This window comes from Delphinapterus leucas, chromosome 10 (genome assembly GCF_059928025.1).
Source record: "Delphinapterus leucas isolate spDelLeu-1000000601 "Yukka" chromosome 10, BTC_Dleu_Yukka2, whole genome shotgun sequence".
Taxonomy (NCBI): Eukaryota; Metazoa; Chordata; class Mammalia; order Artiodactyla; family Monodontidae; genus Delphinapterus; species Delphinapterus leucas.
Genome location: NC_143138.1, coordinates 18,431,728 through 18,720,085, shown reverse-complemented (window position 1 = coordinate 18,720,085; position 288,358 = coordinate 18,431,728).

The window sequence follows — 288,358 nt, the reverse complement described above, 5'->3', positions numbered from 1 at the left end:
GTAAAGATTGAAAGAGCCTGGTCCCCTAATGGCACATTCCACAATGATCAGAGTTATTCAGTGATGGAGAAGACTGAAACCATGTCTGCATTTCTGCTTCTATTCACTTGTTTGTTGAAAGCCTTGCTTTAAAAGTAAGTAACAGGGAGAGAAATGCCAAGAATCTTGTGTGTTTCCTTTTATCCATCTCCCCACCCCCAGTTGTCCTAGAAAATGAAAAGTGGGTTAGATCCCAAAGGTATTGCAGAAATTTTAAGGATGGTAGCAATGATAATAGAGCTCTGGAGCAATAAGAGAAACTTTGCCTAATGTTCACTGCAGGATCCTTGAATAAGGGAGGCTATGATTTTTACATATGCTCATGTGGTCCCTCCCCAGCATTCTCAGGAGGTTATTGGGAGGCCTCCAGCTACGCTAGCAAATGGATTTGCCCCAGCTTGAGGTATGCGAAGTAACCAAACTCAGTAGTTTAGATCTGAGGCACTGTGGTTTGTGGCTGTCCAAGTTTACTTGTTTATTGGCCTCTAGGCTCTCCTAAATTGTTGGAGAAGGCAGCCAAAATGGGCACAAATGGCTGAGGCAGGAATCTGAGCAGTGTTTAAACACTGGGTTGTGGTGAATGAGAAAGACTGGGTGCAGTTGATGCATTTAGTAAAAGCGCACATTAGCAGTTGATAGTGATTTTGTTTCCTAGTAGTGGTGAGCGTGCACAGCTCAGAATAATGCTCAGAGAGAGAATTCAGCACGATCCATGGCTTTGTCTCTAGAGGTAACGTAGCTGAACGGGAAAACAGTTTGCTTGAAGTCAGTTTGATAAACTTATGGAAGTTTATTCCCTCTAGCCCCCTCAGCTACAGAGAATTGTAGCAAGTTAATGTTTCATTAGGGCAGCTTTGCAGACTTGAATGGCATACACACCAGTTTTAAAGGAAAAACAAAACCCTTCCTTATTTTTAGTAGTGACATAAGAGAGTTTAAAAACATTTTTACTTATAAATAAAGAAAATCAACAGCCTGCTATTAAAATTGTCATCAAATTAATATGATAAATGATGTCTGCTGAAGGAAAAAAAATCTTCATTTTCAACCATCAAGCTGTGTTTTGTGGTTTTTTTTGGCTCATGTGTTAGTCTGGGTCCTCTCAGGAGCAGAAGCCAAGATGAACATGAAAGAATTTTAAGAGAAACACCTGTGAGAAGGAATGGGGAGAGAGCCAGGAAGTGTGATAGAAGTTTGACCCTTTGTGAAGGAAGGACAGAAAGAAGTTTGGTTGGGCATTCTAGACTGCTGGGAGCTTAAGGAAGTGTTTTCGAGGCCATTGGGGAGTCTGTGAGCTAACGGTGGTCATCAGAGAATTCCTGATGGCACAGGAAGGAACGTGCTGTAGTATCCCTGCTAGTATCTTTGTTGTATACTCTTGCACTCACTAGTAACAGATTACTACAAATTAGTATATAGATAGGTTACATTCAAGTTAGATAGTACTAACTGCTAACAAACAAGATCTTTTTAGATGGAGATGCTTGTATAACCATGAGATGTTCGATGATTTAGTTCTCCTCCACTTTCATATATTGTGAAATATTATTGATACAGCATGTTCAAAAGGTCATTTGGACTTCACTTGCCAAAATTTCTTCATTTTCACATTAAATGTTTCTCTGTTTCTTTCTCAGTTGCCAGGAACAATTAAAGAGCAATATATTTACTTTGTGCTGTTCTTGTGATTACAAGTCTAATTTTTTTTAAAAGTCACTTGTTAAACTACAGTGTGTTTTCCGTGAAAATATTTTTTAGTTGTGAATGACTAGCGCAAAAGAAGTTTTGTTTTTACAACTGGAAAAATAATTCAACATGAGTAAATGGCTGCCTTTATGCAATTGTCATTTTTATAATAGAATAGAGCAGCTTAATGATAGCCAGTTATACTTACCAATGCATGAAAAGTTAAATATCATCATGTTAATAGATCGTTTGTCACAAATATAAGTATAAATACAAATGCAATGGCAGCACTGCATTCATGTAGTGCTGTGGGATGATTAGGTGGCTGCCCAGAAAATAAGCATCGAGGATTCTCAATCCTGGCTGCCTAATAGAATCAAGGAACTTCTAAAATATACATCAGTGCCTAGATGTCACCCTTTAAAGATTCTGATCCAATTGATTTTGAGTGGAGCTGGGTGTTTATATGTTTTAAATGAAAACAACCCATACATTTATAGTGAGTTTTTGGATTATCTTAAAAATGAGAAAATAATTATCATAGAGAGCTTTTGTTATTTTAAAATACGATCATGGGTGGTACAGTCGCCTTGGAAGACACTTTGGCAATTTCTTACAAAACTAGACATGCTCTTACCGTATGACTCAGGAATACTGCTCCCTGTTATTTACCCAAAATGAATTGAAAACTTATGTCCACACAAAAGCCTGCACACAGACATTTATAGCAGCTTTATTCATAATTGCCAAAACTTAGAAGTAACCAAGATGTCCTACAGTAGGGGAGTGGATAAATAAACTGTGGTACCTTCAGACAGTAGAATATTTTTCAGTGCTAAAAAGAAATGAGCTATCAAGTCATGAAAAGACATGGAGAAACCTGGAATGCATATTACTAAGTGAAAGAAGCCAATCTTAAAAAGCTACGTACTGTATAATTCCAACTATATTACATTCTGAAGGGCAAAACAGCAGAGATAGTAAAAATTAGTGGTTATTAGTGGTTGGGGGAAGAACAAACAGGCATAGCACAGAATTTTTAGGATGGTGAAACTCTTCTGTCCTGTACTACAGTGGTGGATACATTTCATTAAGCATTGGTTCAAACACATAGGATGTATGACACCAAGAATGAACCCTAATATAAGGTATGGACTTTAGGTAATAATGATGTATTGATGTAGGTTCACTGATTGTAAAAAATGTACCATCATAGTTGGGGAGGTTTGCATGTGTGGGGGAAATCTCTATACATTCCACTTAATTTTGCTATGAACCTAAAACTACTCTAAAAATAAAGTTTATTAATTAAATAAATATGATCATGGGTCTAACACTGGATTAGGGTAAAATGAATAATAATTTGATTTAGGAATAAGAATTGATTGTAAATACTCTTATTTCTAGTTTCTCTTTCTGTGCGTCTACCTTCTCATTGATTTTTTTTCAAAATTTAGATTATTTTTTAGAATGTAAATTTTTAAGGCAATTCACTGTAAATAAAACTTCATAATGATGCAGTAGAGGAGTTTATTTGAATTCAGGAACACAGCACTTCTTAGACAAAAGAATGACCAGGGCTTCAGTGGTATTGGCAATTGGTCAGCCTGTCCCCAAGCAGATTTAGTAGCTGATCTCAAGTAGTTACATCAATAGAATTTGTACAACAGAAGAATTTAGATAATAAAGGATTGTATCACCATTCCAGATGAGGAAGCTGGAAAATTTATAACTATGAAAACTGGTCAGTTTCCTTCAAGGCTGGCTGTTGAAATACATTTGTTTTATTCACAGATACCAGGCAAATAGACAACTTCCCCAAATTTACTAGAATCACTGAAAAATAAAATTTTTATAATATAAAGTGCAGGGTGTTGTTTTATTATTATTTAAATAGAATTTCAATAAAATATTGTCTCAAAGAATAGCTTGATATAATTTAAAAGTCAGTGGTTTAGGAATCTTATAGACCTGGTTGCTAATTGTGGCTTTACCTCTTACTAGCTTTGTACTTCAGGAATGAAGTTAACCTCTTCTGACCTCAGTTTCTCAAACTGCAACACAGAGATAGTTATAACTCTCAGACTTTTAGGGAAGTTAGGACAGATAATATTATAAAGCAACTGGCATAAAAGTCTGTATTTCATGACCTTGTTGCTTCTGAAGAGCACTGAAGAGTTATTTTTTTCAAATGTCCCTCAATTTGGGTAAGAATGATGTATTCTTCTGACTGGATTGAGCTTATGCATTTTTCTCAAAAGAAAAAAAAGCACAAAAATGATATGGTGTCCTTTGCAGTACATCATATCAAGGGATACATGATGTATACTGATATTATTGATGATGTTTACAACTAAACACAGTGTGGGATACTGGAACAGTAAAGGAACATCGGTGGAAAATTAGTGAAATTTGAATAAGATTTGTATTAACATTAATTTCCTTTTCTTAATAATTGTGATATGGTTATATAAGATTTTAGCATAAGGTGAAACAGGTTGAAGGGTATAAAAGATCTTCTTGTACTATGTCTGCAATTTTTCTGTAATTCTGAAATTATTTCACAATAAAAAGTTTTAAACAATACAAAATATTACAAGGAAGGTGATTGAGGAGTCTGATAATCTATCAGTAAGTAATACACTTCTATCTAACCAAATGCTGGTTGAAATTTCTCTATATACATGCTTAGCATTCTCTACTACACTAGATAAAACCTGGCCATATAAAATATAGGAATGCAACATTTGATATCTAGGTAAAATCTTTAAAAAACAGTTTATAGTTTAATAAATAACTGAACATATTCCATTCCCATCTCCTCCAAAACTAAAAATGAATTACAGTAGGAGTTTTTTTTTCAGGTTTGCAAATATACTGTGAGATTACTTGTTCAGAGTTTAATGCTATGACAGTTTCAGTCTATATAGCCATCCTCCAAATGAACTAAAAAAATAATTTTAAACTTTTCATCTCCCTTTCCCAAAATCCTCTTAGAGTTTTTCTTTTGTAATATGACTCTGGACCAATATAATTACATCTTAAAATCAGAAGAGGTTCAGGCAAATAGTGTAAGATTAAATCACTTTTTTAAGGCAGCTGGAGTTCATAAGTTGAAAGATCCCAAAGGCTTGCCTCAGAGTGTTTATAGAGATTTGCATTTGAAAATAATTTAGGGAAAAAAAGAATATTATTTGTTTAAAAATGTGTTGCCATTGATATTAAAACAAATGTTAAAAATAGACAGAGTCTTGCTTACCATTTGTGGGTTGTTTGTGGCTTTTTTTTTTTTTAACTGCTATTACTAAGTTTGTGTTGCTGCTTTTTATATGAACTATTTGAGTCAAAGCAGCTGTTTTTGCTTGGACAATATGCCAGTTTTGCTAGAAATTTTGGGGACATGATTTAAATGTCAAATCCATCTAAGGTGTTGTAGAAAGGCTATCTAGGCTAAGTTAAGTAGGTCCTATAGTACCCAAGATCCCCCTGTAGCTTCAAAAAATGCATAGCATCCTCATTTGTGTGTACAAAATACACACGTATGTGTCCATATGGGTGAGTATGGTTAAAAAGCCCTAAACAGTAAGTCCACGGTTTGTTTCTTTTTTTTTTTTCACATAGACATACAGTAAGTCCCCTACCTACGAACCTTCAAGTTGCAAACTTTCAAAGATGCGAACGTGCGTTCATATGTCCAGTCACGTAAGTTAGTTCACGTGTCTGGCATACATTGTTACGTGCGTGCACCCACTACAAGTGGTTGTGCTTTTGTGTACTTTACAGTACTGTATAGAGTGCAGTAGTACAGTATCTTTATTTCAAGCTAGATCTGCAAGAGGACGACTTCATTGAACTTTTTGCTGTGCAACACGAGGAGCTTACTAATGAAGACCTGATGAAACTGGAGGCCCAGAGAAAGGATGAAGAGAGAAAAGAGGAAGAAGAAGTAACTGAAGAACCAAAGAGATTCATGATGCAGGAAATGGCAAGGGGATTTTCTTTGAGGAGGCACTGTTAGTTTTTGAGGCACAGGACCCAAATGTAGAACTGCACAAGAAGGTTGCAGCAGCCGTTCAGAATGCAATCCAGTGTTACGTGTCATCTATGATGAGAAAAAAAGAGCTACTACCCAGACATCACGGGATCGTTTTTTCAAGAGGGTGGATAGAATTGAATCCAGCAAGGAACCAGAACCTGTTCCATCAACATCAGGCATGAGTGAAATTGCACCTTCCCCTCTGTCTCCTATCGCTGACGATCCTTCAGCTCTACCATCTCCCACCTCCTCTCCCCCCTCCAGTCAGTAACTCTTCTTGCCTGTTCACTCAATGCCAGCCCCTGTATGCCAGCTGTTGGACTGTACTTTGCAAGGTACTGTACTGTAAGATTAAAAATGTTTTCTTTACTTTTTGTGTTTGTTTTTAATGTATTACTTGTGTGAAAAGTATTATAAACCTACCACAGTACAGTACCATGTAGCCGATTGTGTTAGTTGGGTACCTAGGCTAACTTTGTCGGACATACGAACAAATTGGACTTACAAGCGTGCTCTTGGAATGGAACTCGTTTGTATGTAGGGGACTTACTGTATTTGATTTCTCTCATTTTTTCAAGCCACACTTCAGTCTTTTTTCAAGTTTCAAAGAATGTGTTGTTCTGTTATCTTTATAATTGTCTTTTTATCTCTTTGTCATTGAATTAGTTATGACCCTCATCATTCATTAATTTATTCAAGAATTATTTATTGAGGACTAGTTATTGTTCAGGCTTTTCTAGAGGAATTCTTTCAAAAAAGGAAGATTATTCCTGCCTCTCTCTTGTTAACATCTTTCAATGAGTCTCTAAGTTTCAAGAGAAAGCCCACGCTGTAACACAGCAGTAAAGCCCCTAACAGCTTGGTGTTGCTGCAACCTGATACATAACTCCCGACACATACAACATGGCTGTGGTTCAAAACATATCAGATTACCTGTGGTCTCTTAAACTTATCATGCATTTCACATGACCATACCCTGTATGAAATTCTTCGCTACAAAATCCAGCTGCCTTTCACACATTCTTTAAAAGTCAGCTGAAGGGCCACTTTCCCTGGGAATTGCTGCCAAGTAAATGCTTGTAGAATAAATGAAGGGATAAAAAGAGAGTTAAAGTAATGAATGAATTCCTGATTCTGTTTCTGATCTGCTCTGAAGGGCTTTCCAGAGAGTTTGGTCCTGAGGGGAGGGTCTAGACCAAGAACGGCGGATAGAATAGAGCAGTCTGTTGAAACTTCTGGTTTCTGTCATTCATTTGGTCAGTTTCTAGAATGCCAAGAGACATGTGTGTTTTTGTTTGTTTGTTTTTCTTTCTGTTTTCTCTTTAGGGCAGTGAAGATGATGGTCTTTCTCAAACTCAAGTAAGCTGCTAATCGAGAGCAACCCGTATTGGACTTGCTTTGAGGTACTGTGGAATCCTTGTTCAATCAAGAGTCTACTCCCTGTTCTTACCTCAGTCACATACATACCTTCACCAAGTAGAAGAATCATTGAAAAGACAGAATACTCAGTCCAGTCAAGAATATTTGGGTACTAGAAAAGAAATCCTTCTAGATAATTCTTAACCAAGAGCTCCAAATAGTTCTTGAGCATTGAGTGAGACCCTCATTGAAGAGAGTCCTTTTCCATTATCACATGCTGGGTTTTAATAAAGACCGCTGGTGTCTTCCCTCAGACCTATATTAGAGTTGACCCATGGTTATTCTCAAGAGTTACCAGTCCTTGGCAGGGGTGTCAGACACCCTCTTGCTTACCTGAATGTATTGCTGTCAAGTAAGTTTTATTGCATTCTCTCTCAATTTTATTCCCCTACAAAGGTTTCTTTAAAAAAAAAAAAAAAGGGTAGCAATTTCCTCTCCCCTAAAAACTTCCTCTTCCCTTCAGTAGCAATTAGGAAGCCCATTCTGTACTCAGTAACTGATAGGTCCTGGCAGAATTCTAACATAGTTGTTACCATTGATTTGTTGCTGTTTATGTAGCAGTGCCTCCCCCCTCCCCGAGTATACTGGTATTTTATTTTACATATATTTTCTATCTTTACTATTAATCTCTAAATATCTTGAAGGAAATATTTATATTTGAGTCATCCATTTACCCTCCACAGCACCTTCCACTATATTTTAGAGATAGAGGTAAATAAATATGGATTAAGTTACTGATGGAATGAAGTAAAACTCATATTCATAACTTTAGAGAGTAGAGAGTACAGTGTGACTTTCTGTATCTTCTTTCTATAGTAAAACTTTACTCCGTGTTGGTCTCATCATTCTACCAACTTTGAGAAAAGTGTTAGTTTTCTTACTTGTTCAACTATAACAGAATAATTAAATAATCTTAGGTTCTATTGAACAAACATTATTAAATATGTTTTATTATGTACTTATTAATTTATTAAGGAATCAATATCCTTACATTTAAAAAGTTTCAGCATTAATAATTATTTTGATTTCAATAACTTTGTGTATATATTTGGGGAATGGAGTATTTGGGAATGTTTTCAGGTTGAAGTTGGTCCTTTGAACTTGTGTTAGCTTTCAGATGGTATTGGAAACACACTGTGCAAAGTTAACCTCCATTGCCTTTTGTGGTTTGATCATTTAATTTAGATAATACCTCTCATTTCATCTGTGGAAAAATGTTATTTCTTATTGCGTAGAATATATAGAATGTTTGCCATTTATCCGACATTTAAAATACAACGATTAGCATGTTAAACAGTTTTCTGAAACCTAATAATACAAGCCCCCAGAATTAATGGAAGTGATAAGCCATGATTACGTGGTAGGAAGTAACTGCTTTTTCTGAACCAAGGATATTTGAAACCCTAGATGTATTCCCTAAAAGTCAAATGGTTGCCTTTTTCTGTGCTGCTTTCAAAAGGTAATACTGACATTTAACTGAGATAGTAAAAGAAAATCAAGTCCTACCAGAGAGCTTTCTATGGAAAGCTCTGGATACCCATTTGTTTATCTTAGCCACTTTTATTCTGGATAAAGCACTGGACTAGGCACCCAGAGATCTGAATTCTCAGCCTACCTCTGTGTTATTCTGCGATTTCATTGTTTACTTTTTTCATGTATTCACAGTCTAACGTATATGATTATATGCATCTGGCACATAACTGAAGCTTAGCCAGTGTTTGTTGAATAGATTAATTCATGCTTAATGTGACTTTGACCAAGATTTCCTCATCTCTAAATTAAATATAGTGATGGTCAGGTTCCTTTCTCGCTCTATGATTCTAAAATAAGCCCTTTCCCAAGTTGCTACAAATATAAATCTCAAAGTATTTCAGAGTTGAGCAGAGTGGGCTACTTTTTTGTTATTATTTAAGGTGTATATTCACCGTTCATCAGTGGCTATTCATCTTTGGAGAAATGAGGGCTTATACATGACTTGTATTTTCCACATTCTTAATGATAAAGGCATTTTCTCTAAAAACTATTTTGCCATAAGTCTCAGGTTGGAAAAGGGTTGAATCTAAATCAAATCAGAGTCCTCAGATTTAAGTTGCCTTCTAGACTGAATTTCTTATTTGTAAAACATAGTGCACAAGGTGGTGTTTCTATTTTGTTGGAGTTCTACTAACCTGTTTCTTTGTCACCACCACACACACTTCAAGATTAGTCACCAAAATCACATCACCATTTAAAATTGCAATCACTGGCTCCCCATCCAGGAGCACACTGTCTATAACAGCTCTTATACAACAATATCTGTTGAGGTCTAAGAGATTCTTTTGGTTTAAGGACATATACCAGTGAACTGATGTTCATATAAAGTAAGATCTGATGATGGAGGTGATCTTTAAAGTAAGAACGTTCTGATTTTCTTTTTAACTCTTGACAAGCCATTTATCCCACCATTCGGAAAATATACACATGCACACAGCCTCTATTTCCCCACTTGTCTTTGTCTCAGATTAGTGTTTTCAGTGGGAACTCGAGGGGGAGAATCTTTAAAACTGTCAAATTATGCTGGAAACAATATGAGCTAAACTTCCTCTTACTGAGATTAGATGTTTAATCACTTGCTAGGAAAATATCAGGGCAGTGTAAGCTCTTGGTTAAATACAGACCCTGTAAATATAGACTACCTGAGTGTAAATTTCTGCTCTTCTACTGCCTGATGGTCTTGGGCCTGGGCTCTCTATACTTTAGTTTTCTCATTTCCAAAATTGAGTCAATAATAGTATATGCCTGTTTGTGATATTTTTGTGTATTCAACAAATTGATACATATAAAGCATTTAGAACACTACTTGGCAAATCAAAGTATATAGTGGGAATTAACTACTATTATTATAATGATAATTATCATTATTATTATTTTGAAAGGAGAGCTTTGAAATAATCTTTATTAGGTACAATAACAATACACTTCCTTATCCAGCATTGTCCAGTATTGAGTTTTAAATATTTGTTCTTTGGTATTATATTACAATATTGACAGCATGTAAAAATCAATACAGTATCCTTCTTTAGGAAGTGGCCAGACAGCTTTTTTTAGTCCAGTTCTCTCACAGATATTTTTAAATAGTAATCCAAAGAGTAAATATTTAAAACTCAATATTGGGCAGTGCTTGACAGGAAAGTGTATTGGTATTGTTGGTACTGGTATGATGAAAGACATAAATTTAAACATTCAAGGAGTTCAGCAAAGCCCAAGTAGGATAAATACAAAGCAAACAATACCCAGGCAATCTCAGTCAACTGCTAAATAGTAAAGGTAGAGAAAAAGTCTTAAAAGATTCCAGAGAAAAACAAAACATTACATAAAAGGAAGCAATGATTCAAATGATCTCTGATTTATCCTCAAGAAAATGGAGTCCTGAAGCTAGTGGAATGCCACCTTTAGGGTGAAAACATCTCTAAAGGATGAAGGCAAAAATAAAGACACTTTCATATAAAAGAAAACTACAAGAATTTGTTGCCAAAAGATTTGCACTACATGACCTTCTAAAGGAAGTTTGTCAGATTTAAGAAAAAGTATGCCAGATGGAAACTCTGATTTTCAGGAAGGAATAAAGAGCCTCCAAAATGTTTTTAAAACCCACAATAATGGAATATTTGAAAAATCTATACAACCAGATACAAAAATTAAATGCTTTAATTTTTTTCTCCATCACTGTTTTCAACTGTGCTTGAAAAAAGTCTATCCTATTGACCCTAAGACATCTCAGCCACTCTTTCACAGTTAAAAAAGTTCTTTCAATCTACTTGACTTAATCTCATATCTAGTTAACACTCACTCTTCCCCTTCCACTCCTGCTGATAAAATTTTAGCAGACGACTAGGAGTGGATAAATGTGTGGCCTGTTCTATCACTTCTCTTCTTTCTGTTTTCTGTGTCTGTTTTTCTTATGTTGTGAAGGAAAGGTAGAAAATTAAATAAAAGCATAAAATATCTTTTTACTAGCAAGTGCTGCGATTGTCTTTCTTTTTTTTTTTTCGATTGTCTTTCTTGGTTGCTCCTGACACAGGTATGCAGACTCTGCGTATCCAGAGGCTGACCATTTCCTGGGACCTTTGAGCCATCTTGTGGTGCATCTCATGGACTGGGTCTGTGATGGGCTTTTAAGAAAACTCTTCATTTTTGACGTTCAGCAATACCTCCTCGCCTGCCTTTTCTAGCCAGGTGTTCTATAGCTGCATACTTCTAGGAAACACTCTTTGCCCAGGTTTTATAAAATATAGGACTGAACATGTCTAGACTTGGCTGGGCTCCTCAAGACTGTCTTCTTTCATCTATGTCTATTTAAGCCACAAAGAATCTCTACCTGACTACTCAAAACTTGTAAAATTGCAGGTTATTTCACTGTGGCCTCCTTTCTCTGCTCAGCCATTCATCCTCACTCCTTACCTCTTCCTCCATTCAAAAGGACAGAAGACAGATCAGAAGTCTCCTCCTAAGTGAATGAACAATCAGGAATGAGATGCTAGTCTTTCTTTAAGCCGTCTTACTTGGCTGTAAGGAGAGGATAAAAATACGTCTCCATCCTACAGCCACGCAGGAAAAGAGAGAAAAGCTGCAGGACTGTCCCTCTAAGCCAGTATCTCACCACTCCTTATATATCCTTGAATTTCCTCCTATTTTAGAACTTTTGCTAGAAGAGATTAATGGGGAAATGACTGCAAAGGCAGAATAATTTTGACTGCCTGTGTTTAAGTTGTAGGGAACTATCTGAACCTTTTAATGTTGACTGCTTTTAGAATGTAGAAGTAATCATCATCTCTTTGTATTCATCCTTGGACCCTGTTCACTAATTCTGGGGCAACAGGAAACAGAACTCAGCATCCTGTCCCAATTGTACAGATCAAAATCTCCTACATATAAGATTCAATTCTTTTTTTTTCCCTATTTGGAAGGTGGAACAAGATAAGAGACAATTGGTGTAGCATTCTTGAGAATTCTAAATTTCTCTGTGTTCTGTCACTGCTAGCAGACATTAACAAGATACGCATTTTGTGAGGTTCAGTCTAAATGACCCCAAGCGCTCTTGACTACGGGTCCTGTAGGCTCTGGGTTCTCAATTGCCAAGTTAATCGGGCATGTCCATCAGAGGAGTCGTACTGCTTAGGGTCAATGCCAAGGTCTACAATTGCTTAACTTTGAACTAATGGTTTTAGCAATGACAAACTATGTACTCTATATCCACATTTATGGCTTCACTGTCACCTATGTTAATATCTTCTAAATCTGTATCCAGCTGGTCTTCTCCTGAGCTCCAGAAAAGAAAAAATGTATGCAGTGCTCATGTCCAGTTCAAATGATTGAAACTAAACCTATCATTCCTTTTCAAATTTTCTATTCTTATATTAATTATTTCCAAGAATATATTTAGAGCATTACTCTCATGGATTAGTCCCATCTCATGGAGGTAGGTGGATAACAAAGGAACATTGTGTAAGATAATAAGTACTATGGAGAAGATGAAAGCAGGGAACAGAGAATGAAGAGAGCGCTATCTTACATAACTTGGTCAGTAAAGTCCTCTATGTGGTGATATCTAGGTTGATATATGAAGGAACTACAGCAGTAAATCATGTGGATATCTGGAGGTCATGCACTACGAAGACAGAGCCTGGGCTGGAGTGTTTAGGAAAAATCAAGAAGGCAAGTGTGCCTGGAGTACAGTGATCAAGGAACAAAGTGGTAGGAAGTGAGGTCAGAGAAACTGTGTGGGTCAGATCACATGTGGTCCTACAGGCTGTAACAAGGGTCATGGTTTCTTCTCGGGGTAATATGTGAGGCCATTCAGGATTTTTAGCAGAAAGGTGACATGATCTTTTTAAACATAATGTCAGTGGAGCCATGTAAAAGCATAGACACAGTGGAGGGAGGGGAGTCATTGTGGCAGAACAAGTATATAGCTGTGCAAGGGTGGTGAGAATTAAGGTGGAGATGACATAGATTCCTGACTTCAGTATCCCTCACAAGAAGACCATTAGCAGCTATCCATAGATAAGACACTACTGAGAAAATCCCAGGACCCTGGGGGTGAGCCTGAAGCACCTCCCTGGACCACAGAGACTGAGAGGGACTTGAGGGTAAGAGAAGCTGCTTCACTTTGCCTGCATGTCCCCTCCCCCAGGCTGGCACAACCCCACACTAAGAGCCCCACCCCTAGACCTGTGATTTCTCCAGTGGGAAAGATGGTCCAAGATGCACATAAGCTTTCCCATCATTGCAGGATGCTTCTTGGAAGACCCACTCTGTCAAGATTCATGGTGTTCACACTGAGGGAATCTGCCACACTCAACACTGGCGATCAGATAGAGGTGGAGAAGCAGGGCAGGGCTTCTTGCAACCAGTGCTCAGATCTTGCCAGACTGCCTTTCTGCTTGCAGCTGCACCAAAGCAGAGAGCCTAGCCAGCAGCTCTGTCTCTCTGCAGATCGGAGCTGGTAACCCTGTCTGGCCAAAGAACTGATTGGCAGTTCTGTCTGATTCAGGTTCCCAGCGTATGCGCCCGTTCTACGATTGTTGATTCAGGTTCCCAGCGTATGCGCCCGTTCTACGATTGTTGATTCAGGTTCCCAGCGTATGCGCCCGTTCTACGATTGTTGATTCAGGTTCCCAGCGTATGCGCCCGTTCTACGATTGTTGATTCAGGTTCCCAGCGTATGCGCCCGTTCTACGATTGTTGATTCAGGTTCCCAGCGGATGCGCCCGTTCTACGATTGTTGATTCAGGTTCCCAGCGTATGCGCCCGTTCTACGATTGTTGATTCAGGTTCCCAGCGTATGCGCCCGTTCTACGATTGTTGATTCAGGTTCCCAGCGGATGCGCCCGTTCTACGATTGTTGATTCAGGTTCCCAGCGGATGCGCCCATTCTATATTCTATGATTGTTGCACAACATTGTGAATGTGCTTCAAATCGCTGAATTATACACTTTAAAATTGTAAAAGTCACCAGTTTTTATCTGTATGCTTCCACAATAAAAGAGTTCTTTGCAAAAGAAAAAGAAACTTGAAAAGATTTCTTTGTTAGAGAAGGGATCTTGAGTTAGTGTTCTATTTTTTCTAAAATGAAATAAAGTAACCAGAACTATATAGGAAGCTACTTCCTAACTGATGTAGATACACGTATTTCTATTTTAGACACTAGAGAATAATTTAGGCATGAAGAAGGGTGGCTGTTGTCTCAATTAAAAGTACAGAATTATAGAATTATTTTGGTAACTAATATACATATAGCTTATGGAAGAAGAAACGAACTTTAGATAAAGTGCATGTAATAACAGCACACATCTAGTAAACGGCAGAACCTGCAATAGAAGTCACATTTCAACACTCAGTTTCCATCTATTGCTAAAGATCTAAGTATAAACTATTCTACAAAATCAGTGTAACTCCATGTGGATGTCTAGATATGTTACTGTCTAGTAATTCAACCTGTATTGGAGTAAAATAAGCACATCTGATTGCAAACCCTGCTTAATGTAATTATCATTAGGTCAACCTTAGCCCCTTAAAAAGGAACAGATTCTGGAACAGAGATGATTTAATATCTTCTAATCAACATAAGCAAGTATTATGGTTACAATATGCCTTTTCCAGCCATACGCCTGAGTAGTCATCCTCAAAATGTCTCCTGACTCAAAACATCCACCAAAATATATCAAATATCTTATCTAATGTGTAGCTGAGGTCATATGAAATAATGGAACTTGATACTTCTAATTAAAAGTGTATTTTGAAAGAAGGCATAAACCTACTAGGATGAGGAAAATGGGAGAGGGAAAAATAGCATTAACATTTTGAAAGCCAGGAAGCATCACACTTGTGATAATGGAATTAGCAGCTCTAAAAAAGCTGAATTCTAAGCTGGCAGTGGGGAAAGCCAAGAAATCACTTTATTTATACCACAGAATCCTGCCCCCAAAAGGCTCAGGACTTAACAGTACCAGGTACCTAGTAACCGGGATAAATTTGGGAATAAATATATAGAGAGTTATTGAAATTTGCATGAGAAACAGAAGCCCCAAACTTCTTCCCACACTTTGGCAGTAGGCAGGAGGACCACAAAGTACCACAAACTGGGTGGTTTAAACAGAAGAGATTTATTGTCTCACATTTCTGTAGTCTAGGAGTCTGAACTCAAGGTGTTGGCAGGGTTGGCTTCTTCTGAGGTCTGTGAGAGAAGACTCTATTCCAGGCCTTTCTCCATGGCTTATGGATGGCCCTGTGTCTTTGCACAGCTTCTGTGTATGTCTCTGTGTCCATATTTTCCTGTTTTATAAGGAAATCAATCATATTGGATCTGGTCCTACCCTAATGACCTCATTTTAACTTGATTACCTCTGTAAAGATCCTATTTCCAAGTGAGGTCATATTGTGAAGTACTGGAGGTTAATTTAAGGCTACAACATACCTATGCTGGAGTAAACATGATACAACTCATTACACCAATAAAATCTCCACTATCCATGAACATACACAAAGCTTCCGGTCTTCTTCTAGTGCCTCACTTTTAACTATAAGTAGAGAAAAAGACTGAGGAAATAACTTTGAGGAAACAAAGGAAATCAAGAAACAAATTCTCAGACAGATATGAGAAGACATTGGCAAACAAGAGCAGGTGTTCTAATTAAGCCGGGGCTTGGCATCAATTCTATTCCTCTGTGGGTTTTTTTCTTTTTCATTTTTATAGATCTAAGAGCTAAGAAGCTTTGTTCACATAAATAAATAGATGAGAATGAAAACAATTTCCTTGTAGCTCTTAATTACTTGAACTCCCTCTATTACATATCAAAAACCACAGAGATCTACCACTGATTTTTTTAGACATAAATTAACTAACAAAAGGATTAGATTCCACTAAAATTTTGTTGAAAGTAAAGCATCATGAACCACATAACCTGCATAAAGTTATGTAATATAGTCTTTAGAGTTATTGATTTCCTCTAAATAAACCACAGTGTTTCAAACTGTCCTTTTGGTACTCAAGGGACTTTTATATTTTAGAGCAATGTTTTAGAGCCTTGTTCCATGGTGAGATTCTGAATGAATACACAGGTTTTTATTTTATTTTATTTTATTATACTGTGAATTAACATACAGAAACATTTATTTATCTGTGCATACAGCTCTGTGAATTTTAACACAGGTCTGAATTTATGTAAACACCACGGCAGTGAGGAACCAGAATAGTTGCATCAGCCCTTTCCCCCACAAAAGCATCTCTGTGTTACCTTGATGCCTTGTAGTCACACTCTCCCTCCCACACCTCACATCACCTTTGGGAAACAGTGATCTGGTCTCCATCGCTACATATTTGTCTGGCAGAATGTTACATAAATGATTCATATAATATGTAACATTTTGAGATACTTTTTCACTTAGCATAATGCCTTTGAGATTTATATAAGTTCATTCTTTTTTGTTGCTGAGTAGTACTCAGCTGTATGATGTACCACAGTTGTTTATCCATTCATCCATTGAAGGACATTTGGGTTCTTTTCAATTTGGGGCATTCATGAATAGAGCTGCTATAAACTCGTGTGTAGGTTTTTGTGTGAACATACGTTTTTATTTCTCTAAGATAAATACATAGGAGTGGGATTGCTGGGCCTCATGTTAAGGATATGTTTGATGTTTTAAGAAACTGCCAAACCATTTTTCAGAGTGACAATACAATTTCATATTTATCAGCAATTTATGAGAGTTTCCACTGTTCCAGTCCCACTAGCACTTGATATTGTCTGTGTTGTTTATCTTACCCATTCTAATAGGTTTATGTAAAATGAGAAAAGGGTGATTTTGAAAGGAGATACGGGAAAGGAGAAACAGCACCACACCTCAACCATAAGCACCTTCTCAGGCAGGTCACTTTAGGAGAAAAATAGTGTGGAAGGTGAAATGAATTGCTTCCATTTAAAGCACTTATGCACACGTGCCTCATGGAGACATTATTTCTAACCCTAAGGGTACCTTTACCAAAGTTTAAAGAGCAGCTCATAGAAAAATGTTCATTTCTTTATATAAACATAGTTGGACAGGAATGGTCATTGCAGTATTGTAAGAGCAAAAAACTAGAACTAACATGAGTATTATGAATGCTGTAATGGCTGAAAGTGAAAAACAGAATGGCGGTTATGGGTACAGAATGGTTGTAAGTGTATCAGTGGTTTACCCTCATGATCACGTGGCTGACTGGGAGCTGTGATTTGCTGCCATTGCCGAGCATCATGAGAAAGTACTGTACCACATATCACCAGCCCAGGGAAAATATCACAATTCAAACTTTGAAGTACAGTTTCTACTGAATGCGTATCGCTTTTACACCATTATAAAGTCAAAAAAATCATAAGCCCTACCATCGTCAGTCAGGGACCATCTGTTAATGTATATTGCAAACTCTAGAGCAACCACTAAAACAGTTTTTTAAAAAAAGTATTATAATTGATATATTAAGAAAGCAGGAAAACAAAATCATATAAAATTCTCAGTTAAGACCACAAAAGGCAGAAAAAGTGTGCCAGACAAAAATAAGAACAAGGGCAACAAATAGAAAACAGTAATGAATATAGTAGATGTTACTCCAATTATATCAATAATTACTTTAAATATCAATGGTCTAAATATACCAATTAAGAGAGATTGTCAGAATGGTTCAAAGAGCAAGCCCAAACTATAGATTGTCTACAAGAAACCCACTTTAAATCTACAGATATAACGATTAAAAGTAAAAAAAAAAAAAAAAAATGGAAAAAATTATACTAACACTAGTCAAAAGTAAAGAGGAATAGCTATATTAATTTCAGATAGAGCAGACTTCAGAGCTCTGCTCTGAAGAGATAAGAGGTGTATAACATAATGATAAAGGAGCCAATACTCCAAGAAGGCATAATAATCCTTAACATGTATGCACCTAACGACAGAGAGTCAAAATATGTGAGGCAAAAAAACAATAGAACTGCAAGGAGAAATAGATGAATCCACCATTATGGTGGGACACTTCAACCCATGTTTGTCAGAAATGGACAGATCTAGAAGGCAGAAAATCTAAGGACACAGCTGAACCCACAGCACCATCGATGAACTGGACATAATTGGCATCTATAGAGTACTTCATCCAGTAGCTGCAGAGTACACATTCTTCTCTAGCTCACATGGAACATTCACCAAGTTTGACCGCATTTTTTAGCCAGGAAACACACCTTAACACACTTAAAGAAATAGAAATCATACAGTGCCTGCTCTCAGAACACAATGGACTTATACTAAAAATTAATAACAGAAAGATAGATGGGAAATCCTAATATACTTGGACATTAAAAAACATACGTCTAACAAGTTCAAATAAGAAATATCAAGAGGATTAAAAATATTTTGGACAAAATGAAAATACAACTTATAAAAATTTGTGGGATACAGTGAAAGCAGTGCTTAGAGAGAAACTTGCAGCATTGAATGCATATATTGGAGAAGAAGAAAGATATAAAATCATTAATCTAAACTTTCACCTTAGGAACCTAGAAAAAGAAGAACAAACTAAATCCAAAATAAGCAGAAGAAAAGAAATAATAAAAATTAGAACAGAAATCGATGAAACTGAAAACAGGAAGTCAATAGAGAAATAAAAACAGAAGCTGCAGCATTGAAAAGATCAGTAAAATCAATAAGCACCTCACCAAGCCAACTAAGAAAAAAAAAGAATACACAAATTACTAATATCAGAAATGAGAGAGGGGATATCACCAAGGATCCCACTGACTTTAAAAGGATAGTAAAGGAATATATGAACAATTCTATGTCCACACATTTGATAACCTAGATGAAATGGACCAATTTTTTGAAAGACACAACCTGCCAAAACTCACACAAGAAGAAATAGACAACATGAATAAGGCTATATCTGTTAAAGAAATTGAATCAATAATTAACAGTCTTTCAAAAGAAAAAGATTCAGGCCCAGGTAAGTTCACTGTTGAATTCTACCAAATATTTAAGGAAGAAATTATACTAATTCTACACAATCTCTTTCAGAACATAGTAGCAGAAGGAATCCTTTCACCTCATTCTATGAGATCAGCATTACCCTGATACCAAAACCAGAAAAAGACATTACAAGACAAGAAATATTTCCCATGACCATTGACATAAAAATTCTCAACAAAATATCAACAAATCAGATCCAACAATGTATAATAAAAATTATGTACCATGACCAAGTGGGATTTATCCCAGGTATGCAAGGCTGGGCCAACATTCAAACATTATTTAATTTAATTCATCATATTAACAGGGCTAAAGAAGAGAAATCAATGATTATAACAATAGAAGCAAAAACTATCAGCAAAACCCAACACCCGCTCATGATGATAACTCTCAGCAAACTAGGAATATAGCGCACTTCCTTAGCTTGACAAAAGACTTCTACCAAAACCTACAGCTAATATATTTAATGGTGAGAATGCCAAGTTTTCCCACTAAGATAAGGAACAAGACAGGGATGTCCTCTCTCACGACTCCTTTTCAACATCATAGTGGAAGTCCTAGTTAATGCAGTGGAACTAAAAGGAAATAAAAGGTCTGCTTATTGGGAAGTAAGAAAAAAATGTCCTTGTTCGCAGATGACATGATCATCTATGGAGAAAACCCAAAAGACGTGGAGGAAACTTAAATGTGTATTACTAATTGCAAAAAGCCAGTCTGAGAAGGCTCCATGCTATATAATTCCAACTGTATGGTGTTCTGGAAAAGGCAAAACGATAGAGAGGGTTAAAAAATCAGTAGTTGCCAGGGGTTGAAGGGAGAAAGGATGAATAGGCAGAACACAGAGGGTAAATGAATATACATATATTTACACAGAAAAGTGAAACTACTCTGTGTGAAACTACAGTGGTGGATACATGCCATTATACCTTTGTCAAAACACTTAGAATGTATGAAACCGAGAGTGAACACTAACGTGAGTTATGGATTTGGGGTGTAAACGTTGTATCAGTGTAGGTTCATCAACTGTAACAAATGTACCACTCTGGTGGGGAAAGAGGTTGTGCATGTGTGGGGATGGGATATATGAAAACCTCTCTGTACTTTCTACCCAATGTTTCTGTGAACCTAAAACTGCTCTAAAAAGTCAAGTTTGTTTACCTTAAAGAAGTGAATAAATGTTAGTAATTGGTAGGAAGGTATATGAAAATGCAATCATAGACTATTATAACAGGGGTTTCTACAACTGTAATATTTCTTAAGCTCAGTGGTAGATACACAAATATTTATTACATAATTCTTTATGCCTTTTTTGCTTATCTGAAATGTTTAATAAATGATTTTGAAAATATCATCCCATCCTTTTCTTGCACTATCAGCTTTTTTTCATGTTCATTGAGTGATGCAATCAATTTCAACTCTATGTTCTTCTATTATACTCCATTTAAGTCTCTAAATCTTAGAATTGCTTTGGAAAAAGGGAGGCATTAAATATTGATTACAGTTTCCAAGGCTGATGATATTCTTTATTTCCAGAAATTTGTTTTTGGATTTAGAAAGCAACAAACAATAATTCTAAGAAATTAACTTTTAAAGTTAATCTTCATGAAATTGAAATGATAAATCCAGTGTGAAAAATAACTTTTCAATAACTCAGTATTCAATAAGTTCATTACAATTATGCCTAAATTCTTGCTTAGCTAGTTTTTTATCAGTAAGTGGACTAGGCCATTAGAACGGTTGCTATGATTAACACAATGGTATAGTGAATTAATTGCAGGCAGTATGATATTCTTGTCATTTTCTTTATCTGTATACTATACTTTCTATGTGACTTGGATTTCTTTGAGCATCATTACCTAATAGAACAATTAATATAAATTGATTAGCTATGGAAGGGGTGAAATTCTACTTTATCCTAGAAATATTGATTGCTACTATGTTTGCCTTTTATGTATATTTACCAAGAAACTAATCTTTGCACTTCCTGAGGACAGAATGTCTGGTTCAGCCATGTAGTCTCCAGCACTCTCTAGGGTTCCCCCTCTTTCCCCAAAGCAAATGATTTTTTGTTGAATGGCTGAACGAATAACCAAGTGAAAGAAGCTTATTGAAATGTACTTTTAAAAATTTCATTTGCCTTGTTTTTTACTGCAACTACAATCACATCTCCAGGCCTGCTCCATTTTCGACATGGGCCAGTTCACCCGTCCCTAGGCCACTTAGTGCTCCCCTTCTCCAGGGAGGTCACAGATTGATGCTGAACTTGGTGGGGACACCTGATTGGCAGAGAGCACTACAGCCCAGAACTCCTGGCCCAAGCATCCTCCTGCCTCAGACACTGGAGTAGCTGGGACTACAGTGCAAGCCACCACGCCCTATAATCACATCTTATGTATAGCTCAGTATGTTATATGCATTTAATTACTTTATACACTTGAGCATTTCTTTATACCATTTTTAGATGATCTTTCTCATTCACATTTCCTAACTGACTTATTTCTTAACAACTACATTACGGTCTTGATGTCAGTTTACCCATTTAAACATCGTATTTTGACATGGGTGAGTTTCAGCTAACTTCTAGGGCCCTGCCAATCACAACCAGAAATGGCCCGAGACAGCACTGTGTAAATGCCAATAAAATTATCCTAGTTTTGCAGATGTTTAGATTTATTTGTATCAAATTTGACTGTGAATACGTGTCTCCATGTATAATGATCCAGAGCAAAAGGATGAAAGCTGTCCTTAAAAGAAAAAAAAAAAGAAGACATTCCGAATCTCTACTGTAAATTATACACCATACAAAATCAGTCCAAATTGTTCAAACGCTTGGACACTCATAGTGTTATTATGCTCGCTGCTCAGAGAACTGTATAATTATCCCAGTTAACAGCAATTTGCTAGTGCTGATCTCCTAAGAAGAGATGCAAGACTTACAGAACTAAAATAAGTACAGATGTGGGTCCCTGTTTTTGTTCTCTGACTCTGCATGTGAAAAACAACCACTTAATTCCAGGCACTCTTCATTTCTGTAGTTAAGATGTTAAGCTAGATGGATCAAGTGGTTGCTTGGTAAATAAGAATTTCAACAGTGAGCTAAATTCTTTTAATGGGAATGAACATGAATTTTTCTTACCTAATGAAGAAACTTTATTTAATCCATTGTATCTTTTTCCTTCCTCAGCATGGGAAAACTCTTTCTGAAAATGCTTTGGTTTGGGTTGACACTTCATTATAATTTATTATAGTATCAAAAACTAATGAGAAAAAAAACTAATGGGAAAGTGGATGAGAACTAGACAGGTCTGTAGCCACATCCGTACCTCTAAAAGGGAACCAGACCTAAATTGGTCCTTGATTTAAATAAATACAAATAAAATGAGTGAAACCAAATTGTAACGCGAATATTGTTGGTCACCCCCCATCCTGGCTTTTTCACTGATCGAGAGAAGAATTGGGGCATCCGGAAGGAAGTTATTACAGAGTATATAAAACCTTCTCCTGAGTACATAAACCTCACTCTCCCAGCGGCTCCTCTGGGTCCTTTAAATCAGTCTTCACTCTTAATTGTGTCAATTAACAGTGCCCTGAGTAAGCCACAGGGGCAAAGCTGAGAAGTCGGAGAAGGAGGTGAATATGTGGCAATTCTCTTGACATAATGGAGACTAACCTAAATTACACACTTTATTATAATCGCATTACTAACCTAAATATCATTGTGGATGATTCATTCCTACCATAATCATGGGGGAACCCTTCAAGGCAGCCTGAAAGAGAATTGGCCCCTCGTTTTTTATCGTTTGATTTGACACATTCTGCCTTAAATATAATAGCAAGTTAAGAGTGTGTGGCATTTGTAGTCCGTCTTCAAAGAGTTGCTCTTTTAAATCCAGCCTAGATCAATATGACCAAAAATCATGGACATTTAAGCATAGTTAAAAGGAGATTGTTAGGAATGAGGCTGTTTTTACCCTGAGCATACTTCTCAGTTAGTTACTCTGTGGTAACTGGAGCTAATAGGACAGTTCTCCACGGGCAAAATGAATCTTAGAGTTTGAAGCAGTGACCTAGATAATCCAGGCAAACTGCCCACTTTTGCCTGGAGTGTCAGGAAAATTGCTCTAATTCCCCACTGCACTTTGATAGTGGAAGCCTAGTCAGTTTTCTTCAGTGTCCTATTAAGCTCTGAGCTCCTCTTCTTCGTCTATAGGATGGGGCTGAGTGTGTCAGTTGGAGTCGTTCTCTGGAGCTTTGGCTTTGATCACTATTGAACTGGATGGGACTGAAAGAATAATTCTGTTGAACTCAGGGGAGCTGTGCGGTCATGCTATACGATCCAGTCACTCTTGTGTCATTTAAAATGATGCTGTGTGAATAGCAATAAACGAATACTTCAGTCCTGGTCACTCTTTGTTATTTCATCCATTTACAGGTATTTAAGTGTCTATTATATCCCTGTTATAGTCCACTGTAGCGGTATATATGTGGCTATAGTAGAAATTGGTCATTTCTTTTGGCTACCTGCCCCTGAACATCTTTCACGTGTTTGGGAAATACCCCCAGTGTCGGCTACCTGCTGCTCTCTGGGGAAGGCATTTACTCACTTTTCCAGCCTCACGTTTCAGGGATGATACAGGCTAGATTTCGAAGACAAAGCCAGTAAAGCAAAGAATCAGGTATTGTGTGAGTGGTGGCAGCTCTAAGCTCCAGAGTAGCAGGAGTAAGTACCTTTACGTGTTCAACATTCTCAGTGTTGGTAGTAGAAGCTGAAAGGTCTGTGCTCAAGGGAGGAGCAGTGATATCTCTATTGAACTAGTTCTACCATGTGATTTGGGGCATTGGTCTTAGCTGTGAAACGTCTATAACTGTTCTGTCTCCCCAAAGGATCCATAAGCTGCCCAATATACTTTAATATATAATTTTTCTGAATAAGCTAGCTAGAGCTGGTTTCTCTTATTTCAGATTAAGTGGTCAGCGAGGAACCCAAGACTGAGTGGTCATTTCACTTGAGGGAAGAAGGGTGTCAAGAATAGAATTATTCTTGAGCTACTCTTGCTAACCTTAACTGAGACTCAAAGTGCACTTTGGCCAAGACTAAATGGACATAGTAGAAATTTGGTCTTTGAATAAGGTCTGTTTGAAATGCAGATACATAGAAAAATGGATAGATGGATGATAGATGTCAAATAGATGTCTAATTTCAATTATGAATGTGATGCTTTGCTATGCCTGAAAAATTAGGGGATTTCACATTAAAATTTTGGGGTTTGTGTCACCTTATTATATTAGTCAGGGTAATTAATGCAACAGACATGCACTCAAATCTCAGGAGTTTAACACAATAAAAGTTTAATTCTCAGTCATGTCAGAATTATATGCTGGTGCAACCTCTCCCTAGGGTAGTTCTCTTCCACGAGGGGACTTGGGCCATATCAGACAGAACGCACAGCCTCCAAAGCCATTAACTGTGGCAGGGGAAGATGGAGAGGAAGGGTTTAACAGATCAGAAATGACTTTTCCTTCCTTCATATTACCTTGGCCAGAATTTCGTATTTCCAGCCTAACTTCCAGAAGGGCTGGGAGTGTAGAGAAGCATAGAGATATTTGGTAAATCTTAACAGTGGCTGGCCGTCTGTCCTTTGGTCACTCAGTACTCATTCACTTTCTCTTCCCATACATGGAACACATACACCCCCCGCCCTAAAGGGAGATAACCCGGTCTCATTCAGTAACTGTGATTAGCTCAAGTCCTAGATCTCCGGGTAGTCCCATATCTTCGTCATCATGTCCAGATGTTGCTCCTTTGCTCCTGAGGCCCATGGGTAAAATATGGCAAAATATCTGTGCTTCTCCCTGTTACATAATAAAATGTATATAATTTTAAAATAGGGATGAGATAGATGCAACAAAAAGCCAAAAGTCCCACTGGGAAGGAGGAGGAATGAGATAGAGTTGTCAGTGCCCCGTGGCAATTATGAAATCACACTGGGCAGAAACTGTAAAGACCCCTTCCCAGTGAGCATGAGATGTATCTTGATTCTGTCCTGTTGTTCTCTCTTGGAAGAGCTCCTTCCCTGGTCCATTTCTTTCCAGGAACCCTGGCTGTATCCTCTCACATGTTTTTATTTTTCCATTATCTTCTTTGGCAATATGTGAAATAGATGTTGGGGACCACGACCTCTTTGCAAATTGCACAACTTTCTCAGCCTGCTTCTCCCACGTGGAATGTTAGGAGCCTATGGATTGTTTCAATTCTCAAAGTGTCAGAGGGATTCTATGTATGTATGTATGTATGTATGTGTATTAAGGCTTGTGATTTCTTTGGCAAAATAGTGTATTTCCTCCCAGAAATGTAGTAGGTTTCTGACCTATTGTCATCCAGTCAGTTTTATGGGTCAGTAAGTATACACAAAGTTCTTTTTGAAACATGGTTTTAAATCTTCTTTTTTCCCTCATTTCTTTTTTGCTTAGATGCCAACTTCTCTCAGCTCAAGTTGAGTTTCTATTTGACACTTCCTATGTACCACTTCAAAAGCTGGGTCCCATATTTTATTCCCACTGCTGCTACTCACCCTGTTCTATGAGAGAGATTGCTATCCATGCAACCAATAAGGAAGTGATAACTGTGGTTTAGTTTCCATGGCTAATTAATCCTATCAGAATGGGATTACTTGGGCTAGTTTACTCTATATCATTAAAGTGAAAAATAAATGAAAACGAAACCAAACAAAAAGTATGTCTTAAACTGATACCCCTGCTATTGCTACTTACAATCTCATATTCCCACTCTCATAAAAGATCTATTTTTGTTGGTTCTTTATAGCTCTGTTTCAGCTCTTTAGGATTGACTGATCATTAACAGTTTAAGGTGGATTATACATTTGTATCAATCTCTCAGTATTTTAGGATACTCATTTGATATAAGGTTTAGGCTTATGTCACTTCCTTTACTCAAAGTTATTGCCAAAAATCTCTCCCTTTCCCGTGGAACTTATATCTGATGGCATCATTTACTTGCAGTTCTTTTGCTGTACGTAGTCTCTAGGATGTTGGAAGAAAAATAGTCTCTACAGACCAGTGAAGTAGAGCCTCAAGTTTTCAAATGCTGGATGCAGTCTTTGTGGACAGCTAATAAAGATTATTTTGCACCCTTAAAATTTTCGAGGCCCAGGATAAATTCTCCATCTCTCCATTTTGAAAGGATTATACAGTCTGTGAAATGTTTAAATTCATACTTTACTAATCTTTTATTTCAAATATGGACTAACACTTCCCAATGGCAAACCTTTTTTAACTGAAGACTATAGACTACACACACACACACACACACACACACACACACACACACACACCACACACCACACACACACACACACACACATTTTGGTAGACTTGGAAAGAATATAGGCTTCCCAATGACAAATCTTTTCTTTATCTTTTAACTGAAGATTAGATTGTTTGGGTAGACTTGGGAGAGAATTTGGACTTGCTATTTTTCCAGAATGATGGTTCTTTGTCTAACAATAGTTAGTTTGTCAGAGTTCTTGCTGCTGTCACATCACTTATTGTGCAACAAGAAGTTTGTTTGGGCACAGAAACAGGTGCATTTCATTCTTGACAGGTAAGACTCACACCTATAACTAGATATGGGGGAATTACTTCTGTATGCTTTTAATTTATTCTATTCTGCGATGAATGATAACTTACGGTCAAGACACGATCTTGAATTTCCTTTCCCATCAAGTCAATCAGAATTATTAAGATGATCCTGTCCTTTTCAGTTTATTACAGTACCCTGAACTGTACGGATATTAATGTAATTGTCGGTATTTGCATTGGTGTCAATATTTAGCAACAGTCTAATTCCGTCCATTAGTTTAAAATATTTTTTCGGCAGTCACTGAATGTTCAAAAGGCTGGCTAAAAATGTGAACGGACAAGAAAGGTTGCCAGGTTATTCTCTTATTTTCAACTTCTAGTTAAGGTATTTTGACAACACACAAAAGGAACGTTTTCAAATAAAAACCCTTTGGGGGAGTATAAGATGCCATTAATTGTGATGCTTTTGTAACACGCTGAATCTCTCCTCTTTGCCGCTCCAGGAATACATCCTCACTTGGAATTGTTTTGTGTGATAAAAAAAATGAGGGGGTGGGAGAGAGTATGTTTTTACTCAGTCACCACACATACATGTCTCTACGTGAACGCAGGGGGACCACACACAGTACCTGTGAAGAAATTTGATGTGACACAGGACATTTACTTCTGAGTACAGTAATTAATCACACAGGACAGCCAAATTAACCTAACTAGGGGAAGTTAAGAGTAAACTGGACCTCGAAAAAAAAAAAAGAAAAGACAGAAGAAGGAGACTGGAAATCTTTGTGACTTCCTGGCATGGGATGGAATACTTGGATCAAACCTAGGACCTAAATAGAATGTTAGAACTGCCCCTTTCCTCGCAGAGCCCTTCCCACCTTCACTCTGGCTTGGAGAGTACGGGTAAGATAGTGCAGGGATAGTGATTAGTTTTTCAATGAATATGGCATGAGATAGAGTAAATGTTCTTTTAGAATTTGTCAAAATATTAAGTCATTTAGCTATCGTATATATCGCAATATTAATTTTCAAGTGTCCAGGTTCCAAATAATAACAAAACATCCAAGTTTATTGTTGAGAAAAAAGATTAACTTTAAATATAATTTTGAAGAGAATTAGTACTTACCTGATTTTAATTCATACTCATTTAGCATATCTTGAGGAACTTGCTGGCTGTTCAGACACCAGTTGATCCTTATACTATAATTCTTTATCTCCTTTTAAAAATACAATCTAGATGAATAGATTTCGTCAATTACAAAGAGAATTTGACTCTTGAGAAGCTTACTCTACAGTTTAAAGTCTAAAATGTCTTCAATAAAATGAGTACTCTGATAGAGCTGGACAAATCTGTAAGAACTCCGTACACATTTTCTAAATGTTGACTGCTGTTGTCTGAATAAGCCCAGATGTCTTCTGAATTAGTAGGATTATTCCTCTTTCCCCAGTCTGTCACTGTGAATCTTACTTCTTTATCTATTTACCAGTGCATGCCCATAACAGTAATTGGAGGTTAAAGCTTATAAAACAAAGTTCCATCTTTCTGTTAATTCAAAGCCATTTTTTTGCTTTTATTTGAAGAATTTGTGTGTTCATTCTCATTTCATAGAAATGCAGAGAAAATACATTTCTTTCTAACTATGAAACTAATATGTCTTTAGTATTCATCTTCTGATGAACTTGAATAAGAATTAGGTCGTTGTTTTTAAAGAAAAATAATAATATAGGGCCAACAAATTTTCATGGAAGTTATTAATTTTGTAAAATGTAAACCTAAATGTAGATTTAAGCAAGACAACTTTGCTGAAGGACGAGATAGTTCCAGGGAGGCTAGTAATTTGTATTAAGCAATAATAATAGTTACCATTTGAAACTAACTACAAAGAGCACTCGTGACTACTGTTGCTTGTATGATCTAGAAAGCATGGAAAAAGAAATTAAAAAGGAGGGTTTGAGATTCAGGGTACATGTTTTTGAAGTGTTTAATTCATAATTTTTAAACGCCATTTCTATTAAAAATGGAGCTATCTCAAATAACTGGCAAACCTCAGGATTAGTCCCTTCAGCATTTTTCTGAGCTGAAATTTGCTTTGACATCAAAGACCAGATTTTTTTTTTTAAGTAAGTGAAAAACATTTATGCATAGGGCTGACATGGAATTAATCAAGCTAGGAGGTCTGGGATATTTCCATCATCAATAAGAGGATTTATAATTTCTTCTTGCAGTTCAGGACTAGGAATATATTTTTCCAGATCCCTCACTTGTACTCTTTGCTTGGAGGAAGCTAATTCAGGTCTATTCTTTGTGGTGTGTTGGAGGAATTCTCTCATCTTTCACTCAGAATATGAGGTCCTTGATACATGGCTTTATGGAACAGGCCCTCAGGCCAGAAGAGAGAGATCATCATCTCAATGTGTTGCTGTCATACTCTCTCTGACTCCCTCTTTATTTGCACTTGTTGACTTTCGAGCTCTTTTGGGAAGAAATCTTAATTGGTCTCCATTTCAGTTTCTTAATTCAAGTGATTGCATTTTTCCTGAAAAAGTAAAATTTTGAAAATAAAGTCAGAAACTCAGTGCTATATGTTCTGCAAGCTTTCTTAACCGTCCCAGCAAATGTGAAGTGTTCATGTGTATGAACACCTCAGGATATAATGCATAGGTGTGGTAATGTTAGCAAATCTAGTTAGGCCTGTACTGAGATTGCAAAACTTCTTTTGAGTGCTCTAATGTACAGAAAATTCCATTTTCTATACAGAACTATTAAATGATAATCCAGACAAGTTTTTCTCCATTCATTTAAATGAAAGCTACAAAAATCAAGTGTTTAAATATTTTTCTTTTAGCTAAATGTTTAGTCTCTTGTAGAAATAAAATCTGTTTTAAATTTTCTTTAGCATTTAATTATTTTAGTATGTCCAAACATCATAATGCTATGTAAAGTAATCACATTTTCTTGCACGATTAACCTTATTCATGAGTTTAACATCACCTAAATAACTCTTGAATAGTATGTCACTGCAGAAAATCTGTTGATTTTCCAGCAAAAAGTGAGGAAAGAGTTTCTTGTCAAACATTTTCTTAGGGTTTCAGAATATAAGCATTTTACTTTAGTTATATCACAATTATCAGGAATACACAGTTTCACTAAATTTTATTTCTTAATATATTGATTCTCTTTCTAACAAACACTTTTAAATAAGTTGCTTTTTGATTAAATATTTGATTATGTTACTTAAAGACAATAAGAATTGAAAACAAGTGTACAATGTTTCTTAGTAAAGAGCTTAACATTTCGTGATCAATAAGTATGTAACTATAATCTTATTACTAGAGATTAAGTTTATAAAGTATGTCATCTGTGCAGTAATTTAACATAGCTCAGGATGAGCAGATATTAATTATTTAGGTAAGCACTGATAATTACTACACAAATTTACATGAAATTTAAAGTGATAATAGTTACCTGCTTTTGATATAGTATCATCAAATTTGAGAAATAAAACCAAAAGGGAATTATGAAGCACAAGGGGTTTTGTGGCTTCTAGATTATCTGTTGATGGTATGTGTGAATGAGTTTCTGGTGTCAGGTTTTCTTTCAGATCTCTGTGTAGTTATTCCTCATACTCTTTTAGAGACATATGGATTTGCACCAGTCTACCGGGCATTATGAAATTCTCCAAGATTAGTTTGTTGTAAGAGTATATACTCTTTTTTCTCATAGAGGGAACACGTGGAGGTGAAGACAGGAGAATACAATCACCAAAGTAGAGGCAGCATCAGTGTTGCCTATGCCTAGAGGCACTGGAAGCTGGCATTAGGAGGGGAACCAGGGAAACCCAGGGGAACACGAGGCAGGGTTAATCAGCAATGATTAGAATGTCTTTCATCAAGTGCTCAGTGAGGAAGCTTGTGGTGGAATAAAGAAAAAGAAAACACAATATGCCCAAGGAGGACGGCAATGTCTGAGATAAATCGGACACAGCCGGAGACCTGCTGCTGAGATACTTACCTCATCAAATTAGGCTGTACAAATATGGCAGCAGACAATCTAGTGAAAAATCTCAATGCAGAGATAAAAACATAATCAAAATTCACCAAATATTAATGAAAAGCCAGAACAAATAAAGAGAATGTCAAGCTTACTAAAAACAGTGTTTCACACTGGAGCAAACAATTATTAGGAAAATAAGAACAAGATGTTAAAATATTAGGAAGAAGTCTGATTTTCAACAAATATACATTCAATGAAGAAGAAATAACAAAGGACACTAGACAGATTGGATAACCATATTGAAAACTATATTCAATTCATACCTTGCATCACAAAAGAATGATTAACTTAAAGTGGATCATAGATTTAAATGTAAAATCTAAGACATAAGAATACAAAGGAGAAAATCATGTCATTTGGGGCTATGCAAATATTTCATAGGTGTGACACCACAAGCAGAAACCATAAAGGAAATAAATTGCTAATTGGATTTTGTCAAATATATGAATGTCTGCTCTTTGAAGTACTCTAATATAATTAAAGACAAGTTATAGGAAAGACAAATCCTATGTATAGAAATCACATGTTGATTAAAAGATTAGTATTCAGAATATATCCAGGACAGTCTCTTCAATAAGTGGTGCTGGGAAAACTGGACACCTACATGTAAAAAATGAAATTAGAACACTCCCTAACACCATACACAAAAATAAACTCAAAATGGATTAGAGACCTAAATGTAAGACTGGATACTATAAAACTCTTAGAGGAAAACATAGGAAGAACACTCTTTGACATAAGTCACAGCAAGATCTTTTTTGACCCACCCCCTAGAGTAATGGAAAAAAAAACAAAAAAACAAATGGGACCTAATGAAACTTAAAACCTTTTGCAAAGCAAAGGAAACTACAAATAAGACACAAAGACAACCCTCAGAATGGGAGAAAATATTTGCAAACGAATCAATGGACAAAGGATTAATCTCCAAAATATATAAACAGTTCATGTAGCTCAATATTAAAACAACAACCGAATCAAAAAATGGGCAGAAAACCCAAAAAGACATTTCTCCAAAGAAGACATACAAATGTCCAAGAAGTACATGAAGAGCTGCTCAGCATCACTAATTATTAGAGAAATGCAAATCAAAACTACAGTGAGGAAAAAAAAAAAAAAAAAACTACAGTGAGGTATCACCTCACACCAGTTAGAATGGGCATCATCAGAAAGTGTACAAACAAGAAATGCTGGAGAGGGTGTAAAGGGAACCCTCTTGTACTGTTGGTGGGAATGTAAATTGATACAGCCACTATGGAGAAAAGTATGGAGTTTCCTGAGAAAACTAAAAACAGAATTACCGTATGACCCAGCAATCCCACTACTGGGCATATACCCAGAGAAAACCATAATTCAAAATGACACATGCACCCCAATGTTCATTGCAGCACTCTTTACAATAGCCAGGTCGTGGAAGCAACATAAGTGTCCATCAACAGACAAGTGGATAAAGAAGATGTGGTACATATATACAATGGAATATTATTCAGCCATAAAAAGGAACGAAATTGGGTCACTTGCAGAGGTGTGGATGGATCTGGAGACTGTCATATGGAGTGAAGTAAGTCAGAAAGAGAAAAACAAGTATCGTATATTAATGCATAGATGTGGAACCTAGAAAAATGGTACAGATGAACCGGTTTGCAGGGCAGAATTTGAGACACAGATGTAGAGAACAAATGTATGGACACCAAGTGGGGAAAGTGGTGGTGGGGTGATGAACTGGGAGATTGGGATTGACATATATACACTGATATGTATAAAATGGATAACTAATAAGAAACTGCTGTATCAAAAGAAAAAACAAAAAAACCTAATAATATAATGGACAAAAGATTTAAGTAGTCACTTACCAAAAAAGATATGTGGATGATAAATAATCATATAAAAAGATGCTGAACATCACTAGTCATTAGGAAAGTACAAATTAAAACCACAATGAGAAACCAACATTGCCAAGAGCTAATAAGGATGTGGAGCAACTAGAACGCTCATATGTTGCTGATGGAAATGTAAAAAGGCACAAACACTTTGGAAGACATTCAACCCTTCTTAGAAAGTTAAACATACACTTACCATATGACCCAGCAATCTCAATCCTGTGTACTTACCCAAGAGAGATTAAGATTTATGTCCACACAGACACCTGCCTCCAAAATATTAATAGCAGCTTTAATCATCCAAGACAAACTGGAAACAATTCCAATGTCCCATAACAGGGGACTGAATAAACAAACTGTGATACATCCATACAATGAACTGCTACTCAGCAATAAAAAGTGACAAATCTCTGTTACATTAAAAAACATAAATGGATCTCAAATGCATTATGCTGAGTGAGTGAAGCCTGACTCAAAGGTACATATTGTATGATTTCACTTACATGATGTTCTTGCAAAGGCAAAACTGTCAGTGGTCATCAGGGAACTAGAGTGAGGATAAGAGTTTCAGAAACAGAAGAAGGAATTTTTTCAGGTAATGAGTACCTTAATTGAAGTGATGGATGTCTTATATGACTAAATATTAGTCAAAACTTGTCGAATTGAACTATAAAAAGGGATGGTTTTACTAAATGTAAACTACATTTTAATAAAACAAAACAAAAACAAATCTTAGGGAGGTAAGGAAGAAAATTCCAAATGTAATGTAGCTTATTGATAAATTAATATTTCATTTAAAAATGACTATAAAAAAAGAACAAGCGGTTCTTAGAGATCTTAGAATAAAACTAACAATTGTTGATTTGTAAAATCAGTACATAGACTGAATAGAAGAATAACAGAGGTAACAAAATTAATACTAGGTGTAATTCAAACAAATCATCAGGAACTATAACATATTTATAAAAATATATTCTTAACACCCAAATGACTCAATAACTATGGAACTGAAAAGATGGAGAGAGTTACATCAGTGCAGATTAAATTAAAGCAGATTAGGCTATTAAAATTGTGAAAAAATGTCATGTAGAACAGTGAGTAGTGATAAACACTGAGTGAGGTTATATGTGGTGCACGTGATGAAAAAAAGATAAGGACTTGAAAAGTTCCATTGGCTTGTTACCCTGGAAATCAATGGTGCACCCATATTACTCTGTCCCCACCGTGATCAGGGTAAGGTGAAGAGAATGGCATTCCATTTTTATTACCAGTTCCAGGACCAGGCCACATCAATAAGACAGCTGGCCCATGCCCTGACTCTTGAAGATTATGAAATAGTTACTTAGTACAGTACTGAGATCTCTGGTAAAGATGCCAAGAAAAACCAAAGGCCGCTATGGCTCTGTTCCGCAAACACAAAAGCACAAAAGCTTCACCTCTGCCCCATTTTCTCCTTGGAAATCTCACCCCACTGCATCATTCTCTTGGGGAATAAAACAGATCTGGAATGCTAGTTGTAAGGAGTTCTAGGGAATATAAGCTTTCACTTTGTAGCTTCTGCACATCTGCACATCAGGAGTTTAAAATGGATGTTGAACAATCTGACACACTCATCAAAAACATCATCTAATTTGTTCTCTCTCTCTATGCATACATACACAGAGATACATCTATACATATACATATACATAACCATATACATGATTATGTTGTGTTTAAACAGAACATTTCTGTGCCTTCACAGAAATGGACGGGGCATCTGGTGTGGAAGGGATATTTACTTTTAATTATAAAACTCGTTTGTATTGTTTACACATATGCAGGTACTTTTTACCATATGCAGGAACTCTATTTTAATTAAAAGACTGGGTTTTGAAATAAAAACTTATATAAAATGCTTTCATGCATAATATTCTATCTGGTCTTTATAGTAATGTTGTGAAATAGATTTGTCAAACTTTTTTCCCATTTTATAATTGAGGATCATGAGCTGCAAAATTGTTTAGCGTTGATTTCACAGGACTTGAAGCCTTTTAAACCTACTTAGAAGTATAACACTAATGAGACTGGCTAGTCTTTTCTTAGGGTGATTTAGTGGTATTTATAAAAATTTAAACTGTTTACACCCTCATATTTAGCATTTCTACTTTTTGGATTTTATTCTATATAAACATTCCCACAAGTGTTTGAGGAGACATCTACATGAAAGTTTGTTGTAGTTTCCTTTGTAAAGGAACCAATGAGAAAAATCTAAATATACATCAATATGAAACCAGTTAAATAATGAAAACCTACACAGTCCTTGAAAATTAAAAAAAAGTAGGTAATGTGTGAACAAGGGAAATATGCCCAAGATAACTGAAAAAGTACCAAGTTGAAAAATGTTTTTGATTCATATGTAAAATATGACAGTAATAGTAATGATAAATATGTTAACACTCATGAAAAGCATTATAGTTATATGCTTCACATTACTTAGAGGTTATTTCTGATCAGGGGAATTTTCAGAGGCTTTTGTTTTAAATTATGTTTATGTAACACCTGTATTTAGGCTTTGTGTAATATTTGCAATCTTAAAATGAAAATATAAGGGTAAGATGATGAAATACTAAATGATTAAAATACACGATTTTGATGATTCTCATTATATATAATATTGTATGAGTTTGGCCTATGAGTCTCCTAAAAGCCCAAGCAGATTGATATAACAGTTTGTTATCCCTCACCCTTAAGGAGAGTGGTCTAGTATAAGGGAATCTCTGGATAACTGAATATTATAACATCTGCATTTGAATCAAAACTCTGTCATTTTTTCAGCAAATCATGTAATATGACTGAGCCACAGTTTTCTCATATATAAAGTGATGGCAATAAAAATACATAGGATGTTGCTCACAGGATTAGATATGATGCTTTAAATATCAAATTGAAAACTAAGAGCTGGTATATTGTCAGTGAGATAGATAAAGACTATTTTCTGAAGAGCTGTGACCATACTTCTTCAAGGCCACTCTTTGAAAGTTTTCAAGAAAATGAAATTGCATGGATTCCCATATGGAATGCCACTGGCCAGGTACCACCAGCTCCAAGGCTGTGGACAAAAGAAAGGGATCCACATCATTGAAGAAGAATTCAGAGCTCCTGGGTGAAATTCGAATACAGGGTATTAAAGGGACTAGCAGCACAATGTGATTCATACACTTGTCCTTTGGTCCAGTAAGAATTATTATGATTATTTTGATAGTGGTTTCCAACTCATCAACTCAAGTTTTGGGATATAGGTGGTATATTGGTTGCCTGTTACGGCCATTAGGTTTCATCTGGAGTACTGTAAGCCATGGGTAATTCACAAGTTTGCATGTTGACATTCCTACATCAAGTTAATGAAAATTTCCCCCTAGAAACAAAATAACCATATATTTAATGTAATTCAAATTTACACAATGCATTTCCTTATGAAATATTTAAGGATTAGACAGGTCTAATGCAGTTTAGATACTTTAATATTTAATAATACAAAAGAGCATTCTATTTTATTGTGATATCAATTCAACTTATTTTATGATATTTTAAATCTTTGTTCCATTTTATATTTAGAGTTATTTCATACATATGAAAATTATAGGGAATTAAAAGAAAAATGACATCTACATACCTATTACCCAGATCTATCAAAATCTGTTTGCCATGGTTGCTCCATTTATATTTAAGAATCAAAATACTCCAGAAACATTTGAAGATCCTTATATATCCAGTAAGAATCTGCTTCTTCCCTACTCAGAGGTATGACTACCTTAAATTTGGTGCTCACTATTGTCATACATTTCTCCAAAGTACTATTACATAAATAAGTATCCACATACAACACACAGTATTGGTTGGCAAAATGTATAAAAATAAATATATACTGTATTAATTCCTGTACATTTTTACTCGATATTATATTTTTGGCATTACTCATATCAATACCTGTATTTTTTCAATCATTTTAACTTTATTTAGCATTTCACTATGTATATGTATCAGAGATTTTTAAATTAGCACTGAATACTTAATATTATTTCCATTGGGCTTCCCTGGTGGCGCAGTGGTTGAGAATCCGCCTGCCGATGCAGGGGACACGGGTTCGTGTCCCGGTCCGGGAGGATCCCACATGCCGCGGAGCGGCTGGGCCGGTGAGCCATGGCCGCTGAGCCTGCGCGTCCGGAGCCTGTGCTCCGCAAAGGGAGAGGCCCGCGTACCGCAAAAAAAAAACTTATTTCCATTACTTTTCCTATTATAAGCCATTCTGCTGTAGATATTCTTATACATGTCTCCTTGTGCATATATACATGTTTCTAGAAGATACATATGAAGATGTAGAATATAGGAGCAGAGCATTCATATCATTAACTTTACTAAATACTGCAAAATTGTTCTCCAGCGAAGTTAAACTGGTATATACTCCCACTATCAGAGTATGAAACTTCCCTTTCTCTATATCTTCTCAACATATTTTTAATTTTTGTCATTCTGGTAGATGCTAAATTATGTTTAAGTATTTTAATTAGCATTTCTCTGCTTAGTAATGGATTTGAGCATGTGTTTGTTTCTTTTGACCATTTAGGTTTCCTCAGCCAGGTATTCCTTATTCTTAAAGATGTCCCATTTCCAATTGGAGTGATTGTCTATTTATTATAGATTTGGAGAAGATAATTATGTAATCTGAATGCTAATCCTTAGTTGATTAGGCAGCTGCAGATACGTTCTTCTAAATGGTAGCGTATCTTTTTTCTACTTTTTAAAATGCACCAATGTTTTTACTTTTTTTTTTTTTTTTTTTTTTTGCGGCACGCGGGCCTCTCACTGTTGTGGCCTCTCCCATTGCGGAGCACAGGCTCCGGACGCACAGGCTCAGTGGCCATGGCTCACGGGCCCAGCCGCTCTGCGGCATGTGAGATCCTCCCGGACCGGGACACGAACCCGTGTCCCCTGCATGGGCAGGCGGACTCTCAACCACTGCGCCACCAGGGAAGCCCAATGTTTTTACTTTTAAGGCAGTCAAATGTATTTTTTTATGGTTTTAATTTTTATGTCTCTTTTTTAACAGAAAATCATTTCCTGGCCACATATATACAATATTTTTTCTATTTTCTGATAAAAGCTGAATGACTTTGCTTTTCACATTTAGTTTTAGCGCCACGTATATTACAATTTTTGTATGGTTGAGGTAAGAATCAAATTTTAATTGTTCCATCTGTAGGACCAGTTGTCCTGGCAACATGTATCTTTTTCCTATTGCTTTCTAATTTCTCTTCAATTATATATCAAGTTTTTGCATAATGTATGTGAATGTTTCTTTACTTCATATTTTGTTTCACATGCTGTTTTCACTCCCCACACTTAATTTCTTATTTATTATGTCTACTAATGTTGTTATCTGACTGGGGTTAAAAGTATGTCAGGAAACACAATTCTCAGGCTGACATTTATTTTTGCGATTTTAGAGATGGAGATAAAGGGCAAATTTAAAAGTATTTGTGTTTATACTTTTATAGGTATTTGGTAGGGGGAAGATACTATGTTGTATCCTCAACTCCTCCCTACTTCATAAAGGAAGTCTCTTTGAAAAGGGGGAATCAGAGCAGGAAAACAGAATTGAACTTGGAACCAGAATATCTTGGTCTTGTTTTTGGACATCCTTTCTGTTTCCTTTGTTATAAAAGATGCATAAAATCAGCATTGCCTGCTTTATGGAGTGTTACCTCAAACAAGGTAATAATTATGCTTTGTAATTCATTATGCTAATACTAGTTATTATTATTATCGTATAACTGCCTTTTTAGAAAGTGGACAAGAGAAATACTGTTATATACACACAAATATATCTCTGTGTGTATGTGTGTGTGTGTGTGTGTGTGTATCACTTTCATGCATTGAGCACCTTTTATGTACATGGCACTACATGGTAGCTGTAGTACTGGTAGTAGAAGTAGTTGTAGTAATAGAGGTAGAAATCTAGTAATACAGTACTGATAGAAGTAGTAACACCTAGTAACATTTAAGCTGCTAAGTCATTTGCTCAGAATAAATAAAGTAGTTTTAAGAACTGGTTTCCTACAATGAAATATCACCTCACAACGGTCAGAATGGCCATCATCAAAAAATCTACAAACAATAAATGCTGAAGAGGGTGTGGAGAAAAGGGAACCCTCTTGCACTATTGGTGGGAATGTAAATTGATACAGCCACTATGGAGAATAGTATGGAGGTTCCTTGAAAAACTAAAAATAGAACTACCATACGACCCAGCAATCCCACAACTGGGCATATTCCCTGAGAAAACCATAATTCAAAACGAGTCATGTACCACAATGTTCATCGCAGCTCTATTTACAATAGCCAGGACATGGAAGCAACTTAAGTGTCCATCGACAGATGAATGGATAAAGAAGATGTGGCACATATATACAATGGAATATTACTCAGCCATAAAATGAACCGAAATTGAGTTATTTGTAGTGAGGTGGATGGACCTAGAGACTGTCATCCAGAGTGAAGTTAAGTCAGAAAGAGAAAAACAAATACTGTATGCTAACACACATATATGGAATCTAAAAACAACAACAAAAATGGTCATGAAGAACCTAGGGGCAAGACGGGAATAAAGATGCAGACCTACTAGAGAATGGACTTGAGGATACAGGGAGGGGGAAGGGTAAGCTGTGACGAAGTGAGAGAGTGGCATGGACATATATACACTACCAAACGTAAAATAGATAGCTAGTGGGAAGCAGCCGCATAGCACAGGGAGATCAGCTCGGTGCTTTGTGACCACCTTGAGGGGTGGGATAGGGAGGGTGGGAGGGAGGGAGACGCAAGAGGGAAGAGATATGGGGATATATGTATATGTATAACTGGTTCACTTTGTTATAAAACAGAAACTAACACACCATTGTAAAGCAATTATACTCCAATAAAGATGTTAAAAAAAAAAAAAAGAACTGGTTTTACCGGGAGGATTAATTTACTCCACTGGAGTGGGATGGAAATGCACCAAGTTCAGTCTTCTTTTGTCTCAGTTTTGACAAGGATTGTAAGTGACCCAGTGGACTGGGGGCTTGGGTTCTTAGCCAGCATCTTTAACAATCTTCAATGATTAATTCTGTGACAGTACTTTGGAATGGTGTGATCCTTTTGATTCCCTTCCCTGAACTAACCACTGCTTTGTCCATCTTATTGTTCACCATCTCTGCATATATGATTTCTGCTTCATGGCGAATATCCCTTTGGGTGAATACTATTATTCTCTTGTCTCTCCTCCTGTTCTCGCTTTTGGGAGTGGTTCCGCTCAATGGTAAAGGAATAGTATATTGCTTTCTTCGCAATATACCATCGTTAATGAATGAGAATGAGAATCACCGACACTTTTCAACTGGGTGTGCAATTTTCTTTGACTAAGCAAGAGGAAAAATAGGAGATGAGAGGGCCTCTCTGGAAATGTGTTCAAAATTGTGTTCTTTGTTACAATGTATGTGGCATCTAGTAATGGAAAATAAGAACAGCCCCCTCCCACATGGGCCATTCATATAAAGCCAAGAAAGTGAAGCTATATGAGAGTGTATTACAGCTTGGTATGTGTCATAAGATTCTAATGCTGCCTAAATATTAGTGTTTACAGAGAGCCACAGTGTGTTTTGAGCAGAACAGAGAAAGGAGACATTCCATACCCTTTAGAATAAAAATAACTGTGATGGGATCCACTAACTTTCTTGTTTATTTTTGTGGCTTATTGAGAGTTTTACATATACACACATTCTCTCTCTTTCTCTTTCTCTCCATATATATACGCAAAAAGGTATATGTACATATTTGAACAGGAGAACTATTGAGTAAAATATATAAAACAAAAATATTTTAGTAGTTTTTGAATGGTAAGATCACATTAAACATACAGAAGCGACAGTGACAAAAGTTTTAATAATTGGATGCTTGGGATGTACCTTGTCCAAAGCATAATAAAATGCATTTTTCCCCCTGAACCCACTTATAACATACTCAGGCACTCAGAAACTGTAGTAAGCCTTCAGACCATAAAAGTTAGAACTAAATGTTTCCCTGAATTATGCTCTAGTGACCCGGGTCGGTGAGCTTGTTGATTTAGCAAACATTTGTGGAGTACCTGCTGTACATCAGGCACTGTGCTTGGCACCATGGCTGCACTGGTGCACAGAGAAGCAAGCCCTGGATTTCTCAGAACTTACAGGCTGACGGGATAGGTGTATATTTTTTAAAAGACTACAGATATTACATGGATTTTTACATACTGATAAATGCTGTGATGGGTGATGAGAGACTGTGGCTGGGAGAATCAAGACCTCTTTGGGGAAATGACATTTAGATGAGAACTGAAGGAGGAGGATCAGCTTTCCAGAGACAAATGGCAGGAAACTGATCTGGGAAGAAAAACGGAATTATGCAAAGACCCTGACATGGGGAAAGAAGTTGCTACACCAAATGAATGGGGGGAAAAAAAGAATGTGGCTCATTGAGGGAGAGTGGGAGATATGCGGTGTGCCAGGCATGAAGGGACTTATTAAGGATTTTGGATATTTCCCAAGTATAATAGCAAATCACTGAAGTGACTCATGTAATAAAGTATCCTAATTGAATTTAGTTTTTATAGTAGTAGCTATCATTTCTTGAGTGTGTGTTATAGATCAGGCATTGGGCTAAGGGCTTTATCTGTATTTAATTCATATTTACAACACCCCTAGAATCACTTCCTAAATGGGGAAAAAGAGAATCTGAGAACTTATGCTTTTTTACTGGAATCAGGTTGCCAGAAAATGGCAGGGCTGAAATTAGAATTTAGGTCTCTATCACTGAAGCTCATGCTCTTAAGAATTCTACTAATTGACTTTGTAATGTACTTAATTAGGCCACTAGTATATATCTCAGGAGGTGGAAGAATCAGGCACTATCTACAGTCTAGGAATTTTCTAGAATTGTCGCTATTAACTGTTACTTGAGCAATCTACTGTGGTAGTATTTAAAGACTAAGTAAAAGAATCCCTCCTGGATGACAGTCACCTTCCAGCTGTGCCGAGCATTTGGTTTGGTTAACATGAGGAAAAAGTGAAATGTTAAGCTCCCTCCAGTTAGCATTTATTTGTGTAATGAGCTGTAATTAAATGGCACCTCTAGGGCTACCTTGAAATGGGACTGCCCCAGCTGGTTCTCAGCATGTTGGCTTGTTTTGTACCATTTTTCACCGCCACCATGTCTCCTTCCCAGATTTAAAAAAAAAAGGGGGGGGGTTGCTAGTGTAAAAACTACTCCTCATGGCTTTTTCCTTCTTTATCAGCAACCTTCTTTCACATTCTCCACTAATTTCTCTGCTTGTCCAAGAGCACAACTATTTTTACATATGGTAGAGATCTCATTCTAGATAATCCATTCACAATATCATATGGGCTCATTACTCTGGTTTATTAAATATTCAAAATATTAACCCCTCTGGTTTGGACCTTATATCGTTTATTCAGTTCCTTCAACTAAGTCTTCATCTGCTTACTCTGCTCTCATAACTTAACTCTTTCTCCTCCCAGAATTTAATGACTTCATAAAACCATATCCACTTTCCTAAGGCACTTTCCTTCCCCTCAGAAAGTGTGAAGATGACTCAGTTGCCACTTGTTTAATGAAAACTTTTCCCTGACCTGTTACAATGACCAAAGCTTGATGACATTTTTCTTGTTCTTAAAATAGAGGTATGAGAACTACTTATTGCCAACCTTGTGGACCCAAAACAAACTCTTCATCTCAGATGAGGATGGCAATAGAGCAATGTTGACCATTTAACTGTGTAGCAATAGCTGGGCTCTTCCTCAGTGTCAATATGATCTGAAATGAACTTAGAGAATTGAGGCTTAGAGACTTACCATCTTCATCCTTCCTAATTGTATCCCATCTCCCTGGGGCACAGGGAAAGTAACTGAACCCCTTTGAAGTTCCAGGTGCTTGCTGTATGTAGTATATGCTTAACTGGAGTTTTCTCAAAACAAGAAAGGTAACCATATAATTCATTGATCAAACCAATGAGAGTTAAGTGGGATGTTATCAGTAACTATTCCAAGATAATATATGTAAAAGGTACTTTCCTGGGTAAAAGAAAATACAGTTCATCTAAAAATAAATAACATGTCAAGAGTTTGGGGTGGGGGTGGGGGTCTTTGGTGGGGCTAATGGCCCACCAAGGAGTTCCGAGAACTTCTCCTGCCAGTGTCCATGTCTCCACGGTGAGCCACAGCCACCCCTGCCTCTGCAATAGGCTATCCAACACTAGCAGCATCGTGGTGCTCTGGCTGGGTGTCAGGCCTGAGACTCTGAGGTGGGAGAGCCGAGTTCAGAACATTGGTCCACCAGAGACCTCCTGGCTCCACGTAATATCTATCGGTGAAAGCTCTCCCAGAGATCACCATCTCAACTCTAAGACCCAGCTCGACTCAACGACCAGCAAGATACAGTGCTGGACACCCTATGCCAAACAACTAGCAAGACAGGAACACAACCCCACCCATTAGCAGACAGGCTGCCTCAAATCATAATAAAGATACAGACACCCCAAAACACAACATCAGATGCAGTCCTGCCCACCAGAAAGAGATGATCCAGCCTCATCAACCAGAACAAAGGCACCAGTCCCCTCCACAAGGAAGCCTACATAACCCACTGAACCAACCTTACCCACTGGGCAAAGACTCCTGAAACAACGGGAACTACGAACCTGCAGCCTGTGTAAAAGAGACCCCAAACTCAGTAAGTTAAGCAAAATGAGAAGACAGAGAAATATGCAGCAGATGCAGGAGCAAGGTAAAAACCCACCAGACCAAACAAATGAAGAGGAAATAGGCAGTCTACCTGAAAAAGAATTGAGAGTAATGACAGTAAAGATGATCCAAAATCTTGGAAATAGAATGGAGAAAATACAAGAAACGTTTAACAAGGATCTAGGAGAGCTAAAGAGCAAACAAACAATGATGAACAACACAATAAATGAAATTAAAAATTCTCTAGAAGGAATCAATAGCAGAAGAGCTGAGACAGAAGAATGGATAAGTGACCCGGAAGTTAAAATAATAGAAATAACTAAGGCAGAGCAGAATAAAGAAAAAAGAATGAGAAGAATTGAGAACAGTCTCAGAGACCTCTGGGACAACATTAAATGCACCAACATTCGAATTATAGGGGTCCCAGAAGACAAAGAGAAAAAGAAAGGTATTGACAAAATAACTGAGGAGATTATAGTTGAAAACTTCCCTAATATGGGAAAGGAAATAGTCAATCAAGTCCAGGAAGCACAGAGAGTCCCATACAGGGTAAATCCAAGGAGAATCACACCAAGACACATATTAATCAAACTAACACAAATTAAACACAAAGGAAAAATATTAAAAGCAGCAAGGGAAAACCAACAAATAACATACAAGGGAATCCCCATAAGGTTAACAGCTGATCTTTCAGCAGAAACTCTGCAAGCCAGAAGGGAGTGGAAGGACATATTTAAAGTGATGAAAGGGAAAAACCTACAACCAAGTTACTCTACCTAGCAAGGATCTCATTCAGATTCGACAGAGAAATTAAAACCTTTACAGAAAAGCAAATGCTAAGAGAATTCAGCACCACCAAACCAGCTTTACAACAAATGCTAAAGGAACTTCCCTAGGCAGGAAACACAAGAGAAGGAAAAGACCTACAATAACAAACTCAAAGCAATTAGGAAAATGGTAATAGGAACATACATACTGATAACTACCTTAAATGTAAATGGATTAAATGCTCCAACCAAAAGATAAATACGGGCTGGATGAATACAAAAACAAGCCCTGTATATATGCTGTGTACAAGAGACCCACTTCAGACCTAGGGACACATACAGACTGAAAGTGAGGGGATGGAAAAAGATATTCCCTGTAAATGGAAATCAAAAGAAAGCTGGAGTAGCAAGTCTTATATCAGGAAAAATAGACTTTAAAACAAAGACTATTACAAGAGACAAAGAAGGACACTACATAATGATCAAGGGATCAATCCAAGAAGAAGGTATAACAATTGTAAATATTTATGCACCCAACATAGGAGCACCTCAGTACATAAGGCAAATGCTAACAGCCATGAAAGAGGAAATCGACAGTAACACAAGAAAAATAGGGGACTTTAACACCCCACTTTCACCAATGGACAGACCATCCAAAATGAAAATAAATAAGGAAACACAAGCTTTGAATGATACATTAAATAAGATGGACTTAATTGATATTTATAGGACATTCCATCCCAAAAAATCAGAATACACTTTCTTCTCAAGTGCTCATGGAACATTCTCCAGGATAGATCATATCTTAGGTAACAAATCAAGCCTTGGTAAATTTAAGAAAATTGAAATCATATCAAGTATCTTTGTGAAACACAACGCTATGAGACTAGATACTAATTACAAGGAAAACACTGTAAAAACTGCAAACACATGGAGGCTAAACAATACACTACTAAATAACCAAGAGATCACTGAAGAAATCAAAGAGGAAATCAAAAAATACCTAGAAACAAATGACAATGAAAACACGACGACCCAAATACCTATGGGATGCAGCAAAAGCATTTCTAAGAGAGAAGCCTATAGCAATACAACCTGACCTCAAGAAACAAGAAACATCTAAAATAACCTAATCTTACACCTAAAACAATTAGAGAAAGAAGAAGAACAAAACCCCAAAGTTAGCAGAAAGAAAGAATTCATAAAGATCAGATCAGAAATAAATAAAAAGAAAATGAAGGAAACAATAGCAAAGATCAAAAAAACTAAAAGCTGGTTCTTTGAGAAGATAAACAAAATTGATAAACCATTAGCCAGACTTATCAAAAAAAAGGGGGGGGGAAGACTCAAATCAATAGAATTAGAAATGAAAAAGGAGAAGCAACATCTGACACTGCAGAAATTCAAAGGATCATGAGCGATTACTGCAACTATATGCCAATAAAATGGACAACCTGGAAGAAATGGACAAATTCTTAGAAATGCACAAACTTCCGAGACTGAACCAGGAAGAAATAGGAAATATAAACGGACCAATCACAAGCACTGAAATGGAAACTGTGATTTAAATTCTTCCAACAAACAAAAGCCCAGGACTAGATGGCTTCACAGGCGAATTCTATCAAACATATAGAGAAGAGCTAACACCTATCCTTCTCAAACTCTTCCAAGATATAGAAGAGGGAGGAATACTCCCAAACTCATTCTATGAGGCCACCATCACTCTGATTCTAAAACCAGACAAAGATGTCATAAAGAAAGAAAACTACAGGCCAATATCACTGATGAACATAGATGCAAAAATCCTGAACAAATTACTAGCAAACAGAATCCAACAGCACATTAAAAGGATCATACATTATGATCAAGTGGGGTTTATCCCAGGAATGCAAGGATTCTTCAATATATGCAAATCAATCAACGTGATACACCATATTAACAAATTGAAGGAGAAAAACCATATGATCATCTCAATAGATGCAGAGAAAGCTTTTGACAAAATTCAACACCCATTTAGCATAAAAGCCCTCCAGAAAGTAGGCATAGAGGGAACTTTCCTCAACATAATAAAGGCCATATATTACAAACCCACAGCCAACATCATCCACAATTGTGAAAAATTGAAACCATTTCCACTAAGATCAGGAACAAGACAAGGTTGCCCACGCTCACCGTTATTATTCAACATAGTTTTGGAAGTGTTAGCCACAGCACTCAGAGAAGAAAAAGAAATAAAAGGAATCCAAACTGGAAAAGAAGAAGTAAAGCTGTCGCTGTTTGCAGATGACATGATAATATACAGAGAGAGTCCTAAGGATGCTACCAGAAAACTACTACAGCTAATCAATGAATTTGGTAAAGTAGCAGAATACAAAATTAATGCACATAAATCTTTGCATTCCTATCACTAATGATGAAAAATCTGAAAGAGAAATTAAGAAAACACTCCCATTTACCATTGCAACAAAAAAAAATATATCTAAGAATAAACCTACCTAAGGGCACAAAAGACCTGTATGCAGAACATTATAAGACACTGATGAAAGAAATTAAAGATGATACAAATAGATGGAGAGATATACCATGTTCTTGGATTGGAAGAATCAGCATTGTGAAAATGACTCTACTACCCAAAGCAATCTACAGATTCAATGCAATCCCTACCAAACTGCCACTGGCATTTTTCACAGAAGTGGAACAAAAAATTTCACAATTTGTATGGAAACACAAAAGACCCTGAATAGCCAAAGCAACCTTGAGAAAGAAACACAGAGCTGGAGGCATCAGGCTCCCTGACTTCAGACTATACTACAAAGTGACAGTAATCAAGACAGTATGGTACTGGCACAAAAATAGAAATATAGATCAATGGACCAGGATAGAAAGCCCAGAAATAAACCCACGCACATATGGTCACCGTATCTTTGATAAAGGAGGCAGGAATGTACAGTGGAGAAAGGACAGCCTCTTCAATAAGTGGTGCTTGGAAAACTGGGCAGGTACGTATAAAAGTATGAGATTAGATCACTCCCTAACACGATACACAAAAATAAGCGCAAAATGGATTAAAGACCTAAATATAAGGCCAGAAACTATTAAACTCTTAGAGGAAAACATAGGCAGAACACTCTATGACATAAATCACAGCAAGATCCTTTTTGACCCACCTCCTAGAGAAATGGAAATAAAAACAAAAATAAACAGATGAGACATAATGAAACTTCAAAGCTTTTGCACAGCAAAGGAAACCATAAACAAGACGAAAAGACAACCCTCAGAATGGGAGAAAATATTTGCAAATGAAGCAACTGACAAAGGATTAATCTCCAAAACATACAAGCAACTCATGCAGCTCAATATCAAAAAAACAACCCAATCCAAAAATGGGCAGAAGACCTAAATAGACATTTCTCCAAAGAAGATATACAGATTGCCAACAAACACGTGAAAGAATGCTCAAAATCATTAATCATTAGAGAAATGCAAATCAAAACTACAATGAGATATCATCTCGCACTGGTCAGAATGGCCATCATCAAAAAATCTACAAACAATAAATTCTGGAGAGGGTGTGGAGAAAAGGGAACCCTCTTGCACTGTTGGTGGGAATGTAAATTGATACAGCCACTATGGAGAACAGTATGGAAGTTCCTTAAAAAACTAAAAATAGAACTACCATATGACCCAGCAATCCCACTGCTGGGCATATACCCTGAGAAAACCATAATTCAAAAAGAGTCATGTACCACAATGTTCATTGCAGCTCTATTTACAGTAGCCCAGAGATGGAAACAACCTAAGTGTCCATCGACAGATGAACGGATAAAGAAGATGTGGCACATATATACAATGGAATATTACTCAGCCATAAAAAGGAACGAAACTGAGTTATTTGTAGTGAGGTGGATGGACCTAGAGACTGTCATACAGAGTGAAGTAAGTCAGAAAGAGAAAAACAAATACTGTATGCTAACACATATATATGGAATATAAAAAACAACAACAAAAATGGTCATGAAGAACCTAGGGGCAAGACGGGAATAAAGATGCAGACCTAGTAGGGAATGGACTTGAGGATACAGGGAGGGGGAAAGGTACGCTGGGACAACGTTAGAGAATGGCATGGACATATATACACTACCAAATGTAAAATAGATAGCTAGTGGGAAGCAGCCGCATAGCACAGGGAGTTCAGCTCGGTGCTTTGTGACCACCTTGAGGGGTGGGATAGGGAGGGTGGGAAGGAGGGAGATGCAAGAAGGAAGAGATATGAGGACATATGTATATGTATAACTGATTCACTTTGTTATAAAGCAGAAACTGACACACCATTGTAAGGCAATTATACTCTAATAAAGATGTTAAAATATAAAAAAATTTAAAAAAGAAATGAATATATCCACATATACGATGCCAATTGATGATGAATTTTAAAAAGAAAAATACATCAGGATAAGAGAATAGTAAGTAAAGTGATTATTTATCTATGATCATTAAGGGAAAAGTCTCTACTTCAGTAAGTGAAGAAACAAGCCACACAGGTATCTGTAATAGTAAATATACAAGCACTAAGGCTTGCTTTCTGGGATTGCAAGGAATTCTGTATGACTGAACCAGTGTAAGCAAGGGAAAAGCAAATGAGAGCTGAGTTTAGATGGATAACTGGGACCAGATCATGTAGGGTCTTTCAGGCCATGGTGAAACTTTTGTTTTTACTCCACTAAAGATTTTATGCAGAAGAGTGGCATTTGCCTAATGTGGCCAGCAGTTCCAGGGTTGATATTTTTGTCAACCAAAGACTAGCCATGTTGAATTAGAATTACTATATCCCAAGTCAAACATTTTTCGGAAGAAGTCATTCTCTTGGCTTTTTCCTCACAATTATAACGTGGTCATCAGAGCACCAAGCATCACATCACCTCATGTCAAAGTCCAAATGCAGGAAGGAAAGAGGGAGTCCTTCCAGTGCTTTTCTCTCTCTCTCTTTTTTTTTTTTTCAGTGCTCTCTCTACTACTGGAAATAGAGTCATTAGCATCTTTAAATCTAATGAGATAAGAGAGCCAATTCTAGAAACCCCAAAACCAATTCAGAAGACACATCCTTAAAATCCTGTTCCTCTGGAACAAATCCTGATACCAAGAATCTGTATTAGGATTCTCTGAGGAAACGAACTAATAGTATATCTCTTATCTCTGTCTCTATCTCCATCTCCACATCCACATCTATATCTATGTCTATCTTTATATCTCTCTGTCTGTATATATGTACATACCCAAACACACATACACACACATATCTAGACAGACATTTATTAAAAGGAACTGGCTCACATGATTGTGGGAGCTGAGAAGTTCCACAATCTACTATGTACAAACTAGAGACCCAGGGAGGCCGGTGGTGTAATTCAAAGGCCTGAGCACTGAAGGTAAGCGGAGGTGAATGTTCTGCTCATGCAGTCAGGTAGAAGAGGAGGGACAGAGGGAGGGAGGGAGAGAGAGAAAGGAAGGGGCTTTTCTCTTTCAGTTGGGGCAGAAAATCTTTCCCAGAGAATCTTCATAGCATACAACCTGAGGTCACATTGCTAAAACCCAGCCATGTGCCCACTTCAAACCCATAACTGGAAAAGGGAAACAGGACTCACATGACTGACTTAGATTAAATATGTTCATCTCTTGAGCCTACCTTTTTTGAACATAATGCATCCCCCACTTTCTAATAATTGAACAGAATTTTAATTCTATTAGTAAAGAAAAGGTTTTGAGTCGGCAAACAGCAGTGTCTGTCACATAACTAAACAGAGACCAGTAGTTACTGAATAGCTGAAGAAAAGAGAAGACTTATTTAGAGCCCAAATGCATTCCATAAAAGGAGAAGGCTACAAACAAATGTTGCCTATTACTTAATCCCTTTCTCTCTTCAGTTTTTCCCACATCCTGATTCTGTGGCTTTGTATAGTCTTCCATGGTTATTAAGCATCGCAGAAATCTACTGTTCTTAAAGTTATTAATGTTTCCCAAGTCATTTCCCAAGTCATTTGGTTTGCAGGGCTTTCTAAATCTGCAAGTGTAAAATGTTTGTTTATTTACTTAACTTCAGGCATTTTGTTATTGGGTCATCCTTTGCTAATTCTAAATTGGTCTAAAAGATACTTCAAATTTAATGCATTCTTCCTTTTTAAGAAGAGAGTTATACAAATAAGAAAACCCATTCTAACAAGAGAGAAACATGCTTAACCTAGAAATCAATGCAGAAAACGGATAGTTTCTCTTTAAATTACATGGATAGTTATCTTCAGAGTTGGACTTTATTATGAATTTCTTGCATTGTTATCCATGTGCCCAGATTTCTCCTTTTGGTACTCTTTGATTCCTTAGGGAAGGCTGTTTTTCCTACTTTCACAGAGCCCTAATGTTATTTTGATCTCTTCTTTCACCAATCCTTCAAAATTTCAATAAAGAATTAAATAAAGCAGAATTTCCACATATAAATGCAGAGTAAGTTTTAATTAGCTCTCTTTCTCATGCGCACTTTTGTTGGCTAGCACATCTTACATGAAAAAAAGGTTTCTCTAAATTGTAAAATTCTAAGTGCCAGGAAGCCATTGAGAATGTGCTTGGACTATGTGGAAGGAGCTGAAACTATTGACCTCACACCATGTATTTTTTTTATTTACTTGTGAGGCTAGCCTGATTGTCCCATTTGCCCTGGGGGTGATGCATTGAATCTCTTTCTGAGAAACTGAAAGACAAAACATACTTCTATATTTAAAAACATGTATCAGATAATTAAATCAGTTAACAATAGTAAATAGGACAGGACTGTAAAGTGGAAAAAGTATTGGACTGAAAATTGGGAGAACAGTGTTCTAAGATAACCTCTTTCTGTGGTAAACTCTAAGACTTTGAGCTAATCTTTCAGCATCCCTGAATGCATGTCCTCATTCTTCAATCGGAGGAGCTAAACTGAAAAATCTCAAATGCACTTCTAATTTCTCTGATTCTGTAACTTCTGCTACTTCAGAAACCACTCTGTAAAGAAAAAAAAAGGTAGAAAAATGAAAAACTATGTGCAATCAAAAGCAAATTGTATGGTACCAACAAAAATTACTATAACACATTGTCAAAGAGAGTCGGTGCAGTAGAAATAGGGAAGATGTGGGAAAGGATGAAGGAAAAAGAAGGACAATGAAGGATGGACAAAAGGTGTGCAGCCATGAGGGAAGTAAAGGGATATTCCAATGTGTGCAGATTCAGTGCAGACCTAAGAATGACACAAGCTGTGATGGAGATCAGAAAAGGGATAATCACAGGGTTTTATATCATGGTGTGGAGGAGATAAATTAGAATGGATTTAGAAGAACCTGGTTATGAATTTCCATATAAATAGGGAGACCATAAATTTTATCATCCTAAATACGTCATCCTAAATACAATACAAAGGGTAAAAAGAGGCACCACTAATAATTGCTCTAGAACAATAGGTATAACTGGAACTATTTCAGAAAACTTGGACTATCCCAGTTAAACTAGGGTATATGCTCACCTGCTTATAAGGAGTGCACTTCTTTTCCTTGTGAATGTGGAAACTAATGAATCATAGGTTGAAGTTGCAAAGCCTTTATTTAGGTTGTGAAAGTGGAGCCTGCTTGGAATGGGCCTGCTCTAAATTTCAGTTCTCTCACGGTCAACTCCCTACAGACACAAACATACAATGTGGCATTTGTTATAAAGCAGATATTTCCTTTGTGGAATTGCTAATTATACCTAAGGGAACAGAAGACCTCCCTGAGAGTAGAAACATGATGTGGAAAGAGTGTAAACTATTGAGCTAGACAGACACACAGAGAAGAAAGATGGAAGAAATCAAGAACTGTAAACAATTCTAAAAATGTCTTAAAATATACACTGACACTTCCAGATGGATCTCTTAGGTCCAATTTCCTTGACATTTATATGCTTAGTTTCTTCCTCCGAAATCTCTGCATTTTGCTCACGGTGGAAGATGTATGGCAATTCCCAATGACACTGATGCTCACGGTGGGCACTGCTCCATTCTATGACTCATTTTATGGCCATATAAAATGGCATTCTTCTCTGATCAGATCGCAGTTCTGAAAGCCAGGCAGCCAGATATGCAATAATTTTTCAGCCCATGAAGTGCAAGATGGGCACAGTGAGTAGGATAAATACAGTTCCTGCCCACTTGGAGCTATGCAGGAGAAGTTCAGAATTCTGTGGCAGCATGTAATTAGGTGATTCCTCTTAGCCAGGACACCAGGTAAACTAACTTATGTATTAATGGTTGTAATAATACAACAATAAAAATATCATTTATTGAGAGGCTATATGTAATACGTGAAGCACTGTTCAAAGACGCGTATAAGCACATAGAATTCTTGCAAAATTCAAAATTCTGTGGTATATGTAGTATTACTGACAAATTACAAATGAAAAATGTATGACTCAGAGTTATTGTGATCTCCACAACACCACATGACTGGTAAGTAGCAGAGCTAGGATAAAAACTTGTGTCTGCCTGGATAGAAACCCTCATGTTTTCTGTTGTGCCATATTTATTTTTTCTGAACCTCAGTTTATTCATGTGTGAAGTGAGGGTGTGAATCTCTGCCTCATGGGCTTGTAGTGAAGATTGCGTGTGATAACATATATTTTTTTAAAAAGCCTTGTATAGGGCCTTACACATGATTAGGTTAGATCTCCTAAACCTCTTTGATGTCTACGTCTCAGAACCAAGGTATTCTGGGGTATTTTCCTTCACACGTTCCATGAGTTTCCATCTTTCAAACTGTAGACCTGATCATGTTTCTCCAGCTTACCTCTTCCCATGATCATCCGTGGTTCTTGTCCTAATTCCTAATAATAATAGTAATAATAGGAAGGATAGTACCATAGAGCAGCGGTTCCCAACTTTTTCGGCACCAGGGACCGGTTTCATGGATGACAATTTTTCCATGGACTGGGGAGGGGGATGATTTTGGGATGAATCAAGCGTATTACATTTACTGTGCACTTTATTTCTATTATTATTACATTGTAATGCATAATGAAACAATTGTACAACTCACCGTAATGCAGAATCAGTGGGAGCCCTGAGCTTGTTTAACTGCAACTAGATGGTCCCATCTGGGGGTGATGGGAGACAGTGACACCCGAGGTGTGTCGCTTAGGTCCAGTCAACTCCGTAATCTCATTTTGGTTGCTATCACTGCAGAATACCCTGCTTCACAAAGATAGGATGTTGGAAATGGAAGCAGGCTTTTCAGTGCTTTTGTGGCCATCTCAGGATATTCCACCTTGAGTTTAATCCAGAACATATGAAGATTTGAAGTTGTCTCAAACATACTTTTAAGGTCACCATCATTTATGATCTCAAGCAGTTGATCCTCTTCTAGCACAGACAAAGCCGATTCACCTGGCTGATTCACAAATGGGTGGCGGATCCATTCCTTCCCAGTTCATGGTGCTTTTATGGTTGGGAAGTAATGCTCAAACTCTTTTGAAATCTGAGATAGGCAATCATGCACCAGCTGGGAGAAAGAAGGCCCTGGCTCAGTCTCTTTCAAAATCTCTGCTAATGTTTGAAACATGTCAAAAATCTCAATGCTTACTCATCACCCCCATAATTCCAGTTTGGCTTTGAATGCAGCCACTTTATCTGCCGACTTGAACACAGTTGTCGTTCTCCCCCAAAGTGACAGATTGAGTTTGTTGAACAGGTTGAATATGTCACACCAGTAAGCAAGCTTTGCGACCCATTCTGTGTCACTGAAATGTGCTGCCAGTGGTGCCTGTTTTTCTGAAAGAAATCTCTGGAGCGGCTCTCAAAAACTCTGGCCAGAGATCTACCTTAGAAAGCCATCTCACTTCTGTGTATAAGAGAAGACGTGTGCGCTCTGCGTCCATCTCCTCACAGAGCTGCGCGAACAGACGTGAGTTAAGGGCATGTCCTTTAATGTGGTTGATAATTTTAATCACATCCTGCAAAACGTTGTTAAGTTCAGATGACATTTTTCGGCTAGCCAGCATTTCTCTGTGGATGACACAGTGCGTAGACTCACATTCAGAAGTGACCCCTTTCACCCGAGTAGTGAAACCACAGAGTTGTCCAGTCATGGCAGCCGCTCTGTCCATGCCTATACCGACAGAAAATGACCAGTTCAATTTTCCTGGTATGTAATCATTCAAAGACTTGAATAGCTTTGCAGCTGTGGTGCTGGTTGGCAACAAAAGTGCACATAACATATCCTCATGCCCATCCTCCTGAGAAGCATATCACACAAAAACAAGCACTGTTGCCTTGTTGTCAACATCGGTAGACTTGTCAACCTGGATTGCGTACCACGGTAATTCATTAATCCTGTCTAACAATTGTGCCTCAATATCCTCTGCTATTTCATCAGTTCGTCTAGTTATGGTGCTAGCCGAAAGAGGAACACATGCCACCTTCTGAACTGCAGCCTCTCCTAAAAGTTCACGACAAATGTCCTTAGCAGCAGGAAGGATGAACTCTTCACTGACAGTAAAGGACTTCTTAACTTTAGCAATGTGGTTAGCCACTAAGAATGATGCTCTCAGTGCAGACACATTCGATGAAGTGGTGGCCTTCAATAATTGCTCCTGCTTTGTGTTCATGTTTTTTTATCTTTTGAAAAACTCCAAAGGCTTGTCTTTTAATGCAGGGTGCTTGGTCTCCATGTGGTGAAGCAGTTTTGAAGGTTTCATGGCTTTGTTGGATAGCCAGTCAACACATATTATACAAAATGGGCTTGGAGAATGTGACTCACCTGTTGCAATGAACCCCTAATTTAAGTAGGACTCTTGGTATTTTCTTTTAAATGCAGCTTTCTTTTTGTGGGCAGTCTTAGAGTCTTCTGCTGTCTCATCATTGGGTCTTTCCCCCTTTTCAAAGAAGCTCTCCAGCGACGTTTGTTTTTTACTCATTTTGGCTAGGGTTCACTTGTGGGCTTACCAAAACTGTGACTGAGACAAGTGCACATTGTGGGAAAGAGGCGCGGATGGAAGTGGTAAATAAAATAATGGGTGGGCCATGCGCAGACTAAAATAAGTGTCGGATTCTGACTTAAGGCCTGCCACCAGATGCAGCTGTACAATTGAAGTACATCAACTCAGTTGCCATTATGAAGCCTGTCACCAGATGCAGCTTAATTGTCACTTGTCACTTACTGATAGGGTTTTGATATGAGTCTGCAAGCAATTGACTTATTATGGTGTCTGTGCAGTCAAACCTCTCTGCTAATGATAATCTGTATTTGCAGCCACTCCCCAGTGCTGGCATCACTGCCTCAGCTCCACCTCAGATCACCAGGCATTAGATTCTCATGAGGAGCGCAAAACCTAGATCCCTCCCATGTGCAGTTCACAGTAGGCTTCGCGCTCCTATGAGAATCTAATGCCGCTGCTGATCTGACAGGAGGCGGAGCTTAGGCTGTAATGCGAGCGATGGAGAGCGGCTGTAAATACAGATGAAGCTCTGCTCGCTCACCCACCGCTCACCTCCTGCTCTGCGGCCCAGTTCCTAACAGGCCACGGGCCAGTACCGGGGGTTGGGGACCCCTGCCATAGATGACATTAATTAAACACTTACTGTGTTCTATATATTATACAAATATTATCTAGATTAACCTAAGCAATCTGTGTGAAAAATAGTTTAATTATCCATATTTAGAGATGAGGAAACTAGGACAGAGAGAGCTTAAAGAATTGTCCATGATTCTATGGCAAGTAAATGGCAGAGCTAGATTGGAATCCAGGGTAATCTATCTGCAGACCCCATATCCTTCATAACTGTGTTCACCACTTACTTCTGTTGTCATTACTCAAGGATATGTCTAGGATCTCACAATATCCCATGAGTTTAAAATTCTTACACTTACACATACAAATGATCCTCAGAGTTTGACAATTAAAATAGATTCGGTGATAGAAGGTTGGAAGAAAAATCATTCTCTCCCCTAAACACACACTTACCTAAATAAGCACTGGTCCATAGTCACAGAAGACATTTTAAATAGAAATAAGAGCTTTGGGGAATTTAAAGTTGCAAGGCAAGGTCAATAATTAGAAGAATATCTTGGAGCAGAGGCAAAGATCTCTGACAGAAAAGCATAAAAAGCATTTTCAATGTGTGAACATGGTGATATTAAGGGGACCACAGTGGTGGAAAAGTAAGGTGATTTGATATAGACTGAAGGGACTGTATGGGGAACAGAAAGGCAATGATGGTGAATGATGGTCAATCAAGTTCCAAAGCCATGAAGTCAGGCAGGCCACAGAAGATCTGGCTAGGGACTGAGTGTGCAGGAAGAGAAAGTTTGCTTGTTTGCTTTTAGAGGAATTTTTGGAAAAGAATATCAGAACTATACCACCCTCTAAACACCATACTCTGAATGTTCTAAGGTGTGGGGAATGTCCTTTGATCTGAACTTTGGAGAGTACCTGGAGAAATTAAGGTAAAAAATAAAATATATTTTATCCTTAATTACTGTGGTATTAAGAAGGAGGGACAAAGAAAAGAACAAATGAATTTGAAAATTGTTATTATGATAATCTATTCTGTATCAAGTCAACTGAAATGATATGTAATTACATAAGTTTACCTTGAGTTTGCCATATTTTAGTAAGGCCAGTACATCTCCTCCATGGCTTCAGGATTGCTGTGTGCCTGCTTGAGGCAGGTACCCTTAGACCCTGGGCTCCAGAAACTTCTCAGTAATTTTTCTCTCCCCTTCATCTCTTCAGTCCGGTGTGGTGCTGGCTTCCTGCTACTGCTAATCTCAGTTTCTCACTGCTCTCTGTTGACTCTCAGCCACTCTTACGTGTAAATGATTTCCTACATTTGATTCCCTCTGCTGCAATTGCAGTGTCCTTAACACGTTCCTTTGTTATGAGGAGACTAGATGCATTAGTTTTCTAGGGCTGCTGTAACAAATTGCCACAATCTGGGTGGTTTTAAACAACAAATGTTTATTCTCTGACAGTTTAAGACATCACAAGTCTGAAACCAAGGTTTCAGTAGAGTTGGTTCCTTCTGGAGGCTCTGAGCTAGAATCTGTTCCATGCTTCTTTCCTAGCTTCTAGTGATTGCCCACAATCCTTGGCATTCTTTGGCTTGTAGGTGCATGTCTCCAATCTCTGCCTCCATCTTCACAAGGCCTTCTCCTCCGTGTTTTTCTGTCTCAACTCTTCCTCTCCTTTCTTTCTATAAGGACAATAGTCATTGGATTAAGGGTCTATCATAAATCCAGGATGATCTCCTCTTGAGATCCTTAACTTAATTGCATCTGCAAAGACTGTATTTTCAAATAAGGTCACATCCATAGAAACCAGGAGTTAGGACTTGGACATATCTTTTTGGGGTCACCATTCAACTCACTATAGATTTTCCCATTTTTCTGTTTAGACAGTAAGAGAAACAGAATGGTCCCCACTCTCACATTCTAAAATGGCACTGTCCAATAGAGTTTTCTATGATGATGGAAATGTTTTCTGTCTGCACCATCCAATTTGGTAATCATTAGACACGTGTGCCTATTGAGTACTTGTAATGTGGTTAGTGCAGCTGAGAAACCGAATTTTTAATTTTTTCATCTTAATTTAAATTTAAGTAGTTATATGCGTCTGCAAGCTATTGCATTGGACAGAGCAGTTCTATAAGGAAAAAATGACAGACGCCAATCACATTAATTCAATGTAGTGAGTGTTATGAGAGTGCACATTTGGGGGAAAGTAGTCAGAGATAGAGTCACAAAAGCAATAACATAAGAATGGGGCTTTGCCAGGTTGGAAGGGGGTTTTCAACTATCAAAATAACATGCTGAAGGCACAGGATAGAAGGAAATGTCATGCAACATCTAGAGTACACGGTCCTAAAAGAAGGGAGGCTGCAGAGGTGACATATAGATAACTCAATTATCACGTTGGAGAATTTGAACTTTGCCCATGGTGTAAAACAGGAAAGTGAAAAGTTCATATTACTTTTTCCATCTTTATTGAGGTGTAATTGGTGAAAAATAGTGGTGTATGTTTAAGGTGTACAACATGATGGTTTAATAATAATATACATTGTGAAATGATTAGAGCGATCAAGCTGATTAATATATCCATCACTTCACATAGTTACCATTTTTGAGTGTGTCGTTAGAACACTTAAGATCTACTCTCTTAGCAAGTTTCAAATATACAATACAGTGTTATTAACTATAGTCACCATGCTGTACAATAGATCCCCAGAATTTATTCATTCTGTATAACTGAAACTTTATACCCTTTGACCAACGTCTCTCCATTTCCCCTACTCTCAGCCCCTGGCAACCACCATTCTACTTTCTGGTTTTATGAGTATGACCTTTTTAGATTCCACATATAAGTGAAATCATACTTATTTTTAAAAGGTAGCCTTACCTGGAAACAGAATGGAGGATGAGTTGAAGCAGGGAAAGCCCAGAACTGTTTCTTGTTCTAGTTCCCCGCTAAGAATCTGTATGGCGTGTGCCAAACACTACAAGTATCCAAATGTGAGAGATGAGGAAACTGTGCTGAGTTTACATAAGAGAATCGGATACATGTTTTGATTCTGTATGTACAAACTAGTTAGTAAAAACATTGCATTCTGTAGAGGAGTAAAGTCTTTAAAAAAAAAAAAAAACTTTTTTGCTAATTCCCTAGGCAGTCTAAGGTATTACATACAGTATGTAAAAAAGAAGTAAAAAGATCCCCCTGTGGTAGTTCACCTTCTACCCAGAATCACTTTGAGAGATGGCAAAACTGTCCATCTTCCAGTTGTAGGCCTGTTTGGATTTGATGACAGCAGTAATTCCTCTTGTAATTGTTGACTAATGCATTAACATTCAGGGTAATTTCTGCCATGCATAGCCTGTACTGTGCACCATCATGGTTCCTACTCTGTAATTGTGAGAATCCTCATTAATCTGAAAGAATATTTTGACATTGTGAGCTTACAGGAGAGACAATTCATGAATGACACAATAAAGGCTTAAATTATGCTGCTTTTGATGATGAGAGATGCAGAGCTGCATTTTTTTAACTTTTGCAAAATTAGGATTTAGCAGCTGTAATACAATTTCTTCTATGATGAAAGTGGATGGCATTCAGACACAATCAATTCCAGGCCTGCCTTGAGGAAACCTTTTATTTCAGGAAGAGATTAAAATTTCAAAACTGTTTTCTGGTGGCAATTTTATTGATAAACCTGCATTTAAAGCAGAGCTTTAAAAAATGCATGAGATGTACATAGCCAGGACATACCATGTTAGAAGCTGCTGCCTAGAGTCTGAAAGCTCACAGAATTTTACAGACTGCTCTGGACAGTCTCCAAGACATGTTTTGACATATGTTAAATTTTTTACACTCAGCCCTACTTGATGAGAAAGAGTTGTCTTTGGGGGTAGGTGTTCCTTTGATATTGAGTACCTAAAGACTATTTACTTTTTTTTTTTTTTTTAACTGTAAAAAAGAAGGGTACAGTTTTATATTTAGACAAAAGAGATACCAAAAAGACTTCTCTCTGGTATCTTTCCTCTGTATGTAAACTATCATCCATAGACGAAGACTTGTGGTGTACACAATCTTAAAAATTTAGACTTCCTTTATTTTTATCAGTGAGGGCATTGAAGTACAGAAAAGCAGGCACTCTTTTAAGATCATTGATTCTTGCCACTGATTGGTGGCAATCTAGGGGGAAAAATAAGCCTTGTTTTTCTCTTTTCTGGTTCAGTACTTTTTTGGAAACATCATGCTAAAACAAATGAATCAATATTTACTTAATACCTCCTTAGTGCCTATCAGTGTGCTAGACATCAGAAATGACTTTGACACCAGGAAGTTTGTAATCCTTTTTGGAAAACTAAGCTGGCACACACGAAATTATGCTCAACGTCACTAATCATCAGAGAAATGCAAATCAAAACCATGAGATATCACCTCACACATTTTAGAATGACTATTATCAAGAAGACAAGAGATAAGTTTTGGCAAGGATATGGAGAAAGAGGAACCCTGGGGAACTGTTGATGGGAATGTAAATTGATGCAGCCACTATGGAAAACAGGGTAGATGTTCTTCAAAAATGAAAAGTAGAACTGCCGTATGATCCAGAAATCCCATTTTGGAGTATATATCAAAGGAAATAAAAACAGGATATCAGAAAGATGTCTGCACTCCCATGTTTATTGCAGTGTTATTCACAGTAGCCAAGGTATGGAAACAAAGTGCCAATAAGCTGATGAATGGATAAAGAAGATGTGGCATGCATTTTATACATATATATATATATATATATATATATATATATATATATGTATATGTATATATGTATGCATGTATGTATGTGTGTATATATATATATATATATATACATATATAATGCAATAGTATTTAGCCATGAGAAAGAATTTAATCTTGCATTTGCAAGAACATGGATAGACCTTCAGGTCATTATGGTAAGTGACATAAGTCAGACAGAGAAAGACAAATACTGTATGATCACTTATATGTGGAATAAAAAACAGCAGAAACAGTAGAAACAGAACAGAATGGTGGCTACCAGGGCTGGGTGGTGGGAGAATTGGGTAAATCTTTAAGGGTACAAACTTGCAACTAACAGATAAATAAGATCTGGAGATCTAATGCACAGCATAGTGATTATAGTCAACACTACTTTATTATAATCTTCAAAGTTCCTAAGAGATTACCCCCCAAATGAAATGATAATTATGTGATGTGAAGGAGGTGTTAGCTAATCATACTGCAATATATAGATGTAGCAAATCAATATATTGTACATGTTAAACTTAGACAATGGTATATGTCAATTTTATCTCAGTTTACAAATGGTGGTTAACAACAGCGATGCTTTCCAGATATAATCTCGTTTAATCATGACAACTCTGGGCTACATTTTACAGATGAGGAAACAAACACAAATACATTAGATAACTTGATGAAGTCACCAAGATGGTAAATAAGGTGCTGGCATCTAAATCTAGACCATCTAACTTCAGAGCCCAAACACTTAACCCATACTGTCTCTTGACAGCCGATATAATGTGGGATCAGAAAGGGGAAGGTATAAGTCTAAGCTGGAATCGGGAAATGGCATAATTTCCTAGGATTCAAGCAGAGCCTTGAAGGTGGAAAGAATTTAAATAGGCAGCAGAGAGGAGGAGTATATTCCGTGTTGGGGGGAATGGAATGATGCTATCTGAGCAACATGTTACAGCTGGACAAGAGAATGCAATGGCTGAATTTATAAAACAGGCTCTAGGCAAGGCAAGTAAGCTACAACATAATATATCAACTATATAAACGATGCATCTGATAACTGGAAACAGTGACCTATCAGACACACTGATAATGCATTTCTGCTTAGGGAAATGCAATTCTGTTAAACTTTTCTCAGTCCTTGTCAACACGAGTGAAATTTGTTTGAAATTAATGACATGTAGGGATTTCGGTGGTTGTTGGTCAACTTTCTCTCTCTCCCTGAAGGAACATATGGAAATGAGGAGCTGTGTCTCTTATCTGTGTGGCTGATATGACCTCACCATATGGACACACTTACTCAGGATAAAGTCTTGAGGAACTTCGTTGAATTCACATATTCTCAACACTGTCAGAGGAGGACTCTAATTGACAGGGCTTCTCTAAGAATAGGTGCCCTTTTGCCATTCCAGAAACATTTCATTCTCCGTAGAGAAGGTCAAAAATATTCTCCCTTACTAGTGAATAGGTTTTGTGTTGACAGCTCCTGATGCCAGTGGGGACCTATTAAATTAGATTCCATCAAACTCTGACTATTTCAAAACATAGCTCAAGGTGGGCACCCCACATATACTCCAGAGAAGCATGCTTGGAGAAAAACTAATATCCTAACCAATGCTGTCTACTTATTTTCAAGTCCTGCCTAATTACAGAGACTTCCATTCCAAAATGATCAGTTTCATTGAAATTTGTGTTGTCTGCTCTTTGTCATATATCACACAATTTTTTTATCACTGTTCAAAAAATGGAGTATATGAGTTTTCTGCTTTCTTTAAGTTTTAAGAGTCCGTTTTTTACACTATATTCTGCAAGCTCAGACTTGTAAAATAAAATTTTTAAATAGTGGCTTAACTTTTTAGGACAATGGCACAGACCCATGATTCCTGTATTAAAAAATATGTAAAAATACAAAGAAACCAATAAATTTCCCCAAGTTTCTAGGAGTAATCACTGTTAGCATATGATTCCAGAAAGAGAGTTTTGCTAAATAGGTGGTTGCAGCAATAAATAGAAATAACTTCATAAAAACAAATGATAATAAACATGCCTTAAAAAAATAAAATGTGGTATATATCAGTTTACTTGCCTTTAACATCAACAACAAAAATAAGGTATAACAAAAAGGCTAGGATTGCCAATTTCCAAATAACCTTTTTTTCCCTTTTTGCTGCAAGAGATATTATTTCTATAAAGTGTAAAGGTAAAAGATCATGAAAAATATTAAGAAATTGAAGTCATGTTATGTTTTTACACATTATTTAGTTTTAATTAGCAGAAGTGAAATAAAATTAAGGACTGGGACATCAGCACTCTTACATTTAGTTTTTTATTTTTTAACATCCTTATTGAATTATAATTGCTTTACCATGGTGTGTTAGTTTCTGCTTTATAACAAAGTGAATCAGCTATACGTATACATATATCCCCATATGCCCTCCCTCTTGTGTCTCCCTCCCACCCTCCCTATCCCACCCCCTAGGTGGACACAAAGCACCGAGCTGATCTCCCTGTGCTGTGCGGCTGCTTCCCACTAGCTATCTATTTTACATTTCGTAGTGTATATATGTCCATGGCACTCTCTCAGTTTTTCCTAGCGTCCCCTTCCCCCTCCCTGTGTCAAGTCCATTCTCTACGTCTGCATCTTTATTCTTGTCCTGCCCTGAGGTTCTTCATAACCTTTTTTTTTTTTTTTTTAGATTCCATATATATGTGTTAGCATACGGTATTTGTTTTTCTCTTTTTGACTTACTTCACTCTGTATGACAGACTGTAGGTCCATCTACCTCACTACAAATAACTCAAATTTGTTTCTTTTAAGAACTGAGTAATATTCCATTGTATATATGTGCCACATCTTCTCTATCCACTCATCTGTTAATGGACACTTAGGTTGCTTCCATATCCTGGCTCTTGTAAATAAAGTTGCAGTGAACATTGTGGTACATGACTCTTTTTGAATTATGGTTTTTCTCAGGGTATATGCCCAGTAGTAGGATTGCTGGGTCATATGGTAGTTCTATTTTTAGTTTCTTAAGAAACGTCCATACTGTTCTCCACAGTGGCTGTATCAATTTACATTCCCATCAACAGTGCAAGAGGGTTCCATTTTCTCCACACCCTCTCCAGAATTTGTTTCTAGATTTTTTGATGATGGCTATTCTGACTGATGTGAGGTGATACCTCATTGTAGTTTTGATTTGCATTTCTCTAATGATTAATGATGTTGAGCATCCTTTCATGTGTTTGTGGGCAATCTGTATATCTTCTTTGGAGAAATATCTGTTTAGGTCTTCTGCCCATTTTTGGATTGGGTTGTTTGTTTTTTTTGATATTGAGCTGCATGAGCTGCTTGTAAATTTTGGAGAGTAATCCTTTGTCAGTTATTTCATTTGCAAATATTTTCTCCCATTCTAAGGGCTGTTTTTCATCTTGTTTATGTTTTCCTTTGCTGTGCAAAAGATTTTAAGTTTCATTAGGTCCCATTTGTTTATTTTTGTTTTTATTTCCATTTCTCTAGGAGGTGCGACAAAAAGAATCTTGCTGTGATTTAGGTCATAGACTGTTCTTCCTATGTTTTCCTCTAAGAGTTTTATAGTGTCTGGCTTTACATTTAGGTCATTAGTCCATTTTGAGTTTATTTTTGTGTATGGTTAGAGAGTGTTCTAATTTCATTCTTTTACATGTAGCTGTCCAGTTTTCCCAGCACCACTTACTGAAGAGGCTGTCTTTTCTCCATTGTATATTCTTGCCTCCTTTATCAAAAATAAGGTGACCACATGTGCGTGGGTTTGCCTCTGGGCTTTGTATCCAGTTCCATTGATCTATATTTCTGTTTTTGTGCCAGTACCATACTGTCTTGATCACTGTAGCTTTGTAGTATAGTCTGAAGTCTGGGAGCCTGATTCTTCCAGCTCTGTTTTTTTCCCTCAAGATTGCTTTGGCTATTCAGGATCTGTTGTGCTTCCATACAAATTGTGAAATTCTCTGTTCTAGTTCTGTGAAAAATGGTATTGGTAGTTTGATAGGGATTGCATTGAATCTGTAGATTGCTTTGGGTAGTATAATTATTTTCACATTGGTGATTCTTCCAATCCAAGAACATGATATATCTCTCCATCTGTTTATATCATCTTTAATTTCTTTCATCAGTGTCTTATAGTTTTCTGCATGCAAGTCTTTTGTCTCATTAGGTAGGTTTATTCCTAGGTATTTATTCTTTTTGTTGTAATGGTAAATGGGAGTGTTTCATTAATTTTTCTTTCAGATTTTTCATCATTAGTATATAGGAATGCAAGACATTTCTGTGCATTAATTTTGTATCCTGCTCTAGTATTTCATTGATCTCATTGATTAGTTTCCTGGTAGCCTCTTTAGGATTATCTATGTATTGTATCATGTCATCTCCAAACAGTGACAGCTTTACTTCTTCTTTTCCAATTTCGATTATTTTATTTCTTTTTCTTCTCTGATTGCTGTGGCTAAAACTTCCAAAACTACATTGAATAATAGTGGTGAGAGTGGGCAACCTTGTCTTGTTCCTGATCTTAGTGGAAATTTTTTCAGTTTTTCACCATTGAGAACGAGGCTGGCTGTGGGTTTGTCATATATGGCCTTTATTATGTTGAGGGAAGTTCCCTCTATGCCACTTTCTGGAGGGTTTTTGATCATATATGGCTGTTTAATTTTGTCGAAAGCTATTTGTGCACCTATTTAGATGATCACGTGTTTTTTCTCCCTCAATTTGTTAATATGGTGTATCACATTGATTGATTTGCCTATATTGAAAAATCCTTGCATCCTTGGGGTAAACCCCACTTGATCATGGTGTATGATCCTTTTAATGTGCTGTTGGATTCTGTTTGCTAGTATTTTGTTGAGGATTTTTGCATCAATGTTCATCAGTTATACTGACCTGTAGTTTTCTTTTTTTGTGACATCTTTGTCTCGTTTTGGTATCAGGGTGATGGTGCCCTTGTAGAATGAGTTTTGGAGTGTTCCTCCCTCTGCTATATCTTGGAAGAGTTTGAGAAGGATAGGTGTTAGCTCTTCTCTAAATGTTTGATAGAATTCGCCTATGAAGCCATCTGGCCCTGGGCTTTTGTTTGTTGGAATACTTTTAATCACAGTTTCAATTTCACTGCTTGTGATTGGTCTGTTTATATATTCTGTGTCTTCCTGGTCAGTCTCAGAAGGTTGTGCTTTTCTAAGAATTTGTACATTTTTTCCAAGTTGTCCGTTATATTGGCATATAGTTGCTTGTGGTAATCTCTCATGATCCTTTGTATTTCTGCAGTGTCAGTTGTTACTTCTCCTTTTTCATTTCTAATTCTGTTGATTTGAGTCTTCTCCCTGTTTTTCTTGATGAGTCTGGCTAATGGTTTATCAATTTTGTTTATCTTGTCAAAGAACCAACTTTTAGTTTTATTGATCTTTGCAACAGTTTCTTTCGTTTCTTTTTCATTTTTTTCTGATCTGATCTTTATTATTTCTTTCCTTCTGCTAACTTTGGGTTTTTGTTTTTGTTTTCTTTCTCTAATTGCTTTAGGTGCAAGGTTAGGTTGTTTATTTGAGATGTTTCTTGAGGGAAGATTGTATTGCTATAAGCTTCCCTGTTAGAGCTGCATTTGCTGCATCCCGTAGGTTTTGGGTCATCGTGTTTCCATTGTCATTTGTTTCTAGGTAGTATTTGATATCCTCTTTGATTTCTTCAGTGATCTCTTGGTTATTTAGTAGTGTATTGTTTAGCCTCCATGTTTTTGTATTTTTTACAGATCTTTTCCTGTAATTGATATCTAGTTTCATAGTGTTGTGGTTGGAAAAGATACTTGATATCATTTCAGTTTTCTTAAATTTAACATTACTTGATTTGTGACCTAAAATATGATCTGTCCTGGGGAATGTTTCATGAGCGCTTGAGAAGAAAGTGTATTCTGTTGCTTTTGGATGGAATGTCCTATGAATATCAATTAAGTCCATCTTGTTTAATGTACCATTGAAAGCTTGCATTTCCATATTTATTTTCATTTTGGATGATCCGTCCATTGGTGAAAGTGCGGTGTTAAAGTCCCCTACTATGATTGTATTACTGTCGATTTCCCCTTTTATGGCTGTTAGCATTTGCCTTATGTATTGAGGTGCTCCTGTGTTGGGTGCATGAATATTTACAATTGTTATATCTTCTTCTTGGATTGATCCCTGATCATGATGTAGTGTCCTTGTTTGTCTATTCTAATAGTCTTTATTTTAAAGTCTATTTTGTCTGATATGAGAATTGCTACTCCACCTTTCTTTTGGTTTCCATTTGCATGGAATATCTTTTTCCATCCCCTTACTTTCAGTCTGTATGTGTCTCTGGGTCTAAAGTGGGTCTCTTATAGACAGCATGTATATGGGTCTTGTTTTTGTATCCATTTAGCCAGTCTGTGTCTTTTGGTGGGAGCATTTAATGCATTTACATTTAAGGTAATTATCAATATGTATGTTCCTATTCCCATTTTCTTAATTGTTTTGGGTTCGTTATTGTAGGTCTTTTCCTTCTGTTTTGTTTCTTGCCTAGAGAAGTTCCTTTAGCATTTGTTGTAAAGCTGGTTTGGTGGTGCTGAACTCTCTCAGCTTTTGCTTGTTTGTAAAGGTATTAATTTCTCCATCAAATCTGAATGAGATCCTTGCTGGGTAGAGTAAACTTGGTTGTAGGTTTTTCTCCTTCATCACTTTAAATATGTCCTTCCAGTCCCTTCTGGCTTGCAGAGTTTCTGCTGAAAGATCAGCTGTTGACCTTATGGGGATTCTCTTGTGTGTTATTTGTTGTTTTTCCCTTGCTGCTTTTAATATGTTTTCTTTGTATTTAACTTTTGACAGTTTGATTAATATTTGACAGTTTGATTAATATTTGATTAATATGTGTCTTGGCGTGTTTCTCCTTGGATTTATCCTGTATGGGACTCCCTGTGCTTCCTGGACTTAACTATTTCCTTTTCCATATTAGGGAAGTTTTCAACTATAATCTCTTCAAATATTTTCTCAGTCCCTTTCTTCTTCTCTTATTCTTCTTCTTCTTCTGGAACCCCTATAATTCATTCAATTTTTAACCCCTATGAAACACACTTCTGGTGCGTTTAATGTTGTCCCCGAGGTCTCTGAGACTGTCCTCAGTTCTTTTCATTCTTTTTTCTTTATTCTGCTTTGCAGTAGTTATTTCCACTATTTTATCTTCCAGGTCACTTATCCGTTCTTCTGCCTCAGTTATTCTGCTATTGATCCCATCTAGAGTATTTTTAATTTCATTTATTGTGTTGTTCATCATTGCTTGTTTCATCTTTAGTTCTTCTAGGTCCTTGTTAAATGTTTCTTGCATTTTCTCTATTCTGTTTCCAAGATTTTGGATCATCTTTACTGTCATTATTCTGAGTTCTTTTTCAGGTCGACTGCCTATTTCCTCTTTTTTGTTAGGTCTGGTGGGTTTTTATCTTGCTCCTTGATCTGCTTTGTGTTTTTCTGTCTTCTTATTTTGCTTATCTTACTGTTTTGGGGGTCTCCTTTTTGCAGGCTGCAGGTTTGTAGTTCCCGTTGTTTTTGGCGTCTGTCCCCAGTGACTAAAGTTGGTTCAGTGGGTTGTGTAGGCTTCCTGGTGGAGGGGACTAGTGCCTGTGTTCTGGTGGATGAGGCTGGATCTTGTCTTTCTGGTGGGCAGGTCCACGTCTGGTGGTGTGTTTTGGGGTGTCTGTGGACTTATTATGATTTTAGGCAGCCTCTCTTCTAATGGGTGGGGTTGTGTTCCCGTCTTGCTAGTTGTTTGGCATAGGGTGTCCAGCACTATAGCTTGCTGGTCGTTGAGTGAAGCTGGGTGCTGGTGTTGAGATGGAGATCTCTGGGAGATTTTTGCCGTTTGATATTATGTGGAGCTCGGAGGTCTCTTTTGGACCAGTGTCCTGAAGTTGGCTCTTGCACGTCAGAGGCACAGCACTGACTCCTGGCTGCAGCACTAAAAGCCTTTCATCCATACGGCTCAGAATAAAAGGAAGAAAAAGTAGAAAGAAAGAAAGAGAGAGAGAGAGAGAGAGAGAAGGAGGGAGGGAGGGAAGGAGGGAGGGAGGGAGGGAGAGAGGGAGGAAGAAAGGAAGAGAGGAAAGAAAAGAAAGGAAGAAAGGAGCTAAAATAAAATAAGGTAAAATAAAATAAAGTTATTTAAATAAAAAGTAATTATTAAGAAAAAAAATTTTTTAAAGAAAAAAAAAACGGACGGATAGAACTCTAGGACAAATGGTGAAAGCAAAGCTATACAGACAAAATCTCACACAAAAGCATACACATACACACTCACAAAAAGAGGAAAAGGGGAAAAAAAATCATAAATCTTGCTCTCAAAGTCCACCTCCTCATTTTGGGATGATTCATTCTCTATTCATGTATTCCACAGATGCAGGGTACATCAAGTTGATTGTGGAGCTTTAATGCACTGCTTCTGAGGCTGCCGGGGCTCAGCTTTGGAATTGGCCCCGCCTCTACGTGTAGGTCGCCTGAGGGCGTCTGTTTTTCGCTCAGACAGGACGGGGTTAAAGGAGCAGCTGATTCGTGGGCTCTGGCTCACTCAGGCCTGGGGGAGGGAGGGGCACGTAATGCGGTGCGTGCCTGCTGCGTCAGAGGCCGGCGTGACGTTGCACCAGCCTGAGGCGCGCCGTGTGTTCTCACGGGGAAGTTGTCCCTGGATCCCGGGACCCTAGCAGTGGCGGGCTGCAGAGGCTCCGCGGAAGGGAGGTGTGGAGAGTGACCTGTGCTCGCACACAGGCAGCCTTAGCGTCTTATGCCCGTCTGTGGGGTCCCCGCTTTTAGCCGCGGCTCGCGCCTGTCTCTGGAGCTCCTTTAAGCAGCGCTCTGAATCCCCTGTCTTCGCGCACCAGGAAACAAAGAGGTAAGAAAAAGTCTCTTGCCTCTTCAGCAGGTCCAGACTTTTCTCCGGACTCCCTCCCGGCTAGCTGTGGCGCACTAACCCCCTGTAGGCTTTTTTCACGCCGCCAACCCCAGTCCTCTCCCTGCGCTCCGACCGAAGCCGAGCCTCAGCTCCCAGCCCCTCCTGCCCCGGCGGGTGAGCAGACAAGCCTCTCGGGCGGGTGCCTGCCAGTCGGCACCGATCCTCTGTGCGGGAATCTCCCCGCTTTGCCCTCCGCACCCCTGTTGCTGTGCTCTCGTCCGTGGCTCCGAAGCTTGCCCCCTCCGCCACCCGCAGTCTCCCCTGGTCATTTGATTTTTAGTGAAATGAATATTAAGGTAGCATTTTAGTTAGCATAATTCAACTGTCTTACTCCAGAATCAATATTATGATATACGGGGGGAAATATCTTTAAATAAAAATTGGAACTATTATGTCTCCATTTATTTTTATACTGTAAATACTGAACACTGATTCTCTTATTTTTAATATCTAGTGGAATTAGGAGTCCAGGAAACATGATTTACTACCATGTTTTCCATGTAATATTAAGAAAACAATATTAAGACTATCCAACTTTATTTTTATTATCAGATGTGAATTTATCTGTCATGATTTTGTCCTATATACATCTTAAAAAACACATTGCTCGCTGCAGTGAAACCGTTTTTGGAAATATCCAGCTTGAGGGGATGACAGATTATCTAATGAGAGGATAAATAAGAAAGGCAACTTTTGGAATACTGGGTCAAGGAGTTTATTGTTGGTAAGAATATTTGATTTGTTTACCTAATAATACAGCTTAAGATAAAAAGCAAATTTAGTTACACTCCAAAGGAGTAAGTACATGGTAACTGATGCCTGTAGTTTAAAATACATTATTGAATGTATTTAATAAATAAATAAGTACATTATTGTGGGATTTTTTCAAACCTGATTACTTTTTATATGTGAATTTTTCCTTATTTTTTTTCTAAAGGGGATTTTTAAATCATAAAATCATGTTTTGAGAGGATTTTAGAGTCCATTATAACACCCTATTCTTCAATTCTTATTTGTATTATTCATATAAACTGATTTCTCAGCATTTTTTCTCACTCTGTATACATTTTGTAAGAGGGAGATGTTTGGGTACTGTTGGTTTACTGTAAAATGTACTACATATTAATAAGCAGAGCTTTACTTTGGAGAAACTGTACATGGTCCCACAGTTGTCTAATAGTAGAACCAGAAAAGAAAGAAAAAAAAAAACACGTAAGGTAGAAAAATATTTGAACTTGACTGCTAACTATAGACTTACCAGGAAAAATTGCTTCTCGATGGGACCAAAACAGCTCCATAAATTTTATTTTTCAAAGCCCCTATCAGAGGCATGTTCTGGAATTTTTCAAATACATTTTAGTTTAGCTCAGGAAACAAACTATGGCTAGGAGTCAGTCAGATATAGATGTATCAGTATAACAGTCCTGCCCTTAAGAAGATTCAGGTAAGTGAGCTGGGGGTGGAAAGCAGTAAGCATGTTTACCACACATTAGGAGAATTGCAGTAAAAAGCACAGAACGATGAAGTAGTACAGAGGAAAGCAGTGAGTTAGGGATGTTTCTCAAAAGAAGTTAGTGCCTGAGCTGGTTTTGAAGGAGGTTTAAATAAAAGAACTTGCTAAACAGATGGGTGGGAATAGGTGACATTTAAAGCAAGGAGGGGCAGAATGGCTAGCAGTAGCGAGGTATAACATAGCATAGCGTTTTTTTGTTTTTTTTTTTAAGGAACCAGAAGTATTTAACCATTGAGCATAAGGTACAAAAGGAAAGTTAGTTGAAAATAAGACTGGGAAAAATGATTACATGTGTTACCAGGAAAAGCTGTCTTATGCTAAGAAGATTGGACTTGCCCTGGAGGTAATGAGGAGCCAGTAAAAATGGTCAGTAGGGACATAACAGGGTCCATAGCCTCTGGGACCAGAAGGAGAGAGACCTTTGACAAGGTTACACAGTAACAGTCAGACTGATAAATTAAAGGATCATGAATTGGAAGCGTTGTATAGAATCCAGAAATATTTAAGAGATAAAGACAGAAGGGATTGATGATTGTTCATACATATACGGAAGAATGAAAAGGCAATGCTGTCTTTCAGATTTATGATTTGGGTGATTGGATGCATAATGATGGCAACAACCAAAGTAAGGAATAGAGGACAAAGCTCAGGTTTGGAGGGCATGGATAACAACTTCAATTTTGAATTCTTGGCATTAAGGTGTTCATTTACATTCACAAACAGATATCTAAAATATGTATCTAATATATATCTCCATATATATATATATATATATATAAAGAGAGAGAGAGAGAGAGAGGGCTTGCAAAATCTAGTAGATTTAAGAGATGAATGTAAGTGTTAAAAAATTTAACAAAAAGTGAAGTAGACAAGATAGCAGTGTTCTACCTGTGCTTTCTTAGCTTCTATATTTGTCTGCTTGGTATCCATTAATTAATTACAGGTCCAAGCTAATAGCTAAAGATGTTTACATCTCCTGTATTCTATAGCCCATATTCTGAACCACTTCCTTAGCTAACTCACACACCAAAGCAGTATTTCCCTTGCCCTAAATCAACCCAGGGCCACATATAGACAACTAGGGACAAAGACCCCGATGTCCAAAAGCCCATCAGAATTACTGAAACTTACCAATCCTAAGCTGTTTAGCCCATGAATAACCCCAGTAAAACTCTGGTCTCCTCACTCCTGCCTCTCCCCCCTTGCAAATTCTGGTGCCTCCCTATGTGGCCCTGACCCTTTCTATTTGGAAATGTAAGTAATAAACTCTTCCTTCAGAGGCAGTTGTCTCCATATTTGTCACCTAACTGATTAAAACAAATCCCATGTATAAATCTTGAAAGAAGCAGTCCATGAGGAGGTGAGAAGCAAGCATGGGTCAAAAATAGAAGCCTGGGGAATAGGGAGCATCAGAGCGTCAGGGAATAGAATTAAGAGAAGTACCAGGAGAGCTAGGCCTTATTAGCATCATCATTTTCAAATAAAGATAGTTGTTAACCACATCAGTTACAATAAGGACTGAAAAGGTGTCCACTGATTTGCAAAATGAAGTTATTGCTAATGACATTAACAAAGTGTTTCATGGATATGGTAGAATCCCAAGCCAAGTTAGAGAATATTTATGGATATCAGTTTTCCCTGGTGATCTTTTCTTTCCTCAGATTCCTCAGGTAAAACTCATCGAAAGCTATGATTTCTGATCTTTAAGAACATAACTCTAAGCATATAATTTGTACTCTTGAGAATACTTAGGTAAGTGCACTATATATAATACGTGCTCTCTCTATACTTAGAAACAGAATTTATCAACTACAGTGTGATGGTTAGAAAAGAAAAAAAAAATATATATATATATATATATATATGTGAACTGAATCATAGACATAAAAAAGCTTTGGGGGGGAGAAGAATTGAGTGAATGAGTAAGTTATCGCAAAACATGAAGTCAAATTCAACAGACTTATTGAAATTACACAAATTTACAGGTCTGGACAATATTTACCAATGTAATTATACTTCCTAATTTTAGAGGGGGAAAATGAAATGTGAAAAAGTCAACTTGTCTAAGGACCCACTACCTTGTGCTCTGGTTATTTGCACAATGTTTTCCCTTCACTACATGGCACATGACCTTCAAATCATTTTCTATTAAGTCTTTTATCTAGTTTGCTCCCCTTCATGAAAAATGCCTGACATTACCTTGTAATTGTATGATATGATATATTAGTTCTTAATATTCCACTTGGCAATAGATTCTTCTTTTCTTCAAGATGAAAAACAGTCTCCTCTTTTTTTTTTTAATGACCGTGACATTGTCCTGCTTATTTAATTGTGGTTAGAGTGGTGTGGATGATGAGGTAATGACATACATAGAATTTTTTTTGAAGATAGTGGTGATGGTGAGGTGGCTGAAAAATTTTAGAAGGGGTAGGAATACACTGATAATTGACCTCAGTGTTTCCCACAAAACACAGATACACCCACAGACAAAAAGGAATAATGGATATTGTTCTAAATCTTGTAAGTTAAATAAGACAAAAAATGTTAGTAATATTTATTTCAGAGATTGTACATTTTTAAAACCCTACACAATAAAAAACCAATCTAAGATAATTATTGCAAATTGTCCATTTTTTGATAAGCAAATACCAGAACAAAAAAGCTTCTGAAAATAAATTTTACTGACCTTATCTCTTTTCTTCCTTTCTCGAAAACCTGTCCCCATTTCAACATTCTATTTTTCTGTTCCTTTCCTATTTTCCTCCGCATAGTGGAAGTAGATAGTTATTGATTGCAGTTGCCCCAAACACTCTGAGCAGCAGAGTTAAACCGGGCTCAGAGAAAAACATATTGTTCACCCAATGGAAACAAATTACTTCCAGGTCTGATTTTAATCAGACAATTGTTTCTAGAACCCTTGTAATGAGGCCATCAAAAGGGTTCTGAAACCATGACAAGGTTGAACAAGTGTTTTGCTATGGGATGTGTTTCTTCATCAAGCATAAAAGAAAAGAGAAAGGAGAGGGGAGGGAGAGAGAGAGAGAGAGAAAGAAGGGAGGGAGAGAGGGAGGGAAGAAGGGAGGGAGGGAAGGAGGGAGGAAAAGATGGAGAGAAGAAGGGAGAAAGACAGAAAGAAAGGAGGGTAGAAGGGAGTGAAACTTCACCATCTAGCATTATTGATTTGATTTGATAAGTGTGTTGTAAAACAACTGTTCAGGAAGCTGTATTATTTTCATCTATCTTGGGTGTTGTAAATTTTTTAATTTAAATTTTTAAAAAACTTTTTATTTTGAACTAAATTGACACTTACAGAAGAGTTGCAAAAATAGTAGTTTTACTCAACCAGCTTCCACTAATGCTAACATATTACATAACCATAGTACAATGATCAGAACGAGGAACTTAACATTGGTACAACACTATTACAAAACTACAATAACTACTGTATTTGAATCTCACCAATCTTTCTTCTAATGTTCTTTTTTCTGTTTCAAGGTCCTATCCACTATCTTATCTTGTGATTAGTTACTTCACCTTAGCTTCATGCCGTCCATAGAGTTCTTCAATTCCGCCTTGTCTTTCATGACCTTGATACCTTTAAACACTGTTGATCAGTTATTTTTCAAATGGTCCTTAATTTGGGGTTAAGCTAATTTAAACTAATTTAAACATATTGCCTAATGCATGGTTGAAATATGCAGTATCCTTTTCCCTTTATCCTAATTTGGATTTGTTCAATGTTTTCTAATCACTGGGCTGAGGTTACATATCTTTGACAAGAATATCACAGAAATCATGTTGTGTCCTTATCAGTGCATCCTATCAGGGGGTTCATGATGTTCAGATGTGTCATTACTGGTGGCAGTGATTTTGATTACTCGTTTAAGGTGGTTTCTACTGATTTTCCCATTGTAAAGTTACTGTCCTACACTTTGTAGTTAATAAGTAACTTGAGGAAGATCCTTTGAAACTATATAAATTGTTTCTCCTCAAACTTTTACCCACAGAATCCAGCACTCTTAGTGGACCTTCTCTGCAACAGTTACTATTGTGGTGTTTGCCTAATCGTTTGGGTTTCCTCTTTGCTTCTGTATTTATTAATTGGAATTCTACTATAAGGAAGAACTATCCCTTCTCTCCTACTTATTTATTTTTTATAATAATAAATAATTATTTATTTTAAATTTACTCTATGGATTAAGTTCTAACACTACTATATTTTGTTACTCATATTATTCCAGGTTTGTCTTTTGGGAGCTCCTACAGGTTGGCTCCTTTTCCTTAAAGAAGCCTTCATCTTGTTTTGTATGTCCTTACTTTCTGATACTATCAGATGTCCCAGATGCATCTTGTATATCACCTGCCTTAGGCTTGCAGTCAGTCATTTCTCCAGAGAATCCTAGTTCCTTTATTGGGAGAATAGTACTTAGAAACCTAGAACTCAGTGCTACTGCAGTGTCAGTGTCTTAGGCCCTCACAGCAGGCAGAGCTGGGAAATACATACCTGCATGCTAACTGTATTAGTTTCTGAGGGTTGCAGCAACAAATTACCCCAAATCTGTTGGCGTAAAATAACAGAGATTTATTCTCTCATAGTTCTGAAAGCCAGGTGTCTGAAATATTGAACCTATTTTGTATTCTTGGCATAAGTGACACTGGGTCTTAGTGTATTATTATCATTAATGTGGTATTGAGTGTGTTTGCTAATATTTTCTTTAGAATTACTGAATTAATATTTGATTCTGTTTGCTAACATTTTCTTTAGAGTGTTTGAATTAATATTAAGGAGTAATATCAGTTTGCAGTTTTGTCTTTGTACTGTTTTTATCTGGTTTGGGTATCAGATTTATTCTTGTTGCAAAAGAAATTTTTTTAATTGGGCAATTTTCCCCCCAGTGCTCTGGAATAATTTATAGAGTATTGGGAATATCTTTTTTTTTTTTTTTTTGGAAGAATTTGGTAGAATTTCCCTGTGAAACCATCTTGTTTCTTTTTCTTTACAGGGTATTTTCTTAATAACCTTTTGTCTTTTTACTTATTTTCTGTGAATTGTATGTGTCTTATATTGAGAGTGGTGTATTACAATCTTCTATTAGCAAGACAGACAAAGGGGAGGTGACAGACGTACCTTAGACACAGAGTTTCATGGAGCACCAAAAAATTTAGTAATCAAGATAAATAATATTTAATGGAATATTTTAAAAAATCAAATCAGCAAACTGAAGCCAATGGGACAGACTTCTGTTTTTATGAATAAAGTTTTATTGGACTCTGGGCCAGGATTATGGTGATGTGAGTGACGCAGGGTTGTAAAAGTAAAGAGTTAGGTCTTGTCTTTATTTAGCATTTTATATTTAGTCATCAAAGATTTTAAAAATTCATTTTGATTATATTAGTGTAGATCTTATAGACGTTTTTTGTTTTTTGCGGTACACAGGCCTCTCACTGTTGTGGCCTCTCCCATTGCGGAGCACAGGCTCCGGACGCGCAGGCTCAGCGGCCATGGCTCATGGGCCCAGCCGCTCTGCGGCATGTGGGATCTTCCCGGACCGGGGCACGAACCCGTGTCCCCTGTATCGGCAGGCAGACTCTCAACCACTGTGCCACCAGGGAAGCCCTATAGACGTTTATTGAACTCTACTACACTCTCACGTGCTTCACCCTAGTCTAGCTACATCTTCTGATCTCTCTACATCAACTGAAATTTTTGCTTCATAAAGGTGGTAAATGTTTTATTCAATTTTTGAAAAAAAAATTTTTTTCCCTTTAAGACTCTTGTACTTTGAAATCCCTTCTGCAGTTTTTGCTCTGATCTTCCCAGTTACTTTTTTCCTTAAGATTTAGACTGCATTTATTTTTTCTGGTGATCACACCAGGTCACACCCAGGCCCCATAACTAGGATTTCTGCTCTGATCTCCTTGGCTTTTTTCTTAATCTGTTCTGCTGGCCATACAGAGGGCAGAGATATGGAACTTGTCTTTCTTTTCCTTATTTTACATGTAATTATTTTGCTGTTTCCACTTTCTATGTCTTCAAATAATTTTGAGAGTGTAGTTTTGTTTTGAATTTTCATATATGTGAAATTATTTCATATTGTTGGGAAGGAGATTTGGGGAAATTGTTTATTATACATCCAGTATGGCGTGAAGCTACCTGGATTATATTTATAATCCTTTATATTCATAATCCCTTATAATGGAATATGTGCCCAAGTGATATACAAACTAATCAACAACTTCAAAAAAATATCAAGAATTGTTAACCTGAAACAGCTAAAGCTAACTGAAAAATGTAGCTAAGATCCTGGTGTCTGAAACTATGCAGTACAGGTACCATTTCCCTATAACAGAATAATGAAGAGACATGCAGATTGATGTTGGATTTTCTGGTTAGGGCATGGGTTTTGAAGGTGAATATATCTCTGTTCGAATTGCCAGGTGCAAAATCCCGAACAAGTTTCCTAACTATCCCAAGTTTCATTTTTTTCCTCTATAAAATCTCCAGGTTGTTGGGAGAAGTAATCAAATCATGTATTAAAAGTACCTAGCAAGAATGCCTGGCATAGGGGGTGTTCAAAAATGTTCTATAATTTACCGTTTTCTTTTTCCTTCCCTGCAGTTTCATTGCTATACTACATTATATGGAGTATTCCCTTTTTTTCACATTTCTGTGTTGGAAATATGGTCTTTCCCCACTTTTGACACAAATTTCTCATCACTTTCCCACTCTCCCTAATATTAAGGCACCAATCGTACCGAATTCTGAGATCCGTAATTCTCAACGCATAGAATGAACTTTAGTTCTCATTGTGTGGTTTTTTATTGCATACAAATTATATACAAATATCCAGTCATCAGTTCAGACTATTAATACTGAAACCAGTTAGGCACAGGTTGGGATTTGTGATATTTAAAATCCTGTCCCTTTTCTCCTGTCATCTAAGTGCTTCATTACTGGATTATCAAGGAAATCCAGAAACCTCTGTCACTGCAGTTCTGCACTGCTTCTGCTCTAGCTGAGCTTACACCCTTTCTTAGGCAAATCAGTATTCTTTTTCTAGTTCTTCTTTATATTCTGTTCCAGTTAGTCAACTCAGTTCTACTCGGTGCAACTCAAGTCAATTCAAATCAATTCAGTTAAGTTTCAGACATTTCAGTTCACACTTACAGAGCTATAGACTGGACACTGTGCTTGTCACAGAGGAAATAAAGTTGGTAAAGGAGCTAAACGTCTGTTAGACCAGCGACAGATACACAAAGCAGTGTTGTCACACTAGTGGTCACACCTGGTGCAACAGGATGACAGAAGGAGAGTGGTGAATTCTACCTGGGTTTTGGAGCTGCATCAGAGACAAGGTGCATTTAGAGCAGGTCCTTGTAATGTGAGTGGGATTTTACCAAAAATAAAATGATTGGTAGCCATTATTTACAGAGATGACCTCAGGTTACATACCAGTCAGTGGTTTTTAAACAGAGCCCTTGAAGGCTTAGATTTTCCCTAAGGACTTCAGAGGCTACCAAAAAAGACTTTGCCTAAAGGGAAAGAGAGAGAAAAAAAAAGAGTTTGAAGACTGAACATAGCTGATACAGGCCAACTATTTTACATTAAAAAAAAATCTACTGACTCCTAAGTTTCAAAGACTTAGCTGATCTTTACCCTAATGAAACAGTCTCCTGTTTCTAAAATCTCACAGTTTTTAATATATCCATGCTTTATTTTCTTCTTTATCACCTTTATTATTTGTCTTTATATCCGAGACCTGGTCTAATTTGTCTTTTACTTATTGTTTAGTTCATGTTATGCCCTTCATTTTAATCATTCTGGCTTCCCCACTGTCCAACGACTATTTGCTTACCTCATATATATGAGCACTTTCAATTATGTAGACTAATTGGATTGGGAAAGCATTGTTGGTATTAAAAATGGATATGAATGAGATGGGTTATTATGGAAATTCTGGCATAGAGCAGCTTATAAAGCTTGACATTCTCTGCCGTTTATAACAAAACTTTCCCGTGCCTTTTTCTTTTCTTTTCCTTAGTCTCTTAAAAAAATCATGACTTTGTGGACACTTTAGAGGAAGAACAACCTGAATTTAGTCATGTTATTTTCCAGCTGAATGTGAAGGCAAGGTGACCTTAGAAGCTTCTAGCTGAAAATGAAATAGCCTTTGTCAGCCTGCTTTCCTCAGTGATTGGGTAGATCTTCTCTATCGCAAACAATCGGACTTTAAGTGACTGAGTAATGAAGTTGTGTTGTGTTAAGGCATGGAGATTTAATGGCTTATTTATTACAGCAGCCAGCATTACAAACCACTAGATACTAGATACTAGAAGCATATACCTCTGTGGGGTTTTTTTAAGCTATTTTTTCTTTTAAAGTCCATTAAAAAAAGCCTGTAAGCATTTCTGGGAAAACTATGTTGCTAAAGAGACTTAAACAAACATATATAACTTTGAATGGGGATGCTAATTTTTTTTTTTTTTCAGCCACGCTGCCCGGCATATGAGATCCTAGTTCCCTGACCAGGGATCGAACCTGTGCCCCTGCAGTGTAAGCGTGGAGTCCTAACCACTGGATAGCAAGGGAATTCCCCTAGGGATGCCGTTTGTTTGTTTGTCTTATTGGGAATTATCAATCATTCCTAGACTGGTCTACGTATGGGCTTTTCATAAAAAAATACAAAAAGTTTCTAAGTGCAGACTGCTACTCCTGGCATTATGGGCTGTACAAATAAGCAGAAAGGCCATCCTATGAAATAGAAGTTTATTCATAATAATCATAATATGAATAAACTATGACATATTTTTTTAAATTAAGAGGAAATCAATGATACCTTATATTTATCCATACATTTATTTCCAGTGCTCTTCATTCTTTCCAGGAGATCTGTTATCAGCTTGAAGAACTCCCTTTATCACATCTTGCTCTGCAGATCTATTGGCAATAAATTATCCTAGTTTTAATATATAAAAATGTCTTTATTTTATCTTAATATTTGAAATCTTTTTCTGGGTATAGAATTCTGGATTGTCAGGGTTTTTTCTTTTTTTCTTTGTCTGTCTGCTCTTCAAAGATGTCTGGTCTTCAGTGTTTCAATAAAGAAGCCTGTGATTATTTACATCACTGGTCACCTGTTATTATGTGTTTCTGGCAACTTTAATATCTTCCTTTTGATTTGGTTGTATCAGTTTGCAGATAATATATCTAAATGTCATTTTCATTTTATTTGTTTTGTTTGTAATTTGGTGGGCATCTTAAATCTGTAAATCTATGTCTCTCCCCAAATTTGGAAGTTTGTGGCCATTATTACTTTAAATATTTTACTGCCCCTTTCTCTTCTTCCTTCTTGGGATTCCATTCACTCAGACATTTGTTATTTTGCTATTCTTCTATAGGTCCTAAGATTTTATTCTTTTTAAAAAATATTTTCCAACTTTCTTTCCAATATAGATGCCTTTTGTTTCTTTTTCTTGCCTTATTGAACTGGCTAGAACCTTCAGTACAATGTTGAATAAAAGTGGATACTCCTGTCTTTTTCCTGATGATGGGGGAAAATTAGATCTTTTGTCATTAAATAACATATAAACTGTAGGTTTTTCATAGATGTCCTTTTTTCAGATTGAGGATATTCCTTTCTATTCCAAGTTTTCTAAGAGTTTTTTAAAAATCAGAATTAATGTTGGATTTTGTCAACTCGTTTTTGCATCTATTTCAGCGATATACGTTTTCTCTTCTTTAGTTGGTTAATATGGTGAATTACAGTGACCTTTATTTTTTCATAGACCTTTCATTCTACATGAGAGAACCAGACACAAAAAACACAACACATAAATTATACAGTACGTCAGAAGGTTAGAAAACCTATGGAAAAAAGAAAACAATATTGAGGGTGGTTAAAATTAACTAAGAGCATTGTCCTTGGGATAGGGGCTCAATTTTCAACAGGGTGTTCACTTTAGACATCATTGAAAGATGACTTCAAGGAGGTATGAGGATTAGAGATTTAGGCCTGCATATTCCTGGGGAAAGATATTTCCAGGAAGATGGAAGAACCAAAGCAGAAGTTCTAAAATGACACATAACATGAGTGTTTGAGAAAGAGCAAGGAGGCCAGTATGGCTGGAGAATAAGGGAGGAACCAGAGGTGTAGGAGAGGGGTCAGAGGGTGAATGAGGAGAGTCCTTTTAGAGAATAGAATATGTATTTTCTCCATGAATAATATTCTAACTGGTTCTACTATACTCATTTTTCAGATAGACCTTTGAAGGATATAATCATCTTCTATAGAGCTGGCTTTACAACCCAAACCTAATATGGAAGGAAAATGGATATGCATTGCACAAAACTGAAAAACACTGAAAAATGCCATATATCTCTATTGATATTAACCACAGTATATTTATAATTTTACCACTCAGCCTGTCTCCTCTCATTTTTACTATCCCTTCTGACTGAACCATAATCTTCATATGGCATTATGTTTTGGCTTCCTAGGGTAAATAAATTTCTACAGTTTTAAAAAAATTTATTTATTTATTTTTTAACACCTTTATTGGAGTATAATTGCTTTACAATGGTGTGTTAGTTTCTGCTTTATAACAAACTGAATCACCTATACATATACATATATCCCCATATCTACTCTCTCTTGGATCTCCCTCCCACCTTCCCTATCACACCTCTCTAGGTGGAAACAAGGAACTGAATTGATCTCCCTGTGCTATGTGGCTGCTGCCCACTAGATATCTGTTTTACATTTAGTAGTGAATATGTGTCCATACTACTCTCTCACTTCGTCCCAGCTTACTCTTCCCCCTTCCCAGGTCCTCAAGTCCATTCTCTACATCTGTGTCTTTATTCCTGTCCTGCCCCTAGGTTCTTCAGAACCATTTTTTTTTCTTAGATTCCATATATATGTGTTAGCATACAGTATTTGTGTTTCTCTTTCTGACTTACTACACTCTGTATGACAGTATCTAGGTCCATCCTCCTCACTACAAATAACTCAATTTCGTTTCTTTTTATGGCTGAGTAGTATTCCATTGTATATATGTGCCACATCTTCTGTATCCATTCATCTGTCAATGGACACTTCGGTTGCTTCCATGTCCTGGCTATTGTAAACAGAGCTGCAATGAACATAATACTACATGACTCTTTTTGAATTATGGTTTTCTCTGGGTATAGGCCGAGTACTGGGATTGCTGGGTCGTATGGTAGTTCTATTTTTAGTTTTTTAAGGAACCTCCATACTGTTCTCCATAGTGGCTGTATCAATTTACATTCCCACCAATAGTGCAAGAGGGTTCCCTTTTCTCCACACCCTCTCCAGCATTTATTGTTTGTAGATTTTTGATGATGGCCATTCTGACTGGTGTGAGGTGATACCTCATTGTAGTTTTGATTTGGATTTCTCTAATGATTAGTGATGTTGAGCATTCTTTCATGTGTTTGTTGGCAATCTGTATATCTTCTTTGAAGAAATGTCTATTTAGGTCGTATGCCCATTTTTGGATTGGGTTGTTTGTTTTTTGATATTGAGCTGCATGAGCTGCTTGTAAATTTTGGAGATTAATCCTTTGTCAGTTGCTTCATTTGCAAATATTTTCTCCCATTCTGAGTGTTGTGTTTTCGTCTTGTATATGGTTTCCTTTGCTGTGCAAAGGATTTTAACTTTCATTAGGTCCCATTTGTTTATTTTTGTTTTTATTTCCATTTCTCTAGGAGCTGGATCAAAATGGATATTGCTGTGATTAATGTCATAGAGTGACGGCCTGTGTTTTCCTCTAAGAGTTTTATAGTGTCTGGCTTTACATTTAGGTCTTTAATCCATTTTGAGTTTATTTTTGTGTATGGTTAGAGAGTGTTCTAATTTCATTCTTTGACATGTAGCTGTCCAGTTTTCCCGGCACCACTTATTGAAGAGGCTGTCTTTTCTCCATTGTATATTCTTGCCTCCTTTATCAAAGATAAGGTGACCATATGTGCATGGGTTTATCTCTGGGCTTTCTATCCTGTTACATTTACCTATATTTCTGTTTTTGTGCCAGTACCATACTGTCTTGATTACTGTAGCTTTGTAGTATAGTCTGAAGCCCAGGAGCCTGATTCCTCCAGCTCTGTTTTTCTTTCTCAAGATCTCTTTGGCTATTCAGAGTCTTTTGTGTTTCTATACACATTGTAAAATTTTTTGTCCTTGTTCTGTGAAAAGTGACAGTGGTAGTTTGACACGGATTGCATTGAATCTGTAGATTGCTTTGGGTAGTAGAGTCATTTTCATAATGTTGATTCTTCCAATCCAAGAACATGGTATATCTCTCCATCTATTTGTATCATCTTTAATTTCTTTCATCAGTGCCTTATAGTTTTCTGCATACAGGTCTTTTGTCTCCTTAGGTAGGTTTATCCCTAGGCATTTTATTCTTTTTGTTGCAATGGTGAATGAGAGTGTTTCCTTAATTTCTCTTTCAGATTTTTCATCATTAGTGTATAGGAATGCCAGAGATTTCTGTGCATTAATTTTGTATACTGCTACTTTACCAAATTCATTGATTAGTTCTAGTAGTTTTCTGGTAACATCTTTAGGATTCTCTATGTCTAGTATCATGTCATCTGCAAACAGTGACAGTTTTACTTCTTCTTTCCAATTTGGATTCCTTTTATTTCTTGTTCTACTGTGATTGCTGTGGCTAAAACTTCCAAAACTATGTTGAATAATAGTGGTGAGAGTGGGCAACCTTGTCTTGTTCCTGATGTTAGTGGAAATGCTTTCAGTTTTTCACCATTGAGAACAATGTTGGCTGTGGGTTTGTCATATATGGCCTTAAATATGTTGAGGTAGGTTACCTCTGTGCACACTTTCTGGAGGGCTTTTATCCTAAATGGGTGTTGAATTTTGTCGAATGCTTTTTCTGCATCTATTGAGATGATCATATGGTTTTTCTCCTTCAGTTTGTTAATATGGTGTTTCACATTGATTGATTTGCATATATTCAGGAATCCTTGCATTCCTGGGATAAACCCCACTTGATCATGGTGATGATGTTTTTAATGTGTTGTTGGATTCTGTTTGCTAGTATTTTGTTGAGGAATTTTACATCTATGTTCATCAGTGATATTGGCCTGTAGTTTTCTTTCTTTGTGACATCTTTGTCTGGTTTTGGTACCAGTGTGATGGTGGCCTTATAGAATGAGTTTGGGAGTGTTCCTCCCTCTGCTATATCTTGGAAGAATTTGAGAAGGGTAGGTGTTAGCTCTTTGAATGTTTGATAGAATTCGCCGGTGAAGCCATCTGGCCCTGGGCTTTTGTTTGTTGGAGATTTTTAATCACAGTTTCAATTTCAGTGATTGTTATTGGTCTGTTTATATTTTCTATTTCTTCCTGGTTCAGTCTTGGAATATTGTGCTTTTCTAAGAATTTGTTTATTAATATATCATTTAAAGCTTGTATTTCCTTACTTATTTTCATTTTGGATGATCTGTCCATTGATGAAAGTGGGGTGTTAAAGTCCCCTACTATGATTGTGTTACTGTCAGTTTCCCCTTTTATGGCTGTTAGCATTTGCCTTATGTATTGAGGTGCTCCTATTTTGGGTGCATAAATACTTAAAATTGTTATATCTTCTTCTTCGATTGATCCCTTGATCATTATGTAGTGTCCTTGTTTGTCTCATGTAATAGTCTTTATTTTAAAGTCTATTTTGTCTGATATGAGAATTGCTACTGCAGCTTTCTTTTCATTTCCATTTGCATGGAATATCTTTTTCCATCCCCTCACTTTCAGTCTGTATGTGTCCCTAGGTCTCAAGTGGGTCTCTTGTAGACAGTCTTGTTTTTGTATCCATTCATCCAGTCTATGTCTTTTCATTGGAGCATTTAATCCATTTACATTTAAGGTAGTTATCGATATGTATGTTCCTATTACTATTTTCTTAATTGTTTGGGGTTTGTTATATTTGGTCTTTTCTTTCTTGTGTTTCCTGCCTAGAGAAGTTCCTTTAGCATTTGTTGTAAAGCTGGTTTTGTGGTGCTAAATTCTCTTAGCTTTTGCTTGCCTGTAAATATTTTAATTTCTCCATTGAATCTGAATGAGATCCTTGCTGGGTAGAGTAATCTTGGTTGTAGATTTTTCCTTTTCATCACTTTATATATGTCCTGCCACTCCCTTTTGGCTTGCAGATTATCTGCTGAAAGATCAGCTGTTAACCTTATGGGGATTCCCTTGTATGTTATTTGTTGTTTTTCCCTTGCTGCTTTCAATATTTTTCTTTGTATTTAATTTTTGATAGTTTGATTAATATGTGTCTTGGCATGTTTCTGCTTGGATTTATCCTGTGTGGGACTCTCTGTGCTTCCTGGAATTGACTATTTTCTTTCCCATATTAGGGAAGTTTTCAGCTATAATCTCCTCAAATATTTTCTCAGTCCCTTTCTTTTTCTCTTCTTCTTCCAGGACCCCTATAATTGGAATGTTGGTGCATTTAATGTTATCCCAGACGTCTCTGTGACTGTCCTCAATTCTTTTCATTCTTTTTTCTTTATTCTCCTCTGCACTAGTTATTTCCACTATTTTATCTTCCAGGTCACTTATCCATTTTTCTGCCTCAGTTATTCTGCTATTGATCCCTTCTAGAGAATTTTTAATTTCATTTATTGTGTTGTTCATCATTGTTTGTTTGCTCTTTGATTCTTCTAGGTCCTTGTTAAACGTTTCTTGTATTTTCTCCATTCTATTTGCAAGATTTTGGATCATCTTTACTATCATTACTCTGAATTCTTTTTCAGGTAGACTGCCTATTTCCTCTTCATTTATTTGGTCAGGTGGGCTTTTACCTTGCTGCTTCATCTGCTGTGTGTTTCTCTGTCTTCTCATTTTGCTTATCTTACTGTGTTTGGGGTTTCCTTTTCGCAGGCTGCAGGTTTGTAGTTCCTGTTATTTTTGGTGTCTGCTCCCAGTGCGTAAGGTTGGTAGTTGGGTTGTGTAGGCTTCCTGGTGGAAGAGACTGGTGCCTGTGCTCTGGTGGATGAAGCTGGATCTTGTTTTTCTGGTGAGCAGGACAGCGTCCAATGGTGTGTTCAGGACAGCATCCAATGGTGTGTTTTTGGGGTGTCTGTCACCTTATTTTGATTTGAGGCAGCCTCTCTGCTAATGGGTGGTGTTGTGTTCCTGTCCTGCTAGTTGTTTGGCATAAGGTGTCCAGCACTGTAGCTTGCTGGTCATTGAGTGGATCTGGGTCTTAGCATTGAAATGAAGATGTCTGGGAGAGCTCTCATTGATTGATATTACATAGGGCCAGGAGGCCTCTGGTGGACCAATGTCCTGAACTCTGCTCTCCCACCTCAGAGGCTCAGGCCTGACACCTGGCCAGAGCACCAAGTCCCTGTCAGCCACACGGCCTGGTATATGGGGAGTTACTTGCCTTTTGGGAAGTCTGAGGTCTTTTGTCAGCATTCAGTAGGTGTTCTGTAGGATTTGTTCCACATGTAGATGTATTTCTGATGTATTTGTGGGGAGGAAGATGATCTCCACGTCTTACTCCTCCACCATCTTGAAGGTCCCTTCCAAATTTCCTCATTTGAAAGAAAAAAGACAGCAAGTTTGCCCAGATTCTGCTGAAATAGATTGTACTTTTTTTTTTAATGGGATGAAATGGCAAAGTTGGTACTTGGATGAATGCATTAATAATTTCTTTTCAGGAATCACATGAACATTTTTCAAGCAATAAATTGTGTTTTCTGAAAGAATGTAAAGATTTTGTCACTGACCTTATAAAATTAAATGACACATTTGAAAATAATTTCCTGGTTCACCTGAGCATTGTCTTTCTAGTGTTTTCTCTTTTATATGATTTAGACCTTTTTCAGAGTTTCTGATCATTGCCAAAAAGGTTGCTAAATAGAACAGTCTTTGTGGTGCTTGAATTATGGCCATGTGACAAAGAAAGCTGTTTAACTTCTTACTTCTGAGAACTGCATGTCCGTTTTAGTTTATTCTTCTATATACCCGCTTCCATTCTGGAAGTGTCTTATAATACCATGGAGGAGAAATAACCATGACAGCAAAAACAAAAATAAACACATGGAAAAACAAGCAAAGTTCTGGTTTTTTAAAGATTCCATGCTTAAGGCAAGGTCTTCCACAGGTGGTCTTCCAAACCAACAGCTTAAGCAGACACATAGAAAGAAGACACTTCTGTAACACCTCAAGGAGAACATTCGAGCTTACATGCTGTTTGTCTTACCCTGCTTACGTCTCCAATAGCACTAGTTTGCCCACTTTATGCTTTGTACAGGGAAATTCTGCCTTTGGAAAGAATTTTTAAAAATGGATTGAACTAATGTAAGAAATAGTATATCCACAAGCATTAATGTTTATCACTAAACCACCCCTATATAGCCTAATCCTCTTTCCCCATAATACTAGAAACCATGACATGTTGAGTCTAGAGGAAAGTGAGCAAGTGAAAATAGCATTCACTCACCTGAATTCATACTTATAATAATAGTGATGATGGCAACCACAATTAAAAAAGCATGAGTAGGTTCTGTGTGATTAAGCTTTGTGAAAAATTGACATATTGTTATAACAGTAATAATTACTACTAATTAAGTCTTATAAAAAATTTTTGAAATTTTGCAAACCTCTCCAAATTGAAAATCCAGTAAGTATCAGGAAGTTCCAAATCTTTAGATCAAGTGAATTTTAAACTGTGTTTTGTACTATTGCATCATCAGGTCAGCACACTAGTAGGCAACTCAAAATAGAGACCACCTTTGTAAGTATTAGTCTTATATGCTGTGAGGGATAAAGGATGTGAGGTCCTCAGGAATGTGTACTTTGCATAGAATCCTAGACCCTGGTTATGCTATCTCACCTTTCCTTGAAACAATGCTAAAAGGTTGGTGCTACTCTTGTTTTCATCTTGTGAATAAGGACTCTGAAATTCAGAGTGAATAAATAAGTTGTAAATAATCACTCAGCCATTGTGTGTTGACATCAGGACATGAACCAAGGTGTTTTGACTAAATCCTGTGCTCTTTCTGTTCTGTCAAGACAACTTAAAAATTGGGCACCTTTTTAGCCCCCACTGGAAATGACTATTGTCTCCTCCTCTTCTGTTTTGTCTGAATTTCCTGACTCAAATATTCACTATTGAATTCCAATCATATGTTAGTCATAAATGTCAGAGCTCCAGGAGGGGAGCTGGCTACAGACAATGGACATATCTTGATTGTCTACATTGGTATACTGTTGTTTGAAGAATCTTATTTTAGGGCTTCAGCATCTTTTAATATCCAAACAAAATGCTTTGGGACCAGAACAAAATACTTTGGGATGTATTTGGAGTTTGTCACTGAGCCTTTTTCCACAGACTATCCTATAGCAAGGAACCTGTGGTACCAGTGTAAGTGCTAATTTCCAGCAGAAAATGGAAAGGTAGAGATGTGTCGCTAGGGTGGAACTTGGAGGCGGTTTTCAAATGTGCTTCTACTAGTCTCCAGATCTTAAGAAGTGTCTTTTCACCTCAGCACAGCACCCCACCCTCTAAATATTCCATTTCACCTTAATCAAATGAATTTCTTATTTATCTGTTCTATATGACAAGCTTCCAGTAAGATTTATTTTTATAAAGTCTCTGGTTTAAGTTTGTAAACCATGAGGATTAAGGAATGGGTTGAGGGATCATTAAAGAATTCCTGGTATCTTCCTGATTTGGCTTTTCCTTTTACCCATGATAGATCTATGTTCTAACACTAGATTCCTCCTTATCTCTTTAGTTCATCCTCTAATTTCTAGGGAGGTAAGAAAATAGAGAAATGATTTGCCAAAGTGAGGGCTTTTAATCCAAAGGCATATAACTACTTTTCAAAGGGTGATCATCAAGCACTGAAAGCAATTTGATTCTCAGAACTTTATAAGTATCTGGCTTAGATAATGAGGGGTAGTTTTGCCCTTTTAAAGTACACTATTGCTTTGAAACAATTATGGATAACTTTTAAAAGCATGATCCTCCAGCATTCAAGTATATGATGAAGAGAAACATAATTTGTCAACACTCTGCAAGGATTTCACTGCCCAACACAGTAATGGAGGTAATGACTACAGAGTTGTTGTGTGAGACTTCTAGTCTTATTAACATCCTACAATAGTCACCCTGAGTAAAGACAGAATCTGGCCTTTTGTATTTTTTCCCAAATAATGCCAAGGGTCACAGGGTAAGGTGCAAAGTTTGTATGGTAGCTCTGGTACTCTTTGAGTCTGCATTTGCGGGGGGCGTTCTTTATATTCTTCATTATCCACCATATCAGCTTCCTGAGCATCACCTTCAAGTTTATTTCATTCAGAAGTGATGTCAGCCATTCTGATTTAACCTTATAGAGGTTGTCTTCTCTCCCCCCATACCCACCCTCTTTGCATCCCAAGTCCTTTTGAGTTCCTGGCTGCAAGCTTGACATTCTTCATTTGATATTGATGATAGCAATTTCTGTTATAAGGTTTTTCTACCCTCTTTCTCAAAGCTAGCTTAATGCCAAATGTCGGTTAGGAAGAAATATGCTTCCTTGTCAATAGCTAATTCTTTTTCTTAAATGACATTACTTTCATGGATACACACTTGCAAGCATATTTAGCATTTTATGCTTTCATTTTTGTAAAACTACATTCTGTCTTTCTTAACTCATTTTCTCTGTGAACATATACATGGTGCCAGAAATTATATTTAAACTACTTGCTTATTGAAGTAGTTATTGCAATTTTCATGCTTTCAGTGTGAAGGCATTTTAGATGTGATGTATTTAAGGGTTTAAATGCAGCAACAACACACTTTTTCCCCACCCCCACTCCTAGTAGCTGTCTCAAAATTTGAAAACCACCTTCCTTCTTATGTAGAAGGACAAAGAGGCAGGGTCACCTGCCTGCTCCTCGGGCTTAAATTGAGGGGGGATAATTCATGTCTTTTCCTTTTTTTTTTCCTTGAAGATAACTACTATTTTCACCACGGAGACCAAAAAAAGGTCTTACTGTACATTTCTATAGTGGAGCTAAAAGCGTTCAGCAGCCTGTCTGAATTGAAAGGTCTAATTAGATTCTCCTTTAATGTAAGATCTTGGCTTCAAGATACTTAACCACTAAAAGAGAGGGATTTAAAAGAGGAAGCTATAAAATGTTTAAATATTAGCATGTTAAGTATATAACTAGGAAATAAAAATACAATGTATCATATAAACTGGGAATTTTCTAATCCATTCTGAAAACTACCTTTCAAGCTTGGGTCCATTCAGTACATATCCTATTCTCATAAAGGAAATGGTGATAAAAGGAAGTAAGCTATGGAGGAAAAAGATCCCAGCAAGATCTCTAGGGATTTAAAATAGAAGCAAGCTGTTCTAATATCATTAGTGATACAAAGAGATTCGTGGTTTCTTTCTTACTCCTGCCCCTTCCAAAGGGCAGTATTCCCACATTTTATTGCAGATGAAAGATAGTGAAGGTCATTTTTCTTTTTGTTTTCTATTTCTTTCCAGATTGGCAAAATAGAAACTCTTCATGAATTTATTGTTGTTAAGTAATACTTAGCAACAGATGATGATTCTCTTGTCCATATGAAATTTGGGGCCAAATATTCCTGAAATGTAATCTGCATATTGAGCTTTGCAACTTGAATTATTCAGTGATTCTGTGTTTGTATGCCCTGAAGTCCTAATTCTTTGAGACCCCTTAAGAATTAAGCTCCAGGGAAAAATAAGTTTCTCAGACATGAGCTCCAGAATCTGGAATTCTTTTCTGCCCCAGGATTAATTTTGTAATGGAAAGGCTTTCAAGAACCCTACAACTCAGCAAATTTGTAGACTTACATGGATTGTTCTTTTGCTTTCTTCTCTTTTAAAATGTCCCATGCCTTTTTTTTGTTTTTTTAATTCTGAAAAGACCAAAAAGTTTTGTGAAAGAAAATGATGGTTTCTGTCCTCTATGGAGTTTATCTTTAATAGAGATTAATTTCGTTCTTTCTCTTTTGTCAAATAAGAGGAATTTTTTAAAAAACTGCTTTTAAATGGATGCAGAGGTGAACAGGTTTCATTTTATTGATGCCTGTAGCTTTATTTCCTTAAAATAATATTTTTCCCTGGAAACTTAAGGAAGGACAATCTGCTAGCATTCAGGAAATATTTATTGAGTGACTACTAGGTACCCAGCACTCAGGAAAGAATAAAATGTAATATCAAACAAATATAGATTGCTACATTGACACACAAGCAATGTGTCACATTAGCAAAAAAAAAAAAAAAACCTGGATGAGTTGAGCAGGCTAGTGTGAGTCAGGCTAGTATTTTCCAAAAAACCAAATGAGCTGAATCAGGCAATTGGCTATACCTTTTTTTAAAATTTTATTTTTAGTAAAGTTGCAAAAATATTACAGAGTTTCTGTATACCCAGCTGCCAGTTTTCTCTGTTGTTAATATGTCTATGGTACATTTGTTGCAGCTAATGTACCAGTTTTGCTATATCTTTGTAACTAAAACCCATAGTTTATTCCAATATCACTATTTTTTCTTGAATGTCCCTTTTCTGTTCCAGGATATCAAATTACCTTTAGTCATCATGTTTCTTAAGCTCTAATAGCCTGTAAAAATTTGTCAGACATACTTTGTTTTTGAACACCTTGACAGTTCTGGGGATTACTGGTCAGGTGTTTCGTGAAATATCTCAATTTTTTTTTTCTGATATTCCTCATTTTTAAACAAGAGAGAAGAAAGATCACAGAGGAAGGCTGTCCTTCTTACAGCATATCAATGGTACTTGTTCTCAACATGACTTGTCACTGTTGATATTAACCTTGATCACTTGGCTAAAGTAGTATTTGTCAGGTTCCTCCACTGTAAAGCCCCTTCTTGCCCCCTTTCCGTAATGTACTCTTTGGAAGGAAGTCACTACCTGGAGTGCATCTGAAGGGGTGGGGAGTTATGTGCCAACACTTTGAGGCGTGAGCATTTACCAAAATTATTTGGGATTTTTCTGCATGGGAGATTTGTTGAAAAGACGATCCTTTCTTCATTGCATTGACTTTGTGCCTTTGTCAAAAATCAGTTTACTATACTTGTGTGGGTCTATCTCTGGGCTCTATATTCTGTGCCATTTACCAACATGTCTTTTATTTTGCCTATACTATGCTATCTTGTTTCTGAAATTGGGCAAGTTGAGTCCTCCAACTTTATTCTCTTTCATTAAGAACAGAGGACCTAGAAGAAACTATTGTAGGTCCTTGAAGCCTTTCTGGTTTATGTTTGTTTTCGTCTGAGAACGTATTCTGTATGATTTCTATTGTTTTAAATTTATTAAGTTACATTTTACGGACCAGAATGTGGTCTGTCTTGATGAATATGCCATGTGAGCTTGAGAAGAATGTGTATTCTGTTGTTGTTTAGAGTATTTTATAAATGTCAATTAGATCAAGTTGACTGATAGTGTTATTCAGGTTATCTAGAACCTTACTGATTTTCTCCCTGCTTGATCTTTCAATTACTGACAGAGGGATGTTGAAACCTCCAACTATAACTCTGTGTCTTTCCGCTATAATCCACTGTTATTATGTTGGAGTCTTGTTGATGTTCTAAAATGTGGAGCGGGGAGGGGCATGCTGTAATCTTCTTATTAAGTCTCAACCTTTTTGTGAGCTTGGGTCTCAGAGGTGAAACCTTCACAGGTATTGCTGTTGCTCCTCCAGGAATGTAGCTTTTTATTCCCCCCATTCTGCTACCCCTTTCTCTGACTGCAGTGTCTCTATTTCCTCAACGTCTGGTATCCTGTTGACATTTTTGTTCTCTGTGTGAGACAGGAAGGCCGGAATTGGAGCAGGATTCCTTTTCTGAACTGGGGTTAAGGTTGCAAGCTTGCCCTGTGGTGAATCCCTTCCCTCTGGAGACTAGACTCTTGTTAGGGCATAGAATATGTGTGGATTTTAAGATTACTACTCCTCCCTTCCCCCAGCCTGGGCCATAAGGGTATCCTTCTCAGATCCTTACCATGAAACCTCAGTGGAGTTTTTGGAATAAAAGCTCACATAAATTTAAGACCTCCCTAAGACTGCTACCCCCAGCAATGTCTCACTCTCACACTAGTCTGAATTCGATCTCTACCAATTTAACAAAATAGTCATTCAAGTGTTCCTACCAAATAAGGATTCCAGTGGCTTCTGCTCCAGATTAAGCCAAGCTCAGAAGCTGTATCTCTCTTGACGTATCTGTCTCTTTAGATTTCGGGGTGGTGGTTTGTCCTGGAACCACAGTTATCAGATTTTTTCAAGAAAAGTCATTGATTTTCAGTTAGTTCAGCTTTTGTTGTAAGGTTGGAAGTGACAGTTTACAAGCTCTTTATATGCTGGAGCTTAAACTGAAAGCCCTGCTCCATGCTGTTAATTAGCCATGTGGTCCTGGACTTATTATTTAGGCTCTGACCATCAGTTTCATCATGTCTTTAGAAAAATAAGATTGGATTATGCACTCTAAATTCCCTTCGAGCAAATACAGTAGAACTACAAAGGATTATAATGGACATGAAAACCTAAAGACTGGCCTCAGCAACACTGGTATTTTAGAGCCCCTGACAGGGTATAGAGATTTAACTGAACATTGGTAAGCTACTGTCAGTATTAAAATGCATTTTCATGACTCCTGAGCATTCTCTTTTTCATACTTTACCTACTGGAGGCCTGAAATCTACTGATCAAGTCAGAATTCAAAACGGAGGTTAAAAACTTACTCCAATAATTAAAATTTACTAACCACCCATGAATTCACTCTTTATTCCTTACCTTCTCACTCTCAACCAATATGATACATTCAATTAATTAATTAGAAGGTTATGCTACTCTCATGATAAAAATGGTCAAAGTTACTAAAGAAAAATAAAACAAAAAAGCCAAACAAGTTTTTCTTTGCTTATTTGTATGACAGAAGGGTTCAGTGACTTGGCCTAATTACCTAAGATGATCACTCATCCTCACAAGTGTCTAAGATTAGAGGTTAGTATCTCTAGGATAATGAAAGAGACACCAAACCAAACAACACCATCATAAACAAAATGCAATATGTTGGTCTCCCTGAGTGTTTTATTTAATATTATACTGTCAGATCTTTAGGCACAGGGGCTTGGAAAGGTTTGAGTTAGTCATGGACAAGTCATAATAATATGTTTTGATTGGCCGTGTACACATAAAAATGACCTCCTGTGTCTCACCATCAGACTCAGAATTTGCGGTGTCCTACATTTATTCTTTGGGACCAAATCATTTAATGCTCCTTAGTGGCCTCTTCAAACTAAACAGGGCTCAAAAGTAACTTATCTTTTGTTCTGCTCTGATCCTTTCTCCCATCTTATTTCCAGAGATACTTCCACTATTTTGCCCAGCTCAAAACCTTGGAACTACCTTTGACTTTGTATTCTTCTCCACCTTTTATATTAGTCTATCACAAAGCCTGTTATAACTTCTGTCCAAATATCTCTGATTCTCTCTTGTTTCTCCATATAGACTTGTCACCACCTTAAAGGCCAAGTACAATGAGTACATGCTAATCCTCTTTCTTCCAATATGAAACAAATAACATTAAACTATAAAGCCCCCAATCTATGTGGTAACATAAAAATAGCCTTATTTTAGATCACAGAAACTTTGACAGGTTAATCAAAGCTGAAATTTACCTCCTGTTTTTTGTTGTTTTCGTTAACCCGTGCATTGCTGGTGCCCCAAACATATATTTTGCCTTTATGGGCACATAAAACAAATTTGTTAAGAGTGCATAGTTAACAGATGATGGACGAGATAGCAAGATAGTTGGGGACATGGGAGAAGGATGAGGATACTTGCTGTGTAATCACCTTGATACAGAGGAGACAGGACAGTTTTTCCATCCTCTCTCCTTCTAAGTCCTAGGCTGTGAGCAACTTCTTTGTTGTTGAAAGAAATGTTTTATAAGAATATGCAAAGAGGTTTGTGAGTCTAAATGAATTCACAAATTAGTGTTTATTTCTATGTTTTAGATGTTATTACTCTATATTTCTTCCTAGACTAGTTTCAGAACAATGGCACAGCAGAGCCAAAATGACCTACTTTTTTAGGAGGGCTCATTAGCACATTACAAAGTCTCATTTTTAAAATGTCTATGGCATTTTTCCACATTAACCTTATTTGCCATAATAGATTTGTGTTTTATTAAATTGTGCAAATGGCACTTTCTATAATAAGAGATTGGTTAATTTGCTCTTTTACTGAAATGGCTAATTGGGAAGATTTTCATATTGAATTAGCATTATCACTCCATAGATTTTAAAACACATAACTGACTCTCCATAATGCTGCTGCGATTGCTTATTTATTCTTTAAGTGTTTCTGTGGCAGAGTGGACCCTCTCTCTCGAGGTCTGATGATTCTATAGGAAAGGTGATGTTCTTCCTTTACCATCTTGTCCTTTGGTTTCAGGAACAAATTTAGACATTTTTATTTGTACCATTTGGTTCTGATATTTGGGGCATTTAAATTCTTCTGATTTGTTGAATTCTATGAAACATTTTGTTGTTATTCCAGTTTAAGGAGATGTTTGAAACCAATTGCTTTAACTGTTACTTTAAGTGAGCTTTTCTGAAGGTCGAAAATAAAATCGTCCAGAAACCAGGAAAACTGAAACACACTAACACTACTTTATACTTACAAATACATACACGTATATATATATATTACATAGTATATATAATATAAATGATATATCCTTACTATATACTTTTTAAAAATTTTTATTTATTTAATTTTGGCTGCATTGGGTCTTTGTTGCTGCATGCAGGCTTTCTCTAGCTGTGGCGAGCAGGGGCTACTCTTCGTTGAGGTGTGCAGCCTTCTCATTGCGGTGGCTTCTTGTTGCGGATCACGGGCTCTAGGCGTGCGGGCTTCAGTAGTTGCAGCATGTGGGCTCAGTAGTAGCAGCACGTAGGCCCTAGAGTGCATGGGCTTCAGTAGTTGTGGTGCACGGGCTTAGTTGCCCTGCGGCATGTGGGATCTTCCTGGACCAGGGCTCGAACCCATGTCCCCTGCATTGGCAGGCAGATTCTTAACCACTGCGCCACCAGGGAAGCCCTTTACTTTCGTGTTTCCAAAAAAGGGAGTAAATATATAAAGTAATAAACACTAAGTAAGAAAAACTGGCAATATTGAAAAGCAGAATGAAGAAAATGGAAATTATACAGTTTTAACAACTTAACACAACAACGAGGCAGTTCTTAGGTATTTCAGGTATTTCCCATGCCTAAGATGTTACTATAGTTACAATAATAATTCATGCAAGTTGTACTTTCCTCTTGCACTTAGTATTAAATCAAAGGCATCTTCCCATGATACTGCTTTCTCTTAAATCTCTTTAGAACCTCAGCAGCCCATTCCAAGGTCATTCCAGTTTTATAACAAGGTAGGTTAAGAAGTGATTACATACCTACAAATGCAAAACAACACTTGAGAAGTAACAATTGTGAGTGTTCTAATGCTTGAAAGTGGTCTCTCATACATTTAAAATAACATGTTTACGTAAGTAAGAGTGGAGGGTAAATGAAAGATTAATAACCCTAGGTCAGAGTCGATTAATGGCCAAAGCAAATAATTGCTGCTATTGTAGTATTATCTAGATATGGAAAATGGTCTTTGAATTATTGACCCGTGCCTTTAATAGAAAATGATTATAATTATGTTCCTGGTCTTATAAAATTATAAATTTCATACAGATGGTTATTGTTGCTTCCTATAATATGTTACTAAGGATAATATGTTTTCTTAATGACTATGATGCTAAACTGAACTGAATAGACTATTTCAGTATAATCTCAGGTTTCACAGAACCATATTTTACAAATATGAATGAACTTCAACCAAAACCATGTAATACTTGCTTATTGTAGTGGACATTCCAAGATCAGACATTTTGTAAATTTCAAACAGTTTACATGGATTGTTGTTGCTTCTACTTAAACTTTTGTATCTTACATGAGGGATGATTTATTTTTAATACGAAGAAATAAGTTTATACTCAAATTCATATGTTGTTAGGAGGAAGTAGTGACTCAATTAAAATACCACTTTATCTTACAATTATTTGCTCTGATCTTTTTCACAAGATTTCATTAATCAGAATCACTTCAATAGGGACTTCCCTTGTGGTCCAGTGGTTAAGAATTTGCCTGCCAATGCAGGGGACACAGGTTCGATCCCTGGTCCAGGACGATCCCCCATGCTGCAGGGCAACTAAGCCCATGTGCCACAACTACTGAGCCCATGCTCTAGAGCCCGCGAGCCGCAACTACTGAGACTGTATGCTGCAACTACTGAAGCCTGCATGCCTAGAGCCTGTGCTCCACAACAAGAGAAGCCACTGCAGTGAGGAGCCTGTGCACTGCAACGAAGAGTAGCCCCCGCTCGCCGCAACTAGAGAAAGCCCCCATGCAGCAACAAAGACCCAGAGCAGCCAAAAAAAAGAAAAGAATCACTTCAATAAAAGTACAGTAGAAATATATGGAGTCTGCAGGAGATATAAAACTAAAGAAGCATGTAGGGAAATAATAACACATTCTTTTCAAGAATGTTATTACTCATAAATCAAAACTAAGTATTTGGTACTCCTAATTGTCAGTTCTGAGTTCCTAGAACACTATCATTTCTGCAGTGAAAGTCATGTACTTCTCACTTGGATTAAAATTTTTGTTAATTACTTTAAAATATTTGTCTCAGTAGACGGAGGGCCACTGAGCTATTCAGATGACCTCAAGTGCATTTTTTATGTTTAATTTTCAAATAATATTATTGAGATAGATTTGTTTAAGGTTAGTATATATTGTTTGGACATTTAAATATTGATGCATCAGACATGTATCTGAGGTATCAAGATGATTCTAAAGTATTTTGATGTAATTTTGTTTTCAAGGCTTAATGCAGGTGTTCTGGGTACTTAATTTGGGTGTTTAATAAGTGCTCAATAACTCTAAATCGAGTTTGATGAACTTTATAATATTTCCTTAATAAATAGCTCATATAAATCTGATACAGTGCCCTGAAAATCTCACAGAATCATCTTCGGAGATAAGAGTTCTCATAGGCTGTCTTTAACTGACTTTTTAAAGGCAGAGTCCTGTATATTACTTGATGGCTTTCATCTTTTCTGGATCATGGGGGATAAAATGTTATTATGATAAGATAGCATTTCTTGTTTAATTCTCAAGCTCAGTCTGTTTTTTCAGAAACTCATAAAATCAAGCCTGACTTCGGGAGCACTAAGAGTCATTTTCCACAGTAGTTTTATATGAGTATATCTCTACCTATCTATCTACCTATCTACTGTATATAGAGAGACATAAATTTTATACATATTTATAAAATATTATTTATTTTAAATGTATTTTTTCCAAGATTTTCTCTCTCCCTTGCATGAAGTCAATATGATCTTTTTTTCCCCAGCTATCTCTGGAAAGAGTTCAAAGATGGAAAGGTCTGGAAAGAACTCAGTTGCCTGTGGTCTAGCATTGATCAAAACTCACCAATGTCTGGTTCTAAAAATTGTAATAATTGCAAACATACTACCTCAGATGTTGGTTTATATTGAACTCAGTGGTCAGTTGGCTGTTCCATTGGATGCTTAGATAAGAAATATAAAGTGTCAGACACATATTTTCTTTGAGGTTTGTGGCTGTAACGTTGACAAATATTGACCTTAATGTCAAAGAAAAATAATTATCAAATGAAAATTTTATCGGTGGCCAATATTTACATTATTACAAAATGTTCTATAAAATGTATTACTTTAAGATTGTGGTGTGAGCTTCAGAATAGCTTGCAGTTATGCTTTTGCACCTTAGGACGTACTTGTGATTTTTCTATGAAAAATAGTATTATAGGAAATCAGTTGACATTTTTTTTAATTAGCTTCCTATGAGGCCAACATTTTGAAAGAAAATGGATGCATATTATTCATTAGGCTACATTATTTTCAACCTAGGTAAATTTGATAAGATTGGGGCCATAGTCCCTTTATAAGAAAAGAAGGAAAACGATTCCTTATCGTTTCCTTATCATATTCCTTCCTGAATGAGAGACTCAGGAATTCTCTGATTCCTTATGAAGATCTAGTTGATTTGTCTGTGTTGAGGGGAAAGGGAAGACTGGCTTTTTATTTAAGTTCAATATTCCTGTGGTGCCTAAGAGTCTAGTTCCCAGTATTCCATCTGTCATTATCCATTTAGGTATCAATCAGTCTCATTTTGCTCTAAGAAATTGATTAAATTGCCTATGTCGTAATTTCATTTGAGTTTAACAGTTTAAGCTATGTTGTCACTAGTGTCATTGTCATCCAAATACCTTCACAACTATTTAACTGTATTTGGTTCCATGTTTGGGGGTCTGAAATTAAGTAAAGTGATATGGTCTCTGCCCTCTAGGAGATTATAATCTTAGGAAAAATTGGTTAAGGCAAACTTGCAGACCTCCATTTGATTTTTTTCCTGAGACCTAAGTCTCTATCTCCAGATTTGCCTTTTATTGGAAGAGCAGTGTGTGTGTGTGTGTGTGTGTGTGTGTGTGTGTGTCTGTATATGCATGCACACATAAAGTTTTGGATCCATATCTTACGTGGAAATACTTTATTAGTCCACAGACCTGGCATGCTTGATTGACTTAAGAAAAAAAAAAAGATGGTAGAAACATTTTCACAACTTGCAGTTCACATCTACCTCTAAACTCAAGGCTTTGCTCAGCACACCGCTCCTGACCAGGGAGAAGTGTCGGGAACACAGGAAGACACCTATTTCCCAATGTCAACTTTTGCTTCTGGCCCAGCCTGATATTAACTTAATCCAGTTGCTTCTATGTGAGAGGCAAGCATGCCTCTTCTTCCATAGCATGGATGTGTAGATCATGAGGCACTAGTGATTTCTGTAGCCCTGGATCAAACAGAGAAAAGCTAAGAGGGATCTGAGGGGACACAGGACTCCTGCTCCTTATCTCCCTGTCTTCCCAAACACAGCCACCTCCAGACTGTGCGCGTTATTAAGAGCTGTCATTTTTCTTTCTGAACAAATCGCCTCCATACAGTTTGCACTCGAGGGTACTGGAGAGTGTCCTGCCTATCTCTGTACGTTAAATAACCTTATTGTGGTGCCGAGCCTGGCCACGTCTCTCCCTTTCTCTGTGGCAGGTGTATTTATCATTTTCCCCACGCTGACATTCGTAGCTCCAGCTGCCAGACCAGGCCTGGCACCTTTCTCTCTGTAGATTAGTTTGCCTTCTGCAGGATTAAAAAGGTTTAGAGAGCCACTGGGAGTTGGCAGGAAGAGCCTGAGTTGTTTAGAAATGTCAGAAAAGTGTCAAGACTGCCAGTTTTCTGGGGGCTCCAATAGGGGGAGGAACAGAAGCACTTATCAGTCAGATTCTAGCAGACAAAACACCACGAGAAAGAGGCAACAAGGATCCCTAAGATAATAAGAAATTCTTGTCTTTCTTATATTCTGAGAAGAGCAGAAAGAGATAGAGGGAGGAGGATGGTGGTAGGGATGAAGAACTCAGCTTTTCCACCAGGCAATTGAAAACTGACAAATCAGACAGCCCTATACATCACACGCCAGTGTCACTATTCAGTGTTAGTCAACCTTGTGGGCAGCAGCCACGGGAGAGAAGACAAAGCAGGAGATGGGATGCTCTGAAAGCACACATGTGACTCGTGCATTTAGCAGCATCTCACTTTCACATTTCACTTTCTGCTTATATTTGGATTTCTTTGATTATTTGTGGAGGAGGGAGCTTTTATCTTTGATGTGTTTCCTTGGAGAGAGGAGACATTCCCCAGGGCTCAGACAGAAGCCTTGATCTCCTGAAAACTCTGTGCAGGTGACACAGGAAGTGTCTGAGTGATATTTTTTAATGCTGGATCTATTGTATGCACCTCAACTGCTGGGAACAAAGAGGAATTGTTGTATCTGAAAACCCTTAGAGCTGGATTAAGCATGAAAAACGAATCAGAGAGTGTTATTACCGCATGGTATATATGGACATATTGGCTACTCAATCCTGCCAATGTTTTGTGCCTTCACGGATGTATTCTGACGAGCCTTTGAAAGGGTGCAGCACAAAAGGGCCTGAGGCCTGAGAAACCTGTCAAAGAACTTCCTCGGGTTTGGCTGAATTTAGAGCGAAACACTCAAGTCATTTGGCAGATCTCCGCAGAAGTAATTTCCACCGTGCCATGTGCCACCTTATGTCACACTTTGGGACCTTCTTAGGTAGAGAAGGAAGATGAGCAAGGTTTTTGGCTTTTTCTTCACGGAATGAAGTGTGGGAACAGCCTTAAATTAGCAAAAGCAGAAAGAAGAGATGTAGTCAACCTCTTGGGCTTTTTTCCTTGTTTGAATTATGGGTTGGTTGATTTATTTGTAGTATGGGCAGTGGTTGGCCCAGATGATTTTTAAGGTTCCTTCTAACATAAAATCCTATAATTCACTGATTGAATTCACATCCCTGGCCTTAACAGCTGGACTAGGCTAGTGAACTCCCCCCTGACACAGCTGTTCTCTGTGCCTAGGTCCTGTTTAAAGGTGTCATCAAGGAAGAGGTAAAATTATCTTCTCTGCTATGATTCGTTCTTAACCACACGCTGAGAATTCAGGGGCCAGTGTTGGGGGCATCTAAATATCCCAATCAGTAAGAAACTTCCTTTTGGTTAAAGTGTTCTTTTCAAGTGTAGCAAAATTTAATCACTTCTTCTTACGGAAAGCAGATTTCTAAGGGGCTGCAGGCATGTCTTCTATCTGAGAGAAAGAACTGGATCTTGTCCTCTCAGGATAAATCCCGACTCCTATTAAGTTTTTTATCTCCTTACATGTGTGAAACCTCATCCACCAATGTACCTTCATTCTCTTCTTCTGCACTGGATGTCTCCCCTTGGTCTCCCTTGGCTACGCCTTTACCCAGGTAGCTCTACCCAGATCTTTCCGTCTTATATTGTTCTTTTCATTTATGCATCAACATGTTAGGAACAAAACATGGGACAGGACAGCAAAGGTCCTTGCTCTCGTGCAATTTAATTTCTAATATGCCATGGGGGTGGAGAAGGGATTCCAGGGTGAGAATGATAAATGATAAGCATGTTCATAAACAAGAAGCTTTAATATAATAAGGTCTTTAAAGACAATAAAATTAGGTGATAGGATAGAGAGTGAATGAGAGGTGGGCGGGGAACTACCTGAGATCATGAGGAAGGTGTTTCTGAGGAAATGGGGTTTGAACTGAAACTAGAAATTACAGGAAAGATCCTGTCTTATAAAGATGCATGAATGTAAAAGCACTTAAGGCAAAGGGAGTAGGAAGTGCCAGACCCATAAGGCCAGCAGGAGGTTGGCTCTGAGAAGAGAAAGGAGGCCAGTGTGGCTGTGTTACAATGAGTAATAGGGAGTGTGGTAGGAGACAAAAGCACAGATAGGCATGGCTTTGTCATGAGCGACTGAGGGCTTGGCAAACTGTGGTTAGGATTTGGAGGATGCCCTTGGAGGATTTTAATCAGCAGGTAACATAATCTGATTTATATTTTAAAAAATCATCCTTGCTGTGGTGAATAGATTGTAGAGAAGCAAGAGTAGGAGCCAGAGGTTGGTTAGGAGGCCATCTCAGTAGATCAGGTGAGACATGACAGTGGGCTGGACCTGGGCCGTGAGAGTGGCATGGTGATGGACAGAGAGAGACAGATCAAGACATGATTTTAAGATTAAATCAACAGTTTGGGATGATAGATCAAACCTGTCAGATAAAGGAGGAGAGAGTGCTGAGAACCACTTCCAGATCTCTGGCTTGAGTACTTGAGTACGTAGCGGTGACAATGACTGAGATGGGGAGAGCTGGGAGAGAAACAGGTGTGAGTGATAATGAAGGATTTGTCTTTGGCCGTTTTCTTTATGTTGCATCCATTTCAAATAAATATTATGGTTTCTATCTGGGGGCAGGGGAAACACCTCTCCTTTCCTGTTTCCCTGTGGAGGGACTTCCAGTCAGGCTGATACTGTCGTCTTCTCTCTGCTGTTCACTCATACCTCCCCTGGGGTAACTGGTGTTCTTGAATGTATAAAACACTGGAGGGTTGTGTTTGGGTTCGGTTTTGTTTTTTGATAAATACGGAGCTTTCTGATACTTACCCAAATCTACTGATCCACTCTTGAATAGCATGGAGCAGTATATGTATCGAGATAATGCTTTTCTTTTTTACATCATGACATTTCTTGAAGAACGCAGAGCTCAGCACAAACAATGGTTCTGATACCATCAATAAGAAGGATATTGAAATGCACTGCTCCTTGAAAATTGAAACTGGCAGCATTTTTTAATATGCTTCTAAAGGATAGTGACCCAGTGACTTGCTATCAATATCACATTATTGCTATTACCAAACACTTTCAATTACAGAATACCATCTGGATCTCACAGTCAACTTTTAAGATATGCAGGATGTGCATTTTAAATTCACAACTTGTACAGATGAAGTAACTGAGGCTCAGAAGGAAGAAGTGGCCCAAAGTTACACTATTAGTGGATGGTTCAGCGAGAACTTGAACATGTGTGTCTTACACAAACACTCTTTCAATGCATTGCGCAGCAGATTTACAAACTTGTGATTCGTAGTATCACAGACTAAATTAATCAGACCAGGGAAAATTAGTGCCGGTTTTTACATACACACACACACACACACACACACACAGGTGCACACACAGAGACATAGGCAATTTATGGGACCAAAAAAGGACATTTTTCTTCTAGTTTTTTAATTTTGCTACATTTAATATTTATGTTAATTTTTGTTTCTTGGTGAAATGTCAAAACAGAGGCAGCAGCTAAATGAAATCAAATGCTGCTGCTACCTATTTTACAGAATTTCCCATTTTTTATCTAGAACCTTGGCATTAACTAGAGGTAGCCAAATGCCATATATAATGGGGGGGCGGGAAACCTTTTCAGAAATATCTTATCTCACCCATTTCCTTTTTCATTTTTGTTTTTGTCCATGTCCCAAACTCTTTTAAATACCAAATCTGTATGTGTGTGTGTGTGTGTGTGTGCGCGCGTGCGTGTGTGTGTAGGGGGGTGATTTCCAGTGGGAAACAATTTGGGATTGAAGGTTTTCTGTCTCGTGTAAAATCAGGATAGCAGCCAGTGGAATGTGGAACTTTGGGGATATAGGAATGATGTGGTTAGTATTTCTGGCCGTCTTGAGTCAGCCCTCACAAGTCCTCGGTGAGTCCCTGCCTAGTGCCCCTTGCTCATCTTGTCCCAGCCTCCTGGAATGTCTTTCTCCGGGTGACTGGGGTAGTCTTGGACTGTATTTTATGCATCAGATACCAGATTCAATCTAGGGCTGCTGCAACAAAGTGCTACAAAATGAGTGGCTTAAACAACACAACTTTATTGTCTCACAGTTCTGGAGGCTAGAAGTTTGAGATCAGGATAGCAGCAGTGTTGGTTCCTTCTGAGGGCTGCGAGGGAAAAATCTGGTCCAAGCCTCTTTCCTTGGCTTGTAGATGGCTGTCTTCTCCCTCTGTCTTAACATCATCTTCCCTTTGTACCTTCTCAAAGGAATGCCTTGGTCTCTGCCGCCTCGTTTTTTTCCAATGCTATTCCATGTATTCTGTATCCCTACAACTTTTGTGAGAGCTGGGAGATGGTCTGTTTTCTTCAATTCCTTCATGCCCCAATCTAGAAGAGTGCTGCCCATGTAGAAGAGTTCAAAGGAATGACTTAGTGAATATTCACAATGAAACTCTTACGTAGGGTCTTTGAAAGCACAAATGGAATCTCTTTGGTGTTATTGCAGTTCCTAAATATTGAATTGGGCATCCTAACACTTGAAAGCCTCTCATCAGCTAAGAGCTCCCAAGTATTATTTACTTAAGTATATATGTATAGATTCAAAGGTAGACCTCGCAAGAATATATGAGTTTTGTAGCAAAGGTTGGGACTCTAGCCTGGTTTATTTTATTTCATACTCTTGTCTCTAATTCTGATTTACTTCCAGTCAGAGCATTGATTTATTTTTTTTAGTCTCTTCTCACTTTGTTCTTCATAAGCCCTTTGTTGGTTTTCTAAAAGTTATTGCCACTGAATTAGATTTTAATGGAGTTAATATATCAGTATGTTATTTAGGGTTTTAGTCTGTGATTAATCCTAGAAAAGCTGGGTGAGTGCCTTACCAGAGGGCTGTGTATTCTCCAGGTTGTGGCATTATTCATGTCAGATGCAAAAGGACAAATACAGAGCGGCAGGAAAAAATGAGGCAGGGAAACGGGGAATCTGGGCTATGGTGCTAGAAGACAAGGGGTAGGTTTTTTTCAGGGGAGCTCAGTTTTCAACTTGAGGGTCTCTGATGGAACAGGTAGATTTTAACCCTGTGGTAACTAGGATTATGATGTTATTTATTTCTGATCTATGTTTAATGATGAATTAACAGATTTACCTTTATAATCAACTATATATTATGTTTAATCTAAGCAAGGGGCAGATCATTAGGTTATGATCCAAGACACACCGTTTATTTGTGCCTCTCTCTACTTGCTCCGGATGAAAAGGAGCTTAACTTCTATGCCACTCCTATAAGTAATATGCAGGGCAGTTAAATCTGTTCCCTGATTTTTACGCGCATGCTATCAGATGTACATTGAACTCACTCTGCAGTATCTCTGTGTCCCCTTTCACTAGGGAACTCCGCCTCCCTCTGTTGCTTTCCTGTTTCACAGGCAGAGAACACCAACAGGAAATTTCCCTGAATCCCCCTCTTAAACACAGGTGGCTACAAAAACTTGAGAATGGTTACATGGGCAATCCCCTCTACATATTTCTATTGAAAAGATGGCCTAAGCAGTTGGAGATTCTGCCAGTCTGGGCTATGATGTCAGCATGTCCTCCTGGATATGTTTTATCTACCAAGCACATGGCTGGCAATGTTATTTCCTCCTTCAGCATTTCTGGGTCCAGTGTGGGATAGCAGTGTTTTTTGTTTTGTTTTGTAGCGGTACGCAGGCCCCTCACTGTTGTGGCCTCTCCCGTTGCAGAGCACAGGCTCCGGACGCGCAGGCTCAGCGGCCATGGCTCACGGGCCCAGCTGCTCCGCGGCATGTGGGATCCTCCTGGACCGGGGCACGAACCCGTGTCCCCTGCATGGGCAGGCGGACTCTCAACCACTGCGCCACCAGGGAAGCCCCCAGGTCACATTTTTTAAACAGCAAAAATACCCTGCAGTTCTAGGTTACTTTGACATAGGTAATTCCTCCGAGCTTAGATTTTACGCTTACTGTTCTCCAAATTAGCTCTCGTACCCCACAGGTTTCTGCCTTTTGAGCTTTTAGAGTCTTAAATTTCTAATATAACCAGGGCACTAAAGTCCTTAGCTTAGAAGGTCACAAACCGTTGTAGGACGGGGTGGGAGGGGATATGTGTGTATGTTAGTAGGGTTGGGTGGAGTTACAGTTAGTGAAATAAAGCCTTGAAGAATTGTCCTATGATGAGTAGAAGAAATGGTGCTGAGTATCAGCTACAAAGGCACTAGCTAATACCTGATTGAATCTGTGTCAGAACAGGACAAGAGTTTGAAAAGGGAGGAGAATTGTAAAACATTATAGAAGGATAATGTTTGTTCCCTCATCTTTCTGTCTTTTTATGTGTATTCTGGAGCCATGTGAAGCAAAAATAAATAAAAATATTTAACCAGGGTTTCACGTACCATGTCCTATGTTTTTTTGCGGTTAGGTTTAATGTTTGGAATCCTTTACAGCAAGTCTTTACCAATGTCATACATCTGTCAGCAACAAATACCTTATGAATTGCTTATGGGCATGAATGACAAACATTTTCATTTCATATAATCAGAGGGCTTGAAGGGAAACTCAGGTGTCATCAAAACTGTCTGCCTAGCTGTGTGCAAACGTGACCATCCTTACAGAAAGCTGTGGACATATGAGTATCTGGACTGTTTTCAAAGGATGGGGACGTTTCCCCCTTGAATAAATCTTTCCTGCTGTTTAACAACCTTTACAATTGGGACGTGCCTTCTCATAAAGAACTTGCTTTTAAAATTGACCAGAGTTTTTCCATTTTGGTGGAAGAAATAGACTACTTTGTATTGTTTGACCACACACTAATGCTTTTGCAGCAGAGGAATTCATTGTATGGTGACTGCACCACTGGTGTGGGAGATATTTCTTCCGTGCAGTGGTCTCGTCCCTCCTCTAACCTCTGCAATTTCCAATAGGATTGTCCCACAGATACTCTTCCTGTTCCCTTCTGGGTTACAGTACATCACACTAGATGGCAGTCACACCCCAGTTTGGGATTCCATTTTACATCTCCCCCACACACAACCTTTTCTTGTCCAAAATAATATGGAATAAAACATGCAAATAAAATCTGTTCATTTTGTACAGGGTTCATTCAGAAAAGCTGGTATACAATTAGAGCTGATAAGGAAAAAAATATCTTAAACGATATTGAAAACTCACACATTGGGGGGGTTTTCTGGGGGGGTGGGGATCCTCTAGTTTGTTTCTTTGTTACTGTTTTTCAGATTTAGTTTAATTACAAAAGGAAATTTCTTGGGCTAAAAATCAAAGCTTATGTGAGAAGGTAAAAGTGTATTTCTGAGAAAAGAAAATTCAGCCATGCCAGTTGCTTATGTTTTCTCAAATCCTGTGCTTCTTCCAGCAGATTGGCTGTGCTTTTATGCAACATTAACCTGGATTTTCTAGACAGAGACCATCAGATGCAAGCTCAGAGCCCTATGTGAATCGCCCATTAACAGTGAGTAGAATGATTGGAAGGAAAACAAAACCAAAGCAAAAGCTCCTGATACAATAAAGACCCCTTTTCATTGTGCTTGTGTAAATCTGGAGATCTGCTGAGGATTTGGAGGGAGACAAATTCAGTTTCTGTAAAATATTCTTGGTCAGCTAATCCAGAGCCCCAGAATACCCTACTAAGTGGAAACCATCTGAGAGAAATTGTGCAAGAAATGGCCCTACTCTGATTCCACTAATTCATTTTGCATATAAGGTAGTAAAAAGGTAAAATGTTTTTATCAAAACAGACTTGGCAAACATTTAACTTGATGTTACAGGAATGTTATTTTTTCCCTCTCACAGTTGACAGCCCTAGGCTGTGGAATTCATAGGCACTATGCTCTCATTTTTAAAAAAGCATGTAATCACCTTTTAAAGGTTACTACGGAGAAAACTGAGGCAGCATCCGAAAGAGCAGCGTGAATTCACGAGCAAATATGAAGAATGTTACTCAGCCTGCATGTGACAATGCTTAATGCATTATTTATAGATGTTGTTTTACCACGGAGATCAAGGTCATGCATTGGACTCCCAGGCAATGGGTTAAGTTTTGTGAGGCCATTCTGATAATCCTGGCTGACAGTTTCTTGGATAGAGTTGGTGAACTTTGAGTTAGATGTATTTTCCAACTTGGAAGGAACAGTGAAAACTTTGTTTTTTAATTAGCTAGCTACTCATTTATCCAACTTGATCACAACTCATTAATTTTGATCAGAAACAGTGCGTGGGGTTGGGGGGTGTTGCTATGTTCACATTTTCTCTCCCTAAATTCTATGAATCATTCTACTAAGAGAAATACGCAATTAACCTTGCTTTCTGCCCTTTGCCAAAGTTGTTTCCATATATTCCAGTGTCCAGAGTAAAGCAGACTCAATGATAGTGTGACTTATAAGAAAATACTGGAATCCTAGGGCATTTACTTTAAAATTTCCAATGGAAAATTACTTCTAAATATTTCTAAATGCTTATATATATATGTGTGTGTGTGTGTGTGTGTGTAAAATATTGCAGAATTCCGTACCTTTAAGTGGTTACCTATACTGGGCCATTTTGTTATATGTGTGTCCCTTGGATTCTCCTGTATTATACAAAAGATGTAGACCTGCTTGTTCAAGTAATCTTGAGACATGATATTGAGGTCCTGACCTCTTCTAGCATTAAACAGGCAGTGGCATATGGTGGGAAGATTAGGGGGAGTGAGCCACCCCAGTGCAGGCAATAAGGGGGTAACATTGTCTGCAGAAAATTTTAAAACAATAGGAAACCTTACTAAAAATAGGTCTGTTTTTATTATCATCATGCACCAACTAAACAATGTCAGTAATAAAATAACCCTGTGTGCCAAGCAGATCCTTCCTTCTCCCTGTCTCCCCTAGAAGGATCCTGAAAAAGGGAAAATTCTTAATGCCATCATATAAGCACAATGTAAAACAAAACAAAACAAAAGCAAAAAAGTTCTCTCATTCTTCCTTTTAATAATCTTTCCCTGTTCTAGTCTCCTCTATTTCCTTCAATTTTGATTTGAAGTTTTCACATATTATTCTTGTGAAAACGAAGGATTTTGTGGCCATTATTACTTTCCATGAATACTGAACATTTTTAGATTGATCTGGGCTTTCCTTGAAATCTTTACTCCTTTCTATCTTTCCCTGCATCCGGGAGCAGTAGATCAGAAATCAGTCAAAATAACAGAAATCCTTCATTTTAACAAAATACTACAAAGTCAAAACATTCCGGAGGAAGTGTCCCTATTGAATAGGCAATAGACTTCAGGATAATAAAAGGTGGCAAAGGGCCTTCTGTGAGAGGACAACTGGCAAGAACTTATCACCAAAGCCCATGGGAATCAGGATGGTGCTAAGCAAGCATCTCAGGACATCTCTGTTTTGAGTAAACACCTCTACATCGAGATGTTTCCAGACCAATTAAAAAGATCAGAGATTAAATTTATAGTAAAACCAATGTATGAATGGAAAGCAGTGTCGCAATCATTTGTGCATCCTGGAAAGGTATGTGGATAAGATCCACTATTAGAAGCACAGATTTTAAAGTGAGAAAATCTAGAGTTTTAGTCCCAGCCCCACTGCATACGAAATGTATGCCATTGCTTAGGTTTCTCTTTAAGACTTGGTTTTCTCACCTCCTAAATTGGTATAAAAATAATATAATAATATACTATGGGGTCACCATTAGGTTTAAATGATATGATGTAAGTAAAATGTTCCATTCTCGGCACAGAGAAAACTTCCTATTCTTCTCAGTTATTTGATTCCATGTAGAATTTTATATGCACAGTGGGTGACAGAATAATATTTCTCTTTGGCCTAGACTAAGTACCAGTGAAGTCAGTCGTGGGTTCGTTAAGGCTTTAAGCAAATGGTCACTCTAGCTCCTCATTTTATCCTTCTATATTTACTTACTTTCTCACACATCAGTCCCAATTATTTAGTCCAGCTCTAGTTATTTAGAAGGCGTACCAGGCCCTCTCACCAGTGTATAAATAATATTATACTCCTAACATGGGTGGTGAATTTTCACCAGAAAAAGATCAGTATGGACTAAAGTAAGCGAAGTTCCTATGAGAGGGAAGCACTTTGAGGTCAGTCTTACAGAATAGATTGGGTTTGAAGAGAGGGGAGCAGAAAGATGGTTCTACCCAGGGTTAGAGGAAGAGTGTGAGCAAAGAAATGGAGGGAGGGAGAGATTGTGCGCCGAATTAGAAGGGAACCAGCATCCTTGGTGTGGGGAGGTGTGTCATCACATAAATCAGGTTGGCTAGGGAGGCAAGGCTGATCACACAGACCCTTTATTGCTGGACAGAACGCTATTGACTTAAAGCAGGAAGCCACTTGGGATTTGAAATTCATATTTTGGGCTGAGATGCAGTGTGGGAACTGAGGCTAGAGTTGGAGCTAGAAGTTCTGGGTAGGGTTGGCAACTGCAGCTGTGGTTGGGGTTAGGTTTGGGGGCCACTCATGCATAAAAGTGAAAATATATACGTGGATGGATGCATAAATTTCAGAGGATGCAAAGCCCTTGAAGCTAAGCAATGGATTTCTGTTTAAGAGCCTCTCTCTCTCTCTCTCTTTATATACGTATATGCATATATATGTATGTATGTATGTGTATATATATGTAGTTATGTGTATATGTGTATGGATATATGTAGTTATGTGTCTATATAGATATAAACATATGAATACAATATATGTATACATATAGGCAAAGCAGTGACTGATCCTATTATAGCTGTCTATTTGTGTGCTAAACTGAATGATAAAAAATAACATTAAGTTCAGGCACAGTGCTAAACACTTCATGTAAGTTATCTAATTTAATTTAAATCTAATGGAAATGGAAAAGAGCTATTACAGTTGGGGTGAAAAGGAGACTGGGATCAAGGAAACCAGCTAACTAGCTGTTGCCAAAATCCGCATTTGAATTGATGAAGCTCTGGAGTGTGGTAAATAGAAGTAGGAAAGGAAAGGAAGAGGAAAACATGAAAAATATTAGAAAGGGAGACATGATATCACTCTGAAAGAGACCAGGTGGAAGGGTTTTTAGAGAAGAAACATTGGAAGATGTTTGTAAACTTCATAACTTGGGGAGCTACCAGAACAAGAGGGGTAATGAAATGTTTGTAAACCGCAGTGTAGTTATCAATGTGAGATGTTATTATATTATTTTACCTATCCGTGCAGTTCTGCAAAAAGCATACTTGACTTCCTGCTGCACATTTTCCTCTGCTGTGTGATCTGCCTTAGATAATATCCTTCCAGCCCTTCTCCGACTTTGTCTTCCTCTTGTTTTCAAGCAAAGGAGAGAGAAAACCCAGCTACAGACTGACTTGCTTCAACGATATCAAACCCCATGACTGTCTCTCTTCCCATCAGGACATGGTTACCCTATTTTAAATCACCATTGAAACAAAATAGACTAGGTTGTAGAAAAAGTGATGTCTTCTGAAAAACATTTCACTGTATCATTGTTTGAGGCCAACATTGTAATAAGTGGTTTGGTGAAATCAAGAAATATTAACAAGTCCAAACTGAGGTAATGAAATTATGATTTATTTTTGTTCAAATCTTCTATTCTCCCTTCTTGTTATTCCTCAACTGGGATTCTCAGATAGAAACATCATGGCATTGCTACGCTTTGCAGAATAAGACTGACATTTAACTAAAGGAGATAATACATGTGTAGAGTTCAGGGATGATGTAGGGGTGGGAATGATTTTTCCTAATGTGGTGATTTTTGAGGAAGAAAGCTAACTGTTTTAGTGAGTCAGCTGTGTGTCAGGTGTCATATGACAGAATAGTCCTTTGGTACATAAAAGTCCTTTGGTACATCACGGATCCCTTTGGCCTTTTTATCCTAGTTTTTCCTTCACTACAAGTTCAATTCATATTTTAGAACTACCAATAGAAGAGTTTTAGAAAATATGGCTAGGGAAAATTCAAGACCATATCTTAATTGTTCTCTCACTAGTATCAATTCATATTTGAACAGTTTCATACTACTTGCAGAATTTATGTTCTGTGCAGCAAAGGGGGAAGTTTAAACAATTTGAAATGACTAGATTTATACTGGAAGATAAAAAAATCTAGGCATCCAGGTACATAGCATTTTTATTGTAATTTGTTGATAGGTTTATGAAAACTTAAATGTTCGGGAGATTTGGGGATTCTCAAAGTGTTAGGGATTAAGCCAGAGTTTCCTCAATCTAATGAAAATAGGGTGGTCAGGATGAAACTCAAGAAGAAATGAAGAAGGTGATTTGAGCAGAGAATTGAGGGAAATGAGGGACGAGTCATGGGAACATTTGAGGGAAAAAGATGCGAGCCAGAGGGAATCTCCAGAGGAAGGTCCCAAAAAAGGAAATGTGTCTGGATGTTTGAAGAAGGACAAGGAAGCTGACATAGAGTGAATGATGCTAGAGTAATAAGCAATGAAGTCAAAGGGTGGGAGTGAGATAGTGTGTTGGAGTATGCCATTGTGAGAAATCATTAGGATGTTGGCTTTTATTTTGGAGGAAATTTTCTGCTAAAACCCACTGCAAATAAGTTACCAAAATCATGTCATTCACATCCTTAGACTTAGATCTGTAGCAGGGATGATACTTCTTTTCATAAAGAGCTAGATAATAAATATTTTAGGTTCATGGGCCATGTGGTATCTGTGCTAACTCAACTTCACTACTGTAACAAAAAAGCAGCCATAGGCAATACACATAAAATAAGAGTAAATAAAATTTTATTTACAAAAGCAGGCAAGCAGCCCACAGGCTAGTTTGCTAATCTGTAACCTAGAGGGTTAGTCTGGTTTCTTTATATTTCTTCCAGGAAAGTTAAGCTAAGGGGAAATGTAGAAGAAACTAACATCGATTGACTTATGTACCAGAATGTGTCCTAGGCTTTATATATACACACAGTTATCTATTCCCATTCCTATTATTAGAGACTTGTCCAGGACAGTTTTATCTCTCAGGAAAATAACTTCAATATCCTCGTCCCTAATTCTGCTTTGCTTGTACACTTCCTCAGTTCATTCTGCCCGGATGGTTTTTAAAAACATAGTCATGCCAAATTTTTTTTTCTACTAATGTTGAATGTACAAGATCACTCTGGCAGACTGAATTGAGGAGGTGTACAGGCAAAGCAAATCAAGGACAAGGTTATTAAAGTGATTTTCATGCCAAACATTTAAAGAAAGAATAACACTGATTGTATACAATCTCTTCCAGAAGACAGAAGAGAAGGGGTCAGCACCCAGTTCATGGTAGAAGATCCGCATTACTCTGATATCAAAACCAGACAAAGACAGTAGACGTAGGAAAACTACAGAACAATACCTCACATTAGTATAGACAGAGAAATTATTAACAAAATATTAGCAAATTGAATTTAATAATATGTAAAAAGAATAATACACTAATATCAAGTGGAACTTACTTCAAGAATGCAAGGATGGGGCTTCCCTGGTGGCGCGGTGGTTGAGAGTCCGCCTGCCGGGGCAGGGGACATGGGTTTGTGCCCCGGTCCGGGGGGATCCCACGTGCCGCGGAGCGGCTGAGCCCGTGAGCCATTGGCCGCTGAGCCTGCGCGTCCGGGGCCTGTGCTCCGCAACGGGAGAGGCTACAGCGGTGAGAGGCCCGCGTACCGCAAAATAAAAAAAAAAAAAAGCAAGGATGTATCAGTATTTTAAAAATCATACAAAGTAACCTACAAATTAAGATTCAAAAGAAGCAAAAGCACTTGATCATATCAATTGATGCAGAAAGAGCATTTTACAGAACTTAACACCCATTCATTATACAATCTCTCAGTAAATTTGGAATGGAAGAAAACATCTTCAACCCAATAAAAAGCATCTACAAAAACCCTACAGCTAACATCACACTTAATGGTTGAAGAATGAATGCTTTCTTCCTTAGATAGGGAACAAGTTAAGGATGTCTATTCCCCCCACTCATAGTGATCATAAAACTGGAATCCTAGCCAATACAATAAGGCAATAAAATAAAATAAAATGTATGTTGATCAGAAAGAAAAAGTTTTCTGTCACTATTTGAAGATGACAATCCTATTTCCATATTCTAGCAATGCACAGTTATAAACTGATATTAAAATATTATTCAGAATAGCTTTCAAGAAAGTGAAATACTTGTATAAATCTAATAAAATATGTATAGGATCTGTGTAGTAAAAACTATACAACAATGATGAAGACAATCAAAGACCTAGATAAATTGAGAGAAGTAATATAGTCAGGGGTTGAAAGACTCAACGTGATACAGATGATAATACGTCTCAAGTGGATCTATAGGTTTAATGCAATTGTTAACACAATCCCAACAGGATTTTTTGAAGATATACATAAACTGATTCTAAAATGAAGATGGAAAGGCAAAGGAAATAGGGTAGCTAAAGCAATTTTGGAAAAGGAGAATAATGTTGGAGAAATCACAAAACACAATGTTAAGACATTTATGGCTACAGTAACCAAAACTGTGGTACTAGCAGAGGGGTAGACAGGTGGATCAATGGAACGGAACAAATTAATACAAATAGCTACAGCTGACTTTCAACAAGGAAGGACCGATCTTCACCCAGTCTGCCTATGACAGTCAATCGAATCTTTGTCCTTTAAGTTGATCCCAGTATAAGAGCCTGATATTAAGTTTTTGATTATCAAGGCCCCCATTCCAAAAGATGTCCATCTTGAATAAACATATTGCCATCTGTATGACACAGCTGCTAATAAAACAACCAGATAAGGAACTAGGCTGCCTCCACCCATGAGGTTCTCCTTTCAGAAAACGCTGGGTGTCCTAAATAACTGACTGCTCAAGCGACCCTGCCTCCACTCTCCCACACCCTAATTCCTTCTCGTCTGCTTCAAATTAGCCAATAATGAACGACTTTGAGAAACCCCAGACTTCCCAGCCTCACACCCTAATTAAGGCAGAGCCTCAGGTTCACAATCTCTCTCTCTGCCCATGAGATCACCGTATGACCCTTGAGCATGTCTGTACCCTCCAGAACCTGTGAATAATAAAGATTGTTCCTCAAAGTTCCCTGAAGAATTTTTGCAGAAGTGCTTCTTGTGATCATAACAAAAATATTGGCCCCAATAGGGGAAATGTCTGCGGGGACTCACTATGAGTAATATGGGCCCAGGCGTTCCTAGCTGAGAGCATTACATCCATAGGCTGAGACTGACATACCATTGGTCAAGCCCCAAACTAGAGTCATCATTGATTTTGCTCTTTCTCTCGCACCTTTGCCTAATTTGTTAGAAAACCCTGTCAAAGCATATCCAGGATATATTTCTCATGTCCTTTGCTGTTAGCACCACAGTCTGGAGCATCATCACCTCTTATCTAAACTGTTGTCATAGAAACTGGCCTCAATACTTCTACACTTTCCCGCTCTATAATCCATACAGTTGCCAAAGGAGTTATTTTGACAGTTAAGACATTGTATCAATCCTTGACTCAAAGTCTTCAAATGGCTTTTCATCTCACTAAGAGTATAAACCAAAATCATGATCACGGGGTTAAAAATTCCTGCACGATCTGATCTGGACTCCACTCTCACTCTGCTCTCAAATCCTCTCTCTCTCTCTCTATCTCTCTCTCTTTCTCTTACTGACTCTTCTCCAGTCCCACTGCATTTCTCGATGTTTCTTGAACATGCCAATTATATTCTAGCCTCACAGTTTTTGTACTTGCTGTTTCTGGTGCTAGAAACTGTCTTTTCCCAGAGCTCAAAAACAAATTATTCCCTTAACTTCCTTCAGGTCTCTGCTAATATGGTATTGTAGCAGAGAGACCTTTCCTAACCACGTTATATAAAAAAACAACCTGCCCATCCCTGGCATTCCTAACTTCTACCTGCTTTATCTTTTCCTTTCTTCTTGATATATACAACCTACTAATGAATTCTATTTTTTCTCCTTTATTAAATTATTCCATAAGTAGAACTTAACCTTCATGATGTCAGAGATTTTGTCTGTTTTGTTTGTTTATTGCTATATCTCCAAAATCTAGTACAGTTCCTGCCATACCATAGGTACTCAATACATAAATGTTTAATGAATAAATTGTATAGCCTTGATGTAATTCAGAATCTATAAATATACTCGATAAACAATGAAGCGCTGTTTTCCATGAATATGTTTTGAAAGTACTTTTAATAAACAATTTATGTTGCATAAAGTATTGCTATTATTGTTCTTTTCATGTCTTTAACACAAGCCAATTTTTTTTTTTTTTTTTTTTGCGGTACGCGGGCCTCTCACTGTTGTGGCCTCTCCCGTTGAGGAGCACAGGCTCTGGACGTGCAGGCTTAGCGGCCATGGCTCATGGGCCCAGCCGCTCCGCAGCATGCGGGATCTTCCCGGACTGGGGCACGAACTCGTGTCCCCTGCATCGGCAGGCGGACTCTCAACCACGGCGCCACCAGGGAAGCCCAAGCCAATATTTTTTTGTCCATTCCTCCAAAGTTCTTTCTGGAGTAAATTCTTTATGAAACTCTGTAATTCATTGTTCATCATTTTATCTTCTATGATTTACCATTATTACACTTGGAGACTAGATTCCATGCTCAATAGGCCATCTATTTCTTTCTTAGTCTTTTTTCAAAAATTATTAAATGCTACTTCTGGTTGTGTGCTGGTTTTTGCCATGTGTTACAACTAGCCAGTTTTAATACAAGTGTACATAATTCAAGGAGAAATCAATGTTTTGGATTTTTCCCATTTAAATATCTTTATTAGAGCTTTGACAAGATCATGTAGATCTTGACAAGATCATGCATTTTCCATTTTAAGAAGAAGTTACCAAATATTTACTCCAAATACCTCTTTCCTTTTTAATAAATTCAAAGACAAATATAAAACTTAAGGTCATAATTGACAATTGTTATAAAGAACTTGTGTCTGGAATCTTATAAACAGACTGGATAGTCTTTGACTTTTTATATGGCAGATCAAAATAAGCAAAGGGCTCAGACTACCTAAATAAGTTTATATAAGATCCATGATATGATTCTCCTTTTCATAATGATAATGAGAGTACTACAGTAAACAAAATAAGACAAAACAAAAAATAAACGTGTTAGCTTCATTATACCTAATTCTGTAGGAAATTACTATCAGCAAAAATGCTTCTTAAGCAAAGAAACAGGGTTTACCCTTAAGTTGTCTACAATCTAGGTCATAGGAGAAGCCAAACCCGCAGCTCCCACTGCTTGACAACAGATGAAAGAGAGACAAATTATTACTGAGTTTTGAGTTCCAAAGCCTCTTAGGGACATTGGGAACTTGCAGGGAATCCAGAGAAGAGCCACAGAGATGATTAGAGAGTGTAAAATGGGACCTTTGAGAATAGGTTAAAAGAATTGGGATTATTTAGTTTGGAAACAAGGTTATTTAAAAAGTGGTTTCATAATAGCTTTATGTTAGCTAATTGATGGTGGTGACTGACAATTCTTCAGCATGAGAAGAAATGGGCAAAATATGCTACCTGAGAGATTTGGGTTAAACATCAGTAAGGTGGAGGTTTCAAAGACTAAGGATAGAATGGATGGTCAAAGTATGATACTATGTTTTCTTTTTGGTTTATTTAATTTTTTAAAATAGAGAAGAGATTCATATAGCTAACGTGCAGAGAATGAAAATAAGTCATTTCTTTTAAGGCTTAAACACTGGATGACTTCTCAAAACATCTTACAGGTATGTGACCCTTGGACCTTACACAACATTTGCCGAGTTTTACAATAAGTTTAGTGACAATTTTGAACAGAACATCCTGCACCTTATCCTCTCATCTTTAATTTTTATATGACACTAATTATCCCTACAGAGTGAAATTTTAAGTGCTTGGTACTTTGTATCCACTTACAATGAGGCACACCAAACTATCACAAAGGAATGCACTGTTCGTTTTCCTTAGGAAGTATTTCACAGTTCATTGGTAGATAATGTACAGTCTTCTGGCATATGAAACCAGATTGGCAATAAAAATTACTTCCTCACGGATAACAATTTACCCTACATTTAGTATCTCCAAAAAGTTTTTTAGAAAAAAAAACGGAAGTAATCAGGCTGAATTTCACTTTTTTACTTCTTAAATACTCATCAAAATAAAAGGAATAATTAATGCAATGATTATGAAAATAATTTTTTTCAATCCAAAGGCAATAATTCAATTGAAAACTCATAAAAAGGGATACTGTGACACAATTCATCTGTCTCGAAGCTTGAATAATGTTTGATTTGTTCCAAACCAAATTTTAAATAGCCTAATAAGCAAACCCAAATTTATTTTAAAACCCAACTCTCATTGTTTGCCGTTTCAGTGGGTTTTCTTCTTGGCAACAAAGAGCCGGAAGTCTTAATAAAGTTGGGAACTTACTTAAATGCAGTGATGAAGAAATTGGGCCAATGCTTAGGAAAACTGTTTGCCAAGAAATGTTGGAACAATCGCATTTTAAGTATTGTTCCATTTAACAGGTGGAATTAAACTTCTGTGGAGCAAAACTGCCGTATACACCTTATCATTGGAGTGTGCTTTGCACAGTTTTAAATGGAATTAGGGGTTTCTCATTAATGAAACAAATAAATTTGAATTTATTTCCTGAAAAGACAAGGTATGGATTCCAGTAAGAGTGTTTTAAAACACTTTTATATACTTACCTACATTACAGTATTTCAGAGTAATAGGAAAATTGGCCATCAAACGTTTCTTCATTAATTTCACACTGTGAGCATATAAATAAATAGCTAAGCTCAGGGCAGACTTTCTAAGTCTTTCAACCCCATCCATTTACCTGTTCTTTTAGCTTCATTTACTGTGATGTTGGAACCATTTATTTGACCACCTTTTTGGTACATGGATCAGTGCATGTTAGAGATAAAATTGCTTTTCATTGCATGAAATTGCTTACAGTTAAGCTGGAAGAGAATTCTTAAAAAGAAAGAAAAAAAGAAAATGAAGCACCCTCACTCTACTGTTACCTGCTTCATATTCTTAAATATTTCGTATATCGTATTCTTAGATGTAAAGATCACTCAATATTAGGAGATTGAAATTGTCATGGTGGTGACGGGATAGATGATACCCTGAGATGGAAAGTTTAACTACTTCTATACTTCTGTTTACAACCTTCCTTTCTGTAGCTTCTTGTTGCCCAGTTGCAAAAAGTATACTTCTGAGAAAATCGGGAGTTTTCTTCAAAAATACGGATCAATACTGGAGACATGATACATTCTGGATGGACACCTGCAATGAAAATAACCCATTTAAAGACATTTTACTCTACATTAGTTGGAATACAAAATAAAAAGTCCATCTTGGTAAAATTATAATCACCACCTTTTTACCTCTGAAGTTTTCAGAGATGTGCTCTACCATTAAGGCCCTATTTAGGCAGAAATTAAATTTCCACCCTTATCAGCTGTGCAGACTTCCGTGGAGTCGTGCCCACAGAGCTTAATCCAGACAGCAGTGTTTTGTCATCCACAAATCTCTTCTAATCTTTGGGTGTGTTTAGAAATATGAATGTGGCATTTTCATAGGCCTGGCTACAAATTGGAGGCATACCGTGCAGCAGAAAATACGAGCTCATGGAGAGGGGGAAAAGAGCTTAGGTATTTTATACTAAATTGACAAATAGGATGTTTCTGATCTCAAAGGAATTCTTTGGCTCACTACTGAATTACAGTTTTTTAAAATGTATAACTGAGACCCAAATTCAGATCTCTTAGGAAATAGAACTTCAGTATACTTTCTACTATTCACAGTAAGAATTTCCACCACTGAATTAAAGGTAATGCAAAATGAATTAAATAAAAAAGCCTCTGTCCTTGGGAAACTTATAATGAAGGACATTGATTCAGAAAGAAACACAGAGGATAGGATGTCACTTGTTAGGTAGATACTCAAGGGAGAGAGCAAGTTGCAGTAATGTGTTTAGACTGAAAGTTTCCTGAGAAATTACCAAATATTCTTTTGATAGGATTTGATTTGGAAGTAATTCAGGTGATACCTAGATGTACAAGAATAGGAATTTAATGCACAGAGGAGCGTGGGGCATTGCAGGATTATGGTGGAAACAGAAAGGAAGCTTGGAAGATGTACATCAAGGACTGGAAAATGAGTAAGGGGAAGAGAATGGATGTGCACATAAAAGACAAAAGTATCCTGTCTTCTTCACTCTGTCTCTTAAAATAATGCTCATAGTATGTATTTAACAAATGTTCGAAGGAGAAGTACAAGGTGGTCTAGACATGTGCTAAAATGTTTAGGAGCAAGTCCTGATGGGAAGGTTAGAAGTAAAACTTTCATGCTTTCATTAAATTCACTTGGGTGCAAAGTACCTTTTAACCATCATCATCTCCTGGCTGTTTTTGATTTCTCAATACACTTGGCATTAGCACATTACAATATCATGAATCTTTTCAGAAGAGTAGTGTTGGTAGGCATCCAAGGAAGTGTATGTGAGAGACACACACACACACACACACACAGACACACACACACAGTCGAAGAGATCCTTCTAAGTCTATGTCACCTTCAACCTCTATTTTTAATTTTTTTGGAGTAACTATGTTACTTATTTTATTGTATATGAATTGAGTTATGATGATGTAAAAATATATTTATAAGGATGGTGTGAGTAGAGTTGTATGTAAAAATCTTGGAAATAACTTATTTGGGAATATGGTGGTTATAACATATCAAGCCTTTTCAAATGCATTGATTTTATTCTATTTTTAAAGATTGCTTGTTATATTAAATACTTTAGGTAAGTTTGTAAAACCATTTATAATAAGTGCATTTTAGTGGTTGTTGATGGGTGATAATGATCTAATAAGCTTTGTCTATTTCATACTTTTTCTATCTATTTAATATCATTTATAACCATTCATTCTAGAAATTCAGAAAGAGTAATGAACCATTAAGGTAACCTGTCCCTTTCTGCTTTCTCTATACCCAACACTCGTATTTTGTTAATTCTTGGTTTCAATAACTTTAGTGTTGGTTCATCTGTCATATTCTGTGAGAAAGTAGTACACACACTGTTGGTTCTCAATGTCTAGATAATTTATTTTCTAATAACATTAGAAATTAGCCCTTAATATTTATAACAAAGTATGTTGGTTGAAGTTTGTACAGAATATTCTCAATGGGAATAAATGTATAGTACATTTTGGATTTATATTTCTGAGCACCTGCAAAATACATGGCAATATGCTTTAAATTATTTCATTAACATGATATCTCATTGAGAGATCCTTAAAGCTCAATTTTATTAGGATATATTTGTTTTGTTACTCAGAGTATTATATCTCCTATCAATCACCTGGTGAGGTAAAAGTATAAAACACTACTTCAGGGACCGTCCATCATTCTGCCTTCTAAATCTCTCATTACATGCGTAGCACATTTGGATGGAGATATTGGCTTCTTGTTTTCACATGAGGTTCTATGTATTTATTTGTATTTGTCCTATCTTTGACATCAAACGTTAATCACTACAAGGGTCACCCTCTCGTGTTAAACAGCACCATTAGGGAAAATTTTCTTTTTCATACAAATGTAACTCACCTTAATACATTCTAAATGGAAACAAGCATACTGAACCAAAATAAATTTGGGACATTCCGGATGATTTATTGACTTACATGATGTTTTGCATTCTTTTTGGAAAGCAGTTGTACTGTAGGGTTAAAAAGTTCTGCATCTACAGCAAAAGTCCCTAGGTCCCAATTCCACTCATGTGTCCTTTAGAAATCTAACGTGTCAAAGTTTCCTTATCTGTAAAGTGGAGCAAAAAATTATTGTAGATCATAGAGTTTTTATAAGTGTTAAATGAGATAGTGCATGTAGAACACAGAGTATCTAGCTCATAGTTGGCATTCAATAATTTTTTTTAGTAATAAAATAATACATTGCTGGTAATAGGCTTGGAGCTGTGCCATGCAGATCCCCTTCAAGGAGGGACTTGCGGCCCCACTGCACTTGGCTGGCAGTGTCTGCTGATACTGCTTCAGATGCAGAGAAATACCTCCTTGAAGATCACATCTTTAGGGATGATATTGTCTTGCTTAGATATCTGCATGGATTGACCAAGGACATGGAAAGGGTTGCAGAGCACTTTAAGGCATGTGAGTTTTCTACATTGTGATATAGTCATATTGAGCCAAGTGCTATGACATAGATTGCTATAAAATTATATAATGTCATTTATCAACTATATAATCATCATTGTAAAATTAATTATGAAAAGAGGGGGAAAGCCCCATGTTATTCATGGTCTTTGTTGATTATATTTTACATTTTTCAAGTCTTTTGTGAATCAAAGTCACTTTTTGTTGATTAATGTTTGAAAAAATACTTTGATACACTTTGATGAACTGAGCTGAAAATAATTTCTAGTTTTCCTGCCACTGATTTGCATTGGCAATTTTCAGTTGTTCTAGACATGGCTTTTTAAATTGCTTTTAGATTGAATGACAGTATTAAAAAAGAGCCTAAGAATCAAGGGCCAAAATATTTGTGGTTCAATCTCAATCATGTGACCAATTTGTGTCTCCTTTTTTCCTAGCCCTTGCATTCTAGAAGAGAATGTATAAAAAGACTTTTCTAAATCTCTAGATCAATTTGTAATATGAATGAAGAGAAATGATTGTTAGCTACAAGCCTTCATTCATACATTTGAATTACTGTGTGCTTTTTTATAAGTGAATTTTGTTCTATTTTCCATGAACATCCATATCTATCAAGGTGATGTTCATAAAAATAGAGTTGTATCATATCTAGAGTTTATGAATATTGTTTCAACAGAACAAATGCCTATGGATTCTGTTCATTTTTTGGAGTGCATTCTCACTCTTTAGTCCTTTTTACATTTAAAATGTAAACTAAGAAAGATCACAGTAATTCAGTTACCATGGGTAAAATTTGTGCGTCTGAAAAAGAATGAGCTTATTGGTAGCTTAAGAGACAAAACTGATCCAGGTTTTAATCACATAAGTCATTTCTCAGATGTGAAAACATATTTTAGAGACACTTGAACATCTTCCAGTTTCAAAGAGAAGCTGTGTGGGCAATGAGACATCCTGCCCATTAAATGTCATTTATCTCACTGTCCTTAAAAACTTTAACTCAGACCAAGATAGCAACATAGGTCATTCTTGACTTTGCTACCTCTCAAAGAAGAACAACTAAAACTACTCACGAACAAGATACCACTGAGAGAATCCTAGAATGTTAGGGTGAGGCTGAAGTACCCTCCCCCCATGCAGAGCAGAGACCAAGACAGACTGCATTAGAGGGTAAGAGAAGCAACTACATGTTGACCACATTGCATCTCCCCAAGAGCAGCTTAGCACCCCATGGAGAGCTCTGCTAAAACTCCTGTTCCTCCTGTGGGAAAAGATAGCCTAGTGGGGACAACCAGCTCCCTCCACCAACATTGTGGGTCTCTTTGTGGGAGCCCCTACTCTGATCTGACCCTGTGGGGATTTCAGGGGCATTCTTAGGGCTCAATCACTGGGAATCTGACTGTGACAGAGAAGAAGGCAGGAGTTTACAACAACCAGCATACAGATCTTGAGAGACTGATTTCATACCTGCAGGGCCTAAGTAGTAATCCCAGCCAGCGGCTTTGCTCACCTGCAGAACCAAGTTCGTGGTGCACTCTGACCAAGGAACTCAGGGATTCTCAAAGAAGGGGTTTTGCCAACCCTAGAGCCTGGTTTGCCCACACCCAGGCAAAAAGCTGAGTCATAGCCCTGACTGCTGTGGAAAGTGTCTCCCAGACACATCTGACCGGAGGTGTTGGCAGAGCACATGGAAGCTGTGTAGTCCAGCAGTGCTTGAGCCAAGAGGTAGGCAGGCAGGGTTGATCGCCTCCAGAGCAAAGCTAGTAACTGAAGTGGAGGGTTCTCATGCTACTCCAGGCAGAGGAACTAATTCATAGAACAGGCTGAGGATAGTGCCTGGCCTCTCCTAAACAGAAAGCCTGTTCAGAAAATTGAGAGTTACCTGGAGTGACCCCTCCCCTTCCTGCCTGGGCAAGGGAATCTAAGATAAAGCCACACCTTCTGTGGCTCCCAGTCCCATCTGACCAAAAGGGCTGGCAAGAACACCTGGAAGCTGTGTTGCCGAGTGGCACTTGAGCTAAGAGAAGGTCAGGCAGAGCCAAGAGTTTGCAGAGCAAAACCAGTGGACCTCTTTGGCTAGAGAATTTGGTGCGCAGGTTGGCTTGAGTTAACACAACAAACAAAGAGCTTTACAGGCTTTAGAGCTGCTTCTCACACTGCACCCAGGCAAGGAAATTAGTTTCCAGCTCTATTTATTACTGAATGTAGCCTTCAGCCTGCCTGACCAAGGAACCTAAAGAGCACAGAGGAAGCTGTATAACCCATTCGGCAGCTCTGCTTACAATGACACTTGAACAGAAAGCACAGCCTTAGGCGTCACTCATCTGCAGAGCAAAACCAGGGGGTCCACCGCACATTCTTGCCTAATTCAGGGCCTCAAACAATGAGCTGTATTGGCCTCGGGTCTAGTCCTGCTGTCCTATCAGGAAGGGAAGCTAATTCATAGGTCCATTTACTAGTTAATCTAGGTTACCTAATAAGCCTGACCAGAGAATCCAGGCAAGCATGGGGCCCATCCTACAGCCTCACTTGGATAGGGTACAAAGCCAGCAGTCTGATCCAACCGTTCTCAGTCAGGTACACACACCCCCATTCCCATACTCAAATCTCAAACAGTTGCCTCACCCAAAATTAGACTGTAATAGTAGGCCCCACCTGCCCGGGGATATTACCCTCAGACACACCCAGAAACCCAAACTGAGCTGACTGGTAAAGATCTGTCTCTGCCAAAGCAAACCTGTAAAATTTGGAAGAGGAACCATGTTACTCAGATGTGCAGATACCAACTTGAGGAAACAAAGATTAAAAAAAGCAAAAACGAAGTGACACCACCAAAGGAAACTAATAAAGCCCTAATAAATGATCTTAAAGAAATGGAGATCTATGAATTGTCTCTCAAATAATTCAAAATAATTCTCTTAAAGAAGTTTAATGAACTACAAGAACACACAGACAACTAAATGAAATTAGGAAAATAATGCATGAAGAAAATGAGAAATATGACAAAGCAATAGAAACCATCAAAAAAAATTCAGAAATCCTAGAGTTAGAAAATACAATAACTGAACTGAAGAATTTAGTAGCAAGTTTCAAAAGCAGACTCAACCAAGCGAAGGAAGAATTGGTGACCTGGAGGATAGAACATTAAAATTATACAGTCAAAGGAATAATAACAACAAAAAAAAAAGTGAAGGAAGTCTGTGAGACTTATGGAATACAATTAATAGAAACAATATTTGCATTATGGGAATTCCAGAAAGAGACAAAAGAAAGATAGAAGGAAAGAAAGAAAGAAAGAAAAAAAGGAAGAAAAAAAGAAAGAAAGAAGGAAAGGGAGAAAAGAAAGAAGGAAGGAAGGAAGAAAGAAGGAAAGGAAGGAAGGAAGAAGGAAACAAAGAAAGGAAGAAAGAGGAAAGAAGGAAGGAAAGGAATGAAGGAAGAAAGAAGGAAAGGGAAAGAGAGAGAGGAAAGGAGAGAGAGAGAGAGAAAGAGAGAGGAAGGGAGGAAGGGGGGGAGGGAGGAAAGGAGGAAGGGAGGAAGGAAGGAAGGAAGAGACAAAGTATATTTAAAGCAATGGCTAAAAACTTTCCAAACCTGGGAGAAAAAATGAACATCCAGATCCATGAGGCCCAAGTATGGTGAACCCAAATAGGGCTATATGGAAACACATTATAATGAAATTGTCATAAGACAAACACAAAGAAAGAATTTTAAAAGCATCAAGAGAAAAGAGAGAAGTTACATACATGGGAACTCCCTAAGATTATTGACAGATTTCTCAATACAAACAGTTCAGGTCATTAGAAAATGGGATAACATATTTAAAACATTGAAGGGAAAACACTGCGGACCAAGAATACTATACCTGGGTAAGCTGTTCTTCATAAATAAAGGAGAGATAAAAACTTTCCTAAACAGGGCTTCCCTGGTGGCACAGTGGTTGAGAGTCCGCCTGCCGATGCAGGGGACGCAGGTTTGTGCCCTGGTCCGGGAAGATCCCACGTGCCGCGGAGCAGGGCTGGGCCTGTGAGCCATGGCCACTGAGCCTGCGCGTCCGGAGCCTGTGCTCCACAATGGGAGAGGCGGCAACAGTGAGAGGCTCGTGTACCACAAAAAATAATAAAATAAATTTAAAAAAAAAAAAAAACTTTCCTAAACAATCAAAAGCTGAGGGAGTTCATTACTGTAGAGCTGCCTTATAGGAAATGCTAAAGGGAGTTCTTTGAGTTGAAGTGAAAACATGTTAACATCATAAAAACATAAAAAGGGAATGTAAAACTCACTGGTAATGGTAAATATATATTCAAAGTTAGATTCTGTAATTCAGCAATGGTGGTACACTGAAACTCTAGTTTAAAAATATTTTTAAATTAAGTTGTGAAAATAACCATAACTATAATAATCTATTACTAGTTCCACAGTATAAAAATATGAAAATTGTAACAGCAATAACCTAAAATTTCAGGGACAGGAGAAAAAATGTGCAAAGTTTAGAAATTCTATTGAAATCATTATCAGCATAAAGTAGGGTGCTATGATTCTAAGATTTTTTTATGTTAGCCTCAAGCCTCACGGTAACCACAAGGGAAAGACCTGCCATAATTTATAAAAAAAAATGATAAAGAAGTCAAAGCTGATACCAAAAAGACAGAAAACATGGAAAAAAACAGCAGGATAAGAAGCAAGGAACAATGCATCTATAAAGCAACAATAAAACAATGAACAGAATGGCAAAAATAAGTCCTTACATATTAATGATTACTTTAAACAAAAATGGATTAAATTCTCTAATCATAAGACCTAGGATGGCTGAATGGATTAAAAAACAAGATCCAATGATATACTGCCTACAAGAGACTTCCTTTAGCCTTAAAGACGCACATAGACAGGGATGAAAAAAGAGACATTTCCAAACAAATGGTAACCAAAACCAAAACAAAACAAAAACAACCCCCCCCTCCAAGAGTAGCTATATTCTTTGTCTCTCAGACAAAAGAGAATTTAAACTAAAAATGGTTTAGAGATAAAGAAGGTCATTACATAATGATAAAGGGCTCCAAAGGAGATGAAAACACTAACTCAAAAAGATACCTACACCCCCATTTTACAGCAGCATTATTTACAGTTGCCAAGCATGGGATAAACCTAAGTGTCCTTTGACAGATGAATGGTTAAAGAAGTCGTGAAACATATATACAATGGAATATTATTCAGCCATAAAAAATGAGGAAATCCTACCATTTGCAAAAACATGGATGGACCTTGAAGGCATTGTGCTAAGTGAAATGAGTCAGGAAGAGAAAGAAAAATACTGTATGATTTCACTTATGTGTAGAATCTAAAATAACCAAACCAAAAAAAAAAAAGCCTCACAGAAAAAGTAATTAGACTTGTGGTTACCAGAGGTGAAGGATGTGGGGAGTGGGGAGGAGGAGTTGGAGGAAGGTGGACAAAAGGTATAAACTTCCAGTTATAAGATAACTAAGTACTGGAAATGTAACGTACAACATGATGACTATACCTAACACTGTCGAATTCTCATCACAAGAACTTCTCTTTTTTCTTTTTTCGTTTCTTTTTATTGTATCTCTATTAGATGATGGATGTTATTTGAACCTATTGTAGTGATCATTTCACAATGTATGTAAATCTAACAATTGTGCTGTATGCCTTAAATTTATACAGGGATGTATGTCTGTATGCCTTAAACTTATACAGGGATGTATGTCAATTATTTCTCAATAAAATTGGAAGAAAATTACCCTTACCTTCTTTTGTTCACCTGTTAGTTTGACAGGGAACTGCAGGATGCTTTTGTGTGTGTGTTGTGCCCCCACCATCTGCCTTGTCTCAAACTAATGTGGCTAACTAAATGAAAAGGAAAATGTTATTCTGTCACTATGCTCTGCCCAGACCACTGGCAATGAAGAAAAAAATAATTTTTTGAAATTCAATTTAGGGAAGATTAGGATATAATTTCTTGAGTTATCATTGTCATATTCATTGGATTTTTATATTCTACTTTTATTTCCTGCCATTTATTTATTTATCCTGCCCTTTGTTTCATTTATGATCTAATCAATTCATTTTTTTAATTTCTGAATTTAAAGCATTACTCATCTGGAAGGGTAACTCTGAAACTTCTGTATGTTAGAAGTGAAATACAGTAAATTCATATGCTAGACCTACTAGTACCATTTAGCTTAAAACTCTAGGAATATGAATAAATTGGTAGAATTTCTATTTATTGTGAGAGTATTCTTTGAGATAGATTCCTTTCTTTGTGATGAGTGGGAACCATAAATTAAGAATATTCATAAATAATCAATGATATAAAAATTTTTTGCCTTGGGAATTCCCTGGTGGTCCAGTGGTTAGAGCTCTGCGCTTTCACTGCTGAGGGCCCGGGTTCGATCCCTGCTTGGGGAACTAAGACCCCACAAGATGTGTGACGGAGCCAAAAAAAATTTTTTTCTTTTACCTCAAAAGTATTTTAAAATTACAAACTACAAATAGATTTGAAGAACGGCTAGTTTGCAAGCTGTTTGGATTTTCTGCGTGTCGGGGGATGGGGATGTGGGTGTGGGTGTGCGCACACCTCTGGGGGGTATAGAGGGTGGGAAAGAAAGATGAGTCAGTTGATCAAGCCAAAAAATAAATAAGCATGCTCTTCCCTTCTGCATGGAGGGTTATGTTTGGGAACAAAGAAAATCTGTCACAAGCAGGAAAACTAAGTAATTGCTTTAACCTGTTAAAGATCCCTTCTTACTCCTTAATCTATTTAAAACAAGAAGCTTCATTTCCACCTACTACAATATTCTTACAGGTGCAAATGGCAACAAACACCACGAAGGCCCCTGGCAGTGTTTTCTAGGAAGCTAGGGAAAAAAAGGTTGCTGAAATGAATCTGTGAATCCAAATATATCATCTAATATCTGTTATAATTTATTTTTCCGAAGAAAGCTATAACTCATATATAATTCATTTGTGAAACACAGCAATGATTTTCTCCCTGACAAAACAAATATATCCCATAGGTAACCCACACACTTTGTGAACTTATTTCAGCAGATACTAAGACTTTTTTTTTTTTTTTACATCTTTATTGGAGTGTAATTGCTTTACAATGGTGTGTTAGTTTCTCCTTTATAACAAAGTGAATCAGTTATACATATACATATGTTCTCATATCTCTTCCCTCTTGCATCTCCCTCCCTCCCACCCTCCCTATCCCACCCCTCCAGGCGGTCACAAAGCACCGAGCAGATATCCCTGTGCTATGCGGCTGCTTCCCTCTAGCTATCTACCTTACGTTTGGTAGTGTATATATGTCCATGCCTCTCTCTCGCTTTGTCACAGCTCACCCTTCCCCCTCCCCATATCCTCAAGTCCATTCTCTAGTAGGTCTGTGTCTTTATTCCTGTCTTACCCCTAGGTTCTTCATGACTTTTTTTTTTCTTAAATTCCTTATATATGTGTTAGCATACGGTATTTGTCTTTCTCTTTCTGACTTACTTCACTCTGTATGACAGACTCTAGGTCTATCCACCTCATTACAAATAGCTCAATTTTGTTTCTTTTCACAGCTGAGTAATATTCCATTGTATATATGTGCCACATCTTCATTATCCATTCATCCGATGATGGACACTTACGTTGTTTCCATCTCCGGGCTATTGTAAATAGAGCTGCAGTGAACATTTTGGTACATGACTCTTTTTGAATTATGGTTTTCTCAGGGTATATGCCCAGTAGTGGGATTGCTGGGTCATATGGTAGTTCTATTTGTAGTTTTTTAAGGAACCTCCATACTGTTCTCCACAGTGGCTGTATCAATTTACATTCCCACCAGCAGTGCAAGAGGGTTCCCTTTTCTCCACACCCTCTCCAGTTTATTGTTTCTAGATTTTTTGATGATGGCCATTCTGACTGGTGTGAGATGATATCTCATTGTAGTTTTGATTTGCATTTCTCTAATGATTAATGATGTTGAGCATTCTTTCATGTGTTTGTTGGCAGTCTGTATATCTTCTTTGGACAAATGTCTATTTAGGTCTTCTGCCCATTTTTGGATTGGGTTGTTTGTTTTTTTGTTATGAGCTGCTTGTAAATTTTGGAAATTAATCCTTTGTCAGTTGCTTCATTTGCAAATATTTTCTCCCATTCTGAGGGTTGTCTTTTGGTCTTGTTTATGGTTTCCTTTGCTGTGCAAAAGCTTTTAAGTTTCATTAGGTCCCATTTGTTTATTTTTGTTTTTATTTCCATTTCTCTAGGAGGTGGGTCAAAAAGGATCTTGCTGTGATTTATGTCATAGAGTGTTTCCTCTAAGAGTTTGATAGTTTCTGGCCTTTATTTAGGTCTTTAATCCATTTTGAGCTTATTTTTGTGTATGGTGTTAGGGAGTGATCTTATCTCACACTTCTACATGTACCTGTCCAGTCTTCCCAGCACCACTTATTGAAGAGGCTGTCCTTTCTCCACTGTACATTCCTGCCTCCTTTATCAAAGATAAGGTGACCATATGTGCGTGGGTTTATCTCTGGGCTCTCTATCCTGTTCCATTGATCTATCTTTCTGTTTTTGTGCCAGTACCATACTGTCTTGATTACTGTCGCTTTGTAGTATAGCCTGAAGTCAGGGAGCCTGACTCCTCCAGCTCCGTTTTTCGTTCTCAAGACTGCTTTGGCTATTTGGGGTCTTTTGTGTTTCCATACAAATTGTGAAAGTTTTTGTTCTAGTTCTGTGAAAAATGCCAGTGGTAGTTTGATAGGGATTGCATTGAACCTGTAGATTGCTTTGGGTAGTAGAGTCATTTTCACAATGTTGATTCTTCCAATCCAAGAACATGGTATATCTCTCCATCTATTTGTATCATCTTTAATTTCTTTCATCAGTGTTTCATAATTTTCGGCATACAGGTCCTTTGTCTCCTTAGGTAGGTTTATTCCTAGATATTTTGTTCTTTTTGTTGCAGTGGTAAATGGGAGTGTTTTCTTGATTTCACTTTCAGATTTTTCATCATTAGTGTTTAGGAATGCCAGAGATTTCTGTGCATTAATTTTGTATCCTGCTACTTTACCAAATTCATTGATTAGCTCTAGTAGTTTTCTGGTGGCATCTTTAGGATTCTCTATGTATAGTATCATGTCATCTGCAAACAGTGACAGCTTTACTTCTTTTCCGATTTGGATTGCTTTTATTTCCTTTTCTTCTCTGATTGCTGTGGCTAAAACTTCCAAAACTATGTTGAATAAGAGTGGTGAGGGTGGGCAACCTTGTCTTGTTCCTGATCTTAGTGGAAATGCTTTCAGTTTTTCACCATTGAGGACGATGTTGGCTGTGGGTTTGTCATATATGGCCTTTACTATGTTGAGGAAAGTTCCCTCTGTGCCTACTTTCTGCAGGGTTTTTATCATAAATGGGTGTTGAATTTTGTTGAAAGCTTTCTCTTCATCTATTGAGATGATCATATGGTTTTTCTCCTTCAGTTTGTTAATATGGTGTATCACATTGATTGATTTGCATATATTGAAGAATCCTTGCATTCCTGGAATAAACCCCACTTGATCATGGTGTATGATCCGTTTAATGTACTGTTGGATTCTGTTTGCTAGTATTCTGTTGAGGATTTTTGCATCTGTGTTCATGAGTGATATTGGCCTGTAGTTTTCTTTCTTTGGGACATCCTTGTCTGGTTTTGGTATCAGGGTGATGGTGGCCTCGTAGAATGAGTTTGGGAGTGTTCCTCCCTCTGCTATATTTTAGAAGAGTTTGAGAACGATAGGTGTTAGCTCTTCTCTAAATGTTTGATAGAATTTGCCTGTGAAGCCATCTGGTCCTGGGCTTTTGTTTGTTCAAAGATTTTTAATCACAGTTTCAATTTCAGTGCTTGTGATTGGTCTGTTCATATTTTCTATTTCTTCCTGATTCAGTCTTGGCAGGTTGTGCATTTCTAAGAAGTTGTCCATTTCTTCCAGGTTGTCCATTTAATTGGCAATGATTTGCTTGTAGTAATCTCTCATGATCTTTTGTATTTCTGCAGTGTCAGTTGTTACTTTTCCTTTTTTATTTCTAATTCTATTGATTTGAGTCTTCTCCCTTTTTTTCTTGATGAGTCTGGCTAATGGTTTATCAATTTTATCTTCTTAAAGAACCCGCTTTTAGTTTTATTGATCTTTGCTATTGTTTCCTTCATTTCTTTTTCATTTATTTCTGATCTGATTTTTATGATTTCTTTCCTTCTGCTAACTTTGGGGTTTTTTTGTTCTTCTTTCTCTAATTGCTTTAGGTGCAAGGTTAGGTTGTTTATTCGAGATGTTTCCTGTTTCTTGAGGTAGGATTGTATTGCTGTAAACTTCCCTCAGAACTGCTTTTGCCGCATCCCATAGATTTTGGGTCGTCGTGTCTCCATTGTCATTTGTTTCTAAGTATTTTTTTATTTCCTCTTTGATTTCTTCAGTGATCACTTCGTTATTAAGTAGTATATTGTTTAGCCTCCATGTGTTTGTATTTTTTACAGATCTTTTCCTGTAATTGATATCTAGTCTCATAGCATTGTGGTCGGAAAAAATACTTGATACAATTTCAATTTTCTTAAATTTACCAAGGCTTGATTTGTGACCCAAGATATGATCTATCCTGGAGAATGTTCCATGAGCATTTGAGAAAAATGTGTATTCTGTTGTTTTTGGATGGAGTGTCCTATAAATATCAATTAAGTCCATCTTGTTTAATGTATCATTTAAAGCTTGTGTCTCCTTATTTATTTTCATTTTGGATGATCTGTCCATTGGTGAAAGTGGGGTGTTAAAGTCCCCTCTTATGAATGTGTTACTGTCGATTTCCCCTTTTATGGCTGTTAGTATTTGCCTTACGTATTGAGGTGCTCCTATGTTGGGTGCCTAAATATTTACAATTGTTGTATCTTCTTCTTGGATCGATCCCTTGATCATTATGTAGTGTCCTTCTTTGTCTCTTCTAATAGTCTTTATTTTAAAGTCTATTTTGTCTGATATGAGAATTGCTACTCCAGCTTTCTTTTGGTTTCCATTTGCATGAAATATCTTTTTCCATCCCCTCACTTTCAGTCTGTATGTGTCTCTAGGTCTGAAGTGGGTCTCTTGTAGACAGCATATAGATGGGTCTTGTTTTTGTATCCATTCAGCCAATCTGTGTCTTTCGGTGGGAGCATTTAGTCCATTTACATTTAAGGTAATTATCGATATGTATGTTCCTATTCCCATTTTCTTAATTGTCTTGGGTTCGTTATTGTAGGTCTTTTCCTTCTCTTGTGTTTCTTGCCTAGAGAAGTTCCTTTAGCAATTTTTGTAGAGCTGGTTTGGTGGTGCTGAACTCTCTCAGCTTTTGCTTGTCTGTAAAGGTTTTAATTTCTCCATCAAATCTGAATGAGATCCTTGCTGGGTAGAGTAATCTTGGTTGCAGGTTTTTCTCTTTCATCACTTTAAATATGTCCTGCCAGTCCCTTCTGGCTTGCAGAGTTTCTGCTGAAAGTTCAGCTGTTAACCTTATGGGGATTCCCTTGTGTGTTATTTGTTGTTTTTCCCTTGCTGCTTTTAATATGCTTTCTTTGTATTTAATTTTTGACAGTTTGATTAATATGTGTCTTGGCGTATTTCTCCTTGGATTTATCCTGTATGGGACTCTCTGTGTTTCCTGGACGTGATTAACTATTTCCTTGCCCATATTAGGGAAGTTTTCAACTATAATCTCTTCAAGTATTTTCTCAGTCCCTTTCTTTTTCCCTTCTTCTTCAGGAACCCCTGTAATTCAAATGTTGGTGCATTTAATGTTGTCCCAGAGGTCTCTGAGACTGTCCTCAGTTCTTTTCATTCTTTTTTCTTTATTCTGCTTTGCAGTGGTTATTTCCACTATTTTATCTTCCAGGTCACTTATCCGTTCTTCTGCCTCAGTTATTCTGCTATTGATCCCATCTAGAGTATTTTTAATTTCATTTATTGTGTTGTTCATCATTGTTTGTTTCATCTTTAGTTCTTCTAGGTCCTTGTTAAATGTTCCTTGCATTCTGTCTATTCTATTTCCAAGATTTTGGATCATCTTTACTATCATTATTCTGAATTCTTTTTCAGGTAGACTGCCTATTTCATCTTCATTTGTTAGGTCTGGTGGGTTTTTATCTTGCTCCTTCATCTGCTGTGTGTTTTTCTGCCTTCTCATTTTGCTTATCTTACTCTGTTTGGGGTCTCCTTTTTGCAGGCTGCAGGTTCGTAGTTCCCACTGTCTGTTCCCAGTGGCCAAGGTTGTTTCAGTGGGTTGTGTAGGCTTCCTGGTGGAGGGGACTAGCGCCTGTGTTCTGGTGGATGAGGCTGGATCTTGTCTTTCTGGTGGGCAGGTCCATGTCTGGTGGTGTGTTTTGGGTTGTCTGTGGACTTGTTATGATTTTAGGCAGCCTGTCTGCTAATGGGTGGGGTTGTGTTCCTGTCTTGCTAGTTGTTTGGCATAGGGTGTCCAGCACTATAGCTTGCTGGTCATTGAGTGAAGCTGGGTGCTGGTGTTGAGATGGAGATCTCTGGGAGATTTTTGCTGTTTGATATTATGTGGAGCTCGGAGGTCTCTTTTGGACCAGTGTCCTGAAGTTGGCTCTTGCACGTCAGAGGCACAGCACTGACTCCTGGCTGCTGCACCAAGAGCCTTTCAGCTACACGGCTCAGAATAAAAGGGAGAAAAAGTAGAAAGAAAGAATTAGTAGAAGTAGAAAGAAAGAAAGGAGGGAGGGAGGAAGGAAGGAAAAAAAAGGAGATAAAATAAAGTAAGATAAAGCATAATAAAGTTATTAAAATAAAAAAATAATTATTAAGAGAAAAATAAATAAAAAAACAAAACAAAACAAATGGGCAGATAGAACCCTAGAACAAATGGTGGAAGCAAAGCTATACAGACAAAATCTCACACAGAAGCCTACACATACACACTCACAAAAAGAGGAAAAGGGGAAAAAAATCATAAATCTTGCTCTCAAGTCCACCTGCTTAATTTGGGATGATTCGTTGTCTATTCAGGTATTCCACAGATGCAGGTACATCAAGTTGATTGTGGAGCTTTAATTCGCTGCTTCTGAGGCTGCAGGGAGAGATTTCCCTTTCTCTTCTTTGTTCTCACAGCTCCTGGGGCTCAGCTTTGGATTTGGCCCCGCCTCTGCGTGTAGGTTGCCGGAGGGCGTCTGTTCTTCGCTCAGAGAGGACCGGGTTGAAGGAGCAGCTGCTGCATTGGCTCTGGCTCACTCAGGCCGGGGAAGGAGGGAGGGGCACGGAGTGCGGGGCGGTCCGTGCGGGGTGGGCCTGCGGCGGCAGAGGCCGCCGTGACGTTGCACCAGCGTGAGGCGCGTCGTGCGTTCTTCCGGGGAAGTTGACCCTGTATCCCGGGACCCTGGAAGTTGCGGGCTGCACAGGTTCCCCGGAAGCGGGGTGTGGATAGTGACCTGTGCTCGCACACAGGCTTCATGGTGGCGGCAGCAGCAGCCTTAGCGTCTCATGCCCGTCTCTGGGGTCCGCGCTTTTAGCCGCGGCTCGCGCCCGTCTCTGGAGCTCCTTTAAGCAGCGCTCTGAATCCCCTCTCCTCGCGCAGCAGGAAACAAAGAGGTAAGAAAAAGTCTCTTGCCTTTTCGGCAGCTGCAGACTTTTCTCCGGACTCCCTCGCGGCTAGCCGTGGCGCACTAACCCTCTGCAGGCTGTGTTCACGCCGCCAACCCCAGTCCCCTGCGCTCCGACCGAAGCCCGAGCCTCAGCTCCCAGCCCCGCCCGCCCCGGCGGGTGAGCAGACAAGCCTCTCGGGCTGGTGAGTGCCGGTCGGCCCTGATCCTCTGTGCGGGAATCTCTCTGCTTTGCCCTTCGCACCCCTGTTGCTGTGCTCTCCTCTGCGGCTCCGAAGCTTTCCCCCTCCGCCACCCGCAGTCTCCGCCTGCGAAGGGCTTCCTAGTGTGTGGAAACTTTTCCTCCTTCACAGCCCCTTCCCACTGGTGCAGGTCCCGTCCCTATTCTTTTTGTCTCTGTTTATTCTTTTGCCCTATCCAGGTACGTCGGGGGTTTCTTGCCTTTTGGGAGGTCTGAGGTCTTCTGCCAGCGTTCAGTAGGTGTTCTGTAGGAGTTGTTCTACGTGTAGATGTATTTCTGGTGTATCTGTGGGGAGGAAGGTGATCTCCGCGTCTTAGTCTTCCGCCATCTTCCCGGAAGCTCACTAAGACTTTTGTGACATTGCATGATGAATGATGACGATTTCTGCCTTTCAATTTGTTATTATTATTTTTCTTTGAAAATAACATAACTCAGGCTATTTTTCTATATTTAAGTAGACATAACCTTCACAAATAGATCTCTAGGGTGGGAGTGGGAATAAAATGCTTAATTGGTGGTATTTACCTATGAAACTTAGGATATTGAATATAATCTTTATTAATACTTTCACAAAGAAAAATGTATGATTGTACTCACAATTCTGTAGCAATAGTCCTAAACTCTAGTTAGCATTACAATTACCTAGAGAGCTTATGACTATTTTAGACATATGCTCTTCACTATTTTCTAAACATCTTAGATATTCCCCATTAAAAAATAAAGTGTTTTATGTTTCAGAATAGAAGCAGTGTGGACAATTACTATATTTTGGAAAACGGAAGTATGGAAACTTACTTAGGAACCCACTGTGGTGTTTGTAGACTCAGCTAGATACACTCAGTTATTCATTTGAAAAACCTTCATTGATTGTGCTGCATGCTATACAGGACCCAAAATTGTTTAAAAATAAATCAGTCTTTTCTTCAATGAGTAAACAAACTGGAAGTAGAAGAAAATAATGCAAACAAAACGTTATATTCCTATGCATTAAAAACTCATAGGAGTACTTCAGGAAAAGCAATAGATTAGAGAGGGATCCCGTGAACCTCTCCTCTGAGCCCCAAATTTTTATAGATATGTACAGCTACTAATGTGACATCTCCATTTGATGTCTAATAGACATCTCACTCTTAACATGTAGAAAACTCAGCCCCTAATATTTTTCAAAATTACTCCTTCTCTAGTCTTCCTTAATTCAGTAAATATCAACTTCACCCAGTACAAAATATATGAAGTCATGTCAAGCTTCTTTCTTTCTCTCATATACCCCATCAATCCTGGCAAATACCTTATTCATTGCTGCAATTTTACTCTAACTCTCCATCATCTTTCACTTGAATGATTGCAATAGTCTCCTAACTAGTCTCCCATTTCCACCATTGATCCCCTTTATGTGTTTTCAGTACAGCAGCCAGGGTGAAGCTGTTAAAATGAAAGCCTTTTAAAAATTTTTTTTTAATTTTTCAATTTTTTTATTTTTTGGCTGCATCGGCCTAAGTTGCTGCGTGCGGGCTTTCTCTAGTTGCGGCGAGTGGGGGCTACTCTTCGTTGCGGTGAGCGGGCTTCTCATTGTGGTGGCTTCTCTTGTTGTGGAGCAAGGACTCTAGGCATGTGGGCTTCAGTAGTTGCAGCACGTGGGCTCAGTAGTAGTGGCACGCAGGCCCTAGAGCACATGGACTTCAGTAGTTGTGACGTGTGGCATGTGGGCTCAGTAGTTGTGATGCACAGGCTCAGTAGTTGTGGCTTGTGGGCTCTAGAGCGCAGACTCAGTAGTTGTGGCACATGGGCTTAGTTGCTCCACTGCATGTGGGATCTTCCCGGACCAGAGATTGAACCTGTGTCCCCTGCATTGGCAGGCGGATTCTCAACCACTGTGCCACCAGGGAAGCCCAAAATGAGAGTCTTTTAATGTCACTACTCAACTTGAAAGTCTCCAGTGGCTTCCCATTTTTCTCTGAGTAAAAACCAAACAATGATACACGAGGACCTACAAAATATAGTTGCCCCTTTCTTCTTTGACCTCAAATCTTAATATTTTCCTTCTTGATCATTTGAGTGCAAACTCACTTACCTCCTTTCTGCTTCTCAAACTTTAAGTTGTGTTCCGGACTCAGGGCATCTGCTTAGAATGCTCTTCTGGTTAGCAGACATTTGATCCTGTCCCAAATATCCATGGTTCACGCCAAAACACATTTGGTCCTATCCAAAATGTCCATGAGCATATTTGGCCCATGCCAAATAGTTTTGGACAAGATCAAATATCAAAGACCTTTTGGCATGGGTCAAATGTCTTATGAACATTTTGGACAGGACCAAATGTCCTGCAAGTCTTCCTCCAGATATCTGCAGGGCTTTCTTTCCTTCAAATCTATGTTAACTGTCACCCCTTGGGAAGTGTTGCCTTAGATGTCCTTTCTGTATTAGTTAGGGTAAGCTAGCTACTGTAATACGTAACTTCAACATGTATCCTGACTCAAATATAGTAGACGTTTATTTCTCACAACGGTCCAAGGCAGGTGATCTTGGTGGGAAGAATTCTTGGTTGATGGAGTACTTTTCTCTATGTGATGATTCATTCTATCTTATGGGTCAACCATCCACTAGGGCCAGGGCCTGCCTGGTGGCCAACTGTGGCCCACAAATATAATTTCTATTTTAGTACGGCCTCCTTGTAAAAATTTTTGTTTATTTTACATTTTAAGGAGTTGTGAGAGAAAAAGAAGAATATGCAAATGTACCTGGCTTATAAAACCTAAAATATTCAACATTTAGCCCTTTACATAAAAAAGTAAAATGTGCTAATCCCTAGTCAAGAGTCTAAACTGTAGATCAGAGCCAGATTAAATGTAAACATCTAAAAGTTTTAAAGTCGCATATTTTTTTCTGACTAACCTTTTACAAATGAAAAGAAAAAAATCCTAGTCTGTGAGCCATACAAAAGGAGGTGGAGGGATGGATTTGGCCCAAAGCCATAGTTTGCTGATGCCTGTTCCTGGCCATTCACTCACTATGGAGATGAAGTTATTTTCTACACTGCGATCTCAACAGACATAGTGGAGTTTCTTTTATTAGCAAGTATAAAAACTATCTAATACCCACAACTTATGTTAAAAGAGTGGGGTTTGTTAGTTAAGGGGAAGAGGAGAAAGATATTTATTCTCCAGTTTTTCTGTCATTCTGACTGCTGTGCTATCCAGCTGTAGACAGCTTGGATCCATGGGACCCAAGAATTGTGGTATTCGAAGATCCCAGGAGGCCCTTGGTGATTTTTACTTGATATAAAGTTTTGCTTTATTGGCCTGCAGGGGTAGCTATAGGGAAAATAATTATTGTGCAAGTCAGGACAATGAACTCAGTTAAAAGGGGACTTTCCCCAGTATGTCCTGATAAAGCTTAAGGTGTAAAGCATCTGTCACTTTAAATACATCTCTTTACTGTAGTGTTTGTATTCATGCCAGCAACATTCACTGTGAGTTGTAACACTTCCCTACATGTATGACTAGTGATAAACATAACCCTGTGCTAATAGAATTTATTTACTTTGTGTTGAATTTCAGGCACACTAGCACACAGTGAAGATATAAAATTGTAACAAGACAAACCAGTGACTGTCATTGTTTTGAAAATAGGAGAAACAAAATTTTCCTGAGTGTTGGAGAAACAGATGATGGGGTGGAAAAAAAAGGATGTGGAAATTGCACATGCCAAAATGAAAGTCATGAGGTGAAAGTTCCCTTTGTTCTCATGTAAATTGAGTTAATATCAGGTGATGTTTAACTTAACCATGAGGACATTGGAAAATAACTGGTCAAGTAGTATTAGGTCAATTCATACCAGTCCACATTTCCATTTTACTGTCTTATACAAGATGGAGACTGTTAGAATATCTGGGATTATAATTTAGTTAAACCAGCACAGGAAGCATGTTTCCAGTTCAATTCAACACATATTTGTTGAGGGCCTTCTGTGTGACAAGCATGTTGCCAGTGAATATGAATTTAATAAATATATTACAACCCCTGCAATTAAGAACAGGTATGAGAGAATAGATAGATAATAGATAGATGTATAGATGGGTGAATAAAAATATTACTAGATAGATGGTAGATGATAGATATAGATAGATAGATGACCGATAGATAGATAGATCTTCTGTGTGATAACATTTGGCATCATGAGTTCTCCATAAAGACATCCTTCACCTAATCCTACAACTGGGTTAACGTAAAATACTTCAACATATAAAAGAAAAGATTAAAAGTACTCAGTAATATTTTTCCATAGATGATATAGATGTTTATTTTTAACACTACTCCATATTTTTACAGCTACTTTGTAAATTTCAAGGCTACCTCACTTTTGGTACTACATACATTCACCCACTTACCTTTCTTGACAGTGTTTCAATAAGTAGAAGTGCTCCCACATTTGTGAATTAAAGGCAGTTTGCCACATTAGATTCCAATAATATCAGAATAGCCTCATGAAATGTAATAAACACATTTTGTATTAGTGTTTCATAAGACATATATATCTTCAGTTCATTTATTAAAGTAATTAGAGTGATATTTTTCCTATCTCTGCCTTTGGCCATTGAGTTTTTAAAATTCTTTGGGCGATCATGTATTTGCACAGATTTAACATCTGCGAAGTATCTTTTAACCAATTTTTGGCTATTCACAGTACAATAATTAGCATATGCGTGAAAATACATTGTTTGAACATCCATTTGTTAAAAAAGTGGCAAATATGTATCTTTTGTTTACTTGAAATGTCAAGGGGTTCTTGCAATGTATATCTTATTATAAATGTTTTAATTTATATTACAGGTGCATTTTATTATACAATATTAGAATACTTAGAAATGAATTCATTATGCAATACCACATGACTTGAATTAGCAGAATCCTTCTAGTAGCTTGTATAAATGTTTTCTTCCAGCTGTGTGTTTTACTGTGGCAGGATCGGATGTGAGACTATATTCCACAATTATCAGTGAATTCAAAAGGGAAATGTGAGCCACGTTACAGTGCAAAAATAAATATAAAAGAAAATTTTAAAAAACCTTGTTTTATTCCATCCTTTCGATAAGTATATGCCTAAACCACCCAATGAGATGATTTCCTTTTGGCTATTGTTATTTTATTTTCTTCTGCACAGGCTTCAGTAAGTCTTCAGTGCAGTTTTCCAGTATATCAGAAACCTGTGCATCAGAGAGGCTTCGGGGTTTATGTATGTGTGTCTGCGTTTCTAATTACTTTCTTGAATAGACTGCTGAAAATTTCTCAGGACTTGAGGTTTAAAGGATGAGAAGAAACAAAAGAATGTAAACATCTTGACATGGGAGAGGGAAGCTTGAATGCTTATGTACCTAGAAAGGAAAGAGCAGTTATTTACAGCAGAAGAAGTCAGTAGCATGACCCTAAATAATATACCCCCGGAAATCCATGCATAGAAATTTGTGTTTAATCTTCAGGACAATTAGTGACCATAACAGTGTCTTGCATAAAGGTTGAAAGGGCAGACAGCTCTGCAGCATCTTCACTATCTCTTATGAGCCAGATAGAAAAAGGAGAATTGAATAAGGGAAGTGGGAGGAAAATGTGAAGTTTCTGTTTTGCTATATAAATTCTTGGATACTAGCAAGACTATGCATTAACACATACATTGTGGAGCATGGAAAATGGTGTTCCTGATAGAGGAGAAAACTGGGGAAAATGAGTGGACCAGGCTGAAGTCTCTCTACTGCAATGTTATCAGTGTTGTCAGAAGTCATCAAGCAGATTCCAGAAGCCATTTTTGTATAGGGATATAGGTCCCCAGTTTTTACAAATGAAGCCATAATATTAGTTGTGAGTCTGATTAGTGCTACCAGAAAAGGTAAGCTTGGGATGTTGTGTTAACACACAGAAAGACATCTTAGCAGGTGAGGTTGTCAATGAAGGTTTCCAGGAAGAGGCAAAGCCAGAACTCAGTAACAAAGAAAAAACTGGAGGGGGGAAGAGGGGAAGAGGAAGGGGGGAGGGGCATGCAGGAGGCAGTAGGATGTCTCAAAGAGAGGAAGTTTCAGCCTGGACCATCTCACTTAGATCTGTCCTGAATCCTTTCACAATGGAAGAACAAAGAGAGAAAGAATGGAAAGGGTGGAGGGAGAGAGAAAGGAAAGAAGAAAGTTAAATCAAAATAATAAGCAAATGCTTAGCAGACTTTATTAGTTCTTTTCCACAGAATGAATGGTATATTGAATATTTTAAGACAAAAAAATTAACACTTTCAGGACACCATTACTTTGAAATATATTTTTTTAAATGTCAGAATGTTCAGCATTTCCCAGTCATCAATATGTGTGCCTGATGCTGAATTTACCCATCAGGAGATACAGATAACAAAATTATTTTCATGCCTTCAAGGAGGCATGAAAGAAACTAGTGATTGCTAGTTTAACTGGATGTTCAAAAAAAATTTCCCTTTTTCAAATCATTACTAACATAATCCTCCTTTCCAGTCCCCTGCCACAGTGGCAACTCCTTACGGAATGATGCAACAGAATTTGGCAGTAAAGAACCAGAATATTTTCAAACCACCAGTGATTGTTCTAGACTTCCCTCAGCCACTGCAGATGGCAGCCCAAAGAGTCTGAGAAACATAAGCCTTTGACAGTGTGGTTCTTAGATGATGGTGCTTACAAGGGCTATGGATAATTTACAGAAATCCCCTTACGATTTCTGTGGCAAAATCAGTCTCTCTATTCCAATTCGTTCAGATCAGCAAAAACATCAAAAAGCCCCTGTGATGAAGCTTCTCTAGGCACTGTTGTCCCAGAGGGGGTCGGGTGGCTTTCCTAAGACAGGTGGAGTCCACTTTCAGCTCCTGAGATAAGGGTTTTGAATTGTAAATGTAAAAGAAGACTTTTTTTTTTTTTTAACTGGAAGGGATAGTACAGATTAATACAAACTCCTAATTTTGTAAGAAAAGAAATAGAGACTTAGAATTTTAAATGATTTACTTAATATCATACAGTTCATGACAGAGTTTAGATTATAAGCTACATCTTCTGACATTGGAAAGAATGTTGTTTCTTACCATGCCACACTACCTCAAGTTATTTAGTGTAGATTTGGGGAAAAGAAAAGAAACCTAATAAGTTTTAGAATTTAGTTCTTTGGTTATGAGACGAGTTTGAGAAAAATAGTAATTGTGAATAAAATTTGATTCAGCTATTTTTAAACAGGTACTTCCATTTGTAACAAGAAAAAAAACCTTTCTCTAGTCAATTGAACAAGAATATTATGTGAACAGAAATGCAAATTGGAGCATCATTCAGTCACCTCTCTCTCCCCATTCTCTGAAAAAGGTTTTGTTTCTAAGTAGAAATTAGCTACAGAAAGGAGCCACTTTGCCTGAAACGTAGGGTTCCCATGTTATCAGACTTTCTGTGCTACCTTCCTCTCTCCTCCTTTTCGAATCTGGAAGGTATAATTGTATTTTAACCACATTCTTAATTATGCAGTTTTCCCTTTATTCTGAGAAGCTGAAGGATAGTCTCAGAAAAAGGTGAAGAGGAAGAAAGGCTGAAAGATGAAGAAAGCAAGAGAAAAAAAAACCAAGAAAAATTTACTACCTTTTGCAAACTGCTAATCATGGTGAAAAAAAAAAAGCACAGAGGGCACAGGAGAATGTAATAAATTATGATGAAGCACAGAGAAATAAAAATATGCCAGACTATACTGTGTCTGGGGTATAGAAGGAAAAAGCTAAAGCAAATAGACTGGAAAGAGTCATGGAAATGAAACTCAGGCAGGCATCTTAGCAAGTCCCATAGGAGGAGGAAAAAAAATGGATCTGGTCGTTTCAAGCTGAATGTATTGGAGAAGCCAATATCAAATACAAAGTGCTTGTGGCCATTTTTAGCATCTCCCTCTGATTTCCTTCTACAATTCAGGAGCAGTCTTTAGTGTCACAACCATTCCGTCTCTTCCTCTTCTCCCACAATCTTCTGCAGTAGTTTCATCACAACTTGAGTCCCTGAAGATCTTGTTTTCCAAATGGACTCGTCAGTGGCCACCCTGATTAGTACAAAGGACTGCAATACCAGCCCCTAAACTTATAGGCAGCGGCATTATGGTGACTTTTATTTCCATCTTTAATCTCAGGTTCACACAAAGCCTATAGCTACAATCTCAGGAATAGATCAATGTCAAAGGTAGCAAAGGAGGTCAAACTGAGTGCAGAGAGCTTGAGGCAACTGGAAATCATATCAAGGTAGCAGGTCATCGTAATTCCACTTCATGAATACTTTACAAAGCGGGGACCGATGGTCCCCAAACCATTTAAAGCTTTTATTGCTGTCAAACATTAGCACATTGAGGGCTCTCCAAGGTTGGTAGAGTTTTCGGTTCATCTGTTGTTCTGTCCAGATAAGAGAAGTTGAGTTTGTAATAGAGACTTTGGTGCACTGATATGGCCATTCATGATGTCAGAGTCATCTGCCTGTAACTCTGGTGAAATAAGTGCCTGCCTCTAGGTTGCAGAAGAAGACACAGCTGTGCAGATGGAGTAAGCATTCAGTGCACCTCCATAAATTTGAAAGTGCAACTACGTTAACGGACTAATGGTGCAAAAAAAGAAAAAATGGAAAGAGAAAAGGAATAAATGAAAAATGAAGGTAACGAGAAAGGCAGCAGGTATGAAAAAGGTAGGAGGACTAAGGGTGGCAGAAAAAAGTGAGGAAGTGATCTAGAGAAGAACTAAATAAGAGGATAGAAACAGTGGGTTTTCTATGGAAGCCATTGACCCTATGGCCGATTCAACTATAATGACACTGAGTTGTGGAATTCAAGTTTTTAACAGTAAAGTTAGTTTTACAGTTACTCATGGAAATAGATGTGATTATTGGAAAAGATGTGGCTATGCAATTAATATTAATGGTCCATTTTGGTTTTTAGGACAAGCAATTTGAGCTTCAGCATGTAAGGAAAATCCAGAGCTATTTTCTATATGTAAAAATGTGACATGGGAGAATACAGAACAAGGAGGTGGGGATGACCAGGTGGGGAAAATTACATGTACTTATGTGCAGAAAGGACTTTATAGATGTAACAATACCAAAAAGTGTTTGGTAACTATCGATACTTCTAATTTAGATGTAGTATGTTATAATAGTGAAATGGATTATTATGGGACCTCTGTTTACAAAAGGATTATCCTATAGTCCAGATGACTGACCTCTATGGTTCTAAATCTATTTTTGAGTTAATTCTGAGATTCTACTAAAAATGAAATACAAGATTCACACAATGCATGCTTTAAATATGACACTTTCCCTAAACATCACACAGACAACGCAAACACACACAAAATGCACTACAAACACACACAAAATTCACTACTTAATAAAGCAGTGCCCTTAATCACCTCCCTCTCTCTTTATTTTTGAGATTCAGCATTCAGTTATCTAATTTTCAGTGGTATGGGAAATGCTTCCATAATACTTTTAGTGAATGAGCAGAATATAACCCTCCATAGTTTTTACAGTTTTCTGGAAATTAAGCGTAGAGAAACACTGGAAGCCGATATAGAATGCATAGTGTTCACATTGCCTGTCTGATAGGCAATGGATTACAGGTGATTTTCATTTTTTGCTTAATGCTTCTATGCATTTTGCAAATTTTCTACAATTTGGAAATTACTTTTATAATATATCATTATTTAATGAGAATATATTGCTGGTGTTGTTATCCTTATCCAAGTGGAAAGGAAAGTGAAACCTCCATTTCATGCCACAGTGACTACTTCTTAGGGCTCTTTGACCTTAGTGCTCAGTGTGGGTTCTCAATTTTTATTTTATTTTCTTTTTGCCCAGCCCAAGATTTTATCCTAGAGATGAATCAACAATGCCTCCAAGACAGATCAGTTCTCTCTAGCAGCCTTCGAGAAGGTTAGGCTTCAGTACTAATTTCACTTACAAAATGTGTACAGATTCAGACACACAGACTGTTCTCTTAAAGCTACCATTCTATTATACTTTTAAAAATAAACCAACCCCATTTTGAGTATACCAACATGCTGGACCAAATTAAAAATCCATAGTCACAGTAATTTAATTATATACATTACTACCTAAAAAACAAAAATGAGTCTCACACCCTTGTTCATCCAAAAATTGAAAATGGAAAACTTTGGTTCAGCTGTTTGGCTGAATTTTATTGATAAAATGATTTTTAAAATGTACCTGATATCTAGCCCATATGAGCATTGCTTCATTGAGGAAGCTATCATCTTTTAAAGTATCTATAATATTCATTAAGGTGAAAGGGAAAAGGAGAGAAAAATCTTTAAGCCTCTAAGCGTTCAAGCAGTTATTTTACATTGCAATATTATTTATTAATTTAGGATTAATTAGTAGGCCTGTAAATTGGTAAAACCAAGTAATATACATCTATTTCTTTCTTTTTTCTAAGTTAGTCAGGGGTGACTGTTGCAAGACATCCTCTACTGTGTTGAAAGATTCATCCTCCCTCTGTCCTCACATATACAGCAATGTCTTTTTGTTAAATTTTCCCCTTTGGGAAGCTCTCAGATTTCATTTCAGCTGTATTTCATACATATAATATTTGAGAGAGTAAGGAGAAGGTGTATCTCCTGTAATTTTCCTTTAAGTTATCCTTGGCTAAAAGCCCTGTGTTAAGTTATAGAATCAGAATCCCTGTATCTCAGACTCTGTATCACTCCTGAGAAAAATGTCTACTCCTGTGATGAGCCACACCTTCATCTGTTTCAGTGCCAAAGGTTGAGAAAGAGATGATTATAAAATCATGGTAGGAATTGAGATATTTAGCTAAGGAGATGAATATGCTAACCCCCTGTATTCGTATTACAGTCCCTAACATCCGTTGCCCACTAAAGGCGGGTGGTCCATGTAGCCACCAACAAAGTCTCTGTGTGTCAGCTTTTTCAAAGGATGGTTCACAGAAGAGTGACTATTCTATGATTTGGCTTTTTAAGCTAATGTTGCATCAGATGACATGATGTTGACAAACAGGAATCGCTGGCAAATTCATTATATAAATACATCCTATTCTCTACATTTTTCTATAACTACTGCTACAGTTATATTAATAACTGGTAAAGGAGGATAAAAGGAGTGAACTCTTTTTAACCAGAGATTCCCGAGATAAGGGTTTTTCCGAAGCGTCTGAAAGCAATGAGTTAAAAGCAATGAAAGTGACATGCCAGTAGGTGATGTTCTCTCTTTGCTGTAAAGTCCTTCTCGTCCCTGAACTGGCCCATTGTTTCACTACCCTGGGAAAGAAGAATCACCAGGCAAGCTTGAAAATGAATTGTTCTGCCAGGCTGCTGTGTCAGATGATCTAGACATTATGCATGTCTTTCCTTTTTAAGGAAACATGAAAACATCATTCTCTAGCATAAGGGAGAGATTTGGGTCAGTAAGTTCCTGTCTGGGCATTCTAGCCCCAGGTTTCATAAGCCTTTCTTCAGAGACCAAGGGGATGGCACGCTTCAGTAGTGGTGGAGTGTATTCAGGATCGAGGCCTTGTGTTGTTGTATCTGCTCTGATATCAGTCCTCACTCCAAACCTGTCCTTAGGAAATTTTCCTCCAGAATACATGCAAACTTATTTCATGTGGATGGGAGTTCCCCAGACCCTCAGACTCTCTTAATGTGAATTCCAGCATTGTAAGAGGGCAGGTGGGGGGGTGACACTTTATTCTGACAGCAGACTATTACTGAATAACACACGTTATCACACATGAATGTTTGTGTGTGGATGTGGTTTGTGTGTGGATGTATGTGCATACCCACGTGTAGTAGAAATAACTCGTTATACTGGGAGAAGAGTGGACAGAAGAATGTGGGTCTCCAAATGTACTTTTGTAATTATAAGAAAATAAATAGAAATAGAAATAAATAACTCCCCCTCATAACATCAAGGGGACACAAGTTGGAAGAGTGTGAGTCTTCAAATGAACTCTTGTAATTATTTGTCCTCCGTAAATCATTATTTGAGCTCATATTTGTCTTTTAAAGTTGACAAGGGATCCTTTGCTAAGTCAAATAGTTTGGGGAAGAGATTACAAACTTTTGCAGGTTTTTGGCTCTTTTTTTTTTTTAAGTTCATGATTTAGTACCTGTGAAAGCAGGAGGCTGCTATCCTAGCAGTTTCCAAGATTGATTTCTTCAAGTTCATCCTCGCCAGCCTCATTTGACATGTACAAACACAATCAATACAGTTATACCAAGGTAATCACTCATTAGAAGGACTCCATCCATTCCAAGTGGTACGTGAATCAATTTATCATTTCATTTTCGTGCACGTCAGAATGGTGTGTTTACCTTGCAGTGGCGTCATTTGAATAGACAAGGTTAATATCAACTTAATTTTACTTTAATGGTAACTTAAATGAAATCCTTTGATGAACATGGAGACCTGAATAGTCTTCTGAGGAAATTCAATCAAAATTTGTCTCCTAAGAGAACTGTGCTCTTGATGGATGGTCGTTCATACTATTTTATTTGGTCCCCTCCCTTTTATGTAGTCCAGTAGGAAACTAACACCCACGGGGCCTGAGGCATGTTGATGAAACTGACATTCACCACTGAACTGCATTTTCTTTTGGGCCAAGACTGTTGCAAGAAATGTCAGTTTTATCACGGAGCACTTTAATGTCCTATCTTTGCATAATATTATCGTGGAAAAAGAGTATGTGAATTGTTGTTCCTGTTGTCTCTTGGCTTCTTCTCTTGAAACTCCTTTCATTATTCAAGCAGGAGCCTTCGTATTGTTAGCTAGAAGGCTTTCACTGGCTACACCAGGGAGAACAAGTCACCCCTCTGTGGCTCCATAGTACTTTCTCTGGATCCCTCTCAAAACACACGTAGCATTGTGTTAGAATTATCTGTTCAAGCGCCTGTATCCCCGACCAGACCCTGGTCCTCCTGTACCACAGTGGCTGAGCTATAGTCATATCTCTTGCAGGCACATACAAAGCTTAGTGTGCACACAAGAAACACCCTGTTGATATTAAAACACATTCATAATTTAATACTGTACATGTTTTACCCTGTGGTGAAAATGCATTTTTTCTCTTCTATTATTTTTCTTGTATCCATATGGTCCGCTCATCAATGACAGCATTTGTTTTCAGGATCTGGGTCATGGGTCATCATTTCTGAAACCCTTTACCTTTTAAAAAGTGCATTCACAATAAATTAGCTCACTTAGAGCTAACATCAACCTGTAAAGACAGAAAGTGTGATCCCAATTAGGAAAAAGCCAGAGAATAATGACAGAGTATGTAATAGTATATCGTTTACTTATGTACTGTGTTTCTCATTTACCCCTCCAATTCCATGCAATTGAAAATTGCTGTTTTTATTCATTGCTAATTCCTTAACACCCAGACAATCCCTGGGCATAGTAGATGCTCAATCAATATTTGTTGAATATGTTAATATATACATGAATGAACAAATATTACTATACTTTCATTAAAGCAAATCTCAGTCAGGCCACCAGTGCTTCCTTCATTAATTTTCCCTGCTTTCTCTCTCAGTGGTGGTTCTAAACCTCAACCATTCTGATCAGACCTTGTCCCCTCCTCACCTCCCTTCAGCTGACAACCTGGAAACACCTTGGCAGAGGACAGAGGCCTTTAGGCAAGAGCTCTCTCACCTTGCCTCTACACATCAAGAGAGCCCTGTAACTTCATCTTCATTCTCTCCCCCACCCTCTTCAAGGCTGATCCTTCCAACTACACTCTATTTCATTCCTCTCCAGCTTCTCCTGGACTTTTTCTCATATTCTGTCTCCCCATCTTAATTTATTACCTTTCTTCTGGCTCAGTTCTCAAATGCTGAACATGATGAAGTTACTCTTACTGTCTAAATTGTATTTCTCCTCCTAGTGTCAGCCTCCCTCTCCCCCTCCATAGACAAGATTCTACTACCTTTATGCTTGCTCTCTCCACAAGTTTAAATCTCATATGTCTCCCATCATTTTATCTGGTTTCTGTCCTCACCAGTGCTGCTAAATCGATGATCTGTGATCTCTTAATTGCTAAAACCAATGGACACTTTTGAATTCTTATTTCGTTTTCTTAAGTCTTGGAATTTTTTTTTTTTTTTTTTACCTTTTCCTGGATTTTTGAACATGCTTCTTTCATGATTCTCCTCTCTTTGTCTCTGTCTCTGTTTTTCTGGCCATGATTCCATTATTCTTCCCCTTTTATATGTCCTTTAAAATGATAGTGCCTACCCATGTTTGTCCTTGATTCTCTATTGCTTTTTTTATATGATCACTTGACAATCTTATTTATTCCAGTAACTTTGTTGCCACATAAATGCTAATGACTCATAAATCTAACTCTGATGACTTGCTTTACTTCTAAATTATGAATCACAGATTATGAATTTTCCAAAATTGAGTTCATTATTTTCCCTGGAATCTGTTTACATTCTAAAATTTCATGTTCTTTTTCAGTGAGTCCTGCCATCAACACAGTAACCTAAAGCAGTTAATTCAGCCATTATTCATCTTTCTCTCTTTTTTATGAGCTATATATAATTGGTTATTAATTCCTCTCAAATTATACTACTAAATAATTTTGATTTCTTACTTTTTCCCTCCATCCGGACTCCTGCTACTTTCATGCAAGCCTCTATCATCTCTTGTCTAGACCATTGCAAAGGTTAGTTGAGGGGTACCCCTAGATCTGGTCATTTTTGCCATCGATCTACCCTTCATATTGCTGCTATAATTTTATTACTGATACAAAAAACCTTAATATAATATACCCCTGTTTTAATCTTTCAGTGCCTTTGTATCACCACAGAATAAATATTAAATTCCTTGGCCTGCTGTAATAAATTAAGATCTAGCATGTTCCCATCGCTTCATCACTTAGGAGTCATGGCTATTGCTTCCCTCACCCTCATTTCCTACTGTCTCAGTTACACTTGTTCCAAGCATACTAAATCATTTGAAGACCCCTACTCATCTCATGTCTTCATCCCTTTAAAAGTATTTTTAGTGAGTCTAGAAATCTCTTTACTTTCCAATCCCTCTTTCATCTGATAAGCTATTCTTCGCTTTTAAGACTCAGTTGTCAACAACTCTGTTATCTTTCCCTGACCCTGACACAAGCATAACAGATGACTTCATCCCTTGAAGATCTACTGTGATTTGTGTATCGCCTTAAACTTCTTAAACCAATGACTAATTTTTCATCTTCATATTTCTAGTGTCTTACAAAGAACACATAGTAACTGATCAGTAAATTTTATTTGAATAAATTTAAAATAATTTATATTATAGTGTCAATGATGCCTTATTATTTATTTTCATGTATGATTACTCATTAGTAATTAGTATTAATTAGTAATCAGTAGATTAGTTTGACCTACTTGACCTGCTCTTGTGTTACAAAAATCTTTCTAAAAAATGTTTGATTGTGATAAGAACAGTTAACATGAGACCTACCTCTCAGATTTGTAAGTGTATAATACAGTTTTAAAATATATAGGTATGACATTGTACAGTAGACTGCTAGAATTCTTCTGCAGAACTGAAATTTTATACCCATCAATTAGCAACTCCTCATTTCCGCCTCCTCTCAGCTCCTGGAAACGCAATGCTCTTCTTTGCTTCCATGCATTTGATTATTTTAGATTCCTCATATTAGTAGAATCATGCAGTATTTGTCCTTTGGTGACTGGCTTATTTCATTTAGCATAACGTCCTCCAGGTTCATCCATGTTGTGGCATATTGCAGGATTTTCTTTTTTTTGAAATCAGGATCTCACATAAGTACTAGCATTTCCATGTTGATCCCAGCACTATTTACAATAGTCAAAATGTGAAAACAACCTAAATGTCCATCAGCAGATGAACGGACACAAAATGTGGCATATACATATTATGGAATATTATTTAGCCTTAAAAAAGAAGGGGATCCTGCAACATAAAAATCTTGTAAGAGGAAACACCATGAAAATTATGTAGTTGAATATGTAAAATTATGTTTTGAGGCATATAATAACTTGCTATTTTTTCAGACAAAATTGAGCTCTTTAAAATTATAAATAAACCAATGAAATTGAGATGAATAAAGTCAAAAAGAACCAGCAACACACAGATTCATTTTTCAGTAAAGTTCAGAAGGACTTAAAAGATAGAGCAAAAGGGAAATTGGTAAACATCTTTCTGTTTGAGTTAATCTCATAGTGTTTGAAAAATGGCTGTGGGTATTTTGACAAACACCCTGAAGCCTACTTTACCCATCCTTGGTTTGATTTATTGTAATGTACACCTGAAAACTGGGACCCAGCAGGTCTGTGATCCCTCATATTCTTGTTATATGAAATTAAACTTCTGTAAAGCTCTAAACGAAGAGTTCTTAATACCCCAGCATTACCTGTACGTATTACAAAACAATAATTCTGCAAATAAACCCCTGAGACTTCCAGAAGAGTGAAAGTATATTTAAATAAATTATAGAGCACAGTCAGAATTCACCTGGCTTATATTCTATTCATGACTTAAGTGGTGAGAGAAACCTTGATATCAACTATACTCTTTTTCCTCACATAATGATAATATCATTCTCATACTTTACCTAAAGCTTCAACTTCAGTATTGGAAGAAAAGAGCAAAGCAACACATACCCCCTTATGTATCGCTGGAACAATGCTACCACACAAATATTGTGTGCTTTTCTTGATAGGAGAGCATTAGGAACTTATTGTGTCCTCTTCAAAATGACAGGAAGATGGGGTCATATTCCTACATTTTCTACTTATTCATTATGTGCCCTCTGTCACCTCATACACATTGCAACGAGGTAAAACCTGTTTCTAATATTTCAAGGCCTCGAGTATGCAGGTGGGGTAGGAAGCAAATGTATCTGTCGGAAATGTGATAGGGCTATCAAAAATATATGCAAGCAGCTACATAAACTGTGAAACTTAAGTCCATTCTGTTACATTGTAAAAATATAACTTTTTCATGAAGATGAAAAAAGAAAAACTATGAGAAATATGGCATATAACTCAGCTAATCCCAGCACCTCAGTTTTGAATCTCTCTCTCTTGTTCCCTTGAGATTATTTATTAGTAATCTAATAAATAATTGTTTAGCACACAATTTTAGTAGTATTAAATTTTAGTGGTTCAGAACACACAACTCACAGTGAAAGAATCATGGCTTGAGTTCTAGTCCACACTTGCTTTTGTGGGACTGTGGACGATTTACAATCTGAACTCAAAGTCTCTTTAAGCTGGAAATACATGTAATAAAAAAAACCGTCCTCATAAATATTGATATTTCATACGGTAATGAATGTAAAGTGCTTAGTACATTGCAAAACACGTGGTAAATGTAATGTAAGCTCTAGATTACATATTATTACCGGAGAGATTCAGTTGTTAAGATAATTAACACCACCATTCTTTCAAGGCCAAAGTCAAGGCAGAGGTGATTCGGAGTATCACACAACGTAGTATATGCAGGTGTTCCTTGTAACAGCCAAATTTCCATGGTCCATTGGTGAGGGAGTAGCAATACAAATGTATAGAAACTTAAAAGAGTTCTTCAATAGAGTATCGAAAAGACTTGCATTTGCAAGGAATCAACATGAGAGGGACAACTGCTGTGGCTTTGCAGAAATAGTGCAGATAAAATTAAGAGGGTCTGGATTTCCTTCTGAGCCTGTGGAGACAGAGCTTGAGATGTACAATTTAGTAACAGTTAATGCTTGGAAATTGGTTACAGAGAAAGGGACTCAAAACTACAGGACAATCTGCTCTTAGGAAGTGGGAGAAAGTGAGTAGAAGAGAGCCAGAAAGTTTACTTACTTGAAGACTTTGTATTCGGTTTAGGGAGTTACTCAAATAAATTTAGTGATTGAAGAACTAGAGGCAAAAGAATTCCCTGTGCTGGGGAAGGGACTGGTGGCTTCGGAGAGTAGTTTCCCTGCAGACATTCTCCTTCCCCCAAAGGCAGAAAACCAGCAGGCCCAGGCTCCTCTGAAGACTCACCAGCTTCCCTGCTTCCACATACGCACATTAGCTGTGTTACTGTCTAATAATATCTGCTAGCCTCCCATCTCATAGGGAGAGAGGAAGAATTAATTGTATGAATTTTGTCAAGCATGCCAAGATCCCTAGAGATATGCAACATAAATACCTTATGAGTGTTTACATTATTCCTTCAATTTGTTTTGTAACTGGTATGGGAAAGGAAGATAGATGCATTTGTCTAACAAACATTGATATTTCTTTTAAAATAAAATCAGATTTTACTGACTCCATTCTTCAGATTTTGAGAAAAGATAAATCTTTTTAAAAAAGCGTTTTTACTTTTTTCATGTCCTCATCAGTGATTTATATATGATATCCATATTTTTACTGCATATTCCCATAGCTAATATATTTCCATCCTTGGAAAGAGCCATCATAACCATTCTGTCTCACAATTATTTTTTGGTTCATGCACATGCGTTCTCTCCCTACCATCCTATAGTCTCCCATCTCTCTTAAGAATATATAATAATGATATAAATGAACTTATTTACAAAACAGAAATAGACCCACAGATATAGAAAAGAAACTTACGGTTACCAAAGTAGAAAAGGGAGGGAGGGATAAATTAGGAGTTTGGAATTAACATATACACACTACTATATATAAAATAGATAACCAACAAAGACCTACTGTACAACACAGGGAACTATACTCAATATTTTGTGATAACCTATAAGGGAGAAGAATCCGAAAATGAATATATTATATATATATGTATATAATATATATAGGTATATAATATACATGTGTGTGTATATTTATATATATATATATATAAAACTGAATCACTTTGCTGTACACCTGAAACTAACACAACATTGTAAATCAACTATACTTCAATAAAAAAAAGGAAACTATCTGAAATAAAAGATTGGAAATAACATAAAATAAGCCCTATGAATTACTATTGGTTCTTAGAAAAACCATTAAGTTTTCTTTAGCGAAAGAATATATTTTATGCCCAGCTAATTAAGCCAGTGTAATGCCATTAACCTCAGGTAAAGAACAATGGCGGCAAAATATTATAATAAGATGAACAGACAGCTGCCCAGTAGGTCCAGCTCCTCCCTACTGTAAGTACTCCATCCTGGTTCATTTTGAAGGCGCTTGTACACACAGAGGACATGCCTCTGCATATCTCTGTTAAGCTCTTCTATTTATAGGAAGGAAAACTTTCTGTAGCAGTATGCTGTGGATATTTTTCCCCTCAGAGCACCAATGAATTATTTAGTACTTGATTTGTCAAAGAAAAGCTTGGCTACACTACGGTGACAGAGTTATGCTCTAGAAATAGAATATTGTTTAAGAAATTATTGGTGCAAAAAAGGCAACTAAAGCAGAAGGCACAGTTGGTTTTCCAAATATATATACACAGCACTCACATTTATCATAATTCAAGGGCTTTATGGAAAAAATTCTAGCATGTTTTGCCTGTATAAAACTGTCTTTATGTTCTGTGTGCATCTGCTGGCTGGATTTTCCCCCAATCCTTTTCTCTGTAGCCTGCTGTATTGATTTCTTTAAGGATCTCCTTTTGTCACTTATATTCAAGAAAAGAATGTTTCTTTTACATTATCTCCTGTTTCCTAGTACTTCGCAATCACATTTTGAATGGACTTATCTATATTTGTTCAATAACAAGTTTACTTTCTTTAATGTCTTTTTAAAAACTTTATTATTTGTTGTTTTAAAAAGTCATTTCTCCTCTCCCTCATGTCTTTTTAAAACTGACAGTTTTCATTGTTCAGCTTCTTTGTGTCCTCAGATCCCAATACAGACAATCCTTGCTTTGCCTGGTTGTGATATGCATGGATTTCAGTTATTTAGGTTTAGCTAAATAGCACCAGTACTTGAATGGCATATTCAAGTATCAACTACCACAGTATATTAACTGTAAGCAATTGCATGAAGTACAAACTTTGCTGATAGCTCTTCAGCCCACAGATCACTCGTATGTAAACAACAGAGGAGCATCATTGGTAATGACCGATTGCATCACTTCTTTCAAAGTCTGTTGATTGGTCCCTGCACAGCTATTGTTCGGTTCACACACAGACAGCAAAGCATGTAGCTGTGTTTCTTTCTTATCTCTCAGTGCCAAAACCAAGTGACAAGGTACAAATATTGGTACCTGAAGTTGGAAATTTGCCAACAAAAATGAAGGTTCAGTGAAGGAAAAAAACGTGATATTATTGGGAGTGAAAGTTCAATCAAACATAAGTGATGTACTTGAAGACACAGATCCGAGGGATGTTGACCTTGCTGCTGTAGACTCTAGACTGTGGATAAGCTGCCTAGACTCTAGATACACAACCAGAAAAACTTCATGAAGGCAAACTCATTGATATAAATAAGAAAAGTGACTGTGATAAAAAGGGTAAAAATGTCCCAGAGCAAATGACACCCACATAAAACTTCACAGAAAAGGAACTCAGAGCTATTTCCTGTTGCTGTAAGAGCAAAAGATAAAATGTTGAAAGCTGATGAAAACATAGAAACGAGTGTGATAATTTGCTAAAGCATAGAAAAGATGCTCGCTCCTTACTCCTGACTGTAATTTATACTATGAGAAGAAAGCAAGCACTGTTCAAATGACCCTTTTTTTTTTTTTACATATTTCAACAATTTAATAATAAATTCTGTTACTCCCAGCACAGTAAAGGCAATACAGTGAAGCAAAAAGAAAATATATTAGGAGTCAGGAGCTACAGGTTTGAGTCTTGGTTTTGCCCCTAGTTTGTTACTTTAAGCTAATCATTCAACCTCTCAGGACCTCATCTAATTCATCTACAAAATGAAGTTTATTTGATTAACTCCTAAAGTAACTTCTCACACTGTGTAGCTTTGTGTGTCTGCTCTTTCCAAGTTATCAGAGTCAGAGGCCTAGACCAGATCACATATGGTCTAGGTCCACTGCCTGTATTTTGTAAGTAGAGTTTTATTGGCACACACCCACATATGTTACATACTGTGTATGGCTGCTTCACATTACAATGAAACATAACCGCTGAGTGATTGCAACAGAAACTGTACGGCCCACAAAGCCTAACTTGATAAGCTTTTTACAAAAAACTAAAGCACTAATTTTCAATGTTTCTAATGTGTGAAATTATAATGTAATAAGTAAATATTAGTTTTACTGTTTTTTATTCCTCTAAATACTTCTAACTGACATTGAGTTTTTAATGTTTTCACACAATTTTTAGAGGGAATAGAACAATTGTGTTTTTTCCCATTGCTTATCATGATCATATTGCATAGTTTCAGCTTGTACCGCCACTTATACAGCACCTCACTCTTGTGCAAAGCGAGGGCTGCCTGCACTTAAAAATTTAAAGAATAGAAAAGTTGTAGTTCTGTAAATTTAGTCTCTTAGATCGAGATATTTACAACACTTCCTGTATCTTAGTGTCGCATATACTTAATGGCACACTGGCTGATACAAATCTGGGTATGCCTTGTTTTGAAGCCATTTTGCAAACGTGTTCTTTGTAATTGATGTTCCAGGGAATTCACATCAAAAAGTCACCCTTCAGATGTCAAAATCATAATCCTTATGGAGAGTACAGTGTTTCCATTATTTTTTGGTTATTTTTATTGTAACAAATGAATGGTATTTTACTATGTAGGGCTTTTGTTTGTTTGTTTGCTTGTTTTGTTTTTTTTTTTAAGTTAGGGATGTTAACTATTCATTGCTAAAAGTTCCCCTTGCTCTTCTTACTGTGTTTTTTTCCTAAAAAGCTATTGCTAAAAATAATAAAGTAAAAATATTAAAATTAATAAATAAATAAGAATGCCATATGAAGACTACCTCTGCAAAACTTTTTTTTCAATATTGCAGTTGGGATCATTATCCTGTTATAAAGCTTCTAGGTATAATGTTTTCTTTTGGAGTTCAGGACCAGGGAAACCGAAACCTTTTTTTTTTTCTATGAACAAGTTTGCACCTGTGTGTCTGTATGAGTTTCCTATGGTTGCTGTAATTAATAACAACAAACTTAGTGGCTTAAAACAACATAAATTATTTATCTCATGGTACTGGAAGTCAGAAGTCCTACAACGAAGGTGTTGGCAGGCCTCCATTCCTTCTGAAGAATCTCGGGGAGAATCTGTTTGCCTTTTCTAACTTCTAGAGGCCTCTTTCTAGTCCTTGCATGTATCCCTCTGCATGTCAGAATCAGCAAAAGGGCCTTGAATTCTTACGCTGTCATTGCTTTTATTTTCTGCAGCTGGCAAAGTTTCTCTACTTTTAAGGACTCATTAGATCGGGCCCATCCAGACTATCCACATCTCAAGATCCTTAATCTTAATGACAACTGCAAAGTCCCTTTTGCCATGTAAGGTAACTTGTGCTCAGGTTCGAAGAATTAGGGCCTGGGTATCTTTGGGGAACATTATCCTGCCTACCACAGTGTGTGACAATGAGAATGAGAAAACAGGTTTCTCCTGACTCCTACAAACTTCAGAGCTACAAAATATATACTCAGTTGTCATCATTTCAAATTATGCTTTCCCTTCTTGACTTTCTCTGCCATTACCCCTTTACTATCTATTTTCTGATTTTATTGTGTTAAGTTCCTTAATGCACCTGTGCTATAGCTATAGTTGTTTTATTTTTCCCATCACTAACAAGTAAATTCAACAAAAATAATATACGCAATGCCTACTTAATACTACAGTCTTTTAATTTACCAAGTAGTGATATGAAAAGACCGAACTAACAGCATATCCATTTTAACTCACACACAAAATGGAGGATGGACATGATCACAGAATAAGAGGCATTTCTTTCAAAGAAATTAGAATGGCAAACACAATCTTTAGCTATCTCTATCCTGTTATCTCTAGTTTTATTGAAATTAAAATGCAGATTAAAAAGGTTGCATCTTGATTTAATATTTGCATAATTTTCTTCTTCATGTGAATACGCTGGCTTGATCTATATTGAATAACGACACCTGAGGTCCAAACTGAATGACCAAAGTGTTTTGGTGTCTTATATTTATTCTGTTTCACATAGATAAACTGATGAAAATGGAAGCAACACACTACTACATCACTGAATTTAGAATATTTGTTCTTCAAATAAATATTTAATTGAGTCTTCCCTAAATTTTCCGGAGAGTTAGGTATTGTGTAGATACCAATATATGAATGTTCGAAAATGTAAATTACAGGTGAGGATATAATTGTATTTCCTTGCAAAATGACTTCACATTTATGACTTAGTAAAGATCCCAGCCTAGTACTTTTCTGTTGAGGTGATTACAAAGGTATTAAAAATGACGTTTTTTCCTCTATCATTTATGATCTTCACACCCTCACACTTGTCTTTTTTTGGAGCAGCTGCCTGCGCTCACCTTTCAGAACCTGTTTTTCATGGCCTCTTGCTGAGTAGCAGTAAACCAGGGAACCATGAGGTGGATTCTTGACCCAAGCTAGATCAACTGAATTCTTGCTCCCAGGAATTTAGAATTGGACCATGGAGAGCTTGAGTCAGTTAGTTGGTGGCACTAAATCTGGGAGCTCATGTAGGGATCGGGTTGGATTACTGTTTTCTGTCATGTGTATGAAGTGGCAGAAAAATATAGGCTTCGAAGAAGGAGATGAGGGAAGGGATTCTGAGGAGAGAACAAGCAGTGATAGATCATGTGATCAAAGAGAGAAAGAATCAACTGGGCTTCCTGGGGCCACTCTGGTTTGTTTCTAGTGCCTGGTAAAATCCAGTATCTTTTGATCTAGAGTTCCATGTGTCCTTTCTAATAAATTCCTATTTTAGATAGAGCAAGAATTTTTTTTTGTCATTTGCAACCCAAAGTCTTTTGAAGACTACTTATTCCACGTGAAATCTCCTATGACCCAAATTGTGAAATAAAATATTTTGATGAATATGTTGGAGTCAATTAGGCGTGTCAGATGTAACAAATATCTAATGAGTGCCTGTTAGGTGTCATACTCAGAACTGGGTCCTGGAGCCATAAAGATGAATAAGATGCGGTTCCTATCCGGTGAAGTATTTTTTTTCTGCAAGATAAATAAACGCAGATCCTGCTTTGGGTCACTGACCAGTAAAACTCCCCTTTACTGACCATTTCTTTTACTAAATAAATTTTCAGTATACAGTGTGTTTCCATGTTAATAAAGCTTGGATGTACTGTGGCAATTTTTATGATCATTCAGATCTGTCCAATTTTAATTTGACTTTTTATTTAAATCAAGTGGAATGGGCATCGTAAAGGAGTGATGGAAATGTGGTGAATTTAATCAGAAGGATCTCTCCTTGAGCATGATTTATAAGAGTTCCATGAAATCCAGTTATACCTAGCTTTGAGAATAAAGAAAGTATATTTCACGGGAAAGGCCATGTGATGTAATTATGCTGTTTTCTCTGCCTTTGCTTTCTTTTTGAAGTATAGCACACTGGTTAGGAGCTGAAGCTCCCGAGACAGACTTACAGGTTTTGAATTCTGGTCTTACCATTTTCTCACTGAATGGTTTCAGCAAACTTATTACTTGCTTCTCTTTCCTCATTTTTAAAAAGAGGGTATAATAGTATTTACCCATATAGTCATTTTGAAAATTAAATAAGATTTAAAAAATACAGAACTCTTAAAATAGTACCTGGTATATATTAAGTGTTGAAAACATAATAGTTGCCTTTATTACTCTCTTTAAATACAGAAACACACAGCACAGCTGTGCACATACATATACAAACACGTTCAGTCCAAGTAAAAAGAATCATGAGAATCTGATTTCATGATATTCTTTAAGGCCTAAAAGAGGAGACCAAATAAGACAAAAATTACATGTACGTATAGTGATTAACTTATGTCAGTATATTGGAGTTAATTATGGAAGCCATCTCTCAAAAAATGAAAACAAAATTTGTATTCTTCTTTTTTAAAATTAATTAATTAATTTTTGGCTGTGTTGGGTCTTCGTTGCTGCATGTGGGCTTTCTCTAGTTGCGGCAAGTGGGGGCTACTCTTCATTGCGGTGCGCCGGCTTCTCATTGCGGTGGCTTCTCTTGTTGCGGAGCACGGGCTCTAGGCACGTGGGCTCCAGTAGTTGCGGTGTGTGTGCTCAGTAGTTGTGGCTCGTGGGCTGTAGAACGCAGGCTCAGTAGTTGTGGTGCACGGGCTTAAATGCTCCGCGGCATGTGGGATCTTCCCGGACCAGGGCTCAAAACTGTGTCCCCTGCATTGGCAGGCAGATTCTTAACCACTGAGCCACCAGGGAAGCCCTGTATTCTTGTTTTGCTTTCAGTAAAAATCAGTTTTATTGTTATTTACTTGAACATTCATTTTCTCTAGTGCAATAATTAATGACAAAGAAATGTTTCTGGCTTACCTTTTATTCATCAGAAGAAAAAGATGACTGGACTAGAATGAGTAAATACAGATTTATTTCTAACAATAGTAGTTTAGCTAGAAAAATTATATGCTAAGTTAATCCTTCCCTGTGAAAGTTATACAAATATAACTGAATTTATTTGATGGATTCGGGTTAAGTGAATGTAATATACATATTTATAAAACACAGTTGTATTATATACATAATTTATATATTTATACACATATATATTCCATATATATGTAATGGAAAATGTACTGAGGAATAAATTTTGCACACAAATCATGCTGCGAGGTTTAAGCACCTTCTTCACAAAAATTAGAAAATAAGGTCCAGGAAATATACCTCAAAAATCAGAGATAAACAAACTTAAGAGGTGCCTCTAGGTTTATTCAAGGTATTTACTTTATGTGAAAGGTTGGAACATTTCAACTACTAATTATATATGAAAATGATCACCCTTATAATGACCAATAAAAACTTAACCCAGATACAATATTATACTGTTAATATCTTGCATTGTCCAAGGAAATACACCCTAGTGTTATCTTAACTTTCCCTCCTTGTATTAATCAAGCGTTGATGACCATGACTTAAGGCCTGAAAATATTATGGTAGAAAACCTTGGCAGAGGGAAAGCCAGATCGTACATGCATAGGGTTATTTATCATGCTGTCACTGAACCCTAGGGAAGTGTAGTTCCAGCTAATTTATTACAATGTTGTTTTCATTTTTCACTGGGCGCAGGAAAGACTTACACAGAGGCCATCGCGCTGTGATCTGCACTCCAGCAGTACCAGTGACAATGCTACTTTGCTTGCACATTTTTTATGGCACCTATTTTTTCCTGACTCTGCTCTCTTTCCCATAACATTTAAGAGCAGTCATTAAACTCAGTAAAACCCAAGGGCTGTGTGAGTGTGGTGAGGACAGAGAGTGGAAGGTGAGGAGGTTGAAACAAATGAATGCTGCCCCAGAACAATATGCATGTTACTTGCAAATACGACTTGTTGGAGCCTCTAATGCCTTGTGTAGGGTGACTCAATAAACACGACCTCCAAATGTTTTTGCTCTCCACCAAGATGAAAGAAGAAGGCAGAAAGTGATACTGAACTACTGGAATCGCTAACTCTTTGTTTTTCTAATATAAAAGCACATAAAAATGGAACTCAGTGTAATGAAGAGTGATGGGTTGAAAGTCATGAGGCCTAAGGAAGTGAAGAATTTGTTTTAATCATGTGCAAACATTATATATGAGACTCCCTGTTTCTTTTTCTCTCATACAGTTAGAAAGTAGCTCATTTCAAATATTCATTTAGGATAAATCCTCCTCAAAGAAATGATAAACCAGGAATTGGTTAAGTTGTGGATATTTCCTGAGAACGTGTAATACATACATATATATATATATATATATATATATATATATATATAAAGACAACAACATCAAAGAGAAATGCATACTGAATATTGAGCTCAGTTGCACAAAGAAAGCAAAACATGAAAATGTCCTTTATCCCTGAAGTGAGGTATACATGTTATGTCAGTGCTTTCTCACTTTACTACCCATATACTGATACAGACTTTATCCAAAGGAGTGAGCATTTGCATGGGAGAGCGATGTTTTTGTTATCAAACACTCATCTTCTAAGAACTTGAAAAAATATTAATAATACATGTTGTGCGAATGTAAGATATATTTATACATTTAGACGTTGCTTTCACATCTGCTATTCTATTTAATCTGTCCAACAATGCCTTGAAACATAAGAAGGTGGCTTATCTTTTAACAGCTAAAGTAACTGAGAACAGAAAAGTTAAATGACCACTTGAAGTTACTACTCAATTTCTACACTCACAAATAGAACTCAGGTCTGAGCTTACTAAATTGTGTATTGTACAGATATTGTAATAGGAAATTGGATCTGTGCAAACCTTAGTTTCTCTTTTAATATTTCTAAATCAAGTATGTTAGCAGAGACAGAGACCTAAGATGGGGACTCCTAGGAAAAAGCAGAATTCCACCTTGCTAGGGTTATGCTGTCTAATATGGTAACGTGTGGCCACATGTGCCTCTTGAACACTTAAAATGTGGTTAAGCTAAATTGAGATGTGTTGTAAGGGTAAAATGCACATTAAATATCACAGACCTAGTACAAAAAAAGTGTAAAGTATCTTTTAAATAATTTTACATTGATTACATGTTGAAATGATTTATGCTAGAGATATTGACTTAAAACATATTACTAGATTTAATTTTATTTGTTTTGTTTGAACTTTTTTATATGAATATTTGAAAATACAAATTTATATCTGTGGCTCACAATATATTTACATTGTATAAACACTGATGCAGGTGATTCCCAAATATTTGGAATTTAAGCAAAATTACTTCTAAATAATTTATGGTCAAGAACAAAAATCACAAGAGATATTCAAAACGATTTCAAACGGAATGAATATGAGAATACAACATATCAAAAATTGTAGAATGATAATAAAACAATGCTTTGAAGGAAATTTATAGCTAGAAGTATATTTACTAGCAAAGAGGAAAAATGTAATAACAACTATCTCAGTTTCTACTTTAAGAAGTGAGAAACAATACCAATTTTAGGAGGAGACAGAAAAACTTCCCAGCTCATTTTTATGAGGTTTGTGTAACTGAAACAAAACCTGATAATGACAATTCAGGCAAAGAAAAGTATTTCAGGCTTTCAGATCAGAAAGTCTCATGATACAGATGCAAAATTCTATAAGAAATAACAGTAAATCAAATCCCTCAATACAGAAAAAAAGCATAATGTATCATTCCCAGGGGGGTTTACATCAGAAATGTATGGTTTGTTTAACATTATAAAAATAAATTGATGTAATTCACCATATGAACAGAAGAGAAAAACCCTATGATTATCTCAACTGATGATTTAAGAAGCCCTTGATAAAATCCAATACCCATTTATAATAAAACCTCTCAGCAAATTACAGAATTAGGCAAACTTCCTTAATAGCAAGGACATTTATGAAAAACCTACAGCTAACTTTATAATAGTGAAATATCGGAAGTGCTTTCCCAAATTTGGTAAAAAGAGTGGATGTTTGCTCTTAGGCTTAAATAATGGAGAGAAATACTATATCCAAGGATCTGTAGACTCAATATTTTCAATATATCCCTTCTCCTCACATTTCTTTACAGAAACATTGCAATCCCAATCAAAATTTCAGTGTGATCTTGGTAGAAATTGACAAGCTGATTCTAAAATCTACATCAAAATGTAAACAACCTAGAATAACTACAACAATTGTTAAAGGAAGGACAAAATTGAGGGCTTTTCATACCTGATTTCAAAACTTATGCAGTGCTGCAATCATGTGAGAGTGGGACAATGGAATCAGCATAGACAAAGAGATCAATGTAACAGACCTACAGACCACAAAGAGACCTACAGAACTAAATTATGGCCATAACACCAATTCAATTTAGTGGGATATCTTTTAACAAACAGTACTGGGACAACTAGATATTTTTATGAAAGACAAGAACTATGAAGTGTGTTATCACTTCATATGCTAATTCAAGGAGAGTCATAAACCTAACCATAAAAGCTGGAATAATAAAGCTCCTAGAAGGAAACATAGGAGAATATCCTCACAATATTGCAGTAAGTAAATTTTTTTAAAGATGCGAAAAGTACAAAAATGAAAAGGACATGAAAGGAAAATCTATCAATTGGACTTCATCAAAATCAAAATTCTCTGCTCACCAAAAGAGACTACAGATGAGGAAAAACAGTGTGTGTGTGTTTGCGTGTGTGTGTGTGTGTATCCAGAAAATATAGAACACTCCTACAGGTCAATAATGAGAAAACAAGGGACTTGTGGTAGGCAGAATAATGAGTCCCCCAAAAGATACCCACTTCCTAATTTCTGGAACCTGTATGTTACTTTGCATGGCAAAATGAATGTGGAATAAAAATGAAGGATTTTGAGAGGAGGAGATTATTCTGGATTATCTGGGTGGGCTCAATCTAATCACAAGGGTTCTTAAAATCAGAGAATCTTTTCAATACTGAGTTCAGAGAGAAAGGGAGATGTGACTTCAAAGAATGCTCAGAGGGACACAACATTCCTAGCTTTGAAGATGGAGGAAGGACCATAAGATAGGGAATGTGAGCAGCCTCTAGAAGCTGGAACAGCAAAGAAAGGGATTCTCCCCTAGAGCCTCCAGAAGGGAACAAAACTCTGCAATATTTTGATTTTAGTCCAATGAGACCTGTGTCAGATTTCTAACCTACAGAGGTTAGAAAGGTAATAATTTGCATTGTTTTAAGTCACTAAGTTTTATGGTATTGATAATTTGTTATAGCAGCAATAGAAAACTAATATGCAATTCAATTAAAAATGGGCAAAGAATTGAACAGATATGACACAAAAGATAAAGGAATAGCCAAATAACACCTACAAAGGTGCTTGACTTTGTTATTCTTTAGGGAAATGCAGACTAAACCCAGAAGGAGATACCATTCTAAGCCCACTAGAATGAGTATTACAAAATGAAACAAAACAGATAATATACAACATTGATGCCATAGATTAAATATTTGTGTTCCACCAAAATGTGTATGTAGAAGCCCTGATCCCTAATGTGATGATATTCGGTGGTGGAGCCCTTTGGGAGGTAACTAGGTCATGAGGGTGAAGCCCTCACGAACAAGATTAGTTCCCTTATAAGAACAGACATGGAAGATACATGTCAAGATACAGCAAGAAGGCGTCAGTCTGCAAACCAGGAAGAGAGCTCTCACCAGACACTAAATACTGGCCCTTTGATTTTGGACTTCCTAGCCTCCAGAACTGTGAGAAGTAAATCCACTCAGTCTATGGTATTTTCCATAGCAGCCCACAGTAAGATAATTGGCAAGAATGTGGAACAACTAGTAGGACTATAACATGGCATCATCACATGTAGAACTCCTCAAATGTCCACAGAAGGGCTGGTACAAGGATTTGCATAGCAACCTTATTCATTGATTCCTAAAAAGTGGAAAATGCAATGCCATCAATGAGGGAATAAATAAACAAATTGTGGAAGAGGAACTACAATTCTGCAGCCTATGGAAGGAAAACCACATTCACAGAAAGATAGACAAAATGAAAAGGCAGAGGACTTTGTACCAGATGAAGGAACAAGATAAAACCCCAGAAAAAAAACTAAATGAAGTGGAGATAGGCACCCTTCCAGAAAAATAATTCAGAATAATGATAGTGAAGATGATCCAGGACCTTGGAAAAAGAATGGAGGCAAAGATCAAGAAGATGCAAGAAATGTTTAACAAAGACCTAGAAGAATTAAAGAACAAACACCTAGAAGAATTAAAGAACAAACAAACAGAGAAGAATAATACAATAACTGAAATGAAAAATACACTAGAAGGAATCAATAGCAGAATAACTGAGGCAGAAGAATGGATAAGTGACCTGGAAGACAGAATGGTGAAATTCACTGCTGTGGAACAGAATAAAGACAAAAGAATGAAAAGTAATGAAGACAGCCTAAGAGACCTCTGGGACAACATTAAACACAACAACATTCGCATTATAGGGGTCCCAGAAGGAGAAGACGGAGAGAGAGGACCCAAGAAAATATTTGAAGAGATTATAGTCGAAAACTTCCCTAACATGGGAAAGGAAAGAGCCACCCAAGTCCAGGAAGTGCAGAGAGTCCCAGGCAGGATAAACCCAAGGAGAAACATGCCAAGACACATAGTAATCAAATTGACAAAAATTAATGACAAAGAAAAATTATTGACAGCAACAAGGGAAAAATGACAACATACAAGGGAACTCCCATAAGGTTAACAGCTGATTTCTCAGCAGAAACTCTCTATAAGCCAGAAGGGAGTGGCACAATATATTTAAACGGATGAAAGGCAAGAAACTACAACCAAGATTACACTAACCAGCAAGAATCTCATTCAAATTCGATGGAGAAATCAAAAGCTTTACAGACAAGCAAAAGCTAAGAGAATTCAGCACCACCAAACCAGCTCTACAACAAATACTAAAGGAACTTTTCTAAGTGGGAAACACAAGAGAAGAAAAGGACCTACAAAAACAAACACATAACAAGAAAATGTTAATAGGAACATACATATTGATAATTACCTTAACTGTGAATGGATTAAATGCTCCAACCAAAAGACACAGGCTTGCTGAATGGATACAAACACAAGACCCATATATATGCTGTCTACAAGAGACCCACTTGAGACCTAAGGACATATACAGACTGAAAGTGAGGGGATGGAAAAAGATATTCCATGCAAATGGAAATCAAAAGAAAGGTGGAGTAGCAATACTCATATCAGATAAAATAGACTTTAAAATAAAGAATGTTACAAGAGACAAGGAAGAATACTACATAATGATCAAGGGATCAATCCAAGAAGAAGATATAACAATTATAAATATGTATGCACCCAACATAGGAGCACCTCAATACATAAAGCAACTAACTGCTAACAGCTATAAAAGAGGAAACTGACAGTAACACAATAATAGTGGGGGATTTTAACACCTCACTTATGCCAATGGACAGATCATCCAGACAGAAAATTAATAAGGAAACACAAGCTTTAAATGACACAATAGACCAAATAGATTGAATTGATATTTGTAGGACATTCCATCCAAAAACAGCAGATTACACTTTCTTCTCAAGTGCACATGGAACATTCTCCAGAATAGATCACATCTTGGGTCACAAATCAAGCCTCGGTAAATTTAAGAAAATTGAAATCATATCAAGCATCTTTTCTGACCACAACACTAAGAGATAAGAAATCAATAACAGAGAAAAAAATGTAAAAAACCCAAACACATGGAAGCTCAAAAATACATTACTAAATAACAAAGACATCACTGAAGAAATCAAAGAGGAAATCAAAAAATACCGAGAGACAAATTACAAAGAAAACACAACAATCCAAAACCTATGGCATGCAGCAAAAGTAGTTCTAAGAGGGAAGTTTATAACAATACAATCCTACCTCAAGAAACAAGAAAAATCTCAAATAAACAATCTAACCTTACACCTAAAGGAACAAGAGAAAGAAGAAAAAACAAAACCCAAAGTTAGTAGAAGGAAAGAAATCATAAAGATCAGAGCAGAAATAAATGAAATAGAAACAAAGAAAACAATACCAAAATCAATAAAACTAAAGGTGGTTCTTTGAGAAGATAAACAAAATTGATAAACCTTTCGCCAGACTCATCAAGAAAAAGAGGTAGAGGACTCAAATCAATACAATTAGAAATGAAAAAGGAGAAGTTACAACAGACACCACAGAAATACAAAACATCGTAAGAGACTACTACAAGGAACTCTATGCCAATAAAATGGACAACCTGGAAGAAGTGGACAAATTCTTAGAAAGGTATAACCTTCCAGGACTGAACTAGGAAGAAATAGAAAACATGAACAGACCAATCACAAGTAATGAAATTGAAACTGTGATTAAAAATCTTCCAACAAACAAAAGTCCAGGACCAGATGGCCTCATAGGTCAATTCTATCAAACATTTAGAGAAGAGCTAAAACCCATCCTTCTCAAACTCTTCCAAAAATTTGCAGAGGAAGGAATACTCCCAAACTCATTCTATGAGGCCACCGTCTCCCTGATACCAAAACCAGACAAAGATACTACAAAAAAAGAAAATTACAGACCAATATCTCTGATGAATATAGATGCAAAAATCCTCAACAAAATACTAGCAAACAGAATCCAACAACATATTAACAGGATCATACACCATGATCAAGCGGGATTTATCCCAGGGATGCAAGGATTCTTCAATATACACAAATGAATCAATATGATACACCATATTAACCAGTTGAAGAATGAAAACCATATGATCAACTCAATAGATGCAGAAAAAGCTTTTGACAAAATTTAACACCCATTTATGATAAAAACTCACCAGAAAATGGGCATAGAGGGAACCTATGTCAACGTAATAAAGGGTATATACGAGAAACCCACAAGAAACATCACTCTCAATGGTGAAAAACTGAAAGCATTTCCTCTAAGATCAGGAGCAAGACAAGGATGTCAAGTCTCGTCACTATTATTCAACATAGTTTTGGAAATCCTAGCCACGGCAATCAGAGAAGAACAAGAAATAAAAGGAATACAAATTGGAAAAGAAGAACTAAAACTGTCACTGTTTTCAGGTGACATGATACTATACATAAAGAATCCTAAGGATGCTACCAGAAAACTACTAGAGCTAATCAATACATTTGGTAAAGTTGCAGGACACAAAATTAATGCACAGAAAATCTCTTGCATTCCTATACACTAAGAATGAAAGATCAGAAAGAGAAATTAAGGAACGATCCCATTCACCATTGCAAGAAAAAGAATAAAATACCGAGGAATAAACCTACCTAAGGAGGTAAAAGACCTGTACTCAGAAAACTATAAGACACTGATGAAAGAAATCTAAGATGACACAAACAGATGGAGAAATATACCATGTTCTTGGATTGGGAGAATTAATATTGTGAAAATGACTGTACTACCCAAAGCAATCTACAGATTCATTACAATCCCTATCAAATTACCAGTGGCATTTTTTACAGAACTAGAACAAAAAATCTTAAAATTTGTATGGAGATCCAAAAGACCCCGAATAGCCAAAGCAATCCTGAGAAAGAAAAACGGATCTGGAGGAATCATACTCCCTGACTTCAGACTATACTACAATGCTACAGTAATCAAGACAGTATAGTACTGGCACAAAAACAGAAATATAGATCAATGGAATAGGATAGAAAGCCCAGAGATAAACCCATGCACCTATGGTCAACTAATCTATGACAAAGGAGGCAAGGATATACAATGGAGAAAAGACAGCCTCTTCAATAAGTGGTGCTGGGAAAACTGGGTAGCTACATGTCAAAGAATGAAATTATAATACTCCCTAACACCATACACAAAAATAAACTCCAAATGGATGAAGGACCTAAATGTAAGACCAGACACTATAAAACTCTTAGAGGAAAACATAGGAAGAACCATCTTTGGCATAAATCACAGCAAGATTTTTTTTGATCCAACTCCTAGAGTAATGGAAACAAAAACAAAAATGAACATATGGGACCTAATGGAACTTAAAAGCTTTTGCAAAGCAAATGAAACTACAAACAAAACGAAAAGACAACCCTCAGAATGAGAGAAAATATTTGCAAATGAATCTATGGACAAAGGATTAATCTCCAAAATATATAAACAGCTCATGCAGCTCAATATTAAAAAAACAAACAACCCAATCAAAAAATGAGCAGAAGACCTCAATAGACTTTTCTCCAAAGAACACATACAGATGGCCAAGAAGCACATGAAAAGCTGCTCAGCATCACTGATTATTAGAGAAATGCAAATCGAAACTACAATGAGCATCACCTCACACCAGTTAGAATGGGCATCATCAGAAAATCTACAAACAACAAATGCTGGAGAGGGTGTGGAGAAAAGGGAACCCTTTTGCACTGTTGGTGGGAATGTAAATTGATACAGCCACTATGGAGAACAGTATGGAGGTTCCTTAAAAAACTAAAAATAGAATTACCTTATGACCCAGCAATCCCACTACTGGGCATATACCCAGAGAAAGCCATAATTCAAAATGACACACGCACCCCAATATTCATTGCAGCATTATTTACAATAGCCAGGACATGGAAGCAACCTAAATGCCCATCGACAGACGAATGGATAAAGAAGATGTGGCACATATATACAATGGAATATTACTCAGCCATAAAAAGGAACAAAATTGGGTCATTTGTAGAGATGTGGATGGATCTAGAGAGTGTCATATAGAGTGAAGTAAGTCAGAAAGAGAAAAACAAATATCATATATTAATGCATATATGTGGAACCTAGAAAAATGGTACAGATGAACTGGTTTGTAGGTCAGAAATAGAGACACAGATGTAGAGAACAAGTGTATGGACACAAAGCGGGGAAAGTGGTAAGGGGGTGGTGGTGGGATGAATTGGGAGATTGGGATTGACGTACATACACTAATATGTGTAAAATAGATAACTAATAAGAACCTGCTGTATAAAAAATAAAATTCAAAAAAAATACGGAAAAACAAATTGTGGCATATTCCAACAAAAAAATATATTACCCAACCATAAAAACAAATGTACAACTTATGCACATAAAAACAGGGATGAACTTGAAAAACATGTTGAGTGAAAAAAGTCATACATTGGAGTATATATTTTTATTACATTTATATTGTTATAAAGCAGACTAACAAATTTAAGTTAATCTCTCAATATTATGTGATAGAAATAATAAAGTGTTTGAGAGAATTGATGAGAAGGAGACTTCAGGAAATTTTCTAGGGTGATGGTGACAATCATTTCTTGTTTAGAATGATGATTTCACTTGTATATTAAACAGTCAACACTCCTTGAACTGAAAACTTAAGGTCTGTGCATTTCATTTTATATCAATTACACTTTAATACTCTAGTCTTGCACGGGGATATTTGGACCATACACATTGCCTCCGTCCTCTGCTGCATCCCTCTCACTCCCTGCCCTGTGGCTCCTCTGATATAAAGGGGGCGGGACACTGTTGGGACTTGCTCTGCTCTCAGCATGTGCAACCCAGGAGTGATTGCCGTTTGCATCATTGTCTACGAGGGATGGAATTTCATTCTCCAGGCATAGAGATGAGAGATCTGGTCTGTTAGTGTCCTCAGAAGCTTCTGTTGGGATTGGGTGACTAACGCAGAAACTCACCCGTGTGTTGTTTTTTCCTGCTAGCTCTTCACTCTCTGCATCCTTGCTTCCTTGCAACACACTCCCAAATAAACTAACTGCATAGAAGAATTTGACTACTGCTCTGCTTGGGTAAAAGCCAGGCTAAGATGTCATTGTATTAAATGTATCTCTTATTCCCTGGTAATATATATATATTTTTTTCTTAATACTGATTCTTTCTTTAGCTATAGTATTTTCAACAAAGTGATTGCCCTCATAGTATAACATTTATGTAGAATGACTTGAACTTAAAACATTTTATGTCTTTCAACATATATAATATTAAGTTATAATCACTAACAGTTTTTTAAAGGTCAGATTTAATTCAGCATGCTTTATATTTTAGCTTGTTAGAGTAACAGCAGAAATGTTTGTTCTGTCCAATGGCATTCCTTTGATACTGGCAAATATCTCATATATCACATTATTTTGTTCAGGTCCTGATTTGTTATTATATATACCTTGAGTATTCCTTTCATATTTACATATTAAAGTCAATAATACAGTTTACATCTTCAGATTCCTTAGCTATAATATCTACCAATTTAAAACTCAAGAGTTTTAAAGTTAAAAGCTTCATGGCTAAAATTTACAAGAACACATTCAAATAATATTTAATTCCTTCAGGCCAGGCAGGTATGATGTCAATTTTGTGAAGTAGCTCAGTGTGTTTTCATTTTTGTCTCTTTATAAACATTTATTTCCCTAAAGATGTCACTTCCACATTGAGAACAGCTCCCATTCAGCTGGGCTTTATATTTCCTCACTGCTGTATATTCGAAAGAAGAAAGGTTTTGGAGTCTAAGAAAGAGAAATTGGTTCTCCGCCCCACCACCTGCCAGATATGCATCCGTTGAAGTACGTCTCAACTATTTTGCACTTTAGTTTCCTCATTGGGGCAGATTGAATTTCCCCCAAATGTCACAGCAATACTTCTGTTCTCTCATGCTCTTCCAGAACTTTGCTACTCCCTATGAAGAGGTGAAGCCTCCTTTCCCCCTCCCCTTCACCTGCTTGAACCCAGGCAGGCTTCTGACTTTTCCATTAAATAGAGCATGGTACGAATACAATACATGACTTGCACAGCTAGATTAGAAAGGGCAATATGACTTCCTCTTGGCTCTCTCTGTTTCTCTTGGAATGTTTGCCCTTGAAATCCAGCCACTATCCTGATAGGAAGCCCAGACTAGTTCACTTAGAGAGGTCAAATGGAGAGGCCCACAGGGAGAGGAACCCAGGCTCCTGGCCCACAGTCAACATTAACAGCCAGACACTGAGTGAATGAGCCTTCAGATTATTTGATGTTGATTTTTTTTTTTTTTTTTGCCCGTGCTCTGCGTTTTGCGGGATCTTAGTTCTCTGACCAGGGATTAAAACTAGGCCACCACAGTGAAAGTGCCCAAGGCCTAACCACTGGACCCCACCAGGGAATTTGCAAGCCTTCCGATGATTCTAATTCCAGCGTTGGGTCTTCCACTGAGGCACACATAATGGAGCAGAGGAAGTTATCTCTGATGTATCTTGTCTGAACTCCTGAACCACACAATCCACGAGCATAAGAAATGGTTACTTTATGACATTAAATTTGGGGATAGTTTGTTATGCAGCCACAGTAACTGGAAGAGATTTTGGCACATGGAAGTACCAAGGGGTCTGCCGTTACAAAACCTAAAAGTAAGGCCGTGGTTGGGAGCCAAGTGGCATCCCGAAGTTGGAAGGACCTTGGAGAGAGTGCCCTGTCTCTTCCTACTCACAGCCCAGAATAATAACCAAGAACTCACAAGAGTCCTGGTTGTGATCATGACTTGAAGTGCTTCCTGACTTGATGGTGGATCGGAAGATGGAAGTTTGGACGTCATGTAATGGTTACTGGGAAAATAGCATTCTCATTGACAGCATTAGTGCTAAGATCCCACTTTAATGTCCTTCCCATTCTGCTCGTCCCTGACTTGTCTACTTTTGGTACTGAGTTGTAGTTTCAACAAAGACAGGAGAAATGATATTAATGCTCTAAACTAATCCTTATTTTGGAAAAAAATGAACATGATCTTTCGGATGCTTTCACAAATGAAAAGAGATCTCTCCCCATATGTGATGCTACCACATTCCCAATAAATATTTTCAAATCTTTAAAGTCCCTTTTGTCACTTATCCTTTAAACACATCTACTTCAATCCCAGAGTTTATAGTAAGAAAATAGCTGACAGGGATATAATATAATTTATTAGTTTTACCACTTTCTGCAGCTTTAAATATTTCATTTTTCTTTCTGTCTAGGTAGTAACTCATCCCGACTGTTCCATCTTTGCAAGTTGAAGAAGCAATGGATGCAAAATTCCCACAGACTCTCAGTTCCTGGATCCTAGCCTCGTGAAAAGGTTAGCTGAAAGGGACATTATTATGATGCTAGCAATAACTCAAGTTTGTGAGCACTGTCTCTTTTTTTATTGCCCTCTTTTGTTTTGATTTCTTCCATCCTTTTCACTGTCCCTGAAGTAAAAATGCAATTGCCAAACTGAGTACAGGTAAAGATAACATGGTTCAAGGAGCACCCAAATGATGCCTCCTGTCTTCCAAATAAACCCAACAACAACAGCCCAAAGAGATTTATCATTGCACTTGGTAAAAACCCCTTTGGCTTTCTTATTTATTTATTTATTTATATTATGGCTACCCCACCCCCTCACCCTCTTCTTTACACTTTGCGGCTGCTGGTTCCTGTTTATCATTTATTTAGGGGGTACATTTTCATCCAATCGAGAAAAGTGACACCACATCTGTTTCAACTGACAGCTTCCAAATAGGCTAGTCTATCCTGATTAAATGCATAGGGAATTTTTCTTTTTCCTTAAAAAAAAAAAATTATTCACATAGACTAGTTGGGAGGTGGACCTCGGAACATATTAGTCTTTTACTTGTCACAGTTAAAATTTAGTTAATGTTCAAAGCCTTATTGACTGGGGAGATTCTGTATTTCTGAAAATCTTTGCTTAATTGTCTGAAAAGTGAGAGTTACATTTACCAAGGCAATCATTCAGTAAACAAAGGTCACAATGAGCTATTTGGTGGGTTATAATCTTACCCTTAAATAAAACATAAACAGATCATTGGTCAAGCTATGACCAATAATGTGTGAATAAGTCAAGTGAATATTAAAAATTAACAGGGTACAGATTTTGGCAAATATGTATTCTCATTCAATCAAACTTGAAGAGCATAGTAGTAAAAATGGAGAGCATGGTAGGAATAATTGCTTATGCCTTTAAAAACTAAAATATAAGGACTTCCTCATATGGAATTATATTAATTAGTTAACAATGCTGAGAAAATAGGATTAAAAGACAGTCTTACCTTTGTGCATTTAATGGTTAAACTTTTGTTTAAAAAATCAAAATTAAAAAAATTGCAAATATCAGCTGGGGAATGGGTACATCTTTCATGATGTCAGATGGTTCTACCTGGTTAGTCTTCTCTGTATCCAGAATAATAGTAATTTGGACAAAGGCAACTCTTTAGGGCCATCGGCCTTCTTGTCTCTCCTTCATGCCTGAGGAGAATTGTGTAATCTGCATTACTGGATATATCAGTGACATTGTTTTGTTTGAATTGTTTGCATTTGTTTTTCCACCTTTAATAATTGGCTGTTATAGCAGACAGTCCAAGATGTCCATCTCAAGCCACTATCTGAAATGTCTAAAGACTCATGGAGTCATATTCAATTTAAAGACCTGTTTTCAAAACTAAGAAGAGAAGGAGAAAATGAAATTGGAATCAGTGACAGTGGTCTTGCTTACACAGCTCCCATCCTGGTGCTGTGTGTGGGGCAGTGTGCACTACAATGCCCTTGGCAGCCCAGATCTCTGCACAGGCCCTGGTCGTGCTGCAGAATTGGGTGAGAGAAAGAGATCTTCTGGTTCACACTTAGGCTTAGCTGGTATCTCCCAAACATGATCCTGTGATAGGGTAGTTGAGCCCTCTGTTTGTACAAGCTTCAGACACACCCTGTTATCAAGTCTTCTCCATGAAATTCCAGAGCCTGTTAGAAAACCCAGATGGCTCTGCTCTCCTCACAGTGAGTTCTTCTCCGGGACCTTTATTGTTCTTTCCTGCCCCCAGATTTAAGTCATGGCCACCCCAACCCAGTCACCAAATCTTAGAGTCAGTTTTAAAGCTTTCTTCCCAGAAGGTCCCCAGAATCCAAAGAAAAACTACCTTGTGCCTGTTGAGAGCTATGCCACCCAAGGACAGTTAGGAATGGTGACATTGGCTAAGCTATAGAAAAGTGACGCCTTACAGATTTACATTAATTAAAATAGATCAGCAGGTTTAGAATGAGTCAAAAAAAATTTGCACACAAATGACCTTTTACCTATGATGCTGAACGGAGAAGCTCTGGCAGGATTTTGAAAGCTCACCTTACCAGGAGACCTATTTTATTGGCCTAGTAAAGTTTTTGTTACATTATTTCATTTTACTGTCAAGAGCCCAAATATGTGATATAGACAGATGTTCCTCTTCTAATAGACTCCAACCTCACAAATTAAAAAAAAAAAAAATCAATATATGAGCGTATACAACTACAAATATAGTAAATACAGTGTGAACCAAATATAAAAGTAAATAATTAGAAAAAGAAAATGGAAAAAAATACAATAAATGTTCGTAGCAACCACTTAGTTGTGAGATAATGCATTCATCCTCTTTATTATTATTCTCAGAAATGAATGTGTTTCATTTTTAAATTAGAAAAATAATAATTTGGAAATCAACACACAAAAGTATAATTGTGGGTTTTCTTTATTGTGGTGTTTTTGAAAGCAGAAGTAATACAAATCTCAAAAATAAGAAATTACATGGTCTAAAATATAGAACTATAAGGTTTGTTATATTGCTCCCTGGTGTTACTTTTTTAGGAGCCTATATCTGCAAATAGATGAAAATTTTTATTTTAATGAGAAAAAAAGGTAGTTGCCCTTCACATAGTTCTTCTCAAATATTCTTAGCTTGTATTTACCCTCAGATATGAATATGTCACCCATTAATTATGTCAAACTTCTTAAATTTATATTTTCAGCCTATAAGTCTTTAGATGGAAATGTGTTCTCAGTTTTTTTACTTGCAACTATGTGAAACTTTACAGACACTAAAATTACCTCCTTTGCTGTGTCGCAAGTGTTTTTAGTATTCTTGGCTTTGGCACCCTCCATAATGTTTTGTGTTGCTCTTATAATGTCACTTCGTCTTTGACTTTCCAAAATCATAGGTCTCACTTTCATTTTTCAGTGTAATTTCCTATTGCTCAAATTCCTTCATAATTTTACTTGCCTTCTCTAGGACTGTTAAACCTCCCTAGTAGGAGTGCTCACCAGACCTGTGTAAGAAGTGTTTGTCCACTGTGTCTTTCTCATTTTTTCAAATTTGGGTAAGAGAGTGCATCTGGTATTATTTCTAATGCCTCTCTTAAAAATGCCTCTGTGAAAAAATTCAAGTTGATTGTTTCCCAGATGCTTCCTGTCCCATGAGAATCTACAAACCGAAGTGGTGGCCCATAATGCATTGCCTCGGCAGGTAGGCAGGTGGGGTGATCCAGGGCAGCTGCAGTGGTTCTGGGAGCTGGGGACTGAGTGCAGGTAATAGAAGCACCATTGTTCCTCAGAGCCTCTTCAGGTGTCTTCTGTCATTCCCTTGGTGTTGTCAGTCCATTTGCAGAGCGACATTGGTGTTAGAGCATGGCATTTAATAAAGAAATCGATCCTATATAGAAGCTTCATCTTCATGGACAAGATTAGAGAATACAAATCCAAGCAATAGGCATCTGGAGGATCTGTTGACATTGGCCTGGAGTATCAGCCAGAGGGGGAGAGGGAGCTTTTTTAAGCTCAAGCAAGTGTACAGTAAGGGAGACATGCGTACATTTCCTAGCTTCGTATTTGAAGAAGACCCCAATTTTGAAATTGTGGAATACCCCCAGTATTGAAGATATAATGTAGTTAATCTGGTAATTTGTTCAAGATAAGTTGTACAACTAATCAGAAGTATCGACTTAAACATACATTTCACAACTGTCAAATGCTCTTTTAATTCTGATTCCAAACAGATTACTGGGTCACACTGGGTGTAATGAAAAAAGTGAAAGAAAATAAAAGATTTATAGACGGGTTTTGACATCATAATTCTGCTTTCCAAATGCCCCTTTCTGCTTTCATTTTCTATCCAGTTAAATAAACAATCTGGACAGGGCTTGATAAAGTGAGAGAGACAGAAAAGCAATCCAGGTAATTTCTGAGCAATTTCAAAATTTGGACAGTATTTTCCCGTTGATACACAGGTATTTTGCAGATGCTTCATTTCTAATTAGCACTGGTTCATAAACAATGTAGCTCTGGTCCCCAAAGCTTTACCCAGCCTATCGTTTATATGCCAACAAACAACTAAATGTGTCTAAATGTGTTTGTTGGCCTCAGTATTTTAGGTTATCCTGGAGTGGATAATGTTATGGAGAGATTAAGATTAAGAAATTCATATTTAATCATTTTATTTGGCATATATATATATGTATATATATACAGTTGTTGCTGAACTGTAGCAAATGAATTAACTTTGTAAATTGAATTATCTTTTGATAAAGATAATCAGTTGATGCTAAAATCATTGGGTAAATGATGTTAGGATACTGCATATTCATTGGTTTTAAAAATACCACTCACAATTTTTTATGGAGATTTTTTTCTTTATTGAGAAACTTAAGACTTGGGTACATCAAATAAAGCCAATTTCTGGGAGATTTTTTATAAATTGAATGGATACCTTTACAATGGACAGATCTTGTAGTGCCACCTTAACCAAGTGATCAAATTTATCTTCACCAAGAGGGAAATAAAACTTAAGTGCCATGTGATGTAAGGCAATACAAACAAACAAATAAAAATACACAACATCCCCTATATGGTGTTTTTTTTTTTGCGGTACGCGGGCCTCTCACTGCTGTGGCCTCTCCCGTTGCGGAGCACAGGCTCCGGACGTGCAGACTCAGCGGCCATGGCTCATGGGCCCAGCCACTCCGCGGCATGTGAGATCTTCCCGGACCGGGGCACGAACCCGCGTCCCCGGCATAGGCAGGCGGACTCCCAACCACTGCGCCACCAGGGAAGCCCCCCTATGTGGTGTTTTCGTCAAAAAAAAGTTAGTATAAATGTAGTCAGTCATGAGAAAATGGTCAAAGAGAGCCAGACTATGGGAAAATCTGCATGAAAGTTGGCCTGAAGTCTTCAAAAAATTCATGTCATGTCTCAACACTGTGGAATAACATAGATATAGTTAAATTAATTTTAATGGTGTTTTCTTTGTATTGTGGGTTTGTAGGAAAATGTTCTTATTCTCAAGAAATGCATAATGAAGTATTTAGAGGTGAATTGTCATCATGTCTGCAAATTACTTCCAAATGGTTGAACTCCACCATTAACAACAAAAGTATTAAAACATACAGATAGAAGGAAAGCAATAATGGCAAAATATTCGTTATTAGTGAAAATAGTGAAGGGCAGATGAATGTTCATTGTGCTGTATTTCAATTTTGCATTTAGTAGATGCTGAGTGATATCTCCTACCCATAGCTGAAAGATTTGAAAATAGATGAGCTGAAGCCAGCTTAGGGACACTTATTTCCTTTCAGGGTTTCTCAGGGAGCTGTGTGTGCAATTCATTTATAGCCAGGTGTCTATTAATGGCTTCAGATTGTTTAGAGGGTAAGCACCAAATAGATATGGCAGTGAGACATCTGGGAGTGAAATTTGTAGCATATGTGACTATAAAACTATGAATATAAATGCACATGGGTGGATAAGAGAGAGAATATGTATGTATATATCAGTATATGATGTTTATAACAGTAGTAAATTTAGAAAGAGCTATTTATAATTAAGGACATATTGAATAGCTTTAGATCATCTATAAGAGTGTGCACATTCGTACCCGTTCATGATTTCCAAAGGCAGGGGAATGATAGGAAAATCAATACCACTCTAGTTGATTATAAGAGTCTGGAAAGATTAGCTTGAACGTTTTCACAGACTAAATGACAATATAGCAAATAAAAAACGTTGAGGTCAAATAAAAGGCAACCCTAATTCCCACACCTTTGTGAACAGTGCTGAGATCATTTCTTGGGCACGTCATAGAACCAGCAAACATGGATGCTTGTTTGCATATTTCACCTCTTTATGGCACAGGAAGCTCCTGTCCTATTTACCTCAAGCCCTCTGTAAGACCAGCAAAAGAAATGGTTCTTTTATTTTCCAGTTCATTTCCTATTTCAATTTATTGTATAAGAAAAACCTTGATATTATGAAGTACCAACATAAGAATTAAAATCAACTTGAAATTTCTTTGGATAAAGGAAGAGTGATTGCCTTGGCCATCTGTTAAATATTTTCGAATTTTTATTCGAAATTACTGCATCTGCCCTTGTCTTTCCTTATAGCTTTATAAGCTTTAAAGGTCAATTGTGATGGTGTTTATTAAAGAAAAGGACAAGGGAATTTGCTTCACCTTTAAATCTTTCACATACTTTGCATTAAGCTATCTTCTCAAGACATATAACCCCTTAAAGCAAATCTGGTTACAGTTGTGGATTACAAAGCTTGTATAGTTTTTCTTCATTACAGAAGGATTTGTTTTCTTTTTAATTACTACAGGTTAAAGTATGAGTATAATTGAAAATTGAGAAAAATATTAAGTAAGTGTATCTTGAATCTGTTTCAATCATTAACCAGCAATGATATCCTTCCTTAAGCATCAGTTAACCAAAAAGACACTTCAGAATTTTGCAGATATTAAATATCACTCAATCAAGTCCAAAAACAAACATAGAATATGCATCTTAATGAGTGTTACCTTTCAAAGTGGAAAAATGAATCATTTTAATTTATTGAGTGCTTTGTGTGTCCCAGGCTCCATACTAGATGCTTTTCTAAGTAAATTACTTCTAACCCAAAAGAAAACTCTAACATTTAGGTACATATTTCAGGTGGTTCAAAGCATTTCTGGAAATTATTTTGGGGGGGAATTGTTAGATACATTGGCAAAGGAGACTGAGAAGCAATGCCCAGAGACACAGGCAAACGTCCAGGAGAAAGCGGCGCAGTGAGAGTGAAAAACAGAGAAAGCCTTCCAGAAGTCACGAATGCCAACTGGGTCAAATGCTGCTGAGAGAGTAAGATGATCCTGGCCTAGATCCACTGGACTTACTGTCATAAGCGTCACAGGTGGCCAATTTGGAGGAACGGTGAGGACAAGAGCCAGACTAGAGTTGCTTGAGGAGTGAAGAGATAGAGTTGGTTTCAGTATTGAGAAATTCCTATCTTTCAGAACTGACAATGAAATGGACTACTTAGGAGATAATGTGTTTCCAGTCAACAGAAATGCTCAAGGTGATTTTCAGTTTTTAAGGATGTTATAACATGGGTTTAAGCTCCCGTGGGGAGGTGAAAAAGGAGATGCTATTTTTAATATCTGAATTCTTTGGAGAAATGGCCATTTTATGCGAACTAGAGAAGACTTAGGGATTATGTTTATATTCCTATACATTTCCATCAGAATTTCTTGTTCTTTAAATACTAAATTAGCAGTTACAGATTAAGATTGAGATATACAGATTCGGAGAACCTCCTGTGGGATTAAACAAACTAAACTCCTGGCTAATTACAAGGCAAAAAGAATAAGAAATGTCTGAGAAATTATAACAGAAACATTATCCCTCAAAATTATTAGGAAAAATGAGATTTGGTTGAGAAGAGATACACTTCCAAATATAATATGGAATAATAATGCCTTTAAAGGAAGTAAAAATAACGAAACAGAGAGAAAGTGGAAAAAAACTTCGGCTTGAAGAAATTGACATGTCAGTAAATAAATATAGTATTTGGAGTTACAGAATTAAACATATGTCTATATAATCAAAAGATGAGTTGTAACAGCCCAAGGTGTTAAGGTCATTGAATAGCAAAGGTTTTAAGGTCATTCTGGACAACAGTACATCTTACAATAGGAGAGATCCTATTTGAAGACAAAATATTTGGAATCCCTTGTCTTAGGCTCCCCATAGCAAAGATGACACCTATTGCTAATAGGTATATGGTTGCAAGATTAACTAAAAATATTTATGAATATCTACTATGTCCTTGACTTAATAGAGCCAGTGTTCTAATGCAAGAGATCAAAAACGCCAGATTATTAAGTAAAATGTATAGTATGCTAAAGAGTAATAAGCACCAAGAAGAAAAAAGTAAAACTAAATAAGATATGCAGTGTCAAGGGACAGGACCAACCATTCTCTCTTTATAAATAATTTCAGTGCCAGAAATGCCATGTATAAGGGCAGGTTGGACAGCTTTATCCAACAGTTTCTATTAGTCCTTCTGCAAACTTCCCCAATTAGCAACACAATAAATTCCTTCAGATGTGCCCATTATGTAAGCCCAGCCTGATTCTCATCGTCAGTTCCATGCTTTCAACTACTTCACTACCCCTAATATCTTCCCATATAAAGAAATTTTGAAGCTGCTGATGAAGTGAGTGTGTATGAGAAGCCAAAATATAATGAAAATGTTGCTCGGTAAGCATATGTTTGGAACAAAGAGATCTGAGTGTATTAAATATTAATAAACAGCCTGAGTAGATCAAGCTAACATAACCAGATATACTCATTTCACAGTAGAAATAATCTTGTCAATGGCACCATAATAAGATTAATCTTGACTTAGATTTTCCGTAACTGAGATAGTCCTCAGATGGGCACTATCGTCAATTCATTTCGAGCGTTTTTTTCCATGCTTCCATCAGGCTGACCATCCCTGTTTTGATTAACAGTTTCTTCATTTACAAACAAGTAATAACTCTACTAAAGTTATTATGATGTCTCATTGTTCCAAGACACTTGGCACAAACTGGCTGTGCTTTGCTTTTACATTTTAATGGAGGGTAAATTGTTTTCTGTTCTCTAAGTTCTTGGGGAGCTGGATGATCTTCATGTACAGACAGAAAGTTTAAGCTTATGATCTTTGGTCTCTCTGAGGTCTTTAGGAAGTTCTTCCTGTAATACCCAAAGAGTAACGCTGCAAGCTTCTGTCCCATAGATTTTGGAAGCCCATTCTTCTACCGAGTCCTCTCGAGAAGTGACTACTGTGAACTCTCAAAGTCCATGATGGTGGTCATTTGTCACTTTAGTCTCCTAATCTGCAAAAGCGTTTAACTTTGAACCCTTGTAGATTAATTTTTCGATATTTCTGCCACTTGCTCTGCCAGAAATTGCTTTACCCCAGGTATGGACACAACTAGTCTCTTAATTGCCCAAAGCATAGCTTCCACTAAGCTATCTGTAAGACCACTTTAAAGGAGGCTGGGGAATAACAAAAGTAAAATACAGAGAGTGACTTCAACTGTTGGGATGTGTCTTCTGGGTCTAGCTAGGGCAGGAGGCAATCCTCCTAGCCACCACTTCAAACCTTCCTCCCTCCTTTCCTGCCTGAAATGATTGATATGAGACTAGCTATTTCCCCTCAGGGAGAATTACTGCAAAACAAAGAGTTTGGAGGTGGCTTTCAAATAGAAACACATGTATATTTTCCAATATCTGCCCTATTCTGTCTGAAATTACGCCACACACCTGATGCCAACTCTTCAATACATTTTGTGCTATGCTAAGTCCCATAGAGTTTCTTTTTGCAATTTTCCTCCAAGATGAGATTTTAAAAGTTCAAGTCATCAGGATTTTACCTGCTATACTTCCCTTCTGATTCCACCACATAATTCTTCAGAACTGAGGGTATTTAAATATAAATTTATTCTTCAGCCTCCAGTGGTGTCACTTTCTTACAGCTGGCAGACTGCCAGGTTGCTCTGACCCTTTCTTGTTGTCAGTCTAAAAGTGGTGCGTGGTGTCAGTCTTCTACTAGCAAGAAGTCTGTCCCCTACCTATGACTATCTCCATCTCTCACTCTCTAAAGATTTCAGTCCACGGCTCTAAGAATAAAGTTTGTTTAAGGGGAGTCAAAAGGTATGAGGAAAACCATAGACAGCTGAAATGTCCATATGTTCCATGCACCACTCTCAAAAATGCATGGGTTATACGCCTGCAAGATAGAATATAATTTAATCTTTCTTTAAAAGACAAGGCAAGGAAAATATTTTAATATCATTATACTTTACTGGTGGAAAAATCATGATTCCCTGAAATGTTACATAATGTTTTGTGTAAAACGGGAAATTTACCAGAAAAGTACTATGGTAATTTGGAGGCTACATACTCATAGTTTCTTCCAATTCTAATTTGTCCTTTCCTGGTAGTCAGCAAGATCCTAATGCTTTGCTTGACTACTCAAAGAGGTGACTTCTTTTCACTAAATTAAATCAATTTCCATTTGCTCCTGGTCTAGGAAATTTTATTTTCTCTTTATTTAATTTTCAATTCGTTCTTCCCAGAGCATAAATCAATGTCTTCCTTTGATTTCATGGCAGGTATTCCTATTTCTTTTGCATTATAGTAGAGTCAGGAAAAAAACATATTAAGCATCATTCCAAGCTTTGAAGCTATAGTGGTGCAAAGCAATCAATATCAGGACATTTCTAACTCTTACAGAAAATACCGAAACCTTAATATACAAGTAGAAGAATACTTTAGAAGCAATAATTAGAGAACCTTGGTAGGCTTACAATTTTAGTACAATATCATAGAGAAGACATAACATAAACCAAGAACAAAATTATTCATGTCTTAACTCAGAAAATCTTATGTCATAGGGATGATTTTATTAAGATTCTACTCCTCTTTGTCCTGCATAATTCTACCTGCCTTGGTTTAGATTTGGAATTGGTATTGTGTTAGTTTTCTAGGGCTGCCATTACAAAGTACAAGATGGGGTGGCTTAAACAACAGAAATTTGTTTTCTCACAATTCTGGAGGCTAGAAGTCCAAAGACCAAAGTGTAACGAGGGTTGGTTTCTTCAGAGCCCTCTCTCCTCGGCTTATAGACACCCATTTCCTCCTCCCTGTGTCTTTACAAGGTGTCCTCTCTGTGTATCTGTTTCCTAATATCTTCTTATAAAGACACTAGTCATATTGGATTGGGTCCCACCCTAGAGACCTCATTTAATCTAATTTCCACTGTAAATACTCTATCTTCAAATCGAGTCACATACTGAGAGACTGGGGGTTCAAACTTCAACATATGAATTAGGGGGTGAGGGTGCAATTCAGCCCATTAACAGGTACAATGATCCCTAAAGAGCATTCTGTGTGGCCCGGCAGAGATCACAGAGACATTTTGCTAGGAAGCCAAACACTGAAATGAATTTCAGATTCATGTTTTGGACCTGATGAAAGGTAAATATATAGAAAATAGAAATGCATACTTGTAACCATATGTATCAAAACACTGGTGAATAAATGAAAACTTTAGTTTTAACCTTTTCCCATTACATAGTATACAAGTGTTTTAACCCTCTCTCCATCCCGCTACTCTCTCAAGCACTCACGCTCCCCTTTCAACATCCAGAGCTATTTGCATGGGCAGCATGAACATACAGCCTTGATGTTTGTTCTCTTATTAAAAAGAGTGGTTAATTTTTACTAATTCAGTCAATAGCCTATCAATTCCAAGTATTCTCTTATCATTAATTTATAATCTTCATGGTACATAAATAAATTTTCATTCCTCTTAAAAGTATTTACCTGATACAAAAATCATGGATTTAAAAGTACAAAATCTGTTTAAAATTATTATTTAGCTTTGAACAACAGAGCTCATCATTATATGGGATTTTAAAGTCATAACTCATTTATACCAGTTGATACATTCATAGAGTACTTAAAAAAAAACTAGAGTAATGACTTCTTGTCAGAGTCTTGTGTCTGTGGGTATTATAAATCTGCAAGTTTAATCCAGGTGACAAGGAGTAGTGATGAGAAGGACCAAGAGGTAAGATGTTTCTTCTTGTTTTTTTTTTTAGCTGTGCGGCATGTGGGATCTTAGTACTCCGACCAGGTATTGAACCCACACCCCTTGCACTGGAAGCACAGAGTCTCAACCACTAGACCACCAGGGAAGTCCCAAGAGGTAAGATGTTTAGACATGTACTTCAGTAGTTTCAAAACCACTTTAAAAGTCCTCTCAAACAAATTTATAAGTGCAGTTTTTAATTGAGACCCTCTTAAAGAAATAGCAGTAAAGCACTTTATATTCAGTGCAGTGAAATTAGTAGAAAGTGTAACAGTACGATGAATAATTGCTAAACTCCAATCTTTTTACGTGGAAAGTACGTTACTTTTTTTTTAAACATCTTTATTAGGGTATAATTGCTTTACAATGGTGTGTTAGTTTCTGCTTTATAACAAAGTGAATCAGTTATACATATACATATGTTCCCATATCTCTTCTCTCTTGCGTCTCCCTCCCTCCCACCCTCCCTATCCCACCCCTCCAGTCGGTCACAAAGCACCGAGCTGATATCCCTGTGCCATGTGGCTGCTTCCCACTAGCTATCTACCTTATGTTTGGTAGTGTATATATGTCCATGCCTCTCTCTCGCTTTGTCACAGCTCACCCTTCCCCCTCCCCATATCCTCAGGTCCGTTCTCCAGTAGGTCTGTGTCTTTATTCCTGTCTTACCCCTAGGTTCTTCATGACTTTTTTTTTTTCCTTAAATTCCATATATATGTGTTAGCATACGGTATTTGTCTTTCTCTTTCTGACTTACATCACTCTGTATGACAGACTCTAGGGCTATCCACCTCACTACAAATAGCCCAATTTCGTTTCTTTTTATGGCTGAGTAACGTTCCATTGTATATATGTGCCACATCTTCTTTATCCATTCATCCAATAATGGGCACTTAGGTTGTTTCCATCTCCGGGCTATTGTAAATAGAGCTGCAATGAACATTTTGGTACATGACTCTTTTTGAATTATGGTTTTCTCAGGGTATATGCCCAGTAGTGGGATTGCTGGGTCATATGGTAGTTCTATTTTTAGTTTTTTAAGGAACCTCCATACTGTTCTCCATAGTGGCTGAACCAATTCACATTCTCACCAGCAGTGCAGGAGTGTTCCCTTTTCACCACACCCTCTCCAGCATTTATTGTTTCTAGATTTTTTGATGATGGCCATTCTGACTGGTGTGAGATGATATCTCATTGTAGTTTTGATTTGGATTTCTCTAATGATTAATGATGTTGAGCATTCTTTCATGTGCTTGTTGGCATTCTGTGTATCTTCTTTGGAAAAATGTCTATTTAGGTCTTTTGCCCATTTTTGGATTTGGTTGTTTGTTTTTTTGTTATTGAGCTGCTTGTAAATTTTGGAAATTAATCCTTTGTCAGTTGCTTCATTTGCAAATACTTTCTCCCATTCTGAGGGTTGTCTTTTGGTCTTGTTTATGGTTTCCTTTGCTGTGCAAAAGCTTTGAAGTTTCATTAGGTCCCATTAGTTTATTTTAGCTTTTATTTCCATTTCTCTAGGAGGTGGGTCAAAAAGGATCTTGCTGTGATTTATGTCATAGAGTGTTCTGCCTATGTTTTCCTCTAAGAGTTTGATAGTTTCTGCCCTTACATTTAGGTCTTTAATTCATCTTGAGCTTATTTTTGTGTATGGTGTTAGGGAGTGGTCTAATCTCATACTTTTACATGTACCTGTCCAGTTGTCCCAGCACCACTTATTGAAGAGGCTGTCCTCTCTCCACTGTACATTCCTGCCTCCTTTATCAAAGATAAGGTGACAATATGTGTGTGGGTTTATTTCTGGGCTTTCTATCCTGTTCCATTGATCTATCTTTCTGTTTTTATGCCAGTACCATACTGTCTTGATTACTGTAGCTTTGTAGTATCATCCGAAGTCAGGGAGCCTGATTCCTCCAGCTCCGTTTTTCATTCTCAAGATTGCTTTGGCTATTTGGGGTCTTTTGTGTTTCCATACAAATTGTGAATTTTTTGTTCTAGTTCTGTGAAAAATGCCAGTGGTAGTTTGATAGGGATTGCATTGAATCTGTAGATTGCTTTGGGTAGTAGACTCATTTTCACAATGTTGATTTTTCCAATCCAAGAACATGGTATATCTCTCCATCTATTTGTATCATCTTTAATTTCTTTCATCACTGTCTTATAAATTTCTGCATACAGGTCTTTTGTCTCCTTAGGTAGGTTTATTCCTAGATATTTTATTCTTTTTGTTGCAATGGTAAATGGGAGTGTTTTCTTGATTTCACTTTCAGATTTTTCATCATTTGTGCATAGGAATGCAAGAGATTTCTGTGCATTAATTTTGTATCCTGCAACTTTACCAAATTCATTGACTAACTCCAGTAGTTTTCTGGTAGCATCTTTAGGATTCTCTATGTATACTATCATGTCATCTGCAAATGGTGACAGCTTTACTTCTTCTTTTCCGATTTGGATTGCTTTTATTTCCTTTTCTTCTCTGATTGCTGTGGCTAAAACTTCCAAAACTGTATTGAATAAGAGTGGGGAGGGTGGGCAACCTTGTCTTGTTCCTGATCTTAGTGGAAATGCTTTCAGTTTTTCACCATTGAGAACAATGTTGGCTGTGGGTTTGTCATATATGGCCTTTACTATGTTGAGGAAAGTTCCCTCCATGTCTACTTTCTGCAGGGTTTTTATCATAAATGGGTGTTGAATTTTGTTGAAAGCTTTCTCTGCATCTATTGAGATGATCATATGGTTTTTCTCCTTCAGTTTGTTAATATGGTTTATCACATTGATTGATTTGCGTATATTGAAGAATCCTTGCATTCCTGGAATAAACCCCACTTGATCATGGTGTATGATCCTTTTAATGTGCTGTTGGATTCTGTTTGCTAGTATTTTGTTGAGGATTTTTGCATCTATGTTCATCAGTGATATTGGCCTGTAGTTTTCTTTCTTTGTGACATCCTTGTCTGGTTTTGGTATCAGGGTGATGGTGGCCTCGTAGAATGAGTTTGGGAGTGTTCCTCCTCTGCTATATTTTGGAAGAGTTTGAGATGGATAGGTGTTAGCTCTTCTCTAAATGTTTGATAGAATTTGCCTGTGAAGCCATCTGGTCCTGGGCTTTTGTTTGTTGGAAGATTTTTAATCACAGTTTCAATTTCAGTGCTTGTGATTGGTCTGTTCATATTTTCTATTTCTTCCTGATTCAGTCTTGGCAGGTTGTGCATTTCTAAGAATTTGTCCGTTTCTTCCAGGTTGTCCATTTAATTGGCATAGAGTTGCTTGTAGTAATCTCTCATGATCTTTTGTATTTCTGCAGTGTCAGTTGTTACTTCTCCTTTTTCATTTCTAATTCTATTGATTTGAGTCTTCTCCCTTTTTTTCTTGATGAGTCTGGCTAATGGTTTATCAATTTTGTTTATCTTCTTAAAGAACCAGCTTTTAGTTTTATTGATCTTTGCTATTGTTTCCTTCTTTTCTTTTTCATTTATTTCTGATCTGATTTTTATGATTTCTTTCCTTCTGCTAACTTTGGGGTTTTTTTGTTCTTTCTCTAATTGCTTTAGGTGCAAGGTTAGGTTGTTTATTTGAGATGTTTCCTGTTTCTTAAGGTGGGCTTGTATTGCTATAATTGCCTCTTAGAACTGCTTTTGCTGCATCCCATAGGTTTTGGGTCGTCGTGTCTCCATTGTCATTTGTTTCTAGGTATTTTTTTATTTCCTCTTTGATTTCTTCAGTGACCACTTTGTTATTAAGTAGTGTATTGTTTAGCCTCCATGTGTTTGTATTTTTTACAGATCTTTTCCTGTAATTGATATCTAGTCTCATGGCGTTGTGGCCGGAAAAGATAGTTGATAGAATTTAAATTTTCTTAAATTTACCAAGGCTTGATTTGTGACCCAAGATATGATCTATCCTGGAGAATGTTCCATGAGCACTTGAGAAAAATGTGTATTCTGTTGTTTTTGGATGGAGTGTCCTATAAATATCAATTAAGTCCATCTTGTTTAATGTATCATTTAAAGCTTGTGTTTCCTTATTTATTTTCATTTTGGATGATCTGTTCATTGGTGAAAGTGGGGTGTTAAAGTCCCCTCTTATGAATGTGTTACTGTCGATTTCCCCTTTTATGGCTGTTAGTATTTGCCTTATGTATTGAGATGCACCTATGTTGGGTGCATAAATATTTACAATTGTTATATCTTCTTCTTGGATCAACCCCTTGATCATTATGTAGTGTCCTTCTTTGTCTCTTCTAATAGTCTTTATTTTAAAGTCTATTTTGTCTGATATGAGAATTGTTACTCCAGCTTTCTTTTGGTTTCCATTTGCATGGAATATCTTTTTCCATCCCCTTAGTTTCAGTCTGTATGTGTCTCTAGGTCTGAAGTGGGTCTCTTGTAGACAGCATATATATGGGTCTTGTTTTTGTATCCATTCAGCCAGTCTGTGTCATTTGGTGGGATCATTTAGTGCATTTACATTTAAGGTAATTATCGATATGTATGTTCCTATTCCCATTTTCTTAATTGTTTTGGGTTCGTTATTATAGGTGTTTTCCTTCTCTTGTGTTTCTTGCCTAGTTGCATGTTTATATAATATCAAATATCCACATGTTTAAGATGATTCAATGATCACTTAATTAATGCTCAATAATTTGTCACTCCAGGTTGGAACAGACTTACTGATATTTAGCATTACACAAAAATATAGATGATTGATATTTTCACTTGTTATCAGCAAAATCAGGTGCCCTTTCAACTCACTTTTTTTTTAAATTAATTAATTTATTTGTGTTTTTTTTTTGCGGTTCGCGGGCCTCTCACTGTCATGGCCTCTCCCATTGCGGAGCACAGGCTCCGGACACGCAGGCTCAGCGGCCATGGCTCACGGGCCTAGCCACTCCGCAGCATGTGGGATCTTCCCGGACCGGGGCACGAACCCGTGTCCCCTGCGTTGGCAGGCGGACTCTCAACCACTGCGCCACCAGGGAAGCCCTAAACTCACTTTTTATCGTTTTTTCTGCAGTTGCCCTTAATTTTCTTTGTGCTTGGTTCTATTAACTTCAGACACTTGAAGTGGAAACACAAACTCACGTCTAAGGAAATCTCCAAGGTATTTGATTCTGTGGTTTTACCAAAACATGAAAACCACGGACAATTATGGCTTAATTCATTTCAATCATGGAGAGTACTTTTTATATTGTTGCTGATACTAAAAAAGTACTGTAATAGAAAACCTGCTTGTGAAGCATGCTTCTAAGATGTCAGGATATTTTAAAAGAAAGATAATTTCAGTAGAACTTTCATTCAGATGAAGGACAGTGTCAGACTTTGAAGAACAGAAAGTAAATAGAGTAAACCAAATGGTTCTAAGCTTCTAAGTTTTCACAGCTCAATTATTAGACCTACTTGAATGAAATAAACATGTCAGGTCAAGACATTTGTTTTATCCCAATTTATGTAGATGAGCACCTGGTAAACTAACAACAGCTTTACAGTGCAGATTTTTACAAATATTTCATTTAAAGGCTTTTTGAAAGTGTTATTTTTCAGTATTGTGTTAAAATCATATATATAAATTTATCTTATAGAAAATGTTTCATACATAAGATATATATATACATGAGTATATATCTGCACATGTATGTTAAAATATAATATACATAAAATGAATATCTGTTTATATATATGTGTTCATACTCCTAAGCAATTTACAGTCTTGACACTTTTAACAAACCACAAATAATAGAGCTTATATAAAATGTAATGTACCATATAGCTTCTCCTTTTAATGGATCAGTGTTTTTTAGAAAAGTACAATATTTGCTGAAAGTGCATATTTCCTACAACCATAACAGTATCCAGAATATTGTTGTATACATATTAGATATATACAATATATTCCTGCTTATTTAATTAATTAATTTATTTATTAACATCTTTATTGGAGTATAATTGCTTTACAACAATGTGTTAGTTTCTGCTTTATAACAAAGTGAATCAGCTATACATATATCCCCATATCTCCTCCCTCCCACCCTCCCTGTCCCACCCTCCCTGTCCCACCCCTCTAGGTGGTCACAAAGCACTGAGCTGATCTCCTTGTGCTATGTGGCTACTTCCCACTAGCTACCTATTTTACATTTTGTCAGTATATATAAGTCCATGCCACTCTCTCACTTCGTCCCAGCTTACCCTCCCCCCTCCCTGTGTCCTCAAGTCCATTCTCTATGTCTGCGTCTTTATTCCTTTATTCCTGTCCTGCCCCTAGGTTCTTCAGAACCTTTTTTTTTTTTTTTAGATTCCATATATATGTGTTAGCATATGTATTTGTTTTTCTCTTTCTGACTTACTTCACTCTGTATGACAGACTGTAAGTCCATCTACCTCTCTACAAATAACTCAATTTCATTTCTTTTCATGGCAGAGTAATATTCCATTGTATACATGTGCCGTATCTTCTTTACCCATTCATCTGTCTATGGACAGTTAGGTTGCTTCCATGTCCTGGCTATTGTAAACAGAGCGGCAATGAACATTGTGGTACATGACTCTTTTTGAATTATGGTTTTCTCGGGGTGTATGCCCAGTAGTGGGATTGCTGGGTTGTATGGTAGTTCTATTTTTAGTTTTTTAAGGAGCCTCCTTACTGTTCTCCCTAGTGGCTATATCAATTTACATTCCCAGCAACAATGCAAGAGGGTTCCCTTTTCTCTACACCCTCTCCAGCATTTATTGTTTCTAGATTTTTTGATGATGGCCATTCTGACTGGTGTGAAGTGATACCGCATTGTAGTTTCGATTTGTATTTCTCTAATGATTAATGATGTTGAGCATTCTTTCATGTGTTTGTTGGCAATCTGTATATCTTTTTTGGAGAAATGTCTACTTGGGTCTTCTACCCATTTTGGGATTGGGTTATTGGTGCTTTTGGCATTCAGCTGCATGAGCTGCTTGTAAATTTTGGAGATTAATCCTTTGTCAGTTGTTTCATTTGCAAATATTTTCTCCCATTCTGACAATTGTCTTTTCATCTTGTTTATGGTTTCCTTTGCTGTGCAAAAGCTTTGAAGTTTTATTAGGTCCCATTTGTTTGTTTTTGTTTGTATTTTGATTTCTCTAGGAGGTGGGTCAAAAAGGATCTTGCTGTGATTTATGTCGTAGAGTGTTCTCTGCCTGTGTTTCACTCTAAGAGTTTTATAGTGTCTGATGTTACATTTAGGTCTTTAATCCATTTTGAGTTGATTTTTCTGTATGGTGTTAGGAATTTTTCTATTTTCATTCTTTTACATGTAGCTGTTCAGTTTTCCCAGCACCACTTATTGAAGAGGCTGTCTTTTCTCCGTTGTATATTCTTGCCTCCTTTATCAAAGATAAGGTGACCATATGTGCGTGGGTTTATATCTGGGCTTTCTATTCTGTTCCGTTGATCTATATTTCTGTTTTTGTGCCAGAACCATACTGTCTTGATTACTGTAGATTTGTAGTATAGTCTGAAGTCTGGGAGCCTGATTCCTCCAACTCCATTTTTCTTTCTCAAGATTGCTTTGGCTATGTGGGGTCTTTTGTGTTTCCATAGAAATTTAATATTTTTTGTCCTAGTTCTGTGAAAAATGCCATTGGTAGTTTGATAGGGATTACACTGAATTTGTAGATTGCTTTGGGTAGTACAGTCATTTTCACAATGTTGATTCCTCCAATCCAAGAACATGGTATATCTCTCCATCTGTTTGTATCAACTTTAATATCCTTCATCAGTGTCTTATAGTTTTCTGCATACAGGTCTTTTGTCTCCTTCGGTAGGTTTATTCCTAGGTGTTTTATTCTCTTTGTTGCAATGGTAAATGGGAGTGTTTCCTTAATTTCTCTTTCAGATTTTTCATCATTAGTGTATAGGAATGCAAAAGATTTCTGTGCATTAATTTTGTATCCTGCTACTTTACCAAATTCATTGATTAGCTCTAGTAGCTTTATGTTGAGCCTTTAGGATTCTCTATATATAGTATCGTCATCTGCAAACAGTAACAGCTTTACTTCTTGTTTTCTGATTTGGATTCCTTTTATTTCTAGTTTTTCTCTGATTGCTGTGGCTAAAACTTCCAACGCTATGTTGAATAATGGTGGTGAGAATGGATAACCTTGTCTTGTTCCTGATCTTAGTGGACATGCTTTCAGTTTTCACCCTGGAGAATGATGTTGGCTGTGGGTTTGTTATATATGACCTTTATTTTGTTGAGGTAAGTTCCCTATATGCCCACTTTCTGGAGGGTTTTTGTCATAAATGGGTGTTGAATTTTGTTGAAATCTTTTTCTGCATCTGTTGAGATGATCATATGGTTTTTCTCCTTCAATTTGTTAATATGGTTTATCACATTGATTGATTTGCATATATTGAAGAATCCTTGCATTCCTGGGATAAACCCCACTTGATCATGTTGCATGATCCTTTTAACGTGCTGTTGGATTCTGTTTGCTACTATTGTGTTGAGGATTTTTGCATCTATGTTCATCAGTGATATTGGTCTGTAGTTTTCTTTCTTTGTGACATCTTGGTCTGGTTTTGGTATCAGAGTGATGGTGGCCTTGTAGAATGAGTTTTGGAGTGTTCCTCCCTCTGCAATATTTTGGAAGAGTTTGAGAAGGACAGGTGTTAGCTCTTCTGTAAATGTTTGACAGAATTCACCTATGAAGCCATCTGGTCCTGGGCTTTTGTTTGTTGGAAGATTTTTAATCAGAGTTTGAATTTCAGTACTTGTGATTGGCCTGTTTATATTTTCTATTTCTTCCTGGTTCAGTCTTAGAAGGTTGTGCTTTTCTGAGAATTTGTCCATTTCTTCCAGGTTGTCCATTTTATTGTATGCCTGCTTATTAAATTTAATTTGAACTCATAGCACTTATATATTTTGTACAATAACAGAAGATACATTATTGTGTGTGGGGGGGGTTTTTTCCTCTAAATTGTTTTGACAAAAATCCAAATCCTTGGATGAGGACCAAGAAAACAAGAAAGGCCTTTATGTTTTATTTTATATAAATGGATTGTGCTGAATTAAGTTATTTTGGTAGTTTTTAGTAGAAATAAAGAAGACTCACTGAGGTCTATACTTTTTTTAAAGCTTTCTCATAAAAAATGTTAAAATGTAGAGTAGTATATTATTGAACATAATATAAAAGTCATTGTTCAAGGTATTAAAAAACAAAACAAAATTCTGAACGAAAAATCAAGCAATTATATAATATACAATACAAAGCATTCCTTTAAAAAATAAGAGCCGTGCCATGTAACAAATGAGCTTTGATATTACTAAAAAATAGACATTTTCAGAGTCCCCTTTTACAATTGCAATTCTAATAAATGATATTCTATTATTTTAATCCGTGTATCACATTCAAGAAACCCAGTTCAACAGTTTAACAGCTAATTTCAAAATAAGAAAATTCTTAAATTTCTCAAGTGTACAGACCATGACAATATCAAAAGTTTCTTTGCCCATTTCCTGTTTCCCTCTGAAACCACAACTGGTTTGTGATTTTTTGCCATCAATCATCTATTTATTGGCTAGAAGTACGTACACACCATCTTTCAAGACCTGCACTGGAAAGTGAAATTCATACACTTTTCTTCTGCCTTTCTCAAAGGCATCTGTCCATCTATGCAAATGATGCTTTTGCTTTCTACCTTTACTCCTCTCTTTTTCTCTCCTCTAAATAAGGTCAAGAAATGAGATTGAGGGTGTATGGCCTGGAAAGGAGACAGGAAGGGTAATGGGGCCCAAAAACATAGCACATGAATAGGAATCCAATGAAAATATCTGCCCTTGTTGGGAGTCCTTCTTTTAAAAAGAGAAAACAACAACAACAACAGCAGCAAAAAACTAAACTGGATATTTTTTTGAGAACCTGGCTTAGGAAATTCCCTGTTGGCAACACCACCTGTCTTCAGATTACTCAAACTGATTAAGGAAAAGAAACAAATCAGGCCATCATTTCTTTACTATGACATATTTCTTCAGAGTCCAGTCAACAGTTTGACTTTTTGACCTGGGTGATTTACTTTGTCAGAAAACTTCTCAAAGTAAATCATGGGAGACTGGATGCATTTCAGAGTGAGGGTTTTTTTGTTTTTATTTGTTTGTTTTTTTATCTGATGAACAACTCTGAATATCTTTTTACTTCAATTGTATTTAGCCATCATAGGTAAGGAAGAACTATGATTTTATCCTTCTGTCTCTGAAAATGTAGATTATGACTTAGGCATAATGTCTTTGCTGTAGGTGTTCTTGAATTTCTAAAATTCTCTGTTTATACTCAATATTTATTATTGATGATTATTTGAATAATTAGGATTATTGTGTTGCTGCGTTATAGTTTGAGATGTCAGGTCATAGTTTAAAAACCCTCTCCTATTTTGGTTGATCAGCTGAAAGATTTTGGGACATTTCTGCTGTCCAAATACACAAAAACAGGATTGTGCAACAACCAAAATTGAAACGGCATTGCAGGTTGCATATGAACATAAGGAATCACTTACTAGAAGCTCAGTATCTGAATTCTAACTGATGGTTAAAATTAACTTACATGCACTTAACCAGTCCAAATTTTAATATTATTTCTTAAGAAGGAGAATCAAGAATGCTATGCTGTGAGAAACATTACTTTTTAAAATAAGATATTTTAAAAAATCTTTTTAAAATAAAGGAAAATAGTAGTTTATGGTTCCATTAACTCCAGAATCTGACTGGGTAAATGGTCCCTTTCAACCAGATACATCCACGTATGCCGAAGCTGCCTGTAAGATAATAGAGAAGATACCTAAATAGAGAAAGAGACTGATGTAATTCAGAGTTTGGCTTCTACTGCAAGTGGTGATAATCAAATGATACTTATAATTGTTTAACAATCTTATGTACTTAGAATAAATATTTGCTACAGTTTAAAGAGATAAAAACGTTGCTCAGAATTTCAATTCTTCTCTTTTGCACTCCATCTTTCTGTGAATTCCCTATCTCAGTCTCCTAAGTCAGAGAAGAATTTTTAGTAGGTCTTTACATTTGTCCACTTAATGTAATATCAGAATGAATAGAGAATAACATTTATTCCAAAATGGATGGGGATAAAGAAAAAACAAAAAGAGTAACTTGATCTGGTAATATAACATGTGTATTCTTTCTTCTCAATTAAAGACAAATGTTGGGCTGGAAATTAAGAAGCCACATATTATGGGTGAATGAGATGCTTAGATAAATTATTCTGATTTAATTTTTACCTCCCTCCTCTTTTATGAAGTGAATAAATTATTCAGACCAGCATACAAGGAGACAAACATAACAAAACAGACCTACGCTGTTTTGGATGCTATGTGTTTCTAGAGTGTTAAAGATGGTTCACAGCAAAGTGAGAGTTGAGGTTATTGAAAGAAGTTATATTCCATACATAATATATGACATAATGTGGGTAGGAAGTGACATTCGGGGCTACCTGTGATAAAAATGGGACTTCCTGGTCATGGTCTATTCTTGGCAAGAGAACCGGAAGTTCATTGTCAGGCACTGTTTTCCATTTCAGTAAAAATTTCAGATTAATTTAGAACAAGTTCAGTTGGAGTCCCCATTTTTAATAGCAGTGAAGTACTGAGTCTGTAGAGCAAGAAATGACCTAGGATACTCTTCTAAATATTGGTGATTCCATATTAAGGAGAACAATAATTAAAGTCTGATATATGAAATAGAAGTTTTCCTTGAATATTGTTCTTACTATGTTAATAGCCATGATACTGTTATTCCTGTCTACGTGGTCTTCATTATTTAAAAAGTCAGTTGAGGTTAGAGTTATGGGAATTTGCAAAACACCTAAGAGTAGGGAAAGGGATACCATTCAATATGCTGCCACTTCATAAATCATTACTCTCCATATTAGGATTGAATCATGAAAATATGCGTGAAACCATATTGTGAAGCAGAAATTGTCTGTCTTTGGCTTCCTCTCATCCTCTCTTCTGTAATTCTGGATTTTATTTTCATCTACTAGACCCACAGACAACCAATGAGTCTGGTATTATTTTCTCATAATAAAGAGCAGCAACAGAATCTCTTTTAAAGTCAGGTCTTCCCTGCAAAGTCACATTTCTAGCGAAGGTTATCTCATGTAGGTTTGGAGGGACAGCAATCTGAATGAATGAAAGGTTTTCACATAGTATGAGGGAGATTTCATAAAATAACGTTATCTTGGCCAGCATAAGTTCTAGCTAGGCCATGAGCAGGACAAATAAATAACACTAAATTATTCTCCCTGAAGGGCTAATTTACATTAGGTAAAATCAGATCAGACTTAGTTTCCTTCTTTCCCAGACAGCTTACACTTTCATCTTTGTTTCAACTTCACTTACCCCAAATGCAAATCAAGTCAAATCAAAACATTTTCAGAAACATATGTCAGCTCATGGCCTGTATGACACTCGTTGTGGATTCATGCTACCCAAGAACCACAGCATGCATTTTAAATTCAGTGCCCTTTTGGTCAATTAAATCCCCCAAAGTTTGTCATAATGAACTAAAATGAAACAAAGTGATTTTTTCCTCCAGGGAGACACCAATCAAGCTGGGAATGTCGGTGATTTGGGCCACTCTTTAAAGTCCAGAGAGTGCCCTGGTTTTGGCATTAGGCACTAATTCAGTTTGTTTGACTGTTAGAGTTGATCCTCCAGGCATAAAAGGATGTTTAGTCATCAAACAGGATTACTGTATCTTGGATTTCTGCCACTGGAAACCATTAGCGGGTGTGTAATGGGAGGAGGGAGCAGAGGTACAGAGGGGGAAAGTCAAGTTATTATCCTTCAAAGACTCATTGCAATGAAATAGACTTCAACTCACTAATAGATTATGAGTGCTAGCCCTTTTCTTTGCCCCTTCTCCGTTCTACACAAGTTTGGATTGTATAAAATTAGAAGAGGCCCTACGAGTGTTCTGTGCAGCTGCCCACCCGGCACAGAAAACTTCTCTACAAAATATTTATGACGAATGGTTATCACAGGCTCAAATTAAAACATAAAATCAATCATATATTGAGGGAAAATTTGCTTCGCAGTATCTTTTACCTCTTGGAGATAGTTTGCCCACTGGAGCAATGAAGATCAACAAATCAAATCCTAATTTCTTTTTGACATACCTGGCAGTAGTGGAGGACAACAAAGACATCTTCTAAGTTTGCCTTTTCTAAGATGAACATGCACAGCTTTGTTATTTGCAGTTGTTTTGCCTGAGCAAAATAGCTTAACGTCACATATCTGTGGGACAGACTGTATTTGGAAATCCACTGTACTGGAGAGAGATTCTCAAGCTGTGTGACTTATGAGGTCATCGAGAGGATTGTAGTAGAGTTTGCTTACTGGTTTCAAAGTTAAGTGCTTCTACACTATTTCCTGTTCTCTTTAGCACACACAGCCACCTTATTAAAGATGGCTACTTCCCCACACTCTATCAGCCAAAAAATAAATTAAGACTTTTCTGAAACAGTGTCTATAAAAGAAAAGAAAGCTACCAAAATAGATCATTAGTGAATGATTTAAGCATTGAAATTCGTGATGTAGTTCCATTGCCCGACACTTCACAATCCTCTCTCTGGTCCCTCAGTATGTTTTTACTTTCATTTTAGCACATCCTTGATAGCAGTTACACTCTGAAGCCCTCTTCACTTGAAGTGATAATTATATGGTTTTCCAGACTTTAAATTAGAGGCCGTGCAGAGAGGTACCAAGCTATGGATGTACAGCATGTTTGTTGCTTGATGTGAATTTGCAGGAATGGGAACAGCAAGGCTGTGTTGTTATACCATCATATTAAATCATTAAAACTATTTCCCCCATACATACACCCCATTTTCTTTATGGTTAGTAATTATAACAATGCACTTAGATACAGGCAAGGATATTGTTAGATAATGCCTGAAATTGGAAGCAGCCTCATCAGCCACCCAAGGCGAAGCATAACTGCCCTGTTTCTGTGTAGTGTCGGATGGCAGACAATGTTATTGAATGTTATTACTTAAGTATTTTAATTTTTCTTTGGGTAGGATAAAGAAATTAAATTCCAGCTCTCTGAGAGAGAATTTTCTCTCATGGGTGGATGTGTCTAGGCAGGGATGGGGTTGCCATGTCGAGGAGACCTGGGTGTCTTGTTGGAAAAAGTGAGGGCTTGCATTTAGAAGACATGTATTCTTCCTTTCTCCTGAGACACAGAGAAGTTTCTAAGTCCACGTCTTCTAAGGAAAGCACAGCTCTCTCCTTGGTTCATTGAGAAAGTACCTGTGACAAAGAACTTGCAGAAAATTTGTAAAGCTCTTGCTTTAATTTTAATAGCAGAGAACTGTCTTCCTTCACGGGAAGGCAGGGAATATGAAGCGTCTGACATTACCACAAGTCATGAAGACAAACAGATGCTCTTGGCCCATGGGGCATTTTTACAGGTCTTGCTGACATAAGCAGCCACGCCAGACGTGTGACCTTTGCTAGTATGGTAGACTGTGTATCTCTTGTAAGGGACTCAGGACTGCAAGGGAACTGGCTGTGTCCCTTGCAATCCAGTCTCTCCTGGAGTAGGAACCAACTGCTCAGTTAAGGCTGATAAAAGGACACACTGTCACATGGAACGTGCGTTAAATTCCCCTGTCCCCCTGACACTTTATAAGCATTTTTTAAATTAAAAGTCATCATAATGGCGTGATTGGAGTTCAGTGTTGTTGTAGTGGTGTTTTGTTGTTTGGTTGGTTTTTCTCTTTTCTTTTTTGTAAATCACAGAATCACTTTGATTAAATTTCACTTTGGCTCACTGTTCTCATGACTAAGGCCAGATTACTGAACACAGTTTACAAGGTCTTTCATAATTACCTGCTTATGTCTGTAGTCTTATCTCGATCTATTCTCCATGCCCCCTGTGCAGACTTGCAGTTGCTGGCATGGCCATGACTTTCTCCCGTCAGGGCCTTTGCAGGTTTTGTCCAGAGGCTTAGAAGATACTTCCCATCACCACTCTCTTCCTATTTCCTCTTTGATTGGCTTCTCTTATTATAGGATTTAATGGCCTATATTTCCATGTCTCTGCTAGGCTGTGAGCACCACGAGGGCAGGGACAGTGTGTCATTCACCATTTCTCCCTTAATACCGAGCACTAATTATATAGGCAATCAATGGTTGTTAAATAAATGGATTATGGGACATTATAAGACATTATAACTATAATCATGAAACATTAAAAGGAAAAGTCATGGGAAACTTAACATCACATGTATTACCAAGAAGTTTCAAAAGACTTTTTTTTTAACATCTTTATTGGAGTATAATTGCTTTACAATGTTGTGTTAGGTTCTGCTGTACAACAAAGTGAATCAGCTATACATATACATATATCCCCATATCCCTTCCCTCTTGTGTCTCCCTCCCACCCTCCCTATCCCACCCCTCTAGGTGGTCACAAAGCACCGAGCTGATCTCCCTGTGCTATGCGGCTCCTTCCCACTAGCTATCTGTTTTACATTTGGTAGTGTCAATGCCACTCTCTCACTTCGTCCCAGCTTCCCCTTCCACCACTGTATCTGTAAGTCCATTTTCTATGTCTGTGTATTCAAAAGACTTAATCCAATCCTCCTGCATGTACATACATCCAAAGGAGAAATTTCTTCCAGTTGTCGTTCCAGAAAATACTTTAGGACTGAGAAGACTGATTTTCTTTCTTGTTTCTTTCTTTCATTTTGAATTAAATAATTTACTTATACACACTAACTATATGTTTTTTTCTTTTTGTTGGCTGCTGCAAAGCACAGACCCAAATTTGAGGCTGTGATGGTTCACTAACATAATCCCTGGATATATTATATTTTACTTTTATCCTCATTTTCTCATTTTTTTTGGTTCTGAATATTTCTTCAGAATGTTTGTCATAAGCTCCCTCCATTCTATTTTATTTGATTTTTTTGTAGAATGAGACAAAGCATAAATTACTAAATTAATTTATTTTCATTTTCGAAATCCTTAGAACTTTGTGCTATTGGAAATTAAGCCCTATATATTTTTCCCAGTTATGCTATCAAAAAAATTAAAAATTATACTAAAAGGTAAATTATACCTTTTTACATATAGGTGAAAAAAGGCACTGACAAAAAAATTTTCTTGGGTTGTATAAAAGGCCACTATAATCACCTGAATTAACTAAGCAGCTTCTCAAGTCAATACTGGAGTCCTTTTTACATTTAAAAATATCCCTTAAATAAGAAACAGTTAGACTGAAAATTCTGATTGAGCTATTTGGTGTTACATGTTATCCTTAGAAAAATTCTAAGTGATGGATTTGGGCTAATAACCGTTGTTTTCCTAAAGAGGTGACAAATGGCCCTATAATCATTTTTTCTGATCCTACTGTTGTATAGATGATTTTGCTAATTGGTTTAAGCCTAGGTCTTAGTCAAATGTAAGCTTAGAAATGTTCCATTGCTAACCATGTTTACTTAGCCTCAAAGAGCTCAGAGAAGATAAACCTTAAAACATTCACTGCTGGAGGGCCATCATTTGCTACATTTTGCAGCCTGTGGTTTTTATACAGATATTCTGAGGATCCAATGGAAAGAGAAGGGAAGCAAAAACCACATAGCAAATTATCTTTAGGCTACTTTGTATAATTTTATTATTTCAAAGTTTTCATAAAAAGGTATGAATTTTAATTGTGCTTCTTTCATTCTCATATTTTGGACAGCAGCACTCAAATGGGAGATGCAGGGATCATTTCATGGCTCGTGAAATGACCTCTTTTCTTGTTCATAAAAATGCACACCTAATTTTTTTATTGAAAAAAATTAAAAAATAAAGCAGTTAAGCAAGCCAGAAGTCCTAACTCAACGGATATTAAACCTTGATTGACTATATCTAGTCCTTCTAAGGGTACAAAGCAACAATACTGATGTTTCTTATGAGAACTGATTTAAAAAGCAATGCCGTGGTTGGTTTTGTTTGTTTGTTCGTTCTTAGTCTCTACAGATAATTGAATTGCCATTTATAAAATTTTGATTCGCCACCTAGTATAGTGTTTGATCATGAAAGGCATTCAATGTAGCATACTTGATCAAAACAATCTATAGTAAAGACTACCCGTGTGTTCTCATTTCTGGTCTCTTTCTCCTTACTGGGCACAATCAGTGACCCTGCTCTTTGAACTGGATGCAGAGAGTGGATGGTATTTGTGTTGGCTTCTTGGAGAGAGGTCAGTCTATTACGTACAAAGGAAGATAATGAATTTAATGGGTGGTGTGACTTGAACAAATGACTTGGTAGGGTAAGGTCTGGCAGGCCCATGGGACTAGTTTTAGCCAAATACACGGAACCAAAAATGACGGACATAATTTTGGTCCAAGGTGATTAATAGCTGGTATGCCACCTATACCGTTTGCTTACACTGTCATATCCGTGCTGGAAGATGCATGTTGTATCAAAGCCTGAAATGGAGAAAAGCCCCTGCCAAATACATCAGATTTGTGTGAACCAGAAATAAACTTTCGGTACGGTAAGTGACTTACTGAGATTTAATTGTTATACAGACTAATATATCACCACTAAATCACATTATGGCCCAGACTTTTCAGTCTTGTAAACATGAACTCAGTTCTGAAAACTCAAATGTGTTCTAGTTTATTTGCGCATCTTCTCTTTGAAGTGAATGAAGTGAACTAATGTTCTGCCTATCTTTCTTGTTTGTATAAACATTGATCAGTCTAAATACGTTTCATAAGCAGTTTTTTTTTTAAAAAAGAGTATTAGATGAACTCTAAGGTGCCTTTAAATAGTAGGATTTTATAATGTTTTAGATGTAATTTAATTAATTTTCACCAAGATTAGTTGCTGGGATTTAAAGAGTATCTTAAAGATACCTAGATAGAAATTTGATAAATTGACATTTAATTCATAGGTTTCTTTGGGAAGACAGTTAAATAATACAGACACAAATGTTTTGAATAAAAAAATAAACTATATAGTGGAACTTGTTCTAAACTTTGGGTATTGGGTATCAGTCTAAGGATGAACTTGTATATTACCACATTTTTGTTTATGTAGTTATTTAGATTGAGTAAAGATAATGATGGCAATAAATAAAACTTTATCTTGGAATATAAGTAAAAATTAGCTGATATTTATTTATCTATACATCGATATTTATTGAACTAATTATGGCCACTCACAAAGCTATGTGCTGGAAATAGAGTTGAATAAGAGCTCATGTCCTCAAAGAATGCATGGTTACTATGGAAAGCAGATTAGAAAAACAACATGATTACAATACAGACTGAAAAGGAATGCTATAAGTGCATTCAATAAGCTAGGGGACCATGGTGTAGGAGTGGAGAGGTGATGTGAGCTAGGTAGGGGAAGATATTCATAGTAGTGGAGTACATTTTAAGTCTATAAGAGATATAGAAAAAGATCATTTTACGTTAGAATTTCTTTCCCTTTGAAGTAATTAAAATAACCAAAGTAAATAGTTTTACATGAACTAGACAATTACTTCAAATAAAGGAAAGGTTAAGATTATAAGAGAGAAAATGCCAAACTGACATGCAATTTGGTAAAATAATGGAAGAATAGAGGAGCATTCTTATAAGATCATTCACTTGAAAATGTGTCAGGAAACACAAGATCATCTTTCACAGACAATGCATAAGAAAAAGATAAATTACATATAGAAGATCTCTGTTGATTACAGACACATTGTTTTTTATCTAACAGCAAATAGGAAGTCATTTTTTTCTACAAATTCACTCTCCAAAGCCCTAAAAGTCTGAATAATATCCAACACTTCTCCCATTGATGAAAAATTTAATTTTAACTATGAAAAGCTAGACTGTAAGTGGAATGTTTTCCATCTGAAGTCTCTACGAAGGACTCCAGGCATGAGAACAAAAGGAAGGGAAAGGGATTAAAAATATATTCCAGTAATAACTGAAAAGGTTAAGGGGACAGAAGAGAGAAGAGTGGTAAAATTTTCCCAGATGTCTTAAGGGCAGATGATGAAGCATTGGTCAAAATTAGGAGTTTTGACTTAAGCCTCAGAAGCTAACACATGTAGAAATAGGGACTTAGCTTATGTTACAAATGCTAATTTTGGCAAATTTATTTTGTAGGTAAGAAAACTAGAATAATGCATACAATGCAGACTGCATATGACATTCCTTTGTGCTCTCCTGAATTTTATAAATAATCTCAAGGGTAGTTTCACCATTATTAGCCAGTAAGGGCAGAATGTCAAGAAAGAAAAAGGAGTAGCTTTATAATGAGGAATGGATATAATTATAGTTATTATCACAGAGAAAATGAGGTAGAACAAGTTTAAAAGAATGAAAATGTGATCAAGGATCAATTTAGAATACATTCTTATCTTACTGTAAATACCACACAATAAACCTCTGAGAAATTTTAATCATACATTTAGATAGGCCCATGTAATGTTTTTAAACAGCCGTAATCCACTGCTGACCTCAAAATGCTCAAAACAGAGACCGAGATTTATCTCACTCAATCCTTGTACACAGGTAGGTGTTAATATTTATGTCTAATTTTTCTTATTGATGGAATTAGAATGATAAACGACTTGTCCATTTTGCACAGTTAATAGCTGACAAAACAGGGATTCCAGTTTTGATGTCCTTCCATGTAACTGGGCTTCTTTTCAAACAATTTCCTTTTATTGTAGAAGATTTCACACAATTCTTTCCCATCTTCCTAATCCTCTTCCAACCCTTCAGAATGAAATAAATTTCAATTTAGTAAAAATGTGTTGTCAAAAAGTATATTTATAAGAAAAGGTTAAGGTGTTACAAAATCAAATATGATTATAGACTCCCACTTCCATTCTGCTTGCTCAATAGAAATTGTTTTGATATCTTCACTCAATAAATCTGCCCTTGTTTATGGGAGATAAAGGTACATGACCAAGTCACCCAAGAGTTGCCTTGTATACAGAAGAGTTTAGAAAACATGCTGGTTGAGAGCCGGTAGTCTTCTCTACTAGGCAAATCCAAAGTGTCATTATTCACAAAACAGAATTCAGAAGGGGTCATGTGGGCAGAGTAAAATGATATCAGAACCAAAGTCTATCAGTGTGACTACATTGGTCTGGATTTTTTCTTTTGATTACCTGACTCACCATGTTTCATTGGCATTGGTGGCATGTAACCCAACCCAATCAAACAATGTTCATCCTGCCACAGAAAAGTGTCAAGGTAGATCCTGATAAGCTGGAAGTGTCTTGCACCTGAGTCAATCACAGGACGTGTTTCTTGAAGACATGGTTACTCAGGTCTTAATGACATTTAGGACATTGCCAAAATCTACTAAATATCTTGAAAGCATTTAGGTCCCTTAGATAGTCTCATCATGTCACAGCATGCTTCATATAATACCGTTTTGTATTTATAGAGTGCTTTTGCTTGGGTTTTTTTTTTTTTTTTTTTTTTTTTTTTTGCAGTATGCGGGCCTCTCACTGCTGTAGCCTCTTCCGTTGCGGAGCACAGGCTCCGGAAGCGCAGGCTCAGCGGCCATGGCCCACGGGCCCAGCCGCTCCGCGGCATGTGGGATCTTCCCGGACCGGGGCACGAACCCGTGTCCCCTGCATCGGCAGGCAGACTCTCAACCACTGCGCCACCAGGGAAGCCCTTTGCTTGGGTTTTTATTACTCATCTGTCACAAGAGTTCTGTGAGTCATGTCAGCCATCATCTTTCTATTTTTACAAGGCAGGGAGGCAACAGAGACAGGGATGCATTAAATAATTTTCCCCTGGGCTCCAAGTCCTTGCTGGCCTGTTACAGTACAGTGTCATTGCAATGGGATGGGGGTGGGGGTAATGCTGAACAGTGCTCCAATGTGCTTGCAGCCATTCTTCTGGACTACATATCTGTGTTCAGGGCAGATGAACTCACGTAACCAGGTGTTCAAAAAAGATTTTGTGAGGCCATTCTGCTGCTTCAAGTCAGTTAGAAAATTAAATGACAAAAATCTCTCCATCATGAGATTCAGAACTGATGTCAGACTTCCCAGGACAGTTGTTAAGTCTCTTAACGTTAGTGGAGAAAAACAAGTGGAGAAGATTCCTGTGGGTCTGGAAGGCATTAGTGGTAAATCCTGAGCATATAGCTCATCTACACCACTTTCCCTTAATGAACATCTAATCCAGAAATACAACACAGTCCCTCCTGTCAGGATTGCACATCTGCTAGCCCCATCCCAGCAGGGCTTCCAGTTTTTTTGGAGGAGGACTAAAAGTCTCTGCAAAATCCATTATGCCCTTGAAATCATTCATGGGCATTTGGAGTAAATACAGCCTACTGACTTGGCTGAAATGAAAACCAATCTGGACTTTTAGCTCTCTCTGAAATACTTAAAAGCAAATCTAAAAAATATGTATACCTATATATATATTTTTTCTTATTGATAAGTCTTTATTGAGCTTAATTATAAATGCAGTAAGGTAAGAATTATGAGAGTGAAAAGAGTTTGAGGTAAACAAGGCATCTTTATTATAAGGGAAATCCTAGTAGGAAAAACAGATAAATGAAACGCAGGGATACCTCTTCCATGACAGTCAAGAGGACTCCCAACAATTTTCAGTTCCTGGTATTGATGCCTTTGTGGAACCCGCTTCCACAGTGAATAAGGCCAATCTGGGTAAGTAATAAGATATTGCAGAAATGATGAGATGGGACCTCAGGCTAAACATAAAGGACATAGAGGCTTCTGCCCTTCTCCCATGTACCACTCACTCCAGGAACTCCAGCTGTCTTATAGGGGAGGTCCACGCCATGAGGAACTGAGGCCTCTTACTACTAACAAGCACCAACTCACCAGGCCTGGGAGTGAGCCACTTTGAAGCACATCTTCAGCCTCTGTCAACCCTTTAGATGACCACAGTCCCAGCTGACAGCTTAGCTAAAACCTCATTTTAACTAAAACCCTGAGCTGTTCCTGGATTCCTTCTGATACACAGAAACCGAGCAAGACAGTTGAAAAAGTTGATTTAAATGTCTATGTCTTAGGGTAATTTATTATGCAATAACAGATAACCAATATAACTTCTGTAATATAAGTCAACATTATCCACACTGTACTTCAGTCAAGAACAAGGCATAAGCTTTGAATTGCTTATGAGATTAGTGATGAATTTATTCTAAATTGTCTCATTGCTAGAAATTCAAATAGATAAGATGGTTGGGCAGGATTTAGGGTATAATCTATAGCCATACAGAGTAAAGTTGTCTACCCTTTAAAATACTTAAGTCTGCCTTAATTGTGCTCTCACCTACTCACAGAGTCTGGAATGTTGGTGTGGTTTTTCAAAAGTATTTGTTACTAATAGTTATGTTGAAGCTTGGGAAAGTATTTAATTAGAGATAATTTAGCGTTATCTCCATAGCATAGTTCTTATTCACACCCATTATGAGTGGGAGAAAAAGGGAGAAGTTACTGCGTGTGTTGAAGAAAACGATCAGCATTCCCAGGTGTACCCTTGCTAGTATGTCTGCTAGTAAATGTCACAGTCCTGTGTGTCTCCATGGAAAAACAATTTGAAGTTAATCCACTCATAAAAACAGCAGATGAGTTATACCATTGAGTGGGTGTTTTGTGAGGAGTCTCTGATAACTTCATAAAGGAGGGTGGGGGTTTCATGTGCGTTTACAAGAGACAGGGAGGGATTTGATTGCAAAACAACGAGAAAGCTTGCCTAGGAATCTCAGATAATCAATTCAGTGTTCAGAAGTGGGATAGGGAAGCCAGAAGAGGGTGGGTGAGTTTGTCTTCCTCGAGGTGAGGAAGACGTGTTCCTTACATGTTCACATGTAAGTAAAATAAAATGGGTGTTGCAAAGCCTGGTGGAGCCAGGTGGAACTGAAGAAATTAAGCTGGAGGAGAAGGAAAGTGGAAACAGATGATTTTGTGTGAAGAAAGAATCAAAAGTATGAGTTTAGGGGAAGGAGGGGAGATGAAGTCTCAAAAAGTGATCAGCCCCTTAATATCCAGAAAAAAAGGAACAAATGTATGTAGGAGTCAAGCCATGATCACCTGGAAGACGTAAGACAAAGAGACAGATGAGCCCCCTTCCTATCCAAAAGCTACTATTCTGCCTACTTCCTGATCCTGACTCTTGTATATTCACTTACCTCACTCAATAGTATATTCACTCAATTGATGAGGATCAATAGAGTGTTTTCTGTGTAGGTAGTGCTTGCAGGGAACCCAGGAAACAGCCAGCAACAAGACAGACCTGTTTTTAAACCCTCTATGGATCGTCTTCCTCTAGTGGCCACTCTGCCTATCTTCAATCGCTACTTCACTACTAAGCCCTTAACTATAACTAAACAGCTCCCAATCAAAATGTAAATAGGTAGACCTGGAATTCTTCGTTGACCCAATATTTCCGGGCAATCTTGCTCACTCCCTTCTCCATCTCGTGTGTCTGTTTAGAGTAGTGATACTTTCACCTCATTTAATTCCACAATTTTAGGAATTATTGCATTGGAGCCACACTGGACCTCTTTAGAAAGTCATTAATAAATTCCTTCTGAATGCTCTGTGACATTTAAGACAGTTTTCCACAGTATCTTTTATTGACCTCTATAACACCATTATTTCCTAATTCTCCTAATTCGTTGGTGCTCACCCAGTGTTTGACTTAGAATTCCATTCTATGACCTCGTTCATTTCCACTCCAGATAAGATGTGATCTTAGCCACACACATATTCTTCAACTACAATTCTGAATAATAATCTTTTCAGAAAATATTCCCTGAGTACCCATTGTGATTCATGCATGGTTCTAGATGCTGAGAATCCAAAAATAAATAAGCAAAGTTCTTGCCCTCATGGATTTTACTTCTAGTAGGGGAAGATAGGAAATAATGTGTCAAGAGATCATATGTGCTGTGATGAAGTACTTCATGACCTCAACTCTCTTTCTCACATTTTTATTACTCTCTTAAGCTCAAACTCTTATCTTTCCAATTCTGTTAAACATTCCCCTTTGTACTTAAACTCTACATAACACAAACTGAATTCAGCATCAGTTTGCTTCTGCTTTGCCATTCCCAAGGAAGTATTCTCTTTTTAGTTCTCATTCTCAATGAATTAAGCCATCATCTATCCAGTTGCTTGAATTTTTGGTATTGTCAGTGGTATTATTTTCTGAAACAGTAATAGTTGCATCCTTCCCTTGTGTAAATTCTCCTAGTAGCTCTCCGTAAGAATCCAAACTCTTTAGAATAGAGGTAAAAATCTTCTACAATCTGTTGCCTGCCTCCTGTCCTTTTGTGTACCTCCTAGCTTACCCTTTCTTGCCCTCATCCCTTTGTGCTCAAACTCCTTTTGCTAATCATATTCTCTCTCATTCAATCCCTTCTCTAGCCAACTCTAGTTTATCATTTCTCAAGATTTTGCTGCCCTGTAACATCCTCTTGGAAATATTTACTGTGCTTGCCTTCATGCTTGAGATTGGTGCCCTCAGTGTCTCTTTATGTTCCCTTACCATTCCTTTGTCGTTGACCATAACCACGTTACAGTTGACCCTTGAACATCTGAGGCGGGTGGGGAGAGGGAGGGTTATGTGTGCCCTCCCTCTTGCCACTCCATGCAGTCAAAAATTGGAATACAACTTATAGTTGGCCTTCCATATTCGTGGTTCCTCTTTATCCAGGGTTCAGCATCCAGGGATTAAACCAACCATAGATAGTGTAGTACTGTAGTACTTACTATTCAAAAAAATAGGCATATAAGTGGACCTGCATGTTCAAACTCATGTCGCTCAAACATCAACTGTATATGGTAAATCATTACATTCCTTGTCTTTCTCACAAATTCAACTGTGACTTCCTTAATGGCAAAGGCTGTTTTCCTATTTTCCCCCAAGTTTGGCCCAGTGCCACCCATAGAGGAAGCTTAATAAACAGTTTGCCATACGAATGGGTTCGGTGTGTTAGTCACAAATTTGACATGCCAGTCACTGAGCTGTACCTATCTTATACTTATATTTCCACCTACTTAAAGGAATTATCCTATTGGACTAATTTCATATATTGTTATTCATACACAGTCACGTTCTCTTCCGTGACTTTAAACGTGGTAAAGTGGTAACTTAGGGAGGTATGCTGTCCAACCCACTTGCTGGGTAAGGTGTTTTTGCTTATTCTTCAGTGTTACTTAAGAGCAGAGCTACTTAGATTCCATGTACAGCCATCTATTTTTAACCCCAAAGAAACTTATTAGAATATTGTAAATCATTCTTCAGCAACTGTACCTGTCGTTCACATGCTGTGGTGTAAGCGTCTCTCATTCTGTTTGCCCAAACAAAAACAAAGCAACTGTTGTTCACATTTTCTCTCTGAGACCATCTGTCATCTCCCTCAAGCTAGTTTACACTCTTTGTATTTATAGGATAAAGAAAGAGGAAGAGAGAGGTAAATTATAGAATTTTATTTAAGAGAAAGTACTCTTAAAAGTCTTCACTATTTACCCTATGCTCTAACATGTTTTGCATGTCCAGATGCATTCGGGAGCATGTTTTTGCAACTATGATGCGATTCTTCTCATCAGCAGTTAAGCTGGGCTTAGTCCACCAGAAGCTCTACTCACAGGCAGTGGTCACTGTGTCTGCTGGAGACACAGGGACCCAGGCAGGCACTGTCAGCTGTGGCTGAAGTGGATCTTGAACTGACTTTATATTCCAGGGCATGAAAAGGAGGGAACTTGTGGCACTTGGCAAGACTGAGTTTTGTTGAGACCTTTTTTCCCTGCAGCGAGACAAAAGAAAGCAGTGTTCTTTGGAAGCCTCCTGAATGCTCACTCAGAGGCATGCTGCTGCGCAGCTGTTTTGTAAATGCAGATAAATGGGGACTGATTATGTTCCAAGGTAGGAAGCTGCATGGACTCCTGACCAGCCTGCTCCAACCTGGGGAGAATGATTAACCTGCCATATGCCACAGCCTGGAAAAAAAATGGCAGCAGAGATGGCAGTGAACCAAGTCATAAGAAGGTACAATAAGCCAAATAATAATACAAAAACTCACTACCACTTATTCATTTTTATTCATTCATCAAAATTATTTTGAGTACTTTATGCTGAGCACTGTTCTAGGATGAATCAGTAAAGAAAGCTGACGAAAAAAAATCCACTTTCATGATTTAACACTCAAGTGAGGGAAAATACAACAGATTATAAACATAATGAATCAATTATATAGCATGTTAGAGAGTATCAGGTATTACAGAAACAAATAGAACAGGATAAAGGGAATCAAGAGGGGAATGAGTGAGTGTGTCCTTTTAATGGAGCTACACTGAGAAAGTGACAGTTGAGCCAAGTGTTGAAGGAGGAGAGGAAGTGAACTATGTGGCTATTTGGAGGAAGATTATCTCATGGGGTTTTGGGGGGCGCAACAGAGAGTGCAAGGGCCCTGAGGCAAAGCATGGCTATAATGTTTTTAAGAATCAAGAAGAACAGAGGGTGTCTGGAGTAGCTTGAGCCAGACGAGTGTTGTAGGAAATGAAGATAAAGAAATAGCAGACCAGGAATGAGAACAGAGTGTATAGGATCTTGTGGGCCATTTCAAGGACTTTAGCTTTCACTCTAAAAGTAATGGGGGACTACTGAGGAATCTTGAGTGGCATGAGATGAAATGACTTAGGTTTTTACAGCAGCTGTGTGTTTGTCATGTTAACAACAGTCTGTAGGAAGATTGTGTTAGATCATAGTCACTAAGGCACTGAAAAACATGTTATCTCTTTGAATCCTTTTAGCAAAATGGGTATTATTACCCATTTTACAGATGAGGAAAATGAAGTACAGAGAAGTGTAGTAGATGAATAAGGCCACACAGCAGTAAATGATGGATACAAGATTTAAACCATGAAGCAAGCAATAATATATATTACCCAAGCCCTATACCAACATTGATTCTGGTTTAATTGCTCAATACTTGGGATTACTAATGTGTGTCAGGAAACAGTCCACAGACTTTTGGGCATTACTACTTGAACTGATTTTCAGACCATATATGACTGATATGATTCAAAGTTTTGACCAAAATTGCTGGCCTTTTAATAGTTAATCAACTCATTTCCTATTTAAAGAAGAAAGGGTTCCCTGTCTCTCTTCACAGATGCATCTGCAGATTGCTTTGCACCTTTCCTGAGGATTCCTGTATCACTGAAAAAGTACAACCCTTGTTAGGCTGCTGACACTTGCTGAGTATGTATCTTAGCAATTTCTCGATAATAACTCCATCCTTCTTCTAAAACATCCAGTATTTATCCAAAGCAAAGTTTAGAAAAAAAGTGATCCAACTGAATAATAGCAAATACCACAATGATGGTCAGTGGTTTTCAGTGAAGATATCCCATTGAAATAAATCCTCTTGGTTCTTTCCTGCATCGATTTTAACATATAATATATCTGCCTTTAGTAAAGAAATATACAGAAAGGCTAGTAGTATTAAAATCAATAAAGTTAAAAAATATGCAAAAATAACTGGAACATTAAAAATTTGGTACCTACCCTCAAACCAAACAGCTGAAAAGAACTAATAGATTATGAGAGATTTCCACTTATTAACACGAGTGATCCTGGATATTGGGATAAACATCAAAAAGCAAATGTAAGAACATCTCTTCTCCAAATTTAAGTGATAATAAATATTACAGTTGCTTTAGGAGGTAATTTAGAGGATATTGTTAATTTGCCAAGTTATCTGATTATTTGATAGTGGACATTAGTTTTCAAACTGTTTAAATACCAGACTTCCTGAATATAATCACAGGTGGTGGAATAAGACTTTCTTGTGTTAGATTTACCAGGGATATTGTCTTGCCATTTATCCAGAAGTGAATGACTCAAAATGGAGACTCAAATGATTCTTTTCAGGTAAAAGTCAAATGTCAAAGGTTGTTATGACATTCAAATCAACTGAATTTCAGAAATGTTAAAGCTTCGCTTAAGGGAAAAAAATCCAAAGGTTTTTTTTTTTTTTTTAACCATATAAGACTCACAATCTATACCCACAACTATCACTAGAAATGGTTTGCTTCTGTGAAGCATTAAAAAAGAAAGAATAGCGTCCAATTATTTGGCCTCATGGAGAACAGCATTTGGATAATTGATTTATTAAGAATATGAGTCCAAATGTCTAGGTATAAAGAATACTTCCTGTTCTTTGGTTAGAAGAATGGCTTTGAAGTCTTGAGGGAGAACTTCTTCATGAGAAGAAATCTCATTAAACTTCCGGTGTGACCTATTTTAAGCTTGACTGGAAAATACAATTGTTCCATTTGAAACCAGAAAGTAGAGCAAGTCAACATCCTTTATAGCCAAGTCAATACAGAAAGTGCCTGTTTATAGGTAGGTGCCATAATGGTCCATAGGAAAACTGACACTTTTCAATTTATAGCATCTGAATGGAAAAGCATTTGTAGGTAAGATTGGTTAAATAGGTCTCACTACTTTATAGTCACACTCTTCCTGTGTTTGTGTGTCTATGCATTCCACTGAATTATTTTTACCAAATCATTTTATAAATTTCAAAAATCTGTATTTTGCCCTGATTTCTGTCAATTTTCAGGGAAATTTTGTGTTGCTTTATTTATATGGCCCTCTGGAGATGGGTCTCAGCAGTTTATCCACCCCAACTTTTTTATATTTCGTCCTTGTTTCTTATTGATTCAGAGCTCCGTGCAATTGTTTTTAGGTATGCTTCTATAGTAAGACATGGGATCCATCTTTCAAAACCATTTTACAAAGACCAGTGTTGTTGGACTCCTGAGTTCTGATGGTATTTCCTCAACACAGAGACACTTACTAGCTATTTCAATTAATTGAAATTATGGTAACATTTCTTTCTTTGATCAAATTCCAATGTGAAGCCATAATGAGTGAGTGGCTAGTCTTTCAAGGACAGGGGTGACTAATTCATTTTATTATTCAGAAATAGGTTTTAAACCTACAGAAATAAAATTGTCGTCTATGTTTCACTACACACACACCAAGTACACATATACATATACACATTCCCCTAGTCTAGGCATGTCCCATATGTAAGTGAATTAATTATATTTTAAAAAGGCATGTGTGTGTGTGTGTGTTTATTCTATTTGTCTATCTACATATGTGTGTGTCTATTATCTCTAATTATTTATGTATCAGTAATTTATCTTTGTATATATTTGGACTATATAATCTTACCTATATCTACATAGATAACTAGATATAGATAGGTAGAGGGATAGATAAATTAGAGGTAGATAGACAATGTCTTTTTCCCTGAGAAGAAAGATATAGACCTTTTTTTTTTTTTTTTTTTTTTTTTTTTTGCGGTACGTGGGCCTCTCACTGCTGTGGCCTCTCCCCGCTGTGGCCTCTCCCGTTGCAGAGCACAGGCTCCGGACGCGCAGGCTCAGCGGTCATGGCTCACGGGCCCAGCCGCTCCGCGGCATGTGGGATCTTCCCGGACCGGGGCACGAACCCGTGTCCCCTGCATCGGCAGGCAGACTCTCAACCACTGCACCACCAGGGAAACCCTGTTTTTTTTTGTTTTTTTTGTTTTTTTAACATCTTTATTGGAGTATATTTGCTTTACAATGGTGTGTTAGTTTCTGCTTTATAACAAAGTAAATCAGCTATACATATACATATATACTCATATCCCCTCCCTCTTGCGTTTCCCTCCCATCCTCCCTATCCCACCCATCTAGGTGGTCACAAAGCACTGAGGTGATCTCCCTGTGCTATGCGGCTGCTTCCCACTAGCTATCTATTTTACATGTGGTAGTATATGTAAGTTCATGCCACTCTCTCACTTCATCCCAGCTTACCCTTCCCCCTCCCCATGTCCTCAAATCCATTCTCTACATCTGCGTCTTTATTCCTTTCTTGCCCCTAGGTTCTTCAGAACATTTTTTTTTTATTCCATATATATGTGTTAGCATATGGTATTTTTTTTCCTTCTGACTTACTTCATTCTGTATGACAGACTCTAGGTCCATCCACCTCACTACAAATAACTCAATTTCGTTTCTTCTTATGGTTGAGTAATATTGTATATATGTACCACATCTTCGTTATCCATTCATGTGTAGATGGACACTTAGGTTTCTTCCATGTCCTGGCTATTGTAAATAGAGCTGCAATGAACATTGTGGTACATGACTCTTTTTGAATTATGGTTTTCTCAGGGTATATGCCCAGTAGTGGGATTGCTGGTCGTATGGTAGTTCTATTTTTAGTTTATTAAGGAAACTCCATACTGTTCTCCATAGTGGCTGTATCAATTTACATTCCCACCACCAGTGCAAGAAGGTTCCCTTTTCCCCATACCCTTTCTAGCATTTATTGTTTGTAGATTTTTTGATGATGGCCATTCTGACTAGTGTGAGGTGATACCTCATGGTAGTTTTGATTTGCATTTCTCTAATGATTAGTGATGTTAAGCATTCTTTCATGTGTTTGTTAGCAATCTGTATATCTTCTTTGGAGAAATGTCTATTTAAGTCTTCGGCCCACTTTTGGATTGGGTTGTTTGTGCTTTTTGATATTGAGCTGCATGAGCTGCTTGTAAATTTTGGAGATTAATCCTTTGTCAGTTGCTTCATTTGCAAATATTTTCTCCCATTCTGAGGGTTGTCTTTTTGTCTTGTTTGTGGTTTCCTTTACTGTGTAAAAGCTTTTAAGTTTCATTAGGTGCCATTTATTTTTGTTTGTATTTCCATTTCTCTAGGAGGTGGGCCAAAAAGGATCATGCTGTGATTTATGTCATAGAGTGTTCTGCTTCTGTTTTCCTCTAAGAGTTTTATAGTGTCTGGCCTTACCTTTAGATCTTTATTCCATTTTGAGTTTTTTTTTCTGTATGGTGTTTAGGGAGTGTTCTAATTTCATTTCTTCTACATGTGGCTGTCCAGTTTTCGCAGCACCACTTATTGAAGAGGCTGTCTTTTCTCCATTGTATATTCTTGCCTCCTTTATCAAAAATAAGGTGATCATATGTGTGTGGGATTATCTCTGGGCTTTCTATTCTGTTCCATTGATATATATTTCTGTTTTTGTGCCAGTACCATACAGTCTTGATTACTGTAGTGTTGTAGTGCAGTCTGATTTCCAGGAGCCTGATTCCTCCAGCTCCGTTTTTCTTTCTCAAGATTGCTTTGACTATTCGGGGTCTTTTGTGTTTCCATACAAATTGTGAAATTTTTTGTTCTAGTTCTGTGAAAAATGCCATTGGTAGTTTGATAGGGATTGCACTGAATCTGTAGATTGCTTTGGGTAGTATAGTCATTTTCACAGTTTTGATTCTTCCAATCCAAGAACATGGTATATCTCTCCATCTGTTTGTATCATCTTTAATTTCTTTCATCAGTGTCTTATAATTTTCTGCATACAGGTCTTTTGTCTCCTTAGGTAGGTTTATTCCTAGGTATTTTATTCTCTTTGTTCCAGAGGTAAATGGGAGTGTTTTCTTAATTTCTCTTTCGGTTTTTTCATCATTAGTGTATAAGAATGCAAGAGATTTCTGGGCATTAATTTTGTATCCTGCTACTTTACCAAATTCATTGATTAGCTCTAGAAGTGTTCTGGTACAGTGTTTAGGATTCTCTGTGTAGAGTATCGTCATCTGCAAACAGTGACAGCTTTACTTCTTCTTTTCCGATTTGGATTCCTTTTTTTTCTTCTCTGATTGCCGTGGCTAAAACTTCCAAAACTGTGTTGAATAATAGTGGTGAGAGTGGACAGCCTTGTCTTGTTCCTGATCTTAGTGGACATGCTTTCAGTTTTCACCCTGGAGAATGATGTTGGCTGTGGGTTTGTTATATATGATCTTTATTATGTTGAGGTAAGTTTCCTCTATGCTTACTTTCTGGGAGGTTTTTGTCATAAATGGGTGTTGAATTTTGTCAAAACCTTTCTCTGCATCTATTGAGATGATCATATGGTTTTTCTCCTTCAATTTGTTAATATGGTTTATCACATTGATTGATTTGCATATATTGAAGAATCCTTGCATTCCCGGGATAAACCCCACTTGATCATGATGTATGATCCTTTTAATGTGCTGTTGGATTCTGTTCGCTAGTATTTTGTTAAGGATTTTTGCATCTATGTTCATCAGTGATGTTGGCCTGTAGTTTTCTTTCTTTGTGACATCCTTGTCTGGTTTTGGTATCAGGGTGATCGTGGCCTAGTCGAATGAGTTTGGGAGTATTCCTCCCTCTGTTATATTTTGGAAGAGTTTGAGAAGGATAGGTGTTAGCTCTTCTCTAAACTTTTGATAGAATTCTCCTGTGAAGCCATCTGGTCCTGAGCTTTTGTTTGTTGGAAGATTTTTTTTTTTTTTTTCGGTACGCGGGCCTCTCACTGTTGTGGCCTCTCCCATTGTGGAGCACAGGCTCCGGACGCACAGGCCCAGCGGCCATGGCTCATGGGCCCAGCCGCTTACTGGCATGTGGGATCTTCCCTGAATGGGGCATGAACCTGTGTCCCCTGCATCAGCAGGCGGACTCTCAACCACTGCGCCACCAGGGAAGCCCTGTTGGAAGATTTTTAATCACAGTTTCAATTTCAGTGCTTGTGATTGATCTGTTTATATTTTCTGTTTCTTCCTGGTTCAGTCTGGGAAGGTTGTGCTTTTCTAAGAATTTGTCCATTTCTTCTAGGTTATCCACGTTATTGGCATAGAGTTGCTTGTAGTAATCTCTCACGATCCTTTGTATTTCTGCAGTGTCAGTTGTTACTTCCCCTTCTTCATTTCTAATTCTATTGATTTGAGTCTTCTCCCTTTTTTTCTTGATGAGTCTGCCTAATGGTTTATGAATTTTGTTTATCTTCTCAAAGAAACAGCTTTTAGTTTTATTGATCTTTGCTACTGTTTCCTTCATTTCTTTTTTTTTTTTTTCTGATCTGATATTTATGATTCCTTTCCTTCTGCTAACTTTGGGGGTTTTTTTATTCTTCTCTCTCTAGTTGCCTTAGGTGTAAGGTTTGGTTGATTATTTGAAACGTTTCTTGTTTCTTGAGGTATGATTGTATTGCTATAAATTTTTGCTGCATCCCATAGGTTTTGGGTCGTTGTGTTTTCATTGTCATTTGTTTCTAGGTATTTTTTGATTTCCTCTTTGATTTCTTCAGTGATCTGTTGGTTATTAAGTAGTTTAGCCTCCATGTGTTTGTATATTTTACCGATTTTTCCCTGTAATTGATATCTATTCTCATAGCGTTGTGGTCTGAAAATATTTGATATGATTTCAATTTTATTAAATTTACCAAGGCTTGATTTGTGACCCAAGATATGGTCTATCCTGGAGAATGTTCCATGAGCACTTGAGCAGAAAGTGTATTCTGTTGTTTTTGGATGGAATGTCCTATAAATATCAATTAAATCTATCTAGATTAATGTATCATTTAAAGCTTGTATTTCCTCATTTATTTTCTTTTTGGATGATCTGTCCATTGGTGAAAGTAGGGTGTTAAAGTCACGTATTATGAGTTTGTTACTTTTGATTTCCCCTTTTATGGCTGTTAGCATTTACCTTATATATTGAGGTGCTCCTACCTATGTTGGGTGCATGAATATTTACAATTGTTATATCTTCTTCTTGGATTGATCCCTTGATCATTATGTAGTGTCCTTCTTTGTCTCTTGTAATAGTCTTTATTTTAAAGTCTATTTTGTCTGATATGAAAATTGCTACTCCAACTTTCTTTTGATTTCCGTTTGCATGGAATATCTTTTTCCATCCCCTCACTTTCAGTCTGTATGTGTCCCTAGGTCTCAAGTGGGTCTCTTGTAGACAGCATATACACGGGTCTTGTTTTTGTATTCATTCAGCCAGTCTACGTCTTTTGGTTGGAGCATTTAATCCATTTACATTTAAGGTAATTATTGATATGTATGCTCCAATTACCATTTTCTAAATTGTTTTGTGTTTGTTATTGTAGGTCTTTTCCTTCTCTGTGTTTCCTGCCTAGAGAAGTTCCTTTAGCATTTGTTGTAAAGCTGGTTTGGTGGTGCTGAATTCTCTTAGCTTTTGCTTGTCTGTAAATGTTTTAATTTCTCCATTGCATCTGAATGAGATCCTTGCCAGGTAGAGTAATCTTGGTTGTATGTTTTTCCCTTTCATCACTTTAAATATGTCCTGCCACTCCCTTCTGGCTTGCAGAGTTTCTGCTGAAAGATAGGCTGTTGACCTTATGGGGATTCCCTTGTATGTTATTTTTTGTTTTTCCCTTGCTGCTTTTAATATGTTTTCTTTGTATTTAATTTTTTGACAGTTTGATTAATATGTGTCTTGGCGTGTTTCTCCTTGGATTTATCCTGTACAGGACTCTCTGTGCTTCCTGGGCTTGATTGACTATTTCCTTTCCCATATTGGGGAAGTTTTCAACTATAATCTCTTCCAATATTTTCTCAGTCCCTTTCTTTTCCTCTTCATCTTCTGGGACCCCTATTATTCGAATATTGGTGTGTTTAGTGTTGTCCCAGTGGTCTCTAAGACTGTTCTCAATTCTTTCATTCTTTTTTCTTTATTCTGCTCTGCAGTAGTTATTTCCACTATTTTATCTTCCAGGTCACTTATCTGTTCTTCTGCCTCAGTTATTCTGCTACTGATTACTTCTAGAGAATTTTTAATTTCATTTATTGTGTTGTGCATCATTTTTTGTTTGTTCTTTAGTTCTTCTAGGTCCTTGTTAAACGTTTCTTGTATTTTCTCCATTCTATTTCCAAGATTTGGGATCATCTTTACTATCATTACTCTGAATTCTTTTTCAGGTAGACTGCCTATTTCCTCTTCATTTGTTTGGCCTGGTGGTTTTTTACGTTGCTCCTTCATCTGCTGTGTGTTTCTCTGTCTTCTCATTTTGCTTAACTCACTGTGTTTGGTATCTCCTTTTTGCAGGCTTCAGGTTCGTAGTTCCCACTGTTTCTGGTGTCTGCCCCCAGTGGCTAAGTTTTGTTCAGTGGGCTGTTTTGGCTTGCTGGTGGAGGGGACTAGTGCCTGTATTCTGGTGGATGAGGCTGGATCTTGTCTTTTTAGTGGGCAAGACTGCGTCCAGTGGTGTGTTTTGGGGTGTCTGTGGCCTTATGATTTTAGGCAGCATGTCTACTAAGGGGTGTGGTTGTGTTCCTGTCTTCCTAGTTGTTTGGCATAGGGCATCCAGCACTGTAGCTTGCTGGTCGTTGAGTGGAGCTGGGTCTTAGTGTTGAGATAGAGATCTCTGGGAGAGCTTTTGTCGTTTGATATTACGTGGAGCCAGGAGATCTCTGATGGACCAGTGTCCTGAACTGGGCTCTCCCACCTCAGAGGCAGAGGCGTGACACCCAGCCGGAGCACCAAGACCCTATCAGCCACACAGCTCAGAATAAAAGGGAGAAAAAAAAGGAAGAAAGAAAGAAAAAAATAAAATAAAGTTATTAAAATAAGACATAAAAACTAAGTATTAGTGCTTCCCTGGTGGCGCAGTGGTTGAGAGTCTGCCTGCTGATGCAGGGGACACGGGTTTGTGCCCCGGTCCGGGAGGGTTCCGCATGCCGTGGAGCAGCTGGGCCCGTGAGCCATGGCCGCTGGGCCTGCGCGTCCGGAGCCTGTGCTCCCTAACGTGAGAGGCCACAGCACTGCGAGGCCCGCGTACCACAAAAAAAAAAAAAAAAAAAAAGTTTTAAAAACAAAAAAAACGGACTGACAGACCATAGGATAAATGGTAAAAGCAAAGCTATACAGACAAAATCACCTACACACTCACAAAAAAAGAAAAAGGAATAAAAAGTATCTATCTATCTATATATATAAAAGGAAGAGAGCAAACAAATCAATAAACAAATCTAACCAAAGATAATAAACTCTAAATACTAAACTAAGGTAAACATAAGACCAGAAACAAATTAGATGCAGAAAGCAAACCTCAAGTCTACAGTTGCTCCCAAAGTCCACCTCCTCAATTTGGGATGATTCGTTGTCTATTCAGGTATTCCACAGATGCAGGGTTCATCAAGTTGATTGTGGAGCTTTAATCCGCTGCTTCTGAGGCTGCAGGGAGAGATTTCCCTTTGTCTTCTTTGTTCGCACAGCTCCCGGTGCTCAGCTTTGGATTGGGCCCCGCCTCTGCGTATAGGTCGCCAGAGGGCGTCTGTTTTTCGCTCAGACAGGACAGGGTTAAAGGAGCCGCTGATGCGGGGACTCTGGCTCACCCAGGCCGGTGGGAGGGAGGGGCACGGAGTGCGGGGCGGGCCTGCAATGGCAGAGCCCGGCGTGATGTTGCACCAGCGTGAGGCGCGCCGTGCGTTCTCCTGGGGAAGTTGCCCCTGGATCCCGGGACCCTGGCAGTGGCGGGCTGCACAGGCTCCCGTGAGGGGAGGTGTGGATAGTGACCTGTGCTTGCACACAGGCTTCTTGGGGGCGGCAGCAGCAGCCTTAGCGTCTCATGCCCGTCTCTGGGGTCCGCGCTTTTAGCCGCGGCTGGCGCCCGTCTCTGCAGCTCCTTTAAGCAACGCTCTTAATCCGCTCTCCTCGCGCACCAGGAAACAAAGAGGTAAGAAAAAGTCTCTTGCCTCTTGGTAGGTCCAGACTTTTCCCCTGACTCCCTCCCGGCTAGCTGTGGCGCACTAACCCCCTGCAGGCTGTGTTCACGCCGCCAACCCCAGTCCTCTCCCTGCGCTCCGACCGAAGCCCGAGCCTCAGCTCCCAGCCCCTGCCCGCCCCGGCAGGTGAGCATACAAGCCTCCCGGGCTGGTGAGTGCCGGTCGGCACCAATCCTCCGTGCAGGAATCTCTCCGCTTTGCCCTCTGCACCCCTGTTGCTGTGCTCTCCTCTGTGGCTCCGAAGCTCCCCCTCTCCGCCACCCGCAGTCTTCGCCCGCGCAGGGGCTTCCTAGTGTGTGGAAATCTTTCCTCCTTCACAGCTCCCTCCCACTGGTACAGGTCCTGTCCCTATTCTTTGTTGCTGTTTTTTCTTTTTTCTTTTGCCCTACCCAGGTACGTGGGGAGTTTCTTGCCTTTTGGGGGGTCTGAGGTCTTCTGCCAGCGTTCAGTAGATGTTCTGTAGGAGTTGTTCCACATGTAGATGTATTTCTGGTGTATCTGTGGGGAGGAAGCTGATCTCCACATCTTAGCCCTCCACCATCTTGAAGGTCTCTCCCTGGCAATGTCCTTTCAACACTGTGATTATTCAGACCATCTGATTTTCCTTTACAATTCCAATCTGAACACAGCTGCATTTATTAAGTGTATTTGTCTCTAAACATGTGTACATGTGTTAGGGAATATGGGATGGGGTTGTGTTAGGGGATATGGTATGAGGAATAAGAAGTATAGGCACTAAATAGCCCAATACACATGAAAACAGTAATAACAGAAAATATACTATTCCATAATCAGATTAAGTTTTGATGGATGTAAGCACATAACTGATGACCTTTTCGTAGAACAGCAGAAAATCATTTGTCCTGTTGGACTGTAATTGTGAAGACTGGCAGTCAAAGTGGGACACACAGAACCACATGAGACACTGAGCCATTGGTTCATAATTCTATCTGCATATAGCCAAGATTACACTTATTAGCAAGAACAGATTTCCCTGTTTATGCATGTCCCCGAAAACACACTTTCTGCTGGTAGACAACAAACAACAGCTTCTGTTATAACAGACACTTTTGAGCTTTTATGAACACTTCTGATTATTTTTACTGTAAGGAAAGGTGAGTCCGAATACATAAACAATATGAAGAAACTGTGGGGAATGAACTATTTTCCTACTATTTCTATCTCAGTTGTGTAAGCATGCTCATATAGGATGATATTAATGTATTTTCCATGAGTTACAACATTGTATTCACTGCATCTTCAGAAAAAAATACAAAAAATTAGTTAGGAAGCAATGTTCTTGCCCATATGGAGATGAATTACTGAATTGGGCAGATTATAGAGGTAGGAAAAGGACAAAAACATTGTGGAAGATTTTTGACCAGACTTCCCACAATGAGAAAGCATTCTAAAGAAGAATAAGAACATTGTGAAGGGATTCAAAATGCAAAGTGTGCTAGTCACCTTCCCTGTGACTTTCTAGACATTTCTCTTTCAGTTCTCTCCCCTATTACAAAATGATACTTAGGAGAAGAGAAGGAGAGCCACAGAAACCAGGGATTAAACAGAGTTTATTGGGATAGAGCCTCTTGTGTGAGTGTCAACAGCCTTTCTTCATGGCAGGCTTTACAGCAGCCCAGCTGCATGTCCCTAGCTTGTCTGTGATAGCTCTTTTCCAGCACAGTTCCTCCTTTTTTATTTATACGCAAAGACTTATGTCAGGAGCAGCTATGGCCAAAGGACCTAGGAATTCATTTCAACCTATCACGTTTTGCATTCTTTGACATCACATTTACAGTCCAAGGAAATCCATTTGCTTAACTGATTTTGGCATTCCTGCATGGAGGCACAGATTTGACAACAAACCAGATTTAGAAGCACCATTTTAAAACACTCTGTATCTTGAAAAAAATATAAAAAGTGCATGGTAAGAGGAATAACAGACCCTCCAAACATGTTCGCTTCTAATCCATGGAACATGTGCATGTAATGGCAAAGAGACTTTGCAGATGTGATTAAGTGAAGAATCTTGAGATGGGGAGATTATCTTGCATCACCTGAGTATCCCCAATGTCTAATCACAGGAGTCCTTGAAAGTGGAGAACCTTTCCTGGCTGTGGTCAGAAGGACATGTAACGAGGGAAGAATGTTCAAAGAGATATTATGTTTTTGGCCTTAAAGATGGAGAAATGGAGCCACAAACCAAGGAATATGGGGGGCCCTCCTGGGTGGCAAGGAAATATATTCTCCCCTAAAGCCTCCAGGAAAGAACATAGCCCTGCTGACACCTTGATTTTCAACTAGCAAGACCCAAGTCAGAGTTCTAACCTATAGAACTGTAAGATAGTCCATTTTTGTTGTTTTAAGCCACCAAAGTATGATAATTTGTTACATCACCAATAGAAAACTAATAGAGCATCTAATAGAATGACCTTCATATGTTATCAATGACAATTTCCAATGCCCTTCCTTCAAGTCTTCTTTCATACATCTCCCTCCTGTAATATTCAGTGATGAAAAAATAACCCCACCTACCCACCTAACTTTCAGTCAGGGATTGTCCCATTTAAATTAGCCAGTGGATTATTTTTTTAACAGTACAGCAGCTCCTGTTTTAAAGTTTTAGCATTCTTCTTTCCCCAGATACTCCATCTCACTCCATCCCTTTTTAATGTTTCAGTCAGCACCAGGGATGGGAAGAGTAGTTGTCTCAAAAACTAAACTCAAATACTAACACTCACTTGAAAAGACACATACATTTCAAGTGCACATGGAATATTCTCTAGAATAAACCATATACTTGGCCATAAAACAAGTGTCAATCTATTTAATAAGATGGAAGTTACACAAACACAAAAAATATGCTCTCTGATCACAATGGAATTAGAAATCAATAACAGAAAAGATATTTAGAAAATCATCTACTATTTGGTAATCAACTAATTCAATTTAAATAACCTATAAGACAAAGTAGAAATCACAGGGTAGTTAAGAAAAAATTTGAACCAAATAAAAATAGAGACTGTCATACAGAGTGAAGTAAGTCAGAAAGAGAAAAACAAATATATTAACGCACATATGTGGAATCTACAAAAATGCTGTAGATGATTTTATCTGCAAAGCAGAAATAGAGAGAGAGAGAGAACAAACATGTGGACATCAAGGCGGGAAAGGGAGAGTGGGATGAATTGGGAGATTGGGATTGACATATATATACTATTGATACTATGTGTAAAATAGATAACTAATGAGAACTTACTGTATAGCTCGGGGAACTCTACTCAATGCTCTTTGGTGACCTAAATGGGAAGGAAATCCATAAAAAGAGGGGAGAAATTTACATCATCAAATGTTTCCTGAGAACAGAAGATAATGATCTGAAACTAATTACCTAAGAGATTACCTTAAGAAGGTAGAAATAAATGAACAAATTTAACTCAAAGCAAGCAGAATAGAGAAAATAATGAAGATTAAATGAGAAATTAATTAAATGAAAACTTCTGCTTTCTAGACTAAATAGAATAAATCAATGAGAGCAAAACTGATTTTTGAAAAAAATCAGTGGAACTGATAAACTTCTGGCTAGACAAATCAAGAGAAAAAGAGAGAGGACAAAAATTACTAATATCAGAAATGAAATGAAAGGTATCACTATAGATTCTACAGACATTAAAAGTCAATAATGGAATATTATGAACAAGTTTATGAACAATTGAGACAATAAATACAATAATTTAGAAAAAATAGACAAATTCTGTAAAAGAAACAAGCTATCAAATTTCAAGAAGAAACAGATGATCTGAATAGTCCTATAGTTACTAAAGGAATATAATTCATAATCCAAAGAAACCAATGCTGCCTACAAAAACTATGCAGGGGCAGCCGGCTTCACTATTAATTCCTCCCCAAAAAATAAAATAATGGAAGAAAATAGAACACTTCTCAAATTATTTAATGAGACAGAATTATTCTGACAAAATCAAATACATTGCAATAAAACTACAGATATCTCTCAGAAATAAAGAAAAATATTTTAAGAAAATACAGTTAAATTGCATGCAGAATATAATAAAATGATAATATAAAATGATAATATAATACATCATATAATAAAATGATAATATAAAATGATCAGATGGAGTTTATCCCAGGAAAACAAAGTTTGTTCAATATTTGAAAAGTCAGCCAATGTAGTTCACCATATCAATAGACTAAAAGTAAAAATCATATGATTATTTCAATAAATATGCAAAAAGCCTTGATAAAATTCAATATCTATACTAGGAATAGGGAACTCCATCAACCTTATAAAGGCTATCTATGAAAAAAATCTACAGCTAACTCCATTCCCAAAGGTGATAAATTGTATGTTTTCCACCAACAATTGAGAAGAAGGCAGAGATGTCCACTCTTACTATTTCTTTTTAACTTTGTACTGGGGGCCTAGCCAAGGCAGTAAGAGAAGATGATGAAATAAAATGTATACAGATTCTAAAGAGAAATAAAGCTGTATTTATTTGCAAAGAACCTGATCATCTACTAAATAAAAGCTACTAGAACTTATAAGTAAGTTTAGCTCCTACTAGAACTTATAAGTAAGTTTAGCTATGTCACAGGATATAAGCTCTCTATATAAAAATCAACTGCAGTTCTATTTACTAGCAATGAAAAATTGGAAACTAAACTAAAAAGCATTTATAATGGCATCACTACATGAAAATTTGGGGATACCTTTAAAAAATGTGTGATACATGTATCTTACAATTTCAAAGTATTACTGAGAGAAATTAAAGAAGATTCAAACCATTAAAGACATAGACTGTGTTTACAGATTGGAAATCTCTGTATTGCTAAGATGACAATTCTCCCCATGGTGATATTTATATTCAAAAAAATACCAATCAACATCAACACATAATTTTTGCATAATTAATTGACAATTTGATTCCTAAAATTACTTGATAATACAAAGAACATAGAAGAGCCAAAATAATTTTTAACAAGGTCAGTAAAACTAGATGCTTTGCACTACTTGATTTCAGGACTTTTGATAAAGCTACTGTAATCAAGACCATATGGTATTGGCATAAGGATAGACACATAGATCAATGAAACCGAATAGTTCAAAAACAGACCCAAATGTACATGGTCATTTGATTTTTGTCAATGTTGCCCAATAAATCAATAGAGAAAGAGTAGCTTTTCAACAAATGGTGATGGAACAATTTAACATTCACACTTTATATTATATGCAAACAATTAAAATGGATCATAAAACTGAACATTAAATTCAAAATTATAAAACCTGGCACTTGTTTAGGCAAAATTTTCTTTTATAGCATAAACCAAAAGAGAGAAAATTTGATTTTATGTTTCATTATTTTCATATTTCCAGCATTGAAGAAAAGACAAATAACCAAATTAATTAAGATTTTAGAGAATATTGCATTTCAAAATAACCACTCATTTGGGACTTAATCATCAATCTCATGGTTTTTACTTTTATTTATAACTTCCTTCTTGACTAGATATAAACTCCTTGAGAGTCATCTTTGATACATCTTACTAACATGATTTATTAGGTGAAGGAATGTATAAGTAGACTGCCTGGCATTTATCCATTTTTTTATTCCAGGATATCTCTCTGAAAAGCGTAGATCACTGAAAAGATAGGAAGATAGGGATAAAGTTCTTATCAACAGATAGGAGATACAGGGAAAAATGAGAGCACAGTGTTCTACCTCCTCTGCAACATTTTTTCCTTTTGAAACAGTGATGCTCTGGCACAAGCAATGCCCAAGTGATGCTTGGGCTCTGTCTGAACTACCTGGCTCCTTTCGCTTCAGCAACCCAGGATTATAAAAGATACTCAAAGGAATACTGAAACGTTTCAAGATGGTGATGGTGACTTGTCTTTTTGTTCATATGCACATTGATCTCTTATAATTTTCCTTCTTCTGATTTCTGTCATAGTCCTTTAACATTATCTTCAAATACGAGTTGCTTACACAAAGAAATTTTGTCAGAGATCTTAGGACTGACAAAATGTCTTTGTATTAGCAATTGACTATTAACTCTGGATTTTACAACAATGGAGAGAACACCCAGTTAGAAAAAAGAACTAGTATTTACTGAACTTCAACTCCATGCAAAGCCATTTATAAGCTTTATCTTGCTAGTAAAATACTGAAGATTTAAGTATTATTTCAATTTTAAAGATGAGGCAGTTGAGCCTCAGTAATATTAAGGGAACTTGACCAAATTCAAAAAGAAAATAAGCAGCAGAGTTTTTATTTAAATTAAGATCGGTCCGAGTTCAGAGGCTATGCTTCTTTTGCTACTTCAACCTACATCTGGGAGGATCAGGAACCTGGACTGTCTTCTCTGGCTCTGCCAAAGAATAGGGGCAAAGATGGTGTGTTAGTCGTCTATTACTGAAGAACCACTTACCCCTGAGCAGCTTAAAATAGTAGTAAATATTGATAATCTCACATCGGTGTTGTGGATTAGAAATTAGGGAGCTGCTGGGTTAAATAATACTCAACGGGGTTTTCATTCATGGAGGTGACTCAGTGACAACACAGAGAGGCTAACTGAAAGAAGATTTATTACTTTGATTTCCCAAGAGAAGTGGGGTAAGTCATTCCATGCAGGGCCACATGGAGAAGCTCCAGATTTAGTCAGGAGGCAGTAACAGGACAAGGAGAAAGTATGGTATGAAGCCTTTATTGTATTTCCTGTGGGAAAGGCAGGGGATACGTTTAGGATTGACTAGTAGAATAATGTCAGTGGGCTCTGGACTGTAATCTCTAGTCGTCTGGTACCTAGCCCTGGGTTGATTTAGGACAGAGGAAATGTTGGCTTGGGGTTTGAGAGTTACATGAAGGAGGTAGTTAAGGGGGAGGGAATTAGGGGTATGGACTCAGGATTGCTTGATTTGCATATGAAATGTGTTCGTGTTTGCAGGCATGTTGTTTAATATCTCTAGGAATTAGCTAGTCTCTCCCCAGCCAGCTAGGGCCCTCAAGATGCCAAAACATCATAAAATATGAAAAGCATGACTAATATAGCAGCCTAGCCTGGGTGGTTCTAGCTTAAGGTCTCTCATGAGGTTGAGCAGGGCTGCACACTTGACTGACATTGGAGGATGCACTTCCAAGATGGTTCACTCACATGATATAGTTATTGGCAGAAGACCTCAGTTCTCTTCTGTATTAGTTTTCTATTGCTGTAACAAATTACTACAGACTTAATGGCTTAAATCAACACAAATTTATTATCTCATAGCTTCCATGGGTCAAGATTCAGGATGCAGGTTAGATTGGGTCCTCTGCTTAGTTTCTCTTCTGAAGCTGAAAATCAAGGTGTTGGCTGGGCTATGTTGTCATCTAGAGCTCAGGGTTTATCTCCAAGCACATCCAGGTTGTTTGCCAAACTGAGCTCCTATGGCTTTAGCAATGAGGTTCCTGTCTTCTTGCTGGATGTCAGTCAGAGATCTCTCTGAGCTCCTACAGGCTGTTTTCAGGTCCTAGCCACGTGGCCCTCTCACAACATGGCACTTACTTCTTCAAAGGCATCAGAAGAATCTCTCCACTGCCTGCTATGACAGGCTTAAATAACATGATATAATCATGGGAGTAACTACCCATTCACCTTTTCCATATTACATTTGGTCATGAGAGGAATATCCAAACATATTTGTATGTCTTGCCCACACTCAAGTGGAGGGGATCGCACAGGGTGTGTATACCGGGGGTGGGAAGCTTGGAGGCCATCTTGGAATTCTGCTCATCACATTCCGTTGACTTTTCACTGACACAGACCAAGTGGCTGGCTTGTCCCAGAGTAAGCAATCCAGGACAGTAAGCACGGAGGAAGTTTCACTGCCATTTGTGACCTATGCTCAAAATTCCTGTACTGTTACTTCAGCCACATTCTATTCTTTTAGAAGGTAGTCACTAAGTTTGTTCTACTCTCCAATAACAGAACAATTAGGCTCCATCTCTTGAGGGAAGCTTACAAAAAATAAATTATGGATGTATTTTAGAACCACCACAGATGGCACTTAACATTTTTAGCTCTTTGTCTCATCATTTATGAAATGAAGGGTTTAAACCAGTTGGTTACTAAGAGTCTTGAAGTATATGTGTATGCATGTTTATAGGTTTGTGTGTAAAGTAGCTTCATTCTTGTGCCTCCAGAAAGAATATTCATTGGTAAGGGAGTGACTCTTTCTAAGGAAAAATATATGTATTTTTAAATCAGTTGTCTTGAGTTCATATTAATGCTTTTTCCTTCAAAGTTAAGATTTTTTTTCTCATTTCTGTAATTGAATTAACAGATAAGAACTCATATTAATGGTTTAAATGTGTGCATGTGGAGTGGAGAGGTTGTCACAACATACTTTGTGCCACATTTCAAACTGTCAAATTGTTGTTTCTCCTTTTTTGTGGGAAGAGTTTTATAAATGAGTTTTTCTTCTGAAATAATTGGTAGTGTAAATTTTGTCTACCTTTGTGAAAGAAAATGGGAAAAGAGAAAAAAAAAATCAGTTTTAGTCATTCTGACTGCCCTAACGTACAGAGAAACGCGATAGTCCACGTCCAGTTTTCCCATCAAGAAATTTCTGTGGTTTATGGCATGTATTTCAGACCCATTACCTCATGGATTTAGTGGATCATGGATTAGCCAGCACATATTTCAGGAACATTACCTCATGAAGAAAACATCTTTATTATAAGACACCCATGTTTCTGAAACATAATCTGACTTTGTAGTGGCTCCATGAGGCTGCCTAGAAATATACATTAATAAAAAGCCTTAATCATTAAGACACCTGATCTTAGAAAAAATAGTTTCTTATGGAGGGCCAAATGAGCTAATACTATTTCTCTCTGACATTGTGTGAAATTAAATGGTGCTTTGCAATTCCAGAGTATATTTGCCAGAGGAAAATTTTCCATTGGAGAAAGCAATAGCCACTTTCTTTCTCCTTTGCAGAGTTTCTAAAGCAGCAGCAATCCAAAATGAACCTCAGAGATTATGGTCTTTTCAAGAGTCCATCTAACTATTACTTGATTTTAGCATTGTTTATTAAATAAGTTTAAATTACCAAGGATTTCCAGGCTCTTACAGGCTAACCAAAATTAAAGGGTAGAAATCCAGGCACTTCCTCAGGGTGCCACCATCTCAACGATACTAAAAGTTATAGTGGCACAAAAATATCACAAGAAATATAATGGACTCAAGAAATTTGGATGAAATATTCTGAAAATTTCACTTGAGGTAGAGGTAGAAGAGTTATAACCATGTTGCGATTATCTAATTTTTAAACAATTTACTATTTGCCAGGAACTGTACTAAATACTTTATTTACATTATCAAAATCTTCATCATCCTATGAAAAAACTACTATTGTTATGTGAAAATGGGAAAAAAATAAAATAAAGGTAGGTCTAGAGAAGTCAAGTAATTTGCCCAAGGTTACCTGGTGGGAAGTGGCAGAATTAAGGTATCACTCAGAGAAGGTTGACTCCAAAACCTCTACTTTTAAACATGGTACTAAGTCTGATGACTTCTATCGGTCAAAGCAAGTTATGGTCAAGATCAAAGACAATAGGGCAGGTAAGCCATGGCAAGGGTGGGGAGCAAACAAAAGAATTGTGAACAAGCGATACCATTCACCATGGGCTTCATTAGCTTGCTTATGATGTTTAAGTGACTTTATGGGCCTTGCTTCCAGAACAGGCAGTCATTCTTCAAATGGCATATATTACCTATTTTCTCTTCCAAAACTGTAATTTTTTGTTTACTAGGGCTTCTCTTATTCATTCATTCATTTAGTGGTTATTTAGTTGGTTCATACAGGATGTATTTCGTCCATATGAAGCCATACCATTGACTGCCAGTCGGGCATTCTCTATCTATTCTCTATCAATTTCTCCACCACACACACACACACACAATTCCTCTTCTTACTCTAATGATCCAGTGACTATTTGGGCAGAGTGTGCAATCTGCTTCTAATGCTAAGGCTTTTAATCTTATTCAAAAGTTCAGAAAGTAAGGGCTTCTCTTTCCTGTAAGTAGGTCACACTAATGCCATCTTGTCTAAGAAGGCTTCCTGCTCCTCCTGAGTTCTGATGAATTGCCCCAGGCCCTTGAGCAAACTCTCCCTTAGCCCTCATCATACAGTACCGCATAGGCTCATTTTCTCACCTGTATCCCCACCAAATTGTAAGTTCCCGAAGGGCAAGGACTTAATATATGCAGAATGTCTAGATTACTGCCCAGCACTCTTAAATAAATGTTAATTCTTCTTATTTCTTCACAGTTGTGTCCCTAGCACCTAGCACATTTTTCTAGCACAAAGTGTGTGCTTGACATTTGCTTGTTGAACTGTTTCATTTTTGTGCCTTGAGACCAAGTGTGACTAATTTCCTTTTTTTAATGTGAAATCGGTGTTTTTATTTATTTGTCTTTTCCCCCCAGCCATATTAAGGTATGACTGACATATAACATTGTGTATATTTAAGGTATACAATGTGATGGTTTGATGCACATATATATTGTGAAATGACTGACACAATAAGGTTAGTTAACACATCCATCACATCACATAATTACAGTTTCTAAGCAGGGTATAGGAACCAACAGTCTGATGGTCCACATTGGATCAGGACGTCACATATTGTATTATATCACATTTACCAACCACAAAAATCATGCTGATAAGTTTCATACTTCACAAGTCAGAGAATAATAACTTCTTCAGGATTTGACAGCCGTGGATTGGAACCAAGGTGTACCCCCTAAATCTGAGCTTCTACCAAAGAGTCTACATACATATGATGGTTGTGAGAGTCAAGGCAGTCATAATAGTAAAAATAGGTGTGCATCACTCAATTTGGGAACGTGAAACAAAGCTTTTCTCCTTGTTTATGATATGTAGCCTGCGGGACTTTTATTTTTCTCTCCTTTATAATATTGGCATACTCCTGATTTTAAAATAAATAATCATAGGTATGAACTCCCAAGTTATTTCCAACCCTAAGATTGGGTAATCCCCAAACACTATTTACCAGGCAGGAGCTTTGCCAATTTGATTTTCTAGTAAAGACAGAAAATTCTATTGCAAATTCACCCTGAGGTTTATAACCAGTAACTACTGGCAAGATTTAGGGAGACAAGCACATAAAATACATGCTCCGCAGCAAAGCACCCTCTTGAATTGCCTCCATATTTCCTAGCAAATGTACAGAGGGCTTTTATACCTGAAGTATATAAAACTGTGAGCCGAACTCATATGGTTCAGCACACCAGCACAACACGTGTTAAGATGTATTACCTTTACCTCGTATCATGTTTGCAATTTCCCATTGGATTAACATTCATTTTCAAGAATCCAGAAAGAAAAATCTCTAATGCTTAGAGTGATCTTTTTTAGCATACTGATGAAATGAAATAAAAGCTAAATGTACAATATTTTTTAGCAATATCACTGAAAGATAATCATAAATTAATTGTGAGGATTGTAGTTTAAAAACCTGCATTGTCTTCTTTTATGAGAGGGGGTGGGGGCAGAGAGACCAGGAGGGAAGGAAAAAGAAGGAAAGAAAACATAAACCTTGAGATTTGAGTTTCAAGCTTGGGCTGTAGTCATACAATCTCATGTAGTATTTTTCCTTAGTAGAACCTTGATTATGTTTGAACAGATCTTTAATAGCTTATTCTTATGTGAAATAGGATTCTTTATATATGTTTTAGGTTATGTTCTTTTACCCCAAACACAAAATTACTTCTGCTAGATAACTATGAATAACTTTAATGAAATGCTTTCTGCTGCAAAGATTTGAAGGTCTGACACTGAAGAAGCAGGGTTTCCCCTTTCCCACTGAAGTGACTTTTTCACTTCTTGGGCTCTCGAATGGATGTGGGGAGCATTACGATAAATTCAGTCTTGCTACAGAGAGTCTACATGTGTATGTAAACTTCCTCACCTTTCCCTTCCAGAGGCCCCTGGAGCAGATGTTTGCCTATTGATTTATGCTCCATTATATTTAGCTGTCACTTCACCCAGAATCCTCTGGAGAAAAAGTGGCAGTGGTTTAATGAAATACATGAATACTGCAGTGATGGGCAGGAAGTGAAGGCTTGTTTGAATCTCAACCTGTTATAGAAACGTAAAGTGTTTTTTTGTGTTAGGCATTACGTGAACAAAGTTGGAAAGTGGAATTAACGTTCAGAAGGGATTGTCTACGTGGATCCCTTCTGCCTCCCTCAACTCCCAATACACAGCCTTCCAGGGCACCCAGGAGGCCACAGACACCCACTGTGTTCTGACCCCCTTATGGAAACCTCTTCACAATTATGGCTTTCAGGTCAATCTGGGGTCTTGCTGCTTAAAAATGGTGGAAGCAAATTCTGTTGAGCATATAATGGCTTCATTTTCCCCTTGACCCTTACCCTCCTTCCAAGAAAGCCAGTGCCTTTTAGCAACCAGCATTACAGGAAAGCACAGGGCTGAGCTACGTCTGGAGAAGCAGCCAGTTACCCATGGGCCATGGTAGAAAGCGTTCTGTCCCAACCTGTCCTTCACTCAGAACCACTGGGTTTGTGGAGATTTATGAAGTATCGTTTCATTTCATTTTCCGTTCCAGTGGTTCTTCTTATACAGTACAAATTCTCCCTGGGATTAATTCTAATCTACCTGACCTTACAGAATAGGTTTCCCTTCTGATCGGAGACACCCGGGCAGGATACAAATGCAGGCATTTGTTGTCTAGGGATTCTAGGTGAAAAAGAGAAAAAATTAAAGGGATAAAGGGAGTAAAAATGGGAGCTGGGAGCACCAAAGACACAATGGAAATGACTGCGTAGGACAAGCTCTTTTCTGTGATGTTGTGTCTCCATTCAGTGGCTCCAAACTCTTAATTCTAATTACTCTTGAACATCTCCCTATATGTGGACCTCTGCTCTCCACACATAATAGCATCCAAGAAAAAGCCCAACCTTTCTCTTTCATTCTTTATCTCAATGAACAAATAAAACTACTTATTGTTCTGTTTCAGCATAAACTTTCTTTGCATTGTACAATATTATGTTAAACATTTATTGACATACATACTCACTTGGTTTTCATATAGTCCTTGCACATAGGAAGTATTCAGTCATTGTTAGTAAGACTGAATTACATTCAGTTAAGCTTTGAAACAATAACTCTTTTTTCCATTTTTCCATGCAAACTCTTCTCTTGGTTATGGAAACAAATAATTTCACGAGTCTGGGGAGGCTCCTTGGGCTCTGAGTGGCCCAGTATGACACTGAGAACTCAAGGTCAGATCTGGGAAAGACTCTTCTTACCTTGAGATAGAGTAGGCATTCTGTAAACACTGGATCAGGACTTTAACACATTGTTTGGCCTGGGCTGGTCACCTTTCTCATCCATTGCCCTTCACTTTTGTCTCAGTTTTGTCCAGAAAGAAACATGCTTCCTAATATTCATTCATTCAGGTTGAATTCATTCAGTTTTGATTCTACAATCATTTATTGAAAGTTTACTGTACTCCAAGCTTTTGCTAGACACTTCACTATGCTAAAGCAATTTAATGGGATTAGCAGATGCAAACTATTATATATAGAATGGATAAACAAGGAGGTCCTACTATATAGCACAGGGAACTGTATTCAGCGTCCCATGATAGACCATAATGGAAAACAATACGAAGAAGAATGTATATATATGTATAACTGAATCACTTGGCTGTGCAGCAGAAATTAACACAACACTGTAAATCAACTGTACTTCAATAAAATAAATTTTAAAATAAAATAAAATAAAGCAATTTAATCTTCACAAAACCACTCTGAGATAGGTATTATTATACCATTTTACATCTGTGAATACTGGAGTTCAGAGAGGTTATATGAGTTGCTCAAAATTAAGCATCTAATAAGTGAACCAACTTCAGACTCACATCCAGATCTGCTGCTACCATGTCCAACATTCTTTTTACTTCAAATCACAAGTGCTCATCCAAACAGATCAGGTTGTGTCCAGTCTGATTTGAGTACTCCCACCTGCTTATCATTTTCCAAAAGTTTGGCATTAACGGTTTGGACTAAATCTTATCAGCTCAGATTTGAAGTGCTGCTTACCACTCTCTGGACAAATCATTCTGATAAATGTGGTCTAGTTCCATGAATGGACTCCATCACACTCTGTTTAAGTTCTATGTTAAGGTGTATCCTGTTGAAAAGAAATCACAATACACTCAAGACATCAAAATATTACTACAGTATAATAAAACGTTTCAGGATACTTCTCTAAAAGAGAGAGGTACTGTGAGCCTGACTGAGGTAAAAGAAACATTTTATTTTATTTGAGTCTATTTTTTAAGCTGATGTGTGTGTCCTTGGAATGATGCCGATGTAGTGCTATCTTTACCTGCCTTATTAAATACTGATACCAGCCCAAGCATATCTTTATGTTTGTTTCTTTTGGGGAAAAAAAAAAAACAAACCTCTTTTCCTATATCATTTGCAAATAAATTTACTTGAGACAGGGCAGAAACCAGAGCTGACTCTTAGACTTTTGACCCCGCATGAGAGAATAACACAGTATATTTAGTGAAGAAAATGGGTAGGGGAGCAGCAGTGGTAAAATACAGTGCTGACAGCTTGTCTTGATCAAGAATATTCTCCATGTGTGCCTTGCTGAAACGTTTCAAAGCGATTTTTTCCTCTATTCTGAAAGGTGTTAAGTATCTCAGAGTGCCAGAAACACATCATTCCCAGCCAATTCTAGTGAATTTTTTGCCAATATTTCATTTCTTCCTTCCTGCCTTTAAGGTATGAGGCTGAGAGTTAAGGAAGTTACACATCTCAAGACGGAAAGCTTGTATTTTATTTTTTTTTAACATAGTTTATACGCCTTTAACAATTGCAAGAGTTCCCCATATACCTCTGGTTCTCATTGTTCACTTGTGAAGGCAAGCCGCTATAACTTTGGGAAGTGGTTTGATCACAGACATGCCCTACACCCATTTGGTAGACAATCAGAAGTCAGTGTTTGTGTTCTGTAGCCATTACAATTCCCATGGGTGGTTATTTATAGGAGTACAATGGAAGAATTTCAGGTGTTCTGTGAACAAATTAGGCATGTGAAATTAGCATTCAGAGGGGATAAAGAAACGCAAGAAGAGAGGCTGTATCGCTCTCACTCCACACCTCTTTCCAAAGCCCCAGAGAGTTCTGGGTTTTGAAAGATTAATAGGAGTTAATTACATTGAGAGGATGGAGTGGGGAAAAGTATAGAGAGGAAGCTAGAGAAGGCAGAATAAGACACAGAAAGGCTCTGAAGCTCCCAGAACAAAGTAAACCTATGTCCTATGTGCAGCAACTTTGCCTAAGGGGAAGGAAAATTATACTATCCATGTTCCCTGTTACAACTGATTACCTTGCTTGACCTGCCTCTTCCTTCCAGCTATGTTTCTTCAACAGTTTTTTGTTTTTGCTTTTGTGTTTGTTTGTTTGAGGAAAAGCTTCATGCTATGGCAAATAACACCCGTCATGGTCTGCCCAGGTACAACCCTTCAGCCTCATATGCCATCACTCCGTGTATTCCTCGCTCTCGGAATACTAAATTACTTACAGCCACTTCCTCCCAACTCCCACACAGGTACACACCATGCTGCTCTGTATGTTCATTCCTTTGCTCATGCTGTCCCCTTGCTGCGTCAGCCCCTCTGTCTGGAAAATGCCCTGTTGATTTTTCAAATTCCTCCCCAGAGACCAAGTGCTCAGAGTAGTCTTTGGCAAACCTCAGAGTCTCAGACGTAATCTTTCCTGTTCATTGTGATTTTTACATATGCTTCTATTATTACAAATGCATGTGAATATTGTGATTATAAATGTTTCCGTATCTTTTCTTGCACATGAGTGTGCCCTTCTGTGTGTCAGGGGACCATGTTTGTTCACATGTTTACCTCTAGAGCCCAACATAGTCCTTGGTACAATAAAAATGTGGAACATTTTATCGTCTTAACTTATATTAAGTAGATCTTTACTGGGATAAAGTTTAACTCTTGGGATCATATTTTTATGAAGATTTGGCTTCAACAGATTGTCACTGCACTTAGGATAAAGGGCCAAAGTCTCACTATCGTACAAAGGCCTGCCTGATGGGTGACCTTCCTTCTGCTCCGTGGTCCTCACTGTGCTTGTTCTTCATCCGTCTCCTTGGTCTATTAACTTCTATTCTTCCTTTAAAACTCATTAAATCACCACATCCTCATTGATGCTTCCCCGCCATCCTCATATAACTTCTGGTAAATTCTTCCAAACACCCAGTAATTTTCCATAAACTATCCTATATAGCTCTTATCATAGTTATAATTTAACATTTATTTGCATAATTATTTCATACGTTTATGTTTTCCTGACTATGGTACATGAAGGTAAAAACTATGTTTTTCTTTCGTTTAAAAAATTATATATTTTTAGAGCCTAGAACAATGACTGGTACATAGTAGACACTCAATAAATGTTGAATAAACAAATGATTGTTTTCATTTCCACATTTAAGTATCTTAAATAGTAAGTCAAGATGTATCCATTTTTTTCCTCTTTTGGGAAAATAATCTTCTACCCAGTAGAAACTTCAGATATTAGTCAACTCAAAGGCAAGAGAATGAATCAAATGGTCTATCCAATTGTATTATTATTTTATCTGATTATTTTAAATGGGTTGTGGAGGCATATAATATGCAAATAAAAATGGCAGATGATAGAGATACAAAGGGTCAGGAAGGCCTGACTCCCATCTTCATGTTACCACAGTTTTATGAGGAGGCAGAAAACATACTGATTTAATCACAACGCGATGAGGATTAATATGCGGATCGTAAAAGATGTAACAGGGATACAGAGGAAGGGGCAACTCAGGGCACACCAGGCTTAATGGATTAATCTCATCACACTTCTTGTCCCGCTTATAGTGGTCACCAAAAGCAGCTCAGGACTGTAGATCACCCCTCATCCCCTGAAATCTAATCCTATTACTCCAAACTTAGCCTTTTCTGACCACTTCTATCATTTCCCAAACTGTAAACTCAATTCACTGAGCTTCTGGAACCCTAAGTCAATCATGAGTAAAAATCCCATGTATCTTTTACCTCTTCTCTGAATATTCATTCCGTCTTCTTGCTCTAACTGATACCTGCCTCTTTACAAAGCTTCTTTCCCTACAACCTTTTCAAAGCTTCTCATGGTTTGTGTCCCATGTCACTCATACCTGTGGGGTCTACTGGTGGGACAGGTGTCTTCCTTGCTGCTTGTTGCCACTTTCAGACCATTTTCATTCTCTCTTCTATGCAGCCACTCATCTTGGACTCTCCTGCCATCAGACAATACCCACCATTCCCCTACTTTGCAGACATATACTCCCTCTCAAGTTACTATACTTCAGTCCTTGAAAAGTTGAACTCCTTTCTCATTATCTTTATGTCCCACGTCTTGCCATCATACTTGGTGAGTTAAATATCCACAGAGGTGACTCTTTTAGGCTGGCCTTTCATTCTTTGACTTCCAGATATCTGTCCTTCACCCACTCCCATCCATGCAGTCTCATGATCTTGCCTTGATTTTATCATGAATAATTGCAACTCCTTGTAATCTCAACCATGAACATCCCACTCAGTACACATGTGGTGACAAACTGGTGAGGAAGAAAGGAACAGGACTCTGTGTTCCTGTAAGAAGGGTCCTAGACCTCCATGACCTGTCAGGGAGGTTCACCCCAAGAACAGTCCGTTTGAGCTGAAGGCTAAAGAATGTGTACGTGTTTATTAAGTAGAGAAGGAAAAAAATCTATGTAGGGAAGTAAGGGAGAGGGGTTGCAGAGGGAACTCCCCAAGTAGAAGGAAGACTATGTGTCAAAGCCCCCGGGGGGTAAGAGAAAGCACATCTAAAGAGCAGCAAATAAAACAACAATAAACAAATAAAGAGTCGTGCAGAGCTGAGACGCAAAGCCCTTGAGGGAAGGATTTTCACATCTAAGTTGCTCCTGGCAATGAATGCCTAATATTCCATTACTACCATCTTTTCTATCGGTATCAGGACCTCTGGCCTATTCCTGGACATAGCGACCATGAACTTGACCCAAGTCTCTGCTAGTTTATAGTCATAAGATGCCCCTTTCCTCAAATAAAACATTTTTAAGTTAGTACATTATGGATCACCCTCAACAGCTCTATGCTGGGGTCACTTTCAACCTTGGGGATAGCCACCATAAGTTCTCACAAATGATCTTACCTGCTCATCTTACCTGATATCTTACCTTGGATATCAGGGCAGACAAACGATGGGTGGTAGGATGCTTCTGGCTCTACTCTCCCACTGTCCAGTGGAGATTGGGCTTTGGAGAGCGGTAGACAGATGCCAACAGGGAGCACTGAGAGTATGTGGCAGCACAGGGCACAGCCATGCCCCGGCAAGCACTAGTGAGTGTGTCTGAGCATCCTCTCCCATCTGTGTGCATGACCATGAGTGCCAGCGTGGGTTTATGCAGAAGAAGCTTCTCTCCTTCCCTTCCAGGACTTGGTTGGGAGGCTCAAAATCCCCATGTCACACAAGTCACTCTATGTCTGCAAGGCGAATGGCTCTCTCTCGTGCAGTAGACGCGGGGAACACCCGTTTGTTGTGGCCTGGACTTGACTCTGGTCTCTGTCTTCATTCTCTGCTTTCTGTACTGAAGCTCCCTTCGTTTTGGCTCTTTGATAACTGCTGCCTTGATTTTGTGTCTGTTAGCTCTTTAATTCACTTTTGATCACTCTCCTTCCAACTGTAGAAGTTTTTAACACCACCACCCAGCTAACTGACCCAAAACACAGTCTTTTGATCAGTCCTCCTCTTTGGGTGCCTGGCACACTAGGCTGAGTCATCTGTTTGACCAGAGAGACACCAATCAAGCAAATATATATTCATTTTTATGCCAATGTGAATAGCTTTGATTTTATCCTTCTTTGAAGCTGATGGTTAATATGATGTTCGAAGACATTTAGTTTGGTGTATAAGAAGTACTGTGACACTGTATTTTGATCAGTGTTCTTCAAACTCTTTTTTACTTCCTAGATATACATGTATGCAGTACACGAGTAAATTCCCAGTGCCAGTTGCTGAAAATCATAAACTGCATTTTATGATTCCTTGAAAATGAAAAATGCATGGGTGTGTGAATGTTGCTAACCCATACTTCATCATTTTCAACAGTAAAGCTTTTGCTGCAGAAGTTTTTCCTAGGCAGATCGGTAGAGTTTTAACTTTCTATTCAAGAATATTGATTTAACAGAGGGGCAGAGAGTTTGGCATTTTTTGTCAGCTCTTTCCACTTGAAGACTGATCACTTATGGACAGTGATCCCCCTGAGCCCAGCATGTCTGGACTTATTTATATAAGCAAACCCATTGTCAGAGGGTTGCAGCAGTAAATACAGTCTACTGTTTTGTTAATACAATTACTCTTGCCATCTCTACACAATCAAATTGAGCAGCAAGTTTAGATAATAACTGAAGTTTAAAAATATATCATTAAAAAGAATATATATATATGTGTATAACTGAATCACTTTGCTGTACACATGAAGCTAACACAACATTGTAAATCAACTATACTTCAATAAAAAAAAGAAGAAAAAAAGGATCTATCCTTACAAAGGACTTTTACCTAAATTATATACAATAGTATCATTGATCAACTTCATCTAAATGTTTGTCAAGCTGTACTTCACCTATTCTGATTTAAACTAAATGTGCTTTTAACAATATTTACCAGTCAGAGGTTCTAAAAAGAAAATTGACAGCATGAGAAAATGATTGTACTAAGATGTAAATCATACTATTTGATAATTTATGTTGTTTTGGTTTTCAGAATAGAAATAATTTTAATGAAATATTCATAAAGATTTCCCAGTTGATTCTTTGGGAAATGATTTGTTTCCAGAGTATTTTTTTTCTAGAGTTAAACCTATATACAATAAAGATTCAGGAAAACAAACTAATATATAATACACAATATGGAAAGGGACAAGTGTCTTAAAAATCCATTTGAATGGCTGAGTGATTCTGATAAGGCATACAAAGGGCTGCCAAATTTTTTTCTGTGTTCATATTAAAAACAAGTTGGGAATGAACAATGGCTCACCATTTACCATGAAGTGTATCAAAACAATAAGAAACTCAGACAAGTAATGAAACATAATACTGCTTAATGTCACTTTCAGAAAAAAGATAAGCCACATTGGGAATTTTGCTCCTTGCTTGTGTATATCATGTTATATCACACAGTAAGAAATCTGCTGTGAATGCAATAACGGAGAAAGGCCACTTAAACCTATCTATTGTTGTAGGCATGTAACAAATGAACCTTTATTGTATCCTCCCTTCAAGCTGGTCCAGGAATAATAGTATATAGGAAGAGCGTGTCGATACTGATGGCACGTCATTTTTCTCCACTCGGAGTGGTAGGAGGGAAAATCTATTTCATAAATGTCTTTTAACAATATAGTAATTTTATATCATAAGCCTCTTAGGCCAGATTGTCCTAGCGTGACACAAATAGGAATTAGTTGGCAAGTACCCTGTGAATTTTGATTTCACAAAAAGCTGATCTGGATGAATCAAGACAAAAAGTGAATTTGCCCTAAGAGAACTGAAGTCTAGGTAAATTTATGAAGAGACTTATCTTTTCATTCTTTTGGTTCAGGCCAGGCTGTCCTTTGTGGAAGGAAGACGGCTTTCATCATGGCTGGGACTGATTATCTGTGTGGCCTTCGGTGAGTTACTTACTTCTTTGAGACTCAGTTTCCTCATGAATGAGGAAATAACTATCTTACAAGATTGTTTTGAAGCTCAGACATAACTTGTGATATTAATTTATGTTAATATGCTAAAGGCACAGAATATTTAGATCTAGTAGCAAGTAAATATGAGAGAAATGAAACATATAGATGATAGATAGATGAATACATAAAGGAATAGAATCCAGAGGCTGTAGCATTTTTGTTACTGAAATTTAAAATATTTGATTCAGCTTGGAGTTTCAACCACAACTTAACATACACAACTCAAGGGTATGATTTTACTAATATACACACGTACAGTTTTCTGCTTCAAATTACCTACTTTTTCAACCCAGGTTTGCATATGTGAGATATCCTTCCTGGAAAGCACACCTATACTTCAGGAAAGATAAGAGGTGTTAAAGGCAGCCCTCCCTATGTGTCAATGAAAGGATAATTTTTAGCTAGTCATAACTCTGTTCAAAACCTGAGGATTAACGGGCAAAGCTGTCCAGTGCGAGGTATGGCTTACAGTTTGCAGGCATTTGTGCAGTTAACTCCTCAATTTTTTTTTTCTTATGACTTTATATTGATAGGGACTGGCTGAATGTCAGTAAGTTATGTGGCATCTACTGAGGCTGTGTAAACAGCCAAATTATCCATATTCATTATTTACACTTTAAACACCTTGAAAACTGACATTTGCATCGGTGTTTTTTCTCTGTCTTCCTTTCCCTTTATTTCTTTAACCTTCCTTGCTCCCCAATATCTCAAAAACTAAAACATGGTAATGCTGTCCCTTACTACTTCTCCAAGGGACATCCAGTCAACACATTTGAGCAGCAGGAACTCAGCCCAAATTCAGTACGTGGAATTTACCAACCAATGTGACCTTTGAAACCTGGACCAAGTTACTGCCATACTCAACACAATCAAATGGTTTCTTGAGCAAGAGTTGACTGTATTTGCATCTCACCACTGCATGTTCAGTCCAGTGGAAGGGCATAACTCCAAGGTCTTGCCCTTTGAGATTGTACAGGCCCATGCACATGGACCAGACCTTACCTAGGTAATAAATGTCTAACATGCTAAAGACGTGGGACTTCCCAACACAAAATGGTGAGTGCAGTGGACAAAACCAAAGTCCACACAGGGCTTCTTTAACTATACCCTGAATTTACTGCAAGGGAGGAAAGTAATGAGTAATTTGCAATGAAAAAAAGGATCTCCAGAATTTATCTTGGCCCATCACTAATTTTTACTACTGTTCAATACATCTTTTCTGAAAACAAGGTGGGTTTTTGTTTAGCTGGTGGGGGATACACTAGGAAATGCAAGCCCCCATCTCAAGAAACATAGGATGCTTCTGAGTATAGACTTTACTCTGGAGCTTATGCAGATGCTAAATCTTAAATAACTACTTTAAGGCACTTTTATTTTATCAATCTGTCTTAGATTTAAATGCCAAGACATTTTCATTCTATGTTAAAGAAAACGAAATGAAATTATATGAACACAAGTTTGCTATGTTTTTCTATGCTCCTGATAGCCTGTGCCCCCATATATTTTCCACATGAAAGAAACACTGGCATCCTTCTTTACCTGAGAACATGTCATTGGATGAATTTGTGGAATTACTGAAAGTGTACTGTTCACCAAATTTTACTGTTTGTTCTAGAATTTAAACTTTACAAATAGAAATGTAAATCTTGTACAAAAATTACTATCCAGGATACAGATATGTGACTTTTGCCTCAACTCTGTAATTGCCACTGTTTCTTAGACTGTACATCAGTATCACTTTAAACATTAGTTTTTGGATGTCCTTCATAAAGAGCATCACACATTTAAAATACGATCTGCATCTTACGTACACACTGAATATAGGTCAATAACGAGTTAAGGAGAATGGGAGAAATGTACACTATGTAATATCTGTAAATAGTTTTAGAAATGTCAACTCCTCTGGAGGTCATAAAAGAGAATAACATAGTCTAAGTCATTGGGCATAACTATATTTTTCTTTGGATATGGAGGGAAAAAAGCCCTGATCATGAATCTATTTGATTTTATAGTACACTCAAAAATTGTCTTGACTGCTATAGAATTTTCAAAGGAAACTGACAGTGGGTCTGCATTTGGATTTAAGAATGCTGGGATAGGTACTATCCTAGAATGCTAAAGAATGGTACCATCTAGGATGTTCTGACGTGGACTATAGATAGATTACTTACTACTCAGTATGACATTCTATCTTACTTGTTAAAGCCAGGTTTAATAAATTACTCATAGAACCATCCATGCTTTAATATTTGGTTAAGCCCTCTCTGTTTAGAGCATCAGGAACATAAAGTTTGCTAAGCAATTTAATGAATGGCCCTCAATCATAAAAGGTCCAAATGTCACATCATCTCATGTGACATGACATGTCAGTCAACTGAAATGCAACTGGGAAGGCATTAAAGCTTTTTCAAAGATACTTAAAGAGCATTTTAATCTGCGTGGTAGTCTGGATGGGACTCCTGGGGGATCACCAGTGAAACAAACAAGAAAACCACAGTGTAAAAGTGGATTAGCTATTTTTATCTCCACCAGAAATATTTATTTCTTTATAGTGCTCTTCCCATGAATCAAGTTATCAATCATTCGCTCACACAAAGATGACCACTGGTAGCGCTGCCTAGCACTTTAATTGAACACAGATGTTCACTTTTCCTTTCCTCTTGGTGTGTGTGTGTGTTGCTCCATAATTAATTCTGTGAGACTCTTGACCTTTTACTTCATGTATAAAAAAATTCACAACACATTTAATAGGATAGAAGTTTTTCACTTTTACAGTGTTTACTTGTTTGGAATCTCCCATACCCTCCTTGCCCACAGTATCATCTTTCTTTCCAATGCATTTTAAAGTCAGTAAATAAAAGGGAAACTCAACCTTCACAAAAGGGTCATTTTCAGGACGTATATAAATTTCCTCTTTTCTTTCACTTTGGGTATGTCATTTAGCAAGTGACTTGAGATTGGAGGATCTAGCTAAAATGCAACTCAGCTGTCCTAGTTTTGACACAAAGAAAGTACTGCAAAAGGGAAATCTATCTTATCTAAAGTTGAGGAGGCAAAGAAAAGTCTCTAAATTTATTTATAAATAATGGAATTCAATTCTCTGTGTATGCGCCATTTTGACTCTGTAGCAGGTAGAAGAATGTGCTTCCCCCCCTACAAAAGATGCTTATGTCCTATTCCCCAGAATCTACAGAAGACTTTTAAGGTTTCAAGTAGAATTAAGATTTCCAATCACTGACTTTGAGATGGGAGATAATCCTACATTATCCAGGTGGGCCCAAGATAATCACAAGAGTACTTAACAGTGGAAGAGAGAGGCAGAAGAAGAGGTCAGAGTAATATGATGTGAGAAGAACCCAGCCCATCATTACTGGCATTGAAGGGGGCCAGAAGCCAAGGACTATGGGCAGCCTCCAGAAGGTAAAAGAAGCCAGGAAATGGATTCTTCTCTAGAACCTCCAGAAAGGAATGCAGCCTTGACGATACCTCGATTTTAACCCCATGAGTGATTTCAGACTTCTGACTTCCAGAACTGTAAGATAATAAATTCATATTGCTTTAAGCCACTAAGGTTGTGATCCCTCACAGCAGCAGTAGGAAAATAATACAGATTTCCAGTCATTCCATACTGTCATGTTTTTGTATAATTGTATTGTACTTTATTGGAACAGGGGGTCTCAAACACATTGTGGAGTGATATTGGGGTAATAGTGGAGAGAGAGGAAACAAAATCCTAAGTTAGCCCAGAAAATTTTCACGTCATTAAAGAACTGTCTCCCTAAACTCTAATTCAAACAAATATACACACCCCAATGTTCACTGCAGCCAAGACATGGAAGCAACCTAAACATCCATTGACAGAAGAATGGATAAAGAAGATGTGTGTATAAAATGGAATATTACTCAGCCATTAAAAAAAGAATGAAATGACATTTGCAGCAACGTGGATGGACCTAGAGATTATCTAAGTGAAGTAAGCCAAAGACAAATAACATTTGATATGGCTTATATGTGTAATATGAAAGATGACATATATCAGTTCACAGTACTATATATAAAATAGGTAATCAACAAGGACGTACTATACAGCACCAGAAACTATACGCAATATTTTGTAATAACCTATAAGGAAAAAGAATCTAGAAAAGAATATATGTATACATATATATATATATCTATATATAACTGAATCACTGTGGAACTAACACAACACTGGAAGTCAACTATACTTCAAATAAATAAATACGTTTTTTAAAAAAGAAGAGACACAAGTGAGATCTCTTGCTCTCTGTTGCCCATGTGAGGATACAGCAAGAAGGCAGCTGTCTATAAACCAAGAAGAAGGCCCTCACCAGAACGTTCCATGTGGTTCCCTGATCACAAACTTCCCAGTCTCCAGAACTGTAGAAATAAATTTCTGTTGTTTAAGCCAAAAAAAAAAAAAAGAACTGCCTCCTTGAAATTTTTCTACTTCTATGCCCTTTGCAATGTTAGCTATTGCAACAGATTGGTATCGTATAAAATATGATCTAACTTTAGTACAATCTAAAAAAAAAATTGAGTCTCATTTCAAAGGTCTTATTTTAATATGATTTTCTTTTTGCAAAATAGAAGAATGTACTTCAATATCCCATCTAACTAAAATAAGATTAAAAGCCATCCCAAACTCTTTGTTACAAATCCATCTACTGAATGTGTGTATGTGTGTGTATCATACAAATCTGCATTTTATATGCCATGTCATTTTCCTGTTAACTCTCTCACACATAAATTTCTTTCCATTTTTATTTTAACCAATTTGTGAAACAGTAGATATCACTCTGTTTCTATTTTCAAGTTAAACGACTTTGTACTGGATTCTGCATGATTTACTGCTTTTAGTTTAAATATGTGAAGTCATAAGAGAGATGGTTTAGCCTCAAGATTTTGCATTTTAAGTCAATGATAATCTAAATTCTAGGAATGGAAGGGAATTCAGAATTCACTACCTTCTCTTTATGTAGACATCTACATTAATGTTCTAGACTGATAAGTGTCTTTTTTCCCTTTTGCCTTTTCCAATTCTTCTGAGAAGACATTTTCATAGCACATTAAAAAATAACATGAAATTATGTTTCAAATACATTACACTGTATTTTGTTATGTCTAACCTAAGTCCCTCCTGATTCTTTTCAAATTCGCTTCCTATTCTGGTCTTAATAGTAATATGCCACCTCTCTACATCTTCTGAATCATCCTCCTTTACATACTTGAAATTTTTTTTGGTAATCACCATCCTCCAACAATAGTTTTGCCCTCTCCAGGCTTAACAGAGGCTAAAGTGCTTTCCTGAAAGATAAGGGAAAAAAATCAACAATTAATCACATTCATTTTTCTACCTTGGTTGTACTCCATAGGTCAATCTTGGAACCAAAACAAGGTACTTTCAATTGTGATCATTAATGAATTGAATGATATTAAGACATTCCAGTTAATGTCAAATTTCTTACATATCACTATATTAAACACTCATTGTCAAATTTCTTATAATAACACCACGTTAAATTTATCTTAATTCATGGCCTCCAAAGCCTGGTGTTTTAATCACAATTAAAATCAGAGTTTATTTCTACCCCCAAATTCTGTAGTTTATTTGCCTTCTATTAAAGAAGTATCGTTATAGTCCAAAGACTACTAGACAGGGAAGAAGGAAACAAATTCTACACAAGACCCTTATCTTAGCTGGGCCTTAGTTTCTTCTGTAAAATTTAAAAATTTGAACTACACAGATTTATTGTCCCATGTTCCTCCAGCTCCTACCCCTTAGATATTTTTAGCTTAATTGATGTGCATTCATGGGACTCATAGAACAAAAATATCCCATGGCTTGATGTGAAGTGCTACTTGATTTTTTTCTCACACAGCAAATTCCTTGTCAGTTAAAACTAATGAAATTAGTGAACGAATCCAAAAATCAGTTGTTCTCTAAGCTATCATCTTCTAATGATTTGACAAAATTTTCCAATGTTTTTAGGGGTGGTAGTTGAGGTAGCAAGCCCTTAATTTCCAAAGCTATTGTTCGGGTAACTTAGAGATAGATTTTATTTATTTATTTTTTAATTTTTGTCTTATATTGTAGTATAGTTGTACAACAATGTTGTATTAGTTTCAGGTGTACAGCAAAGTGATTCAGTTATACATATATGTGTATCTATTCTTTTTCACAGTAAACTCTGCTCAATACTCTATAATAAACTAAATGGGAAAATAATTTGAAAGAGACAGATTTTAGATGTGTTAGTTCTTATATGGGGATATTTATCTGAAGTTCCAGAAGTTGCTCAAGAAGATATAGAATGCATATGTACAAATGTCCTAATTGCCAAATTATCTATACTTACGAAAAAAAAATGGAAATCAACCTACTGTCAGGTAAAGTGAAATACTAGGCAGGTACTCCTTAAAATAATTTTCAGCAACTCTTAGGAATAAAAAGATTTAAGATACAATCTTAAAATGAAACTAAAGTAAGATGGAAGTATCTAAATATTTTAACTGCGAATTTATAAACATATTAAATACATTCGGTGAATATGTAAAAAAAAAAAACTAATGAATTAAAGGGAAAAAATAATACTTTTCTAATTGCAAATTTGTCTTTACTCATGCTGTTTATTTGAAATTATTGTAGCTTATATCCTGGAGATACCTAAACAAATTTCTGAAGAACTATGATGAGAAAATATTGCATAATATGAAAATAAGAAGTCTCAGAAAATGTAGCTAAGCATACACAGCTTCTTCCTCTTCAGAATGCCCTCTTCTAGTTAGTAGAATACTTCTAATGTCATAAGTTAAGTTCTATCCCTTTAATGTTTTTGATTATAATTTTTTCTTCCTTTTATATTCCTTTTATGTATATTTTTCAGTCTTTAGAGATGGGGATAGAATGGTAGTTTTCAAACAGTAGCTAATACAGTCTCCCAATTATAACCCAGAACACAATTCCCTTCAAGGAAAGTTGTCTCTCTTGGCAACTGCACTCTCTTTCAAAGAGAAAACCCTGAAGGCTGAATAGGTGTAAATGAAGAGGAATAAAATGTTTTTAACTTATTTCTGGCTTACAAGAAATGTTTTTGCACCTCTTCAATAATTTGTTCCCAACATTCAGATTGTCAGCATTTATTCTACTAGCAATTGGCAGCCCAACTGTCCCAAGGTGGGCAAGCTGAAAACTTGTATATTCTTCTAGGTATTGGAGAATCGAAATATAAAGAGAACACACACACACACACACACACACACACACACACACACAGAGCTTCCTTTGACCAATGGTGGCTGTATATCCTTTGTTCCAATGGTGGCTGTATATCCTTTGTTCTCTTCTAATACCTGATATATTAAGAGCTTCTTTCTTTGGGTGTGTTCTCAAGTGCATTTGTCACAGAAAATTGGCCAATAAAATATATTAACATCCCTGTGATGAAGCAGCTACTGACAATTCAGAAGACTTTCTTCCAGGAAATATAGTTGAGTAATTGAAAGATGTGATAATCTTTTCTCACTCCCAGTTTGCATGAAAATTGTTCCAGGAAAGATGGGTTCAGGTGTAATCATGCCTGTCAGAGTCTTCCCATGGGAAGTGCGGATTCTTAGTGACATTCTGATACGTGGGGGGACATGGAGATGGATCGCAGTCAGACCTTGAACTTCAAATTAGTGGACAATGGCTCTGTGGAGATACCAACTAATTTTCTCCCTACAGGAACATTGTGCAAGCTGACAGGCCAAAAGCATCCATTATTTTTAATTGGAGAGAAAAATGACACAGTTAGAGTGACATACCACATATCCATGGCTTAACTTTGTGATGGAGAGGAAACGTGCTAGCTAAGTGGACTTTCGTTTTGTATTCAGTTCCTTTTCACACCAGTGGGAAGAGGTGAGGGGAGAAATGTCTAAATGTCAGACAGTAAGTGAGAAGGAGACTGCTGTTTCTCCGCAGAGGTAATTAGGTGGACCTTTCTCAACCCTGGACCAGGGAGTGAAGGAAGGTGCCTTCCACGTAACAGTGCCCTTTGTTCTGTTTTCAAGAGTTACAGACCAATGTATGTTCTCAAAAAAGGAACTTCCCCCTCTGTGATTGATTAATCATCACAGCAAGAAGCTAGTAGTCAGACCAAGAACTTCCAATTAGCCACAACAGAGGGTTATAAGTGACTACAGAACAAGTATCAATATTGTAAAAGGGAGGAGCAGGTCAGAGCAGTGAGGCTGGCAACTCTTTATTTCTCTCCATAAACCCATTGCTCACTAATCTTCTGAACTATTAACAAGCTTTTGGTGGTATGTGTCTATTCCATAAACCCATTGCTCACTAATCTTCTGAACTATTAACAAGCTTTTGGTGGTATGTGTCAATTAAAATAACATGTATAAACTCTCTTGGTTTCCAGGTGATCTTATGAGTAAAGTGTGAAAAAAAAAAAGAAAAGCCTTCTAAGATGAGACCCATCAATTTCAATGCTACAATATTTAGAGTTGTTGCTACAATATTTAGAGTTGTTCCTCACTAAGGAAAAAGTTGGCTTAATTTCCAGGCAAAGATAAGCTCCTTGTAGGCAGGTGTTATGCTTTTTTATGGATTCCAGCAAGTACTCAGTGCCCAGATGAATGAGAGTTTTAGACATAGGTATAATGACAGCATTATAGTCAACCATCCTGAGTCAAAGAAAAAGCAATATTCATTTTCATGAAAACACCATCTTTACATTCTTCAAGGATACAAAAATAATATAAACAGGACAAAATGACCAGATAGTGCCCAGAAAAGAAAAGTACCACAGAACCACCCAGAAAAGAACTGGCAATTTCAGAGTTAAGAGTACAACTGCATTTACATGATGGAAAGTCACTAAAAACTTATATTTTAAGGGAGAAATCCAGATGTTTCACACCCCGCCTGTCAAAAGTTTTAGAATTTAATTTTACAGTATACTTGCTTGGTACATGTATACTTGCTTGGTACATGTAAGTAGGTCTATCTAGCATAAGTCACAGTGTATTGTCATCCGTAAACATGAGAACAATATACCCTACCTCACAGAGATAGTCTAAATAATAAAGAAGATTATATGTAGTCACACTAGCACTGTGTCTGAAACATAGGCATTCAATGAATGTTCGTTTACTCTCCATTCTCCTTCCCATAGCACAGATCTTCTTGCTTGGATGTTTCATTTTACAAAACTATTTTCTATAAAAATGAGTTACATTAATGATTATTGATATTAGCCTGCCCTCTAATTGCCAAAAATCTGGCATGTCATCTTACACTGATTTGATAACTCAGCAAGTATTTTCTCCCTATGTAATATTGGGCCTAGCATGACCAATAAAAAGTCACATGTTAATAATAAAGTGATGATAATGATAATATCTAATTCATCTAGTTTCAGGCCCCAGTTCCAAATAATGGCTGACACTAGAATTGTGTTCTTCATTCTATTTCCCCATGTTGTACTTCAGGGTTAATTTTGTTAAGTCTCGGGAAACAGTGATATGTCACACAGAGAAAAGTCTTAAAGGAAGTTTATTCTATTTATTTTCATTTTAGTATGCTTCTCACAAGTTAGTGGTAACTCCCGGCTATGTTGTCAAACTATGCCCCCCCCATGAAAAATTTCACCTTGGAACTGTTATGTCTGTCTATCTGGTTATTTATGTTAAAATAATCGAGTGTTATTATTTATACGTTATTAAATATGTAACTATCAGAATATAAATATATGTATTAAACATATTGCTAATTAGCTAATCTATGCCAGTCAGTTTCTTAGCTGTTAGTGTTGTGTCTAAGGAATAGCCATTCCCTCAAGGTGAAGTCCCATGCACCAAGGGCAAAGTCTTCTCCAAAGTACAGACCAGTTTATTTATGACTCTTCCGTACCTTTTACTAATAAATGTTACTACATTTGGTAAAATTCATAATAAGAGCTCCTAAGAGCTCCTTTCTAAGGCACTGCCCCTCCTTTTAACTCTGGAGTTTACCAACATCTACCAAAAACATCAGATTTAAAAATTGATATTGGCTAAGCAGTCAAATTGACTTAGGTTAGTGTACAACAGAGACTAAGATATATTTCTTCTTACTCATCATTTTTTCCTGTTTATTTTGTGTAAAGAGCAGCACACATATTACGATAAGTTAGCATTTTTCCTGTTTAAATGGCAACACAATGGTTAACACAGTTCCAACAAGCACCCCTGTTAATGTGCAGTTGGCAGTTTTGTTCATCAGCCAGTAGGTCAGTGAGTCAAGGAGGGGGCAGTGGAGCTTAAGCTGCATGCATTTGGTAAACAATTGGAGGAACAGTACATGTATTGTAGAATCTGAAATGTCTCGTTACCAGTCCTGTGTTCATGTGATTCTTGTCCTCCGTGCATGGAACTTCACCTTGATGAGGCTGAAGTTGAGATGCCTTTCAAGAAAGAATGTACAATTTAAATAAATTTAAATAAAAATAGTCTTGAAGTCACAATGCATTCCACTTAACTAACAAGTCACTATTGATCCCCCCCAAAATTATATACATACTATTTCATGGAGTGTATAAATTGAAACTGATATTTATCATGACGAAATGCTGCAGGTTGGAATAAAGCTCTAATATTTCACCCGTTTCCTGGTTATTTGAAAATGTGAAGGATTTGTATGAAGATGAGCTCTCAGGATCTTCACTTAGGAACGAACCACAGTGACTGTCAGAAGATCATTTATACGGCCCCCCTCTCCTTCTGTTACTGCACTTGTCTGTTCTTTATAGTCATTGTATCTGAACAAAATGTTTAAGGTGGGTAGCATTGCTTGATTTAGGGACGTCGTCAGTTATATGAACAAAAGAATAGCTGGAAGACCCTGATAGAATGAATGTGGAATTTGTTGTGTGTTCTCTGAGTGGGTGGCCCCATAAGCCATGCGAGACCCGTGTTAAGCCGGCTGCCAGAGATCAATGCCATGACTGCAGTCATCTATCACCTCTAACTCAGGCAGGATGCAATCAATGGTAATCCATCTCTTTCCCATTGGATAATTGATTTTTTAAAAAATTTGTGGGATTGATCTTTTTTCATTTTAAGACACTGTCATTGCATAATACAGTAGTTTTAAGGATTGAGGGGAAAAGGGTTTACTTGTTTCAATAAAATTCTAATGGCACTAGGTTTAATCATATCATGATTAGCCCTGGGAAAAATTATGAAGCTTGCATCTTGGGTATTTTCCTGTGTTCCCATTTTTAGCTACTTCTCCCTTTTATGAAACCATGCATAACCCCTTTTAGATGCTAATAACCCCTTTTAGATGCTAAGTGTTCTGTTTGTATCAATTAATTCACATTAAGTTATTTGCTATTAAAGATGTTCCCAATCCTGGCGACTCTTCAATTTCCAGACCTGAAGCCTCTGATTTCTCTTTGCAAACTAATCTAGTCCTCGACCCAAAGGGTACCTCCACAGAGACTGCCCTGCTCCCCACTTCTCCATTTTCTTTCCACAAATTCCATGGCCCTCCACAGTCCTGACCTCAGATTTCTGCCTGCTTAACTTAGGTAGACTTAGCTTAGGTACCTTAGTTAGACTCCTGATTTCTGTGTGGGCCCCATCTTCTTGTGCCATGGTCGAGAAAGTTCCCCAAGACAGAAAGTCCTATATTAGTTAACTGTGTTTTTGAAAAAAGAATAGCCATAGTAGCTGCCATGAGGTATAACTTTCTGCAAGGACAATGGCTTTGATTTCCTTTAGCAGGAGGTTTTAAGGGAAAATCTTGTTACCATTTTGGGGATGGAGAGATATATATATATCTCAGATACATATGGATAGATAGATTATATATCTCAGATCTCTATCAATAAATATCTCAGATCTCTAAATTGCAATATTCTATTTGTAAGTAATTAGTAAGGATAATGCAAGTATATCGGTTAGGATATCTTAAATTATCTCAAAGGTATCTCCTTCCTTAGCATAAAACAAAAATCCTAACGGTTATGATATAATCAAGCTAAACTGTGTTGGCTAGGGATATCAGATTACCCACAATGATTTGGACAAACCTCTGGGGCTGAAGGGGCGCCCACTTCCTCTGTATATACTCCCTGAATGAGAAATGACATCCGAAGGAGAGTTGATGTACTGGACGTTGGCTTGGCAATAATGTTTAGTACAGAGAAGTGTGTACATCTTCACGCTGAAGAACTGATGAAGTAGGAACTGTTTTCCTGATCTAGAGATAAAGGAGCAAGCATATTATTGTTAGCTTATGTATTAAAAAAATAAGCATACTGGTACTTAACAGTAAATGTCATGTCATTAAATTGAATGCTTGAGTTGACATATATAAACACTCATTTACTACTACTATGAATCACAGAAGAGAAAGTAATTGTTAATTAAGATGACATTGTTATAGGTGTTACTGAATTCTTGCAAACACGTTTAATGCTTATATTATATAGACAATGGCATTTATGCCCTTCTTGTTAGGAAATCCATATTTTTTCTTCTTCAAGAAATTACTAAAAAAAAAAAAAAGAAAAAAAAAATTACTGCCCAAAATTGTGAACTCTACTTCTGTTTTAAACCTAGAAGTAGAACACAGATTTATTAGGTTGCAGAACAAGAGATAGACATATGAGTACTGAGGCAAGATGGATAAGACTTGCAACATCAAGAAAAGAGACATGGAACTTATTCCTAAGGCATGACGCAAAGCTGGCAGCCAACAAATTACAGACCATTCTAGAGAGAAAACATAACTTTCTGAGAGATGCAAAGGTGATAAGTAAACTTTGAACATACTCATTATCAAAGATTAAGAGTTTGATGTAAATAGAGGAAGGATTGTGACCTGGAAAATTACAGGCCCCAAGGATAAGCACAAACTTGGATAAAATAGTCATGGTCCCTAAAAAAAAAAAAAAAAAAAGTCATGGTCTTGGGACCCCACTGTTGTTTGAACAAATGATTTCATTCTCAATGTGCTACTCATTAAAACTGAATTGAATTTGTACAGTTTTCTAAGGTACGTTTGGCAAGATCGTTCATAGATATGGACATATGTAAATGTACTCAGTGGCGAAAGTCATCCATAAAGAAGTTATTGAGCACCTATGAGCACACATCTCATGAGTACACTCAGTGGAGCCAATTATTGCATCCTAGAGGAATACCACCATACCCACTAGATTCATTTAGGTTGACAGTCGCCCAGAAGGGTATGGATATTAAGGGTATGGATATTATTTCATAAGACAAATTATTCCAAAGTAATTATATTTTTAACGTTCCATTTCTGCCTTATTCTGAATACATTCAAGTACCTGCAGGATGCTGGAGAGCTGTAAGACACTCTCTAGTATATTGAGGAACACAGCAAGATGGTGTTGATAGGTTCAGAAGCCATTTTATTAATGCCGGATCTACTCCTCCTCTAGCTTTCAACCCCCCTCTTCCGAAGTATTTGTGGTCTTGCTGTGAGAGTATCATAGTGCCTTTGTTTAGAAAACATTGTGTGTCATTTATTTCAATATTTAGATCTGCTTAGCTCTGTGGAAAATTCTCTAGGCACTCTCTAACTCCCTTCATAAATATTTAACATTAATTTTACCTCTATTCTCAAAAACTCTATGTTAGAATTCAGCAAAACCTAGCCTAAATTCTCCAGCTGCTGCCCTATACAGCTGCTTTTACCTCCATAGTTGTGTGATCATTTGAAATACAATCCTTGGGCTTCTGTTTAATTTAGAAAGCAAAAATAATTTTACTAATTATCTTATAAGGCTGTTGTACAGTTCAAAGAAGTTAATGCATAGAGAATTCAGAATATTACCAGTCATGTAATAAGCACTCAACAGGGATTAACAAACCAGTTATATTATTTATCATCCAAATGGAAATAACTTTGAGATTAAAGGGGTACAGTAGTTCATAACATAGAGGGACAACAGGTAAACTGTAACCACGCAGAGCAAATGTGGATATATATGGTCATCCTTTTTATTTGCTATACTTGTCTAAGAAATCATGTCCTTCAATGTAGCATTTATGATTCAGCACTCCCAATTCAACTTGTTTGAATCTATCTAATACCTATTTTCTTTCCCAGTATGAATGCCCATGAATGGTAGTCCTTCTAACTTGCTTGCCAATAAATAGTCACCTACTACTTAATGAAACCTGTATTATTCCTACAGTGGGAGACTTCAGACAGGAGATCACAGAGGTTTGAAGTAGCCATGGAAGAGATTGGGCATAGTCTGGGCCTCCAAGCCTGGATTTGAACATATTGAAATCCAGAATTTGAATTTATTGAAGGAAAAAAGAATTTGAACATATTGAAGGAAAAAAGAGGGCATTTCTAAGGAAACAATGCTTTGGAGTATGTACTGATAACAGTGCACATTGTATAATTACAGAGTAGACTGATAAAAGTAAGTTCTATGTTAGCAGGGGGATATGTTTTTCCAGGTAAGGTGAAGTTTGATTACAAAGGGAATGAAACAGAAAGTTTAGGATTTAGTGCAACAAGGAACATATATTTTAGGTGTTTCGATCTGGAGAACCGCATCATGACTATGTTCTAGAAAGTTGCAACACTCTGCAAGAAGAAAATGATTGAAACAAGAAGTCTGTTTCTTATTAAAAAGGCATTTTGTTACCTCAAATCTGGAATCAAGGGCACTGAAAATTATTCTTCTTTTGTGCATTTTTTCATAATCTACTTTCAATTAGTTTTTGCCCAATTATTTTGGGGTTATCCTTACTGCTTATTTTCACGTGTCCTGTTAACTGATACAGCACAAACTTTTTCCTTAGATTATCAGCTCTGCACATTCATGTCAGGGAAGAGTGCTAGAAAACAAAGACGTTAATTTTATAAGTTCAGTGTAGCAATATTCAGTTTAGGGAGAGAATTTTACACGAAAGTACTGTTTGAATATCCATCTGGTAAGTCTTTAGCATTATCTAATTTCTTTCCACTGTGCATGGCGCTGCTGAGACACCTCACGGACTGTTTGTATAACATCGTTGCTACAGGCCATGGAAAATTCTGTGCACTGCTTTCCATACATGTTTGGTTACAGCTGGTTCTGGTTTGTGTGTTTTGGGGTTTTCCAATGCAATTACTGCCAACTTCATATATACCAAATGGATCTGCCTCTTTCTGTTTCAACTAAAGGCTTTTAAACCATAGTTTTAAATGTGAATACACTGATGAAAAAAATAAAATGCCCAGATAGACTGAAGGAAACTCAGAAAGACATAGGGAACCTCAGAGTAATGTCTTCCCAAGCAGAAACTACCAATAATAATAATAAGGAAAAGAAAAAAAAATTTCTTCCAAGTTCAGGGTTCTATTAGACTGTTTTTTGAGTACGTGTACTTTCGTCTCAAGTGTTTCATTGGAGGGAATAATTATTTCCCTTTTCTGCGGAAAGAACTCTCCCACCAGGAGCATGATGCATTCTGCTCCAACCTGACAGATCTATCTGGTTCTGACTACATCAGTATGGGCCTCAGTCTTGCAGTCACTGTGGTTTTCTTTCGATCTCAGTAATTCTCAGATTGACTCCCCATAAGTGCAGTGGGGAAGAACCAGTTATCCCACACAGCCACTGGCTTGTGATTACGTATACAATTATTACGAGAGGTGTGCAGCATAACCCCAGGGATGGCACTGAAAGAAGTGGCTTTTTTCATCATTATAGTCTTAATAAAATCAGATAGGACTCCATCAACTGGCTTTTGAAATGTTTATATCACTTTATGGAAAAGATGTGCAAAATGCATGGGCACTGACAGAAAGTCTATGCTTTCCATGTATGCTAGCACGATATTCCATACATGACTCTATTCTTCCGTAGGTTGAAGAGATTGCTGACAGCAAGTGCAATGCTACTCAAATGTATTGGCCCTTTCAATGCTTTTGAAAGAACACCTGCAGGCATAATGACAGATTTGTGCTTGGGACACATTCTGTACTGTTTTTCTTACATGCATGCATGTAGCACAAGCAAATGCTAAACAGTTACACATTACCAATCCAGTTAGTATGCCAATGATACTGTCTCTCTCTTAATAACTATATAGCAGGCATTAAACCTGCTCACCTCCAGATTTCCAAATAAATATACCAACTGACTATAAAAATAGAAAGAGAAAAACTTTGAATAGAAAAAAGAGAAATCCAAATGCCAAGAAATTTAAAACATTTCTGCGGCATCCACTTTGTTCAAGACAGTGTTGAACTGAGAAGTGGACTGTGGCTCTTCTTATGGGAAAAATCTGTGTAGCAGGGAAGCGAGAGGAGGAAAACTCAGGAGAAGGAGAATGCTACTGATATTTCTGAACAATGATTTTTGAAGGTTTGAAGTGTAAGTATGCGTGTGTGTGTGTGTGTGTGTGAGAGAGAGAAAGAGAGAGCGATGTCAGGAGAAGCTGTGTCCTGGGGACACGAGGAGGCGACTGTTCTGAGGAAGAATATCTGGGTCCCATCAGGGACTCTGGAAACTAATTCTGGTTCTAGATACATCAGGCCTGGAGGCTACGGAGGCACTTATCGCATGTTTACACCTGCCATGGCTCTTTATTCCAGGCAAACATAATGATTTTAGCAGGGCTGGCTGTGGATGAAGGAGGCCATGCCAGGGTAAGAAAGAAAAGAAAAAAAGACATGGCGCCAGTCCAGAGAAGAAACGTTTCCGCACAAGAAATAAAAATTGACAGCATGTGCTTTTCATTAGGCTCTCCCTTCCTCCCTCCCTCCCTGCCTCTCCACTTGCTGGATCACTGACCAGCTACAGGAAATACTGTGTTAATTCTAAACCTCACACTTCTCACATCATTTGGGACTGATTTAGGTTTTATGTAAAACCTAGCTCAAACCTTCATAAGAAAACAAAATAATTATTTTTGAAGTTGACTAAATACCTAATTCTGTGCATCTAAAAGCTTCTGAAGTTAACAAATATTAAGCTACTTGGAATCAGCTGATAATTTTTTTAAAAGTTACATTTCACTTACATTCTCAAAAAATAAATTCCATATGGGTTAAGACATTAAATACAGAAAAAACAATAAAACAGCAGGGGAAAATGGAGATTGATACTTAATTTGGGGGAGGAAAAAATCCTTTGTAAATATGAAAGTGAAAGGGTAGACCAATTGGCAATATTGGTAGATAATAACTACATAATTGTAAATACCATAAATCATCTCAATATCTTTCTCCAAACTAGGAAATATTTGCTCATATCTGAAGAAAAAAAATAATCGATCCCTTCAATATATAAAGAACTGGTCCAAGGTGAAAAACAGGAAATGCATGAGAAGAAATACTAATGGCCTCTAAACACACACACACACACACACACATTCTCCTAACAAGTAATTAAAGAAACAAACTAGAAGTAAAAAATATATCATTTCTTAAAGTGGAAAAGATATTTCCTAAATTTCAGTAGGGTTGGGCAGAGTGGTAAAGGAACACTTCTGATGGGTACCATTGGTATTATTCTATGGAAAACAATTTGATCCTATCATGGAGGTCATTACAAATGTGTACATCTACTCAGGTATGAGCACAAAATTTTTTGTAGCAGGACTTCACCAAGGCATTGTTTATATATAGAAAATTTATACCAGATGCTGATGGTCAGAGATTTTCTATTAAACATTGGTCAAAAATCCATACGGAATATTTAATTATTAAGATTTCTTAACACAGGTTTTGATGGAATAAAATTATGCTCAAATTCTGAAATTAAAAAATCAGAATAAAAACATAAAATTTTACACCAATTTTTTAAAAGAAGAAAAATATGAAAAATAAAATTGCACAAACCTTGCAGGGAAATAGAATAGTACTGTGTGTTAGTAATGATGACATTATAGATTACTCCTTTGATGTTAGACTTACTTATTGATTTATCCCTTATTTACATACACACTTGTGTTTTTTGTCACTCACAGTCTTTGGCACCATGATGTCCAGTGCACCAATGTGTCCAGGAGCCACAGGTGGTCACTGAGCATTGTAACGGTGACTAGTCAGAAGGAGATGTGCTGTGACTTAAAAATATATGCCAATTCCAACGACAAAGCATAAAAAATGCAAAGTATCTCTTTCATAAAAGTAAATATTGACAATATTTAACATTTTTTTACATGGCAGGTTAAATAAAATATATGATTACAATGAACTTCACCCACTTCTTATTTCTTCTTTCTATCTGGCCATCTGAAAATGTACAATGACTGGTGTGGCTTGCATTATAATTCTAGTTGACAGCACTGTTAGAGAATTTGATGATGTTTTCTGCTCACCTGCCACCTCTATCCTATACCATCTCCAACATGTTGGCATTCAAAGTAGCTTTCGCCTAAGGGCAGGCTCTGCAGCTAAGGAGACAGACACAGGGTGTTGGACAGGCAAGGGTTTTAAAATTACTTTTGAGAAGTTGTTCCCCCCCCCACCTCAGTATTAGGAAACGTTGTTTCATGGAGTTGCTCAAGAGATGTCAAGTAAAAAATCCTGAACAGAAGCATCACTCTGAATTTACCTCCACAGCGATTCATGACTTTATGAATTTTTACTTTTTAATATCTAACTTGTCTGATGCTGGGCAAGTCATATGCCTCTGGAACTCAGGATTTTTGGGTGTTTTTTTTTTTTCCTATCTCTAAAAAGAATTTTAAAAACTCTTCATTTGTAAAACAAAACAATGAAATTCACATAGTTGCTGTGAAAACTAAATGAGCAAATGAATGTGGATGCTTAAAAAGAGTGATTAGCATACAGTTAAAATTATCTTGTGCTACCTCTTAATTAAATTAAATATACTGGTATACGTTGGGAACAGACTGAACATATTAAATAAACTGATCAAAAGTTAAGAGTAGGGCTTCCCTGGTGGCACAGTAGTTGAGAGTCCGCCTGCCGATGCAGGGGACACGGGTTCGTGCCCCAGTCCGGGAAGATCCCACATGCCGCGGAGCAGCTGGGCCCATAAGCCATGGCCGCTGAGCCTGCGTGTCCGGAGCCCGTGCTCCGCAACGGGAGAGGCCACAATAGTGAGCGGCCCGCGTACCGCAAAAAAAAAAAAAAAAAGTTGAGTATATTTGTGGTATCAGAGAGAGAGCCTAAAAGACTTTAACAGTTGCAGGCCAAGGAATTGGACTGCCTAGTTCTGAAACCAACTCTGGATCTTAACAACTTTTATCTTGAGCAAGGTATGTAAAGTCTGTGTTTCCTCTTCTGTGCGATGTGGTAATGCAACTCACAGGGGAGGTGGAAAAATGAAAACAATAAATGCACTTAAAATACTTAGGACAGTTCCTTGGACAGTTACATAGTTTAACAATTGTTATTATTATCACCATGATGGGGAAAGTTGCCAACAAATTCCGATACCTTCAGATAAAACAAACAAAAAAATCACAAAATATTTGCAAATATCATATACTCTATGCCAAAAGTAAAATTCTTCTTGGGGATTAATGATCCTCATAGTGTTTCTGAAAGCAGAAAGATCAGTAGCCTAGAGCAGTATTTCTCATGGGTTACATACATTGTGCAGATAAATGCCCGGGGACCTTGTTAGAATGCAGACTGATTCAGTAAGTCTGGGTGGAGTCTGATTGAGATTCTGCATAGTTAAATCAGCTCCCATGTGATGCTGAGGCTGCCTGTTTCCCACTGCATTCAGAGTACCAGGGGCTAAAGCAATATTATCTGCTTTGACAGCAAGAGTAATTGAGGTGCAAGATCACAGAACCGATATCAACATAAGTGTATGAAAAAATAATCCTTTTTGTTTTTTACATAGACTATGAGCATAGGCATAGATTAGTTTTGTTCTCCTTTAATTGAATTCATCTCATTAAGTTTGACAGGGGTCAGGCAACATCCCCTTTATAGAGATTATGATTCTGAGCACAGACAATTTATGACAATTGCTCTGTGTTTCATGACAAATATAAAGAATAAACAGGCCTTTCAAAATGTAGATTTCTAGAATAAACAATTGTCCTAACACAGTATTTTGAATGGTTCCTCCTGTACTGAGGTTTTAATAGGTACTAGTTATTTGGTTAAGAAAATTCCTTTTTTTTAAAATACATCTTTATTGGAGTATAATTGCTTCACACTACTGTGAGTTTCTGTTGCACAGCAAAGCGAATCAGCCATATGCATACACATGTCCCCATATCCCCTCCCTCTTGAGCCTCCCTGCCATCCTCCTTATTCCATCCCTTTAGGTCATCGCAAAACACCGAGCCCATCTCCTAAGCTGCTGCTTCCCACCAGCCAACTATTTTACATTCAGTAGTGTATAAAGGTCGATGCTACTCTCACTTCGCTCCAGCTTCCCCCTTCCACCCCATGTCCTCAAGTCCATTTTCTATGTCTACCTCTTTATTCCTGCCCTGTAACTAGTTTCATCAGTACTTTTTTTTTTTTTTAGATTCCATATATGTGTTAGCATACAGTATTTGTCTTTCTCTTTCTGACTTACTTCACTCTGTATGACAGACTCTAGGTCCATCCACCCACTACAAATAACTCAATTTCGTTTCTTTTTATGGCTGAGTAATATTCCATTGTATGTATGTGCCACATCTTCTTTATCCATTCATCTGTCGATGGACATTTAGGTTGGTTGACATCCTGGCTATTGTCAATAGAGCTGCAGTGAACACTGTGGTGTTATTTGTAGTTTGAATTACTTGCACACTAAGTATTAGGTAATATCAGAGGCTCTTTAAGCATCTCCTTTAATCTTTTAACATGGAGAGTATAGATTTTTCTAATGCTTAGCCTCCCTAGAATTCTTTGGAAAAACTCAACTTGTTCACAACATACATACTGCTGAATTCACCTTGCCAGTATTTTGTTTGACTGACAAAGTACTTTTTTAGTTTTGATATCAAGGTTATAAAGACCTTATAAAATTATTTGGAGGTATTTTTCTCTCTCTGGATGAATCTGTACAGGATTCCTCTACTGACTGTCATCTTTCTTGTCCTTTTCCCTTGATAGGAATTTCTTCAGTGTCCTAGAATACTCTGAAGTTCACAGACTTTTGTTAAATTCTCTACTTTCAGAAAATTTGCATTCCTACTAAATTTCAGTTACTAGTATGTGTCAGGTACAGTGAAACTTCATACCAAGGGTTGGCATGACCTCATGTCAATAAACACATATGAATGAACTTTTAGATAAATATACATTTTGTAAAGTAGTAAATTATAATCATAGAGTTTTTTTTCTCATTATTGCATTGATTTTAATACCTGCATGATTGATCTCTGCCCTTGTGGATGTTACATGTCAGATCGCTTAAATATACCAGAGAAACCCTCACAGACGCAGAATCGTCATATCTCAAAAGGATAAGGGGAGATAGTGGAGGGGAAGATGGCGGAAGAGTAAGACGCAATCACCTTCCTCCCCACAGATACACCAGAACTACATCTACACGTGGAACAACTCCTACAGAACAACTACTGAATGCTTGCAGAAGACCTCAGACCTCTCAAAAGAGCCGTGTGGATGAAAGGCTCTTGGTGCTCCAGCCAGGAGTCAGTGCTGTGCCGCTGAGGTGGGAGAGCCAACTTCAGGACACTGGTCCACAAGAGACCTCCCAGCTCCACATAATATCAAACAGTGAAAATCTCCCAGAGATCTCCATCTGAACACCAGCACCCAGCTTTACTCAACGACCAGCAAGCTACAGTGCTGGACACCCTATGCCAAACAACTAGCAAAACAGGAACACAACCCCACCCATTAGCAGAGAGGCTGCCTAAAATCATAATAAGTCCACAGACACCCCAAAACACACCACCAGATGTGGACCTGCCCACCAGAAAGACAAGATCCAGCCTCATCCACCAGAACGCAGGCACTAGTCCCCTCCACCAGGAAGCCTACACAACCCACTGAACCAACTTTAGCCACTGGGGACAGACCCAAAAACAACGGGAACTACGAACCTTCAGCCTGCAAAAAGGAGACCCCAAACACAGTAAAATAAGCAAAATGAGAAGATAGAAAAACACAGCAGATGAAGGAGCAAGATAAAACCCCACCAGACCTAACAAATGAAGAGGAAATAGGCAGTCTACCTGAAAAAGAATTCAGAATAATGACAGTAAAGATGATCCAAAATCCTGGAAATAGCATAGACAAAATGCAAGGAACATTGAACAAGGACCTAGAAGAACTAAAGATGAAACAAACTGATGAACACCACAATAAATGAAATTAAAAATACTCTAGATGGGATCAATAGCAGAATAACTGAGGCAGAAGAACGGATAAGTGACCTGGAAGATAAAATAGTGGAAATAACTACTGCAGAGCAGAATAAAGAAAAAAGAATGAAAAGAACTGAGGACAGTCTCAGAGACCTCTGGGACAACATTAAATGCACCAACATTTGAATTATAGGGGTTCCAGAAGAAGAAGAGAAAAAGAAAGGGACTGAGAAAATATTTGAAGAGGTTATAGTTGAAAACTTCCCTAATATGGGAAAGGAAATAGTTAATCAAGTCTAGGAAGCACAGAGAGTCCCATACAGGATAAATCCAAGGAGAAACACGCCAAGACACATATTAATCAAACTGTCAAAAATTAAATACAAAGAAAGCATATTCAAGGGAAAAACAACAAATAACACACAAGGGAATCCCCATAAGGTTAACAGCTGATCTCTCAGCAGAAACTGCAAGCCACAAGGGACTGGCAGGACGTATTTAAAGTGATGAAGGAGAAAAACCTGCAACCAAGATTACTCTACCCAGCAAGGATCTCATTCAGATTTGATGGAGAAATTAAAACTTTACAGACAAGCAAAAGCTGAGAGAGTTCAGCACCACCAAACCAGCTTTACAACAAATGCTAAAGGAACTTCTCTAGACAAGAAACACAAGAGAAGGAAAAGACCTACAATAACGAACCCAAAACAATTAAGAAAATGGGAATAGGAACATACATATCAATAATTACCTTAAATATAAATGGACTAAATGCTCCCACCAAAAGACGCAGATTGGCTGAATGGATACAAAAACAAGACCCATCTATATGCTGTCTACAAGAGACCCACTTCAGACCTAGAGACACATACAGACTGAAAGTAAGGGGATGGGAAAAGATATTCCATGCAAATGGAAACCAAAAGAAAGCTGGAGTAGCAGTTCTCATATCAGACAAAATAGACTTTAAAATAAAGACTATTAGAAGAGACAAAGAAGGACACTACATAATGATCAAGGGATCAATCCAAGAAGAAGATATAACAATTGTAAATATTTATGCACCCAACATAGGAGCACCTCAATATATAAGGCAAATACTAACAGCCATAAAAGGGGAAATCGACAGTAACACATACATAGTAGGGGACTTTAACACTCCACTTTCACCAATGGACAGATCATCCAAAATGAAAATAAGGAAACACAAACTTTAAATGATACTCTAAACAAGATGGACTTAATTGATATTTATAGGACACTCCATCCAAAAACAACAGAATACACATTTTTCTCAAGTGCTCATGGAACATTCTCCAGGATAGATCATATCTTGGGTCACAAATCAAGCCTTGGTAAATTTAAGAAAATTTAAATTCTATCAAGTATCTTTTCCAACCACAACGCCATGAGACTAGATATCAATTACAGGAAAAGATCTGTAAAAAATACAAACACATGGAGGCTAAACAATACACTATTTAATAACGAAGTGATCACTGAAGAAATCAAAGAGGTAATCAAAAAATACCTAGAAACAAATGACAATGGAGACACGAAGACCCAAAACCTATGGGATGCAGCAAAAGCAGTTCTAAGAGGGAAGTTCACAGCAATACAATCCTAACTCAAGAAACAAGAAAAATCTCAAATAAATGATCTAACCTTACACCTAAAGGAACTAGAGAAAGAACAAACAAAACTCAAAGTTAGCAGAAGGAAATAAATCATAAAGATCAGAGCAGAAATAAATGAAACAGAAGCAAAGAAAACAAAAGCAAAGATCAATAAAACTAAAAGCTGGTTCTTTGAGAAGATAAACAAAATTGATAAACCTTAGCCAGACTCATCAAGAAAAAAAGGGAGAAGACTCAAATCAATAGAATTAGAAATGAAAAAGGAGAAGTAACAACTGACACTGCAGAAATACAAAAGATCATGAGAGATTACTACAAGCAACTCTATGCCAATAAAATGGACAACCTGGAAGAAACGGACAAATTCTTAGAAATGCACAACCTGCCAAGACTGAATCAGGAAGAAATAGAAAATATGAACAGACCAATCACAAGCACTGAAATTGAAACTGTGATTAAAAATCTTCCAACAAACAAAAAGCCCAGGACCAGATGGCTTCACAGGTGAATTCTATCAAACATTTAGAGAAGAGCTAACACCTATCCTTCTCAAACTCTTCCAAAATGTAGCAGAGGGAGGAACACTCCCAAACTCGTTCTACGAGGCCACCATCACCTTGATACCAAAACCAGACAAGGATGTCACAAAGAAAGAAAACTACAGGCCAATATCACTGATAAACATAGATGCAAAAATCCTCAACAAAATACTAGCAAACAGAATCCAACAGCACATTAAACGGATCATACACCACGATCAAGTGGGGTTTATTCCAGGAATGCAAGGATTCTTCAATATGCGCAAATCAATCAATGTGATAAACCATATTAACAAATTGAAGGAGAAAAACCATATGATCATCTCAGTAGATGCAGAGAAAGCTTTTGACAAAATTCAACACCCATTTATGATAAAAACCCTGCAGAAAGTAGGCATAGAGGGAACTTTCCTCAACATAATAAAGGCCATATATGACAATCGCACAGCCAACATCGTCCTCAGTGCTGAAAAGCTGAAAGCATTTCCACTAAGATCAGGAACAAGACAAGGTTGCCCACTCTCACCACTCTTATTCAACATAGTTTTGGAAGTTTTAGCCACAGCAATCAGAGAAGAAAAGGAAATAAAAGCAATCCAAATCGGAAAAGAAGAAGTAAAGCTGTCACTGTTTGCAGATGACATGATACTATACATAGAGAATCCTAAAGATGCTACCAGAAAACTACTAGAGCTAATCAATGAATTTGGTAAAGTAGCAGGATACAAAATTAATGCACAGAAATCTCTGGCATTCCTATACACTAATGATGAAAAATCTGAAGGTGAAATCAAGAAAATACTCCCATTTACCATTGCAACAAAACGAATAAAATATCTAGGAATAAACCTACCTAAGGAGACAAAAAGACCTATATGCAGAAAACTATAAGACACTGATGAAAGAAATTAAACATGACACAAATAGATGGAGAGAGATACCATGTTCTTGGATTGGAAGAATCAACATTGTGAAAATGAGTCTACTACCCAAAGCAATCTACAGATTCAATGCAATCCCTATCAAACTACCACTGGCATTTTTCGCAGAACTAGAACAAAAAATTTCACAATTTGTATGGAAACACAAAAGACCCCGAATAGCCAAAGCAATCTTGAGAACGAAAAACGGAGCTGGAGGAATCTGGCTCCCTGACTTCAGATTATACTACAAAGCTAGTAATCAAGACAGTATGGTACTGGCACAAAAAACAGAAAGACAGATCAATGGAACAGAATAGAAAGCCCAGAAATAAACCCACACACATATGGTCACCTTATCTTTGATAAAGGAGGCAGGAATGTACAGTGGAGAGAGGACAGCCTCTTCAATAAGTGGTGCTGGGAAAACTGGACAGGCACATGTAAAAGTATGAGATTAGATCACTCCCTAACACCATACACAAAAATAAGCTCAAAATGGATTAAAGACCTAAATGTAAGGCCAGAAACTATCATACTCTTAGAGGAAAACGTAGGCAGAACACTCTATGACATAAACCACAGCAAGATCCTTTTTGACCCACCCCCTAGAGAAATGAAATAAAAGCAAAAATAAACAAATGGGACCTAATGGAACTTAAAAGCTTTTGCTGCTTTTGCACAGCAAAGGAAACCATAAACAAGACCAAAGGACAACCCTCAGAATGGGAGTAAATATTTGCAAATGAAGCAACTGACAAAGGATTAATCTCCAAAATTTACAAGCAGCTCATGCAGCTCAATAACAAGCAAACAACCGAATCCAAAAATGGGCAGAAGACCTAAATAGACATTTCTCCAAAGAAGATATACAGACTGCCAACAAACACATGAAAGAATGCTCAACATCATTAATCATTAGAGAAATGCAAATCAAAACTACAATGAGATATCATCTCACACCAGTCAGAATGGCCATCATCAAAAAATCCAGAAACAATAAACTGGAGAGGTTGTGGAGAAAAGGGAACCCTCTTGCACTGCTGGTGGGAATCTGTGGAGAACAGTATGGAGGTTCCTTAAAAAACTACAAATAGAACTACCATATGGCCCAGCAATCCCACTACTGGGCATATACCCTGAGAAAACCAAAATTCAAAAAGAGTTATGTACCACAATGTTCATTGCAGCTCTATTTACAATAGCCTGGAGATGGAAACAACCTAAGTGCCCATCATCGGATGAATGGATAAAGAAGATGTGGCACATATATACAACGGAATATTACTCAGCCATAAAAAGAAACGAAATTGAGCTCTTTGCAATGAGGTGGATAGACCTAGAGTCTGTCATACAGAGTGGAGTAAGTCAGAGTAAGACACATACTGTATGCTAACACATATATATGGATTTGGGGGGGAAAAATGTCATGAAGAACCTAGGGGTAAGACAGGAATAAAGACACAGACCTACTGGAGAACAGACTAGAGGATATGGGGAGGGGGAAGGGTGAGCTGTGACAAAGCGAGAGAGGCATGGACATATATACACTACCAAACGTTAAGTTAGATAGCTAGCAGGAAGCAGCCACATAGCACAGGGATATCAGCTGGGTGCTTTGTGACCGCCTGGAGGGGTGGGACAGGGAGGGTGGGAGGGAGGGAGATGCAAGAGGGAAGAGATATGGGAACATATGTGTATGTATAACTGATTCACTTTGTTATAAAGCAGAAACTAACACACCATTGTAAAGCAATTATACCGCAATAAAGATGTTAAAAAAAAAAGACACTGTGGTGGTGATCATTTATAATATCTACAAATATCTAATCATTATGTTGTACACCTGAAACTATAATGCTATGTCAATTATACGTTAATAATAAATACTTAAAAAATTAAAAAACAATTCAGAAAAACATACCACTTTCAAAGGAAAATGGTTAAGAATGGCATTGGCCTGGTTGCTGAAAATAGAGAAATGCCTTCCAAAAAAAAAAAAAACGGATAAGGGAAGTCAGCTGCTGAAGGGAGAAATATCCCAGGATTCTCGGCTCCTGGACCTTTTATAACACTTATATTTGCCATTATTTATGAAGTTGGCCATGTTCTACAGACTTGATGCTCATTAACAATCTTATTTAATCCTCACAATAACCCTGAAAGAAATGATTGTCATTCTCATCCTACGACCTGAACTTCTGAACAGTAATTTCCTAGGATCAGGTAATGTACGAATGAAGGAGTCAGGTTTCCACCTCAGGTGTGGCTGACACCAAAATTCAGATACATTGCAAGGTGGCGTTCTCACCCTTATAATTTTAGTTTCCAATTCAGTGCAGACAGCAGTTCAGGATTCTCCCAGAAGCCCAGGAATCTCTATCTTGTCCCAGATTCTGGTCCCAGATTCTGGAGAAAAGGATCATGAACTAGAATTTTTCATCAAGTCTCTTAATTCTTCACATCCATCTGCGCAGCCTCACAGTTCATCTTATAATCATTGTTTCTTGATCGCTTTAAACCCACAAACAAACAAGTGAATAGATTGCTTAAAATCAGGTCAGTTTGCTCATTCACTAATTCAAGTTCATGTTTGTTCATTTCGCACACATTTCTATCTAACAAATTCTCCATGTTTAAATCCTACAGTCTTCCCTCCTTTATCATACTTAAAATGTTGAAAGCTGAAAAATACATTTCTCTGAAATGAATAACAGCTACATATGAAATGACAAAAGTCGCGTTAGAGAACTAAAATAATTTCAATATGTAAAACTCATTTAGAATATATGCTTGATCAAAATGAAAAAAGGTATTGGTTCTACCAAGAAAAATGGCTTTAAATACCACAAATATTTAACCTTCCTTCTCAGTATTGTGTTTTCTAATTTCAAAAGCCACTGCATTTGTATTCCAGCTAATTTCCATACTATAAATGTCAGTCAACATAGGCAGATTATGCCTAAGAATGATTTAAAAAGAATCTTAACAAGAGTAAAAGTCATGTCCATATTTTCATTATGCATCTGAGCCTCCGGATTGTAAATATTCCCTCTGAGCTAATATTTTAGAATTCAAGGTCATATACAGAAGATTTTTTTCCTTGCTAATTAGAAAATAGATTACTCCACTTGAAATTATGTAGGTGGAAATTCTTCCCTGAGGAATTTATCTCTTTCAGATGTGTCTGATCATGTTCAATATTTTTTTAACTATATTATATTTGCTTTCCCCTCTCACCTACCAAATACGATGCATAGAATGCTTAAGGATTTGACTTATTATTCTGACATTAGTAATAAAGTTATAGTAAAAAGAATGTACTAGAAGTCTTTCACCTGCATACAATTTTGATTAGATTTGCTTGTTATTTCACTTGTCAAATTTCACAACATCTAATGTTCCCTCTGTATATTTATAAAAATACTTTACTGCTGATGAGCCTAATCACTATGTAAATTAGGTAATTATTTGGTGAATATTAACGTCCTTTTCCATACAAAATAATACATATATTTTGAATCTTCTTTCCTTGCTTTTGGGAGAATATAGCAATTAAAATAGTTATTGAACCCTTATTTGCATGCAAATGAGGCAAGCACAGTAGCATATCAGGATGTGCAAAAGTATATTTAATTTTCAATTTCAAACGTATCTCTTATTATTTAGACTACATCACTGTCAATGCAGTTTTCTTCTGGCATGTTAGAATCATGTATCATAAAAAGCTTTTCTGGTAACTACTTGCTAGCATACATGGGCCTTTAATCTTTCTGGATTCTCCTATGGCAAGACAAAATAAATCTCCTTTTAAAAGAGGAAAAAAATCAACATGTTGCTGAATTATATGAACAATAGATGGCATACAGTAGATATTTAATATTATATTGAATGGATGGTTTGAAAGGTAACTTAAAGTAAGTATAAAGTAATTATAAAGAAATATGCTGATGTTTCTCCTACAAAATAATCATAAAAATATTGTTGAACATAGAACCGTATCTGAAAGAAAATAATAGATATGTTCCTGGGTAAATTGTGAGACCATCAAATAAGCTAAGACTTTTCTGGTAAAAATGAAAACTGATGTTACTGATATGTCTAAAAATTATACATGATATAGAGACAATAAATAAGTGTTTAGATTCCAAATGTTATAACTGCATAGGAATGAAGGTAACTCTTGATAGTTAAAGAAAACAGTTATGACAGGAAATAAACAAAAGTAGCACAATAGTAAATGAGTGATGATTTGAGAAATGTTATACCCCAAGGTATAGTGAATATAAATATATTCAAGATGGGTATAATTTTTAGATCTAACTTTCCATAATTAGCTACTAAGGGAAAGTTTCGGGTGTGTCCTTCACTCTTTAAGGCTGATGGCGTGAACACACCCACACACGTTCTGTAGCCGTAAATCAAACATCAAAATCTGGCTATTGAAGTTAATTGTCTGGATTTAGTGCAATATTCCTTAGATTCTTTGAGACAAAAGAGTAAGCGTTAATAAAAAATAAAAATATGTTTCAAACTATAATTTTTTTTTGGAAATTGGGTGTGTGTTATTAACTCTCATTGTAACGGCAATTACTAAAAAGGATAAGAAATTATTTCCAATAGTCATAGACGTGTCCTCTGTTTTGTGTCCAACTAAACATCTTATGCATTCATTCATTCATTCATTTACCTCTTACATCATTCTCTGGTCCTCTTCTGTGAATGGAATGCTTTTCTCTGACTTAGCTACTCTGGTCCTCCATATGACCTTATTTCTGCACCCTTTCTTAATTTCTGGGGCCAATCAAAGCCTGATTGATACCCCGCCTGTTCAGGTTAAATGTGTCTGTCTTTCCACCAGCTTCTGGAAGGCAGGGTTAAATCCAAGCTCTGACTCTTTTTGCTCACTTTTTTGTAACCAGAGCCTGGCATACAGTCAGTGTTGATTGAATTAACTGCTGAATTTCTGTTTAAATCAATTGAAATCAGTTATGTTTAAGTTTGGTTCAAGAGGTTAATAGTTGTGTGATCCTAGCTAAGTCATATAACTACTTAATGTCTGTTTATTGCTTTGCAAATGATTATGAGGGGCAACAAAACTGCACAACTGAGAATAATATGGAGGTGTTATTTTAATCCCGCAGTAGTAATGCACAATGTAAAGGTTGTTATGAAAGTGATCAAATGCAACTTATTTTCGGTTGGTCTGTTTGTTACCTATTTTCCTTCTTTTTGCTGCAGTGAATTTGAAGTAGAGCCAATACCGTGCTTTTAGCTCTGCGTAACTGCAGAATGTTCGAAATGGTCGTTAACATCAATGCAACCATACTTATTTCTTTCATGTATATAAGACTGTTTCACAGAAAAGATTCAACAAATTGATACTACTAGTGTGCTGGTACAAACAAAAAGTTTCATCTCCTAGATGGGATGTTGCCCAACAGCTCACTCTGTAAAACCACAGTTGATGGTCTAATTATTGTGGAAGGACCATGGGCTTGTTAGACAAGTGCAAGGACAGCAGGGGATGCCTTGAAGCAGTATTCCCAAATTGAGAACCTGGAGAAGGACTGGTCTGTGCAAGAAAATAAAGTCTACGAAAGTTGGAGGTAATGAAAATCTTCAAGACTGTTGTTGGGTCTATCCCCAAAACTTCAGTTTTTCAGTTATAAACTATGTTTGGAAAGTTTAGAGACAAGAAAGAAAGAGCTAACCTGGGGCAAACTGAAAGAATAGGGATGAAAAAGGAATGTTCTCTGAAACAACAAATGATAGCAGAAAATACCATATAGGAATGGAAATGATTTGGCCTGAATTGTGTCCCCTTCAAAATTCATATGTTGAAGCCCTAACCCCCAGTGTGACTGCACTTGGAGATAAGACCTTTAATGACATAATTCAGGTTAAATGAGATCACAAGGATGGAGCTCTAATCCAACAGGATTGATATCCTTATAAGAAAAGGAAGAGACAGCAGGACTGACACACAGATGAAAGGCCATGTGAGGACACAGCAAGAAGGCAGCCGTCTAGAAGCCAGGAAGAGAGGCTTCACCAGAAACCAACCCTGCCAACATCTTGATCTTGAACTTGTATCCTCCAGAACTTCGAGAAAATACATTTCTCTCGTTTAAACCACCCAGTCCCTGGTATTTTGTTATGGCAGCTGAAACAGACTAATATAGAAAAATACAATTTAAATTTTCTAAGTTTAAAAATGAAGAATCATGTTTCTGGATAATGCACTAAGAATAACAACTTATTGTCAGGTGAAGGTAAGTAAATGAGGTAATACATTTCAAACCATTTTATATAACAGTAGAAAGAAAGAAAATATTGGCGTGCAAGAGGTTTATCAAAAATTTTTTTTCTCAAAATATTGAGCAAAGATATTTTTTCTGTTTTTCTATAGTTTCCCCTGATCTAACATACAGCTCAGTCTTTTCACAAAGTTTTTAGAGCCCCAGGATGCACTAAGTTGGTAATCAACAGATCTCAGGTCCCGTTTAGGCTTATGACAGAGTCAGAGAGATCGCGGTCATATCATTTACCTTCTTGGGTCTCAGTTTCCTCATTTTGAAAGAAGTGGGATTAGATTAACATTACTAACGTGTGAATGAATTTTATTTCCACCCAACAAAAAAAATCTATAACATAGTATACTTGAGGGAGGGTGGGCCATGCAAAGTTGAATAGAATTCTCTATTGCAGAACTTCTCAAAGTATTTAAACGCTAATGTACTTTACAAACCTCTAAGAAGAGGATACAGGATGCAGTATTCCTCAGTGTTCTTTTCTCAGACAACACTGGAAAGTGCTCACTAAGACCTGTCCCAGGTCTCAGATTGTAAGGTCCTTTGACCATGGTTAGGTTCACATAAAAAGCCTCCTCGTGGTTCTTTAGCTGCTCACTCTCTAAGAAAGAGGAAAAATGAAGGATCTTTTAGGAGGTTGACACCCCAGAAAATATATTTTAAGAGGATACAAGTATGCTGTACACCCCAGGGAATGTGTGATTTAAGGAAGAGTTGGTGGAGGATTTGAGATGTAGCCCCTAACTCCAGACACTACTCTTTCCAATATCAAGAACTTTTCTGTTAGCCACAAGAAACGTCCCTATTTCAATTTATTAATTTTAACATTTCTTCTTTATAAGTATATAATGTGCTATTTCTCTTTATTCTATTGTTGTTCTTTAGCATGGAATAATATATTCAGGTAGAAATGAAACGGACTCCAAAATTATTTGGAAGGAAATGCAAGAAACAGTGGGCAAGTGACAGTTTACGAATAGGACTTCATCAGACAGCTGTGGTACAGCCACAATCCCCAAGCATCATGAACAGTGTTCTATTGGAGGAATGATTACTGGCTTGCATCATTATTCTCATCCTGGAGGTATAATGTACAACAGTCAAGTGCTTCCTTAGGATTGATGCTGAGCAATATAATATAGCTCACTTCATTTAATCTACATTAAACGGTGCACAATTTACTAGGTTTTCTTATACTTTCTTTTCTTAGCCTTAGTAGAAATCGCCTCAGATGGACTCATTGACCGTCGATCATAAATCAGCCCTTTATTGGTGAAGAGGTGAGGTGGGTTAACAATGGATTTACTTGTAAATTGAGAAGAGATAAATCTTTGCTCCCTCCAGGGTGGCAGTGTATTTATAGGTTGGAAGGCAGTACCACTTTCCAAAAAGTGCTTTATTGGAAGGTAAAGTCTTCAAGACCTTCGGTGTTTATGATCTCTGAAGCTTGTGTATCTGCAGAATTGTGGTAAAATACACTAATAAAGTAAAATAGGATGTTGCTTTATATTTGCCTGTGTTACCACTTGAAGTACTTGTACAGGTAGAATAGAGGCTCCATAAAATAAACTCATAAGCTGAAACTTAATTCTTTGGGGAAATCTGCCACTTTTATTTACAGGTCTATAAGCCTAGCAGATAAAAATAACCAAGAGAAAATATTGCAAATTATACTTCATATCACTCTGCAATCAAAGTCCCTGTATGATCTGTAAGCATTTCCATCCCATAAACTGTCTGGCAATCATTGTTGGCTTGAATGAGTGAAATTACCTCTTTGTTGCAATAATCTAAATCTACTTAGAGGATAAGAGAAACATGGGATAGGCTGAGTCTTTAAGCTGGTTTATGATTATATTATGACACACTGAAATGTTCTTCTTGACCACAAAATGATAGAATAATTATTTTAGAAATTTGCAATATAGAAAGCAAATAAATTTGGGATAGCAAATAATGATAGATATTTCAGAGCAATATTAAAGTCCACATTACATTAAAAAAAATAACATGGAGAGTTTCTTCTAACAAGAATCAAGCACTTTAAACATTTTGAAAGAACTGACTAAATCACTTTTGGACATTCTGATCTATTTCCATTACATCTAAATTAGCTTTTTGGATATCCTAAGGTATTTCTATTCTACCATAATGCATACAAACAGAAACAACTTTGGTAGAATATCAAGAATTTGAATATTAACTGATCATTAAATATGTAATATGTTCTGCACAAATACACTACACTGAGTCATTTATTCACATACTAATGAGATGAGCTGTGATATCAGGTGGAAGATTGACAACATGCTCCATGCTGGCAACTCTCTAGAGGGTCTATTTGACATCTCAAACTTATCATTTAGAGCTGACTTCCTGATGTACATACACTCCTGGTTACCTACTCCACCCACAGACTTCCCATCTCAGCTGATGGCAGTTCCATCTTTCTAGTTGTTCAGGCCAAATACCTTGAAGTTACTCTTGACTTTCTGTTTCACTTTTAAAACAGGATCATAATGTGCTGCCCCCTTGGTTCAGCCACTGTCATCTCGTACCTTAACTAGCATGGCTTTCTTCTTGGACTCTTTGCCCTCCTCCCTCACCCACAGATAGAGTAACGCTTTCAACGCAACAGATGAAGTGATCTCTACAAAGCCTAAGTCAGCTCGTGTCTCTCCTCTGCTTAAATTACCCTGGTGACCCCCCATGTCACTCAGAAGCAGCAGCCAGTGAACTGTCACTTCTTTATCCCTCCAACCTCATCACCTACTACTCTTCCCTGATCCCTTTGATCCAGTCACTCTGGTGTTCTTGTTCTAGGTCATGTACTTTCTGGTATTTTGCACTAGGTTTTCCCTTTTCCCTCAAATATCTAAATGGTTAAATCCCTCAATCTTTGCTCAACTGTTACCTTCTTAATGTGGTCCATGCTGATAATATTTTAATCATATTTTAATTACTGTTTATCTTCATGCCAGATTTCTCATTTATTGCTCTTTTAATCTTTGCATAATAATTACCACTTTCAAACATGTTATCCTCATTTATTTATCATTTACTTATTATGTTTACTGTTCATTAGCTTTTTCTTCTCATTAGAACGTAAGCCTCTTGAAGGCTCAGATTTCTTTTCCCCCCTCCGCAGGTTGGAGGAGCTTCACTTACTTGTGTTAAGTATTTAAAACTGCCCTTTGCATATGGTAGGGGTTCAACATATTCTTATTGAAAGATAAAATGAATACTGAAACTATTTAAATCTAAGAGCTGTGCTCCAAAAACAATTGATTTTTTTTTTTACCACTATCTTGCTATAACCAGGTTCAATCCAGAAAATGCCATATACCTCTAGAAGAAAAGTCAGAAGTTTGGATTTCTGAAGATGTTCACAAACATAGGCTCATGAAAATATTATAAAGGATCAAAAATTGATATGGTCTCATAAAGACAATGAAATCCCCAAAGGTGTACACAGATCCATGTAATGTAAAGGTGCAACCAGAAGAGAGTTCATGTCTTCTGACTCCTGGTTCTTCTGACGATTCCATCACACTGGTGAGGTAGCGTTCACAATGTGGTTGTCCCGATCTGTGTTTCTGGGAGTTTTTGTGCAGGTCTGAACCTCAGTTGAGATTAGTTTCTAATCTACACATCTTCCTAGAGCTCGATAATAACAAATAGCATTACACTCCACCCAAACCTTTTCAAGCCAGAAGTCCAGCTAATCCTGTTTTCTTCTTTTATCCATGTATGCTCTCCCCCCCAACCAAGAAAACATTTAAATGGTAAAAAAGTCCTATTAGTATTTTCTAAATTTTTCTTGATTGCACTCACCAATTCCACTCTCTTTGCTAGTTCCCTAATTCAGAAAAGAGGCATCTCTCTCCTAGCTTTCTGGAAAGAATACACATCCTTTTGTTACAGTAAAGGGGCCCGTGTATTTTTCCAATCCAAGGTGACTTCCTCTGTGGACAATATGGATTCCTCTCTTCCCTTCCTCTCAAGTACATTTTGCTGTGGTATATCCCTTCCTCTCTTTGGTATCCTCTTCCTCTCAACTGATCTTCCCCACTGGCTTTGAAACAGGTGTCAATCCCTTTTTTACTACAAACTAAAATAAAGTCAAATACCCACCTTTTTCTAAACTACTTCCTTTTCCATGTACTGCCATTATCTCCTTTCTGGAAATAAGTTGTTATGCACCATCTGTGTCTTCATTTTATCACTTTTTGCTCTTTTCTCAACCATCTCCAATCAGGCTTTTACCCTCATCACTTCTCCATATAGCTCCTGCTATATCATTACACAATTTATATGTCAAAAATCAAACAGATATTCTCCATTTTTTAACTTACTGGGTTTTTCTTCTTTAAAATTTTGTTAAATATTGAATAAAAAATATGTATTAATATGTATGAAAGATATTTAATAGCAATATACCCAACACAGAGTTTATGAAACACAATTCTACCATGATATTTGAAGTCCCCATAGCTTCTCTCCTTAGATGCATTATCAAAAAAAAATTAAAGCAGATAACCTAATAATTTTTTTTTTTATAAAGGCTTACTTTCACTGGTCAATTGTAAGGAATTTCTGATTTCTGGTGATTATGTTTTTCTACTAAGCAATCTTACAGTGTTCTTATTTTTAAGGTACTTGTATCAATAATATATTCATCCTGCTTTTTTTGAATTTAATAATACTTCGTGTTGCAAAAGCCTCAAAATATATTTTTTTATTGACTGCTATTATGTGACTAGTATTTTAAAAAATCCATCTAGTTAACTTGCTTCAGCTGAGCTGAATGAACCTGTCCTCAGACTAGATGACAAATAAGAAGCTTCTTAATAAATGAAGGAGGTGCTGCCCTCAGGAAGACAATTCCTATTCCTCCTATTTTAAAATACAGTTTTCTCTGATGAGACTAACATTCTAGCTTAATTTCATTTCAAAACCATTAACATTCTATTCTGTCTGTATGTTGCCAAACATCTGGGGTGAAAATTGGGGGAAAAAAACCTCATTCATATTTTCCCCTTGAATCCAGAAAGAAGATTAGCACTTTAAAAATAAAATTGCCAAATAAAATTCACAACATTCAACCATATATTTGGCAGGGTTTGTAGACACTGCTGCCATGGAAACAAATAGCAAGACAATGCACAAAAAATATATGTAATTCCCTGTATTAGTCAGCTTTTACTAGGTTATTCTATAGTAAAAAATGTTATTTCTGTGGTAATAAAGACCCTGAACATTCAATACCGTACAACAATAGTTTATTTCTTGACCACAATATGTATTCATCATGGGTTAGCTGAGATTCTGCTCCCAAAATTCTTCATTCTGAATACTTAAGGCTCGGCCTCTACCAAGTTATGTTGGCTTCACGGAAAAAAGAAAAGAAAAAAGAAGAAGCACACAACTGCTCTTAAGACTTTTGGTAGAAAGTGATATATGTCAGGTTCATTCACATTTCACTGGCCAAAGCCAGTCTGACATCCATGTCTCAGGGAGATATACTTCTCTCACAAGAAGGGAAAGAACGTAATGGGGAACAATAAACAAAATCTGACACACATCACCCAGTGTAGAAGATTATGATTATTACTTCATGGACACAAACAAATTTGAAGTCAGTTTTTTTCCCTGGAGACTGAATTTAAAAAGTGGGTTCAACTAGCAGTTAGCTCATTTTTAGCAAGTAATGTTTGTTTACTCTGTGCTGGGCACAGTGCTAGTGCATTCCATTTAGTATCAGTCCTGGTAGAATGATATTCCTATTTTTTGGTGAGGACACTGAGACTTTAAGACTTAATTTCCAAGTCAGTTGTCTATCATTTATTTTCTGTATTTTCTTAGAGTCTGAGATTATACCCAGGCAGCCTATTTTTCTTAACCCATCTGAAACTTAGCAGGTCATAAAGACAAAAAAATAAAGGAATTGAACAAGGTGATTTCTAAGTTATCTTTGGTTCTAAAAATCTATATTGCTGTCACACTGATAGCTTTTCAAATGAATGAATTTGGAATTTACAAGGTAAAGATATCTTTGACTAATTATAAAAACACAAGCTATCTCTTCTGAATCTGCTCTGATGCCCAGAAATAAACTCAGTAGGCCCGGTGAGAAAACAGCAGTGATTTACCAAGTCTAGAGCATCTTTCATACATTTCACTCATGGGCACATTTCTAGGCAAAAAAGAGGAACTAAATAAATCTTTACGGAATAGAGTGAGAATATGAATTAATAAATGAATTCATGATGGAATGTATCCCTTTCATGTCCCAGATCTATTTCTTTAATTCAGTAGTTATTGGTAAAATAATCACTATTTAACAACTTCATTGTTTTTTCTGGTTTTAGGAGTCTTTATTATATTCAGCCTCCTAGGCCAAACTAATACTATTCAACACCAAAATATGTTCAGAGAAGAAATGAATTATCAGATATGGGAGGTTTGCCAAATACATATATAATTACTCTTTCCCTTATATCCAAATACATATATACCAATGTGCTATATTTAGTACCATAAAACACCAAAATATATTGAAGGATTAATAGCCATTAATAGCAATATCACCAAACTAGTTATTCTCTATCATTTTCTAGCAAATAACTGAGCACTAACGGGCTCAGAAATAGGTCTGAAAAAGAGAATCTTTCAGAAAAGTTATGCGCAAATAGCTGTAATTATTGGAAAACCAAGAGTCAGGTGACAGAAATGTATAAAAGTAAATTAAAAGCTTTATCTATAAGGAAGTTGGATATAAAACATAAAATTTAAAGAAATATCAATATAATTTCTTTAATATTTCATATAAATATTTTATATAAATGATATTTATACCTAATTTTTATATTTTATGTATCAAATCTGTATTACCTATGTTGTAAGTATTATACATAGAAAAATATAAAATATACATAATAGGAAAAAACAAATGGAAAAATGTAGTTAAAGAAATTATATCTATTTACAATAGCATCCAAGGATAACAAACATCTAGGAATCTAACAATTGTTTTGAAATGCTTCTACAAATAAAATAAAATATATGAAGATATATAGAGAGATAAATAATATTTAAGAAGAGGACAATATGTTTAATAGTTTGGTCCTTCTGAAAGTCAATGAAATGCAAATCAAGACCAAAATGCAATGCCATTTTATGCCAGTCCAACTGGTAAAAATTAAAACTGTGACAATACAACCCTCAGTTAACATAATACTCAACTGTGAAAGCTGAAAGCTTTTCTGAAGAACTGAATAGACATTTTTCCAAAGAAGACATACAGATGGCCAAAAGGCACATGAAAAGATGTTCAGTATCGCTAATCATCAGAGAAATGCAAACCATAATCACAATGAGATATCGCATCACACCTGTCAGAATGGCTGTCATCAGGAAGTCTACAAATAACTAATGTTGGTGAGGGTGTGGGGAAAAGGGAACCTTCGTACACTGTTGGCACTAAAGTAAATTGGTGCAGCCACTGTGGAAAACAGTATGCACGTTCCCCAAAAGACTAAAAATAGAACTATCATATGATCCAGCAATTCCACTCATGGGAACATATCCAAAGAAAACAAAAAAACTAATTCAAAAAGGTACATGCACCCCAATGTTCAAAGCGGCATCATTTACGATAACCAAGATGTGGAAGCAACCTAAGTGTCCATTGACAAATGAATGGACAAAGAAGATGAAAAACAATGAATTTCATCCACTTATATATGCCACTGTGGTACATCTATGATATAGAATACCATTCACTAGTAAAAATGAATGGACTGTTGATTGGCACACACAAGATCCTGGATGAATATCCAAATAATTATTTTGCATTAGAAGAGTCAATCTCAAAAAGTAATGGACTGTTTATGTACATATCATCTTTTTTTTAAAAACATTTTGTTGGAGTGTAATTGCTTTACAATGTTGTGCCAGTTTCTGCTGTATGACAAAGTGAAAAATACGTATACATATATCCCCATATCCCCTCCCTCTTGCATCTCCCTCCCACCCTCCCTATCCCACCCCTCTAGGTGGTCACAAAGCACCGAGCTGATCTCCCTGTGCGAAGCTGCTGCTTCCCACTAGCTATCTATTTTACATTTGGTAGTGTATATATGTCAGTGCTACTCTCTCACTTTGTCCCTGCTTACCCTTCCCCCTCCCCGTCTCCTCAGGTCCATTCTCTACATCTGTGTCTTTATTCCTGACCTGTCCCTAGGTTCATCAGAACCTTTTTTTTAGATTCCATATGTATGTGTTAGCGTATGGTATTTGTTTTTCTATTTCTGACATCACTCTGTATGACAGACTCTACGTCCATCCACCTCACTACAGATAACTCAATTTCATTTCTTTTTATGGTGGAGTAATATTCCATTTTATATATGTGCCACATCTTTATCTATTCATCTGTCGATGGACACTTAGGTGGCTTCCATGTCCTGGCTATTGTAAATAGTGCTGCAATGAGCACTGTGGTACATGTCTCTTTTGGAATTATGGTTTTCTCGGGGTATATGCCCAGTAGTGGGATTGCTGGGTCATATGGTAGTTCTATTTGTAGTTTTTAAGGAAACTCCATACTGTTCTCCATAGTGGCTGTATCAATTTACATTCCCACCAACAGTGCAACAGGGTTCCCTTTTCCCCATACCCTCTCCAGCATTTATTGTTTGTAGATTTTTTGATGATGGCCATTCTGACCAGTGTGAGGTAATACCTCATGGTAGTTTTGATTTGCATTTCTCTAATGATTAGTGATGTTGAGCATCCTTTCATGTGTTTGTTGGCAATCTGTATATCTTCTTTGGAGAAATGTCTATTTAGATCTTCTGCCCATTTTTGGATTGGGTTGTTTCTTTTTTGATATTGAACTGCATGAGCTGCTTGTATATTTGGGGGATTAATCCTTTGTCAGTTGCTTCATTTGCAAATATTTTCTCCCATCCTGAGGGCTGTCTTTTCGTCTTGTTTATGGTTTCCTTTGCTGTGCAAAAGCTCTTAAGTTTCATTAGGTCCCATTTGTTTATTTTTGTTTTTATTTCCATTTCTCTAGGAAGTGGGTCAAAAAGGATCTTGCTGTGATTTATGTCAAAGAGTGTTCTTCCTATGTTTTCCTCTATGAGTTTTATAGTGTCTGGCCTTACATTTAGGTCTTTAATCCATTCTGAGTTTATTTTTGTGTATGGTGTTAGGAAGTGTTCTGCTTTCATTCTATGTACATATAACCTTGAAATGAAAAAAATTACAGAAAGAGAAAGGATTAGTGGGTTCCAGTGGTTAAAGAAGAGGCAGATGAGAAATGGTTGTGGCTGTAAAAGGGCAAAATGAGGCTTCCTTGTACTGATGGAAATGTTCTGTATCTTAAGTATGTTAATATCTGTATCTTGGCTGTAATCGTGTGTTATAATTTTACAAAGTGTTACTGTTGAAGGAAATTAGGTAAAGAGTATAGAATATCTCTCTGTTATTTCTTACGAGTGCATGTAAACCTACAACTATCTCAAAAATTTTAAAGTTTAATTTAAAACAACTGTATTCAAATTAAATAAAAAGTAAACGGTATAATTATCCCAATTAAAAGGAAGATATTGTTAGCTTAGATAATATACAGAGACTCAACACATGGTACCTATAAGAAACCCAGTTTAAATATAAAGATAGAAATGAGTTAATGTTTTGGTTTTTCTTTGCGGTACGCGGGCCTCTCACTGTTGTGGCCTCTCCCGTTGCGGAGCACAGGCTCTGGACGCGCAGGCTCCGGACGCGCAGGCTCAGAGGCCATGGCTCACGGGCCTAGCCGCTCCACGGCATGTGGGATATTCCCAGACTGGGGCACGAACCCGTGTCCCCTGCATCAGCAGGCGGTCTCTCAACCACTGCGCCACCAGGGAAGCCCTGAGTTAATGTTTTAAAATGGAAAAATGTATGTCATCCTAACTCTAATCAAAGAAAGCTGAAGGTGTTACATTAACATCAGACAAAGTAGACTTCAGAAAGAAGAATATTATCAGAAATAAATTCATTTCATAATGATCAAGAAGTCAGTTCATCAAGAAGACATAAAAGTTATCAATGCTTATGTAACTAATAATAGACCTTCAAGTATATAAAGCAAAAGCCGATAGAAATGCAAGAAGAAATAGAAAAATCCATAAATACAATAACATTACAATACACTTCTTTCAATAGGTGATTGAGCAAGTTGATAGAAAACCAGTAAAGATGTAGAAACTTGAATGATACTCTCAACCCAATTTACTTAATTATTAACTTCAGAATATTCTACTTGATGATAGAAAAATACACATTATTTTCAAGTGAACACTGAATATTTATCAAAAAGAACTTATCTTGGACCATAAAACATGTCTTAAAATATCTCACATGATTCGAATTATACAAAGTATTTTCGTTAACCACAGTGGGATCATATTAGAAATCAATAAGAGAAAGAGAGTGAAGTGCTTCCTACATAATTAGAAACTAAACAACACAGTTCTAAATAACTCATATGTCAAAGAAGAAATGAAAAGGGAAAGTAGAAAGTATTTTGAATTCAATGAAAATAAAGATACAATACATCAAAATATGATATGCCACTAAGGCAATGCTTAAGGGAAAATTTTATGGTACAAAACGCCTATACTAGGAAAAAAGAGGTGTCAAAACAATTATTTCAGTTTCCACCTTAAGCAAATAGAAGAGAAGCAAACTGAACCTAAAGTTAGCAGGAGTGATGAAAAATACAGATCAGAACAAAAATCAATAAAAACAAACAAACAAAAAGCCTCGTGAGAAAATGGATAAACTTCTAGCCAGATTGATAAGGGAAAAAATTAAAAATTACCAATATTAGGAATGAGAAAAGTGCCACTACTAAGATTCTACAGATAATAAAAGAATAATAAGGGAATAGTATGAACAATTTAATGCAAATAAACTTGACAATTTAGAAAAATGGACAAAATTTTTGAAAAATGTAAACCATCAAAGCACATTCAAGAAGAAAGAGGTAACCTGAACAGCCCTGTATCTATCAAAGAAATTGGAGATGTAGCTAAACCTTCCCACAGAAAATTCCAGGCCCATATGGACCCAACATTGTTTTATCAAATATTTAAAGAAAAAAATAACATTAGCAAAACCAGAGATATTACAAGAAAACTACAGTTTTTATTTTTAGCAAAATTATTAGCAAGATTTTTGCAAATGGAATCATAGAGAAAGAGGGAGAGAGAGAAAGAGAATAATATACCAATATCAAGTGGAATTTACCCCAGGAATGCAGGGTTGATTTAACATTTGAAAATTAATCAATATAATCTCATATTAATAGACTCAAAAAGAAAACTCATCTGACTATCTCAATAGAGGAAGAAAAACCATTTCACAAAATCTAACATCCATTTCTGATTAAAAAAAAAAAACTCTCAGAAAACTAGGAGTATAACGAATTTCTTCAACCTGAAAAAGGGTATCTATGAAAAACCCATAGCTAACATCATACTTAATGGAGAAATATTAAATGCCTTCTCCCTAAGATCAGGAACACTAATAAATCAGAACTTGAATTTTTAAGAAACACCATTTAAAATAGCAAAAACTATTAAATACTTAGGAATAAGTCTGGAAACAAAGCACATATCTGAAAAGAGGTTAACATCCAAAGTGTATAAAGAATTCATACAACTCAATAGCAAAAAACAAAAAAAAAACCCCAAAAACCCAAAACAAAAAACAAATAATCTGGTTACAAATAGGCAAAGGACCTGAATAGACATTTTTCCAAAAAAGATATTCAAATGGCCAAGAGACACATGAAAGGGTTTTTCAACATCACTGATCATCAGGGAAATGCAAAACCACAAAGTGATTCCACCTCGCACTTGTTAGAATGACTATTATCAAAAAGATAAGAGATAACAAGTGCTGGTGAGGATGTAGAGAAAGGAGAACTCTTGTACACTGTTGGTAGGGATGTCAGTTGGTGCAGTCACTATGGAAAAAAGTATAGAGGGTCCTCAAAAAATTAATAGTAGAACTACCATATGATCCAGTAATTCCACTTCTGGCTATACATCCAAAGAAATAAAGTCACTGTCTTAAAGAGATATCTGCTCCCCCATGTTTACTGCAGCATTATATACAATAGCCAAGTGTCCGTCAATGGATGAACAGATAAAGCAAATATGGTATACACATATAATGAAATATTATTCAGCCATCAAAAGAAGGAAATCCTGCCATTTGTGACAGCATGAATG